Source organism: Populus alba, chromosome 15, assembly GCF_005239225.2.
Source record: "Populus alba chromosome 15, ASM523922v2, whole genome shotgun sequence".
Lineage (NCBI taxonomy): Eukaryota > Viridiplantae > Streptophyta > Magnoliopsida > Malpighiales > Salicaceae > Populus > Populus alba.
The window spans coordinates 16,115,389-16,396,974 of NC_133298.1; the positions used below are offsets into that span (position 1 = coordinate 16,115,389).

The 281,586-nt window shown below is 33.8% G+C and overlaps 33 protein-coding genes, 1 long non-coding RNA gene and 1 other non-coding gene across 43 annotated transcripts; 21 read left to right on the forward strand and 14 right to left on the reverse strand.

Annotated features, from left to right (window-relative positions):
* Positions 1–1,149: 1,149 nt before the first annotated feature.
* On the forward strand, positions 1,150–2,587 carry LOC118057543 (HVA22-like protein e). Its single transcript, XM_035070148.2, has 5 exons — positions 1,150–1,394; positions 1,491–1,517; positions 1,665–1,787; positions 1,884–2,127; positions 2,265–2,587. Exons 1-5 carry the CDS (start codon positions 1,348–1,350, stop codon positions 2,283–2,285), a joined length of 462 nt encoding a protein of 153 aa, XP_034926039.1. The 5' UTR covers positions 1,150–1,347; the 3' UTR covers positions 2,286–2,587.
* A 5,603-nt stretch (positions 2,588–8,190) lies between these two features.
* Positions 8,191–9,151, forward strand: LOC118057542 (uncharacterized). Its single transcript, XM_035070146.2, has one exon. It carries the CDS (start codon positions 8,336–8,338, stop codon positions 8,939–8,941), a length of 606 nt encoding a protein of 201 aa, XP_034926037.1. The 5' UTR covers positions 8,191–8,335; the 3' UTR covers positions 8,942–9,151.
* A 1,342-nt stretch (positions 9,152–10,493) lies between these two features.
* On the forward strand, positions 10,494–13,277 carry LOC118057541 (11-beta-hydroxysteroid dehydrogenase A). Of its 2 annotated transcripts, XM_073404748.1 has the most exons (7): positions 10,494–10,588; positions 10,915–11,226; positions 11,363–11,555; positions 11,655–11,740; positions 12,039–12,170; positions 12,243–12,371; positions 12,887–13,277. In XM_073404748.1, exons 2-7 carry the CDS (start codon positions 11,044–11,046, stop codon positions 13,085–13,087), a joined length of 924 nt encoding a protein of 307 aa, XP_073260849.1. In that variant the 5' UTR covers positions 10,494–10,588; positions 10,915–11,043; the 3' UTR covers positions 13,088–13,277. The 2 variants fall into 2 exon arrangements, with proteins under 2 accessions (XP_073260849.1, XP_034926036.1); XM_035070145.2 differs by lacking the exon at positions 10,494–10,588 and having other exon boundaries at positions 10,626–11,226.
* A 2,015-nt stretch (positions 13,278–15,292) lies between these two features.
* LOC118057540 (recQ-mediated genome instability protein 1) lies at positions 15,293–21,117 on the reverse strand. Of its 4 annotated transcripts, none has more exons than XR_004688977.2 (9): positions 20,544–21,117; positions 20,275–20,445; positions 19,754–19,899; positions 18,911–19,167; positions 18,244–18,587; positions 17,039–17,149; positions 16,828–16,956; positions 15,995–16,663; positions 15,293–15,510 (listed from the first exon to the last, which is right to left on the reverse strand). XR_004688977.2 is itself a non-coding variant. In XM_035070143.2 (8 exons), exons 1-8 carry the CDS (start codon positions 21,000–21,002, stop codon positions 16,493–16,495), a joined length of 1,788 nt encoding a protein of 595 aa, XP_034926034.1. In that variant the 5' UTR covers positions 21,003–21,117; the 3' UTR covers positions 15,816–16,492. The 4 variants fall into 4 exon arrangements, 2 of the variants coding, with proteins under 2 accessions (XP_034926034.1, XP_073260903.1); XR_004688976.2 differs by having other exon boundaries at positions 15,293–15,760; XM_035070143.2 differs by lacking the exon at positions 15,293–15,510 and having other exon boundaries at positions 15,816–16,663.
* Positions 21,118–30,579: 9,462 nt separating this feature from the next.
* On the forward strand, positions 30,580–33,168 carry LOC118057539 (ACT domain-containing protein ACR4). The gene is made up of 7 exons (XM_035070142.2): positions 30,580–30,989; positions 31,074–31,119; positions 31,280–31,394; positions 31,482–31,549; positions 31,716–32,300; positions 32,403–32,507; positions 32,588–33,168. Exons 1-7 carry the CDS (start codon positions 30,931–30,933, stop codon positions 32,915–32,917), a joined length of 1,308 nt encoding a protein of 435 aa, XP_034926033.1. The 5' UTR covers positions 30,580–30,930; the 3' UTR covers positions 32,918–33,168.
* A 484-nt stretch (positions 33,169–33,652) lies between these two features.
* LOC118057538 (SWI/SNF complex subunit SWI3A) lies at positions 33,653–37,225 on the reverse strand. The gene is made up of 7 exons (XM_035070141.2): positions 37,069–37,225; positions 36,408–36,955; positions 35,347–35,841; positions 35,007–35,176; positions 34,852–34,901; positions 34,182–34,345; positions 33,653–34,069 (listed from the first exon to the last, which is right to left on the reverse strand). The coding sequence occupies exons 1-7, from the start codon at positions 37,169–37,171 to the stop codon at positions 33,872–33,874; spliced, it is 1,728 nt and encodes a 575-aa protein (XP_034926032.1). The 5' UTR covers positions 37,172–37,225; the 3' UTR covers positions 33,653–33,871.
* Positions 37,226–40,767: 3,542 nt separating this feature from the next.
* On the forward strand, positions 40,768–42,193 carry LOC118057537 (chitinase 1-like). Its single transcript, XM_073404745.1, has 2 exons — positions 40,768–40,893; positions 41,010–42,193. The coding sequence occupies exon 2, from the start codon at positions 41,048–41,050 to the stop codon at positions 41,846–41,848; it is 801 nt and encodes a 266-aa protein (XP_073260846.1). The 5' UTR covers positions 40,768–40,893; positions 41,010–41,047; the 3' UTR covers positions 41,849–42,193.
* A 3,377-nt stretch (positions 42,194–45,570) lies between these two features.
* On the forward strand, positions 45,571–51,921 carry LOC118057535 (DEK domain-containing chromatin-associated protein 1). Its single transcript, XM_035070138.2, has 11 exons — positions 45,571–46,251; positions 46,355–46,388; positions 47,837–47,916; positions 48,046–48,105; positions 48,297–48,407; positions 48,502–48,582; positions 48,682–48,753; positions 49,800–50,334; positions 50,980–51,077; positions 51,178–51,208; positions 51,297–51,921. Exons 1-11 carry the CDS (start codon positions 45,826–45,828, stop codon positions 51,467–51,469), a joined length of 1,701 nt encoding a protein of 566 aa, XP_034926029.1. The 5' UTR covers positions 45,571–45,825; the 3' UTR covers positions 51,470–51,921.
* Positions 51,922–53,476: 1,555 nt separating this feature from the next.
* On the forward strand, positions 53,477–55,680 carry LOC118057536 (omega-hydroxypalmitate O-feruloyl transferase). The gene is made up of 3 exons (XM_035070139.2): positions 53,477–53,775; positions 53,924–54,391; positions 54,541–55,680. The coding sequence occupies exons 2-3, from the start codon at positions 53,951–53,953 to the stop codon at positions 55,396–55,398; spliced, it is 1,299 nt and encodes a 432-aa protein (XP_034926030.1). The 5' UTR covers positions 53,477–53,775; positions 53,924–53,950; the 3' UTR covers positions 55,399–55,680.
* Positions 55,681–58,698: 3,018 nt separating this feature from the next.
* LOC118057533 (omega-hydroxypalmitate O-feruloyl transferase) lies at positions 58,699–60,781 on the forward strand. Its single transcript, XM_035070137.2, has 3 exons — positions 58,699–58,836; positions 58,985–59,452; positions 59,602–60,781. The coding sequence occupies exons 2-3, from the start codon at positions 59,012–59,014 to the stop codon at positions 60,457–60,459; spliced, it is 1,299 nt and encodes a 432-aa protein (XP_034926028.1). The 5' UTR covers positions 58,699–58,836; positions 58,985–59,011; the 3' UTR covers positions 60,460–60,781.
* Positions 60,782–64,806: 4,025 nt separating this feature from the next.
* On the forward strand, positions 64,807–73,227 carry LOC118057532 (protein MICRORCHIDIA 7). The gene is made up of 20 exons (XM_035070136.2): positions 64,807–65,422; positions 65,550–65,624; positions 65,755–65,789; positions 65,883–65,961; positions 66,267–66,359; positions 66,447–66,531; positions 66,627–66,702; positions 67,637–67,765; positions 68,050–68,148; positions 68,236–68,337; positions 69,328–69,489; positions 69,568–69,663; positions 70,411–70,462; positions 70,545–70,656; positions 70,750–70,823; positions 70,962–71,371; positions 71,881–71,975; positions 72,049–72,130; positions 72,282–72,404; positions 72,522–73,227. Exons 1-20 carry the CDS (start codon positions 64,966–64,968, stop codon positions 72,603–72,605), a joined length of 2,520 nt encoding a protein of 839 aa, XP_034926027.1. The 5' UTR covers positions 64,807–64,965; the 3' UTR covers positions 72,606–73,227.
* Positions 73,228–77,253: 4,026 nt separating this feature from the next.
* On the forward strand, positions 77,254–80,412 carry LOC118057531 (TPD1 protein homolog 1). The gene is made up of 4 exons (XM_035070134.2): positions 77,254–77,393; positions 78,034–78,373; positions 78,632–78,739; positions 79,665–80,412. Exons 2-4 carry the CDS (start codon positions 78,283–78,285, stop codon positions 80,003–80,005), a joined length of 540 nt encoding a protein of 179 aa, XP_034926025.1. The 5' UTR covers positions 77,254–77,393; positions 78,034–78,282; the 3' UTR covers positions 80,006–80,412.
* Positions 80,413–88,278: 7,866 nt separating this feature from the next.
* LOC118057528 (glutamate-1-semialdehyde 2,1-aminomutase 2, chloroplastic) lies at positions 88,279–90,664 on the forward strand. The gene is made up of 3 exons (XM_035070127.2): positions 88,279–88,530; positions 88,844–89,017; positions 89,397–90,664. Exons 1-3 carry the CDS (start codon positions 88,333–88,335, stop codon positions 90,462–90,464), a joined length of 1,440 nt encoding a protein of 479 aa, XP_034926018.1. The 5' UTR covers positions 88,279–88,332; the 3' UTR covers positions 90,465–90,664.
* A 123-nt stretch (positions 90,665–90,787) lies between these two features.
* Positions 90,788–94,111, reverse strand: LOC118057530 (membrane-anchored ubiquitin-fold protein 3). Of its 2 annotated transcripts, none has more exons than XM_035070131.2 (4): positions 93,925–94,107; positions 93,616–93,824; positions 92,459–92,629; positions 90,788–91,127 (listed from the first exon to the last, which is right to left on the reverse strand). In XM_035070131.2, exons 2-4 carry the CDS (start codon positions 93,746–93,748, stop codon positions 91,072–91,074), a joined length of 360 nt encoding a protein of 119 aa, XP_034926022.1. In that variant the 5' UTR covers positions 93,749–93,824; positions 93,925–94,107; the 3' UTR covers positions 90,788–91,071. The 2 variants fall into 2 exon arrangements, with proteins under 2 accessions (XP_034926022.1, XP_073261136.1); XM_073405035.1 differs by lacking the exon at positions 90,788–91,127 and adding an exon at positions 91,202–91,369 and having other exon boundaries at positions 93,925–94,111.
* Positions 94,112–94,240: 129 nt separating this feature from the next.
* LOC118057529 (RNA pseudouridine synthase 7) lies at positions 94,241–100,366 on the forward strand. Of its 2 annotated transcripts, none has more exons than XM_035070128.2 (12): positions 94,241–94,430; positions 94,531–94,574; positions 94,652–94,729; positions 94,824–94,924; positions 95,105–95,192; positions 96,075–96,153; positions 96,320–96,402; positions 96,541–96,606; positions 97,058–97,114; positions 97,934–98,059; positions 99,178–99,410; positions 100,041–100,366. In XM_035070128.2, the coding sequence occupies exons 1-12, from the start codon at positions 94,322–94,324 to the stop codon at positions 100,141–100,143; spliced, it is 1,167 nt and encodes a 388-aa protein (XP_034926019.1). In that variant the 5' UTR covers positions 94,241–94,321; the 3' UTR covers positions 100,144–100,366. The 2 variants fall into 2 exon arrangements, with proteins under 2 accessions (XP_034926019.1, XP_034926021.1); XM_035070130.2 differs by having other exon boundaries at positions 94,403–94,430; positions 95,098–95,192.
* A 4,801-nt stretch (positions 100,367–105,167) lies between these two features.
* LOC118057527 (bidirectional sugar transporter SWEET10) lies at positions 105,168–107,415 on the forward strand. Its single transcript, XM_035070126.2, has 6 exons — positions 105,168–105,329; positions 105,984–106,020; positions 106,130–106,340; positions 106,448–106,609; positions 106,713–106,832; positions 106,925–107,415. The coding sequence occupies exons 1-6, from the start codon at positions 105,287–105,289 to the stop codon at positions 107,162–107,164; spliced, it is 813 nt and encodes a 270-aa protein (XP_034926017.1). The 5' UTR covers positions 105,168–105,286; the 3' UTR covers positions 107,165–107,415.
* A 10,204-nt stretch (positions 107,416–117,619) lies between these two features.
* On the forward strand, positions 117,620–119,376 carry LOC118057525 (bidirectional sugar transporter SWEET10). Its single transcript, XM_035070125.2, has 6 exons — positions 117,620–117,757; positions 117,915–117,951; positions 118,061–118,271; positions 118,363–118,524; positions 118,602–118,721; positions 118,870–119,376. The coding sequence occupies exons 1-6, from the start codon at positions 117,715–117,717 to the stop codon at positions 119,146–119,148; spliced, it is 852 nt and encodes a 283-aa protein (XP_034926016.1). The 5' UTR covers positions 117,620–117,714; the 3' UTR covers positions 119,149–119,376.
* An 11,956-nt stretch (positions 119,377–131,332) lies between these two features.
* LOC118057524 (bidirectional sugar transporter SWEET10-like) lies at positions 131,333–133,152 on the reverse strand. Its single transcript, XM_035070124.2, has 6 exons — positions 133,027–133,152; positions 132,682–132,718; positions 132,356–132,566; positions 132,105–132,266; positions 131,904–132,023; positions 131,333–131,808 (listed from the first exon to the last, which is right to left on the reverse strand). The coding sequence occupies exons 1-6, from the start codon at positions 133,067–133,069 to the stop codon at positions 131,593–131,595; spliced, it is 789 nt and encodes a 262-aa protein (XP_034926015.1). The 5' UTR covers positions 133,070–133,152; the 3' UTR covers positions 131,333–131,592.
* A 3,858-nt stretch (positions 133,153–137,010) lies between these two features.
* On the reverse strand, positions 137,011–138,892 carry LOC118057523 (bidirectional sugar transporter SWEET12-like). Its single transcript, XM_035070123.2, has 6 exons — positions 138,740–138,892; positions 138,570–138,606; positions 138,230–138,440; positions 137,962–138,123; positions 137,629–137,748; positions 137,011–137,428 (listed from the first exon to the last, which is right to left on the reverse strand). Exons 1-6 carry the CDS (start codon positions 138,789–138,791, stop codon positions 137,177–137,179), a joined length of 834 nt encoding a protein of 277 aa, XP_034926014.1. The 5' UTR covers positions 138,792–138,892; the 3' UTR covers positions 137,011–137,176.
* Positions 138,893–142,703: 3,811 nt separating this feature from the next.
* TRNAQ-UUG (transfer RNA glutamine (anticodon UUG)) lies at positions 142,704–142,775 on the forward strand. The gene has a single exon. It is a non-coding gene; the product is annotated as a tRNA-Gln (tRNA).
* A 6,426-nt stretch (positions 142,776–149,201) lies between these two features.
* LOC118057521 (probable protein S-acyltransferase 7) lies at positions 149,202–153,548 on the forward strand. Its single transcript, XM_035070121.2, has 5 exons — positions 149,202–149,440; positions 150,021–150,203; positions 151,402–151,698; positions 152,304–152,537; positions 152,776–153,548. Exons 1-5 carry the CDS (start codon positions 149,318–149,320, stop codon positions 153,316–153,318), a joined length of 1,380 nt encoding a protein of 459 aa, XP_034926012.1. The 5' UTR covers positions 149,202–149,317; the 3' UTR covers positions 153,319–153,548.
* Positions 153,549–154,421: 873 nt separating this feature from the next.
* On the reverse strand, positions 154,422–155,786 carry LOC118057522 (mitochondrial import inner membrane translocase subunit TIM8). The gene is made up of 2 exons (XM_035070122.2): positions 155,614–155,786; positions 154,422–154,833 (listed from the first exon to the last, which is right to left on the reverse strand). Exons 1-2 carry the CDS (start codon positions 155,659–155,661, stop codon positions 154,645–154,647), a joined length of 237 nt encoding a protein of 78 aa, XP_034926013.1. The 5' UTR covers positions 155,662–155,786; the 3' UTR covers positions 154,422–154,644.
* A 4,699-nt stretch (positions 155,787–160,485) lies between these two features.
* LOC118057520 (NAC domain-containing protein 83-like) lies at positions 160,486–162,611 on the forward strand. The gene is made up of 3 exons (XM_035070120.2): positions 160,486–160,768; positions 160,862–161,163; positions 161,766–162,611. The coding sequence occupies exons 1-3, from the start codon at positions 160,588–160,590 to the stop codon at positions 162,030–162,032; spliced, it is 750 nt and encodes a 249-aa protein (XP_034926011.1). The 5' UTR covers positions 160,486–160,587; the 3' UTR covers positions 162,033–162,611.
* Positions 162,612–171,219: 8,608 nt separating this feature from the next.
* Positions 171,220–178,062, reverse strand: LOC118057518 (uncharacterized). Its single transcript, XM_035070118.2, has 3 exons — positions 177,725–178,062; positions 176,995–177,205; positions 171,220–176,309 (listed from the first exon to the last, which is right to left on the reverse strand). Exons 1-3 carry the CDS (start codon positions 177,881–177,883, stop codon positions 171,544–171,546), a joined length of 5,136 nt encoding a protein of 1,711 aa, XP_034926009.1. The 5' UTR covers positions 177,884–178,062; the 3' UTR covers positions 171,220–171,543.
* Positions 178,063–183,813: 5,751 nt separating this feature from the next.
* LOC118057519 (protein NO VEIN-like) lies at positions 183,814–194,613 on the reverse strand. The gene is made up of 3 exons (XM_035070119.2): positions 194,243–194,613; positions 193,569–193,779; positions 183,814–185,469 (listed from the first exon to the last, which is right to left on the reverse strand). Exons 1-3 carry the CDS (start codon positions 194,399–194,401, stop codon positions 184,091–184,093), a joined length of 1,749 nt encoding a protein of 582 aa, XP_034926010.1. The 5' UTR covers positions 194,402–194,613; the 3' UTR covers positions 183,814–184,090.
* Positions 194,614–198,156: 3,543 nt separating this feature from the next.
* LOC118057517 (uncharacterized) lies at positions 198,157–204,845 on the reverse strand. Its single transcript, XM_035070117.1, has 3 exons — positions 204,563–204,845; positions 203,649–203,859; positions 198,157–203,152 (listed from the first exon to the last, which is right to left on the reverse strand). Exons 1-3 carry the CDS (start codon positions 204,719–204,721, stop codon positions 198,384–198,386), a joined length of 5,139 nt encoding a protein of 1,712 aa, XP_034926008.1. The 5' UTR covers positions 204,722–204,845; the 3' UTR covers positions 198,157–198,383.
* A 3,713-nt stretch (positions 204,846–208,558) lies between these two features.
* On the reverse strand, positions 208,559–215,229 carry LOC118057515 (uncharacterized). Its single transcript, XM_035070116.2, has 3 exons — positions 214,837–215,229; positions 214,023–214,233; positions 208,559–213,564 (listed from the first exon to the last, which is right to left on the reverse strand). Exons 1-3 carry the CDS (start codon positions 214,993–214,995, stop codon positions 208,799–208,801), a joined length of 5,136 nt encoding a protein of 1,711 aa, XP_034926007.1. The 5' UTR covers positions 214,996–215,229; the 3' UTR covers positions 208,559–208,798.
* A 2,085-nt stretch (positions 215,230–217,314) lies between these two features.
* Positions 217,315–223,740, reverse strand: LOC118057511 (uncharacterized). Its single transcript, XM_035070112.2, has 3 exons — positions 223,376–223,740; positions 222,759–222,969; positions 217,315–222,310 (listed from the first exon to the last, which is right to left on the reverse strand). The coding sequence occupies exons 1-3, from the start codon at positions 223,532–223,534 to the stop codon at positions 217,542–217,544; spliced, it is 5,139 nt and encodes a 1,712-aa protein (XP_034926003.1). The 5' UTR covers positions 223,535–223,740; the 3' UTR covers positions 217,315–217,541.
* Positions 223,741–233,313: 9,573 nt separating this feature from the next.
* On the forward strand, positions 233,314–235,363 carry LOC118057513 (uncharacterized). The gene is made up of 3 exons (XR_004688974.1): positions 233,314–233,833; positions 234,780–235,042; positions 235,128–235,363. It is a non-coding gene; the product is annotated as an uncharacterized lncRNA (long non-coding RNA).
* On the reverse strand, positions 234,879–241,130 carry LOC118057512 (probable serine/threonine-protein kinase At1g54610). 3 transcript variants are annotated; one of them, XM_035070115.2, is made up of 8 exons: positions 240,490–241,130; positions 240,126–240,410; positions 238,758–239,075; positions 237,892–238,119; positions 237,569–237,669; positions 237,339–237,462; positions 236,496–236,883; positions 234,879–235,024 (listed from the first exon to the last, which is right to left on the reverse strand). In XM_035070115.2, exons 1-7 carry the CDS (start codon positions 240,841–240,843, stop codon positions 236,533–236,535), a joined length of 1,761 nt encoding a protein of 586 aa, XP_034926006.1. In that variant the 5' UTR covers positions 240,844–241,130; the 3' UTR covers positions 234,879–235,024; positions 236,496–236,532. The 3 variants fall into 3 exon arrangements, with proteins under 3 accessions (XP_034926006.1, XP_034926005.1, XP_034926004.1); XM_035070114.2 differs by lacking the exon at positions 234,879–235,024 and adding an exon at positions 236,262–236,343; XM_035070113.2 differs by lacking the exon at positions 234,879–235,024 and having other exon boundaries at positions 236,293–236,883.
* Positions 241,131–246,511: 5,381 nt separating this feature from the next.
* Positions 246,512–249,798, reverse strand: LOC118057510 (ubiquitin-conjugating enzyme E2 27). The gene is made up of 5 exons (XM_035070111.2): positions 249,396–249,798; positions 248,824–248,872; positions 247,284–247,443; positions 247,002–247,091; positions 246,512–246,877 (listed from the first exon to the last, which is right to left on the reverse strand). The coding sequence occupies exons 1-5, from the start codon at positions 249,571–249,573 to the stop codon at positions 246,770–246,772; spliced, it is 585 nt and encodes a 194-aa protein (XP_034926002.1). The 5' UTR covers positions 249,574–249,798; the 3' UTR covers positions 246,512–246,769.
* Positions 249,799–255,168: 5,370 nt separating this feature from the next.
* Positions 255,169–260,541, forward strand: LOC118057509 (uncharacterized). The gene is made up of 6 exons (XM_035070110.2): positions 255,169–255,581; positions 256,105–257,674; positions 257,788–258,039; positions 258,501–258,581; positions 259,207–259,740; positions 260,339–260,541. Exons 2-6 carry the CDS (start codon positions 256,481–256,483, stop codon positions 260,387–260,389), a joined length of 2,112 nt encoding a protein of 703 aa, XP_034926001.1. The 5' UTR covers positions 255,169–255,581; positions 256,105–256,480; the 3' UTR covers positions 260,390–260,541.
* A 4,145-nt stretch (positions 260,542–264,686) lies between these two features.
* On the forward strand, positions 264,687–266,078 carry LOC118057508 (CASP-like protein 1F1). Its single transcript, XM_035070107.2, has 3 exons — positions 264,687–265,196; positions 265,279–265,402; positions 265,517–266,078. The coding sequence occupies exons 1-3, from the start codon at positions 264,997–264,999 to the stop codon at positions 265,736–265,738; spliced, it is 546 nt and encodes a 181-aa protein (XP_034925998.1). The 5' UTR covers positions 264,687–264,996; the 3' UTR covers positions 265,739–266,078.
* A 2,175-nt stretch (positions 266,079–268,253) lies between these two features.
* LOC118057579 (uncharacterized) lies at positions 268,254–271,192 on the forward strand. Its single transcript, XM_035070206.1, has 5 exons — positions 268,254–268,305; positions 268,582–269,615; positions 269,901–270,258; positions 270,631–270,685; positions 271,162–271,192. Exons 1-5 carry the CDS (start codon positions 268,254–268,256, stop codon positions 271,190–271,192), a joined length of 1,530 nt encoding a protein of 509 aa, XP_034926097.1.
* A 2,988-nt stretch (positions 271,193–274,180) lies between these two features.
* Positions 274,181–276,426, reverse strand: LOC118057507 (protein CELLULOSE SYNTHASE INTERACTIVE 2). The gene has a single exon (XM_035070106.2). The coding sequence runs from the start codon at positions 276,159–276,161 to the stop codon at positions 274,503–274,505; it is 1,659 nt and encodes a 552-aa protein (XP_034925997.1). The 5' UTR covers positions 276,162–276,426; the 3' UTR covers positions 274,181–274,502.
* Positions 276,427–281,586: the final 5,160 nt, after the last annotated feature.

Below are 281,586 nucleotides of genomic sequence, written 5' to 3' on the forward strand. Positions count from 1 at the left end.
TTTGTCTTGATCCATCCGCCCATGAAAATATTATAAAAGTAGGAACTTGTCCTAATATAGACGAACCCTATGCCTGATGGCAAGTGTCACCGACCTCACTCCTCAAAAACATGAGCACGTGGCTGTTGCTTGGGAAAGGGACAACCCCATTCATATCTTGGGCAGACCTTTGAAGAAGTTCCCGAACTGTCTTGATTGAGTCCCCAAACATTTTTTCATATGATCAACTGGGGCTCTCTAATGTTAATTCTCAATTGAGTATCTTCATTCATTTTTTGTACAGGAATTCCATCCATTTTATTATTATTTTTTAATGATAAAACAAGTTATTTTATAAGAAATAAAAGAGCTTTGGTGGAGAAACTACTGTGCCCGAGCAAATAAAAAGTGAATATTCTGAATATTTGGCAAGGATGTAACTTGGTTATAAATATATGTCACTAACAGATCATGCAAGTGACTTCACCAATACATTTATGAATTATTGAGATATAACAAAGAAAAAAAAACAGCTTGATCAAGCTAGACCAATAAAATAGCATTAAAAATTTATAATTTTAGATCTAATTATTCTATCAGACTTAAATTTCTGTAGAAATACTTGAGATCTAGTTTTTATAGAAAGTTCTGGCTCATTATTTTTCCTTTTATTTATTGGATTTTATGTGTTTTTTTAGTTTTTTATGTTCTTTTGTTTTGACTTTAGAATTTTAATTTTATTACTAAGTTAATATTATAAACCGAACTTATTAGATTTTATTTCAAAAATAAAATTGTGACATAGAGAGATGCTGTGATAACTCTATTTTAACGAGTACTCTGTCTTTTTATACTAACTTTTCTGCAAGCATCAAAAACTTAATTGAGAATCCCTCAAAGTACTTCGAGGATCCAATTGAGACAGAACATTGTTTAACAACTTGAACAAGATAAAGTACGTAGTTAAGGTATTTGTTTGTAGGTTTTTCCCAAAATATTTTTATATGAAAAAAATATGTGATTAAAGTAAAAGATTGTGATTTTTAAGATTAAAATGCAATCTGGCCCTGCAAGCACCCGAGCTTATTTATTGATTAATGCCAATATGGACGGTGCTAAATCTAGCTCGACACGTTTAAGGCAGAATCTGATGCTAACTCCCTTCCTGCCAAGTGTCTTCAAGAACACCATATAAGTAGCCCTTCACCTTCAAGTCTCTGTCCACTTGTCGTTACATCCTCTTAACAGTTTTCTCAGTCTCATTGAGTGGTTTCAAGTTTCAACTTCACCCTTCTTTCAGTTTCAGTTTACTCGGTTTCTTTGATTTTTGTTGCCACTGGGAAAACAGGAAGAGCAGGATCAGCAAATATGGGTCGTTTTTGGACTTTTCTCACTCATGTTCATACACTATCTGGGTAGTTTTTGAGTGATCCCAAGATAATTTCTTTCTTTCTTTTAGGTTTTAATGTTTTGGTTAATGATCTGATTGATGTTTGTTTAACAATGTGCAGGCCAGTCATGATGTTGCTCTACCCCTTGTAAGAACCTGAACAATATTTTCCAAAAGTTCCAATCTTTTTTGCTTTGTGTGTTTGTGTATTTTGCTTTCATTTAGAGTGCGTGAAATGTGCGCACCGAATGATCTATTAAGCAATCAATTTCTCTTCTTTTTTAATGATCACTAGGTATGCATCAGTTATTGCTATAGAGAGTCCATCAAGGGAGGATGATGAACAGTGGCTTGCTTATTGGATCTTATATTCATTTCTAACTCTTACAGAGATGCTGCTCCAATCCATTTTAGAGTGGTAATTAAGAAAATCATTTCCGAAAATTTCTTTTTTGGGCTATTAGTTATCATAATACTTTATGTTAATGGGGTTCAGATTATTATATTATTGCAGGATTCCTATATGGTACTCTTTGAAATTGGTGGTGGCTGCATGGTTGGTTCTACCACAGTTCAAAGGTGCAGCTTTCATATATGAAAGGTTTGTGAGAGAGCATATCAAGAAATTTATAGGGGAAAAAGATCATCCCCATCCCCATCACAAGTCTACCACTGCCAGTAGTAGTGGTGGCGGCGGTGGCGCTGGCGGTGGCGGCAAAGCCAAGAATAAGTTCGTTCACTTCATATCCCCCAATAAAGTAAGCAAACAAATCAATCTACCTATCATTACTTTTGCATAAGCCACAATATTGTAGGCTCTTTTAACTAGTTCCTTGTGATCTTTTTGATGGTACGTATTCTTATAATTTGACATGAATATACTGTGCGTGCTCAGGGAGAACATGAGGTTTACTGAAGAGGGAAGAAAGGTTAGCTAGAAGAGAAGACAAGTAAAGACATGGTCGGCAGCTTGCTTTTGTGGATCCTCCTCTCTTCACCTCTTTGCTTTTCCCCTTTACACTTTGTTGGTTGTAAATCTTTAACCCATGTACAAGATCGAATGTTGTCACTTTCCTTATGCTTAGGTTAATGAGTTATGTTGAAAATCTTTGATGGAATTAGATTTGAACGTCTGTCCCCTTGACGATGATGCTCTGACTCATGAGTTTTCTTCAATCTTACGTGTATATATATCATCTCAATTATGTTGTGGGTGTTTATCTGAGAGATTAATGGTTGGTTTTTTTATGATGCCTCTATATAAACATTTGTCTCTCCAAATCGAAATTATTTTTTCAACGATTTAATAGGAGGTTCAAGACCCATCTGGGTAATTAAGTTGTCTAAAACTCTATACTCATGAGATTTTTTTTTTTTTTTACTTAATATGGTAATAGGACGGGTTTTACCTCCTCATCCGTATCCATTTTTATTAGATTTAGGGTGGGGAAGAATTTTCATCGATTTTAGGTGGATTCAAATATTCTCCATTAATAATAAAAAGAAAAGGGATTAATGTAATTACTATAAAATATTTAATAATTAATGTACAATGAAAAAAAATTAATATTAAGTCCATGTAAATATATAAATTAATCTAATGGATAGTTCAATATATATAATATAAGGTAAATTTAATTATAAGAAAAAAAGTATTTTAAAGGATCCATTTTTCAAGAAATGTGTTGAATACAATAAGTTCGGGTTTTTTACAGGATGAATATATTATTCATCCTTTTTATTTATTTATTTGTTTATTGGAGAAAAATACCTCCCATATGTATCTAATTTGGTGGGGTCCCCATCGGATAATTTTGCAATCTATAATTTTACGCTAACTGGGCTAGAGTGATGGGCTGCGGATAGAAGATGGTTACGAGTTCAGCTCAGCTAGTTGAGCTTCGGGCAAACTTTGATTGGTATGGATTTGGACTCTCTTATCAGCCCCGTAACTCACTAAATCCAATTTCTAAATCCAGGGAGATAAAATCCACATCCCAATGAAGATTATTGTTTTATATCATATTTGATTATAATGAAAAAAATAAAATAAAATATGAAAAAAATTTATTTACTATTATCAAACTTACACACTTTAGTTTATACTTAGTGTTTAAACTAATAATATCATAATAGTCTAATTATAAAATCACAACTTAGTTGATAGGTTGGCCGAGGGCCTTGATTGGTCCAAGTTTAAAAACAAATTAAGAAAGGATTAACTCGATTCTAATCTGGTTAAAAATCCAGGTCAACCTAAGATAAAACACGACTTAAAAACATGTTGACCTTATCAAAAAACTTGGTCAAAATAAGGTTGCTTTGATTATTAAAATTTTTTTAGGTTATATGAGTTGACCCTCCCGATCAATGATTTGAACCTTGTTTCAGGATTCAACTTAAGTCAAATTTTAAAACTATTATAATAATCATTTTTATTATTGCATCAACCCAGGTTAACCCATATGACCCTCCTAACCATGACACATGCCTTGTCCCAATTGACATCCAAGTCAACTTTTAAAACTATGATAATAACCATTTTTATTTAATATTGACTCGGGTCAACCCAATTTTACCCTGATGATAAATGACCTAGGTCTTATCTCAAGTTGATCCTTGAGATAAATTTTAAAACTACAGTTATAATCACTCATAATAAAACCAAATTTAATAAAACCGCTAATCTTGCGATCATGGGCACAAGATTGAGATCTCCCCACAAAAAAAAAGAGTGAAAAAATCACAAATTAATTTAAAAAAATATTAAAGGATGAAATTGAAAAAAATAATATATTGTGACAGCAGTTACTTTTTAAAATGTAGTATTTGATATTGTAACAGCGGTTACTTTTCAAAGTGTATCATTTGTAAATACATAAAGTAATGTATTTATAAGTGATAAACACTAAAATTATTTGTAATATCTATCCTTCAAAATCATAAAAAAAAAAAAAAAAAATTTAAAATAATAATAATAATAACAACAAACCTTCCCTTGGAAAGTGCCTTCACTAATAAGGAAATCGTGAAAGCCCGCAAGCAGAAATGCGGATTCGCATTTCTTTTGTCTCCTTGCCTTCTCTAACAAGCAAATCGTGTTTCTTTTGGCTCCTCGCGTGCCAAATGGCATCAAAGATTCTTCTATATGCAGAAAAACGAGCACAAGGTCGGCTTCTTTAACTTTAAACAGCAATAATGGCCTTGAAACTGTGGCATATTCCCCCCTAGCTCTCTATCGCCTATGCCTTGTTTGTTTAATTAATTAGATTTCCCTCAAAAAGAAGGTATCCATACCATTTCTTGTACGTACGGTGGAGTACATGCAGGCCGTATATAACAGTACCACCCATGCTTTCTAAAAGCAGGTTTCTGATATTTGTCACCATGTGCTCAGGCACTTTAGGTTTTTTCTTTCTTTGTTTAAGCATTAAGGTTCCAAGTTAGGGCAGAATCTCTGGAAAGAGCTAAGATATTAAATGTTCGAGCAACTTGTAGGATTTAGGACAGCGAATTATGCCTAACTAAACATTAGAATCTTGTTATAATAACAACAGTTTGACACGTTCTGTGATACTACACCACAAGGTAAAGTGTTTGTATTTACACTCCTTGCTCAAGCCACTCAATATCTTCTTTCTCTCACGCACGCATTTATACTTTTAGATTTTTCTTTCTTTCACACATCTATGAAGGCAGAGACATTCGTATTAATAATAATGTTTTGTTTTGTTTTTATTTTTTTTTTGGATTAGATATTTAAACAACCTAATTATTTTTTTTAGGTTTTTTTTAATTCAATTTTATGCTTTATTACTATGCTGTTTTGGAAATTATATTTTATAATTTATTTTTTTATTATCTTTCCATTGGGTTATTTATTAACAAAATATTAAAGGGCGTGGCTAAATTACTATAGTTGTACCTATAAAAAATATATTAATTAGATTAATTTTTTGTTTTGTTTTTAGTTTTTTTTAATGGTATTATATTTTTTTATTTGGTGCTTATTGTTTTGATTTCTATTTTTTTTTCTTTATTTTTTTGTAAAAACTATTATTCTTTTCAATTTCACCCTTTAATTATAATATTATTTTTTATGTCAATATGATCCTCATTCCTTTTAATTTTCTTGTCCTTTTACTAAATTGATTTTTTTCAATCTCACCTTTCAATTAAAAATAAAATTTATTTTTTATTTTAATTTTGATCCTCATTATTTTAATTGCTATTTTTTAAAAATATTCTTGTATAATTGAATTTTTTTTTTCAATTTCATTCTTCAATATTTAATTGATTGAGAATTGGAACTTCGTTATTTTTTTAGAGATGCTTTAGTTTTAATGACTTCGAGTCACAAGTTTAAAAAGTTAACATGTTTTTTTTTTAAAAAAAATTATAATTCTTTTTTTTTTTAATAGGGTTATTCCAATCACATGATTTAAACCGTGAGTTTAGTAGAATATCGTAAATTAACTGAGCTCTAATTAGCTTACTTGTAGATTTGTCATAACCAATTTTTTATGTCTTTTTTTTATTATGACTTCAATATCTAAACACTATTATTTACACACACAAAAAATCAAAACCGACAACCTAGCTGAGTCACCAAGGTTAGTATGTGCATAAATCTTCAAATGCTCTATTAATATTGATTGAATAAAAGCTACTTTTACATGCTCCATTTGTACCTCGTGTCCACTAATAGTTGATAGATAAATGGTTTAGGCATGCAATGTTCTTGATCTCTTTTAAATTAAAATATATAGGAAAACATGTAAAGGAAAGTAAACCAATGCCCTTAAAATACACTGAGATTCCATTGCACAGATGGGCCATTCCCTCCTTTTCTCTCTCCCTTAAACATACAGAAACTCAAATCTTAAATGATTTGAATCCTCTGGGTGAAATCAGGAGATCTAATTACCTTTAGCAAAAGCATGCCTGTCCTTTCAATCTTTACACATCCACAGAAAATCTCAAAAAAAAAAAAAAAAAAAAAAAACAAGGGAAACTCCATAGCATGTGCCCTTGAGGAAAAACTAAAGGTAGGCAACGTCTACTTTCGAGTTTCAAAGAATGGAACATCTGTCGAGAGAAAATCAATAATGCTTAGTTACCTCACCGAAAGCAATTGCAAAAATAGCTCCTCTAGATCCATCTAAAGGGTTCTTGGAGCTTTTTTCTACCTAATAAAGGTAATTGAATGACTAAACTTTGAGGTAAGATTGCACACTTGTTTGCTTAAAAAATGTTTGCTTGATATATACACCGCACGCATTCGTCCAATATAACAATTGTTTAACCATCGTCAATCACTGGCTGGTTTGTAGGTATCTCGGGAAGGTGTTTTCTTTTTGCTGCAAGTTATCAGTACAAGTAGACAGGTCGATGGCGATCCCCAATACCTCTATACTGCTGCTGCTAAGCAAAAAGAAAAATCACATTAGACACAAGGAGATAAATATGTTAAAATCTTCGATTAAAGTAATTGTTCCCCTTTTTTTGCTCGACTTTTTCTACTTTCAACATGTAAATCTGTAGAGGATACGTTCATTATTCAACTAAGCTTAGAATACCAATAATAAAGGTATCTTAAAACGAGAGATGCATATTATACTTATTTCTAAATCTATTGTGGATCTTAGCAGTTTTACCAAGACCAAGCATGCAATTCTTTTGCACTGTTCAATGGTCGAGAAGCTAGAGAAGTGCGCGCGCGCAGGAGGCTGCTAGAGTATTGCAATTTGTTTATCAGCAGACAAAAACAAACTGTTGCTAGCTAGCCAGCAGCCAATATCTTGCTTGTGTATTTTCAAGTTTATTTTACATGAAATTAAAATGAAGATGCATAAACAGAGAGCACATTTCTTGATATCCTGTAGCTGTTATCCAAAAAGCAGCACCCACCCTCTATTTCTATGCCCTAGAACCACTAAAATGGGTTTGTATATGATATCTATAATATATACAAGTCATATAACACAAACCAAGTCTTTAACTTCATTAAGTAAGCTTGTTTGTTGTGTGTGGATGTATAGGCATTCTGATTATTTCCCTTTTTCGTTTCCACTCAAGAACGTGCCTTCTACCGGTAGAATTATGCAAGGAAAAGCTTAGCAGCTGCTTTAAGAACCCCACACTTCTCTTCCAGGAAAGAAACAAATCCGATGCTTTTATCAGTGGAGTTCCTAAAGTAATATGATTGGTATTAATTACTCTCTCAGAATTCTGGAAAATAAAAATTCCATGGTTCCCAGCACTATGAAGCCTCACCATGACTATGCACGTAGTTATTGAAGCAAATCTCCTAAGACGACAAGAGACACATCTAATCAGTATAATTTTTCCTCTTTCTCTTTGTTAATCTTAAGGTACACTGCGCTTCCTTGATCCTAAGCAAACATTCTTGGTTTTCTATTTCTGATATTCATGAAACATTAAGCACTTCCCCTATCCCTCCAAATCAAAACCACTAAGCTAAAGTTTGTCAGTTGATGCCAGGCAAAAAAAAAAAAAAACTGTGTAAGGAAACATTCACTCTTTCATGTAAATAGAAAGAAAAGGAGAATGTTTACAGATTACCTTAATTATTATTCAGATAGCTTGTTACTATATTAATCGACATAACATCAACTACAGGAAAGCAGGTAGCCACAAGAGAAAAGTAGCCAATAAGCACTCATCAATCTCCCATAGCTTTTCATAAAGTCATTAACCATTCAAAAGTAAAGTAGAGTAGCATGTGTTAGTTTTACCAAATTAACCTCCTTTTGCCCTTCTATATAATTCCATGTCTGCAATGCCTTTTGTCCAGTCAAATGGCAGTTCTCTCTAATGGTCTTTTTAAGATTTGCCTCTGAATTATTTCCCAGAGTTGTTTCTATTCATTTCCTAAAGGATAGAGTGAGATTCTAAACTTATCTTAAAACCCCAGCTAATCCCTCTTCTGTACAAAATCAAGAAATGGATCTCATTAAGCTGAGAGAGATTCATGCGATTAACAAGTCCAAGAAGCATCAATTTCTTGACAATTTTTTCTTGTATTCTTTCACTGTGTTGTCCTGTACTCTTTTCTGTTCTAGCCCTTTCTGGTTTCCCTCCCTATTTCATTCCATGAAGCTCTTTCTCTTCGTCTCTCTTCCAAAACTAAGTTCTATTTTACTCAGCCCCAAGTTTATTTTCATTGTTGGCAACCTCATAATCTTTGTCCTTGTTGGTGAGTCCAAGTACTTTACTTCGAACTCTCCATTAGCGACTGATGTTTACTATGATGAGTACATTGACCAGAAAAAGAGCCTTCAAACAACTTCAGCTAGCGTGGAAGAGAAAAAGGAGGTAAAAATGGAGGAAGCTTTCAAAGAAGAACAAAGCAAAACTTGCGAAAGCGGAGAAAACATTGGAGGGAAAGGATTGAGTGAGGGAAACTTGAAAGCACACAAGGAACCTAAGGATTTAGAAGGGGAAGAAGAATTCAGTTTGCCGACAGAGGAATTGAAAAAAAGGGCTGATGATTTCATTGCAAGAGTCAACAGACAAAGGATGCTTGAAGCTCGGCTATTAGTATGCTAGCTATAGTTAATAAAACCAAGTAAATTAGTGGCATGAACTAGCTAGTAGTTTGGTTTTTGTGGATTAAATCTGGGTGAGTTTAAACTAATAGATGGTCCTGTACAAGGCCCTCAATTGAACAAGAATCTTAGCTTGAAGTGAAGATTCCTCTATGTAATTATCCTAGTACATAAATACCATGTAATATTCATGGTTTCGGACACCATAGAATACAGAGTCTATCCTTTCACCATTATATGAGCTTTTGCTTCTAACAAACATTGAAACGAATACCAACAAGTCATCCATGGGAAACGGATTGGATCACTTGATGCAACAAATGTTGAACACATGAATCAGATTTCACAGAATCCCAACATGTATTTTCATGAATGGACTACTCAAAATATCCTATCTTCCTTCTATGCCTTCCACCAGAAATCAAAAGATTATGCGATGATCGTCATGTATTAAAAAAACCCATGATTGAACTTGGCTGAAAATTTATGTAACTGAAGTAATTCACTTGATTCAATCTTTAAAATGGCAAGTTTTTTTCCCCTTTTCTCGTTGGTTGTTAAGGTTGCAAGGAAGGACTCTGTCTCTGAGTTCTACCCTGAATAAAGTCTCAGATGGTCTTTCCTGATCAGGACTATTCCTGACAGGTTCTATGTAAATTTTTTTGTTAAGTGAGGGCAATTATCACTTTATAAATTATAATTAATAAATATATCTTATTTGTTTTAAAGTTTTTTTTTTTATTAAATGAGGACCTTGAACCATTGTACAATTAATTCTTAACTTAAACCTGCTTTTCTGACGGAAACATGATTTGAAAAGAAAACGTTGAAGAGAAATAGCCATTAAAGAAGAAAAAAAATGGACCTTGGTCAATCATGGCAACCAGGTCAGTTCTTGTCTATTGGTGAATAAACCCTCTGCTTTTCTTTCGTCAAAAGTGTCTGTTTAGAAGAATAATTATGGTGGTGTTTTTTTTTTTTTTATTTATAAATATATTAAAATAATATATTTTTATTTTTATAAAAAAAATCATTTATCATGTTCGGGTTTATTTGAGAATTTAATTGTGGTTGTTTTCTAAATTATTTTTTATGCTGAAATGCGTTAAAATAATATTTTTTATTTTAAAAAAATTATTTTTAAGATTAACGCAACGATTCAAAATATTTAAAATAAAATTAATTTTTAATAAAAAAAAATAAATTTTGATGAAACGTGATTTGCACCGCATTTTCAACCATCCTCCGCATTTTCAACCATCCTCTAACTCAAACACAATATTTGAACTCAAATTCCATGTTGATTGAATTTGATTTGCTCTTCAATTTGCAAAAGAAAAATGCTTAGAAACATTATATCTTTTTTCCTAAATTATTTAAGAGAAATGTAGTGATTTTAAAATTCCCAAAAAGGTAAAATCCACAAATTATCCATCAAGTCACTTAAGAAGATAAATTTCATATAAAATTATTTGGATGCAGTTTTGCATAGCAACTTTTTGTACGGTTCGTGTATTTATTTTTGTGGTTGAGACTGAATTTATACAGGCAACCAAGGACAGGACGAGAAAAAAAATATTGAATTTATTTTTTATAGCTTTTTCCCAAATACAGAGGAACTGATAGAAGAGCGGTTTTCTGCTTCCTGGTATGTGCTCTCTCACTCTTGCACTATCTCTGTTTGCATTCTGTTTTATTGTCTGTTCTTATCCAAGAGCTATGTCACTATTGCCATATTAACCATTGTCCATTTAAGTTTAATTTAGGATCTGTTCTTTCTTTCTTTTTTCAACTATTGCATTGCTCAATTGAACACATTTGCATGAATGTGGAGCATAAGGGTCAAAGTTCAGAATATAGTTTTATAGGGTATCAAATATTTGTTTGTCCAGACTGTTATTATTTTATATTTTGAACCGGGAATCTCGAGAAACCTGATTTTAGTTCATTGTTGATCACATTCAACTACTGCAGGAGAACCCTTCAAGCTAAAGTTTTTAAACCGGCAACAAATCTTTTCGAGAATTTGAGCTCAGCAACACAGGAAATAGAAATTGCTGTGTTCTGGTCTTTTCTCTCCGACCTGAATTACTGAAGCACAGCATGGATTTGATCCACAAAGTCCTGAACATTGTGCTTCCTCCTATAACATTGATTCTTCTACTTCTCTTATTGCCGTCCTTTATTGTTTCCAAGTTCATAAGTCGTATAAAAAGATCAATAAATAGCGAAATGGTGGCAGGCAAAGTAGTTCTAATCACCGGTGCATCCTCGGGCATTGGCGAGGTTGGTATGCATTCTCTGCACAGATGTAAATGTCTATCATATTATGCAGACTAAATTAAGATTTGGAATCTTGTTGCAATTATTACCGGGATGCTTCTTGTGTAATGCTCTAACTGTATTTTGTGATTTCTGTAAGTATCTTGCATATGAGTATGCTAGGAGAGGAGCATGTTTAGCCCTTGCTGCTAGAAGACAGGAGCGTCTTCGAGCAGTTGCTGATAAGGCAAGGGCGTTGGGTTCACCGGATGTTATAGTCATCCCCACTGACATTTCGAAGGTTGAAGACTCTGAGAGGTTTATTAACGAAGCAGTGAATCATTTTGGCAAGTGTAAGGATCTCCTTCTATCTTCTTTCAATTTCAATTTATGTGCAAGATTTTTTCATAAAAGAGGTTGTTTTACCATGACTCATGGTGTTTATGCAATAGTGGATCATCTGGTGAACAATGCTGGTGTTATTCAAATTGACATGTTTGAGGATTGCAAGCAAATATCAGATTTTGCAACACTTACGGTATGCTTTTTTGTGCAACAGTTGATACTTCTAGGTTCTGACGATGCTCTGTTAAACAACTGCCACTAAATATAAGATCATTTAGATAAAGGAAAATTAAGTATAACTCTGAATTTTCCATCACAAGCTGCTGAACTTAAGTAAATGCATTTGATATTCCTCGACAGCTAGAGTTTTGAGCTCACTCCTCATCTCTCTTTAAAGTAGGGTGACTCTCTGTTGTAACCTGGGAATTACTTACCAACTTAAAAGCTCAAACCTATTCATGTTTCTGACACAAATTTGGTGCCTTTGGCAGAACACAAATTTCTGGGGTTCCGTATACACCACCCATTTCGCTATTCCACACCTAAGAAAAAGTAAAGGGAGGATTGTAGGGATTTCCTCAATTGCTGGATGGTGCTCAGTGCCTAGGATGAGCTTCTATTGTGTAAGAAATGTCCTTGAAATATGCTGCACTCAGCCATTTTAGAGTGACTAATCAATATTATAATGGCATCAGGCAAGCAAAGCAGCCATAACAAGTTTTTATGAGACACTGCGTGCTGAATTTGGTTCGGATATTGGAATAACAATTGTCACTCCTGGTGTAGTCGAGTCAGAAATGAGCCAAGGCGATTTTTTGTCAAAGGTATTTATGAAGGAACTAAATGGAGAAATAACATATGAATGTCCCTTTATTAACTTTTTTTTTTTTTTGGGGGGGGGTATGGGATTTGGGAAAAAATTATGTGATATACATGATAGTTAGCAATCCCATGTTTTTTATTTAGGTTGCATTTAGTTAATGTTTCAAGATAGAAAAATAGAGAAAAAGTGTTTATTTGTTGAAAAAACAGAGATTTATATATATATCACATAATTTTGAAGTAAATTACTTTCAAAACAAAAGGGACATTTTTTTTCTCTCCCAGTTGTTCTGTTCATAGCTACTTACCAGTATGTTTCATGTTCACTCCGACTTTTATGGTTGAAAAGTCGAGAGAGATGCCAATATTTGATCTTTTAAACAAATGTTCATTAATCTATAAAACTTGTCCTGTCTCCTCAAGTATAAGTAGGACATTTCCTTTGGATACAAGTCTTACCAAAATTGATCTACACAACTTGATTTTCTAACAATTCTCTAAATGGGATTTTCTGCAGGCCCAACTAGAGTTTGTCCCGGTGGAGTCGACCGAGAGGTGTGCTAAAGCAATCGTGGACAGCGCTTGCCGGGGAGATGGATACTTGATAGAGCCGTCTTGGGCAAGAATGTCGTTTCTGCTGAAAGTCCTTTGTCCTGAAGTGCTGGAGTGGTTGTTCCACATGGTACTGGTTGCTAAGAGTTCAAAGAAAAGTAACTAGCATGACAACACTGATAAGTGTAGTTTAATTGTTTAGATTTTAGATTTGTTTTTTTAGAAGTTATAAGTTTAAGTCTTATAAATCTTAAGTACTAGAGATTTATATAATTATAAATTTCAGGATCTGTATAATTAATTGAGATGCATGCAAGCTAACCCGAATAACAGTGTTAATTAAAAAAAAATAGCTAGCATGAGCTTTTATATCTCACTTAACAGGCGTCAAATACGCCTTGCGCATTTCAGCTTTAATTCCAGATCTCAAGCAGTGACGCTGTTTAATTTTTTTATTCCTCTGAAAATTCTGAATGTTTGCTCCTGTAATACATAAAGCCATTTGCAGCTCATTCTACAGGTAGAATATGGTCGTTGATATGTTTTGCCTAGCTAATTCTAGCGTTTTCTTAGGAAAAGATTTGGCCATACAAGGAGAAAGATTTAGACATGTTACACGACTTAAATAGAGACCAAGAAGAATAAATGAGTGGTGTGTCTAAGTGGCAAGAGAGAAGAATGCAAGTGCGAGAGAGAGTGAGAAAATGAGAGTCTAGGTGATATGAGACATATTATTAGGAGAGTGTTTTATGTGTGAGTGACATACAAATTAGTAGTTGTTCTAATATCCATATATTTATATAAACGTCTTGTTATTAAATAAAAGCTAGTTTGTTTATCGACCATTAATTTTCAGCCTATTTGGAAATGGAAGTGATTTTGCAAAAGTAATTTTTAATTGAAAATATATTAAAATAATATATTTTTTAATTTTTTATATTAGTAAATTAAAATTATCAAAAAATACTTAAAAGTATGAATTTCATATCTTATATCATTTTTTAAAAATATATATATAATAGAATAAATTTTTTCTCGCTTTGTATCTCTATCATTTTCAATTTTTCACTTAAATCCCAGCCGAGATATTTCAAGTTTAATTTATTTGTTCTCTTTCGAATAAAAAGAAACTAGACTGTGAATAAAGTTTAAAGACTCCATTTCCATGAAGCGTGCATGCTACCTTCTTGCTTGGACCTGGCAAGGACAGTCCAACTCATTCGATATATCTTCTTATCCTCCAGTGATTTGTCCCACCAAAACCTGTTATAATAAGGTTGTCAATCTTTGAGGAGAAACTCGAAGGGAGTTTGAAACACGACAACAATTTTTTTTTTTTTTTTGCTTTATAATTAAACCTCCCTTCTCTCTTGCGATAATAATTCCTGCTTCCAATACTGTAGCTGGTCATACAGTCATAAAGAAAACCAAAAGCTTGAGTTTCGGACCTCTCCCATCTTGTCGGAAATGTTAATCAAATTACAGCTCCTGCATACAGCACTTTCATGATCACTTAAGGCCATGTATAATCTGCTACTAGATGGAAGTCTCTAGCATAGCATTTGAGTATGCTAGGAGAGGAGCTTGTTTAGCCCTTGTTGCAAGAAGAAAGGAACGTCTGATACAAGTCGCTGCCATGGCTGAGCTGATTGGATCGCCTGAAGCTATTTTTATCCCTGGAGATGTTACCAAGGACGAAGATGTGAAAGATTTACAGATGCAGCAGCGAAGCACTTTGGTCACTGTAAGTAGACCATCCAAGAAGGTCTGAGCTAGCAGTATCGATCGATTTCCGATTTGCTTTGGGAACTCAAATGCACTAAAATGATAAACTCTTGATGGGTTTTCTTTGTTAATGGTGGATCATCTGGTGGCCAACGCTGGGGTTGCAACAGCGGGCGTGTTTGAAGATGCCCCTGATGTCACTGCTTTTGCACCAGCTATGGCAGACAAACCCTTAAAACGACCCTCCCATTTTTCAGATGAACAAGGAATAGGATCCCATCAAAACTCATGTCTCCATGCATTTTCTATGCTAATTTTTCATTCCGTACAGGACATAAACTTCTGAGGCTCAGTTTATTGCACCTACCTTGCAATTCCTCACTTAAAAAGGAGCAATGGAAGGATCGTAGTAATTGCTTCAGTTGCCGCATTTCTACCTATCCCAAGACCAGGCTTCTATAATGTAAGATTTTCCATCTACATCTTTCAATTCTGTCTGTTACTTCAATTAATATCCATTCTGTTTTCACAATATTTATAGGCAAGTAAAGCAGTATATAGCATGTATGAGACACTGAGGGTAGATACCTGAATAACAATTGTTATTCCTGGATTGATCAAGTCGGAAATGAGAAGGGTAAATTTCCATACCCATGATACAATTATGTAGTTAAAAGTCGCCTTCAATTTGATGCTTCCACTTATAACAGGATTGAATTGCTTGTTAGGCAATGATAAATCCGATGCCAGCGGAGTCTACCACAGAGTGTGCCAAAGCAATTGTAGATGGTGCATGCCGTGGAGACAAATACCTGGTTGAACCAGCTTGGAACCGTTCCATAATTTATTTCAGGTTCTTTTTCCCTGATATAGTAGAGTGGAGCAACTGTTTATTTTTAATCTTGACAAGATCAATCTACAACAGATAGGAGTTGAGAGAAGTACTGAGAAGATCCTCCATCTAGTAACTAAATGAAGGTCGGTCTTGCATCTAAGACATTTTAACCTTATGCCCTGAACCCGTAATGGAAGCTTCTTGCATCATGTCTGGTTGTATCATAGAAGTTTCCTTAACTAGTCTGTATTGCATAATGCCAGTCTAGAAATTATGTATCTGTCTCAAGAAATAAGTGACAAATTTATGGGGGGATATAATGAATGATTTATTTTGAAGCATAGGTTGAACTTTACTGGAAATCTATGATAATTTTACAGAAATTTATATCCATTTACAAACATGGCATATTACAGAGAATGTGAGGAATTATGCTAAGAAAACCCAAAAAGAAATCCGAGTGCCTTAGAAAATAAGAGCAAAAGGAAAGTTAGTGGAGTTACGTGGGTGTACCTCAACTAAAAGTTAATGAAGCAAACAGTGGCTTCTCCTTGTCTCATTAATATTCGGATAATCCTCTCCCCTCCCTTATATATGAGTGGCTTCTGGGCACAATTGGCAAATCTCCAGTTCATAGTTTCACCCATTCATAAACAAATGTCTTAATGTGATGACCATCTTTGCGAAGATCAGCAGCAACACACAAGTCTCATGAAAAACACATGACGCAATATCATGCCTGGTAAAGTGTCAGCAACATTCACCTTCTTAGCCATATATACATGTGGCAAATAATCTCAATCGATGATATCAGGCGCGACCATGATTTTCCCAGTCCCTGCAAAAAATTCAGGCTATCTTATAGGTGCCTGGTGAGTGAGCATGAATATGATCTAGGAATCTGCATAACCATGCTAAGAGAAGGTTCCTCCTTTAACCAGAAAAGGCAGCAAAAAAATTCGATCATAATCAATTTTCATTTCCCTTTAAGCATCATCGAATGTGAAGCCATTATGGTGATATATCAATAGGTCCCACAGAGGAATGTTGCGGTGTTAGGGAAGAAGAAAAGGACTTCAGTCTTCTCATAAGCAACCATGCATCAGAAGGAGGACAGCCTTGGTTCATCTCAAGAACAACAGGAAGTTTAGAGGCTCCATTTATCTCTATGAGCATTGTTCCCTGGACCAAAGTATTTCCAGATTGAGTGAAACTAAAATAAACCGTGCTTAAAAATTCAACAACGTGACATTCAAAGAACATTGAACTCTTCCTATGAAAAGAACTTGACTGATTCTTCAATGAAGCTCAACTTCATAAATAATTAAAGGTTTAGCATATAATACCTCAAAATTCACTAAGAACATCTGAAACTGTCTCAGGGTCTCCTTCATTTCACCAACTCTCTTTTTATCTGACGAAGAAAGAGCAGCGGTCACCTCCACAGGAGAACAACCTATTCCTTTCAGCACTACCTAAAAGTACAAATGACTTGTAAAACTATAAAAAAAATTAACCTCGTATCATCAAAAGGTAAAACTCCAACTTGGAACTCACATTGTGATCGATTAGGATCTCAGAAATGAGGCTGCCATCATCAACATAAACCTGAAGCTCATATGTCGTCCTCTGCTTATATTGGAATCCCTTTACACCAGTCAAGAAGCACTGCAAAATTTTATGTTAACATATTAGAAAGCACTGAAACAGTAGAAAGTACGGATACTATACGGGTTTGATATGTACTTTCAATTATATGCTCAAATAACATCAAAAAGAAAACTCATATTGTTTTCATGGGAATTTATTCACATATGTAAGACTGCACCACCATAAAAAAGTTTCTTCAGTTAATGGAAATAGAATAATTCACATTTCCGTGCAACATAATAAAGGTGTTGAAACTATTATGGTCACTATTTAAATATAGTCCCACCAAAATCAGATCCAGAGTCACACTTTGGTATTCATGTGAAATAGTTCTTAAAACTCGTATCATCGTGGTTACAAAGTTCAAGTATTTGCTATTACAGCAAGAGAAGGCCCCTGAAAGTCAGGAAACTATAAGCATGAAATAAAACAATAAACCAGTAGGATGCAGAGGAGTTACACCATCCTTACCATGTTCCTCCATCATTCATCAACATAAAAATGAAAGCATATTCCAGTATATTTTTTAAAATATTTCAGCATGTGAATCATTGTCCCTTTTCACGGGCATAGAAAAAATTATACAAGAATTTACACATAATCCAAAACCTTAAGCTGGAACTGAGAGCCTACTGGGAGTTGCTCTTTGGATACCTTCTAAACTACAAAGCTACTTATTTTTATTTTGGAGAGCAAAGCAATTCATTTATAAAATAGTTATTCAATCATTAACAAAGCTCAGCTAGTTGGTTTTCTTGATAAATGTTTCTTAAAAATTAAGTAGCAGCAATAGAAGTTAGTATTATTTTGAAAATAATAATAAGAAACTACAAAAAAAAAAAAAAAAAAACTCATTCGCTCTGTTTGTCTTTTTAAAACAATATTTGTTTTCCATAATATCTAAGCTATACATACTATTCGTTGCACCCAACCTAGAATACTGAAGTTAAGACTTCTGCTACTTGCACCAAATTCAGTTGAGCAATAAATAAAGCCGGTCAAAATCCAAATCACAATCTGTTTTAGGAGAGAACATAATGCCCCTGTGCAAAGATAAGCACCAGATGAGCAACACACTTGCACACATGCTCAGAAAGAGAGACACTACACACCTTGATCTTTCCTCGAACAGAAGGTTCTTTCTCCTTCATTGCAGCCCATTTAGCTGACAAACTAGCCAAGTATGTGAATGGGATTTCTCGGTCTCTAGATAATATGAGGGGGTGTTCAAATTCATCAATCATACAGACATCCTCTTGCTCCAAAGTACCATTAGAGTGTTGGTTAGACACAGAATTCACCCCACTTATAGAAGGAGCATTGATATGCATCTCCCCAACATCAGAAACAATACTAGATGATAGATTACACATAGTGGTTTCTGCACTCATTGGAACAGCACATTCTTCCACAGTCCTTTGACTAGTATCAGTGGCAGATACAACCAAATTGGCACCTAGAAAACATGAAGGAAAAAAAAAATTCTTATTATTAAACGAACATTATGTAAACTCCAGCATACAATAAAAGCTATTAACAGGCTTGTAATCCACCAAAATGTGAACCTTTTGGTAAATATATCCTCAAGCATGAAAGCAATAGTTAATTCATGAGTTTATTCATTCCCTATTCTACATTTGAAGACAGTAAAACGAAAACACAAGATTACTTCATGTACAATGTGATTTACTCTTGACATTCTCCCAAAAGTTTGCTATATCATCATTTACGTGTTAAAGAAACTCAAAACTGCAAGAAGAAGAAAGAAAGCAGGCCAACCTCGTCCATCTTCCTGAAAGGGAGTTGCAACTTGTAATGTGGATCTATCAGTATGTTGAACAACTTTGACAGAACTATTGGTGCGTCCCAGGGCATTACCAGAAACATTGGTGTTCTGAAGATCATCCGCTGAGGTATTTGTATGCCCAGGAACATTACCTGAGTTATTGGTGCGACTGGGAATATTGACTCCATTAGGGGCCCATGCAGCCTGAGTTGCTCTAGTTGCTAAAGGAGGAACCTCTCCAGTCCTTGATCTGCATAACAACAGTGCAAATCAGTTGCATTTAAAGAAGACAAATAGTTGGATCTCAAGTGATCCCTTGAGGATCTGAACTCAATTCACCTAACAGGCCAATTAAAAAGAATTGAAACTAAAATAACCAGCAAGATTAAAAGCCTACACTTGAAAACAACCATTCTAAAACCCAAAAAAAAGTCTCTCGGTGTAACTCAATCATCAACTCTATTAATGATTATCTCTGGAAAACGTTTTACTATAACCTCCAAATTTTCACCTCCAGGAATGCTATGAAATCAAGAATTAGTCCTAGTCCAATTTTCTGCACATGCCTCTGCTTAAAGAAGTCTTTCATATGCAAAGCCTTGCAGTGGATAATCCAATATCTCACCATAAACCACTCTCAAAAGGCACAGCTAATTATGCAATAAGAGCAAGGTCAGGCAAAGATATGCAGAGAACATCACTATACAATAACATTTAAAAGCAGATTTTCCTTTTTCAGGGACAGAAATAAAAAAACTGAAAAGAAAAGTAATAAGAAAGGCACAGTGCTGTAAATCTTCAGAAAGCTCAATACATCCTAGACACCTAAAGCATACCTTCTTCCCCTTGGTGGTTTATTTATCTCATCAGCAAGACGTTGACGTGCTGCATCCAACTCTTCAACCACTCCTCCTAGAATTTCTAAAGCTTCAGGAACCAACATTAAAAGCCCACGCCGTATATGTACATTACAGATGGCAACCTACAATACAAAAGAATTATGTTTTGAAATTTTCTGACAAAACTAGCACTGATGCATAAACATGAGAATAACATTTGCACACCAAAATTAATGTATCAGCTTATTTTCTCTTTAGCTAGCCATTCAAACATTAAACACCTTATAACCAGGTCAACAACTATAGTCACTTCACACTCAAAAAACTTTAACAGAATCCATCAGTATTTTTGCCATATTTCTAAACCATCCTCACAATTACCAATGCAGATTACTAAATACACATCTCAGACCTTCCATATTATCATCACTATTTAATATTTATGACAATGACATTGACAAAAAGATACTCCAATTCAATAAACCATAAATCATCAGGAAAAAAAATAAGAATAAAACCTTGAATCCTGGAGGAGCTAAAACTTTAAGATCCTTAATAGGCCTATATTCCATGCCAAAAACACGTTGGACACCATCTGTCATGGACAGCTTAAGGCACCTCTTCACTCCCGCATTCGCATCCTGATACCTTCCTTTAAGTGGACAACTAATGTTAACAATCTCATCCACCTAAAAAAAATTAAAATTCATCGTAAATAAACAATCACGTGCTATAAATTTATCTTATTTAATTTAACAGAATTTGTAATCAAATCGAAATAGGCCACCTGCAACACAAACGGCCCGGGGAGATCAGCAAGGTGCATAGAGTCCACGTTTGGAGGAAGCACACCAGCACCGCAGTGATTCATATCTGAAATCAAAAATTGACCGAAGCAAAGCTTTGCCTTTGACGCTATGTCAAGCGAGTTGTCAATTTGGCGAAGACAGGAATCAAGCCACCCTCTTTTTAAACTAAGTCCCGTTCTCAGTAGAAAATCCCCAGTAGGACAACCAGATATGGGTGGAGCCACCGACGGAGGAGACGGTGGAGTGAGGTAATCGGAGGCGTCGGCGAAATCAGCATCGTCGGAGGAGATTGGAAGTGGCACTGGCTGTTCAGGGAGGTTAGGGTTGGGTAATTGGTGAGATTCCATTTGATAATCTTGTTGTTGGTTTTGCTGTTCTTCGTCGTCTTCGTCGTCGTCGTCGGAGTAAGAGCTGAGTCTGAGGCGTCGTCTTGTCATTTTTATTGAGAGAAAGAGCGAACCAGTGAGGGTTTTTTTCTTTTTTTTTTGGCCGTTTGGGGTTTCCCTCCAGATTTGTGATATAATTTTTTTATATATTTTTTTGTCAAGGAGGGAAAGTGGAGGAGGGGTGGGAAAAAATTGCAATTTTCCTATAAATTTAAGGTCCTTGACAGGCAGGAAAATGTATTATGGGCCTTACACCAATCTAATTAACAGGTGGATAATGGGCCTGGCACTAATCTGACTAATGTATGGACTAAGGTAGTGACCAGAAACGCCATACAAACACCATTTGTTAAAAAATTAAAAAACAAATATTTAAAATTAATTTTTAATGTTTTTTATTATTTTTCTGATATTAAAAATAAATTTAAAAATAAAAAAAATATTATTTTAATATATTTCTAAATAAAAAATATTTAAAAAATAATTATCATCACAATTAAAAAAACACACTACCTAAAAGATCTAATAACTTGTTTATTAAAATCTCAATATAAACTAACCAAACAGAATTCTCAATCTCACAGGGAATGGAAAAAGATTAAAAGATGTGATTCAAGCTAAAGTGTTCAAGAAAACCTTAATAATTAATGTTTAGTTTGTTGTTATTCCATACAAGATTGATGCTTGTTTGTTTAAGCAAAAAACATTGAACGGGTTACATAATAATTAAAAAGGTGTTTGAATGTGTGATAAATATTTTTTTTTAGTTTTTTTTAAAAAAATATATTAAAATTAATTATTTTTGACATTAATACATCAAAATAATAATAAAAAAAAATACTAAAAAAATTAATTTAAAGAAAAATAAATAAATTTTAACAAAAAATACAGATTCAACTTCAGAATGGACATATTCCCAAACCTGGCCTAAACTCTCTCTTGCTCCACCCACTGCTCCGAGGAAAAGAAAGACCATGCAACAAATATATGAACAAATATTTTGGTAGCTTTAACGTTTGCATCGACCATGCCCCATTAACACTATTAGATTTGTTTGCAAAAAAAATGTGGTAACAAGAAACAGATTAGGGACTATTTTGTAACACATATCTGCATATTAGACATAATAACACAGAAAATAAATGTGTGTATTTTGTAAATGTTTATATCCAGGTCTATAAAAATTATTTTTTAAAAAATAGTTGTGTAAATTTTTCAAATTATAACAATCATGTGAAATCTAAAAAATTAAATTGTATAATATAGAAATATTGCTGAGGTGTTATTTTAAGTGATGATGTGAGAGTTATAATATGGATGTGATGATGTGGACGCGGGCCGGAATAATTATTTTTAGAGGTTAAAAAAAATATTTTGAAAATAAAAATGTGTTTTAAATTAAAAAAAAAATACATGATTCGGGGTATAAACCTAATTAAGCAATGTAAAAAATATTAATTTTTTAAAAAATCATAAAAAAATTCTTAGTTTATTCATGTTAAAAATTTATGGTCTAAATAACAGGGTTGGGATAAAAAAAATAAAAAGAAAATTGAAACAAGTCACTAAACACAATATAAAAAACTTCAACCTTGAAGAATGGACTTGAAAAAAATTTAATTATTAATTAATTTAATATTAAATGATAAAATTAAAAAAAATCAATTTAAAAAAATTAACATAGTAAATTCAACAAAAAAAATTAAAAATAATTGAGATAACTCGGTTTATTTTAAAAATTAATAAGAAATTCTATAAAAAAAATAATAAATAAAAATATTATAACCCAATCTTTAATTGAAGAAGGATAAAACTGTTGAATTATGAAATTATAATGATCACCAAAGAGTTTTAAAATACTGAAAATCCCCTTTCATATCCAAAACGCCTTTAATTTTAAGAAAATTATTCAAAAATATTCAGGTTATCTTTTAAAACAAGAGAAGGCTTAGGGGTTTTTATAACACCTTCAAACTTCAGGAGTCACTATAATTTTATGATAATTTAGAAGGTTTTTATATAATTTGTTTCTGGTTCTTATATAATTTAGAAAAAAAATTATATAATTTTTTCAAAATACAACTATATATGATTCTTTTTGGTTCGCTAGTAAAGATAATTTTTTGAGGGAAAAATTCCCAGCAAAACAATCCATAAAATCAAGGGTATGTTTAAAAAAACATCAAAGTATCCAGGACTAAGATTTAATTTTTTCTCAAACTCTGGAGGTGCTTCATGTTATTGATTTCTCTTCTTCCTGTTTTTTATTATTATTATTATTATTATGATTTCGGGGGAACGATCACCGTTATCACCGCCATACCTACTATTCTCTATTCAATTTGATTTCAACAAGTGACTGAGAAACAGTCAACGTGGCAAGAATCTGCAGCAGCAGTTGCTTGGTCTAATACGGACAAACCATCATTTTCAATCAAGAGAAGCTTTTATCACCATGTCTCTTTCTAATTTCATCTAACTTATCGGTCAATCATATATATATATATATATATTGGTAGCATGTGAATCCACCTTCTGAGAATATTTAGAGTGTGACTCAACTTCAGTTTGTCCAAAAGTAGAAAATCCCAAATTAATTCTCCAGTTCTCACCTCCGTTTTAAAAATGCCGACTTACCGGGTAAAAATATCAACCGGTGATCAGGTGGTGGGATCGAGTTTTAAAATGGTGTTTCTAAGCGGGGTGGCATGAAATCTGCGTCGACTTCTCACCTCCAGAAACGTGAATTCTTAAATGCTGGAGTGCATGAAGGTGAGCTGCTCATCTATGAAGTATGAAACTTCAACAAACGCACCTCCATTTTTGGCTGCAACATTTAATGTTTGAAAAGCTGTGAGAGGTGAATATGCCAGCTACCAATATGGGAAATCACGAACCATCCTTTTTGGTCCACATCACTTGTCTGGCTGGTATTCATGGAGTTCGTTTTGATAGTTTAGACTTTGGTAGTTTGCGGTGGAAGGTGACGGTTTGGGTGTTTGGGTTACAATGATAAAATTAGTTTTTGTTTTTTTAATTAAAAAAAAAAATATTAAATTATTTTTTAATTTTTTAAAATTTATTTTTTATATCAATATATTAAACCCATCTAAAACACTAATTTTTCTAAATAAAAAAACAGTTTAGACAATGCTCCACCTTAAACTTTAGAGCTTATTTAAGATTGTGATACTGGTTGTTGTAACCTATTTTCGGGTCCCACAAAAAAAATAATTTTTTTTTTAAAAAATAATAATAATAATAAATAATAATAATAATATGAGGCAGAAGCGCTCAGAAAATGGTCAGAAAATTTGGTTAAGAAGGTTACAAATACAAGATGGAATTTTTTTACAGTATATTCTTGAATGATGAGAGCCCTATTGGAAAAGAAAATTTGAATTTTTAGGAGAAAAGTCCAAATTTGGATGTTTATGGACTTAATTGGATTTTTAATTGAATTTATAGGGGATTTGATTGCAAGAAAATTTGATTTTTAAGTCAATTTGGGCTTTAATTGGAAGAAATTAAAGTTCTAGGGTCAAATTATAATTTTTAGGATTTGATATGGTCAAATCAGGGGCTTAATTACATAAATATTGAAGTTTAATGGCCAATTAGAAACTTAATTGAGAATATCCGAAACCAGGGACCAAATTGGAGAAGGCACGTAAGTATAGGGGCTGTAATTAATAAAATCAGGGGCCAAATTGAAGAAATTAGAAGTTTATTGATTAATTGAGGGTCAAATTGCATAAATCAGAGACCAAGGACCAAAGTGGAAAAGGCGGCCAAATATGAAGGCGGCGATTGAATTTTTCAAGGATGTAATTGAAATAAACAAAAGATAATCGAGGGCTGACTTGTAGATTGACGCCTGTTGGCGCCCCTTTTGTTATTTAAATGAAACGACGCGTTTTTCCCAAAACGACGCTGCTTCATGTTAAAAAAAAAAAAAAAGAGCAAAACAGTGTCGTTTTGAACGACATTGTTCCCCTTTCTCTTTCCCTGGACGTGCAGCAGGGGAAGGTTATTTTTTCTTCTTTCTTCAACCCGACACCCCACATGCCTGCCAAAACCGCCCCCTATGCGCTCTCATGATGAAAAGTCGAGGGAGCCACGCCCACTGGCCACCCGAACAGCGCTGCCCTGCCCCATGCGCAACAATAATGAGCCCCGCTCCCTTCCCCCTATAAATGGCGACTTAACACCAGCATGCGAGGGGGAGGAAAAAACCAAAAAGAAGAGGAAACAAAACGAACGGAGGAGCGAGGGAGGAAAAAGAAAGAAAAAAAGAAAAAAAAAAACGGGGAGAACCCGATGAGAGAGAGGGAAGAGAGAGAACAAACGAGAGAGAGTGAAGAAAGGGAACAAACTGAAAACAACAAAAGAAAAAAGCAAATCGAGAACAAAGAGAAAGGAAGGAACATAGAGAAATCTCTCTCCCTCCGTCGTTTGAACAGTAGCACCGCCACTTGGAGCCGCCGTCCGTGAGCCACGACACTGCCACCGGCCTCCACCGCAGCACCACCAGCAACCGCCTCCTCCGCGCCAGGTACACTCCTCTGCCCCCCTTTATCTCTTTTATTCGCCTGCTTTTCCTCCTGCATGCAGAATATTCAAGCTGCATGCAGGAGGATGGGAGGGGGAAAATAATCCCCCCTGTTGGTTTTCCAGTGCTGGGCCAGGCCGGTTCTGGCCCAGCAATGATGGTTTGCTCCAACTGGGCTAGGCCGCTTCTGGCCCAATTATTATGTGTTGATGGGCCAGACTGATTCTGGCTCATCCCTGCTGTCTGGGTCAGGTCTGGCCCAAAAAAAGAAGTGAGAGTTTGTTGGGCCGAGACCGGCCCAATACATTTTGGGTCGCTTAGTCCGGCCAGCCCACATAATATATTATATTATTTATTATATTCTGTTTATATATATATATATTTATATATATATAATTAAAAATATTCTAAAAAATCCTTGAAAAAATATTGTTGATTTTCCTGCATATTTTTACCAAAATGGCTTAATATCGGTTTGTATTTTTATACCGTAAAGATACAAATACAGTATTAAAATACCCGATTTTCGTCAAAAACATCAAAAAAATTTTAAAAAATAAAAAAATATTTTGCTTTCAAAAATTATGAAAAATCCTTAAAAATATTGTTGATTTTCCTGCATATTTTTATCAAAATGACTTAATATTGGTTTGTATTTTTATACTGTAAAGATACAAATCCAGTATTAAAATACCCGTTTTTCGTCAAGAAGAAAAGTTTATATATAAAAAAAATATGTTTTGTTTTCATGCATACGGCCTAGTTTCTCCAATAGATATATAAATATTATAACATCATATTTTCACACGACAAAGGAAATTTCAAAACAATATATGTATTAGCATGCATTTTGGTTATAACAACAAGTTTGTTAGAACCACGAGAACTAGGCCAATATTTTAAAAATTCTAAAAAAATCTTTTTTTCTTTTTTTAATATTGAGGATTACGAATTTATACGTAAAACATATTCCTGATATTAAAAATATAGTTTTTATATAGACGTTAGAACGGTTACGATTTTACCCGTTAAGATAAGGACCTCCTTATTGAGGAGGACTTTTCTTGACCCTAGACGGACCAATAGAAATAACATCTTAGCTTTTTATCAGGCAATCAAACATTGCAGCTTACCTTAGGTAAGACGTATTTGGGGTGCTAATACCTTCCCTTTACGCAACCAGTCCCCATACCCGATCTTTGAGACCAGTTAGGGTTCCTAGTGACCAAAATACTAGGTGGCGACTCCCATTTTATTTTCCATCGATAAACGACAAGAATTTCTTGTCTCTTCATATTTGCCAAATAGATTTACATTTTAGATTTAAAAGTGGGACATATATATATTTTTTGCGCGACGCCGCACACGTGCGATACTGGTAACAGTTTAAATATTTTTTACTTAAAAATACATTAAAATAAATTTTTTTAATTTTTAAAATTTATTTTTAATATCAAAACATCAAAATAATATGAAAACATAAAAAAAATATTTTAAATAAAAATAAAAAATTTTAAAATTTTTAGAAACACGATTTCAACCAAGTTTCCAGAGACTATCACTTTGGTGCAGGTTAAATATGATTTTTATTGCATGTCTTGCATGCATCAAGACAATCTTTCTCGTAATTGAAATATGTGGTGACAAGTTCTTATCCTGTCCCATTTTTTACAAGACCAGTTTTTCATGCTAGCTGGACGTAAAATTAAAGAGTTTGATATCATCAAGAAGGCCACATCGTGACTTTACTTTCGTATAAATTAAGAATTGATGTGCAGAGTAATTGAGCAAACAATACCATGAAGTTTTGCCTTGGCCCATCGCTACCTTCCCCGACATGCTAGAGTGAGCTGTGATCACCTAACTCCAGTTGGGATTCGCAGAAAAACAGGAGAAGTTAACTCGGTGTCTCCGTCAAGAACTAAAATGATCACCAGATTAAATTAAACCTTTATTTTATTATTTTTTTCAAGAACAGAGCTCTGAATTTTTTTTAAAAAACTAGGTTACTGTTTTGGATTACCCCAGATCAGATTTATAACAATGATTTTTCCTCTAGATTTTCATTTTGCTTCAAAACATCTCAGTGTAGATGTTCTTATGCATCGGTGCCTTGACGTTTGTTGCCATATAACTTCATCATCTCAGCAGGAGCTGATCAAGTGATAAGGATTGGCGACCTGATGAAATGAATGCCAAAACTACAACAATGTCAGTGCACAGTTGGAATGTAGCTCTGATTTTGCAAATGGTTAATTAGAAGGATTTATTGTTCAAACGACTTTATTCGCGGAGGCTATCTGTTTGATTATTGGCCTCGGGCTATATTATGTCCATGCTTGGAGTTTAATGGTGGATTTTCGGCGCCGGTCTACATAGCAGAAAACAAAGTGTTTGTTTTTATATTTTAAAAGTGTTTTTGAAAAAATTTAAAATTTTATTATTTTATAATTAATTTTAAATTAATATATTTTTAATATTTTCAAATCATTTTTATGCAATGATATCAAAAATAATTTTTTAAAAAATAAAAAAACGTTATTGGCATGCATTTTAGCACGAAAAGTTATTTAAAAAGCAACCGTAACCTCAACCACACTGCCAAACAAACTAATAATTATACACAAAAGAAAAGGGCAAGATGTTTTCTATTTTATCATCAATCTTTTTTTCTCTTCAAATTGATCAATTAATTGTCAAATTAGCGCTCCATTGTTCTTGATTTGTTAAAAGATAGCTGAATTAAAAAATAGAGGATTAAAATAAAATGTGTGAGGTAAATAGATGACAATTTCAAAATTATTGTGAAATGTTTACATTGGTACGCAACTTCATATTTTTTATTTTCCAGTCCTTAATTTGAAAGAAAAGAGAAAGCAAGTTTGTTGGATTATGGTGTTAGAGAAAGAAATTAGTTGGCGTTGTTTTTTATCACAAAAAAATCGATTTTAGTGTCAACAAGTTTTATTTAATTAGAAAAATTTTACTTAGATGTTTTTTTGTCGTTCCCCTTACCTCGGATGGTAAATTTGACCACATGAAAGTTTTTTTTAATTTCAATTTGATTTTGGGATTTTGAACAAATTTTTGGCTTATTTAATGTCATAGAATGGTTCATTAAGATATCTAAAGTGTTTTATAAATATTTTAGGTAAGATAATAGGTTGAAAATCAATTTTTTAGACCAAAAAAAAAAAAACTAGGATGCTGTTTTTTGGCAACCCTTTGGTCACTGGGACACGAGTTTTTTTTTAATTGATTGTTTTTTTTTTTCAATATCTAATTGATTGAGAATTGGACATTATAAATTATTTTAGTTTGTTTTTTTATAGAGTTATCACTGTTTCATGACCTTAATCGGAAATTTAATTGATTAAGTTGGGTTTATTCAAGTCAATCTAATATATTATCAACTAAATATTTTTATAAAAAAAATATATTTTCAACACATGTTAAACCTTGAACTCATGATGATTTTTTTCTCTTATAAAACACATTAATGATGTCTGAATAATTTTTTATGTTCAAAACAAGATTAATCCAACTTGCGTGTTTTTTCTTTTACGTATTTGTTTTATTGTTATCCAATTTAGTAAAAAATCAATTTTAAAAAATAAAATTATTAAACATAAAAGGTCCACTGTATATTTGATACGCATTTAACTTTTAATTCTTCAATTTAGTTATTAGTTATCACCTATATTATTAATTTTTGCTTTTATTATTACAAATTATTGTTGATTTATTTAATTAAATAAATGTATAAAGATTTTTATGTGCAATTATAATTTTTTTTTTTTTTTTTTTTTTGGTTTCAGAAAACATGTAAACGCATGAACATTCTTTTTCTTTTTTGCATTGAAAAAAACTTGGAGGCCGTCCACGTCAAAGCGCAAGTTGTTCGAAACCCTTCCATGATCATACACACCACAGTTGAGGAATCTTAATTAGTCCATGTCTTGATCACCAGAAAAGTCTTTAGAGATAGTCGAGGGACAAATTTAAAACCCACAAAGTCAAAAGGCTGCAGCGCTGCAAGATCAAGTCTCGATTGACAGATCTAGTGGTGTCGACGGTCACCCTCAACCTTGGATTCCACGGCCGATGCTGCCAAATTTCAAATCCCATTCAGACAAAAAAAATGTTTTCCGGGGAATGCCCTCGTCTGTGCTGTTAGAATCCATTGGAGAAAAGCTTGCTTACTTCTTCCATCTACACCACTTTGAACTTTCATAGCCCTCCAAATCCACTCATATTCAATTCACAAACTAAAAACCCAACAACAATTTTCAATATTCCACACATTTCCCACTTTCAATCTAACAATAAAACACACTAGAAATCTCCACGAAATCACTCTAAAAGAATCTCTTATTTCTCTTCTCATTCTAGCTAAAACTCTCAATTATGCTTCTCACATTACTAAAACCAATAAATTGATTAAATTCCTCTCAAAAGCCAACACTGAAGAATACATTTTTTATATCCATTCCAAGAAAAAGAAGAAAAAGTTACTCTTAAAAAATAATATAAATTATATTTTAAAACTTCATTTAAAAATTTAAGTTTTTTAATTGAGATGATTTTTTGACGTGATTTCAGAATCTTGATGATCAAGCGATCACGAATTTAAATCTTATTTTTTTATTTATTTGATAAAAAATAAATATAAAATAATATGATATGGTGCAAGTTTTAAATCTAAAAGGCTTTCACTTGATAATATATGTTAAAAAAATATATAAATTATATCTTAAAATTTTATTTAACAATTTAAATTTTTAGATTAAATTAGTTATTTAACTGTTAGTAATGATGGTTATGGATTTTTAGTTTGATGACAAAGTATTAATATTGTAAGGGTTTATTACACATTAAATGAAATATAATAAATATGATCCAATATTTTTTATTAACTTATTTCTGAAGAGTCAGCATGAGAACGAAAATTTTACATCCATAAATTTTTAAGATGTGTAAATAAAGAGAAAACTAAAGGGTAGTTGTTGTAATTACCCCTTATTTTAATGGAGAATAAATGAACTTTAAGTTGTTAAATCTGTCATGAGGCAACATTTCAAGAATGCTAAGCTACCTATGTCCTAAAGTCCAATAATGGTACGGCTATAGAATCCGAGAACAAGACGCTCTTCGGAATCTAAGAAATTTCTTCCTCTTCTCTCTCTCTCTCTCTCTTTTTCATTTTCCATTTTTGATGGATGTGGAATCTTTAATTATTTTATAGGTAACCAACCTTGATTATTTTTACATGTAACCAACTAGTTTGCTTGTCGTTGGTATTCTTTGAGGTTTCTGTCTATAAATGGCTACAACACTCCACTCTGTTTCTCACTTTGGATTTAGGCCACTGTGAGAGTTTTGGTGGGTTGATCTTTAATTTCTACCGAAGTTCAAAGAAACCCAGAAATGGATGACCATGATGATGATGCATATGCTAAGCTTTTAAGGAGAGTGAACTCTCCAAGGTATTTCATCTCTCTCCCAAGCCCCACTTGTTCATTTGTGGGAGAAAGTAGAGTCCTTACCTGACACCTACTTTGTGGTTGCAGAGTTGTGGTTGACAATGATGCCTGTGAGCATGCAACAGTCATTCAGGTAAATCACCTTGGAACTTTCATGTTGTAAGGATGTAGGATTGTCTGATGGTGAGGTTTATCCATCTAGAATTTTGTTTTTGTTTTTGTTTTTGTTTTTTGTTATCCAGTTGTTTCTTTTTCATACTTTTTAATTTGTTTTTTTTTTTTTTCTTGTTTAGGTGGATACTGTCAAAAGACAAGGTGCTCTACTTGAAGTTGTTCAAGTTCTCACAGACCTAAACCTTGTAATGACAAAAGCATACATGTCTTCTGATGGAGTGTGGTTCATGCACGGTATATGTAATTGAAAACCTTCTTAAAGAAAAGAAGAAATTTACTCCTCTTTGCTCCCTTAATTTGACTGTTTATTTCAATTTTCAGTGTTTTATGTGACTGATGACCATGGAAACAAAATCAGAGATGAAGGCATCTTCAATTGCATAGAGAAGGTATTCAATTTTTTGCTTATTCTCTATTTCACCATGCAATCAAATTGGTTTTGAAAATAACCAAATTATTTCGGTTTTCTTTGGCTCGGTTTTTCACTACTAAGCTCTCAATTTGGCCGGTTTTGTATGAGAATAATCTTTACAACTATTTTGCTTGATTTTGCAGGCTCTTGAGACTGATGCTTGCATGGTTAAGTCAACGGGGAAGATGCTGCCTTCTAAAGAGCACACATTAATTGAACTGACCGGCACTGACCGGCCCGGTTTGTTGTCAGAAGTATGTGCCGTCCTGACCGACCTGAGGTGCAATGTTGTCAATGCGGAGATTTGGGCACACAATGCTAGAGCAGCAGCAGTCATTCACATTGCAGACCAGTCAACTGGAACTGCAATCGAAGACCCAAGGAAGCTTTCCTTGATAAAGGAACTTCTTTATAATGTCCTAAAAGGTCATGGCGATTTTAGGACACCAATAGTTTCCATTTCTTCCCCTGGGGAAATACATATAGGGAGAAGGTTGCACCAGATGATGTTTGCTGCTAGGGATTTTGAAAGGCCTGGCAGTGAGAACGACAACAGTGCAAGGCCCTACGTGACTGTGTTCGACTGTCCTGATAGAGATTACACTGTTGTTACAGCAACATCCATCGACCGGCCAAAGTTAGTGTTTGATACCGTGTGCACTCTAACAGACATGCAGTATCTGGTGTTCCATGGCACAGTCATCACAGATAGCAAGAAAGCTTATCAGGTATCTATCTACTCTCTGCCTATTAGTGAACTTCTTTAGTGCCTAAGCGTGAGGGTTTTCTGTAAAACTGAATCTTGACAACAGTTAATTATATGATTGCAGGAATACTATATCAGACATGTGGATGGATTCCCTACAAGCTCAGAAGCTGAGCGACAACGTGTCATAGAATGTATTCAGGCAGCCATTGAAAGGCGAGCATCAGAGGTATAGCTCTACCTCCCGTTGTGAGTTCTATTTTCCCAGTCTATGTAGCACATTTTCACAGGTTGTTTGATGTCTTGCAGGGTCTACCACTAGAGCTATTCACAGATGACCATTTTGGTCTTCTCTCTTACATTACAAGGATACTTCGTGAAAACGGTTTGTGGCCCAAAAGTGCAGAAATCTCGACAAGGAATGGGAAGGCAAAACATAATTATATTGTCACAGATGTGTCTGGCAACCCTGTTGACCCCAAAACTATCTTTCTGATTCACCAGCAAATGGGACAAACCGTGTTACAGGTGAAAGGGAATTTGAGCATGCCACCGAAATTTCCCCGGGAGACACCAAGAAGTTTCCTCTTTGGGGGCCTTTTCAGATGCCCAAGTTTCCAGAATTTTGGACTCAACTAAATCCCACTCATGATATGCTTATCGTTTGTTAACGTTGCAAAAACGACAGAACAAACTGTTCGACTCCAGTTCAGTGGGACCATAAGTGACCTGAAGCAATAGAACACAGCAACATACACTTGAAAGCTTTTTGTTATTTTTCATGGTTTGTGTACAGCTAGTGTACAGATTGAAATTGGTTTGTAATTGTGAGAGAAAATGACTGTACAGATTAAAGATCTTTTCTGAAAATAGGCATGTTTTTGCCATGATTTTTTTTCTCACAACACTAGCTCAATCGACATCTTGCTAGCTTCAACTCGTTTGAACAAGAATCATGCCTCATTTTCTATGAACTGTTTCCCTAAGCTGCACCCATGGTAGTGTTCTATTGGCCTGTTAAAGTGCATCTATTGAGCAGACTTTAATATCCCATTCATCGATTCCTTCTTTTAAGCTCCAACACGATTTTCTCCTTTTTCTTTTCAGGATTAAGGAACGCCCTCCCACATAGCTACCAGCCTTGAAACAATTGACGCTGGTAATGGGAACTAGATTTTTCAAATAAAGCTCGATCATTATACAGGTTAAGAAATCCCCTAAGCTGCCATGATCTACGTAGTCAAATCTCATGGGACATCATCATGCTTCCTCATCCAACCTATCTCAGGGATTCTTGCAATATCAATAAGACAATTATGACGCTGATAACAAATAGTGCACAACGAGGTAACCTGGTAGGATGCAAATAAAATGTGTTCTAAACTAAACTGAACTATTAGCATTCCAAAAGGCTACAAGCAATCAGAGACACGCAAGTTTATGTTCAGCTGCCCCAATTGCAAATTCAATTACAGTTAGCTAAAAGAAGTGATAGCTAAATACATCGGAAATCTAAGGTGTAAACTGGAACAGGTGAAGCTTAAATCATGTGCATTCTGCCACTTTTTTATGCTAAATTGATCTACGACTCCTTCAAACTACATTTGACATGTGAAATTTTATGGGCGCATGATCCCTTGATTTAGATATGCCTGCACGAATTGCCCTTTGCAAGACATCAATCCGCTCCTCGGTCAAGGACTCTGTTAGTTCATCTAATTCAGCGTATTCCCTCTCCATTATCAGCTCCAGATCATCAAAGTGCTTGATTTTGTGGTGCAGTTTCTTCAACTAATGTTGCATTCATTTAATAAAAGAATATTAAGAGCTGCATCCTCTAAACTGGAAATTTCTTCAGTATAAAATGTATAGAATGGATACAGAGATCGACAAGCTGACCTACCTGTGTCTCAACTATGGTTGCCATTAAATTCTCAACTTCTCGGTCTTCCTGATCTGCCAGTAATTTAGCATGAGCAGCAGCTGCCCCAAGAGTTGTTGCAACAGCAGCTCTAAGACGCAAAGATAGAGGTATGTCATTCTGCCATGCAGATGCCTCCTCGGTTCCTGTCGAAGATAGACATGTGAAGCGACCAAAGGATTGGTAAATATATATTCACTATATAAACAATAGGAGAAAGCTGGCCAACATAAAGAAGCTAGTGATTTGGTTGCTGTGGATTATTAGCAAGGTGCATATTGTGTCTAGTGCAAGCTAAACTATTAGCAGTCTAGAATGCCATACTTCGTGATATGGTTGATGTGGATTACTAGCAAGTTACACGTAGGGTCTATTGCAAGCTAAACTATTAGCAGACTATAATGCCATACTATCATGCATGTAGCAAAGCGGATATGCCCCCACCTCTCCCCACAAAAACAAATGCAAACATTCACAAGAAAAATGGCAAATGTACCTAAACAAGCATGTTGAGCAAATGAAACTGAAATCAATAAGTGAACAAAACATAAAGAAGCATATGATAACATTAAGAACAGGCAGATACCCCTCCAACAAAGTTCTTTGGATATCATACAGTCAATTTTTTGCACAGTTGCATTGTATCAATTACCTGACTGAGTGGGTGTTTGCTTCACCTCTGAGGCATCAACCTCGTCAACTCTAAAACAGAAAAATGAACAGAAAACTTTAACATGTATCAATAAGGCAGGGGCAAAACAATAATCACAGGAACAGCAGAGGGTAAAAATCACATAAATAAACAACCTCTTAGACTTGGAATGGAAGGAGGGAGAAGAAAACCCATTAGATGGAAAATCCTCCTCACCATCAAATATCTCTCTTGGACATGCAGTTTCATCACAAAGTGCTGCAACAGCAGCCTCAGCTGCAGCAGCTGTGATATCTGGGCCAACCATGGTTGAGATGAGAGCTGCCTAATGAAAAAAAAACACCAATTGCATGGTAAAACATAAGCTAAGATGAAAAACAATACAATTGAAACATATCCTAATTAACAAAATCAGATAAACCTATTGAAGGTGTGTCAATAAGAAAGTCTGGTAAGAAGTTAAAAGTAGTAGGATTTTGTAGCGGTGAATTCTACCTGTTTCATCAGAGAGCCACCAGCATTTGAAACAGAAGTGACGCGTCTTCTTTTCAAAAGGGGACCATCATCCATGACATCTCCCTTCTCCTCATTTGCATTCATCTGCTCATGCAATTGATCTTCATGTTTTGTATCATCTTGATGCTCAGATGGAGCTGCAGGAAATTGTTTTGAGTTGTTTGTGCTTCCAATCTGTCCACTAGAATTGCCCTTTCCATATGTAGAACTCAATATAAGATCCCCAAATGGCAGCTCAATGAGCTTAGAAATACAATCAAGTTTAGTCTTGGTTTTAACATTTTGAGCAACCAGGTCCCAGTCATTCCCATGCCTCGAAACAGATTCTAAAAGACGCAAAGTCTCCTCCTCAGTCCACGCAGCTGCATTGCTACCATTGTTTTCAGCACTATCCTTAAGCTTGAAATCATCTTTAGACTTGTTCTCGCCATAAGTTCCATCATTAAAGCATTTTTGACAGATTAAGTAATCACCCTGCAAATTCAACCGTTAGAACAAGAAAGTAAAATCAGCACTCCCGCAGAAGGAAATAGAGAGAGATCATTCCCAAATATAAAAATAGCAAAAATGGATAGGGTTGCACAGAAGCACTGGTTGGTAAATGCCTAATTGAAGTGAGTGATTCCAGATATTTAAGAAGAGAATTATCTGCAGTCTCACAACGCATCTAACAAATCCACAATGCGGCAAAGTTCATATCACCTAACTTAATGGCAGGGACAAGAGAACAGGTTGGGTTAAGTCCAAACATGCACCACTCTGACAGGGTAAATAAAGCTGCTTTCTAGATGACCAAGATTATCTCCTAGCATACCTAAACACAGTTGTTTAGCCACTCTTCTCTTTAACTAGCCTAGACACAGAACACCAGACAATTCAGAAAGGTAAAATCTACTGAGTCGATGGTCTGAAGTCCTAACCTAGCATATATTCTCAAAATTACAGTCACATTACAATATGAAAAACAGTCAACGCACCAAACGAACCACTATATCTTAACAAATTGAACAACACAAATGAACCTACAATCGATCAATTACCTTACTATACTCGTATTGGCCGGAATCACAACTTCCACCGCAATTTCCACAAACAACCTCTTTCTTCTTCCCAACTAACTCGCCAAAAACATCCGAATAGGACGCCAAAGGCGGCAACTTCAACCCACTCCCACCACCACCACCACCACCACTACCCTCTGCGCTACTTTGCACCGACCCCACCGAAATTGGTTTCAACTTATCAGGCATCTCCACAATCCGAACTCCGTTCGGAGCCCCATCTTCAACCCGAACATCAACATTACCCGAACCCAAACCAATTTCCTCATTCTTTTCACAACTAAAATTAATCAATCCCCAATTATTCAAAAACAGAAAAACTTTATTCAACAAACTAACGTCACCAACCAGTGACTTTCGAATCTCCGTGAATGTTAACCTTCTAGAAGGATCTTCACGGTACTTGTTGATTATAAAGTCTCTGTATTCTTTGTAGATTTTTGGAGTTCTCGTTATTGAGCTCCCATCGAAGAATTCTCTTAAAGCGGCTCTCTCTGTCTCGTGAATATCGTGCCATGAAAACCAACCTGAGAAAAATACAAAGAAAAAAGATTTTGTAGATTTTCTGGGAAAGTTTTTTTTTTTTACGGGAAACAAACAGAGAGTTAGGGTTTTGTAACACAGAGAAGAGACGACTTACTTGAATAGCTGGGGATGGTGTAGAGGTCGAGCTCTGGTTCGTTTGGTCGGATCGGGTTTAGATTCGGGTCGGAGGGTGTTGTTGGCTCCATAATTTTGGACATGAGTGGTTTTGTGTTTGGTTTTTATAAATTTGTGAGATTTTTAATTTCGGGGGATTGGGTGTTTCGGTGACAGGAGTTGGTAGTTGGTTGCGTAACTGACCAGTAGGAGTTCGAAAGGTGGAGGATTATTGAAGAGTTCTTTCGGAAAAACCTCAGTTGTGCAATGGATCTCGATCTAGGATCCAAACTTCCTAAAACTTTTCAATTGAGACCTTTTATATAAATTCATCTAATAAATAAATCAATAAACAAGATGGAAAATTCTTATAAATTCTATGACCGTGAAGTTGTGACTTCTGGTTATTTATAGCATAGTTTTTAAATAAGTGATTGAATTATTATCACTTTTTAGCAGGTTTGATGTCATTTTCCATCTCTTTTATACATTATATTCAGTAATTATAGATTTGTGCACTATGAAATTTCTCATAAAATCATGTCCCGGAGAGAAATGCCGAGTCCTGTCGGGTTGGGCCTGTTGAGAAAGGCCTGTCAAGTTGGGCTATGACCAGAAAGGTTTTTTACATTTCCCGATCAAAAAATAAAAACTCATGATTATTTTTAAAAATACTTTTAATTTTGAAATACATCAAAAAAAAATTAAATTTTTTTTTAAAATTAACATATCAAAACATATAATATTGAAATAATTCAATCATAGGCAAATAGTTTATGATCAAATTTTAAGATCGAAATCATGTCCCTGTATTAACTACAATTAAGTTTCCATATACTTCAATGACTAGCGTGTATTTAATAAAACTAGAGGAAAAGATTGGAGTGTTTTTTTGGAGTTGCGTGTTTTATTAAAATTTAAATTTTTTTTGTTTAATTTTTTAAAAAAGAATTATTTAAATGTGTTAATATAAAAAATATATTATTTTAATATATTTTTAAATAAAAAATATTTTAAAAAATAATTACTACCTCTTCTAAACATTTCTAAATGTATTAATGGAGCTCGGAAGTTGAAGCATTTTTCTAATTGCATTGACGTGGCCTTTTACTAATCATGAGATTTTAATACGTGTATTATAATATAATGGATAATATAAAACATTAATACAAGGAGCAATGTAAATGTAAATGAAATTTTATATTTCAATAATAACATTAAACTGCAAAATGAACCACCTTTGACTTCTCTATTTTTCAAAACGGATTAATTTCATCACTAAATAAATATAATTTAGCACGTCCTAGATATTGAAAGAAGATGTCGAAGTAATAGGTATGTTTTATCATGATATTATGAAATTTATTAACTGAATATCATAAAAGATTTATGAGTGTGTTTAATATAATAAATTATAAATTTAAAATATATAAACAAATAAATTATAAAATGAGCTATGAATACTAAAATAAAAAATTAATATTACTTGTAAAAATAAAATATAGATAAACATGTAATTAAGTATTTTATAATCATAGACAACAAATTAAGAACTATGTTATTTAATAGTAATATAGGTATAATAAAACGTGGAGTGGAGAAAATAACGAAGATAAGGAATCATTTTGAAAGTCAATCATAATTATGCGAAAATAAAAATAAATATCCAAAAAAGTTTGAAGGATTTAGATTATAGAAAAATATATATTTTTGAGTTTCAAACAACCTTTAAAACACTGGCGGTCGTCGCCATATCCTTCCCAATAAAACAAATTAGCTTGTTCCCCTGCACCCAGCAAAACACACCTCTTGATCGATCAGCAAACAAGAAATGGAGTTTTCGATGTTGCTCATCATCCTTGTTGTTCTCCAAGCTATTTTCCCCTCTCATGGATCAATCCAAGCTAGCAGCCCCTGCAAACTCAAACCTCTTCCGTGAATACATTGGAGCCGAGTCCAATAATGTCAGATTCAACGACGTTCCTATCAGCTCAGAGATATTTTGTCTGTGAGGATCGAACTTCATCCTTTTCTGGCTCAAATATTTGTTCAGCCTGTGGTGCCTCTAAATCTTGGTTGTGGCCTTGTGGTTGTTGGCCTTTGTGTTTAAGTAATTGATATTGTGTGTGGTCCCGTACCATGTGATGGTGGGATCACCACACTAATTAGTAAGAGACAGCTAGCAATTTTTTTAAATTAATATATGATCTATCATTGTAGAAGACAGAGAAAGTAGAACAGAATTGAAAAGAAGCAAAATATAGAAGAAAAATGTGAGAGAGAAAGAAGAAGAGGTAGCAGGTCAGTTTGTCTTCTTTTTTTATTTCTAACTTATTCACTGTTGGATCGGGCTGACATTTTGACAACAGCTTCCAAACACGTTACTGTCTTTTTTAGAAGCTGCTGTCAAAATCTCAGCCCGATCCAACGGTGAACGAGCTGAAAATTAAAAAAAAAAAACAAACTGCTATGTTACCCCCTTTTCTTTCTTTCTCACATTTTTCTCTTATGTTTTTGCTCTCTTACAATTCTATTATACCCTCTCTACCTTGTACAGTGACAAACCATGTATTGATTCAAAGAGACATGTGCCTCTTACTAATAATGTGGTGGTCCCACCATTACATGGTGCAGGACCACACGCAAACAAATATTCCCCTTAAGCATCATGTGAGGAATTTGCTATTCTTGCGATCAACATGTAAGCTTCAATTTAGGAGGCTCTATTAAGCCTGTTTCCCTTCTACAAAACTCAAATTTCTTTCCAGGTAAAGGTTTGGTCATAATATCTGATACATTGTTATCAGTATGGATTTTCTCAATAAAAAAATACAACCTATCTCAGTAAGCATTCTACTTTTCACTCTCAATTAAAGTATATTGAGGTTAGATATCAATGGATTCGAGATACTAAAGAGATGAAGTCATTTTTTTAATAAAACATTTTTTAATGTCTAAATTAGATCAAAAAGATATTTCGATTTTTTTTTCTTATTATTAAAGTTTTTTTTTTAACTTGATCGATTAAACACTTATTTAAACTATTTATAAGTTATTTTTCACAATAAATTTTAAAAATTAATTTCAAAATATATCATAATAGAGTTCTTAAATCATTTATAACTTAAGTATTAGTGTATATTTTTAATAGTTAATCAATTGATTATACAAAACATTAATTTTGTTCATATATATTTAATTACGAGACCATCTTCAAAATCACAACAAATATCCGACAGCTGCCAACCTGTAACGATCATCATGGAGTTGACTGTGCCAGAATCACAGGTAAGACACCCATGATCCTTGGAGAATCAGCACTGGATTCTGGGGTTGTACGGAAGCCGTTTTTGAGGTTTCTAATATTCCAAAAACTAAAAAAGTTGAGCAAAAACAACTCAATTTCTTACAGCTCGCACGAACCCAACTTCGATCTAATCAGAAACTTGATTATTCATGTTGAACAAGAAAACAAACAGAATAAATTAAATTAAGCAAGATACCTCGACGACAAGAACAGACAGGTGACTGACAAGATACTTCATGGGCAAGTCTAAGCAGCCCCGCATTTGACTGGTAGTGTGCATCACCATCTACCCTAAATGATTCCATCTAATCTTCTTCTTCTTCTTTTTATTAACGGTTATAACAAGAGCCGCTACCTACCCTGACTGTTGCTACTGCTACATGTTGTCTCAGTTCTTCTATAAATATTCATCATTAATGAATTGAAGATTCACCTTCACAGCACCAAAAACAATAATGGGATTCCGCAAAGCCCTCTTGATCACCACCATCCTGATCCTTTTCTTCACCACAGGCAATGGTAAGTTTAATTAGTTGCTGCATTGAATTTTTATTTAATCAGATGTCCTCCATGGATTATTATCGGTGAAGTTGACTGTAAATGTTACTGACAGTTCTTTTGGTTGCTCCTTGTAGCTGCCAACTCGAAGCTGTTTAGGGAGTAAATTGGTGCCATGTCTAGCTCGATCAAGCTCTCTGACGTGCCTGTAAGTTCTAATGTCGAATTCCATTTCATCATTGCATTTGCAATCGACTACACAGGCCTTGAAAATCCATCACCAACCAATGGAAAGTTCAACGCTTTCTGGGCATCCAGCCATGTGACCCCGGAAGAAATTGCATCAGTAAAAGACAAGCATTCTAATGTCAAGGTTGCTGTTAGCTGGGTGGAGATATATAGTGTTGGAAGCAAGAAGGCATTTTTTGAACCAAAATCTATAGATTCTTGGGTCCAAAATGCCATATCTTCACTAACCAGTATGGTAAAACAATACAACTTGGATGGAATTGACATTGATTACGAGCACTTCAAGTCAGATCCTCATACATTTGCCGAGTGCGTGGGAAGGCTGATAACGACTCTAAAGAAAAGTAGGACCATATCATTTGCTTCAATTGCACCCTACGATGACGGGGAGGTCCAAAGCCATTACTTGGCCCTGTGGAAAAAACATGGGCACGCAATTGATCATGTAAATTTCCAATTTTATGCCTATGAGAGATCAAGCGTGTCTCAGTTTGTCAAGCATTTTGATGAACAAGTCTCTAATTATGGAGGTGGTCAAATCCTGGCTAGCTTCAGCACTGATGATGAGAGTGAAGGGGGTTTGGGTCCTGACGATGGGTTTTTTGAAGCTTGCAGGGAGTTAAAGGACAAAGAAAAGTTGGGAGGTATTTTTATTTGGTGTGCTGATAATTCGAAGAAGCATGGATTTGAAGGCGAGAAAAAATCTCAACATCTTCTAGCTGCTTGATTGCGCTTTCATCTGTAAATGAAAAATAGAGGAATGTGTGATGTGTTGATTGTGCAGCTAAAATGTCTATTGGGTGGCTTGATTCAACTGGGCTTGAATAGCCTGGATGTACTTGGGGAATATGATTATTGTATTGTATGGCTTCGTCCTCGTTGCGTGCAGACAATCGTCCGATGATATTTTTAGTTTTTTATCGTCAACAAAAAATTTGTGCAGAAGTCACGAGAGGAGAAAAAATGTCCATGTCTACTTTCTTGTTCTTGAATAAGGGATGCATTAATTAAGCATTGATGCATCAACTAGGCATTGTAATAAGTTAGTAGGTGATTCAGACTTTAGATATGTTATATAGAGTCCATCAATTTAAATTTTATAAATTTTAAAATTATTAAAAATTTACATGAATATTAATTTTAAAATCCATAAAATTAATTAAAATACACAACTGATACAAACATTCATATTACCAAATAAAAATTTAATAAACTAGTAAGTGCCAAGTGATGAATTGGGCCTTCGTTCATGTTTTGGGATAAGGAGTGACTCTCAATTCCTTTTGTTTTAAGTTAAAACACGCTCAATTCCTTTTGTTTTAAGTTAAAACACGTTACCTGCAGGTCACATTTACATAATCAAAGTATTTAACAGCAATTCCTTGTAAAATTTGGATTGGGTTAAAAGGCTCAATATAAGCATATCTAATTATTTTATGGTGTGATTTGTGCATTTAAATTTAAATCTAAAAAAAAATTAGATACACAGACTTGATCTAGGTGACCTAGTGCATTTAAATTTAAATCTAAAAAAAAAACTAGGCGCATAGACTTGGTCTAGGTGACCTAGTTCACCTAGGCCCTAAAAAACAAAGCTCATGCGTGCGAGTCACTTAATCCATGCCTACATGTTTAATCTTTGTTTATTTATTTATTTTCTTAGAACTATGCACTTTTTCTTAAATAAAAATAAAATAAGTGATGCTTCATTTGTTGTGGCATACAATCCATCGCCTGTTGATGCCTAGATTCCAGGTAATGGTACTTGGAAAATAGAGGGACAGTTTTTTGAGTTGAAAAAATTTTCAACCAAAAATATCTAATAAATACTATATATCTAGTTTTCACCTTTTCTTAATAAGGGTAATGCTTATAGTTTTCACCTTTTCTGATCTAGTTTTGGCCGAATGGGGCCGGAGTAAAGTTTCAGCACGACAAGGTTCATTCTATTTTATAATTCTCCAAGCTTTAATAACTGTGGATCCCGGTGTTAATGAAGTGCCCAAGATAACTTTTTATTAATATTGAGAGGATAGTTTAATATCATGAGCTTGTGTTATTTTAAAGTTATTAAAAATTTATATGGTCATTGATTTTAAAACTCTTGAAATTAGTTAAGGTATGCATAAGTTGGTCGGAAACCTGCGTTAATTAAAAAAAAAAAACTTAACTGCTCCTTCATTCTGGAATTTCGCATCATATTTTCTTTTCAATAATGCTTATTCTTCCAAGATTATTCGTTGATCTCCCTGCATGCTCGTGAGATGAATTGAGCCTTCTCAGTTCAAGCAGGCTGGCTTTTCCCTTCCCTGTTTTCAACATTTCCAGCACTTAAATTCAAGCATCGTACGTGTCATATTTCTCTGGCCTGTTTAGTTGTTACTTGAAAGAGTTCCCCTACGAATGTCTGCTCGAATGTATTGCCTGTCTGTGTGGGTTTAGATGGCTTCTTTCATGGCTACTGCTGCCCAGGTACGCATGGAGGAGATAATCTATGAAGGAAATATTGTAAGATAGGGATAGTCAAACCTCAGCCTAGAATGCTGCATGGCCAGGTGGATCTCTATTTAGACACAGTATATTGTTTTGTTAGTTTGTTGTTGGGAAACTACTGTCTTTAATTATCAAATGTAGCTGCTTGAGAGCTCCTAGTGAGGAGCAAAGGATTTATCTGGGCATACTCCACACACTTGGGTACTGGTCTCATGTTGAAAAAGAAAAAGAAAAAGAAAATATTGGAAACACCCCGTGGATTGCAGGTGCTTGAAGTTCGATAGTCTCGATACTAAATTATTATTAATGATCTTTTATTTTAAAGAACCTGTATGTGATTATATTTTTTAACGAGCTAGTTAAAATGATTCTTTAGTTATTTAGCTATAAAACAAGTAGCATGAATGAATGTTTTTTTAAATTGTTTCTATTTAAAAATATTAAATAATATTTTTTTTAATATTAATGTATCAAAATAATTTAAAAATAAAAATAAATTTTAATTTAAAACAAAATAAATAAAATTAATTTTCTTAAAAAACATAATAACCGATTAATTAACATTTATATTAAATAACTGTCTACGAGCAATGACTTGCATTATTTTGTAATTATGATGTCTAATGATTTTTTTTTTTAATCTAAATCACAGGCGACCCATATCAAGATGATCAGCACGCAAGTACAAATCAAACCAGACATCGTTTCGATACGCTAAAGCCGACACAGCTACTAATTCGTTACTGGTGGAATCCAAACATAAATCCATTTTCAAGTTCCAATCATCAAATTAAAATGCAAACCAATAGCACCATGCCACCACCCCCCCTAACCACCAGTAAAAATACAAGGGATAATTATAAGTAAGTGTACGAACATGTTTTTTTTTTTTTTATATATATATATATAAATATATTAAAATAATATTTTTTAAATAATATTTTTAATATTAATACATAAAAAACTTATTTAAAACAAAAATATTTTTTAATAACAAAAACAAACACAACACATTTAAATACTATTTAAAATTGTTGTAGCGTGATTATTTTTTAAAATATTTTTTATTAAAAAACATGTTAAATTATTATTTTTATATTTTTTTAAAAAAATTATTTTTCATATACTTACATTAAAATGATATGAAAATATTAAAAATATTAATTTGAATCATATAAAAAATAAAAAATTTTAAATTTTTTTAAATTATCCCTTGTTCTTTTTAAAAATTTATAAAAACTGTATTTTTTTAAAATTTTAAGTTTGTTTAAAATTATAATTTTTTGTTTTTATATTATTTTAATGTTTTGATTCAAAAATAATGTTTTAAAAACTAAAAAAATATATTTTTAAATAAAAAATATTTTTTACCGAAATAAAATTCACCATAGTGACCACAGGTCAACAGCTGATAAGCGACATAAGAAATGCCATGCAAATCCACGTGGATTAATGACCTTTTTTTATCCCTTAAAGCCAGCAAGTACAAATTGCGAGTGGTGTGTGTGCGCCCAATAAAAAGACAGCTAGCTAGTTCAGAGCAGTACACAGTCGTTTACTGCTGTGCATTAAAATCAATAATAATAATAATAACAACAACAATACTAATAAAACAAAATATTAAAATAACTTTTATTTATTGTAATTTTAATAGTTTAGTATTTTTCACATTTTTTATTTAAAAATTTTAAAAATTGATATTTTATAATAGTTTTGAATTTTTAATATAAAAAATAAAAAAAAATTTAAAAATCATTTAAAAAAAATTTTAATTAAAAAATATATAAAAAAAGTCCCCACTGTAATAGAAAACATAATCTTCGGATATAGAGAATATAGAATTCATTACAAAGCTGTTTAAGAAAATAATTTATTTCATATTTTGTAATTTGTTTTAACTAAACACGACTTTTTTTATGGGATATATAAGAAAACAAAATCCCCTAATTTTGCCTCCACTTTTTTTAGAGTGAAAAAAACGAAAGCCCCAAAGCCCGCTCTCATTTGGTGGCATCAAAAATTTTTGAACCCCCGCCTTCCTCCTTTTTTTCTCAATCAAATCAGCCCGCCTTCTCAAAATCTTGTAATCCCTTAGTTCCATCTCTCTGCCTCTCTCTCTCGTTCTCTTTGTTGTGTGCGGAAAATCTCACCTTCTTGTGATCTCTGTCAAAACCCTAACTTTTTAGGGTTTTAGTGTTCTGTTTTGTTTCTATGGCGAGTGAAACCCTAGAAGAGAAGGAACCAGGGCAGGAAGCTCCTCTTGTCGAGGATTCAAAACCAGATGCACAAAAGGAGCAAACTGAAAGCGAAGGACCGAAGGAGGGTACAGAGAATGAAGCGAAGGAGGCTGACAACGAGGAAGTGAAAGAAGTAGAGAAGATTGAGAAGGAGGGAGCCGAAAAGGAGTCGTCTTTTGGAAATGAGGAGAAAGAAGAAGAAGCGAAAGAAGAGGAAGAGGTAGAGAGAAAGAAAACTAAGCGAGGAAGCAAGAAATCGAGTAAAGATTTGAGCGAGAAGAAGGAGAAGGAGCCAGTGACTCCAGGTAGTGAGAGGCCTGCCAGAGAGAGGAAGATGGTGGAAAGGTACTCTGCTCCTGAGCCTGGACGGTCAGCGACCAAGCCTTTGTCTATTGAAAAGGTAAAACTACTCAAATCTTACACAAAAAAACGAATTGTTTCCTTGGAAAAGAAAATGGTTTTGGATTTGGAGTTTTGAGATAACTTTTTTTTTTTGGTTGCAGGGACGAGGAACACCACTAAAGGATATTCCTAATGGTATGTGTGATTCGTTTGTGGATCCCATGCTGCTGCTGCTGTTTGTGTTTATATGATGTGTACTGTTTGTTTGCTATTTTGTAACTATGCTTTTTAAATGCTCTGAAGTTATCACGAAAGAATGGAGTAGAGAACGTTAAGGGTAATTGCAACTAAGCAACGACGACAAGTTTTGATACATTTATGGTTGATGCATGTCTATATGTTGTGATTTTGTGTGAAATGAGATTATTTTTTAATTTTATGTAGCATGGGTATGCAATCAAATAGGTTTGATCTTAATTTTGGTACTGGTGAGTTGGTGAAAGTACCATCTATATGTTTTGATATCGTGGGTTTCTCGTGAATAGTGTGAGAATTCATCTATGTTTCATAACTAACTTACATTGCTGAGAAAAGTTAACTGTTTAGCAGGGAAATGTATTACTGGTTACTTGCTTCTGAAGTGCTAGCATGGAGCCTATTGTACAATGTGTAGCTACTTATGAAAGAGAGAGAGAGAGAGGGAGAGAGAAGAAAAGTTTTGGTAGGTATGCAGTATTAGAGGAAGGTGATTGTGTAGTAGGAATTGGGTTCTAGCTTTGTTGTGAGTTTTAAAAGTTGTTACATTGCATTGCATTTGCAGGCTTGCCTGCCAATTGTTTTAAATGAGAGCAAATCCATTCATCAAAGGAGAAAAATCTCTTTTTCAGCTCGTCTTTCTGCACACTTGTTCACCTTGGAGGAAAATACATCTAATTAAGTCCGGCTTCTGAGCTAACTGTCATTGTTTTCATGGATCACTCTTTTCCACTTTTCTGTTCCATTAAATTTATGGTTGAACAAAATTGTGGCACTAGTTATCTATAACATTAGAACATTCTTTGTATAGAACTTTGAAACATAAACAAAAGCTTTGAACTTGCATAAACATGTGTGGTTTTACCCTCAATGGGTTTTACTGTTCAAAATGCTTGCTTACTGGTGCTAGGTTCTAATTGTTCTGGGAACATTATCCTGAAAGTAGAGGATGTCTTCCATTTTCATTGGTGTTAAAAGTCTGCTAGGTATGTGAATGCATGTAGTTCTAAAGGTTTCGCAGACAAGAAATGCTTTATAGTTTGTTTGAACTCTCTGAACATTGTCCACGTGATTGAGACTTGATCTGATATTTTGATTGACTTCCTTATTGTTTCCTGGCTTTCTCTTTGTATTGTTTCTGGCATTGTTATCATACTATCATTTTTGTTATTAGTGTCAAAGGATGCACAATTATCCTGTAGGAAGGGAGACAAATTCTTTGGATCTGGATTTTATTATTCAGGAATGCTGAATTTCCATAATATAGGAGATTTCCTGTACATCAAGTGGGAACAGATTTTCCTATCCTGTTGGCTTGCACATGCTTTATCTTACTTTTTTTCATCTGTCATTACAACAGTTTTTGTCTGATATTGTGAACTTTTCAGTGGCTTTCAAGTTGTCCAAGAGAAAACCTGATGACAATCTACAGATGCTTCATTCGATTCTGTTTGGAAAGAAAGGAAAGGTGCTTGTCTGATATAGTCTTTGGAAATGGTTGTTTTAATTCATTTTGTTTTGTTAATTAGTTTATCACTGCTGGTTAATTCATTAATGTTTATGACCATTCTAAATTATGTTAATGTGATTTTTTTAGGCATACAATCTAAAGAAAAACATAGGCCAGTTTTCAGGCTATGTGTGGGTTGAGAATGAGGTACTGAAGTTCTTGCCTTATATTTGTTGCTGCATGTTTGCGCACATTCTTGTATTGCATATGTTGTTGCACAAGCCTGTGCTCAGGTAAAAATAAGATTGTATCCATGATTCATTCATGAAAGGCACAATATGTTTAGCGATTGTGAGTGCCTTGAAACTGTTTTGATTGATTTCCTCACATCTTATCAGGATAAGCAGAAAGCAAAAGTAAGGGAAAAGCTTGACAAGTGTGTCAAAGAGAAGTTGATGGATTTTTGTGATGTGCTCAATGTCCCTATAAATAGGTCTGCTGTGAAAAAGGTTTGTATCAACTATGTTAAATGTTTTATTTTCTTGTTATTCAAATCCATCTAAAACCCATTTGATTAGTCACTTGGTTGGGCCTTGTTTCCAGGAGGAACTCACTGTAAAAATATTGGAATTCTTGGAATCCCCTCATGCCACCACTGACGTTCTACTTGCTGACAAGGAACAGGTTATCTATTCTTTAAATATTTACCCATTGCAGATTGTTAGGTAGCCTTTCACTGTCAATTTGAGAGTCGCTGATGCTTGCTGCTTGTTTTGGTTTCAGAAAGGTAAGAAGCGTAAGGTCTCAACTGGAAAAAATGCAAGTCCTGTAGAAGCATCAACTACACCAGCAAAGGTTTGTTGTTTGCAGCATCATTTCTGTATAAAACATTTTATAGAGCTTTTCTTTAATAAAATCTTTGGATGAATGTGTTTTCTTGGTGCACACCAATAGACAGTGCTCTGTTTTTTTTTCAAGACTCCTTTATGCTGCTTCTGATGATATTTGAATGTCATGTTGGCTGTGTCATAATGCACCTCTTACAACTGCTAAGTTTGCATAATCATTAATAATTTTTGGCAGCGCTGATATTTTTAGATGTGAAATCATGAATATTAAAAGCAGAAATGAGAAGAGTCTTTGCATTCTCTATTAGCATGGAATTGGTACATTTTAAACTGACATTGCATTTAGGAGTGTGCAAGTTATTATGTTCTTCTATTCTAGGGAAGCAAAATGCCTGTAACTGATCCCAACTGTTGTGATTATGGATGACATTATGTGAAGCTGCATAATGTGACGTTCCTGATTTCCATATAAAAAAGAAGACAATTTAAATGTTCATCTTACCTCAACTCTCTCTCTCTCTCTCATAGATAAACACGCACACCCTCACCTAATCCCACACAGGGCACATACTAGCCTGGTGCTTGCACAGACACATGTATACATCAGGAATGCTTATATGACCTATTTACTTTGTTTTACATCTGCTTCTTTATTCTGTGTTGAGTTTAATCATCCATAAATTCCAAACAGACATACACAGGATATCCATATAATTGACAACGTGAACCATTGATCGTATATTCGATGTATTATTTTCTTGTTTTTCATCTTCCATACATTTTTTCTATTTCTCAAATGTTTTGATCAGCTAATTGGACCTTCCCTAAGCCTTCAGGATCAATTTTCTAGCCTGCACATGTTCTGCAGAAGGCTGTCTTATGACACAGTTCTTTGCAGATGGTGTAAATAAGGAAAGATGGTGCTCTTACCCATCACTTGTTTTAAAATTTGTCTTCAATATAACATGATGCATATCCTTTGCCACTGCTTGTTTTGTTTTTCCTGCTTTTATGCTGAGCTGGTTATGAATTCTGTACTTCATTGTTCAACAGAAACAAAAACAAACACCCCAAAGTGGACAAAAACGAAAGCGTTTATCCAAAGATGAGGAAGATGATGATGAAGATAAAGTTGAATCACCAGTTGCTAAAGATGATTCAGAAGAGGATGATGAAAATGAGGCAGAAAAGAAAGAAGAGAGTGATCATGAGGAGAGCAAATCAGAGGAAGAGGAAGATGAGCCAAAGGAGCAGACACCACCTAAGAAGATATCAAAAAAATCTGCAAAGCAGAGTTCGGTGGTTAAAGGGGCAGAGAAAGTCGCCCCTAGCAAAAAGAGCACCCCTGCAAAGCCTGTCAAAAGTCCTGTAAAATCTACCAAAAATACTTCTGGCTCATCATCAAAAAGGGGTGCTAAAGACACTGATGGAAGTTCCAGTTCTGTTTCCAAATCAAAGGGATCTGCATCTAAGAAACTTAAGGTTGAAAAGGAAAACCCTAAGGACCGAAGTGCTTCCTCCAAGGACAAGGTCGCTGGCAAGAAGCAGTCGACCAAGTCCCCATCAAAGGATACTGCAAAAGATCAAGGTGAATGATTTTCCTTCTATTCCTGATGTTTAAAGCTTTCAGTTTGAAATTGTGACTGTTTTGAGCAAATAATTTGTTTGTTTTGCATTTTGTCTATGCAACACTATTCTATGTACCTTTATTTTGGTGATTATGTGTTTTATGGTGAGTCTTTTGTGAGGTGAAAAGGTAGGGGTAAAATATTATGCAAATGTTATTAATGTGTGAATTTTTTGAATCATAAAAGGACATCTTTTGAATGTTGCAGAGTTTAGGAGAAAGGACAAAACTAGACAAGCATAAATTCTTTTTAAAATTGATATGCGCCAACTCTTTCAATTGTAGTTAAAAATAGGATGGATGAAGTAAAAGATGTTATTTTGGAGAATTAAAATGAAGAGTGAGATGGTGCTATTGTCAATGAAGTAAAAGATGTTATTTTGGAGAAACAATAACATTCATAGAGTGCTTGTATCTATGGCATGAAGAAAAGATTTTGATGCCTGTATAATAGATGTTGTCTGTTACATCTTCCTGGATTTAACCTGTTGTGCCTGGTAGATATTTGCTAAACAATAAACAGGGTGACAGGATCTCCTTTGGTTTTAAATTTTGTTGTTAGGGAATTTGTTCATTTGCCTTATGATTTTTATGTCTGAAAATTAGGTAAAGTCAAGTCTAACAAAAAGGCCAAGGCAGAACCCACCAGACAAGAGATGCATGCAGTTGTAGTAAATATTCTGAAGGAAGTGGATTTCAATACTGTAAGTCTTGCCTGTGATTTAGCGTTGTAATTTGCATAGTTAGGACAGTTTGTCTTGCTAGTTATACCATCCTTAACAATCTGTTTCTGGTGATGTGCAGGCAACTCTATCAGATATTCTCAGACAGCTTGGTATGTATGGCTTATCTTCTATTACTTAGATATTGGCATATTTACATTTCAACTTTGCACATCATACATATAATTTTGGTTATATTAGGTACCCACTTTGGCATTGATCTAATGCATAGAAAAGCGGAAGTGAAGGATATTATTACAGATGTGATAAATAGCATGTCTGATGATGAAGAGGAAGGTGAAGGGGAGGATGCTGAGGATAATGCCGAGGGTGGTGATGATGCAGATAAAGATGGTGACGAGGATGATGATTAGTTCATTTTATTACAAATGCTTTACTTGACTCTTGTAGAACATGAGGTATGTGGTGTATTCTCCGGATATCATCCCCCACTGGAGGGGCTTCAACAACAGATACTGATGATGCACCCCTGTTGCAATTTGGATCTTGTTACCATTTCCAGATGAAGGCACCCAACCGGGTTTGTTTTGTATCATATGCTTTAGTACATTTTGCTCTTACAAGTAGTGCTGAGCTGAACTTAAATTCTTGGTAGTTTTATTTCTCCATCCCAACCTCCACCCCCAACGTCCCTTTCCATTTAGACTTGGCTTTTAGGTGTATTTGTTGACTTTTCCCTGCAAAGGAGTAGAGATTTGGACCGCAACTCCCATGGGGTCCTTGAGGGTGCTATAATTTATGAACCATGTAAGTTGAATGCTTTGCAAATTTACTGTCACAGTTGATAGTTTCTGTTTAACTTAAATTTATCTGGACCTTTTTGCTATGCAATTTAATGGCCTTCATGATTTGAAACTTAAAGATCATGTTTCTTTGAGAGTAAGGTACTTGCTCGGCTTGCCAGCAATTGCCACACATATTTTAGTGTTGGTATTGCAGTGGAGGGTGTTTTAGGGCTGAAAAGTTGCTAACCGGATGCTTTTGGGGGGTGTTTTTGGTATTACAATGCCCATAGCACCAAGAAGCTGCAATCAATGTTTCCAGCCTGCCAGAGTGCTGCACATGCCATTGTTGCTTTGCTAATAAAGCTTCCTTGGGGATTTTCAACTAAGGTTTCTATTTTGGTTAAAGTTTGCCAATAGGTTGATGGATGAAGTGTTTGTTCTGCGTACTAGCATTGATTGCTTTACTAGGGTTGATTGGTAGATGAAATTTGTGTTTTGAAGTGTGAAATTGAAGCCTGCATGAGCTTTTGAGAATGGATTTATTCGGCTGTAAGGTTTGAGAGGAATTCCTGTCCAGTGTGGGCTGATGCAAATAAAAATGATCGTAGGGCTCTAATCACCTGATGCAGGTGATGGTTTTGCTGAAGGTTCTCCCAGGTATTTCCTTTCGATTGACAGGTTTAGATACCTAAAACCAATTAAGATAAGGTCTTATCTTTATTAATGGAGTTGCCTCGGGCTTTGAATGCTGGCTCGGAATTGGTGTCCATACTTTGATTTGTAGCCCAGTCTTTTTCTTTACTTGAACTTGCATCAATGGAGTTGCTATTAAAACGTTAATACTGATCTGGTATCCGTCTTTTTCCCAACCTGCTTGCATATCTATGGGTTAATACTGGGCTCTGAGTTGGTATCCATCTTCATCTTTGAAGTTCAAGTCTTTTTCGTTACTTGAACTTGATGACGGGGGTTGTTCAAACCCATGAAAGTGGTGATCATTTCACACCGCTATAACTCTGAATCTTATGAAAAAGCTAATGCCCCGTGGGATCTTCTAAGTTTCGCACGAGACAGGATTTGCAAATGGATTTTGGCCCCTCAGCTTAAAAAGTTTGATTGAAATGTTCCAACCAACAAGCTACCAATCAAAGGTTTTTTAAGCTTTCTTGCTTAGGCTGATGCCAAGCTAGCCAATGCTAGTTTCACTGATAATATATCTGGAGGCTGCAAATTTTGTAGCTATGTAGAGGATCATAAAAAAGACTGGGCTCCAGAGCAAAGGATGTATACCAGTTCGGGACACCATCGACCCATTAAACATTGACTAGTTTACTGCATTATGGAGCATCTTATTTGTGTATCGAATAATCAGCTGGCTCATGGGGCCATAACTTGTATCTCTTCACCATGAAAAAAATCAAATCAAAGAGGGTTGCAGGTATTGAGCACATGATTTTGTCCGTAAAAGCTGTAGACAAAGGAACAATTTTGTCTTACAAGAAATTTGATAAATAAAATCGAAGCAAGCAAATCTTGGACGCCAACCCCACCAACCAACCCCAGGATGACTCTTCTTTCTCACGCCAATTTTGGTAGCTGGTAATGTTTTGGTTCTTTGGCCAGTAGCCTACCACAACCCCATATGTGACCTCTCCATAATCTGCAACAAGGACATTGTGACGATGTCCAAAAGAAGACTCAAAAGGGTTGCAGTTTTCAATTTTTTATTCTAGGGTTCCTCCATTTACACAACCTTACGTGCAATTTTAGCGATACCAAGAATCCCCATCACCTGTCCCTATCACGCTGTACAGTTTTACCAGCCAAAACAAATGTATTCAATGTTCACCAGGTCCATTTCTTCCTATATATCTTCAACATTATTATACACGTAGATATCCAGTTGTTCCACCTTCCATACTCTAGCATTGCAGGTATGTACTATTTTCTTCTTACTGTTTATGAATAGTTTGGTCTGTAATCTGTGATGTTCAAGGAGCATATGTGCGTTTCTTGAACAGATCATAGGTTTTTTTCATTGTTTCTTTTTTTGAAGCATCTTTCTTTGTTTTTTTGAGACAGGTTTTGTTTTTCAAGGAGTCTTACCTGATGGCAGATGGCAGTAACGATGCTTTAAAACTTACTGTTAAGCAAGGAGAACCGACTCTGGTTCCTCCAGCAGAGGAGACAAAGAAGGGCCTGTACTTTCTCTCAAACCTTGATCAAAATATCGCAGTCATAGTTCGTACGATTTACTGCTTTAAGTCTGACGTGAAAGGAAACGAGGATGCTGCGGAAGTCATTAAGAATGCCTTGTCAAAAATTCTCGTGCACTGCTATCCAATAGCTGGGCGGCTAACAATTAGCTCAAAAGGAAAGCTGATAGTGGATTGCACCGGGGAAGGTGCTGTTTTTGTTGAGGCTGAAACGGATTCTGAAATAGCCGAGCTTGGAGACATAACAAAGCCTGATCCTGTGACTCTTGGGAAGTTGGTTTATGAAACTCCTGGTGCACAAAACATACTTCAGATGCCTCCTCTAACGGCTCAGGTTTGAAGAATCTTTGAATATTTATGATAGTTATGACCTTGCAGGTGCTATATAGTAGTACCACTGTAGGGAAGTTAAATCCTTTTCCAAAGTAAGCCTAAAAGAACAAAAAATCTCATCCTCGCACAAAAATTTGCTGTTGTTTCCAGGTGACTAAATTCAAATGTGGAGGGTTTGTTCTAGGGCTATGCGTGAACCATTGTATGTTCGATGGAATTGGTGCCATGGAGTTTGTGAATTCATGGGGAGCTACTGCTAGGGGTTTGGCTCTTGATGTACCTCCATTTCTAGATAGAAGCATACTCAAAGCTCGAGTCCCACCTAAGATAGAGTTTCCACACCATGAATTTGATGACATTGAAGATGTGTCAAATACCAGCAAGCTTTATGAAGAGGAAATCCTCTACAGATCTTTCTGTTTTGACCCCGAGAAACTTGATCAACTCAAGGAAAAAGCTATGGAAGACGGAGTTGTAGCCAAGTGCACAACATTTCAAGTCCTCTCGGCCTTTGTGTGGAGAGCTCGATGCCAGGCATTGAGGATGGTGCCTGATCAACAGATAAAGCTCCTGTTTGCTGCAGATGGACGGTCTAGATTTGAGCCACCAATTCCTAAAGGATACTTTGGCAATGCGATCGTGCTAACCAATTCTCTGTGCACAGCGGGAGAGATAATGGAAAACCAGCTGTCCTTTGCTGTGAGGCTAGTTCAGGAGGCAGTTAAAATGGTTGATGACAGTTATATGAGATCAGCGATAGATTATTTTGAAGTGACAAGAGCCAGGCCCTCTCTGACTGCAACACTTCTAATCACAACTTGGTCTAGGCTGTCTTTCCACACAACAGACTTCGGATGGGGGGTGCCTGTTTTATCTGGGCCTGTGGCTCTACCAGAGAAGGAAGTCATTCTTTTCCTCTCTCATGGGAATGAGAGGAAAAGCATAAACGTTCTCATAGGCCTGCCAGCTTCTTCCATGAAGATATTTGAAGAACTAGTGCAGATTTGAGCATCAAAAGATTCATCCGAAGCTCGTATCGTAGAGAAGTCTCCCCGACTTCTATTTCTTGAAGTTGATTATGTGTTGTTTTTTATTTTGTCTAGCCAAGAGATGCACTTTACGTGGCTATGATATGATATCTAATCGGAGGAAGAAAAAACCCTAGCAGAGTAATTCAATCCAGGTCTGGATGAAATGGCAGATGAACTGCAAGTTCATCTTCCTCGCTTCCTCTCTTATTTTTCACATGCACGTGTCTGAGGCGTCATGCTGGATGTCGTAAGTTTAAAACCCTCAATAACACGCAACTCTTAGCTTTGAATTTGATTTTATGTCGCAGCTGTTCTATTGGTTTGAATGGGTTCTATGTATTATGCTTTCTGTCAATCTATTGAAATAAGAATAAAAGTACAAGCAGGCCTTCCCTATCACGATTATTTCTTTTTGCATTTTAAAAATATTTTTTAAAAATTTAATTTATTTTATTTTATTTTACTTCAAATTAATATTTTTTAAATATATTTATATCATATATTAAAAATAATTTTTTAAAATAAAAAATATTTTAAAAAACAAATATAATTATAAAATAAAATAGACATAAGAAAATGGAGAAAAGTTAATTCCGAACCAAAAGCCAAATTCTATTCCTTCCTCGTGGTTTTTTGGAAACGCAAAATGAGTCTCTCTTAGGGTGTGTTTGTTTTAGTTTTTGTGGTTGAGGTTGTGGTTGGTACAACTCAATTATGCACAAAACTCAACCACAAAAGCTATTTTTTCTTGCTTTTTATAGCTTTTTTAACAGGTTCTACACTCAAACTCAACCTCAACCTCTAAAATAAACACACACTTAGCCTGCTTGACCTTAGAAAAGTTACCAGACATGCATGTGACTGCAATATGCAGTGGGTCCATATTATTATTATTGTAAAAAACATGCTTAATTGTCCCAAACGCATTTTATATTTGTAAGCATATTATAGTTATCCAAATCTATTTTTATAGTGATTAAATCCCTGAAGAGATAGGTATTCAACACTCCTATAGCTAATTAAAAACAACACTAATAATTTAATAGTAAAACTTCATGAGGGATTTGTTTTTCTAGTGATTTAAAATTTGAGTCTTGTGATTGTTAATATAATGGTTATTGAAGTTTATAGAATTATTAATTTTAAAATTTATAAAATTAATTAAGGTATATATAAGTTAGTTTGGATATTTATTTTAATAAAAAAAAAAAAAAACCTCACCTTATGATGGTTGTACATCTCCATATATATCATGAACCTATAAAATCATGTACTTAACTTTACTTGGAGTCATTTTCTGGTCAAGGCTAATTGAAAAATATCCTGACGAAGAGTAATGGTGATGACAATGACTACTCATATAATTATGACTGCATATTCTTTTTGTCTACAGATTTTTCAAGTATTATGCTTTTCATATTTCGAGATTGACTTTTAGGTGAGATTTCAAATCAATGATGTTACTTGTACTCTCTGCACATCATCACAACATTTCACTTACAAGAATTTTTTTTTTTTTTAATAATCTGGAGTGTTTACCTTAACTTATACGAATCAAAATTAATTCTCAAATCTACTGGATATTTTACAAGTACAATGAACAGGTAAAACATCACAGAATAACAAATATATACAAAAAAAAAAAAAAATTGAATCCGGATCCCTTCCCCAACTAAGCCATTACATGAAGTGCAGAATTATTGTTTTCTACATGTAATAGAAGAAGCATGTAATGATACTAGCAATAAGCTACCTGCCGAGAGAGAGACAAAACCATGAGTTGCTCTTGTGTAGCTAAAAAAGATTTTATGAGCATCGATCATCACTTGTTGGGCCAGATGTTGGAGATCTAAAGAAGCTTTTGGTACACCTATGTTAGGGAGGTCATAAACCTCCTATACTCTGTAGTTTTTATATTAAATATTATGGAAAGAATTAGAAATTTTATAGATAGAAAAGGGAGATGAGTACTTGGTTTTTTTTCAAGAATTATCATAGACGACGGTGCCACAAACAAGGCTTGAAACTAACCTTACTAGATCTAGGCCTTTTAATGACAGATAATTGTGTCTTGAAGAGTAAGAAAAAGTGTTGTACGAGAAGCTAATGAACATTTTTAAATCAAATCCTGTATTGAGATTGATATAAAAACCTTTTAATGTTTTAGTTATGTTGTACGGGGAATTTAGCTTTAAAAATTGTGATTTATATGTATTAAAGAAGATGATAATATAGATGCTAAGAAAATTAAGAACGTTTGTATGAGTTCTTTTATTATACTTATGCAGCACACAAACTTGTAGGGAGCAAAGGGTGTACATAGAAAATCATTATTTAACATAGTATAGGATTTTATGTGCACTTTGACTTGATCTTATTATAATCTTAGTAAAAAGGGTTGGGACAAACATCAAAAGCATAGAACAAAACTTTATTAATATTATAAGTTTTTTTTTTTAATCTATGCACATTGGAAGAGGTACTTATTTTATATTTTAAGAGTTCATTGACATTACAATATTTTTTATATATTGCATCATGTAAAGGTTAAGTTTTTGATAAAAACCCAGAATATTTGACCACAACCCCAGCGGTCATTTAATACGAATGCAAAAACAAAATGTGGATAATGTCGAAAAAAAACTAATGAAATAGGTATATTGAGTGGGAAAAAAAAAATCAGGAATCTGGAAGCGTTGTGTATTTTCGTGTTGATAAATGGAGGCTGACGTGTTCATGTTCTGGTCGAGCTTCAATGATCCAGTGACAGTGATGAGCTCTGGGCCTCCAAGAATGAGTTGCTTGCTCCATTAATGAACATAAATGGGCTCAACAGGCTGGAATAGGCTGGAGAAACTTTTTCTTTTTGCCCTTTTTTCATCAACGGCAATTCAATGAAATAAATTAATCCATTTTATAATAATTACAAGTTTACACCAACTACTCTGCACATAACGAATCTCTCAGCACTATTTAAAAATATGGTAAGTATTTTTTATTTAAAAATATATTAAAATAATAATATTTTATTTTATAAAAATTATTTTTATATTAGTATATCAAAATAATCTAAAAATATAAAAAAAATATTAATTTAAAATAATAATAAATAAAAAAAAGGATATGTAACGTCTCCATAATCTACAACCAGGACGTTGTGACGATGTCCAAAAGAAGACTCAAAAGGGTTGCAGTTTTCAATTTTTTATTCTAGGGTTCCTCCATTTACATAACCTTATGTGCAATTTTTGCGATACCAAGAATCCCCATCACCTGTCCCTATCACGCTGTAGTGTTTTATCTCCCAAAACAAATTTATTCAATGTTCACCAGGTCCATTTCATCCTATATATCTTCAACATTATTATACAAGTAGATATCCAGTTGTTCTCCCTTCCATACTCTAGCATTGCAGGTATGTACTATTTTCTTCTTACTTTTCATGAATAGTGTGGTCTGTAATCTGTGATGTTCAAGGAGCATATGTGCGTTTCTTGAACAGATCATAGGTTTTTTTCATTGTTTCTTTTTTTGAAGCATCTTTCTTTGTTTTTTTGAGACAGGTTTTGTTTTTCAAGGAGTCTTACCTGATGGCAGATGGCAGTAACGATGCTTTAAAACTTACTGTTAAGCAAGGAGAACCGACTCTGGTTCCTCCAGCAGAGGAGACAAAGAAGGGCCTGTACTTTCTCTCAAACCTTGATCAAAATATCGCAGTCATAGTTCGTACGATTTACTGCTTTAAGTCTGACGTGAAAGGAAATGAGGATGCTGCGGAAGTCATTAAGAATGCCTTGCCAAAAATTCTCGTGCACTGCTACCCAATAGCTGGGCGGCTAACAATTAGCTCAAAAGGAAAGCTGATAGTGGATTGCACCGGGGAAGGTGCTGTTTTTGTTGAGGCTGAAACGGATTCTGAAATAGCCGAGCTTGGAGACATAACAAAGCCTGATCCTGTGACTCTTGGGAAGTTGGTTTATGAAATTCCTGGTGCACAAAACATACTTCAGATGCCTCCTCTAACGGCTCAGGTTTGAAGAATCTTTGAATATTTATGATAGTTATGACCTTGCAGGTGCTATATAGCTGTACTACTGTAGGGAAGTTAAATCCTTTTCGAAAGGAAGCCTAAAAGAACAAAAAATCTCATCCTCGCACAAAAATTTGCTGTTGTTTCCAGGTGACTAAATTCAAATGTGGAGGGTTTGTTCTAGGGCTATGCGCGAACCATTGTATGTTCGATGGAATTGGTGCCATGGAGTTTGTGAATTCATGGGGAGCTACTGCTAGGGGTTTGGCTCTTGATGCACCTCCATTTCTAGATAGAAGCATACTCAAAGCTCGAGTCCCACCTAAGATAGAGTTTCCACACCATGAATTTGATGACATTGAAGATGTGTCAAATACCAGCAAGCTTTATGAAGAGGAAATACTCTACAGATCTTTCTGTTTTGACCCCGAGAAACTTGATCAACTCAAGGAAAAAGCTATGGAAGACGGAGTTCTAGCCAAGTGCACAACATTTCAAGTCCTCTCGGCCTTTGTGTGGAGAGCTCGATGCCAGGCATTGAGGATGGTGCCTGATCAACAGATAAAGCTCCTGTTTGCTGCAGATGGACGGTCTAGATTTGAGCCACCAATTCCTAAAGGATACTTTGGCAATGCGATCGTGCTAACCAATTCTCTGTGCACAGCGGGAGAGATAATGGAAAACCAGCTGTCCTTTGCTGTGAGGCTAGTTCAGGAGGCAGTTAAAAAGGTTGATGACAGTTATATGAGATCAGCGATAGATTATTTTGAAGTGACAAGAGCCAGGCCCTCTCTGACTGCAACACTTCTAATCACAACTTGGTCTAGGCTGTCTTTTCACACAACAGACTTCGGATGGGGGGTGCCTGTTTTATCTGGGCCTGTGGCTCTACCAGAGAAGGAAGTCATTCTTTTCCTCTCTCATGGGAATGAGAGGAAAAGCATAAACGTTCTCATAGGCCTGCCAGCTTCTTCCATGAAGATATTTGAAGAACTACTGCAGATTTAAGCATCAAAAGATTCATCCGAAGCTCGTATCGTAGAGAAGTCTCCCCGACTTCTATTTCTTGAAGTTGATTATGTGTTGTTTTTTATTTTGTCTTGCCAAGAGATGCACTTTACATGGCTATGATATGATATCTAATCGGAGGAAGAAAAAACCCTAGCAGAGTAATTCAATCCAGGTCTGGATGAAATGGCAGATGAACTGCAAGTTCATCTTCCTCGCTTCCTCTCTTATTTTTCACATGCACGTGTCTGAGGCATCATGCTGGATGTCGTAAGTTTAAAACCTCAATAACACGCAACTCTTAGCTTTGAATTTGATTTTATGTAGCAGCTGTTCTATTGGTTTGAATGGGTTCTATGTATTATATATGCTTTCTGTCAATCTATTGAAATAAGAATAAAAGTTCAAGCAGGCCTTCCCTTTCACAATTATATATTTCTTTTTGCATTTTAATTTTTTTTTTCTTTACTTTAAATTAATATATTTTTAATATTTTTATATCATCTGTACTGATATTAAAAAACAAATACAACCACAAAATAAACATGAAAAAATGGAGAAAAGTTCATTCCGAACCAAGGGCCAAATTCTGATTCCTTCCTCGTGGATTTTTTGAAACGCAAAATGAGTCTCTCTTATCACACTAATAAACTGTAGTTTTTATAGCCTGCTTGACCTTAGAAAAGTTACTAGACATACCTGTGACTGCAATATGCAGTGGGTCCATATTATTATTATTGTAAAAAACATGCTTAATTGTCCCAAACGCATTTTATATTTGTAAGCATATTATAGTTATCCAGATCTATTTTTATAGTGATTAAATCCATGAAGAGATAGGTATTAAGTACAAGCAGGCCTTCCTTTTCAATTATAAAATAAAAAATATTTAAAAAAACAAATACAATTATAAAATAAAATAGACAAAGAAAATGGACAAAAGTTCATTCCGAACCAAATGTGGATAATGTCGGAAAAAAAAACTAATGAAATAGGTATATTGAGTGAAAAGAAAATCAGGAATCTGGAAGCGTTGTGTATTTTCGTGTTGATAAATGGATGCTGACGTGTTCTGGTCGAGCTTCAATGATCCAGTGACAGTGATGAGCTCTGGGCCTCCAAGAATGAGTTGCTTGCTCCATTAATGAACATAAATGGGCTCGACAGGCTGGAGAAACTTTTTCTTTTTGCCCTTTTTCCTCAACGGCTATTCAATGAAATAAATTAATCCATGTTCTAATAATTACAAGTTTACAACAACTACTCTGCAGCCATAACGAATCTCTCAGCACTATTTAAAAATATGGTAAGTGTTTTTTATTTTAAAATATATTAAAATAATAATATTTTATTTTATAAAAATTATTTTTATATTAACGCATCAAAATAATCTGAAAACATAAAAAAATATTAATTTAAAATAAAAAATAAAAATATATAATTTTTTTTAAATGCTTTTAGAACATAAAAACAAATAACGCTTCAAATAACTAATTGTTTTGGGGTGTTTTCCTTGTTAAAATTAATTTGAAAAAAAAAAATTACAAATTTTTTCAAAAATACTTTTAAAACACAAAAACAAATAAGCTCTAAACCTTTCAAACAACAAATTATTTTAGGGTGGTGTATTTGGTATTGTGGTAGCTTTTGTAGTTTTGATTTGAAAAATACATGTTTGGTTAAAATTATGGTTGAACAAAAAGTAGTTTAATGTGTTTGGTTAATAATGTTTTTCATGGCTTCCTAAGCGTGCAACATTATCATGTAAAATATCATTAGGAATAAAATTGGGATTATGATCAAATTCTGCAAATGGTATGTCATCATGGAATCTTCTTCTGATATAATTACGCAATGTCATTGAATAATATTAACCACTAGTTTTCAAATAAAACACAATGCTTGGGAAATTTTGTTAGATTTTTTTTATTTTACTAAGTCGAATCTAGTCCAATATATCTATGTTGGGGCTAGAACCCGTCCGGATTATGAACTGTATAGCAGAGTGAATTATAACTTACTCTCCACTTCTCTATTGTGTGGTGAGTGAATTACAATTCCCTTTTTCATTGTTCACAAGAATAGTGTAGCAGTTGAATTTATTTAAGTGAATAGTTGAGTAAAAGCATAAAATTTTTGTTTTTGTTAAACCGCGGTTTCGACTGCAATTTAAATGGGTCCTACCAAAACAAAACTCAAGTTTTAACTTAACTAAACGTTAATATTTGTGATTGACTATGAACCTCAATCGCAGTCTCAATACCAAACAGGCATCTAACATTAGTTTCAAAAACAAATGAGGTGTCACAATAATTAGTTGTAGAGATAGGAAAGAAAGCATGATTTATGAAAACACATTAAAATTCAACTCTGATGATAATATTTTTAATATAATCAAAAAGATTTTGATAAAATAAATTTAATAATATTAAAAAAAATCATAAACAACAGGTAGAGTGAAATTAAAAAAAATAAGCTAATTTTTGTATATAAAGAAATTCATTTTGGTGAATGATCTCAAAGCCAACAAGCTACAGGTGAGGCCATTGCAAATGATGATGATATAGATATTTTATAGAATCTTCCTTTGAAGCAGCGAATTAGAAGCATAACCTTTTACTTGCAGAAACCTTTTTCCTTGCCATGTACAGGTCATTGAATTAATTTATGAAAATAATAATGTAATTTATACAATACCATTGTATTTAAGAAATTGCCAGTGGACCGGTAAATCCACCCTATAATCCACTGACCCGGTAACCTGATTCGATGGAGGGATCGGGTCAATCATGGGGTCCAAGTTCACTAACATTGTGGCTCAAACAATGTTTGCGTGATGGTATCCATTAGTTGTAAAACATGTTCATTGCCGCCTTTGATATCTCCATTAATTCAAAATTTTATACTGTTTTATTTTTGTATTTTAAAAATAAAATTTTTAATTTTTTTTTTATATTTTTATGTTATTTTGATGTGTTAATATTAAAAATAAAATTTAAAAAATAATAATAAAATATTATTTTGAAAAGAAACTATGCCACAATAATAAATAATAAGTTCAACAAAATTTAAGAGGTGGTTGAGAGTTAGTTTCAATATGTTTTTTTATTAATTTTAAATTAAAATTTTTAATATTTTTAAATTATTTTAATGTGCTAGTACCAAAAACAAAATTTAAAAAATAAAAATATATTATTATAATATTTTTTTAAAAAATAATTATTACCAGATTATAAGGGTTTGTTTGTTTCTGCGTTTTAAAAGTATTTTTGAAAAAAATTGATTTTTTAAAATTATTTATTAACTTCAAATTAATATATTTTTAATGTTTTCAAATTATTTTGTTGTGTTAATATTAAAAATAAATTTTAACACAAAAAATTATTTAAAAAACAACTACAACCACAACCACACCGCGAAACAACCAACACCCTCCAAGGCATTTGACTCAGCCACGACGTCAAAGGATCATGAACAGAGGAAAGTGTAGAATTTTCACGGGTCGGGTTTCTTGAATCTCTTCCTAGCTGATAAAATTGACCTTCGCCTATAGCAGAGCTCCTTGGCCTTTTCATTTATTTCTTCCTAAGAAAAAATAGGGAGGTGAAGATGATGTTAAAGTCAACAAATTAGGTCGCCTGCCTACTTTATGAGGGCAAAACTATTGACCAAGCTTGTTCAACCACCGCAAAATGTTAGTTAACAAATTAATTATTAGACATCAATTATCTGGAATTTTAAAAAATAGAAACTTAAAAGAAAAACAAATGGTTGCTATAAAATTACACTATGAGTGTTTGGCACAACTTCTTTTTTTTTTTTTTTTTAATATTTTTAAAAGCATTTTTTTTATTTTTAAAAGTATTAAGTGTTTTTTTTTTTAGTTTTAAATAAGTTATAGGGTTTTTTTACCCGTAATAGGCTGGTCTCCTTTTACTGTTAATTTATTTTTTTTAAATAATTATCTTAATAATAAATAATAAATAGAGTATGAATATTACTATATTTAATTTGAAAGTGGATACAAATCTAATATATATATTAGTACCATATGCATGTATAACAATTAGATTTTTAAATCTAATATAATACTGTAATATACATGTATTTATATAATATTTATAAATTTATTATTTAACATATATTTGTGTGTATATATATTATTAAATAATAAATAATACTATAAATAATACTGTTGAATATTTAAAATTTGATAAATAATATATATATATATATATTTAATTAATAAAATATAAACATGAAAAAAAAATCGATTCATGGACCCTGCCAAATCAATCGAATACAAAACGACAACAACAGACCAAAAGAGGAAAATGATACGGCTCCCTTTTTATTTCTCTCCAACTCTTCACATTCTGCCGTAGGAAAGAAATACTCCTTTCTTTTCTCTCTCCTTTTTTTTTAAAATCTCATGCAAAGCGAAGCATAGCGGAAAGCCACTGCGAAAAGATTTTATTGAAGTTCTCTGTTTAATTTTTAATCATCATGGATGGTATTGGTAATGTAAAGCAAGAGATTCTTGAACCTTCACCTAATCGACAAAACGCCACCGTTTCGGGCGTTCCAGACGCCGTCATCGAACTCAGTAGCAGCAGTGAAAGCAGTAGCGGTAGTGACAGTGAGTCGGAAACCGAGTTAGATGGAAACAGCGTTGTCTCTAAGAGACAGTGGGACTCTAATGGTGGTGATGGAGGTTCTGAGATGAAGAAGAAGAAGAAGAAGAGGAGAAGGAATTTGGATGATTTAGGTGTTGTGTTGCCGTTGGGGTTTCTCGCTCCACTTCCGCAACCGCCATCTTCAGAGCTGCCCACTGAAGCGGATATGGCTGTGGTGGAGTCGACGGAGAGTACGATGGTGAATTTGATTGGTCAAAGCAGCAAGCAATTCTGGAAAGCGGGTGATTATGAGGGTGCTCCTCATGCTAATTGGGATTTATCTTCTGGTAATCTCTTGCTTTCTCTGCATGCTATATTTGCAATTTATTAACTATTTTTTTTTGAAAGAGTTTTTATTGCTAATGGTAATGTATGAAGAAGTGATTGTGATGGTAATTTTTTTACTATATGTAGGTGGAATGGATCATGTTAGGGTTCATCCAAAATTTTTGCATTCTAATGCAACTAGTCATAAATGGGCACTTGGAGGTAAAGTTACCTAATTTGCTTATTCATGCAACATGATTTTCTTTCCCCCCTTTTTATAATAGACATGGCATGAAATTGATTAATTTGTTTTGGTTTGCTATGATTTCGTTTATCCTTCCCCTTTTTACAGCATTTGCGGAACTTATGGACAATGCATTGGATGAGGTATTTTTTTATGGGTTACTTCTGTGTTGTGAAGCTTAGGAAGTAGAATTGTTTTTTTCATTTTTTTGATGGTTTTATTTGTTTTTGTGTTAGTTTGGCAATGGAGCTACGTTTGTTAACATAGATATGGTCGAAAGTAAGAAGGATCGCAGCAGAATGCTTTTGATTGAAGGTATTTGCCTACTTTTGCTTAGCTGGTGTTTATTTTTGTTGGGTCTAGTTATGTTAGAATTACATGGATCACTGGTGATATTGTAGGTGTTACTTTGACATATATGCAATTCTATGTTAGTGTTGGAGGGGCTTGTTTTCCTCAAATATAATTTTCATACTCACAAACAGCTTCATGATATAATCTCTTCTGAGAATATTTTTTGAGGCTTCATGTCATGTTTTCCTCTTCTGAGACTTTTTTCTTGATGATGCTATTATATACATAATGTGGTATCTTTGGGATGCTTCTGTTCTTTGTTGTAGATAATGGTGGTGGAATGGATCCAGATAAAATGCGACAATGCATGTCCTTGGGTTATTCTGCAAAAAGCAAAGTGGCGAACACCATTGGACAATGTAAACCGTCAATTATTTGGAAAAGATGCATCCATTTTATTTTTCTGTTTTGTAGTTTTTTAAACCGCTTATGTTGTTGTTATTCAGATGGCAATGGATTTAAGACAAGTACCATGAGGCTTGGAGCAGATGTCATTGTGTTTTCACGTTGTCCAGCAAAAGATGGAAAAAGGTTTGACCTGTATTTTTCTTTATGATCATGTCATTTGTGTTGCATTTTCTTCATATGGATGGTGAATGTTGACTGTTTGTTCTGTTTGGTTTCAGTCCTACACAGAGCATTGGATTGCTATCATACACTTTTTTGAGGAGCACGGGGAAAGAAGATATTGTGGTGCCCATGGTACTAAAATTGAACATTATAATGCATTGGAAGAATTTGTATATAAATTAAATATTGTCATCTTATCCACATATGTAGCTGCAACTCGAGATATCTTTAAGGATGACCAGTATCTTTGCTGTGTGATCTTTTTGATTGGTCCTTTCTTTATGCATAGAAGTGGTTGGCTCTCTTGGGGCCACATTTTCCATTGGCTTCACCTTCACAATATCGTATGCTATTCTGTATAGTTCTCAATTGTTATCAAAATTGATGAGTTGCTAACAGTAGTAGTTAAATTTTGCAAGTTGGGTACTATTTGTGAAAGTTGTGGTGCAGTTTGGTAAAACTTTTCATTTTCTTCCTATAGAGTCACATTTTGGTTTTGTAGGATCTTTAATCTTTACACTGTTTGTAATTGTGTTTAAAGTTGCATTTAAGAAAAACCACTCATTTTCATAGTGTGGTATTGCATTTTGGTATCTGCATGCGTTATTTCAATTACAGAATGAATGAACTCTGGGTCTTCACTATGGTGCTGAGTTACTACTACTGTTTTTTTTTTTTTTTTGAGTTGTGTACTCTGCAGTGTTGCATTTATAGCCAACTTTTCTGTATTGAACGTGATTGTCAATTGGAGTTGTTGACATTAGGTTATACTAGCTAAAATTGAAATTTAGACAAACAGATCTTGTTAAGAGGAATGCCCAAAGTTTTGTTCTCATACTTATTTGTTTTCTATCTTGGTGACAATATGCAACTGTCCAGTCTCGATTGCATGTTAACGATACACCTTAGTCACTGTTGTAACTCAACTTTTCTCCATTTATGTTTCGAATAGTTTTATGTGTGAACTATGGAGCTTGGATCACAGTTTTCTTGCAGATGAATAACTAGAAGCCTCTAATGAAATAATGTGCTTCTAATCTTTATTGTTTTTTGAATTATTATGAAGCTTGACTTTCAAAGAAAGGGGCGGGAATGGAGCAGGATGATACGGTACTCTGCTAGTGATTGGAATAGAAATGTAGAGACAATAGTTTGTTGGTCTCCATTTTCCAGCGAGGCAGACCTTCTTCGTCAGGTATTTTCTACTGATGAACTGTAAAACAAAGAACAAAAACTAATGTGCCCTTGCACCTCCTCTCCTTTTTTGTCTCCTGTCTTCGGTTTGCATGATTACTTTTTGGTGGTCTACTTTTCACCGTATTGTCTACTTCCTGCATATCATTTTCTGCTTCTTTTTTTCAATTGTGATTCTCTCTTCTTTTCAAACTTACCTCATGTGGAAGCTCAATTGTGACCACTTGTATTTATCATGTTCTTGCTGTAATTTTTTTATTAACTTCTTGTTTTTGTACTTTCTAGTTTAATCTTATGTCAGATCATGGTACGCGCATAATTATATACAATCTTTGGGAGGATGACCAGGGATTGTTGGAACTTGATTTTGACAGTGATCCTCATGTATGTCTTCAATTTCTAACGCATTTCAAATAAGATTTTGAAATTGATCATTTGGAGAGTATTTTTATGTGGTGTATAATCTGACAGGATATCCAACTAAGAGGTGTCAATCGAGATGAGAAGCATATAAAAATGGCGAAAGAGTTTCCCAATTCCAGACACTTCCTTACTTATAGGCACTCATTAAGGGTAGCTGATCCCTCTATACTGTTTTGTATGATTCAGATGATTAATTTTTTCTTCTATGATCAGAATTTTGATTTCTTTAATTCTTCCCATCTGTTAGAGTATCTGTGATTTATCTGACTGGTCAATTTTTGGTTCTGTAATCCATGTTTTTCTACTTTAATGGATTGATTTAGCTAATCCCTTCACACCATTATTTCTATGCTTTTGTGTTTTGTACTTTTTTTTGTTCTTGTAAATGGCAACACTTCGTCCTAATAGAACTAGTTTTGTTTGAGTGCCATGCATAGGATTTTCATTTTTTAACTTGTGGAATTGTATAAAGCATAGTGATAAAAAAATCAAACTATCTACGAATATACCATTTTTTTACCTTTCAATATAATCAAGATTTATTATTTGAGTCTTTGAAAAACTTGATGTGAAATTTTTTAAATGCTTGAAAAAACACTTTTTTTTTTCTGAAACAATGTAATTTGAAAATTCTAATGGTGGTAATTATTCAATTCATAAGTTTAGTGTTGCATAGGTGTTTTTTACATCTATTTTACTCCTTAGACAAAAAAAGAAAAGGAAATATGAAGAATGACATGAAACAAATTGAATAAAGTGGAGATTCTTTAATGGGTCTTGAGGGTAAGGAACAATTGTGATGATTGGTTGTCCAATAATTGAAGGATGGATTGTGAAAAGATTTTAGTTTCAACTTAGGTTTTATATTTATTGGTTATATACTTGTATCAATTCATCATGTTTGTTCTGTCAAGTCCCATCAGCCTGGGCAGCATATTGGGTTTTCATTTGACCTCTAGCGATGCATTGAGTAATCTAAATAACTCCATTTATGACTTGTTTAACTTTGTGGAATTAATATGGCTCGATCAATTTCTGCTTTATTAAAGAGGCTTACCTTTTTGGCTGCTTTAAAGATACCAGATCTCTCTTTTATTATGTAATTGATTGATGCTTATCCTCTTCCATTTCAACCTCCAGAATTATGCCTCAATTCTGTATCTCAGACTGCCTTCCAGCTTTCGAATCATTCTCCGTGGGAAAGATGTTGAGCACCACAATATAGTGAATGATATGATGCTATCGCAGGAGGTAACATATCGGCCACAGCCTGGCGCAGATGGTGTCCCAAAAGACACAAATGTAATGCAGCTGAACTTGTTTATATAGTTCTCTTCTTTTCTTATTCTGGTGCTAATTACTTGCATCTATTGTCAGCAGATGACTGCTGTTGTCACTATTGGCTTCGTGAAGGATGCAAAGCATCATATTGATGTTCAAGGATTCAACGTTTATCACAAAAATCGACTAATTAAGGTTTGTTTTGCTTTAATATAAATTATCATTGATTTTTTTTCTTTTTAAAAGCTTAAGTGATTGACACTCAATGCATTATGATGCATTTGTATTTATTTATTTATTTATTTATTATTGTTATTGTGTTCATTTATTTTTGATGCTTGACTCATTTTCTTTGTTCAAGCTTTTGTGTGCTTGTGTATTTTCCATAATGGATGGATATGCTTAGAATATGGTCGGCAAAAAGTTCCGACCGTGCTCCATTTCTCATTTTGTTAATGAACTATGGACGGGAAAGTTTATTTGAACTATGTGTAGATTGATTAGTTTCCCATGGCAAGAGCTAGAGGTATTAACAATGTGTTTGAACTTATACTTTGTTTTGATTTGAAAAATCATGTAAAAGTTGGACAATGGGAAGAAATATCTTGGGGTAATGAAGGATTGTGGAAAAAATGAATTGCATAGATCATTGGATGTGACATTTTTGAGTTTTGCAACTTACAAAAAAATGCCAACCCAAATTTTAATGTTCCACTCTTAAATTTGCTTTAAATACTGTGCTTCTCTTTTCCAATCATCATTTCCTTTAAAGCATGTTGATGGGAAGTAATTACCATGTTAATACCTCTTCGATGTACTTAATAGCATACATATGAATTATCAACAAACATTCAAATCCCTATGCGTTTAGTTGCTGTGATTTGAGTTTGCCAAACAATTATTTGATTTCAATTGTTCTTAATAAGCACTGCTGTTTTATAGCCATTTTGGAGGCTTTGGAATGCTGCAGGAAGTGATGGACGTGGAGTAATAGGTAAAATTTTGCATTCTACATCTCCAACTATCAATGACCAGCAAATATTTTGGAAACATGATGATTCCTTCTCTTCTGACAGGTGTGTTGGAAGCTAATTTTGTTGAGCCAGCTCATGATAAGCAAGGATTTGAACGCACAACAGTTCTTGCAAGACTAGAAGCTCGATTAGTACAAATGCAAAAACAATACTGGTGTGTTGTTTATGTCTCTTAACTGATTGTTATTAATTGCTCCTGGATATGTTAGGCTTAAATGTGATTAACTGCTGTTAACTACTTTGTTAGGAGCACTTACTGTCACAAAATTGGTTATGCTCCAAGGCGAAATAAGAAACTCATAAATGAGTTATCAGATATAGGTATATTTTGGGAGCCTTTTTTGTTTCTAAGTATATGATCTTTTGTATCAGGCATTGCCTTTTTTTAATTGCTTCCTAGTTTTGAATGCTTTCTTATTACCCCCCCAAATCTCACACGAAGTTGTCTTTCCTTTGTAGAAACTTATCCTGGCTATCAACCACCCACATCTTCTCATTCTAAAAAGAAGTATACTTCCTTGGGCAGTAAGATATCCCCTTCACATTCAGACCATGGGTATGGCAATGGGCATGCCTCCAACAAAATGAATGTTAGAACAAATACCCCAACCAAATCTGGAAAAAGCACCATATCGCCTGGACCATCACCTCCTGCTCAGGATGTTAGCAGTGAAGATGATGACTGTGTTGCTATTCCTGTAAGAAAAGCAAATGGGAGCACTCAAAGGACCACTCCTACCAACAAGTCTTTTGAGAAAGATGGGTTGCATACAACTCAGTTGTCTTCATACAAGGAAGATTCTGGATCTCAGCATGATTGCATGTCTGGAGGGGGGACTGTTCATACTGTCACAAGATCCCAAACAAAGGTACTTGTGTTGTGAACTTCATGCCATTTTACATGCTTCATTTATGAAATAGTGTTTTTAGCTGGTGATATTTTCCAATGCTATCCTTTTTATCCCTCCTTGCAATGTGGGATCTTATTCCCAATATGAGTCCAGATGGCAGTTTTAGAGAAAGAAAGCTACTTTGATGAGTTCCCTGTCTGAAGTTAATCAGACACTCTTCGGTCATTAAGCTATCTACTTTGTCATACTTCCAGAACTATTGGAAAAGAAGCAGAAAATGTTAATGATAGCTGGCAAAGATTCTTCTACTGTTGAAATCTTAGGGCACATCTGTATTTGTGATTATAGTCTACAGAAAGGCTTGGTCATCTGTCAAGCGCTACATGTTGTCAAGTGACTTATTTCCTTATCATTCATCTTTATTAAATGATAAAAATGTGAACGTAGGTTTTGCATCCTTTCTTTGGGCTTCTGTGCTTGTTGTATTGAAGTTGATAGAAATCATATTGAGGCTGTTCAATTGACAGGTGGGTGATGTTGATAAGATAGATTGTGCCTTTTCAGAATCCGAAGTGCTTGCCCTTGTTCATTTGAAACAAGAGAATCGTGAACTAAAAGAAAGGTCGGTTTTCTCCCTCTGTTTTTTAAGAACTGTGCCCCATCTTATTTTATTTAACTCCTTTCTTTGTTTGCAGATTAGAGAAATTGGAAGGAGAGACTCGAGGGGAGTGCATGAATGGTTCTCAGTGTGAGAAGTGTAAATCTCATGAGACACAGGTATGCAAAATCTCCACCTATCATTGGTTACTGTGCTGGACGGGATATTGAGAATACAGGATTCCAAGTGATATGTTGGTGCTATTGTTTTCTTCATGACTTGATGAACTTGAGTTCTCCTGAAACTTCAAATCTCTCTCTGCTTCTTCAGTTGCAGGAAGCGCAGCGAAAGCTTGAAGAATTGAACAAGGAACAGGAAAGTCTGATTGATATATTCTCAGAGGAGAGGGTCAGGCGAGACCAGGAGGAGGAGAATTTGAGAAAGAAGCTTAAGGTTATCTGCATCACCTACCCCCCTTTTCACCACTGGGTGGAACTTGTTGTCCGTGCTTTTTGAATATTTTCTTCTTATTGATCATAGATGGACAACTCATGAGTTGTATCCCTGCAGGATGCATCAAATACTATTCAAGAGTTGCTTGACAAGGTCAGGCTGTTGGAGAAGATGAAATCTCCTTATCTCAAAGGACGTTGAGAGCTCTGTATATCGATCTCGTCCACCAGTTATATCTTATGCAGACTGATCTTCCTCTATTTAGTGTCTGGTCTTCATCGTGACCTTAAGCAGAGACATATTTGGGCTTTCAAAATCTGCTAACCACTGACCATTCCTTTCTCCTGCACCTGGCCCTGGTATCCTTCTCTCTCTTTTTCAGCAATTGCTTGCAAAGCTGTAGTTTTGGTGTTGGCTACCAATTTTTGTTCAGGCTCATGTCCTGCGATTTGATGAAATCGGGAGGAGGAGAGCTTCATTTATTACAGTGAGAGGTCCCATTTCTTAGCTGTAGTCAGTGCTCTGCATTGATGAGTTTTGTAAATCATGTATACAAGTCCTGCATGCATCCCCTGTTAATTGAGTTTGGACAATCACAATGGTAGATGAGTCACTTGCCATATTAACTGCATGCATCTCTCACTAATTGTCAGCTAGCATTTCCTGGTACCAGCCGAGTTGATCTGAATTTTTCTCGCTCAAAATGTAACTGACTATTCTCCAGTTCAAGGCCTATTGAACTCGAAATTGGGTTTGATCATCTTGGGAAGCTGGCTGTAAAATAATTAACACTGATTTTTTTTTTAAATCCAGTTCATAACCACTCCAGCGTCAAGCATTGATTGGTTAGTAGGGGGCTAGTTCGCACTCAGAGAAAAATCATCTGTAGCCAATACACTACCGAAGGCGTCATAGGCTGGATTTGGGTTTTATTGTTTCGATTTTTAATTGGACTTGTAAATCTGAAGTTTTTCCTGGGTAAAATACTGTATGCTTACGTGGTATTTTTTTTTAAATTGCAAGACTCTGAAGAAGATGATTTTTAAATGGACTTGTAAATCAGAAATGATTTTAAAAAATATTTTTTGTGTGTTTTTTTATTGTTTTAATGTAATAGTGTTAAAAATGAATTTTAAAAAATAAGAAAATATTATTAAACATGCCATACATTTCAAGGATCAAGTCAACTTAATCACCAAATTTAGCTAGCTTAATACAATAGATTAGTCTCTTGGCTATAAATGATTGACTTATACAAATAGGCAAGAGAATATGAGACAGAGCTGCTGACGGTGTTGACCTAGGGTCAGGTTCGCCAAATATAATGGGGTGTTTTTTTGGGTCAAATTAGCGTAGTAAACTTAAATTTTTTAAGGAATGATACTTTTTGAAAATAATAGCGGAATGATATGGTTTATAGTTTAATTTGTTGTGTTTTAGAAACATGACATCAACTAAATATCACGCATATAAAATGTAATATCAAGGAGGAATTTTTTTTTTTTTTTTTATAACCCGGGATGTCTGGGCCGGCTTAAGTGCACCACAACTAATTCCCGGGATTTATTGAAATCTTGCAAGTTCAATAAGCATGGAAGGCATCGCGAGAATGATAGGGGTGTACAATAAGATTCAAATCCATGTACAATGAAAGAGAACAAGTCTCTTTCACTACTGAGCGACAACCCCTTGTATTTCAAGGAGGATTTCTTTGATTTTATAAGTAAATGTGGAATTATGTTGGATGGTTTCTGGTTGGGGAATAACATTCTTAAAATTTGAAAAATGTTACAGTTTTAGTTCTAAAATTTTGATTTTTTTTATTATCCCCTTCAAGTTTAAAGTTTATTTTATAGGAAATTCATGGTTTGCACCTTCAAAAATCAGTTATTTTCTTTTTGACCCTCCAGCCCTAAATATTTGTCCCGGCCTTGTTTATGAGAGATGGTATATAAGGGGTTTCGAGATTGAGTTTAGAAATATTTAACCACGTCAAATCTTGTGGGATTTTGTAGTTTGAGATTGTTATAATAGTTGCTTTTTAAAATATAATTTACTTGAAAATATTTTAAAATAATATTTTTTAAAACAAAATTATTTTTGATATAATTACATCAAAATAATTTAAAAATACTTGAAAATTAATTTAAAATAAAAAAAATAAAATTTTAAAAAACTCCATTTAAAACCCCCTTAACCTCCCTTTCTCCTTGAAGTAGGTTTTCATGCTAATTCTTCCGTGCCCAACAAATGGGCGTTGAAAAACTCCATTTGAATCTTTATTATTTGTTGAATTAAATATTATATTGAGTTTCAAATAGCTTATTTAAAACTCAAATCTGAGCTGTTTGTTTTTTATACCATTGTTTTCAGCCCATGTAGCTTCAGAATCATGCCTTTCCATTTCTCTTCTAAAATTCAACTCCCCTCCTTTGTTTTCAGAATAGAGGACTCTCGTCAATGGTTTTCACTGTAAAAAAATATAAATTACTGTAATACAATTCGTGAGTTGTTCCATGCGGATAAATATAGAAGGATATACTCAAATATTTTTTCATAAAATAATTAATAATTAGATGATGCGGGGGATAGCATATGGTGGATCGACCAATAATAATAATAATAATAATAATTAATTGGTTGATTATGGGATAAATTATTGGAAAATGATTTAAAAAAGAATTACTGGATTAATTATAAAATTCAAACCTATAATCTCAACATTAAAATTAAAATTTAATTACCAAGACTACTTATTGGGCTTAAAAAACAAGATCCCTCGTAAAGCAAACACGTAGCGGATGTCATGGTTTATATTTAACATGATATGCTGATATGTAACCTTTTTTCCGATGCTTTGGAAGTAGCTTCCTCTGGTCACCATCGATGAATACCCAAAAGCAAAGCATGATTTCATGATCCGAATTATCAACTAGTTTAATTTTAAAATTAATTTATATAAAAGTTGATTTAATATAATTTAGTTGATTTAATAATATTTGATTTTTTAAAAAAATTAAAATGATATATATATATATATATATATATATATATATTTAATATTAAGATAACAATAAATTAAATCAATTTAGATGTTATAATTTAACTTGTAAAACTGTGATCTAAATCATAGATTCTATGATTTTAAAATTTTTGTTTGTTTTAACTATTTTTAATAAATTATTTTTTATTTAATAAAATATTAAAATATAAAATTAAAACAAAAGAATTGAAAGGGTATAATTTTTTTTAAAAAAAAGTTTGTAAGTTAGTAGAGCAAGTAACGGTAGCAAATCATCTTTTACTTTTGAGGATCCAACTTGGTTATAAAGTGGGTTTGCTCTCCGAGTTATCTTTCAGATTTCAAATCTCAACCGCCTATTGTAAAAAAAACAATTTTTATTAAAATATTTATTTTCATTTTTTTAAAATTAAATACTTAAAAGTAGTTTTGAAAACATCATTAGTGTAACAAAAACCAACTGTACTGCAATTCCTTACTCTCCTTGCTCGAGCAATACCCTAACTTACAACCAATAAATTCCCCAATATGAAACCAAAACGGCAACCGCAAATCAGCTGTCGTAAAAATAATGGATCACCAGTTATAAGATAACATGGGTTATTTTTATATTTTAAAAATATATTTTTAATGTTTTTATATTATTTTAATGTGTTAATGTTAAAAATATATTTTTTTTATTTTAATATATTTTCAAATAAAAAATATTTTTAAAAATTAATCATACGATTACTCCTAAACACCTTTTTATATTCTTTTAATTGTTTAGCAAATTAAATTGTCTTTTATGATGGTTGTTAAATTTATAGATAAAATTGAAAATTAACAAGTTAGATTTTTTTATTTTTCATGTTCTATCCATTGTTTTTAAAATAAAAATTTTAAATATTTATATTTATTCATCAAGTTACAAGTATCCAAATATTTATTGTACAACCACTACTTATTATTCAACAAAATAATATATACAAGTTTCAAGTATCCAAATATTATTTTAAAGTATAAAAAACATTTATTATAATCCTCCAAACTAAAAGAAGAAGAAGCTAATTTGTATCAGTATATTCTTCTCGACGCCTGCGCTGGAACACCTCCGCGAAGTCACCATCAAAGAATACCCACAAAAATACAAGTCCCACATCGTTTGAGCTTCATTTACTGTCAGCAAGTCAAGAACCTCCGTGAGCATCCAAGAAAGCAACCAAAATAAAAAGTTTCCGTTCGGCTGTTCATCCTTTTCAGGAGACATGCTTTTGCAGATGTCGAAAGAATATGCGACTTCCTGATTTATACTTGAGAAGAGCCAAGTTTCGGATATTCTCGAGGGTTTATTATAAAATATATGGTTTTCTGGGTATCGATTTTATTTGTTTTTTGCAATATCATTTTTGTTTTGCGTTGATATGCTCATAAAAATATAAAAATCAAAGTAATTCGATTCAGCTCGAAATGAACATGAACCGGCTTGAGCCGAGGCGGGCATTGTTGACAGTGGAATGAACAGGGCAAGGAACCCAGAGCTCGGAATCATGATTAGATTCTTGTAACTGTCAACCCACACGAGCGATGTTGTTTGTCTCTTCCCTCTCACCCCTTGCTTAATTTAATATCCGTCGTCGTCGTCGTCGTTATCAATATCCATCCGCCTTAAGTAACACAACCACGTGCACATTTTAACCCCGGTTAAAAAACCAACCATTCACAGTCAAAACTCCCCCGTTCACTCCACGCTTTAACCCTGACCCTAGTTAACCATTAATCAATCATTAAAAAAAAACAGAGCTACAGATACACACAGCATTTGCTCTCTCTCTCTCGACTCAAAAACCGAGCCTTCACACCAAACCCTAATCTATCTCTCCCTCTCTCTGTCATCAACAAAACGCACGCGTTTCGGTGTTGATTGTTCTGCATGGATCTCTCTCGGGGGTGAAGAAGGAAGAATCAGTGAACGCTCCGTAACCTGAGTACGTATGCTGTACACATACACACCATTTGTATGGATGTACGTAATTGTATACGGTGTATTTAAAGAGTATGAGGTATAAATGCAGTGTCTAGAGGAGGATTCTGATGTTTTGTCATTTCTGGCTTTAACGATCCTCTCTCTCTCTGTCTCTGCAATTTTTGTCTCTTAAACCTCTCTCTCTCTCTGTGTTTTGTCTACACTGTTATAGCGCAGTAATTTCCGCTGTTTCTAGCAGTAGCTGTCATTGCTTTGTTTTTTTTTTTTTTTTGCAAATAAAGTTTTCCTGGAAAATACATGTTTTCCTTTTCTATCACAACCAAACACCTTTCTCTTCCTTCAACAACTTCCTCCTTCGAAAACCCTTGCTATTTTGCTCTTCCTCCTTTTTCATGCTTTGTTTCCAGCTCTGCTGCAAATCGCCGTAGTTTAGTCTTGTTTTGAAAAGCATCTTCTCCCTCCCTCGTGAGACAGCGACCTAGACAGGTTTTATAGGTAGTAGTCGTAGTCGTCTTAGCTGTTTTGAAAGTCAAATCTCAACCATTTGTTTCTTTTATAATCTGACGGTTGTTTTGATGTGAAATACACATACACACACGACGACTAATGAATAGTAACATCTCCCTCGTTCTTTGATGCAGATTTCAGAGAAAGACAGCGAGAGAGAGAGAAACATCTTATCAAAAACCAAAGCTATCTCCGAGCCAGACTCCCTCGTTTTGTTTTCACTGGGTTTCGAGCTGTTATTATCACTAGTCAGTCTATCTTATAGTCTTTGACTTTTTGGAGACGCCTTTTCTTTCGAGAGTTTCAAGAAGAGGAAGAAGAGAAGAGAAGCTTTTGGTTCCTTTTTGGTTTTTTGAGTCTCAATTAGTTTTTCTTCTTCGACGATGACAACTGTGGTTTCGAAGACAATCGGCGTCGTTTTGGTGATGATCTTCTTGCTCGCTATACTACTATCCACGTTTTCATTTTCCTCTGGTTCGTCCCTGATTTTTTATTTACTTTTATGGATTCCGACGAAAACGAATGATTTATTTTTATTTTTTAAATTATTGTCGTGGTCGGTTCTGCTTTGGTTTTAATATGCTTTAGTGGATTGGGGACCTCTCCTTCTGGGACATCAGGGGTTCTCTATGTTTGTTCCATTTGTTTTCTTTTTTATAAAATCCAAAATACCTGATCGATCTTATCTGTTTTCATTCTTCTAATTGATCAATTGTTTTTAACAATTTCCAGGTTTGGCTAAAGATGAAGGTGGATTCATGGGTTCGTCGAGTCACGTATTTCTTCACGAGGGAGGGAACTACACGGTCCCTGCCCTACATCGCAAGCTCCTTGTTCGCTGTAAGGTTTCATATTTTGTGATTTTTCTTTTTCATTTCAAAAAATAAAAATTTAGTGGTTTTTTATTTTTATTAATATTTTCGAAATGAAATAAATGGGGATCAAAAGAATTGTGGGTGGGTTTTTGATTGTTTTGAGCGTAGGTTGATTGTTGTGAGGGGCCGGTCCTGAAAACTATCAGTCTTCGACACTCCATTTGTTTACAAGTGAAACAACTTTTATTTATTTTTCTAGCACGTAATTATCGTCGTCTCATTATTCAGATGTGCGTACGATATATTTGTCAGAGGGGCACGTCTGTGTTTTTTTTTTTTTGTTGCGTCTCATGCTAACGTGCACCGCTGGCAAACTGTGGTCCCCTGCTCTCCGCCCTTCTTCAACAATTGGGTTCTTGAGAGTATCTTCTTGATGGAATTTAGAATCCCTTCGTGTTTCTGACACCTTTTATTAGTCTTTTTTTTTAAAAGTTTGCGATCAGTGCCTTGGCAAATTGTTTTGGGACATGCCAGTTGGGATTGATCTTGCATGGTTAAACTATTTTATGTTTATTACGAAGAGAGTGAGCCAAAAGATTTGATCGGGTTTTCGATTTCAATGAAAGTGGATGTACATGGGGAAGGGAAACGTTGAACTTTGAATAGAGGAGGCATCATGCACCCCTACCCTAATCTAGCCTTTTGAGTTAATTTTGTCTGTTCCTTTTTCCTATATAATTCCTGTGATTCACCTCCAAAAAGTATTTTTTGTCTGCTGACGATTCCCTTATTGGTGGGTCAGCTGGTTGTGTTCACATTACGTTTCAACGAGGCTGCCAAGTGTGCGAGCACCTTTAAATATATATAAAAAGAGAACATAGCTTTCACTATCATGGAATTTAATAAAAAAACTAACTTTTTTTTTCCTTTTTTGCATCTGCTTTACGCAGCAATGGCAATGGAGGAGCCTAACAGGATAGGAGAAAAGTGTACCAGCGCTGATATAGTGGTAAGTCAGGGACCCACAGCCCCTCTTTCCAGTGGCATACCTACGTACACTGTTCAGATCATGAACATGTGTGCCACCGGCTGTGACATCTCCGGAATTCACCTCAACTGTGGCTGGTTCAGCTCTGTTCGCCTCATCGACCCCAAGATATTCAAGCGCCTTCGCTACAATGACTGCCTTGTTAACGACGGAAAGCCTTTGGTAACCGGCGGCACTCTCACCTTTGAATATGCCAACACATTCTCTTACCCTCTGGGAGTCTCTTCTATAGTTTGTCATTGAAGAACATACGAAGACCAAAAGGTAGTACGTATCTCTAACAATAACAAGCAGCATTATCATTTAGCACCCACAACGGGATTTTGGTCAAGCACTCACTGCCCTTAGGGAGGCCGTTGTGTATTTTGTGGGTCTTTAATCCACTTGGCTGGATGGACATTTTTTGGGGATATTGGATAGTTTGATCAGAGGTTTAGGATACGGTATAGAGAGTGAAAGAGGGCCAAGCAATTGGAGGTGATTTTGATTTTTTGTTTTGGGGTGACCTATCTGTATATAGTTTATATACTAGCTAGTTAGTATATTGTAGTTGATATTGGATGGTGAGACATGCCAAGATTTGGAAGTGTGATTAGAGAATGTTTTGTCTTGTTCGTTCGTTATGGATAGATAAATGGTTTCGGCTGGCTCATGTGCTGCATCTGTTTTACTCTTGTTTTTTGATATAATATCATCACTGCAAGCACACTGGCATGTTTTATCTTCTGTGGATCTGCGTAGTGTGTATTCTTTAAGCAAGTTACAGTAAGATATTAATGCATCTTTTTAGGTCCTGGATTTTATGAGTACGAGTCTTCTCATGTTATTAAAAGTAAAGTTTATACAGTTGTTAATTTTAAAATTAAAGCTGAGTTTGAGTTTTTTCAGGTTATTAAAAATTTCCACATGGTTGTGAACTTTAAAACTCTTGAAATTAGTTGAAAAATTCATAGTTACCCTGAATATATTAATTAAAAAAAAAATCTCATGATTAATTCCGCAACCTCTCTTGGGTTTTGGAGGATGCTAAGGAGTACTGTGTGTAGAGATGGTTAAATTTTTAGGGTTTTTTTTTTTTTATTTAGAAAAATATTAAAATAATATTTTTTAATTATTTACAAGTTATTTTTTATATGAGCATATCTTTTTAAAATGTTGAAAAAATATTAAAAAATTAGTTTAAATTGAAATAAAACAATTTATTAAAATTTGAGGAAGATAAGTAGATTACAATTGTCTAAGGTGACCCTTGAAAATTGATAACTCCGGATTTTATTTTTATTTTTATTTTCACGTAGCTGTATCTTAGCTTTTGAGTGTTGGATGTAAATAGAGGTTATTGTATTTTCAATGATGAGGCAGCAAGCTAGAGTTCTTCGCGTTTCTCATTAGCTTGACAAAGGATTCGAGCAATCAAAGCAAAAGCCAAAAAGGGAAAAAATATGTTGTTGAGTTGAAAGACGACACTGCATTCATTAACCCAGAATATATAGTGCTTGTTTATCAATAGATATGGATTATTGTGAGATGTTATAGCAAAATTATTGTTTTGCTTTAAAGTGGAAAAAAAATAAAAGTCTCGGTGTTGGGAGTAATTCCATCTCTTTCAATCATTAAAAGATTATTGAAGGGTATTTTTGTATTTTTAAAAAATTTAAATAGTAAAATAATTTATTTACCTTTAAAATCAACAAAAATTATAATTGTTGATGAAGGTTATTTTTTTTTTTTTTTCTGTTTCTGTTTCTTAGAATACAGTTGGAAGACATATCTGCTTTTAGAAAAAGACAAAATAAAACATTTGTTTAGTCAACATGTTTTTTAAAAAAAACATTTCTTGACTCATGGTGAAAATATTGGTATTTTTACGTTGGTCAATTTATTTTTTATTCAATAGAGTTACCGACTTGTGCTCATTCCGCACGTGTAATGCCTCTCGATAGCCAAAATTACTTTTTTATTATGTTATTGGACGTATTATAGTGTTTTTTTTTCTGGTGTGGTGTGTGATGGCCAATAATAAATGATTTGTCGTTAATAGTTGTTTTTTTTATTTTCTTCTTTTCTCTTTTGTCCAAAAAAATACATGTTTCTCCTATTTGTTTTTACTGTTTTAATTCCAATTTTTATTCATTTAATTTTTTATTTTTATTCTTGACACTCTTATAAAACATTTGTTTGCTTTCAATTTAGTTCTTTAATTATAATTTATTATATGTTATTTTTTTCAATTTGATCATAATTCTTTTAATCTTTTAATTTTTTTTGGCATTTTTATTAAAGTTTTATTAGGTTTCAATTTCATCTTTCAATCAAAGTTATGTTTTTTTTTTCAATTTGGTCCTCATTCTTTTCATTTATTTTTCATTTTGTTAATGTTATTTTTCTTTTCAATTTAACCCTCAAATTGATATTTTTTTTTGTTGTCGTTTAATTTATTTATTATTTTCATTTTCATCCTTATTTTTTTATTTATAATTTTTAGTTTTAAATTCTTTTGTGTAATTAATTTTTTTCCCGGTCTCATCTTTTGGTGTTTGATTTGTTGGAATTGGACTTCGTGATTTTTTCATTTGTGGTGCTTCTAATCTAATGACCCGGGTCACAAATTTGAAAAGTTAATGCGGTTTGATATCTTTTCTCTCTCTCGTTTTATAGCTCTATATTATTTATTTTTTTAAAAAAAATAGTTTCGTGGTTATTTTAAATTTATAATCTATCATTTTATCCTGATCTTATGACCTAGATCACATGTTTTGTAGGTTTTTTTAATTGATTTTTTTTCTTAATTTGTTTTGTTTGTATTTAATTTTTGAATATATTATTCTGATTTATCTATTTTTTTGTTATATACAGATGAAATTTATTTTTAAAATAACATTTATAATATGTTCGGTTATGCATAATTTAATTTATTTTATTTTATTTTATTCAATGAGTTTCACGTATTTTTCTATTTCTATTATATTTTATTGGTTTTAATAAACAAATTCAAAAACAAAACGAGACAAGTATTTAATTTTGCTTGATCAATTTTCTTGATTTGTATTCTTTTTTTTTTCAGTTATTTATTTATTCATTGTAGATGATTTTTTTTGTTTATTAATATAAATAATTATTAATTTATTTAATCAGAAGCTTAGATAAAATTTTTAATTTAAAATTTAATTTTTTTTAATATAGATAAATCAAAATCGTCTGCGTATCCATATTTTTTTTAAAAAAATTATATGACCCTAGCTAGTGTGTGTACATATCACTGTGTAAAAAACTTTAATTATGCCTTTTATAGCTGTTTGTTAAAAACTTTAACTATGTATTTAATAAAAAAAATACTAGAGAATTAACTAAGTAATTAATTAAAAACACATGTCGCATTAATCTAATGATCCATATGTATATTTGTATCTTAGTTGTAAAATTTGAATAACATGAAAAGCTTAAAACTCTATCTATTTAGGTTTAAATAAGTCTATATTTGAAAAGTAAATAGAAAAATAATTAATTTAATTTGATCTAGTTCACTCGAGTAAAATTTAATAATTTTTTTTTTAAGAATTTTGTTTTTTTGAAGTTAACTTAGAATAAACTACTCAATCCATTTCTCAAATCTTGTTCTGGATTAACCCTCTTGACTCATGACTCGGGTTGATCTTGAGATGGATTTTAAGATTATGATTTGATATTTTTTTTCTTATCATGGTTTCTTAAGATTTAACATTATTCATTTTTTTTAACTGGCGTCTATTATTGCTCTTCGTAGTATCTCTTTTGATTTTTTAAATATTATTATCCCTTGAATTCATAAGAAAATTGTAAATTAATTTTATTTTGCAGCTTCAAATACACAATTAACTAGCTGTTGTATTCCTCGGGTTTTACTTGCAAGTGAAAATGTTCATGGTTTTGTGATGAGAACCGGAAACAATCCATGTAATACGACTGCTTTTGATTCAAAATGAAAATAAAATAAACCAGGTATTTGATAGCTGGGAATTTCGGCAATTCTAAATTCTCATGCTTTATGAATGTCGAAAAAACCCAATTGGATTTGTGCTTTCTTCGTGGATAATAACTTGCTGGATGGGGGTGTTAACTGTAAAAAACATTTTGATGCTAAAGTCAATTTAAATTTTTTTATGTAGATATTATGTAAACATTATACAAAAAGAGAGTGCAAATGTTTTTCTTCCTAATTGAGATAAAAATCTCATTTCTCATACTAAAACATAGAATACGTAGTTGAAACAATATGAAGATATCTATATAAAAAAAATAAAAATACACGAGCTGCTCAAGGTGGCAATTCTATTTTTTATGTATATTTTTTATTTTTTTATTGTAGGTATTAATATAATCAAAATACACTAAAAACATGCTTGTTTTTGAGGTAGATTTTGTGGTTGTGATTTTTAAAAAATAAGTTTTAAAAAAATATAGTTAGCTAAGGTTAGTTGAATTTAAATATATGTTTGGTAAAAATTATGACAGGAGTTTATGTGCAGCAAAAAATACATATAAAAATGTTTGGTGATTGTGGTTGTTTTTTAAAATGTTTTTTTTACTTGAAAATAAATTAAAATAATATTTTTTTATTTTTAAAAAATTATTTTCGATGTCAGTGCATTAAAATGATCTAAAAACACTAAAAAAATATTAATTTAAAATAAAAAAAATAAAAAAATAATTTAATTTTTTTAAAAAACGCTTTTAAAACACAAAAATAAATAGTATTTTATAAAATTTAATTAAAAAAACATATAAAAATTGTTTTATAAAAACTACATTTTAAATTTAATTTTTTAATAAATCCTACAATACAAAACACAGTTTTTACAATCATTAAATACTTTACTGTATTTTTTACATCACAAACGCCACACATCTCCAAAACAAACGCAGCCATGTAGGCTAGAGAGAGGAGAGAGATGATTTTATTTTTTTATTGTTACTTTTTAAGCATCGTGCTGCCTGCCTAATTAGGATTTTAGATAAATAATTAGCACTCGGCAGCGGTACTTGTCAATTGTGGGAGTCAAGTTCAACTCTCTCTCTCTCTGTGTATCAACAATGGGTGTAGCCGTCGACACGCAGGCGCGCCTGCCCTCTTCGGTGATCATGTGCTAGTGGTGGATTAAACAAACTATTTCTATTAATTAATAATAATAAAAATTACACTTATACTTAATAACATAGCTTCTTTCATTTTCTTGGTTCAAGCTAAGAACTAATGTCAATGGGGGCACCCAACACAAACACGCTCCATCGCTCTTTCTTGTTTGTTGTCTAAACTACAAAGCTAAGGTTCAAAAATAATGAAACGACTGCTCTCTTTCGTTGGGCTCCACCAGGAATTAAAAAGGGATTTTCAAGTTCATCTTAATTAGCGTATGAAACTCTACAACAAATTAACAGAAAAAAATATAAATATTGAAGTGTACTTTTAATGTTCTATCATTGATCAAAGGTCTGTTTGTTTGGAGGTAAGCATCAGTTGGTTTTATTTGGTTGCCATCAAGAAATCTAATCCAACCAATTTATTTGAAACAAATTGAACCAAACAACTAGTTCAAACCGACAAGTTTGGTTCAGGTTTTTATTTAAAAAACCAAATTGATATAGGCTTGTGCATACCTCAATTAATTATACGGATCCTGAAGTTAACAACAATGTAGATCTTCAATGGTTTTTGGTATGGAACTTGAATTGACGACCTTTAAAGAGTAAATTCAGGGTTTGACCAGTTAAGCAACACCCTTTAGAATTAATTTGGATTTTTTTTATAGGCTTTGATGCAGCGGGCAAGAACATTTTTAGTTTTTAATTAGATAAAAAAACAGTTTGTTTTGGTTGGTTTTTTTCTACTTAAATTTAAATTTAAAATTAAATCAAATCAAACCAATCTAATTTTTTTTTAAAAAAATTCTAATCTATTTTCCAGTTTAATATTTTAAGTCAGTTTTTTAAAATTACTTTCATATAAAGTTTTTCAACTAATTCGATTGTTATATTATTTTACAGTTGTATTTTTAGAAATTTGGCGCATTACAACGGCCGTACAGAGGCGGATTCTCTTCCGGGGCAAGGTGGTCAGGTTAACTGTTGCAACAGCCGTTTTGGAGGGCAACACTCTCGCAAGGCAGTACTATGCACCTTCCCACCCACAAGGCAGCTCGTACACTTTGCAGTCTAGCCACCTAACCACCTAAAGAAGTACATAAGCACGAAACCATTACCTCGGAAACACATGATGGATTCCACTACACATAACAGAAGAAGAACCTGTTCAGAAACATAATTTAATGAGAGTTGTCCGGATGAGCAAGCGGCTAGAACATCATTAAGTGTCCATGATTAACTAAGCTGTTCTTCAATGACCTAATTACATGTTGTTAATGTCTTTAGAATTAGATTTAACGTCAAAAATATAAAACAACCAGGGGGGTCATAGCTAGTTAAATGCTTTTTAACACCAGATTAGGCTAATCCTAGAGAATGCAATGTCCATACAATGCTGTGCTTATTGATCGAACACAGAGGAGGCTACTTGTACTTCACACAAGTTTATCAAATTATTTAGATTGCATTTGATTACTGATGTGGGATAAAATAGATGGAAACAATGAACATAAATGTGTGTTTGATTAAAAATATAAAAATATGGTTTTTAACAAGTAAGGTCGAGTAAACTTTATCTTTAGGTTTTTTCAAATTTGAACCAGTGAATGTTTCAAGTTGATCTATTTTAAGTCAACTCATCAAGTCAATTCTGATTTTATAATTAAAGTTATTATAATATTATTAATTTCAATATCTAAAGTAAAAAAATAATATTTATTTTTTAAAAACAATATATAAGTTTGATAATAATATATATTATAGATAAAATTGAATTTTTTTTTTAAATAATACTTCAGTACTATAGCACAAAATAATACTTCTTAGTTATCAAGTTGTTCTAGGGCAAGAAATGTTCACTTTCAATTTACACACTTGAGTTCTTCAAGGCCATGGCACCAGGGGCATGATCATGGCTGATGTGGGTATATGAGATGGCTTCCCATATCTTGTCTTCTATAGCACAAAACCAGCTCTCTCTTTGTTTCTTTTCGAGTAGTGGTGAAAGGAAAACATAATGTTGGGAAAAGAAACGTTCATGAATATTCTAATAAAGCATTAATGCAAATTCAGTATCAAAATTTTTATGATATATATTTTTTAATTTAATCATTTTATAACCTAATTAGAAAGGTATATATTGAAATTATGATTAAATTACCAAATTAAAGAAAAAAAACTAAAATGTAAAAAATTGAGAAAATATGTCTAATGCTAAATTCTAGATAATTTTTGTTTTATTTCTAAAGTTTATTTTATTAATTTTTTAGTCATGACTTTTTTTTAAAAAAGAGAAAGTGCTTTGTTTCACAAATTTTCAATAATGAAACTCATTATTTTTTGTGTCAACGAGTCCGACGGTGGTGAGTTTTTTTATACAAACATGCATAAAAAGAGATCAAGTTTTTTATTTTTATTTTCTTGATTTAATTTATTTTCATTTATTTGGTTGATTTTGAGTTTTTTGAGGTTGGTAAATAATTCAAGGAAGTTTTTATGTTGTTTATTATCTATTTTTGAATGAAAATATGTTGAAAAATAAATTTTCAGCCCAAAACACTCTAATTGATCCCGTCTTAATATTTTTTTTGAAAAAATTATTGTTTTGAAATGTTTTTTTAACACCAAACCTTGTTTTTATTAATTGTTTGGGCTGCCTTTTAACCTAATAAATCAACTAAATTAAATAAATATACATAATTTAATTTAAAATTTAAGTTAAGATAAAAAGTCAATCTAGAAATATCAAAGTTTAACCCATTAGATTTGATTTAATAATCAAACAGTTCTTTACGCCCAAGAGATTCACTTCATTCCTAAAAATTCAGCGCCCTCAGTTTCTTTTCCCCTTTCAGCGATTTCAACACCAAATTATTAGAGGGTAAACTGGATTTCACTAATGATTTATTTTTTATATATAACTTGAAATCAAGCACGGGTTAAAGTTCAAGCCTCGAGTTTTCTAAGTAACCCGCTAAACCGAACCTTACCGGCTTAATAAACTTGAAGCATGCACCTAAGTAAACACTTTTTTTTCGAAAAAGGGCAAAGCCTCCACAAAATTAGTGATTTTTAATAAATCAAACTCGATGCTTTATCTTTCAAATATATTCCCTTTTTAATAAGAAAGATAGAAAGGCATGCAGAACACTCTATCCTCTCTGAAATCATAATTTCTTATGACTGGCGTGTAGCAAGTCATTTGCATGGCGGTAGCACAGAGGTGGGCAAGGCATCGCGAAAGCATTGCTCGTAATTGTGATGACTGGTGTGTGAGAATTAATTTTAACCATGGTCAGTCAGGAGAAGCTGAATTCAAAAAAAGCAACTGATCCGACCAGGCCCGGCCCATTTTTGGTTTGCCCCGATATAAACCTACAAGTGAAAGAGATCTATTGGCTGCTCTCTCTTACAATATCTTTATCATCATCTTGACCAGACAAGGATTGAGAATGGCTTCTACAATCACAGGTGCTGGTGCTGGTTTAGGACTTTCATGTTCTACAACAAGAAAGTTTACTCAGAAAAGAAATCCTTCATCATCAAGGTTGTCTTTTTGCAGCATTAAAATGGCTGTCTCTGTTGGAGAAGAGAAAAAGAAGAAGAGTTTCACTCTTGAAAAATCTGAAGAAGCTTTCAGCGCTGCTAAGGTAAAAATAAATCACTACCCTTTTGATTTTTCTTCCTTTATAGGTGATGGGTTTTGATTGTAATGTTAATCTGAGGACTCTAGTTTCCAATTTTGACCTCTTAAGGCCAAAAGTTTGTGCTTTTATGAACATGATAAGGGTCTTTGTAGATTTGGGTTTGATTAAGGTGTTGAAATTGATTTATTGTTGGTTTGAGTTTGATTTGAGAGAGAAAAGTGTTGATTTTGGAGAGCTGTAGCTGTAAGTTATCATAAAGTGAAACGTGTTTTGGGATTCTCTGATTTTTGGCTGATGCAAGTGTTATTTTTGGCAGGAAATGATGCCAGGAGGTGTGAATTCACCTGTACGTGCTTTTAAATCTGTTGGTGGACAACCTATCGTGTTTGATTCTGTCAAGGGTTCTCACATGAGGGACATTGATGGAAATGATTACATTGATTATGTTGGTTCTTGGGGGCCTGCTATAATTGGTCATGCAGATGATGAGGTTCTATTCTTCTTCACCGCCATTTGCAATTTCAGTATCTATGAACGTTTGTCTTTCTGTGAGAGTCTTGGTACTCAAGATTGTTCACATTCCGTTTTATTAGAGAAGTGGCACATCGTTAAAAGTAGAGTGTGTGTTAGCCGACATTTGTTTCCTTGAAAATGTAGGAATGAAGGAAAATGGTGATTTCCTTTCTTAATTATCCAGAATTTTTTTTTTCTTTCTCTTGCCTGAATCAATGTAAAATAGCCTGCTCATGGCTGACAGACCATTTCATTGTTTCTTGCTTATCATGGAAAGGCTACTGGATACTGGCTGTGGAATATAGTGTACCCTTTTGGTTTATTTTCCATTCTCGTGGACTAACATTTACCTACAGGTACTTGCAGCCTTGTCTGAAACAATGAAGAAGGGGACCAGCTTTGGTGCCCCTTGTCTTCTAGAGAATGTTTTGGCAGAGATGGTTATCAAAGCAGTTCCAAGCATAGAAATGGTACGATTTGTTAACTCAGGCACAGAAGCATGCATGGGTGTGCTTCGCCTGGCCCGTGCCTACACTGGACGGGAGAAGATTATCAAGTTCGAGGGCTGTTACCATGGCCATGCTGATCCATTCCTTGTCAAAGCAGGTAGTGGTGTTGCAACCCTTGGGCTCCCAGACTCGCCTGGTGTCCCCAAAGCAGCAACCTATGAAACTCTAACAGCCCCCTATAATGACATTGCTGCTGTGGAAAATCTTTTTGAGAACAACAAAGGAGAGATTTGTGGAATAATCCTTGAACCTGTTGTGGGAAATGCTGGTTTCATCCCCCCGAAACCTGAATTTATTAATGCCATTCGCAGGATCACTGAAGAAAATAATGCTCTTCTAATATTTGATGAAGTTATGACTGGATTTCGTTTGGCATACGGTGGAGCTCAGGAGTATTTTGGCATAACTCCTGATTTAACAACACTTGGGAAGATCATTGGTGGTGGTCTGCCAGTTGGTGCATATGGTGGGAGAAGGGAGATTATGGAGATGGTTGCACCTGCAGGGCCAATGTACCAGGCCGGAACCTTGAGTGGGAATCCCTTGGCTATGACTGCAGGGATACACACACTGAAGCGGTTGCAGAAACCAGGAAGTTACGAATACTTGGATAAGATTACCAGTGAACTTGTTCAGGGCATTATTGATGCTGGCAAGAAAACTGGGCATGCAATTTGTGGAGGCTATATACGTGGAATGTTTGGGTTTTTCTTCACGGAAGGGCCTGTTTACAACTTTGCTGATGCAAAGAAAAGTGACACAGCAAAGTTCGCCAGATTTTACCAAGGAATGCTGAGGGAGGGTGTATACTTTGCACCGTCACAATTTGAAGCTGGGTTTACAAGCTTGGCACATACTGCTGAAGATATCCAAAAGACAATAGCAGCAGCTGAAAATGTTCTCCGGCAGATTTAAAGCTTTTGTTCCTGTATCTCGCTGTGTGATTGTTGACGTATCTCACATTTCATGTTCCTCCTCATTTCTATTGCATGGTTGCCCTTTTTTGTAGATGATGAATAGGTAATTGTTTCTAGTCAGCACCATCGAGTATCAGTATTTCTGTAACTTGGCAAGTCGAGTGTATCATTTCTCTTAATAATAACATTTGTCCAACATCTGATGTAGTCATCTTGGATACGTGCAATTTAAATTTAGCAAAATTATCTAATTTGCAGGGCAAAATTTGCCATGTAGTAATTACTGCAAATCCATCCATAAATTGTAAATTTGCATCATCATTAACACAGAAGTATTTCTCTTTGATATATGATAAAAGATTCTTGATTTTACATCAATGGGTGTATACAACTTTCTATTACTGGTACGGATCTTCACCTTTAAAGAACAAACCAAGAAAAAACAGAAGAAAGGAACATGGGAAGAAACACATCACCACCGGACGCTTTTACAAATACACGTGAATATGGCGACAACAAAACACAGGATGCTCAACGAAAACAACTGCTGTACCTAAAGTGTTGGTACCGAGGGTACAATTCCCCAAGTATCTATGTACTTGCCTTCACATTATGGAACATGAGCACGCAATTTGCTTCCGTGAATTATCCAACTTCTTTTCTGTACCAAGAAAGCCACCGAGTATAGTTTAAAATACGAAGCTTTTAAGCAACAATCTTAAAGAGAGAAGGGGCTCGTGCAATAATTCTGAGTCTGCATTAAATAGCCTAAGCGTAGAAGAAAGGACTACAAACAAGGAAATCATGACAATTAAAAAAGAAAATGGGTGTAAGGTTTTGGTGTTGCTAAATTTAACTTAAGAGGATACCACCCAAGGGAAAATTTTAAGTATCACCGGTGTTCTGCAATATCAGAATAGGTCCAAGTCAATATTCAAGGCTGAGAAATGCTTAATGGTTTGGACTTGGAATAAGAAGTTGAGCAAATAAGCAAAAAAATAGTTTCATACAACAGTGCCGCGCCAATGAAAACTTCTTCTTCTTCTTTTTTTTAAAGATCGAGCCTTTAGAAATCTAAACACATGGATGTGATTATTACATATTCCTCGAACAGAGAAAACTTTTAATTTGTCCTCTAAAATTGACAACCAATCAAATTATTTGATGAAGGGCTACTTTTCTTTGTTCATAACTTGATGGAACCCAAAACCAAATTATTCTGACCATTGGAACAAGAAATATGAAGTTATTCAGCAAAATGAGACCCCCCTACAAAGAATGTACAATTGACCTTTTTGGTATAATCCAATTTAGATTTGTCTAACAACAAACTTGGAACATCTAGTTAAAATTAACTGTTATTTCTTGGGGCATATCATATCGCCATTGGTTAGATGGACTCAAAAGAAATTAAACTGGTGGAACTCAAGTCTGCAATGAACTTACTTTGACTTTGGCCCAATTCAATAGTGTGGATGATTATAAATCTGGGTCTTTGCCCTTCATACACAAGACCGCTAAGGAAAAATATGGAGACACACTAGAAGCGCAAGGAGAAAACACACATGCGCACACTGAAACATATGCATGAATAGAAGAAAGAAGTCTGTTTATAAGTTCGAGTAGGATCTATGAAGACAGGTACAAATTAAAGGTACCATTTCAAACTTCTATATCTTCCACATTGATATAACTAGAGTATCTTTAACAGTGATTTTGAAGTCAAGTAACCAGAGGGCAGAAACCTCCAGCAAAACACAAAGACAGTTATCACCATGTGCACATCAGAGTATCTAAAAACAGGGTATCACTGCAGTTAAAATCCCCAAGCTCTCAGCAAGCAAGGGTCACTGCTCTCAGCAATCAGGTGTTGAATCATGTCATTCAAAACCATGGGGGTCCATATATAACCATCAAGCAAATCAAAAACACAATTCAGGAAACAAAGAAAAAAGTTGTTATGCTGGACGGATGATTTAAAATAGAAATTACCTGTTTTGGTTTTTGCTAGAGAGGGCTGTACAACAACATGCATTATGATAACTCCCCCGGCCACTTCCCCAAAAGGTGTTCTGCATTGTCCAACAGTCTTGTTGTTGTCCAAAACCTTACCAGAGCTTATCAGCTTGATTTCATTCACTACCTTGGGAGTTATAGTTTTGCCTAAAATGAAAAAAAAAAATAAATCAGAAAAATGCAACCAAAATAGCACAAAAGAAAATCCCATTGGATGAAAGACATTCCTGTCCTGAAAGTAGATACGTTTTTCAAACAAGAAGAGATCTTTATCTTTCTTAGCTTAGCTGTTAAGATTTCTAAATTTGGAATTGATATATTTGATGACGCTTTCCCTGGAAAAGAAGAAGAATTGGCTGATCAGGTTCACAATGAGAACATCATCCCTTAGGATCTCTTTTGCATTTTAGGAGGCTTGTATTATCTTGTTGACTCCACACATGCTCCCACCCTTACCATCTTAGGTCACATACCCCAGATTGACCTCAATAACTTCAAGTTTACAACACATTCTCCAACTGCAACAGTTCTAGACTGCAACGCAATCGTATGTTCCCGATCCACACCAAACAGGCGAACCTTAATCAAGCAGCAATACAAGCCATAACCAAATACTAACAAAAGTCCAGCGAATTTCCCATGATTCATTTCTGATAATAGCCAAAACAACAAACCCCACAAACAAAACCTCCTACTCTATGAAGTCGAACCATGAAAGCCATGATGACAAACACAGACAACTTCACAACATTAATAACATCTCTAAACCATCAACTTGTGACAACATTATCAGATAGATTAATACTGAAACTTTCCATAGCAGTGATAAGCGTAATTAATTGGGTTTACCCATTTTTCAAGTGAAGGGTAAAAAATTACCATTTCCATCAAACTATTCGAACCTTTCCCAAATAAAACCCAAAGCACCCATTTTGAATTTCCCAAACACGGTCCTAAAAGTTTCCAACCAAAGCAAATTAACCCAATTTTAGAATCAAATAAATCCTCCCAAATTAGGTAAATTCACTAAAAAGAAATCTAAAATCTTTAAAAAATCAGAAATATAAATATTAAAACAAGTAAAAATTAAAATTGAAAGAAATAGTGATAAAAGTGAATAAATAAAATAAAACCTCTGGGCCAATCAGAAACAATTCGCTGCTTGAGCATATCAACAGTAGATGTTGATGATGAGCACCGGAAGGGCCCGATATCTGATCCGTCGTAAAGCCTGAACTTTATATCAACCATATCCTCCTCCGGCATTTCCCCTACCTCCTCCAATCAATTACTACCAAGTGTAAAAAAATCCCCTCTTGATTTCCGAAATCACAAAACACACCTAAGATTCACACACATAATACAAAAAGAAATCAACTAAAAATTAACAGATCTCAAAAAAAGAAGAAGAGAGATTTTACAGAAATTAAAGTAAATCACACCTTTTTTTTTTTTTTTAATTTCGTTGGCTTTCTATTTTTTCTTGAAAAAGATAAAAAAAGAAGTGATTGGATTAGTAGTGAAGAAGGCGCAGTTGGTGTTTTGTTTATTATTTTGTTGGTGAGCTGAAACATAGAAGATGAAGGAAAGCCAAAATCAAATCTCTCTCTGTTTTTGTTTTCTCCATTTCGCAAATTTGCATCAAAACGACGCTGTTTTCACTTTTCTTATTTTCTTTCATTCACAAGACGCGTCGTTTTGGTTTTTAAAATGTTGAGCACCAGACGACGTGTCGTGTTTTTGATAGAAAGATTGTATGGAGCATGGAGCATTTGACGGTACCGTCATGCAAGTAATCCACTCGAGCAAAACCCTAAAAACCCAAATTAATCGAGAGAGATGAAGAGAAAGAGAGGAGAAAACGAAGAAGCAGCTGAGAAGAAGATGGAAATTGTGTGGCAAACACCGGCTAATCCTCCTGAGAAACACGATTACATCTTTCGGGACGGTAATTTTATCAAAATCACACTACAAAAGCAGCTTATTTTGAAGATAGAAACAACAAATGAACTCTGAATTTGTTTTTTTTTTTTGGCGGGAATTCGCAGGGAGGCGCCACGTTAGACCTTACCACTTCGAGTTTATCTCCCATGTCAGTCACTTTAACTCGCGCACTCTCTTCTTTGCCGAGCTTTATAAAACTCTAATTATCGTCATCTCGGTATACAGGTAAAAAACCGGTGGGCGGGGAAGACGATAGTGGATTTATTTGCGGAAGAATTCAAAGGCAGACCCTATGATTATTATGTAATTATCAACTCATTTTTTTTTTTATATTAAATTCCTTTTAATCTTATTTAAAGTTTGGGGATTTTGAGTATTTGTGGAGTAATTAATGTAGGTTAGTGCTGTTAAATGTGGACGGATACAAGTTGATGGAGAGATGGTTCCTGTTTCGTACATTGTTAAATCGTCGCAGAAGATCAGCCATTTCGTGCACAGGTGTGTGCTTTTGCCGTGGTTGATTGCAAGGTTTACTTGGATAGGTTTTAACTTAACTAGAGCTTTTGTTCCCGCATGAGTAAATTTTTAAAATTTGCTCTTGCACAGCTTTTATTTTATTTTTTATTTTTATTTTTTGAAGTTGTATCGAACTTTGAATTGATGTTGCAAAGATTGTAGGCATGAACCGCCGGTGATGGCTTGGGATGTTCCCATTCTTGATAAAGAAGATGATGTCGTAACTGTTTGGAAGCCAGCAACTGTACCTGTGAGTTATCGGTGACTTGGTTTTCCACTTTTCATTGGTGATATCGACATCATTCTATCTGATACTTTGAAGAGAAAAAAAAAGTATCAATGTGCTTATTAATATTTTCTGATTTTGTTGGGTCCTAGGGTATATAATATTTATTCTTATTGTTTATTGTCTTAAAGAATTTTATCAGGTCTTAGAATTTTACTTTTAATTGCTGAGATTAGTTTAGTATGCTGCTTTCTCCTTCTTTCTATCATAATAACATTAGATAATTTTTAATAGGCCTATTTTTCTCCAAAAATGTTAGATTTTTTTAGAGAACTAGATGGTCTATGGCATATTTCCGCATATTTTCATGTGAAATTAGTCCATAAAACTAACCACACCAAGGATCTAATATAACTGTTTGATGATATTTCCTCCATTTTTTTTCCTGTTTCTTAATTGTTATACTATTTCTGGTGTGGAGGCATAAAGGAGAAATTGTTCCTTGCCATGTTTAACAATCAATTATGTTACAATTGTCTTTAAAATGTGACAGAAGAACTGGAGACAATCATGCATAATTATATTTGTCTTTCAATCATGTTTTGGCATCCATTTCTGAGCTTTCTGTTGGTGGAACCAATCACCCTTTGGCAAGTTATGTTTGATTTTTAATTAATGTGTAACAGAGCTAATATTAATTTGTGATACTGGCTTGAGTATTGTCAATAAAATGATTATATCTCATTTGATTTTCATGTTAGCCTGTGCCAGCTAAAAAAAATTGTTCATCTGTGTGTTGTTTGTGATGTGAGAGAGAGTTGAAATTCTCTGCATTACCATCCTCTGATATAGATTAGTCTCTTTTTCTGTGGTGCTAACCATAGATTAATTTCTATTGTTAAATAGGTGCATCCTTGTGGTCAGTATCGCAAGAATACTGTTGTTGGCGTTCTCCAGGCAGAACATGGGTTAGCTCCCTTATTTCGTATCCGAACATGATTTACATTTGAAAGGAAGTATTGTAGCCTTTCCATGAGCTTCTTAAAAGTCTTGAATTGAGAAAACTTAAATATGTTTTCTTTGTACTTCAATCTGTTTTATCTGGTTTTCCATTTTATTTTGGATTGTTTCCCTTGACATGGTCATGCCAGCGGTTCATCGGCTAGACCGGCTTGTTTCAGGACTCCTTATCTTGGCTAGAAATGCTACAAGGGCTGACCTTTTTCGGCAAGAGGTATTTTCCGTACTGTTGTATCCTTATTACAATTATAGGTACCATGCTGCTTTGAATCTGCTGGCATGACATCATATATCTGTACTCGTGTATCTGCTAAGGAATACTCATCTCTCTCTTGTTATCTGATTGTTGCAGATTGAAGCTGGCAAAGTACAGAAACAATATGTTGCAAAGGTCGTTGGGGTATTTCCTGAGGATGAGGTAGTACATGTCTATGGCCCATGATAAGAAACTACATTCTTATTTGATGGTTTTAGCTAATAAGCTCTAGATGATAGTTTAATCTTAGGGTATTTGAAGAAACAAACTATTAGAAAAAAAATGTTAAATAGTATAGTTTTGTTTTGTTTGAAGCAAATAGATTGGAAATTTTTTATGATCTTTTTTGTAAAATAGGTATTTAACATGAGATACAAGTGAGAAAATGACTGATCTGCAATTGTTACGCTACCATCTTCTAAGTAGAGATTTGCCAAACCCAGAATCCATGACATTCAGATGCATATTTATTTATTAAACAGACATACGCGCCCATGCTTATGTCTTCTTGCAACATATTTGATATGCTGCTGAGAATGCTGTTGTCTCTTATTAAAAGTAAGCCTTTTCATGATAACACTTAAGCTTTCTTATGCATTTTTTTTCATTTCAGCAAATTGTTGATGTTAATGTTAATTACAATGCTCGAGAAGGAAGGAGCACTGTAGAGGTGAGGCTTTTTATTTATCTCTTCTATGCTTTAGGGGTGTCACTATTTATATTAGATCCTATGGATTTCTGGTTTCCCTGTCAAGTGAAGGTGTGAATATGCATTTCACGAATTATATTTCCATATGTGCCTGGCATGCTATGGAGTCATTCCTACTTCATTTATTCAGATATTATTTTGAGATTAGAACACATCCCATATTGATGCTTTGCTCATCTTCTGAAGCATCACTTTCTTGAATGGGTACTTTATTTGTGAAGCTGTCATTTACAATTATAGTGGATGCAGGTCACTTTACTTATAACAGTTCATTTCCATCACCCCTAGGAGTTTCTTGGTGTTCTCTGCTCTGAACCTGGGTCATGGTGCTATATTTCTCTTTGCATAGCTCTAAGTTTGAGAGTGCTTGTGTATGATTCTTGGTGCTATATTTTTCATCCATCACTCTTAAACTTTTGTGAGTGGGCCTCCTGTGTCCACTTGTGCCCTGGTGCATGCTCTATGTTTCTTGCTTTTATTGTATTTGCAAAGTGGCAACTCTGATGTTTCTTAGTATAAGCATGCATGGTTATGGTGGGTGTTAGTAATATGGTTATTGGCCATGGGAAATGCTAAGCTGTTGGTTTGTGATGCTATTCTTGTGCTTGATATTTATCAGTGAGATTGCTTGAACCCTAATATTAGTTTTGCTAGATCTATAGCTTTCTTTAGTGTTTGTAACCAAAGCCTCATTTCTTTTCCCACCCTCGTTAACATCAAATATAAGGCAGAGGAAATGCCTATATTGAGTTTGTACGCCCTTTTTTATTGTCTTTACAGGTGGGTAACTCTTGTGATGGTTCTCTCATCAAGGGAAAGACTGCCTGTACAAAGTTTACAAGGATTGGCACTGATGGTATTCACAGCATTGTTTTGTGTAAACCAATCACTGGCCGAACTCATCAAGTAAGAAAATTTTTCTGACCACAGAAGCAATATTGGATATATTATGATCTTCTCCTTGGTTTATAGATGCCTCAGATCTCTGTTGCCCTAACTTTTCTCCTGCTTGGAACATAGATTTCTTACCATTTTTTTTTTTTTTTTTTTGATGTTAGAGATGATTGCTTTTCGTCCTTTATTTGTAACCACCTTCTTTACAAGAAATCTGCACCATACTTTCTAAGAAAACCAAAATATCAACTCTAGCTTAATCAACTAGGTGGGAAGGGTTTTACCCCTGAGATTGTCATTTTGCTAAGAGAAGTTCCAAATCCAGGTTTGAATTTGAAAAGCAAATTAGTTTCCACCAATCCAGTCTACAGGCTATAGACCTTGGGGTTTCCCCTGCACTTGCAGCACCCAAAACAATTTCACTTTCAGAAACCATGAAACAAAATCTCCTTTTCATTTGATATGAAATATAGGATAGAGGCTTCCAAATGAACCTTTCTATATGCACAAGATCTTCGAACTAGCAGGACTCCTGGAGACTATCTCTGTCTAATAATTTTTCAAACCACGGACTATGCAGAGGTGGATCATGCATATGTGCATCCAACACATCTTGAGGGGAATGCCAAGTAAACCTATAGAAAGTAGATGTATAGTCTCAAATGGTATCACAAGTCACAAGCTTAGGGCTTTGCTTCTAAGCTTTAGTCAAAGAACAATCCCGGGTACACAGGCATTCCAAAAGCTCCAATTAATTAACAAATAAGGCTGAACCAAGCCACCAGAATGAACCATGTTGAACAAAAGTGAACTAGGTTCATCTCACAACAGAGGCTAGATTCCATGGTACTCAAACCTTTAATGGCATAGCCTGCTCCTTCTTTGCATAGAACTTAGCTCAAACTGGTTTAATCACTTGCCAGTTTCCCTTTTTGCCCGCCATAGATGCATTTGCTTATGTTTTTGTAATAGCCCAGGTACCCTATTTGGAACAGCAAGCATGCTGTAAATTACTTTTATGCAATCTAATCTGCTTTCTTTACTGTTTAAGCCTTATGTCTGTACTGCATTCACCATAATTTAGGAAGTTTCTCAATCCTTTAATTACATGGTGACTCTGTCTCTTGTAGATCCGTGTCCATTTGCAATACACAGGCCATCCTATAGCCAATGACATTCTTTATCTATCCGAAAATGTTACTAATCGATCTAGTGAAGGAGTGAATGCTGATAGAGCTGCTCACAGTCCAAACAATTGTCTTGTGCCTGAAAATAACAGTTCTGATAATTATGAAGACAGTACCAAAGAAGATTTTGACATTGATCCTATGTGCACAAACTGTCCAAATTTGGTTCCAAAAGGGTAAGATACTTTTTTTTATCATGATGATGTGCTTGTTAAATGCTATTAGATTGTACAGAACCTTTTTTTTTTTTTAATGTTGTTGGCTATGTTTTCTGATTTATTTGCTTACAATCACACTATTCAATGCTATAAAGCATATTATGTATTAGGGCCACATAGTAAGAAAGTGATACAAGAACTGATTTAAGGGTATTTATTTATGGTTTACAAACGAAAGTTCAACAGTGTGTGCCCAGGCATGTGATAGCTCCCTGAACTGGTATTCTTTTGCTGCATAGAAATCTCAATGACTTGAAATCCATTAAAAATCATTTGAAATTTCAAGTTTTGTTGCTGCCAAATTATAGGACATCGTTTTTTCTTCAACTGGTTGTCTACCCCCTCACTCCAATATCGGCAATTCTTTATTGAGAAGCTTCTTCTTCTTCCTTTTTTTTTTCCTATGGGGGAAAACTTGCATGTTTTCAGAAACTTCCTAGCTCACCTGGTGTCAATTAAGATGAATGTTTAAACAGTCACTCGTAGCTGAACTGGCCTTCCAGAAACCATTTTTGCATCTCTTTACTAGGTGTATTGTAAATCTGTGATTAGCTGGGGGTCATGTGAGCTTTATTTTACTGTTTGCAGATATGGTGGTCATGAAGAGGGTTTATGGCTGCATTGTGTGCAATATTCTGGGTCTGGATGGGTTTATCAATGTCCATATCCAGACTGGGCGGTTCTCACCTAGTAAATCTTGGTCTTTACTTTTCCTTTCCCTTTTCTTCTTCTTCTTCTTCTTTGTTTTTTTTTTTTTTTGTTTTTTTTTTGTAATCTACGTTAATTTTTAAATATTCATTGAGAAAAAAAATGTATTTTCACAAACAGGATTTTGACAAGGTTTCACTGTGGTTACTGATGAAAAGATCATGCATCTTTCTTAATGATAATCGTGTGTACAAAAATTCCCGTTTTTCCGTTACAGAATTGACTTCAATGTTTCCTTCCACCGAAATCCCTTTTTTTGGTAGAATGCATGAAAAATAAATGGAAGAAAATTATTTGTAACGATAACTATAAAAAATAATAGGATAACTCATGTACAGGACTTGTTTCATGGAAGTTTGAAAATTATACTCGCAAAAAAAGAAAAAGAAAAAGAAAAAGAAAAAGAAAATATAGAACAGAAATAATTTGAAACTATCAATTTTCACAATTGGCTCCTTAAGTATCAAGGCATTCTCCAATTGGGTTTAGGGAGTGTTTGAAAATATATTAATTTAAAAATATATTAAAATAATTATTTTTTTAGATTTTTTTTATACAAACATTAAAATTACCAAAAAATATTTTTAATATATCATAGTAATGTATTTTTAAAATGCACTTGAACAAAAAACAAACATTGCATGAAAATAAAAGTGAAGTTTTTGAATGGAGTACTCATGATTTATAGATGAAAACCACCACAAATAAATATGAAATAAATGGCCAATAGGTCGAGTTAAATCACTATTAGAAGTCGACAAAAATCACTAATAGTGATTTATAAATGAAAACCACTACAAATAAATATGAAATAAATGGCCAATAGGTCGAGTTAAATCACTATTAGAAGTCGACAAAAATCACTGAAGTGGTCACATGATGACACAGACCGGAGTCTTATTCCACCTCTATTCTCATAAAAGTTTGGATCGAATATATGGTATGATTCCGAGCCAAGGATTTGAGATCCATTTGTTTTCTGGCGTCATGGCACAACGAGTCTTGACATAGTCTTAGATTTCATCGATCTAGGCAGAAATATCATGAGCATAAAGAGATTAATTCGTTCACCAAGTTGATCAGACTAATAACATGGCAAGATCTCAAAATTTGCCGAGCTCCACCAAGCAAAAAAAAGAAAAGAAAAAACTACATCCTAAAAGAAGAAAAGGGTTAGGGCAAAAGCAACCAAAAAAAAAATTGGCCGAGGAGGAGAGGGCTACCAGCACCTTGAAAATGTGTGGTGGTACTGTGGTTCTGGACATTAGTAGCTTTGGCTCTCATTAAATTTCTCACACCATAATATTCAATCACATGTCCATTCTTAAAACTTTACCAAAAGCAAGCAGTACTGATCTTAATCTTTATTTAATTACTTATCGAGATTCTAAGATAGATAGATAGTTAGATCTGCCCTTCTTCTAAAAGATCCTAACATCCTAAAATAGGTTTTTTCTGTGGATATATATATAGTGATCAAACCCTTGCTTGCCTCTCATCCTAAAATATTATTTGATTTTAGAAAAAAAGAATTAATGACCACTTCATGCAAAATACCAAAGTTAGAGAAAATACTTTGTAATTGTTTGGAGAACTTTGATAATCGAGCTTTTAATGGATACGAAATTCATATATATATATATATATATATATATATATATATATATATATTCTTGCAATCAAAATAGATAAAAATATCAAGAAAATGAAAAAAAAGGGGTTCACGAAGCTTTGGAACGTGAAATTGCATTAAAAAAGATAAATAAACATTATTTGTTTGACAATTACCATTGAATACTTGCAAATTTAATTTTTTTTTCTATGTCGTGTCAAATTGCAAGACCATATATATATATATTTTTTTTTTTCCTAAGTATATTATTATTATTTCCTTTTTGTTGAGAATCCACACTTGCTATGGTAACTAGTTCTTATAACTAAGCCATGATCTCCATTTGTTTGTCGAGCAATGCTATAGTTAAGGAAAATTAAATCATAAAAAAATGTGAGAGCCACTATTTTCATGCTTCAGAAATTATTTAATATCTTTGAAATCCCAAATTCACTATCTATCACTCTTTCCTTGTATTTATCATGGAACCAGAGAGAAGTAATATATTCATAGGGGTATAATTGTAATCAACGAACATGCTTTCTTGTTTGAGAGTAATTAAATGAACATGGCGGCTCAAAATTAGCAAACACTTGCAAGGTCGCAGTTATATAGTTTTGACTTTGCTACTGCTTTTTGCAAACAAATAAAAAATAAAAATCACATGTTAGAATCCTTTTTTAATAGTCTGGAACCAATCAGAAAATGTATAAATAGAAATTTTGACCTTTTCTCTTTCTTTCCTTTTTTAAAAAGAAGTCTTAAATTACCATTGATTCCACGTGCAAGCAAGAGGTCAGAAAGAAGAGAAGGGAAGATAGCTTTAACCATGATCATTTCATAGAAATATATGCATATCACAGCGGTGGGTTGCAACCATCGAGACCACTAGGGTGGGATCAGAAGAAGTAGAGGGAGGCGCTTGCTTTTGTGATTTCAAGCCACTCTTCCACGTTTGTTAATTTTATACCCTGTTGACTTGGCTTATTTATTCTGTTTTTCTTTATAGAGATTATTAAAGGTATAGCTTTTAGATCTGCTCAATGGCTGGCCCGGTTTAAAATTTATATTTCGAGTTTTGACCGGATCTTCGGATTAAATTTTTTAAAATTAAAATAATATTATTTTAGTAAAAAAAAAAAATCAACAGATTATAACCGGGTTTTTGATCATGTTTTTATTGGGTTAACCTTCCAGGTTCAGCTAGGTTACACCATATTTTTTTTTTCTTCAATTCAGCTTGATTCCAGCCCCGTATCAATTGGATCTTAGGTTAATTCACCGGACCGGATTTCAAAACTATGATTAAAGGCTTATATATGTTGAGTTGCGATCATCATTTTATCCATGTATATTTTAATTATAAAGAAAGATTAAGTGGTTTCACAATTTCAATTATTGTAGAAGTAGCTATATATTTTTTTAATATATATATATATATTTGTTGTGGTTTATTAATTGATTGGTTGTTATGAGAATTGTAGGCTTGAAGATTGTAATAACTAAAAAAAAAAAAATAGTGACAAAACTTACAAAATATTTAGGCTTCTCGACAGAATTGACAACTTCTATAGGCAATTTCGTTGTCAACATACTTTCTAATGGAAAATGAATGAGTACAGATCTTAATTTTTAGTATGGATATTGATCTGGCAATATTTTTCATCGTAAAAAAAAAAAAAATCCAATGGAAACAAAAATCCAACGAGATATTGTCCGATGATGTGTTTTAATCGGCAATTCCATAAAAAAATGCAAAAATATAAATGATATTTAGCTTAAACACCAACAAAATATTCCATTGATATTTTTTAATTTACTAGTAGTGATATAATTAAATAAAAATAAATTTCAAAAAGTGCATAGTCTTTTTAAATAATGTAAACAATATCATACATTTTCAAATTTCATCTTATTTATTTCTATTTATAACACAATACCAGAATTTTACATACTACTAATGAATTTTCTTATTGGTGTTTAGATACAGATTAATTCTGTTAGAAAAACATTTATTAATAAAATCACGGATGGTATCAATTTATTAAAAAACATATCTTTGATGGTTTTTATTTTCTATTTTGTTAGTCATTTATAAAAATTCAATCTAGTTACTTTTAGGTTATAGAATATTAACATGCATCACAGTTTCAAAATGCATAGACAGCTCACTTTATAATGAATTAGTGGGGATAAGTAATTAATGGAAAAAAGTTCAATAAATCTTTTTGAAATTTTAATCATCAATTTTACAAGAACAGGTTGGAAATGCAAACACGGCCAGAGAAAATATTTTATTACTTTATGTTGAAAACTAGAGTGAAAAACGTAAACGTATGAGACCCTGTAGACAACGTTGCAACGAAGCTCAGTCCAAAGTCCAAAAGAGTTACACAAGAAATGTATATATTGCATAACTCAGAAAAAAAAAAAAAAAAAAGGGGGTTTAGAAGTTGAAATTGAAAGTCAAATCAAAGTGAATTTTGCGGTTCTAACCTACTAGGGAAATAGAAGCACAACTTAATATATAAAGAAGAGTTGTTTAATAAGGATATTAAGAAGTTAATATAAAATTGCTTTTAAAATCTTATTCAATAATTTAAATATTTAAGTTGGGGTTATTATTTGATATTAATTAAGTGATCGTAAGTTAAAATCCTATCACCCCTCAATCTTTTTATAAATTAAAATATTTGGTGAATTTAATCATCATCATGTTATTATTTTGAATATATAAGTATATATATTATTAATATATATGCATTTATAGTCGTGTTTAAATATAATGTTAATAAATGAAAGTTTGTGATTACAAATCGTATGTCTAATATGATTATCAACATTTTCATATACTAATGTTTTCATTTTATAAAAAGGATAGTTTAAAATACACCAACTAATTATTCTATAAATTATTAAACATGTTAAATAAAATAAAAATATAGTTTATCTTTTCGGAGTCTGAAAATCATCATATATGTTAACAAGAAAGGTTCAAAGGTCCCATAAAAAAGAAAAACACAAGTATACATTTAAAAAAAAAGCTAGTGGTCCCATAAAAAACAAATACAAATGTAACTGGACCTGATTGATCTACATGTAGTTAAATAACAAGGAAAAGCTTGTCGATTTAATTACAAGTTAAAAGCAAAGGGTACTTCAAGACATGTAAGGAAAAAAAACGAGAAAAGACAAGTATAGATTAGATGCTCTAGAGTATAGAGGACACTAATTAGAGCTACATGTGTAGCTTATGTACAAAAAGTCCAAAGAAACTTAACTGGAATTTAAGGAACCTTGTTGGTCTTTAGATATTATCCATGCAATTTCCTCCCATCACTGCTATAAATAGCTAATATCCGCTGCCCACTAATACAAACATGGTAAGAGTTTCTTTCGAGAAATACAAGCAACTTGGTTTTTGATCGTGAGGGAGAGAGCTGCGCAAGAGAGACTTGATACATACATACATATATCTATATATTTCTTTCTTTTTTGTAGCAGCAGCAGAGAGATGGCCTTGCATTTTACATGGGTGTTCGGTTTTGGTCTCTTAGGTATATAAACAAGCTAAGTGCCAGCATGTTGTCGAGGGTTATTTTCTTATTTTATTGGTTTTATAATATATAATTTAAATGAGTTTTCTTAATTGTTACTATCCTATTCAAATTGTTAAGTTTATTATTATACACATAAGAATCTGTTAATTTTTATCAGTAAACTACTGAACTCTCTATTTATCAAATTATTTTTTCCTGCTCAAGACTCAATACTTATAACTAACGAATTGTAGGGGTGGAATTATTAAAAGTAGGAAAGAATACAAACTGGAATGGATGTGCAGAAGTTATAAGGATGAAAATGTAAATATAATTGTTACGTGAGATGGGTCGTTTCACATGAACAAGTTTAGATGATATAGAATTATAAATCTATCCTAATTAGATCTAATCTTAACTTAATCCACACTTACCCTTCATCATCTCCTCTTACCATATATACAGTTGAATGTCTCAAGTTTAAGGAAAATAATATTAAGGCGGTTCTACATCGATCGAGATGAAACTTCTTGATGCATGGAAATTATTAAGCTTCTTTGCATAATATTTTGGATAATTTTTTCTCTCTCAGTGTACTATCTTCAAGAAAATGGTTCAGATTATTAAACTCATTTTGCTTCTATTAATTTTCTTTTTGGCTGCCAATTGTAGGAAACATCATCTCCTGTTTGGTCTGCCTTGCTCCTTTGTAAGTCTCACGTACTCTGCAAATCTCCAGTTTTCCACATACTCAATAATTACCATCCTCTATGCATTCTACTAAATTGTGATAACTAATTAAAAAATATATATCACAGGCCAACTTTTTATCAAATCTGCAAGAAGAAAACAAGCCAAGGGTTTCAATCTATCCCATATGTGATTGCACTATTCAGTGCAATGCTTTGGCTGTTCTATGCAATTTTTAGCGAGAATGCCATGCTTCTTATCACCATCAATTCCTTCACCTTTTTCATGGAGTTCGGCTATATTACTGTCTACCTTTTGTACGCCACCAAGAAGGACAAAGTATGTATATCTACTTTCACCTCAATATCGCTGTCTTCCTCAAAATGTGAAAAAGGGTCCTTTTCACATTATTGGCTGACTAATTTGAAGTGATTAATTTGGTGCAGATTCTGACTTTCAAGCTTCTCCTGTTGTTCAATGTTTTCGGGTTCGGTCTCATCTGTGCACTAAGTCTCTTACTAACAGAGGGCACTAAACGTGTCCATGTTCTAGGATGGATTTGCATGGTATTTGCTCTCTGTGTTTTTGTCGCACCTCTTGGCGTTGTGGTCAGTAACTTGAGCATGCAACTCAGATATCAACTGTTGCATATCTTAAAGAAAACATTGCACTACGATATTCGTTTTCCTAATACTTAATTGTGTTTTGCAGAGAAAAGTTATAAAAACTAAGAGCGTGGAATTCATGCCTTTTTCTTTGTCTTTCTTCCTCACTCTGAGTGCAGTGATGTGGTTCTTTTATGGTTATCTAAAGAAAGACAAGTTTGTTGCTGTAAGTTCAATATGACATAAAAAAAACGTACATTTAAGGTTTTATTTAAATTATTATCCTAATCTATGATTGTTTTTGTTTTGAATCAACAGATTCCGAACATCCTGGGGTTCATTTTTGGTATCCTCCAGATGGTGCTTTATCTCATCTATAGGAACCCCAAGAAAAATGAGGTGGCGGAGCCAAAAACTCAAGAATTGTCTGAACAATATTGCTCCGATATAAACATTGCGATGCCAAAGCTGAACGAGGAGGGTGGAAATGAAGTGTTTGAAGCTCATTCTGCAAAGGATCAAACCAAGGAAGCCATGGATGTCACCAACAAAGTTTAATTTATAGCTAATCCGCCGTTTCTGTTTTACTTTGAAGAATAGGAGAGTGACTACACAAGTTGGAGTACCTTCTTGTATGAAAGAATGCATGCTACATGGTTGTGTCATGTGCACGTAAACAAAATAAAATAACCTGTTTACTGTAGAACCAGTCCTCTATATATTTTAGAAATTAAAATAATTTAGCTAAATTTAGAAAGATAAAAAAAAAAGGATGTGAAACTTGTTTTATTTAGTTTAAAAAATTATAATCAAAGTGTTTATGATTTTTAGTAAATCATAGACATATTTCAGTGTCTTCTAAGCTATTCAACTCTGCATAATTTTTATTGTTAATCTCTTCTTAATAATAATAATAATATAAAAATAATTCTGTTAGCAAAAAAATTATCTGGTAAAATAATTCATAAAAAACAAACTTGAACAAAAAGTATGCTATTAATATCATTGACTCCAAAAAGATGCATGGACGTAACATATCACATACACTCCACAATTACACGTCAAGAAAATAATATCTTTTTTTAATATATATATATATATATAATATAGCCTTAATATTTAATACTCTAATAAAAACAAAATAACTGGGTTGAACCAGATAGACATTGCAAAAGTTCCCATCTCTTGAGAAGTAAGGCTGAACCAAGCCATTCATCATCCATATATAATTGGGTTGTACCATATTGCATATTGGACTAGGGTTATACCATAGTAGGTCCCGCTAGCGATTATATGGGCCTGGTTGAGATCTATTTTAATCTAATCGAGATAATTGAGCTAAATTCAGTTCACACATTAAAAGAAAAGAGGTTAAGATTTTTGTTGGCCCAACCTGATTGGACTTAGACTCTAGGCCCAACCTAATAACATAAAAAAAGAAAGAGGTTGTCGGCCCTTAGTCAGTCGGTCGGGTTGGGATTTTTCTCCCCCAAACCCTCAAGCCACTGCATTCTACATGCATAGGACATGAATTTTTCCCCATGGTCACAAGGCTGGGCTAGTGGCCATGCAGGCCTGGGTTGAATCCAGCTTAGTAAAAAAAACAAATAGAAAAAAAAGTGGTAGACCTATCGTGCCCATAACAACCCACCCCAATTGGGCTGGGTCAATACCAATTTATATTTATTAATATTATAATAATATATATATTATTAAAAAAACAAAAAATATTCCAATGGTTATTTTAAAAAAAATGATTTTCTCACATGTTTTTCGAACAATTCTTTATAAAATCGGATCGTACATTTACACTATAAGATATAGATCCGGTATTAAAATATATGGTTTTCTCTGAAATTTTTTTAAAATGAAAAATTAAAAAAAAATCTCAAAAATTTTAAATTAATTGTTTTTTTAAAAAATATATTTTTTCATGCATATGACCAAATCTTAAAAGTTTTATAAGCATACTTTTTATAAAAAATAAAAATTCACCCTTCTCATGTTTTGAAACACAAAAAATAGATATCATAACTAATTTATGATTATCCGTTAGAGTTTGACCAAGATATCAAAAATCCTTCACCAATCATTTTGTTCACTTTATGTTTAAAAGTATTAGGATTTAGATATAGACTTTAATATCTGAGGGTGTAAAACTATATAATATAACACATCCTCAGGTATTAAAGATACAAAGTACAAAATAAATGAGATGTTAAAATCTAAACCTTAAAATAATTAAAATTTAATCGATAATGTAGAAACTTTCTCATGAAGATAGATATGACTTAGATCTTAGAAAAAGACTAACGAATAAAAAATCTGACCTGAAAAAAACAATTATGTACAAAAATATGAAATCCAATTAACATTAACATTAGGATTTCTAAACAAAATTAAAAAGAAAAAAGAAAAATAAAGGAAATTATGAAACAACTTCTGAACTTAATTTAGGCATGAAAATAACCTGAACTAATTACAATAAACTAACTCTCTATAGAACCATGCTTGTAGAACGTGCAAGCTAAATTTTATCTTATCATGCGATATATTGGATTAAAACTCGTCAATTTAAGGCACCAAGTTCTTTTTTGACTCGTTCAAACTTCTTCTTCGATTTGGATATATCAACATGCAGATGTTTCACGTCAGTTGATACACGTCTCGTGTCAGGCTTCTCCACTTGCGAAAGATTTGCCCTCGAGTTAATTAATTGTCAAATATTCAAAAAATATTAAAAACTTACACGCACACATATATATTCTTTCAAGATCTTTGCTTTTTTTAAAATTCATCCCTCCCGTTAACTTTTTTTTTTTTTTAATTAATGTGGATGTCCGGGCTAACTTGCGCGCACCACGACTAATCCCACGGTCCACTGAACATCCTGCAAGTCCAATAAGCAAGTAAGACACCACGGGGGTGACATACATACCACACAAAAAGGACCCAATAAAAACAGGAAGGGAACAAACTTTCCAGCTCCATTTTAACTGGGACTCGAACCGAAATTCGAATGATAACCTTTTCTTAATTTTATGGCTCATAAAGTCAATATCAGAAATAAAAGTCATAATTATACACTTATTGGTTTCTTGACTTGAATTTCTAAAGTCTCTTTAATACTCTTTTTAGCAAGATCACATTTGTCCTTGAGTTAAATGTAAACTTTAGCGAGACGTTGGTCCTGGCCCTTAACTGACATTCTATTTTTTTCTTCTTTTAATTATTCTTTTTGTTTCCTTTGATTTTTTTATATTCCAAAGAAAAAAAAAATTGCTGTCATGATTCTTAAATACTATTATAAATTTTTACTTCAATTTTCCTAATTTATTTTTCAATTATTATATATTTGATATGAAAATAAGAATACTAATAATAAATAATTTATTAAATCTTTATTGAAAACAATTGCTTATTATTGGAATATTTAAATAGATTTAGAACATGATTTTATTATATTTATTATTTTGTTTCAATTAATCATATTGTATATGTTATTTCAATATTTTTTATAACATGCTTTAAACAATCATAAATTTATTTTTTAAACAGAAACAATACTTGTAGTTAAAAATATTATGTTGTTTAAAATAAACAAGAGATATATTGATATAAAAAGAAACTTTTATAAAAAAATAAAAAATAATTATGTGTTCAAGTTTAATGATAATATCAACAAACTTTCATGAGAATTAATTTTTTTTTTATTAATGTTTAGAATTTTTTTATCCCTCACAGCTTAGCTTAACAAGACTACTAAAAGATATTTGTTACCTGCAAATGCTCTGCATCAAAATATATTATGAACAAGACCCTGCTGCCTTTCTTTTATTTTCTTACACTATTTACTATTTAGTATAGCAAGGCCCAAGGCCAAGACAACCCATTGGGCTGCAGCCCTTGGGGTCGTGACACGTCAGCTTGTGTCATTTAACCTTTTCCCTCCACGAACACTGTCAATGAAAGCATAATTTCAGACCCCTTTCAGGACTTTATTCATCACTGTCGTGAGGTTAACATCAAGTTAATTAAAATTTATTGTTTTTATTGAAAAATAATGTATATTGATTTTTTAAATATTAAATCAATCAAATGTAAATGAATTTAATTTACCTAACCGGATCATAAATTAATTTAATCAAGTCAATATTAAAAATCAACCCCCTAAAAAACAAATTTACAAATCAGTCCCAAACATTATTGTTTTCACAATAATTGACTCTACGTTTCTTAGGTATAACCCCACAGTCCCCCAGTTAACATTCCCCTAAACTTATACTCACAGAAACGAATACAAGCACAATACCCAATCCACCATCATCAATATCCAATCCGAGCTCTAGACTTATTTATTAACCCATCAGTTAAGATAGTATTTTAAAATATATTAAAAAATTATTTTTTAATATAAACATATCAAAATAATTCAAAAATACTCTTAGTTAATCATCCATTTTTCTATTGTTTATTTATTTTATATTTCTTGACATTTTTTTGAGAAAAATGTTTTTTAGACCTGAATTTTAAAAAATTCAGATTTTTTTTGAGTGAAAAGATCGTGCCTTTTAATCACGAGTGTGTACAAAAATCATTTTGATCAAACGTTTTAAGGTTTTCATGGCAATGGTTTCTTACAGAAAGGATCTGACCCTTTTTTCTGTTTGTTATTCCATGATTATTAATGTGCTTTAAGGATTTGACCCCTTGCTGCTGTTTCTGTTTGAAAAGAAGAAAAGTGGTTAGGCCTAAAGAGGAGGACCTCACTAGGCGTATTAGTGGGGGTTCATGGATTACAGATTCAATTTTCTTTTTTCTTTTTAATTTAATGCTGATGGAATATTTTGAACAACTTGCTCCCTTTAGATTTTAGAAGTTAAAGGCGAGGAGCTGTAGCTGTAGCCCATGTCTTTCTTTTTTGTTTTCCAATATTTGATAAAAAAAATAAAAATAAAAGAATAAAGGCATCAAGTCTAGTCTAGGCCCTGCCTGTTCTATGACACAAGCATTACAGGAGCCATTTTCTGTCTTAATCAATCGGATTAGGGTTTTAGTTTCTTTTTATCATGCTTACGTGTATCTAATTTTAACTACATTGTATTTAGACACGTGGATAAATACATGTCTTTAATTCGGGTGCTTTAAGCAAACTTAATATGTAATACTTTAATAAATCATAACTGAAATTCAAGAAGAACGAAATTAATTGCAAAAAAGACTTACGTTTATTGAGTTATCGTTGATCTAGTTACAAACATGTACCGGAAATCATTGATAAAAAAAATATAGACTGGTATATTTTTTTAGATTATTTTGATGGTTATGAAAACTATTGTTTATTGGTTACAATCTTACAATTACAAACCATTTTTATAACGTACTTGATAGACAAGTTTCCAAAAGAAGTTAATTGCAAAAAAAACACTTAAAATTTTTGAATTTTTTTATTTAAAATGATTTTTTTTTTATGTTTTCAGATTTTTTTAATGCGCTAGTGTTAAAAATAATTTTTAAAAAATAATTTATTTTAATATATTTTTAAACAAAAAATACTTTGAATCAACAGTACTATTACAATTCCAAACAAATCCTTAAAGTTACAAACCAACTATTTATAGCTTAATTGATACACAAGTTTTGAAGATTATATGAAGGTGATGATATTACTAATTCAACTACATGTTTTTGGCGATGGAAAACATTATAGGTTCATTTTGCTCTTAATTTGGTGAAAAAAGAGAGAGGAGGACAGCCATGTGAGGGAACCCACAAATGAAGAATGGATGTTTGCTTGCAAAACTCCTGAATTTGCTGTAGCTTGGGTTATCATCCATATTGTTCGAGTTAAGTTTATGGCATATGAGTCTACACGTGTGACTTTAATATCGACTAGACTAGTGCTTTTATGTATGATCTGGAAAAGAAATGTTCATGCGCATAATACACATGACGAGGTGGCTAGAGATATTTGTTTTTATTTGAAAAAATAAACGTGTAATTGAAAATTTCTTTATGCTAAATAAAGTATTAATTAAGTATATAACTATGGTCCATTTAAACGTCAATATAAGAATGTGCCAAAGATAATCTCAACATTTTTATATTTCCCCATTACTTTTTCTAACTATGTATTAATATATAGATATAACTATTTATTTATAGCTAATTTTGTGTATCTTTTTTTTTTTTTTGAAATTTCACATATTGGTTTAAACCTTTAAATTTAAATGATTATTTAACTTAATATCAAAACTTCTTCTTTCAATCAACTTATCAAGAGATTCAATCTTAATATTTTATTCTTTGATGTTTTAAAGACCTAATGAAAGACCGTTTTCGAATTTCTTTTAAAATCTAGATTGAATGATTATTTAATATTTAATATTTAAGTTGTTGATTAGAGAACGTACGCACTCGAAGTCTTTAAAGCTTTATTTGCAAAAGTATGATTTCTGATGACTAAATCAAATTTGGATCACATTGTTTACAATATCCAAACTTACGCAAGGAAAACTTATGGCAAGCGAAATATTTGGCAGTCTCCTGAAACACAAAAACACCCAATATTAATTTTACGTGTGCATGCATTAATTTGCTAAATCTTTACGAGTAATTATTTGAACCTTTTAAGAAGCCAGACCCCATCTTATCCATAAAGTGGATGGTCTCCAAAAAAAATAAAAAATCAAATCAAAAAAGAGAAGAAAAGGTTGCCATTATGCACTGTACCTGCGTATGGCATGCCGATGAGTGCCGTGAGTGATTGCAATCAGAACAGGATGAGTCCAGTGCATAATTCATTACAAAATCTCCATCAACTTAGTACTATTTTTGAATGTCTTAACAGCCCAAAATTATAGTATAAATTAGAAGTTTATTGTACAGCTAAATCCCACCAGGATATTGTCCGATTGGTTGATGAGTTCTATTGGTCCGACCTTCTACCTATTAATATCTCCTTCTTTACTCTTGTCATAACACAATTTTAAATTATTCCTCAAAAATCAATGACGTTTTCAAAATAATAAAAAAAATAATAAAGGTTGGCGATATTAAAAAAGTAAATCGGGGAATCAAGCTGCAATTTTGGAGGAAATTCAAGGCCTAATTGTACCCCATTATACCCAAAAATAGAGAAAAAAAATACAAATTCAATGTCAAATTAAATGATTATTGGACGAATTTGCATAAAAAATGAAGTCTAAGGACATAATTAAATTTTTAATAGGCCAATTTGATTTAATCATAGGCCAAATTAAATTTTAATTATGTTTAAGAATTAATTTGGGTCCAATTGAAGGATTTAATTAAGTGCGAGTGCTTAATTATACTTTAAATGGATCTAATTAGTTTTATTTGAGGCTTAATTGGTGAAAGTTTAAGTTTGGGAGCCTAATTTGGGCTTAATTGAGAATATTAAAATTTTAAGAGACCAAAATTAATTTTTACCAAGTTATTTGATTGAAATCAAGGGTAAAATTGTAAGAAAATTAAAGTTTTGGGAGTCAATTAGACGTTAAATTGAAGAAATTCACAGCTAAGGACCAATCTGCAAAAGGCGCCAAAATTTATGGTCTTAATTGACAAAAATCAGGGGTGAAATTAAAAAAATTAAAAGTTATAATGGTCAATTAAGGGTTAAATTAACAAAATCCGAGACCAAGGACCATATCGCCATAGGCGCATAAATACGGGGCTGAAGTTGAAGTTCTACAGGGGCCTAATTGCATTATATCGCAAGTTTAGGGTCACTTAGGGATTCAATTGAACGCAATTGAAAGCTGGAAGACTAAATTAAAAATGAGTTTAAATCCCTAATTCAAACCCAAAATGGCGTCGTTTTGAGTTTTTTTTTTTAAAAAAACAAATTAGACGACGCGTCGTCTGGTCACTGTTCATTATCTTCTTCTTTTACACGGGTAAAGTTGGTCTGGTTACCTACTTTGCAAGTTCATTTAATGCACCTAACGTCCACCAAATTTGACAAAACTTGCATGAAAGTGATCTCTGCAGTTCCTCTACAACTTCATATGAATATTTCAGTTTGAATGACAACCCATCAGCGCCGGTGCCGGCCTAAACAGGCCAACTCAGGTAGCATTTTTCTGCAGATTTGACAATGCATCATGCCTACTTTGAGCTAACAGTTGGGATCCTTCCCAACATAATCAAGGGCTGCAACATAATCAACGAATGGTTTTGGTATTGCTCTTGGTCTAGACCTTTGCGGGGAAGAAATTTTGGTTTATTACACCAACTGTATGCTATTTTGTCCAAAGTGAATTTAGATAAAGATGAAGAGGATAGATTAGTATGAAAACATAACTTTACAGATAAAGTCATTGTGAAATCCCTCCATGGTTTATTAAGCTCTTATCCTTCCATGTACACTAACGTCTCCTTTGCTGGGATTTGAAAATGGATCATCCTACCTAAAATACAAGTCTTTTGTTGGATGGCCATCATTAAATAAACACTCTTTGGTGTGTTGGTAAGAAGAGGTATATTGGATGTCTCAACTGCTAATTGTCTTATATGTTTAGATGAGGAAGAATTGATTGATCACATTCTTATGCATTGCCATAAGCATTGGATCATTTAGTCCATAGTCATTAACTGGTGAGGGTTAGTGTGGTGTTGCCCGAATAGCTTGTCAACCCTTTTTTCTCATTGGGATTCTTTGGTCAATGATAAGTTCCAAAACAAAATAGGCATGGTTGATGCTATTTTTTTTCAGTTTTATAATCTATTTGGCTACTTTATAATAATGTGATCTTCAAGCAGAAGACCCCAGACTACGACACATTGTTCTTCCTTATTATTACTAGTTCTTTCTTATTATTACTAGACTCTGTTTGTGGTTGAATGCTATAAATTTTGATTTTCCCTATACAATTTGAAATCTATTAAGATCAACAGGGGGTCTATTAGATGAACTAATCTAAAAAAACCTATGTTGGTTGTCATGTGCTCTCCCCCTAAAGCCAATAGATTTAAATGGAATGTGGATGGATCTTCGCTAGGAAAGCCTGGACCCTTAAGTATAGATGATGTTTTGCAAAACCATTATGAAACTATTCTTGGTATCTACTTGATGTCGACCGGTATTTTAGAATCTAATGAAACCTAGCTTCGAGTTGTTGTCATAGCTATTGAAATCTCAACCTCTAACCCTCTCTTGCATCATAAGCATATTATTATTGAATCAAACTCTTTTAATGTCATTAGTTGAATGAATAATCCAGATATCAAATCATGGCTTCACCATAAGCTTTTCTCTTCAGTCAAGAGATTGGCTCTATGCTTTGGCTCAATCACTTTCATTCATTCTCTTCATAAGTCTAATCATATGGCAGATCATTTGGCCAAACAAAAAGTGCACATAACAAGTGAATTTGTTGTTTGGATTTGAGTCATCTAGTTCTTCTTTACCTATTTGTTGTCTATTTATATTTGGGTTCCTGGCGATTAAAGTTTGTTTTGTCAAGTTTGTGTTTCCTTTGCTATCTTGTTTCTTTACAGAGGATGGTCTCTGCTTCTCTACCTGAGTTGTGTTTCCATTGCTTTCTACCTTTTCTTGTGGCTATGGTTTTTGTTCTGGTTTATCTCTTTTGGTGAAGATGCTTTCTTTTTCATTTTTTTTTTTTTACCTTGAGTGTGGGGTTGTATGATTATGTGGGTGTGCTTCTATTTTGGTCTTTTTTATGCATCTTGGGCTATCTAATAATTCTATAATTTTTCAATTGCAATTTTTTTTTTTTATCGATATTTTTGTAAGGTATCTTTTTCATTTTTATTGGCACTATAAATTAAGCTTTTGTGTTGAGATTTGATTCATATTTTTCTAATTGGCCTTTTCTTGTGCCATGAAACCTTTTGCTTAAAAAAAAAGAAGCTAAATCTCACCTTATCTTATCTCAAAGACAAGCTCAAGATTTTAGAAAGAAAAAGGAGCATAATTTCATCATTGAGCACGCTCTCAGCTGCTAGTGCCGTGAACTCAATCAGAAACACATATAATTACAACCACAAATACATATAACAATATATTTTTTAACAAATAAACCCACCAAAGAAATGCAAGCCCGTCCTCTAATGCAGGTGGGAAGCAATTTAGATAGAGTGCATAGCAAGTGGAATCCACCCTCCTAAAGATGCGAAAACATGTAGATCAGTACTTGCATGAAATAAAAATCGTTTTCAGCCGATTTAATTTGATTGATATAATTTATAGCTGCAATAAACAAAAAATTAAACAATAAAATAATATAAGGTTCTAATTATAATTTTATATTACTAGTTAATGACTTGCTTTTGCAATAAAAGCAACTTAATGTAATTAAACTAAAATCTGGAACCTAAAAATTTGGGAACTTATCCAAAGAATTAATTTAACTGTTACTATGAGAAGAAGTTTAAGGAAAAAAAAAATCAAAATTCTCCTATAAGTTTTTTTGTTAACGTATTAATTAGTTTTCTTCTTGATGATCATTTGATTAACCCAATGAAATATTCAAATTATTAATTGCTGGTCATTACAGCAAGCTCTATAGTTTTTTTTATTTGAATATATATATATATATATATTATTAATATTTTATTTTTTTTAAAAAATATTTTTAATATTAGCAAAAAAAAATTATGTTTAAAGTAAACAAAAAAAATTTAATTTAAAGTAAATTAAAATAAAAATAAAATTTAAATTATTTTAAAAAATATTTTTGAAATATAAAAAATAAACACTATATATATTATTTTAGTTCATATAACATACCAAACATCGGAAATACTTTTTCACTTTCCAGGAATTCACTTTTCCCGGAATTCACTTTCCAAAAGGAAACCACTTTCCTGCAAACAAACGGGGCCTAAATAGGGATAGATAGAGGGAATTATGGCTTTAAGGCATGTCTGGACTGTACAAATTTTGTGTAAAAAGTCAATAGAACCAGGTGGAAAGTGTTCCTTTTGCTATATAAATAGCTCATGCTCAAGAATACAACATACCAAGAGTTTCTCTTGAGAAACATAAGCACTGTCTGAGAGAGTTCAGAGAGACAGGCTTGAATATTGACTTTGATTTCTTAATTTCTTGTGGTAGAGAGATGGCTTTGCATTTGACATGGATGTTAGCTTTTGGTCTTCTAGGTATAAATTATAAGTCCCGTCTCGTTCTTAACTTCTCCACAATTTCTTGTCTTCTTAATTATGGATAATATTCCCATCTCTTTTCTTTTCTACAACTCGTAGACGAATTTACGTTGATGTTTTTTTGGTTTTCTTTGTTGCTGCCAATGTTATACAGGCAACCTCATCTCCTGTCTGGTCTGTCTTGCTCCCTTGTAAGTCTTTCTCTCTGCAAGCATTATTCTCTACGTACTTTTGTATCGTTACCATCTACGAGCGCTATACATTTTACTGACTAGTGAGAATTGATGATACATGTCACAGGCCAACATTTTATCAAATTTACAAGAAGAAAACAAGCGAAGGGTTTCAATCTATTCCATATGTGATTGCACTATTCAGTGCAATGCTTTGGCTGTTCTATGCAATTTTTAGTGAGGATGCCATCCTTCTCATCACCATCAATACGTTTGCCTTTTTCATGGAGTTCGGCTATATTGCTGTCTACCTTCGCTATGCCACCACGAAGGACAAAGTATGTATACCTGCTTTCACCTGATCTCGTATTTCTTAAAACCCTTCTCGCATTATTAGCGCACTAATATAAAGAAATTTATTTGGTGCAGATTCTCACCTACAAGCTTCTCCTCCTGATCAATAGTTTTGGGTTCGGTCTCATATGTATACTAACTCTATTCCTGACAAAAGGCCAAAAACGTGTCCAAGTTCTTGGATGGATTTGCATGATATTTTCTCTATGCGTGTTTGTTGCCCCTCTTTTCATTTTGGTGAGTAATTTGAGTGCGCAACTCAAATTTCAATTCTGGCATATATTTTTTTCCTAATACTTGATTGAATCTTTCAGAGAGAAGTTATAAAAACAAAGAGCGTGGAGTTCATGCCTTTTTCCTTGTCTTTATTCCTCACTTTGAGTGCAGTCATGTGGTTCTTCTATGGCTATCTAAAGAAAGACCAGTTTGTTGCTGTAAGTTCAATATGGAATTTCCATAAAAGTTTTCTTAAAAAAAAAAAAAAGGAAAGAAAAGGAGGAAAATCAATAAAAACACCAACTTTACACTTATGCTTTTATTTATTTTTAATTTACATTTCTTCCTTTCCGGCTACCTCAACAGGTTCCAAACATATTGGGGTTTTTATTTGGTATCATCCAGATGGTCATATACGTAATCTACAGGAAGCCGGTGAAAAATTTGGTGGTGGAGCCTAAACTTCAGGAGTTATCTCATGAACACATTGTAGACATCAGAAAGTTGGGCACAGCAATCTGCTCTGAGATAAACATCGTGATACCACAGCTGAGTGATAGCGGGAAAGTTGTATTTGAAGATCAAATTGCCAAGGAACTAGCCAAGCAAACCCAGGAAATCACGAATGACACAAACAAGATTTAATACATTCAAGTACTGATCAATGGACGCGTGCACTAAATTTGTATATAATTGTGTATATGCATGGTTGTGGTCTAGCCTTGCTCTTTTTTATGTCCTCCTATATTAATTATCGCCTCATGTTATCAATTTCTTCCCAATAATATTCATGTAAAATATCCCGTCTCCTCTATCTCTCCCCATCCACTTGTAATATTTCATGTTTTTATAAAGAACTTGATTAAAAATCTATATCTATTTAATTTGTGTCTCCCTAATATATTATAATATTTGGAAATTACCTTTTTGCGTCACCCTAATTTGGACACATAATTAGTATCTGTTTGATTGGAATGTTTGTGTTAATTAATTACTGCTTTCAAAAGATTACTTTTAGGGAAATCATAAGAAAAGGACCTATATATTTTATAGTAATTAAAATAACATAGGTGAACCTGGTATAAGATTCGGGTTATGATGATCCGATTTAATTGAAATCAATTTAAATTTTTTAAAAAATAATATTTTTTTAATATAAACTAATAAATTTTAATTAAAATTATAAATTTACTTGTTAAATTAACCGGATAAAACAATTCTTATATTATATTTGTGACGTAAACAGCATCCAAATTAAAGTAGTAGAGAGAGGGATTTTGTGACCGGTGACTACCAAGGCAGCTTATATCTTAGAAGTGGCGTCTATAATAAATAATATCATGAAAATGAGAACATTTATGTCGTACTTTTAAATCAAATTTCTTATTAATGTCATATGAGTCGTGCGAGCTGGCATTGAAGCACTACAAGCTCATTCATTAAATTAATTCACGAACCCTCATGTTGTAAATATATATTAGCTACTATAGTGTGTTCTTATAATGGGAGATAACATGAAAAATAATAATGTTAAAAGAAAGTTTTTTTTTATGTTGGAACGAAATATATGTTAATTAATTAACATTTCTATTTTTTTTCTCAAAAATCTAGGCTTCAACTTTGCTTTATAACCAAAGATTTAATATATTAGTAACAATTAAATATTAATATAAATCTTATCTACAATTTTATTTTAATTAATAAAAAATAGTTCGATTCTATGTAAATTCTAAAAGTAAAAAAGATTTGATTTGAGAACATATATTAAAAAAATTAATCTAAACTATATAATGTACTGTTGTAGGAGGATACTTTTGAAGCAAAGCGACATAATGATTCACTGAGATATATAGAGAGAGATACCGGAAGCACAGAGAGGAAATTAAGGGATGGAAAGGATGACGCCGTGTTTAATTACTGTTTGGTGATTGGATGGTAATAAATATTAATCAGCCATATAAGACAGTGGAAAGAGACTTTGATATGATATTTTTGTATTTTCTGTACGTAAGCAATAAAAGAAAAGATAGAGATAGTCGTCGAGCAATATCTTATATTTTAAAAGAATAAAAATTTCTTTTTGTGGATCACGGTCGTTATGATACATGATCAAGGATCATGACCTCCCTCCTGATGAAGCACAATAAATATTTTTATTTCTTTCATAATTTAATTTAATTGACGGGCGTATAGTTTTGAGACTTTATATAATAAAAGCCAAAACAAAAATGATTTTGCAGCTAGCACACCTCAAGGCCATGTCCATCTCACTTTTTCCAAAGGAGGATCGATCATCTCTATAAAAACAAAAATAGAAAAGTGAGAAACATAAGGAATCCATTACATGGAAGCAGTGTAATGGACATCCAGACCTATCTCATATCTTATCCAACGGGAAAGTGTCGAAATTAATAATTTTTTAGATGGACAGAAGGCAGTCATTTTTAACACACTGCGTAGCGCATTATATGATCTAGTGCCGTGATCTCAATCAGAAAATCTCAAGTATTCAAATATATAATACAGCAGAAAATACCAGCAAAAATTAATTGTTCACTGTGTTTATATATGTAAGGCTTGGGGAAACCCGCCTTCATCCGGTGCCGGGGGGAAGTGCGTGAGAGTGGAATCCACCCCTTGACCCCATTAAAGATGCCAAAATATTTCCTAAGAACTAACTTAAGGGGCGAGAAAACGAACCCTAATTTATTTTGAACTGCATAAGATGGGATGGAGCTGCCTATTTTATTTAAGAATTGTTTGATGTTGTGGTTAAAACTAGTTGGGTTAATTTGTTTTAATAGTATATTTAACTTTAAAAAGAAAATATTAAATTGATTTTTTTTCCGCAAGATATTATCGTCACTCACGAAAAGGAATTACAGCTTTTACACAGTGAAACAGTACATTTATGTGCCACTAAATTGGACTGCATGTGTTTACTTTCCAGCCATTTGACACTAGCATAGTACAGCTACAGTCTTCATATTCTCCACCATTTGTTTTCTTGTCTGATATTTTTCCAGGGACTCTTGCACTGCGATACGATGGATAAAAACTCCATCGGTACTGGAAGAACACAAGCTAGCTAAAGCAATTTACTTGAGAATGGAAAGAATCTACGATCAAGTGGATTCAATTAAAACAAGAGCAATGATCACATACTAAGGCAGTGTCTGGGAACACGATTGAAATCGTGTTCTTAAAAAATTCAAATTTTTTTTATATTTTTATTAAAATTTAATACGGTTTATATTTTTTGGATTGTTTTAATGTATTCATGTTAAAAATAATTTTTAAAAAAATAAAAAAATCTTATTAATATGTATTTTAATACAAAAAATTATTTTTTTAAAAAAAAAAAACCACTATTATCAATCACGTTCTAATAAGTTGACGAAACCCCACATAAGTACATCAGGTATACACTTCGAGCACCCTAGCATGCATCAGGACGATCATTATAGCTAGGAAAGACTCTGAGGCTCGCATGTCTTGTTGGTGAAGGTCTGGCTTGCTTAATAAAATGACAAAAAAATAATAGCAATTTCTCCTGTCATCCACAATCTGGAGGACGAGCGATAGATAATTTGCTGGTTTACTTGCATGCCGACCTGTAGAGATCATCTTAATAAAATGCTAGCCTTAGTTGAAACTCATGATAGTATATTTCCTTTAGATAAAGAGCTTCGTGGACCCTAAGAAATTAAAATAATATATTGTAAAAGAAAGATAGGAAAGGCATAGTTTATGGGATAGGTCCGTCAGTGGCGGAGCCACGTAGGGACAAAAAGTGGCAATTGCCCCTTAACTTTTTTTAAAAAAAATTAATATATTAGTTTAGGGAATTTACTGCAGAGAAGGAAAACGGAAACCTGCATTGTTTATAATTGTAGGCTTATAATATAATATAATAAATATAAACAGCTCATTGCACAATTTTTTTTTCTTTTTCCCTTTTGTTTCCACATTAAATTGATGGTACCGGGCCTTCCAGCTTTAAAATATGGAATCCCTAGCTATTAAAAAGTATTTTTTGTTCCCTGTTTTTGTCGTGTTGTTCTTTTTATGAGTTACTCTGCCACTTTGTTCTTTTCATGAGCTGTTGTTCTTTGCCTCTCTTGTATGCAAATTTCTCATCAAGTATAGACAAGCAATTAATCTTTTTTGCCTTTTGCTTTATATTTTAGGTAAAAAAAAAATTTATTGTTTAATTTTAATTTATTCTTTTTATAATTAGTTGTTAAAAATATTAGGGTTTATGATAATTTATGGTTTTGATATGAATATGTTCAAAATAAATATTTAAATCTACTAATTTATTCAATTAAATATTTCTTTTCTTATTAGAAAGGAATAAATTAATATTCATGCAAAACCACTATTCTTGACATCTCTTGCATTGGCATAATAGTTTATTGAAATTTAATATTTTTATATGACTTGTTTGTAAGTAAAATATCAAGTAGAAAGCATGTTTTTCTAGAATTGTTTCTCTTACACATACACTAGGCATTGCTCCTCAATTAAATATCTATAAATAATTAAGTATAATTTAATCAACATACTTATTATATGTATATAGATATGAATTGAAATAGGTTTTGATTTTGATAAATTGATGTGTATTTTGCTATGAATTTCATATGAAAGATTTAGAATTATTATCAAAATATGAAAACTCGAAGAGAACAATTATAATGTAAGTTTTTTCATTTTAAAAGTATTTTTAAATTAATTTTACTTGATATGAATTAATATATATGCTTTGAATTGATTTCTAATATATATATCTATATAATTTAGTATTTGTTAATAATTTGCCCCCTCATTGAAAAAACTCTGGCTCCGCCACTGGATTCGGTTGTGTATATTATTAATTCTTTGCGTAGGAAATTAATTAAGATGGGGAGGGTAGGGTTCTTTGCGTAGCCCTTCTTTCGTTATCGCATATCATGTTTGTATAAATTTGAGTAAGGTTTTGCCGGAAATGACTTTTGTTGCCGGAAAACACACAGCTTGAAATTTTGAACTTAGAGGGTGAAAAGTTCTTCGTGCCTCAAGCTGGCTTGATCAGCTGCATATGCATATTAAAAAATATTCAGCTGTCCAGAATTTTTGCAGATGCTAGAAATAGTATGTTTTAGATGTGTTGAAAGGTAATAATGTCCATAAGAGGAAACTCTTAGGATTAATTTTGAAATCTGGAACATAATTAAAAGAGAGTTTAAGATTATATAAAATTGAGTTCTTTAAGGATTAATTATTTTTTATTCTTCTAGGTGAAAAATGTGCAATATTGCACTAATGATATGGTCATGTTTTTGAGTTTTTTGAAATTATTATAGATTAGTATAAATATATCTTAAAAATATTATAATCTTATTTCAAATTTATTTATTTATTTATGTAATCATCAATTTTATTAAAAACTGAAGATAAGAAAACTTATAAATTGAATGGGGAATTTACTGTTTAATCCCGTTTCTCTTTTTCTCTCAGCAATTGCCTTGGTTGAGTTTTAGGATTTATTTGAAATTGTGGGTAATGGTTGCTTTTTAAAATCTTTTTTATATCAAAATGATATTTTTTTTATTTTTAAAAAATTATTTTTAAGATTAGCCTATTAAAACAATCCAAAACATATAAAAAAATTAATTTTTATAAAAAAAACAATTAAATTTATTAAAAATATGGATTATCTCGTATTTCTAAACGCAGGCTAAATAAACATAAAAAAAAAAATATCATTGGAAGAGTGTATTAAAAATTCTCTTGGTCCTGAATTAAGTGGACATTGGAAGAATCGATCGGTTCCAAGTGATTTTATTAATAATTTTCATGCAACTGTCATTATCGTACAAGATTATTAGCACTTGCTTTTTGAAAGAAAAAAAAAAGTGTGTATCTGAAGAAATTATATATAAGAAAGAGCAAGATCCCTGGAGACTTGTGGCCGGTAAATGTGCCAGCTCTGTGATCACGATCAGCCACTTTATATCTCCATAACGATATACATCATGCTCCCGATTTCTGTCAGATTCCCCTAAACGAAGCCACTTTAAGATAATCATGTTCCTGGGACAATCCCCACCTCATTATCACGATTGCAGGCAGCATTTGATTTTTTATTTATTAATATAAAAACACTGGAGCTATGTATTGTGATCTATTCTAATAAGCGTTTATAGTATTGATATTTAACCCCCAAAAATCATTATGGTTTCAATTTGGATATATATATATATATATATATAAAGTTTCCATCTTTAAAATACTATTATATCTTTACAAAGATAAGAATATAAGTTTGATTTTTAAAAAATATATTTATTAAAAGGGGTAGCCATGAATTTTAAATGAAACCAGTCTCACTTTAACAAAAAAAATGATAAGAATATCTAAATAAAAAGTGAGGATATCTAAATAAAAACAATATATATAACCTCGTTATTAATTTTAATTTTTTAAAAGATAAGAGACATGTGTCAGTTTTTATATTAGTTATATTTTAGTGGAAAAAATCAGGAAAAAAGAAGCAAACAAACAATTTGCTAAAATAATTTCCCAACTTTCTATTAATTTATAGCTAGAAATTATTTTTGTATTTTTTACTTGCATATTGGAAATTTGTTTACTTATTTAAAAATAAAAAAAACAAAAAATGAATATTATTTATTTTACTTCATCTTTGAAGATAAGATCTTGGATCTATTGCTGATGAAATATACTTGATTCAATTTTTATAGAAATGATTATTTAGGAAAGTTTTTATTTCATGCGTTCGAGATTTTATATATTTTTACATTATGCTCGATACTTATCTAATTACATATGTTATGGGCGTCACATCGCATTTTGTTTGAAACATTACAGATAATCATTCGAAAGGGTGTCAATTAATCGATGATAATCCCACTAAAAGCAATTAATTGATGATAATCCCGCACTAAAAGCATAATCATGGGATAATCATGCATTGATTACGTGCTGCTCATATCATCATATCTCAGAAAGGAAATACTAAAGGTCTCTTGAAAAGGAAGATAGATAATTTATCTTATTGATGTGTGATGGTGTGCTGTAATTTCCAGGGGTGTTCATGGTTTTTCCATCTTGAATTATTACCACCCTTTTTTTATGAACTTTGAATTGAACCTAAACCTGGCAATCACAGAATTTATTGGTTGGGTTAGCTTAGGTTAAAGTTTGGTTTTCAAGATAACGTTGATCCATTCCTAAAACTTAAAAATCAAATAGTTTTAAGCAATAAGTTAAACTTAATTTAAAATATATATATATATGGCATAAAAAATCGTTCATTACTATATTCTCATTGGTTATTCATTCAAAATCTAGGAAGATATTTATGTTAGTATACTAGCTATGTCACTTGCACTTCATCATTGGCCAAATAATTTTGTTTTTCTGCCTGAAAAAATGAACGTCCAAGCATTTACAATGTCTATTTTTGGCACCAAAGAAAAAATTATAATCGCATATTAAAAACTTTATGCATGCACTTAATTAAATAATTGATAATTATATGTGATAATAGATCAAGCTGTGTTGAATAATTTTGTTTTTTAGAATCAATTTTTTATTGAATTGGATGATAAAAAAAAAAAACACAAAAAAAACCGAGTCAAATTAATCTTTTCTTTGAATGCCAAAAACAAATATCCAATGTTTTTTGTAAGAGAAAAAGTTAATTTAATCATGAATTCAAAATCTATCACATATTGAAAGATATTTTTTTATAAAAGTATTAAGATAATAATATATTGTATCAACTTAGATAAATTTGAGTTAATGAATTAAATCTGTGACTTAAATCAAGAGACTATAATAACAAAAAAAAAAAATCAAAATAAATTATGATGTTGAATTCTCAATAACCTCAATGTTAAAGAATGAAATTAGAAATAAAAGCATTCAATTCAAAACATAACAAAATCATCAAGAATTAACATGGGTTATGCTGCCAAACCAAGTAACCAACAATCCATATCTTTCACCCTATTAGATTTAACTTTGTATTCTCATGATTATGTTTTATTTAATTATACATCAATCAATCGAGTGCATGAGAATTTTTTTCATATCAAACAAATTTTTTTTTCAATAGAAAATATAAAAGTGGCTTGTGGAATTGAAACCCTATTTTTTTTTTAAAGTTTGATAATAAAATTATTAGGTTTCTTGAATATATATATATATATATATATATATTATATATATATATATAACAAAAAATAGTAAATTTAATATTTTTTTTTAGGAGTTTCAAGATTTTGTTAGACAGGAAATATATTTTTTTTTTTTAAAAATAAAATATTCATAACAATTTATTCAATAGAAATGTTTTTATAATCAAAGAACAGCAAAGTCATCCATCTTTTAGGCAACTCTACCCTTATCTCGTAGAAAGTCCAAAATTTGATTTGTTGCTTCCAAAACAAAAAAAAAAGATGGCAATAATGGTAACTTATCTCTGAATTATTAGATAGGAAATGTTCCAGTATCTTCTGGAGGTGGGCCCACCCCAGGGCACTCGATTAAATTGCTTCCCATCTGTACAAGAGGATGGGCTGCTGTCCTTCGATTATATAAACATTTCTAATGAATAAATTGTTATGAATATTTTCTGTTTTTTTTTTTAACAATGAATATTTTCTGTTCATCATATGTATGACTAAAACCATTTTCTGAATATTTGAGATATAAATATTCGGTTTTTTCATCACATGAAAGAAAGTCCAAATATTTAGATGTCATTTATATTGAGATATAATAAAATCCTAGCAATTTTTTATCAGCAAATATAATCAATATAATCTTATGCCAGGTGAGAGTGAGGGTAGTGACATTTAAATTCTTCAGTGTTCAATTATTAAAATCCCAATGATGTCAAAGAAATTTTTAATATTTGAGTGATATTTTATATGAAGTCAAAGCCTTTCTTGTATTAAAAATTTTTTTTAATCATAAGTTAATAAATATATATAAATTTTAAGTTTAATTTTTTTTGAAATATATAGTTAATATAAGAAAATCACGTACCAACACTTCATATAATAACTTAAACTTCGTATTATTAAAGCTTTATTTTTTTAATTTTAAAGCAAAACCATGGATTTGGAATTCATTGACAAGCTTCCATATTTACAAATTGATAATTGATGAATTTTATATATATAAAAAATTATATATAACAATTGGACTTTCCACAGTTACATTGGATTGGATTGATGGGAGTGGGGTTGTGGTAATTTTTTAAAATGTTTTTCACTCGGTTAAACATTATGTTTTTAATAAAATAAATAAATAAATATATCATTAAGTTGTAAAACTTTTAATTCAGAGCTCAATGCTAATTTGTCGAATATCCACCAACAATATATAACTTATAAAGAAAATTTTAAACAATAAATGACATGCATAAATAAATCTATAGGAAACATATAGCTATTATACATAACATTTCATTTGAAAAAAAAAAATTACATTATTTCTATCTTTTTCTTAGGCAATAATCTACCATTTTACTCAAAATTTTATTAATTATTATTTATTTTTATGATTCTTAGTTTTCTTAAAGAACTATTTGGCATCTTTATTTTTTCTAATTTTTTCTTTAATTTTAAAAGTTTAATTTATATCATATGAGATGAATATGAATGTCTTAATATTTTTAATGTGGGCAACTCAAGCTAAAATGTTGCACACATTAAAAATATTAACACATAATTAACCAGCATCATTAAATTAGGGAGGATGAGCTTTGCCATGGTTTAATATTTTTCGCCTAATATTAGATCCCTTTTCCATTCCTCGCCCAATTCCGGATTTCCAACTAGAAGACCACATCTTCGTATACAAGGCATTATATAACTTGATTACATCCGTCTCTTCTTCTTTTTACCTTTTTTTTTTTTCCTTTTTGATCATATTTTTTATTATAACTGTCGCACCCCACAAAAAATATAACAAAAAATTTTTGTTTTGCGACATTCGACTGGCGACTTTCGTTTTGTTCTGTTTTGCTGATTTGGTTCTTTGGAGTCGCCACCTAGTATTTTGGTCACTAGGAACCCTAACTGGTCTTTCAGAGATTCTAAGGCAAGGGACTGGTTTGCGTAAAGGGAAGGTATTAGCACCCCTAGTACGCCCTATAACCTAAGGTAAGCTGCTTGGTGTTTGGTTTGCTTTATAATTGCTATGGTGTTGGTGTTTTCTAGGCTCGCCAATTGATTTTGGATAGAAATCTAAGGAGATTTCATGTGCTTTGAAAGCTCATTTTTCCCTTAGTATTTCAAAGACTCATAAATCGTGGAATAATAATAATAAAAATTTAAATTTTGAAATGTTCTCGATTATAATCAAGGCTTCTTTCAAGAATGTGTGCGGATTTATTACTCCCAATAATATTTTGGATATTCATCATTTTAAGGATTTCTTTATCCAAATATTAGCGGTGAATAATAAGTAAATTTCCTCTCCAAAAATAAGATTTTTTATAGTTTTTGGAATATTGGCCAATACCCTTTGGAGTTTTACAAACATGTTGTAAAAATCCAGAAATGCAAGAAAATAATTTGTGTTTAAGAAATCTATGCGAAAACACACTTTCGAAGCTTCCAATATATTTTTTTTTTATAAAAGAACATTCAAAACATGTTAGAGTATTGGCCGTATGCAACACGCAAGAAAACATTTTTGTTTAAAAAAAACAATATATTTTTTTTTGACGAAATCGGGTATTTTAATACTGAATTTGTATCTCTACAGCATAAAAAATACAAACTAATATTAAGTCATTTTAAAAAGATGTACAAAAAATCAACAATATTTTTAAGGAATTTTAGAAATTTTTGAAAGCAAAAAAATAAATTTATCTTTGAAAATTTCAGGTGTCTCGACGAAAATCAGATATTTTAAATACTGAATTTATACCTCTACATATAAAAAAAAAATACAAACCCCTTTAAATATATATATATATATATATATATATATATATAACATATACACACATATATATAATATAATAATATATATATATAATTATATATTAATTATTAAGGGGCTGGGCCGGCCAACTAACTGGGCCGGGCTCAGCCCCACAAGTCATTGGGCCGGGATCGGCCCAAGACAAGTGACTGGGCCGATCTCGGCCCAGACCGCCGGGTTGGGCCAGAATCCTTCTGGCCCATATACATGTTTCTGGGCCAGAACCCGTCTGGCCCAGAAAAGGAAACAGAATGGGGGGAATTAATTCCCCCCCGTGCTGCATGCAGAACGTTCGTTCTGCATGCAGGGAAAAGAAATAAAATGACAACAACTAGGGGGGGAGGAGAAATTACTTGGCGTGGAAGAGGCGGTCGCGGGTGGTGCTGCGGTGGAGGCCAGTGGCGGTCTTGGTTCGCGGACGGCGGCTCCCAGCGGCGGTGCTGCTGCTCAAACGGCGGAGAGAGAGATTTCTTCTCTCTTTTTTCGGTGGTTCTCCTTATTCCTTTTTATTTCTCGTTATTCTCGGTAGTTTATCTCTTTTTTCTGTTTTCAGTTTACTCCTTTTCTTCCCTCTCTCTCGTTAGTTCTTTCTCTCTCCCGGTCCTCTCTCGGGTTTTTTTTTTTCTTCGGTTTTCTTCTCTATTTGTAGGGGCAGAACTGTGGGGGACCATCGTTAGTGCGGTGCAACGGCTGGTCGGCCAATGTTTAAAGGTGGTGGGGACGAAGAGAGAGAGGCGGGAAGATTTGAAAAAAAAAGAAAATGGTTTTCTTCTTCTGCTGCTCTGCTTCGGGGGGAAGGAGGAAGATGAACAGTGTCGTTCAAAACGACACCGTTCTGGTCTTCCTCTTTTTTTTTTTAATATATATGAAACGGCGTCGTTTTTGGATAAAACGCGCCGTTTCATTTAAATGGGCAAACTTCAAATCAGTCCTCTGAATTCGGTCCCCGCCCCTCTTGTTGGCCGCCTTTTTCACTTTAGTCCTTGGCCTCTGATTTACGCAATTGAGCCCTCAATTGATTAATAAACTTTCAATTTCTTCAATTAGGCCCCTGATCCAAAGCAAAACAGCCCCCTCTATTTACTCGGTTTTTCCAAATTGATCCCTGAATTCGGTTTTTCACAATTAAATCCCTAATTGGCCCTTAAACTTCAATATTTATGCAATTAAGCCCTTGATTTGACCCAAATAAATTCCTAAAAAAATATATTTTGGCCCCAAACTTAAATTTCTTCTAATTAAAGCCCAAATTGACTTAAAAATTAATTTTTCTTGCAATCAAATCTTCTATAAATTCAAATAAAAATCCAATTAAGTCCATAAACATCCAAATTTGGGCTTTTCTTCTCAAAATTCAAATTTTCCTTCTCAATAGGGCTTTCATTCTTCAAGAATATGCTGTCAAAAATTTAATCCTTGTATTTTTAAATTCCTTGACTAATTTTCTGACTGTTTTCTGAGCGTTTCTGCCTCCTGCTATTTTTTCTAAACTCTTTTGGCTATTTATTTTATTTTTCATGGGGACCCAAAAATGAGTTACAACAATAACAACTTAAAGAGATCCTTGAATTTGAGATAATTTGAAAAGCTGAAAATGAATGCAGAGCTAAAAACTCATTTACGTTAAAAGAATATATATATATATAGAAGAAGAAGAGCCAGATTGGTTGAGAGTAAAATAGAGCAGCAAACAAAGGCCATGGCACGAGTTACATTCCATTGATTAATTATTAAACATAAATTATGACAGATTGATTAATTTATATGAATATTTTCTTCAACAAGCATAAATAAATTACATGAATCTAGAGGCGGAGTCTTCGACTGATCACCATTCACCACTCGAAACGACGGACACTAATCTAGGGGAGAGATCATTGACACAAAGCTTAATTTAATTGCACGAAGACAGACCAAACTGACACTAATCACATAATTAAGGACCGACCACATTCATGCATACATAGATATAGTTACACGCAAATTGTAATAACACTCAAATGGATCTGCTAAACTTTGTTGGTGACATCCATGGCTTTCATGATTTTCTTGGTCTGTTCCTTGGCATTTTGATCTTCAATAATTAATTCCATCTCCACCATCATTCAGCTTTGGAATCCCTATAGCTATCTCGGAGCAGATTGCTGCACCCAACTTTTCAAGGTCCACAACATGTTCAGATGTGTCTAACTGAAGTTTAGGCTCCACCACCACAACTTTCTTGGAGTTCCTATAGATCATATAAAGCACCATCTGGAGAATACCAAAGAGAAGCCCCAGTATGTTTGGAACCTGTTGATGAAAAACAGAAGAAATGTTGATACAAAAAAAACTCATTAAATGAAAAGTTTGGTGTTTCATGTACTTATAAATATGTGATCACTTACAGCAACAAACTGGTCTTTCTTTAGAAAGCCATAGAAGAACCACATGACGGCGCTCAGAGTGAGGAAGAATGATAAAGAAAAAGGCATGAACTCCACGCTCTTTGTTTTTATAACTTTTCTCTGCAAAATTCAAGCACGTATTGGGAAAATGATGTTCAAGATCAGTCAGAAATTTGTGTTTTGCGTACTCAAGTTACTCACCACAATGAAAAGGGGTGCAACAAAAACACATAGAGAAAATGTCATGCAAATCCATCCAAGAACTTGAACGCGTTTTTGGCGTTGTGTTAGGAAGCGAGTCAGTACACAGATGAGACCGAACCCCAAAACATTGAACAATAGGAGAAGTTTGAAAGTCAGAATCTGCACCAAATTGAGCTCAATTAGTAAATCGATGTTATTGTATAGAAAGGGATGTAAGAGTGAGGGAAAGTAGTGTTCATGGGATGTACTTTATCCTTCTTCGTGGCATAGAGAAGGTACATAGAAATGTAGCCTATCTCCATGAAAAAGGTGAAAGAATTGATGGTGATTAGAAGGAGGGCATCCTCCTTGAAAAGTGCATAGAATAGCCAAAGCATGGCACTAAATAGTGCAATCACATAAGGGATAGAGTGGAACCCGTGGCTGGTCTTCTTCTTGCAAATTCGATAAAATGTTGGCCTGTGATATCATTATTCCTTGTTAATTAGCAGCTAAAAGAGATGAAGATATAATCAAATTAAGAGCACCAGAAAACTAGAGACTATAGTAAGATTTCAAGACAAGGACGACTTACAGAGGAGCAAGGCAGACCAAACAAGAGATGATGTTGCCTACATTGACAGAGAAAAAAGAAAAGAAAATGTAAATTAGCTTCTCTAGTAATTAAATGGTTGTTCTTACCAAAAACAAATGATTTTTGCAACCTCCTACATTTTTTCTTTTATATATATGAATAGTTATTTCATAGTTGATGAAAACTCTTACAGAATTAATAATCTGGAGGAAGCAAGAAAATAGATGTAAGAGCTGTTTTGCATGTATGAGCAGTTTGTTATGTAAATGTCACTTGCATAGAAAACGAGGAGTAATGGAGAAGCACAGAAGAACAAAAAAAGAAGGGACTTGTAATGATTTCTACCTAAAAGACCGAAACCAAAAACCCATGTCAAGTGCAAGGCCATCTCTCCACCACTACAAAATTAAGAAAGACAATTACAAGTCTGTCTCCCTCAACACACAAGGCATGTTTCTCAATGGAAATTCTAGGTAATGCTGTATCGTTTGGCAATGCTGATGAGCTATTTATATAGAAACTCAAGACAAGTTGCATGCTGTGTCAATATTGTAACAGTGAGCGATCGATGTTAAAAAAATATATCAATAATGTTCCTTTTCCAGTTGGTTCTGATGCTTTTGTGTAACATAATCCAAACAGCCTTTCTAGCCCTAATGCCCTATCCACCCATATTTGGTTTATGGTTCTTGAAGGTTAACACCCAATCTCCAAGTAGCCTCTTCTGCTGGTATCATTCATAGTACCCTAAAATTCTTGGGGTCCCACAAGCAGCTTCTTTCTGATGTGTCACCCACCATGTGATCTTATTGGTTACAGCTCATCTTAGAGTGCTAGCTGGTGAACTTCACTTGGTCAAGATGTTCCTTAATATTATTTCTTTTATAAGCAATAGAATGTATTAAAACAAATTTGCAGAAACCAAGGATTTGCAGAAGACAAAGAAGTAGCAGACTTAAACCAAGAAACACAAGAATGTCCAAAAAAACAAAATCAAAACCATATTGCCATTGTTTCTTAGTTAACTTAGTTCATAACAAGAAAAAGAAAACCCCACCAGCTTAGACTCGGTGAAATTATCATTCTTAGACTATAAATCCTACCATGTATCTACTTGGTGAATTAATTATCATTCTTAGACTATAAATCCCATAAAAATTATCACTAGGCCCCCCAGCCTATTTTAAAATATTTCATGAAATTCCTAAATCCTTATGATATTTCTAAATTGATTAGCACAAGCTCTGCCACTATATGTTGCTAGATTACCCAATGAATTCACGTTTTTTTCACTAGAATTTCAATTCTTCGGCTTTTACACGAGGAAAAAGGTTTCTGTTTTCAACAATCTTGCAAGTTCGACGTAAAGATTAGATTAACCACGTCTTAATTATAATAATGTTGTTGATGCTATAGAATCAAAACGATTTGAGACAATGAATAGTCTTCGGTGCAGGTCGATAAGATCTTACATGTGAATAATAACATGCTGAATGGGACCAATAGACTAAGAGTAGTAAAACCCACTTGGCTCATTTTTTTTTATAGGGATCTATAGGCTAGGCCTTGAAGCTTACTTCACCACTAAGGAGATAAATTCTTATGTGGAATCGCACTTGATGGCAATGAATTATTCAGGATCTTTGATCTTCCTAAAAGAAGCAATCAAACGGTGGAGAAGTGGCTGAGCATCAAGATAAAAGCATCTCTGTTGTTCTCCCTAAACAAGAAACAACTTTCAATAGTTGACTAGCAGCCATTTGCAGCCATGCCTCCAAATACTCACCCCAGAAAAGCTTCTGCTTGTGGCATCACATGGTCTTTCGAACCGCCTACTTATAAATGATGCTGCTACACTTGGCCACTTGATTGACACAGTTCAGATTCATAAACACACTGATTTAGCATGCATTGTTAATTAACTCTTAATTAAGACTAGAAAATATTAATTAACCACAAACCACTAATTTACTAGGGCATGGACAGCATCTATATGCTTCCACTCACTTTTCTAATTTAATTTTATACAATCCAAAGTTTAACGTTTGATCCTGAACTGGACTCTTTATAGCATATGGACTGTTCATTTATGGACAGAACCATTGATAACATGGACCTTTAAATCATGAATTCGACCGTTCATGTCTTGGTTGGACTAGTTCTTATTAGATGAAATCAATGATCATGGCCTGGGCTGCTCGATTTTGGATTGGACTAATTCATTACTATGAACTCGTTGGCTGTGAATTGAATCGATCGTATACGGAGAGTGCCTCGTCTTTATTGGGGTGTTTGGTGGGGGATCACGGTGGTTAATTTTTATAATTTACTATTAGGTGCAATTTTGAGTTGAGTTCATTATTAAGAAGGGATACTTAATATTATCAATGCAACTAAAAAAAATGAGTCTATTATTGAAAACAACAAACATATTTAATATATTACTTTAATTATTTATTAATATTATATAGATGACAATAATTAAGTGGTAAGGAGTCAACTAAAAAGAAAAAACATCTCTATTACAATTCCTATCACTTGCATTTCTTTTTTTTGTTTGCTAACCCAAGGTGTCCGGGTCAGCTTACGCGTACCACGACTAATCTCTGAACCCATTGAACATCCTGCAAGCTAGCCCAGCAAATAGGTAAGGCACCGCGGGGATGACAGGCTGGTGCACAGAGAGGATCAAACTCGGGATAGTCGCAAGACAAATCTTGCAGTTAACCACTGAGCTAGACCCTCAAGTGCCTATCACTTGCATTTCTTAATCTATATGTAAGTGTGTAAATGATTGGGTCTGGAGTTGGTGAACTCTGCCTCATGATTTGACTTTTAAAAATCATCATTTACTTGCAAGTTGCATCTAGAAATATGTCTATGATACCAAAAAAAAATAAAAAATGAACCAAGTTAATTTTTTTTCTTGAGATCTATCTATTTAACAAGGTTGAAATTATTCTTGTACGATATAATTTAAGTTTGAGTTGTTGTACCAAATGACAATATCAAAAAAAAAATTCCACAATCTAAATATTTTTCTTTTATGTTTCAAAAACTCTTTTGGTCCAATATGAGAGCAGTGTCAATAAACTAGAAAATGGAACTAAAAATCATGGGTCGGTTGTTCATATGAATAGTTAATTAGGTTAATATATTTTGTAATTGTTTCGTACCAAATTAATATCATAGTTGAGTTGGTTGAAGCGAGTGGAACGAGACTATGGTCTCAGATTTGATTCCCTGTTGCAGCAATAAAATCCTCACGTGACACCCAACTTATGCCCATTTGGCCGCCGCTGCTGCTGTTGTTTTGTTTTTTAATATGGTTTTGTTTTTTTAATATGAAAATTTATTAATTTTATTATTTAATAATATTTTGATTTTTTTTTATCTTTTGGATGGTTTTCATTAATTCCATCCTTTAATTTAGAATTTTTATTTAATTTTATTTTTTAGTATTGAATTGGTAATAAATAAAGTTTTGTATCTTTTTTATAATATAATAAAGTAAAAACATTAATTTAACCTAATGAATTCATAATATATGTCATAAATTTAACGGGTTAATCCAATTATGTATTTTTTTTGCTCTCTTTCTTTTTTTTTTTTTAATATATATTAAATATTTTTTTATTTCTTTCTTACCAATCAGCATTAACAATATAATTATTTTGTATCACTTTCCACTAGCATTTCACTCTTCAAATGTTAACTGATTGCATTTTTTATTTTTAAAGATATATTAAATTAAAAAAAATCATTATTAATCCAAAAGGGAAATGATGCAAATGTCTGTTAATATATAGTTGCCACTATTCTTCCATTCTGTCCGGTATGTCCGAGATGTTTCGTACTAAATGAAAAAAATGGAATAAATTGAAACTGTAGGCCCCGCTAGCTTGTAATGGATCTTGGATTGAGTTGTCGGGACGATACCTTTCTCAGTGGAAAGCAAAGGTGTGGAATATCGCTAGCTAACAAGTAAACGGACATGGGAATAGATCTGATACCACCTTTATGCCCTTAAAAATTGCTCTTATAATAATAATTACTCGGTAATAATTCACCACTATCTTCTTAACCTCGTACCAAACGCCACCTAAGATAAACCATGCATGCTTTATTTCCTTGTTCTTAGTTTGCAATGAATTATTATTATTATTATTATTTTTTTTAACGAAAGCTACTTTTAGACTGAGCGGTTTACATTGTGAACATTTTTTTCCCAGGACAGACTACTAGAGAATCGACACATTATTAAATGATCAATTGTGTTCATCAAATTGCTGAGCTCAAAATTAAATATGCATAACTTTTATTCCATATTGATCGAGCTATGCTCACAAAAACGAACTAAACACTGACAAAGCATATTTATAAAGTCTCGATCTCCTTCACAAATTTTACAATAATAGAGAGAGAATTGGTTACAGGTACAGAAGTCCACGGGCATTACGAGATAAGTTGGGTACTAGCTAGCAAGATCCTCAAATCAAACTTTATCAAATTGATTGGGATGCTCTTGGTTGGAAGGATCCTTGCTATTCTCCGTATGATCATCTTCCTCGTTCGATTGGGGGCAAACAGCTGGTTTCATCTCACAAGAAACTGAGCTCAGTTTGGCTACATCAATGCTGTGTTGAGGTAGCTTGGGCTCCATAGGCACTTCTGTCTTGAAGTTCTTGTAAATTACATAGAGCACCATCTGAAGCACCCCAAAGATAAAACCCACTATGTTTGGGATCTGCACATAGATCGATGGGGACAAAAAAACAAGGGAGAGATGGAACTTTCAGTGTCTAGATTATGCAGAAGTACAAAGGATAGCATGCATGCATGCTTCAGGATGTGTAATACAGCAGCAACAAAACATATATAGCAATGAGGCAAAAAAGAGACACGTCTGTAGTGTATACATTAATTCGAGAAAGAGATCTCACTTACCGCAATATAGTAGTCCTTCTGTAGTACACCATAAACGAGCCACGTGATAGCACTAAGGGTGAGAAAAAACGATAAAGTAAATGGCATGAACTCCACACTCTTGGTTCGTATCACAATTCTCTGAAGAGTCATGGATAAAAATATACTATGATCAGATATATGTTATATATACCTATATGTGTGAGTTTAAAAATTAAAGTATTCTGCTCTCTTCCGTTGTTTTCCCATGAAGTGATGTTGGTAAACACAAACCAACTCAGTTTAAGCAGCTTGAAGAAATATTTAAGAACAAAAACCATCAAAAGGGGTCACAAATATTATATATATCCTCACCATAATGCTCAGAGGTGCTGCAAATACACTCACTGAGAATATTACGCAAACCCATCCTAGAACTTTAACCCGGTTTGATCCCTTTACAAAGAAGTGGGAGAGAAGAAGAATCGAACAAAATCCCCCAAAGTTGAACAAAAGAAGCATCCTCAAGGTGGCAATCTGCAAAAACCAAGGCAAATATATTTTGTAAGGAGATTAATATATATATATATAGCTATCAAAAATATATATGGGGTGCAGAGAAAGATGTGTGATCATGATGTACCCTAGCTTGTTTTGGAGCATAAGCAACGTAAAGAGCAATATAAATCATCTCTATGAAACAACCGACTGAGTTGATGGTGATGAGGAGGAGAACATCAGACTTGAGTGATGCATAGTAGAGCCAAATCATTGCACTGAATAGGGCAACCACATAAGGCAATGACTGAAACCCTTCTGTAGTTTTCTTCCTACAAATCCTTAAAAATGTCGGGCTGCAACAATATGGAAACATCTTGTTAGAGCTTCAATGTCCTTCGATCAATATCCCCTTTCATAAGAGATATATACTCTTTAATATATATTTATTAGATAAGTTGGTTGAAACAAAAAAAAAAACTTACATTGGAGCGAGGAAAACCACGAAAGAAATTAAGTTACCTAAAAAAATCCATATGAATGTAATATTTAGCTACACTTAATTAATAATGTAATTAATCAGATTTTGTAACAGCTTGAAGTTGTTAAAGCAGATGCAGAGAGGAAAATATTTATTTGTACATGTAATTAATACCTAGAAGGCCAAATGTGAATATCCATGGGCAGTGAATGGAAAAGGAAGCCATCTTTCTCTCTAAATCTTTGCTTCTCCCTCACAAAGTAAGGATATGGAAATGAAGAAAATACTGTTTTGAAGGGGAAGCCCTAGCTAGCTAGCCCTTTCACATCCAAGCCACGCCACAGTATGCTAGGCACAAAGGGTGTGTGGCTTATTTATAGAGGATGCTATGCATCATGAACCGTACGAGTAAAATGACGATATTGTTCAAAAATGCTCCAAATGCTAGCCCTACATTCATCTGCCTGATTTTATTTTCTTTTGTTGGTAAAATTCTTTTGGCATGAGACCAAAAACGGCTAAGTTCAAATTCTGTTCAAATGAATATGAATAGTGTGAACAATTAAGAAGATATAAAGGAAAAGAGGTATATCATATTGCGTAAATCTAAGCTTTTTTTATTTATTAATTAATTTATATATGATTAGGCCTTTTTATCCATTTATGCGGGCCAAAATTAAATTATTTTTTCTAGTGATCTAATCCACGAAATTAAAAAATTATATGAAAAAAAAAATTGATGTTCCAACATCCATCTTGGAGAACATATAATTAATTAGCTTGTAAATGGTAAAAGTTCATTATCTAAGAAGCCTTGCGATTTGTTTGAAGAAATTGTGGTTAATTTTGTTATATGATAAATACCCAAAAGCTCAAAGATTTCATTATATACCTTTTATTTTCAAATAAATTTTAAACAATTTTTAAAATTTTATCAAACTCTTAGAGGAAAAAAAAACTATCGTTTGACTAACGGGCTCTTAGGATGAGTGAAAAGAACGGTGTAGGATTTTCCTCGTGTATCTAGTTAGTGTACAGTAAATCACCATTCTGCCATCCGTACGTTACACACGCCTAAAAAGTAAAAAGGACTGCTCTTCCCCCATCTTTCACGTGAGTCCGTGACCATCCCCACTGCATTTCCTTCAATTTCTAAACATGTTGTTTAGGGTTCAGCCGTTTTTCTCCAGACCCACATTTGTCTTTTACCACAACCGCCATAAAGAAAACGAAAGAGAAAAAACTAACCCTAATTATTCCACTAACTGGCCAAATCATTCACTTTCAAGCGATCAGCCTATGACAAGTGTACCATGAGGCAATGAGCACTACTGAGCTGTGTCCCTGTTCTGTCTTTACCATGACCATGTTATTCTCTTCATCCTAATTCTCTGTTTAATTAACACTGTCTAGTTAGGTGCTCATCGAGAGCTAGAGAATGTTGTTGCGATCTATCGCATGCATGGCCAGTGCTTTTGACGGGCACGCGTGAACAGAGGATTCAAAATCAGCTTCTTATCGTTCATGTGGCACCTCCAAGATTTAATGGCAATTATATATATATATATATATATATATATATATATATATATATATATATATCTGCATCACCTAACGCCACGAGCACGTACCATGAAAATTAAAGCTTATGTTTGAACGAATAGAGAAAAGGAAGGTAGAAAAGGCACTGATTATAGTACAATTTTGCTGCTATCCTTAGTTCATTTAATAGTTAGAGATGGGTTTTGAAGTGTGGTGGGTGGAATTAAGAGTAGAATATATAAACTACCTGAAATGATAAGGTTTAACTAAGCCTTGATTATCTCTCAAGATCCAAATATACATAGTTGTCATCATTATTTTAACAATTATAGGAATCTAGATATGTTTGTGGGAGTGATTGTCATATATTGAAGATACGATGAGCTTTTCACATTCTTATAATTAAAGGCTGGCGCCTTATAACCGAGATCTTGATTAAATCTTTGATTTCTTCTGTTTAATGACCTACTAATCCTATTTTTAATACTTCAAATTCTCATCACATACAAGAGCAACAAGAAAATCCTGTATTCTTTCAACAAGAATACCATATATATAATCGTAAGATCAAAATAAAAGATGAAAGATCTTGATATTCTATATTGTAAGCGGGAACAAAACCTGCGCACCATTGACCCGAACTACCTGGCTTTATAGTTCTAGCTACTTTGAGGACTGATTTTAGTATTCTAGTGATCGCAAGCAAAGAGGAACTACCTGCCATTCCATCGGTGGACGTCCCAATCTCCTAGTGGAAACTTTACACACTCACTTGCCATTCAAAACGTGTACTGATATAATGTGATTTTTTTTTATGAGTTGCACGAATCCCTTGTTAACTAGGATTGCTCGGGCTCTAAGTTATTATTAGATTGCATGATTGAAGAGATGGCTGATGAAAATAATCGAATCAAATGGCCTTTCATTTGCTAAGTGGCATCTAACCTCGCCGAAAAATATCTGAATTTCATATCTTTTGCTAATCGTGTTTGTCCAATATACAACTTTCATCTGACACGCATCACAAAACTCATAATGGATTCTTAACGTTCTTGTGGATGTGTAGATCCAGAATGCGTTATTAGGCGAAGAAGACGCACGATAACGAAGAGTGTTGTGATCGTGAATAGTTAGGTTCAACTTTTTATTCTTCCCAGCTTGCTTAAAGGCAAATTAAGACATCTGTGCTAGTTTGTTGCTGAGAGGTTAAGGTCGATATCATTAACGTACGATGCTTGGCGTTAAATAATTTGAAACTCAGGCGGCTTTGCAATGGGACCAAACCATAGGGTAGTTTTTGCATAACCTCTCCCTTCTCCAATCTAATACAGATTTAGAATCTATATAAGAATCTCATGAGTGATCTCCTTTCTTTATGTTATGTTAGAGAACAATTTAAATTATTGAATTGAATTGATTTTTTAATATAATATTAGATCTTTGATAATCAAGCAGTTATAAGTTTGAATCCCATTATCTTTATTTATTTGATAAAAATTAAGCACATAATAATATGAATTTATGTAAGTTTCAAGTTTAAAGAGTTTCATTTGAGGGGGTGTTTTATTGAATAATATAAATCATATCTTAACATTTTAACTAACAATTTAAGTTATTGAACGATATTGATTTTTTAACATTTACAAATTTAGAATCAATAACCTCTTTATTGAATATCATCAAACAAATACTATGCAGGGATAATTCTGTACTAAGCTGTGCCATTAAGCTTGCAGCTGCTTAATTACATTACGATTACGAAACATCAAAGCTTGGAAATTTAGAGAACACAATGTTTGTTGGCTTAAGACAACTGGTTAAGCAAACCAACAAGTAGCCAATTCATCTTCTTAGACTGGTTGATTTGGGCCTTTTGTTATTTCGTAATTTACTTTATATTGCTATGAATGTTTTCTATTAAAACATTTATTTTTAATTATATATGTGGCATGATTATGAATTAATAATGCGCACTTGAATAAATATTTTTTATTATTTTTAATAATAAGATTCACCTTTTTTAATATTATTAGTATTTGTGCAAGAGAGTAAAACATAACATTATAAGTCAATGACAAAAATATATATCTTGTAAAAAATAACTAAGGATTCTACTTAATAATGATGTAAATACAGAAGATTTGAACTCTCAGTTGGAGGGTTTATGATCTCATTGCTCATGTTGTTCTTGTAGCTCCTGCAGTGCAGTGCTGGAGGCTGTATCAGAAGTTGAACTTGGTGTGTATTGTTTTAGGCTTGGACCGTTTTTTTTTTAATACGAAAAAATTAGGTGATGATCTCTGAAATCTTAGTAAAAGAATATAAAAATTTGTCTAGGGATATTTGTCATTAAGCCCCTTTAGACATATCATACAAGAATTATATAATATCTTCGATTAAATTTTATATTAGATTCTATAATAAGATAGTAATAAAAAATTGCACGCGCACACACACAACAAGAGATCCAATAAATAATAATCAAAAGATCTTAGAAATCGCATACGCGCGTACTGTATTATCTTGTTTCGAAAAGGAAAAACTCAAGCACTATATATATATAATACCTATAAAATAATGAATAAGTCAACAAATTGGTTCTATGGTGTAGTGGTTAGCACTCTGGACTTTGAATCCAGCGACCTGGGTTCGACTCCCGGTAGGACCTCTTTTTAATAGAAGATTATATGCCGTTAGCTTGACTAAACCAAGAAATTGGACGCTACGACCAGGAATAGATAGATATATCACAAAAATATTGATGAGTAATAAACCTATAATTTTTTTTTTTTCAGATATTATTTGTTTCTATTGGTGGTTTTTTTTTTTGTAATTCACTTTTTTTTCATATAAATCATTAGCCAATATCAAACTCGACTCTAAGAATTTATTCAAACAAGAAATTGAGTTTTACATCAATCCAAAAATAAATTAAAAATATTTTATATAAATATAGATTTATACATGTTATAAATTATAAAGTTTTAAATATTTTTTATGCCACTTTAAAAAATAGAACTTTTTTATTATAAACTTAGAATATATATATTAAAGGATTTCAAATCTTATATTAAAAAAATAAAATATTCTTCTAATATTTATATAATGAACTTTGAAAATGATTAATAATTAGCTAAAACATATGAAAATAGAAATGTCTTCAGTTATAAAAAAAACATATTTGAAAAAAAATAAACAAATTTTTATCAGGTTATCCAAGTCACGGGATCAACTAAATTTAACAATATTTTTTTATTTTTTAGTTTTTTTATAGTTTTTAATTAGTCTAGCTATCAAATCAACTGAATTTCAAATTGATCTACTGGGTTAGTCCGGTTGTAATAACTATACCTTAAAGGTGAAATGTAATTATTGTCCAAACAGTTGTTAAATTCTTCTCATTTCGTGTCACAAAATTCGTGTCCCATAGCATCACTCTCTTTATTTGTTGCTGTCGAGAGATATTTTGGACTCGAATTTGATTCAAAGCAAAGTGCATTAACGCGTAACTTCACTCCCCTCGTGTAAATGTTGCCCATAGAGTTCTCATATTATCCAACCCAACCATTTATTTTCTTTTTTAAATGCAAACTCATGAAAAATAGTAATATAAACACAATTTATGAAATATATACCAATTCATGAATATTATTCATATAAAAAAAAAATCAGTTTAGTTTAATACATTTAACTTTCTCAGGTCTAAAAAAAAATTTAAAAATTTGAGTTTATGATTTATAAAATATTAAAAAATAAGTTAAATATAATTATAAACCCAAACTCCACCAACTATATCCATTTATACATTTATAGTATTCAATCTTAGAGTCGATCAAAAAGTTGAATGAAACAACAAACTTAAGCTTATTTGTTTTTTCCATTGGGTTATAGTTTTCTGTTGGCCTATTTAGTTGCTGTGAATGGGCTCTCAAGCCCTTCCTCTGTCAAACCCTAGATTGCAGTAGCCTTCCTCTCTCGTGAAATTAGGGAAGGAGGACTTATCAAATTACCCAAAAAATTTTGAAGTCAGATTTGAAAATAATCAAGGAGAGGGAGCACAATGTTGTTTTAAAGAGAGGGAATTTTTAGAAATGATTTGAAAGAATGGGATGAAGGATGTGTAATTGTTTGTGAAGTTTTATTGATGATGGGATTGAAAATTATTAGTTTTGATTGGTTTTTGAAATGTGGTTATTAGATATAAAATCATGTAGATTTTGTGAATTAGTTTTGGGTTTGATGATGTGAAATGGTTAATCGTAACCATATATTGTATATGGGTATTGGGTCATTATAAAAAATATTTTAATGAGCATATTATGGATATATTATTGTTGAAAAAGAGAGATTTGAAGAAAACATACAAATAAAAAAAAATATAAAATAAAAGTATCTCTGTGTTAATTATTTTATATTGATTGTCAATTGACTCATTATGGAACTATCTCAAATTAAATCTTGTTTTTTTTATATTGATTACCGGGTAATATAATCAATGAATTAATTTTTTTTTATTAATTATTAATTGATCCAAAATGATATGGTCTAATATGAGACGCATTTTTCAAACATTAATAAATAAATAATAGTATATATTAATACATGATCTTTGAGATATTAGTGAATAAAATTTCCAATCACTACATAATCATTTCACTAATAATCCATATTGAAAAGGCAACAGTTATTAATTTGTTTAATATTTTAATAATCATATTTTAAAAATTCTATAACTATAATGTCGAGGAATAAGAATAGCAAGTCCTAACCGGTAATTCAATTAATCATGTTTTAGGTTTGGTCTTCAATAGTTACAAGTTCGAGTCCTTTCAAAAATATTAGAAGTTTATATAGTTGTTAATTTTAAGACCCATAAAATAATCTGATCAGGATATTCACATTAATAAAATAAAATAAAAGTTATTGGAAGCCCCGTTATTGATATTTGAGAACAAATTAATTTATTTCGTCTCCACATGCTCTCTAGTCTCTGCCATGCTATTGCTTTACCCTTTTCAAGCTTTAGAATTCTCCCATCACGAGGGTGTTTTCAAAGGAACAAGGGATTCCCAAACCACCGCCCGCATTAAACCTAGCTCAGCTCCCTTTTCCCTTTACCCTTTTACACTTTTTTATGCACGAGTACCTGTGAAAGTTGAAATCTCCCCCAATCTGGAATAAGAGAAAGGGTCCGAGCTAATTAATTAACAAAATTACTACATTTTGTATGATAAAACTACAGCAGAGAGGGCCAATAAGAACATGCCAAGCCAGCAAATCGAACAATAATGAAGAGTTAAGAGAGAACACCGGAGGGAATCCCAAGTTTTGTGCTTACAAGGAAAGCCATGATGACAGTGCCTTGTCTGAATAAAGAATATATGCTCATGGAATAATAAATAATCAAATAAATATCATAGTATTATATTGCACTAATAACTAACAGTTTCTTGGATGGTGTTGTAAGAGATTCGTTGGGAGATTGGGAATAACTAATAAAATACCAAGTTGTTTTCTGAGTATTATAAAATTTTTCAGGAAATAAATGCAGAGGAGGGAGAAAAAAAATCTCTTGTTGTGCTTTTTAAGTTAGGAAATTGTAACAAAAAAAATTGAAGGGAAAAACATTGGGAATTTAGATGTGAATGATATTTTTTTAAAAAAAAATAAGAATAATAAAAAACAGCTATTCCATTCTTTTAATATTTGACTTGGATTTTACGAGGATCATTATAGGTAGATCAATCCATCAAATTAAATCAGATTAGATTAGATAATTGTTCCTTTACCTTATATTAAAGACCTATATTAATTATTATCCCATATCTTACAAGTATACAAATATGAGTTATGATTAACCATTAAAAAAATAAGATTTATATATTACCATAATTCTTACATTAATTTACCGTAGAATTTTTTGTTGGTATTTATATTCTAAATTTGCTAGTATAAATTTTATCGACTGATTTAGAGACAAAAATAATTTTTTTAAAAAAACTCATTGATAATTTGTGGTTTGTCAATGAGTCCATCAGTAATAAAATTAATAAATTATAAAACATACATGTTAAATAAACTATTATTTATTTCATCACAAAACATTTAAGTTACAAGTTTGAAATAAATTTTATCAATTTTCAAAAAAATATAATTTTACAAAATCTCAAATAAACTTTAACATGTACAAATCATACAACAAATTTCTATCGAAAAAAAGCTATAGAACTAGTAAATACTCAAACAAAATACATACACTACAAATTAAAAATATACAATAAAAAATAATATTTTAAAATTGAGTTCAATAAAGAAATAAATAGTTTTGTTTACTTAAAAGTGATGAATCTCATCCTCACAAACTTAGAAGGATGTTGTTTGTTGCATAGAAAAATGAAGGAAGAAGAAATGGAAAAAAAAATTTCTTGTCATGTCATAAATTAAATATTATAAATAAATTTATAGATAGAATTCATTGATAGAATCAATCTATCGATAGTTATGTCTGTAGAAGTGATATTATTATATTTTTTGTCTTTTTTTAAAAAAAAAATTTCTTTTTATTGATATATATTAAGAGAATATTTATATTGGTATTTATTTACTAATAGATATAATAAGAAAATAGTTTATTGATAAAGTTCACTGTAATTTATCAATAAAAAAATTATATTAGTATTTTTTATTTTTATTTGATTAATTTTCTAGTAATTATAAGAAGAAGAAAAATACCACTTCAACTCGTATGCCTGCGTTGTGAAGTCAATTTGTACTCGTGTTTTGTTCTAGATAATCGCATCGTATTTAGCAAAAACATGGTCAAATCTATTTCAATGGAAAGCCTTGGGCAGAGGCTTTTTGAGGAGTCGTAACAACTAATCGATGCTATCAATTAGAGGCATGATAGATCACATTTTGTTCATTTCCAATGTAATTGACTAAAATAAAAATACAGAATCTAAATTGATTTTTCAACATAAACGCACAATAAAAAAGACACTTTTCTCTACTGTAACTCCCTTTTAAAAACCCTAAAAATAATGATTGATTTATTCTATTTCCGTGATAAGAGGTGATAATAACTTGGGGATTTTGATAATATTTTCAGTCAAATATCGCACATTGAAGCTACACCACCTTTCTATCTTGCTCAAAAGCACACCAACCATGTCACAAATAGGGAGTAGAGCTCATGGAAATTTCAGTTTTTATAAGTCAATCCAAGTGTAGAACGTGTATGATATCGTGATGATTTTCTACCCTCATATATATATATATATATAAAAAAGTCTATCTAGTAAAATATAAAGAGACAATAAATTCTTATTTCTTATCAGTAAAATATAAATTAAAAGTCGTCATCTAATATTTTAGTCATTGGATCCTTAACTGATTTTCAGAAATTAGATACGAAAAACTGATTATGTAAATGAAAAGTATTAGCATTTCAAATACACCTTACCTAAAGAAAATTACATTGTTTATGGCCTGATAAGTAAAATTTAGGCTCTAATTAGAAAAAATTAAACCTTCAGTCCTTGTATTTTTAAATTTTCTCAACTAATTTTTAGTTATTTTCTAAGTTATTTTGGAATTCTTTTTTTCACTGTTATTATTCTTTTGGTTTTTTTTTTAAACATGTATTTTTTTTTTTTTTTTTTTATCCTAAGACTCAAAAATAAATTACAACATTAAGATTAAATCCTAATTGTAAAAAACAAAATAATTATAACTTTTTTTAACCATCATGTAAATTAGGCATGAACAAGTTTCAGTGCACTATGTAATTTATTTGGTGGCCTTGGATTGCGCATAAGAGACTGGGTTATGATAATTAATATTGTTTAAATTTTGTAATTGTGAGATGATTTTGAATTTCAAAAAAAATATTCAATTACCATCATGATCTATTCTTGAATTATATTTTTTAAATCAACATATTGTTGAAAACTTACAATTTAATTGGATATAAAAGCTTGGAATTCAAGATTTATAATTTTTATGTGACAAATCACGATAATGAATTATCAAGTTATGTATATGAAAAAAACTTTTATCGTACCATATTATTAATGAATATGTAGCGAATCTCGAAACTTAAATCTCTGGCTCAATGATTTCTTGCAATCAACTATTATAACATTTAATTTATCATCATAATGAGAAATTAATAACATGTCTCCATATAATTTTAGTTTAGAAAATATAGTTACATTATATTTTTTTAAAAAATATTTATAATTTTGTACTTTCAACTAAACATGATAATATCTTTCTTTCTTTCTTTATTTTTTTATCTATCTATTATTTTTATCTTGAAATACTAACAATAGAAATCTTAACTATAGTAAATCTTCTAAAAAATGCTTCAACTCCTCTTAATCTTTATATATATATAGATTTTTTTTTTGGAGAATTTCAACTCCTATTAATTGAATCAAGTTTAATGTCAATAATACAATTCTCACACCAATTTTTTTTTTTTAAAAAATTAATATGGATATTCGAACCAACTTGTATGTATCCCGATTAATCTCATAAATTTTAAAATTAATAATTATATAAATTTCTAATCACCTGAAATTTATGACATTAATTCACACCAATTAACTTTATCATCTATTTAGTAGGTTTAACAATACCATGTTCCACCTCACAATCATTAAAAAGATAAAAAAATATTTGAAAACAAACCATTCGGGCGCGCGCACTTGACATAGGAAGAGACTGATAATTTTAAAATTTGAAAGATTCCTTTCTAGTACTATTTATTCAATGATTTATTGGCTATTGAATCACCGAAAAAAGAAGATAATTAACTGCCCTAGTAACATAATTCAACCAAGAACAGAGGAAAAGAAAGGGAAACATGGTTTTAATAAACTTGAAATGATTGTATGGTAGAATATTTTATACTCTGCTATTTACTTAGCTGACCAGCTCGACTGCGACGGTTAACGGCCCATAAACGCCGTAGTCAGTAGTGGTTAGCCACCTCATAAATCATAATATCATAACATGATCCTGGCCCCACCAACCCCGTCTGTCTTTTGAATAAAAATAAAGAAAAAGTCAAATAGTCCCTTCTTTTTATTTTACAGTAGTATTAAAAGAGCCGCCTTTATTAGCTTTTCTTTCCTTCCTTTTCATTTTTGCTTTGCAAAGTTTTGCAGCTGTACAGAATTGACCCGACAGAGAGAACAGAGGAGAATGAGAGACATGTATGTGGTCCCACCTCCTCCGGATCCGGCTGGCGGAGCTACGGTAGACTCCGCTGTTGATGGTGACGACGGGGAGGGTCTAATGACTTACCAGGCATGGAAAGGCAGTAATGTAAGCTAAATTCAAGTTTTAAATTCTGGGTTTTTGTGGTTTTTGGTTTTTGTTTAGGAAAGTGTGAAGCTTTGTGAGATTGAGGATAAATATTAGATTTTGGGGTGTTTAAGAATTGAATTAAAGAGAAAAAACATGGGATTTTTCTATTTTTTGGTTGAAGTTAGTGGTCAATTTGAGTTATTTTTGCTTGCAACTTCTGTTTATGGTTCACTTGGTTAATTATTTTGCAAATAGCAGGCTGATTGTGAAATGGGTAGGGATTAGTTTGTTGAATGAGTAACTGAATTTGGGTTGCTTGCAGCTGTTTTTTTTTTTTTTTTTACTTTTGTGAATCAAATTCTAGATTCAGTTTTGTATAGAACTTTATGCTGGGGTTAATGAAAAAATAACTTTCTTATGGTATCATGGCCTTTTCTGTTTGTTGATTCAAAGATGTGAAAGCATAATGTAGATATTACTACTATTTTCCGAACATTTATTATTATTATTACGCTTCGCTAGTGTTTTTTCTTTTCTTTGTTCATGTTGTAATGGGTTGATAATTGCATAACGCCACAGTTGGTTGTTTTGTTGGCAGACATTTTTGCTTCAGGGGAGGCTTATATTTGGACCGGATGCAAGATCTATTCTGTTAACCATCTTTCTTATTGTGGTTCCAGCTGTTGTTTTCTGTGTCTTTGTAGCAAGAAAGCTGATAGATGATTTTTCTCATCACCTGGGAATATCAATAGTAGTCTTTGTCGTTGTTCTGACATTACTAGTGAGTTGTTTTCCTTTCTTAAGTTCTGTTGTTTTAGATTTTTATGCTCCTGTTTGCTGAAGTTCCACGCTTAACAATGAACTCAGCTAATTGTTATGAGTTAGTTCAAAGCTTAAATAGATAGCAGTTGCCATGTTACGCCAATCTCAGAGTCTTCATTTTAGTTTTCATCTTTAAAAGCAAGTTAGATGATTTGCTAGACTGGTTTGAAGCCCTAGTATACGGAATACTGTGGAACAACCAAGTTAGTACATGAATAAAGGTTATAAGGTGGCGCATGCATATACCGGTGACAGCATATAACCACTGGCTTTAGTTTGTTGCTTCTGTTACAGTAGCATATCTCCACACATGTCAATTGGCCTGTAAAGAAATGAATTTATGTAAGTTAGAAAATTTTCATGTGCTGACATGGATGTGAATTATATTGAGACCCTATTTGATTATCCTAACACAATAGGAGTACTTTATCCAGTAACATCCATTTTGCTCCTGTTGCAAGAGATCTCTAGCTGCATGTTAAAATTGTCAACAATGTGTCCTCTTTCGGGTTTCCTTACTTTTGGTTGGTGGGCATCAGGGATTTGGGGTGTTTGTTGTGTGTTCTTATCTGGATTCTTGACATTGAAGTTAGATAATTCTCTTAATTCAAACCAGAAAAGAGTACGTGGAGCGAATATGCAGTGTGTCCAGAAATGTGCATATATGATAATATAAATTAAGATGCATTTGTGGAAATATATATAAAAAAGACTAAATATGAAACAATTATATCATAGGAAATTTGATGCAGTATCTACTGAGGATAAGTTGAGGGAGGATCTATTAGATGGTGTGATTACAGCATTAACCTATGGATCACCAATGCAAAACACTGATTCAATTTGAATAGTGGAAGGACACACAGACACAAAAAAAGAAGAAGCCAGATCAATAATTTGGGTTTGAAGTGATAAAGAAGTATTTTTTTTTATCACAATATATTACTGAAAAGTTGATCCTAAATAGCCCAAAATATAGAAAAAGATCTGTACAAGCAATCCCAACTAGTCTGGGGATTGTTTGCACACATTTTTGTATTTGATCATCAAAACTTTGTTGGAGTTGCTTGAAATAATAAATATAGAGGCTAGGTTGGCAAAAAGAAGTTTGTAGATAGTCCTGTGCTGTTAACTGATGGATGTGTTTGTTCTCGCAGGATTTAACCTTTCTTCTGCTAACATCAGGAAGAGATCCTGGTATAATACCTCGTAATGCTCATCCTCCAGAGCTGGAAGGTTATGAAGGGAACACTCCACTTACTCCTGGCCAAACCCCACCTCTCCGTTTGCCACGCACAAAGGATGTTGTCATCAATGGGATAACTGTGAAGACCAAGTACTGTGATACCTGCATGCTTTATAGGCCCCCACGATGTTCTCACTGTTCCATATGCAACAACTGTGTGGAAAGATTTGACCATCATTGCCCTTGGGTTGGTCAGTGCATTGGATTGGTAAATGATCATTCTTCCATCTGGCATTTCTTTGCTCTTAAAACTTAACTAGTGGCATCTTCAGAACTCTGAGAACACAAGAAAGTTTCTGTCGTGCATTGAGTGTGGTGTTTATGATTCTCTGAGCTGTCATTATCAACCATATTGGGATTTGTTGTTCCCCATCCAAAAGAAAGAGAAATATACACACTATGTTATTACTGAAACACAAGTTTAATGAGGGAAAGTATTTGGCATCATTGTTCCATGGTGAAATGACACCAATAATTTACGGGTTAGCCAGTGTTGGTACAAAAATAAGAAGATAGCTTTCCTGCTATATAGCTTCAAACTTTGAATTGATAAAAAATCAAGATCACAAGAAATTCTTTCCAGTTTTACTTTTAGGTTGTGCCAGAATTTGTCAAATTTGCATTTGTTTGATGATATTCTTGAATGTGTCTTTATGTAGAGAATTTTTGTAGTTGACCTCACTATCTTTCAATTTGCTTTCAAACTAGTACTTGCACTGGCAAAAGAACGCTGATCTTTGGCATCACATGAATTTGTGTGTTCGTAGTGATATTTTTCTGAACTGGGATTTGTCTTTCTGTTTTTGGGTGCAGCGGAACTACCGGTTCTTCTTCATGTTTGTCTTTACTTCAACAATTATTTGCTTATATGTACACGCATTTTGCTGGGTCTACATTAAGAGGATCATGAATAGCGAGGAGACGTCAATTTGGAAAGCAATGTCCAAGACTCCTGCCTCTATCGCTCTAGTGATTTACACCTTTATTTCAGTTTGGTTTGTTGGTGGTCTTACCTTGTTCCATTCGTATCTCATCAGTAAAAATCAAGTAAGAAACTCTTCCAGTCATGGTGAATGGAAATCAATAACAAGTCACTTTTAGGTCAATATCCTCATGCAAAAACTCGTCTCACCTAAAATTGTTTCCTATCACATTCCTTCCTTTGCCACTCGCTGCATTTTGCTTCTATAGTAGATATTTATTTTTCCCTGGAAAACCATGCCATTCTTCATGTTTTATGTGATATGCTCGTTTTCCCAAACTTTTGCTTTTTGTGTTTTGGCAGTCTACCTATGAGAATTTTAGATACCGGTATGATGGGCTAGCTAACCCATTTGACAGAGGATTGATTGAGAACTTCAAGGAGATATTTTGCTCTAGCATCCCTCCATCTAAGAACAGTTTCAGGGCAAAAGTACCTAAGGAACCTGCCATTCCACCTAGAATGGTAGCTAGTAGTTTTGTCAGTTCAAGCATGGAAAAATCTGCCGGTGACATAGAAATGGGGAGGAAGCCAGTGTGGGATGAGGCTTCAGGAGATGATGATTATAATGGCACAGCAAGAAATGATGGCAGTCTGCATGAGGATCGTGGATTGACTGATGTCTCTCCAGATTTAAGCAGGATCATCCCCCCTCAGGGTATGGAAGGGCGCAGCGTCATGCATTCCAGACGATCGAGTTTAGGTAGAAAAAGTGGCAGCTGGGATATATCACCTGATGTTGTTGCTTTAGCAGCTGGAATAGGGGAATCAAAGCGGATGGCTAGTGGCAGTGGTGACAACTTGACATCAGATGCCCAACAGTCTAAGAGGCATACTAGGTTGTAAAATGAAAAGAAGATTGATTATACGAAACCAAAAAAGAAAAAAGAAAAAAGAATGATGTGTTTCTATTGTATTGGCTGGCCATTACTCCCCCCCCACCGTACTTTCTTCCTTGTTTATAATGATCTGTTTCAATGGGTTTGCGGTTTTAGTTGTAATTGTGTCATACTTTTTTGGCGGGCACCTTTGCCTGTGCATGAGTAGAAGTGATTCCTAATTTTAATGTTTTGCCAGATATCGACCAATTCGTAAGAACATGCTATAACAACTTTCAAAAGTCGCAGCAATTTTAATTCTTGGCGACATGAATTGCATTTGATGGAGATGATACTTGTCTTGATCACGTACAAGATCAAAGCAATTTCATAGATCTTATGAAAGCACATCATTCTTGGTACGAGGAAGGTACCTTATAGTTGTTTAAGTTCACATGAAACAAAATAGAAATTCTTGAGAAACTTTTGTTGTTTACAAGTTTTAAAGTTTTGATGTATCTTAAAAGTGTATTATTTTAACCTTCCAGTAAACAATAGTGATCTTTCACTTCAAAACCTTCTTCCCATGCCCACAGCTAGAGTTTAAAATAGAAATTCACCGGTTCTTGCGAAGAGTGTTAATTCACGTACCTTCAATTGCATTAACCTATGAGATTCCACAGCTAGAAATCTAGCAATGGGAGTCAAGGAGTCACTTGGCGCCTTCTTTGAGAGAGTAGCGGTCCAGAAAGGGAAAAGGGTTCATCTCCCGTAAAGTTAGAGATATCAGTTTTTGAAACCAAACCTTGCTTCAATGGAAGTTGAGGATTTTAATTCTAACTGTGACCAAGAAGGCTTGCGACTAACTAAACTTTTGAAAATAGAAATGAGGAGAAAAGCTGCACACGTTTACCATGGCAGTCAGAATCCAACCACCTAAACAGCAATGAGTAGTAGCCTTTAACAAGCACCACCAGCTGCTTTTACCTCCCCTTCCGTGGCTCCACTCAGGCTGGCTTGTGAACACTTCGACATACCGGTGTAATTAAATGTATTTGCTTCCCGCAACTTGAGCTAATCACAACACCCCACTACTCGCAACTGCACAAGTTTAAGACAAAAAAGAAAGCGTTCTGAAAGCAACAGGACATCATTTATGCAACATCAAATGTTGGGAGGATAATAATTCCATGGTGTTTAAAATACAGAAGTTGATGTAAAGATAATCGAGAGAGAAATATGAAATTTAGTTCCAAAAATGCAAGGCATTTCAGCTACTGTAATCCACTAATGACTGAAGCTAGAGCACAGTTGCAACTTGCAAACCGATACAATAGGCCAATTCTTCATGAAATCAGTTCATGGACTGGAAGCGTTTCATAATGATAAGACTCATATCCATATAACGCTGAGCACAGTTAGAAAGGCAAGATGATTCACTTGAGCTGAACTTGCTCCCCGGTGAGCTTGTGATGCATTTGTCCCAGCATGCACTTGTAAGCTTTGCCACCATCTCATTAACCATAGCTCTTTCCTTCTCTTGCTGCAAAACCAAAAAATTCATTCCAAAATCAGAATCACATACGTCATTGTAAATTATCAAAGATCCAGCAAGGTGATAACAGCAACCATCCCACACTACCTTAAGAGACTTAAATTACAAAATAACGCTCCCCAACATTTGTCTTCCTTAAGATACTCGAATTACCAAAAAAACAACACTCCCCTCCACTAGTCTTCCTGTTAACTCTCCGTTCAAATTTATCACATCATAGTTACTCATAAAATAGCACGATTACCCATACAATTAAGCCCATGATACCAAATGACAGTTCTGGATTCTTCACGAAGCAAATCAAATCGTCTATAATTTAGTGTGATAACATAAAACCACATCAGCACCTTCCCTCAGCAAGAAACAAGAACCAACAACACAGTACTATAAGAGGAAATTCATCAAGAATATTATCAACACGAATAATATACCGAAACTGCACATACAAAAATTGAGTTTACTCATCATATCAGCAAAAAAGACCACACAAAATTTTCCACTAACCCCATTATTCAAATTATCCAACCAAATCAGGTTATCCGATCAAGCTTGAATTTTTTTGCAATAACAACTCAATACAATAAAAAGATTAAGATAAAAATTACGTTAACCAGACAACAAAACAATGCAGTGGTAGTAATGACCAGAAAGTTGAGACCTTTAATGAATCAAAGACTAAAACCACAAGTGTAAATCTTTCAAAAAATAAAGCTCAAGAAAATAAAAGATGGGAATTTGTGAAAAGGGAAAGAGGGATTCTATACTTACATTAAGGAATCGTTCCAATTCAGCTGAGTTAACTGATGAAGGATCCATTGTTTTAGTTTCTTTGATTTTTCTATCTGGGTAGTTAGCCTAAAACCCTGCTTTTGTTTGACGACCGCTTCCTTCAAAACCCTAAGCCAGAGCTTCTCTTTGGAACCACAAGAAATAGTAGGAAAGCGGTTAGTAAATGCTTCTTGGGCTTATATTCAATGGGCTGCCAAAATACTTCGGCAATTCTTTTTAAAGTCATTTTCTACATTTACAACGCAAACAAAAGCAGTTCAACCCGAGACTCAGGACCTAACTCGGGTTTTAAAAAAATTAATTAAAAAATATTTGGTTTAACCTTATTAACTGGAGATTCAACCTATAATCCATTCGAACTTTTTTTGAAAAACTGAAATTACATCGCTAATCTGTCAAAAATCTAAGGTTGATCCAGTAAAAAATATTCAAGTTAACCTACTAATCTAATAAAAAATCATGATTAATCAGGCCTACCCCGATCAAAATCTAATTCTTAACCCATTAATTATTTTTTTATTATTAAAATAATTTATTTATTTTTTTTATAAATCTAGATCTATCCTGGTCAATACTTTCAATTCGTATCCGCGATTTTATCCCGGTTTCACAATTATGCTTGCGATAAAAGGCAAGAATAGTAAACGGATCTTTTATTGGATTTTGACCGTTTACACTTGAGCTATAACAAAAAAGGGATTATGCACGTCTTTAACATCTTATTTTGTTTATGACATCCATTTTAGTGATTGGTAATCGCTTATATTTATGAGAGTAAGCATGTTATAAATTAATTAATTTTTAACATAAACCATTTAGTAAATGATGTAATAATAAAGATTTAAGAACTAAAAGATTTGTTTCTTTGTTATTTTAAGTTCAGGGTGTTCAAACCTTGTAATTGCTAATATGATAATTATTAAAAGATTACATGTTTATTAATTTTAAAATCTATATAATTAATAAAATTACACATAAATTAATTAAAATATTCACATTAATAATAATAATAATAAAAATTTAACCTTCAACGTAGCCGAGAAGCAACAAGTTGATAAAGTGGACTTGCACACTCATGGAACGAAAAGTGTGATCCAAGGTCCGTGAATGTGCAGTTAGCATAAACAAACTTTCTTATGAATTAAGCATCACCTTTGTTTTTTTTTAACTATAAAATAGCCACTAATTGATGCCTGATAAAGAGAGGTTAATTATATGTATGATTGTCAACATATTGATCAAAATAATAGTAAAATAATTGCTAGCTGTTTTATGCAACGGGGTTCGTCTTTTCTTCTCTAGTCATCATCGTAAAGAAATTATGGTTTGAAAATAACTAGTTGAGGAAAAGGGACACCTATACCACCAACTACGACCCCATTCTCAATTAGGTCATCAACAAACAATTTTAATTTCCAATCGAATCCCCAATCTAATGACTCTCACTCAATTTAACCCACCAATCCAATTAATTGTGGTCCCAAATTTCCAAAATTCAAACACTAGAATTCTATCTTAGAATACTCTTGAAAAATTCAGGCATACCAAAACTCAACTTTTTTTAATCCAGTTTTAAACAAGTCATTAATAACCAAATTAATGTATTCACAGTAATTGTTTTCTTTATGATCTCTATATTGAATATATAATAACATGAGAAAAACTTAATTATCACTAGATTTAGTCTATTAATTAGTAGCTGAGTTAATTTAATGGGTGACAATTATTTTGTCCAAACTGCTAGAATTGTACAATTTGGATAAGAATGCATGATGGAATAACTAGGGCACTTTATGATGTTAAACATGTTATTTATATATAAAAAAATTGTTTTCTCTATCAATCTTTCGATACAATAAAGATAGATAATTAATTACCGTGCATGAAGAGATATATTAATCTTTAAATAAGAATTATAATTAGGAGATTATCCAACCTCTTAACCAAAAAAAAAATAATAATAAAATGTTAGTGTATCTTTAAAAACAAATTCAATACATTTTGTAAGAGATGGCATGCGCCATGAAAGGACAAAGTGCATTGATGTTAGATACCACTTTTTGTGAGATGTTATTGTTTTGGATAGCATTATTGTGAAAAGGATTGGCAATTACAAATATTCCAGCTGATATTTTGGCAAAGTCACTTCTAATGGAAACCTTGCAGGCTTAGGTTGGTTTTGGCAATTGAAAATCTTGTAGGACTAATGCTCTATCTATTAGGTTTAAGACATTTTCCTTATAAAGATATGCTTGGGGGGGTCTATTTTTGGGTCTATTTTTCTAGAATGTCAATGTTATATTGAATTTGATCATAGTGAAATCACTTCTCTTAATCACATAGAATCATTGAATTGTGTGATTGTTTTATTCTCATGATATTCTCTATATTTATTTTTATGCGCGATGTTTAATAAAAACAATCAAGAAAAGAAATTGCTTGTACTGTAAAGACTAAAAGGCAACATTTAACGATATAAATAGCATTCGTATGAAAGGATTGCAGGCTCAAAAGGTCGCAAAAATGTGTATGTTATGTTGCTGTTGTCTCAAGCAATGGCTATCAACCATGTACACAAAGTAGCTGCTTTTACTGGGGGAGGATCCCAAATTCCCAATCAAGATTACATGGAGGGAGAAAAGCAACATCTTCGCAATGAAGAAAAGTACCAATCCTCATGCCCCACTAAGGAAATGGTCACCTTTTTTGACTTTTTATAATCCTTTTCAAGGCTTTTGCTTTAATCTTATAAAAGCATGACTTTTTATGGGGTTTTTTTTTTGCCCTTCAAATATTATATCCCATTAAAATCTTTCAAAAACTCAAGGACATTCAACTCTCTTGCAAAATTGGGAAGAGGAACGCAATATCTTTGTTTCAATTCTTGTCTTTTCTATAGTTTCATTCTAAGAAACAGTAAAAAAAAGTGATTCTCTATAACTTTAGCAATATATTACACTTGAAAAACTCATGTGGGCTCTTTAAAACACCTCAAGGTAGACATGTTTATAAAAAGAATTGATGATGGCTAGAACGTTTGTGCACAAACTAAATTTATCCACTCTGGAAAGTGATGAAGACTTGAGGCTCTTTAGCATTGAAGTTCTTTTGATTATTCATAATTTTTTTGAAAAAAAAAGCTTTAAATTCAAAGTCCAGGGCCACTATAAGAAAAAAGGACTTGGAGGTGGAAGAAAAGTAGAAGCAATATAAGAAAAGGAATTACGGGTAAGAAATCATCTTGTAACTTTGCAAGTCACTTGTTTATATGATCATTCTACCTTGGCGTGGTATCTATAAGAGTGCAATGGCAGGAAAGGAAATATTAGCATGTTTGGGAGTGTTTTTTTAAAATTATTTTTGAAAAAAAATTTGAAAATTTTTTATTTTATTTTAAATTAATATGTTTTTGATGATTTCAAATTATTTTGATGTGCTGATCTTAAAAATAATTTTTAAAAAATAAAAAAAATATTATTGACATGCTTTTCTAAATAAAAAAAACACTTTAAAAAACAATAACAACCACACTTCCAATACTCTATAATCCATATAATTTTCTCAGTTTAAAAAACATCCAGTCAAAGAATAAGACGTTATCGCCTAAGCTAGACTAACGTCAGGCACGACACAATGCTGAGAGCTCCTAGGAAAAGTTGTTGACTTTCAAGTAGAGATGTATATGCAAAGCAAGAAGCAGATTCTTTTTTCACTGATATAATTATTTATTTATTTTTTCACTTTCGTAAATAGAATAAGTAAGGATGACATCATATGACTTCATTCTTACGAGGTTCGGGTCTTTATCCCAAACTTGAAAAAACTTGCGAATATAATTATGAAAAAGGACCGACCTTTCAGATAGCATCCTATATATCCTTTGTTCCTCAGTTAAATTCAACCCTGTTAATGTCCATTGACAAAAGGGTTTTTGTTTACTTGCACGTCTTTAACATTTGTGACCTAATTAAGCACGTTGGATGCTTCATATTTCAGTAAAAGCACGAGAAGTAAACGCAATTTAGTGGTTAAATTTACGACTTCTAATACTTTGGGTTTTTTTAGATCAAATTAATGAGGTAATCATCGTGTAACTTAACACCGAATGTATTGAATATAGTCTAGTGCGCAGATTATTTTGGTTTTTGCTTACAAGATGAATATTAATTGTATTGCTCATAGTAAATAATACAGAGATCAATATATATATATATAAAGCATGCGTAAACTATGTTTAACAAGGAAAGCTTAAGTTAAGGATATGCTGCCTAATGATTACAAAATTTAAAAAACAAAGTTATTATATATAGATAATTTTTCTTTTTATTTCCTAGCTGTTACATGCTTGATTATTAATAGATTTGTGATTTACGGGATCTGCAACATGATTCAAGGATCCATCCTTTATAAAATGAACCTCCAATTTATTTATTTATTTTTTTAACAGAGGAAAAAAGAGATAGAACAAGTAATTTATGGTTGCAGACATTTAGAGTGGGCATTCTATAGCTGTCAAGGTCTTATAAATCTTTTTTTCTTTCAGAGAAAAAACCCTGTATTTATTCTTAATTTTAAAGCTAAACTTGATTAATATTTGACTAATCCAGGTAATATTGTCAAGTCTTTAAACTGATTAAAAGTATAATTAGCAATAGCTAATATTTTCAACAGATGTCAATCATGAAGTGGTAAATAATTCATTTTTTTAATCAATTGCTGAGTAACCTTTTGTCAAATTAACATATTTTCTTGTTGTAGAGTCTCCCGTAAAAATATTTCTGCCTTTACACATGCCATCAACACCACAATTACTATAAAGAGCCCTCTCTTAACTCCTACAACCCACCCAACTCGACTTTCTCTCTGTGCGCTGCAAATAGCTGCCTTTGGTCGCTTACAAATTACCTTATTTGAGCTGCCAAAGGCCAATTTCCTTTCAAGAGAGTATTCAGTATGGAAAAGTTCAACCTTGTTAGAGATGGAATGATCAGATTGCCTCCTGGTTTTCGTTTCCAACCAACTGATGAAGAGCTTGTCTTTCAGTACCTTAAACGCAAAATCCTTTCATGGCCATTGCCTGCTTCAGTCATTCACGAGGTCAATGTCTGCAAGTATGATCCCTGGGAGTTGCCAGGTTAGTCTAATGTTTTAATATTCTTCAATATTTTGCCTGTAAAACCTCTCCCTGCATTGGAAGTTAAAAGAAGTAATCATGCATGTGTTATAGGTGATATGGAGCAAGAAAGATACTTCTTCAGCAACAAGGAGACCAAGTATCCAAATGGAAATAGAGTCAATAGGAGTAGTGCTTCAGGTTATTGGAAAGCAACTGGCTTAGACAAACAAATTATTTCTTCAAGCTGGAAGAATAATAACCATGTTGTGGGGATGAAGAAGACTCTTGTTTTTTATAGAGGGAAGGCGACACATGGGTCTAGAACTGATTGGGTCATGCATGAATATCGCCTTGTTAATGTAGGAGAAGAAACTACAGATTGCAATTTTCCACAGACACAGAATTCAGCCCAGGCAAGTTATTAATTGTTACATATTTTATGCAGCAGTACTGTCTGCATTGATAGGTTTTGCTGCTCAGGCCAACAAAAAAAATTCATATTTTATAGTTTCTGAGTAATTATAAATGTCGATCACTTTTCTTTGTTTTTACTGATTTTTTATTTTTTGATAATAGTCGGGGTGTTTAATTATCCAAAGACCTGTCTATCATTGAGTCAATGGTATCCTGGTTACAAAACAGTTATTAAAAATACGAGTAAAAGCGCATTAATCTGCAAAGTTAAAGGATGAAAAGAGTTGAAGTGTAAAAAAGAGTTGTTTTTACTGAATAACTATCTCAATCTAATAGTTTAAGCTGTTAGGTGAGATTTCAGGATATAATTTATATTATTTCTCTAAAAATACACCCTTAAATAAAAGTCCTATAAACTTGAAACTTATATAAAACATGTTTAATTTTTATAAAATAAATAGTGATGGTAAGATTTGAATTTGTGATCGTTTGCTCATCAAGGTTTTAATATTATGTTAAAAAAACCATTTTAATTCAATAATTTAAACTATTAGATAAAATTATAGGATATAATTTATATTATTGTCTGATGTTTTTGCAGAATTCTTCTTATCAACTGGATAAATGGGTTGTATGCCGAGTATTCCTGAAAAACAAAGGCGGAACAAGAAATGGGATAATTGAAACTTGTACAAATAACAATGCTAGGCGAACTCAACCAAGATTGTTTGATTTTATGGCGAGAGATGAGGTTGTTTTTTATTCAGTTTCATCTTCTTCATCGTCATCTTCGAACTCTAGCAGTATAACTGATATCTCTTCAAATGAAGAAGATGATGAGCAAAGCAATAGCCACAGTTTCTTTTGAACATATTATGTCAAGAACCAAAGGCATGCCATGCTTTTTTCATTATCTTTGTATGTCCTGTCTTCAGTTTGTCTATGAAAGGAAATGGATATATATATATTGCATATATTCAAGAAAATTACGTAGCAATAATTTCTTGGAAGGTACATTACCTGAAGGAATATCGGTGATTTATATTTGCAGACTCGAAATGCGGTGAAAATCATGTGAGCCTTTATTAGTTCCGATAAAAAAAGGAAATTCACCAGGTTTTATCTATCTATTTTGATGTGGTAACAAATATGAGATAGCATTAGCATCCATATCCTCATCCTCGAAGTGGTGTCGAGCTAGAACCTCTCCCTGACAACAAAATGGAAAATATCAGATAATGATTCCGAGAATCTTAAACTGTTAATGATATCAGAAGACAGTGGATTTTCCAAAGAGAGTATCACGCAGAAATTTGGTTTTTGATGCATCCGATATCGATGATAGATTTTATTTTTATTTGAAGCAGTCGGCAGCCAGGTCAGCTTTTACACTAACTGATATATATGTACTGTATTGAAATGCAAATGCATTCAAACCAGATGGAACAAATGTAACATTTAATAAAATGAAGGATCAAATTGCAATCACTATCACCCAGATTTAAGAAAGAAAAACTTCTTATACAAACTTGATCTATGGAAGCCAAAACAGCTTAGTAGATCGGCACCCTATATATATAATATATATATATATATGTTTCTTCAATTAAACATGTTTTTATTTATTTTATATTTATATTTTTTATTATTAGATATTATCAAATAACCATTTCAATCTAAAAGCTTAAATGGTTAGATGAGGTTATATGATATAATTTATATTATTTTCTAACACACTTTCTAAAGTGAAAATTCTTTAAGCTTTAAATTTGCACAGACCCACACTACTTTGTACTTAATTTTTATTAAATAAATAAGATGGTGAGATTCGAATTCGTGACTACTTGGTTATCAATGCTCTAATACCATGTCAAATAATCATTTCAATCTAAATATTTAAACTATTAAATGAGATCCAAAATATAATTTATATTATTTTCTATCGACCAAACGCAATAGTGATTGAATAATTTAGTTGATCAAAACAATATGATTGTTATTTTTTTGTTATTTCCTAGACCTCTTATAGAGAAAAGTAAACATGTCCGTTAAATTACAACGATTATTGGCAAACAATATGATTAATTCGATCTGCATAGAGTAAATAAATGTAACTTAAACTTTTTCATATTCAATTCTCAAGGATTCCATGAATTAAATAAAGAAAATTTAATTTTCAAAGGGGAAAAAAAGTGAGCAAATGTATATATCAAGTGGTATCAACTTTGTGCAAAGTAAATCCCTTTTAAGCATAGAACCAGCCACGATTTCGAATCTTATATAATAGCAAGAATATCTGCACGTGGGGTTCACTTCACTATATATAATCTCTTTCCGAAATTTTGAAAAGTTAAATTCATAAATACTTCCTTTATATTTGCAAAAGTTGATAGTCATGAGTCGGACAAGCATAACTGAGGCTAAAATAATCTGTTTCTTTTAATCCCTTTATATTTCTTGATTAAGCAAGAGCCAGCTATTGAATCAGGTTCCTAAAAGTAATTAAGTCCTAGCTAGCAATGCATGCACGTATATAGCCTCCACATGTCATGAATCTTCTCGAGGTTAAACCTTTGTTCTTTACTTCTAGTGATCTTAGATTCCTTTGATGGATATGTTTTTCTTGTACTTTGTCAGCTAACATGTCCTAAGTTAATCTATGATGCCATAATATTTTCTCTGTCAGCTTTACTTAAGAAGCACGGGTACACACACGCTATTCTTCCTTGTAGGAAGTGAAGTATTTGAAAGTTGATCATGCATGTAGAACATACATACATAAGAATTCTTTGCCTAAAGGGTTTATTTATATATATATATATATATATATATATATATATATATATATATATATATATATATATATATATATATATAGAACAAGAATAAATCAAATCGATTTTCACATCGTCCTCAATCCAGTACTTGAGGGCCCAAATCAATGAATATCTACGTCAACTAAATCAATTTTAAAATAATATCATATTGGAAGAACAATAAAAACTAAATAATTTTACATAAAAAAAATTAAAATTTCTTAGAATTTATCTAGATGGGTCATATTCTAGTTTGGTCAGGTCAATTATATCATGGTTTCACAAGTCAGGTCACTTGAGTATTGTCAGGTTAATAATCAAAATAATTTAAAATAAAACCTGGCTGGAGGTAGAATTAAAATCAAAATCAATAAATTACTACATCGAATCAATCACTTCTATTGAGTTTAATAACTTCATTAGGATCAGTTTTATTGGTGAGAAACCACTTTCAACCCCTGTTCAGTACAGCAACAAAATTCACATGTCTGAATACTACTATTATCATGCATGCTCTAAAACAGGTGTTAATTCAGTGTCCTAGCATTATTAACCTGCGGTGAACATTTGGAATATTGTACAGACATTTTCCAGTTATTTAGGAGGAGCATGACTAGTTCTCTTCAAATACCAAATTAGCATTTGTACCCATGCTGTCTTACCTCATCGATCGAGGGCCTAAAATAAGGAGGTAAAAGCAGTAGCATATCCTTCCACATCCTATCTTCTACAGAGTTTTTCCTGTCCATGCATATAACAATTATACTTTAGATATCATTATTTATGTATAAAATGTATTTTTAAAAACAGAATTTCCTATACTTCACGTATTACAGACGATCTTATATTTTATTTTTACAAAACCAAGTTTTGAATTAACGATTTACCACTACGATAAATAAATAATGATTTCCCATGTTGATTGTGCTTAAATATTCAAATTTCATCACGTAACAAACTGTAACATTTAATTGATTTTCATGTACAAAATATATTTACACGTTAAAAAAGAATGAGGAATGTGACATCTACAGCTTTGGAGTAGTTCTATTTAAGGATTTTGTTCAAAATAAAATAATATCTAAATAAATAGTAATAACGTTTTTCTAGAAAAATACTTTTATTTATTGTGTTTTAAAAAATAAATTAAATTTTGGAGTTAAAATATATGTTATAATCTACACTTCAACATACCAAACGTTACTTAGCATAAATGTCCTCGGACAACAGTGAAAACACTCTTTATATTCATAGAAGAAGTGCTTAAAAGATGGCGTTTCGGATGGTAAGAGCTATAGTCGACATCATTCTCCAAGAGATAAAGATCGCAGGAGCATATCCTCGCAAGAAGATGGTGTAAAAGTGGCACCAGCCCCAGACTGAGCTTTTCTTCATGAATACAATGGGCTCTCGCCATGAATTGGTTGCCTAAACCTAAAAGGGCAATTGATCAACTTTCCACCTTTGAGTGGCATTCACCATTTTTTTTAATTGAACATTTCAAAAACATATTTGAAAAAAATTAAATATTTTTTATTTTAAATTATTTTTTTATGTTTTCATATTATTTTAATATGTTAATATAAAAAATATTATTTTAATATATTTTTAAATAAAAAATATTTTAAAAATAATTATCATTATACTTTCAAACATTGAATATAAATCAATCAATTTTCTTGAAGTAGCATGATTAACGTTATCCTGCACATTTTAATGCAAATTAATACTTAACATTGGGTTTAGTTTTTTCTTTTTTTTTTAAATCAATCTTATAACTTAACTCCAGTGGCTTCACCTTATTTATAATTTTAGAGACAATTTGGTATTTTATTTAATATTATTAATAATTTTTTTTAAATATATTTTTTAATTTTATTTTTTTAATATTGAATTGATTAAAAAATAGATTTTACAAGTAATTTTTTTCCCTTTTATTTGGAGTTATCATAATCTCAAACAAATATTTATTTTAGGATTCATTCTTGAAATTGTGATATTTATTTTTTATTATATAACTAAGTAAAATTATTTCAAAAAATAAAATTATTAAATCTAGCCGAGTTTATGAATCGAGTAGTGAGGTGACTAGAATTGTCTAATATATCATCATCTCAACACTTAAAAAAAAAAATTATTTTGAATTTTTTTATAATCTAAGCCATATTTTTATGGGTCTTTTAGTCTATGAATAAGTGACGAGATGATTCTTTGATATAGTTTGAATCTTCTCATCACATGCTATCTAATTAAATTAATAAAATTAAGTATAAGATAATTTTGAAACTATATAAATTTTAAGTTTAATTTTTTTTTATAAGAAATTATTATAAAATCATTCTTTGAGTGACCTACTTACTTAAAACTTTTTGAAGGTATTCAACACTTTTTGAAGGTATTCTCTATTCAAGTTTTTATTGCTTCTGCTTTCATTGAAAAAAACTTATATTTTCTTTATTTTTCTCCTTCAGTTCTCAGGGAGCTTTGGAAAGAAGAAGGGAAAGAAAGGGAGAAGATTCAGGGCGTTCCTAAAGGAAAGAATCAGCTGAAAGTTAAAATCATGCTTGTTGCTACCTAATTTTTTGATCAATGTTTTGATAAATTTTCAGAAAAATTCAAAAATAGAGAAAACAACGAAAATTTAAAAAATATTTTTTTAATATATTTTCATCATTTTAGCATTTTTAGCATCGTCTCAAAAGAATTTAAATTTTCAAAGATCTTGGGAACGCGTTCGAATTTTAACGCGTTATTTTTAAAAATCACTGATTTTCCTTATTCGAGATGATGTTGATAAGAAAAATAAAAAAATATAAGAAAAAAATCAAAATTTACAAAAAAAGAAGTTGAGGGACCAATTTTAAGGCCCTAGCAACATTTTGCCTATAAATAGTAGCCTTCAACACACACAAAAGGGGGGTAATTTTGCACATTGAGAGGAACACCAAAAAAAAAAAAACCCTAACCCTAAAAACCTAAACCTACCTCTACCCAACCAGCCACCCCCCCACTCATCCTACGGCTGCAGACGACCCCTCCCTTCTCAGCCAAAACAGCAGCCCCCAGCCGTCTCTCTTCCCTTTAGCAGCCGCTACTAACCCTCTCTCTTTCCCTGCACCGGGATCAACCACTGATCTCCATTAACCCTCTCTTGGCTGTGTCTTTATTTTCGGTTAAAAATCAGAGGGCCCTTCCCCTCATAAGTCTCCATTTTCCTCCTCTTAATCGCAGATCCCTCAGCCACCTGAACCAGCTGTCCCCATCTTCCCTTCCTCTCAGCGTTATCCCTCTCCTCTCAACAGCAGTGTCTCTAATGCGAATCTCGTGATCACGCAACCTACAATCAAGATTGAGATTTGATCTCGGAAAGCCGGAATAGGTCTGATAGGAGTGTGACACAATGAAAACCTGTTTCAAGGCACCAACACTATTGTAATGAGTAGAATGACGCCATGAAGCTAGTTAATCTTTGATAAGTCAGATTTAGTTCGTTCAAGAATTGAAGAATGCAAGAGTCACTCTCACACATTAAAATTAAAAAATTTAGAATAATAATCATCAAAGTTGCCAAAATTTTTAGCTTACATGAGTTTAAATAGTTCTTAAAAAATTAACCCTAATGGACCCCTTAAATGGACTTATATGAGGTCTAATTAAAACTGGCCCAAGACATTAAACTGAAAAGCCCATAACCTGATTTAAACAAGCTTTAGACTCTATCTCAAAACAAAGTTTTAATTAAGCCCAAACATGAAAGAAAATAATAAAAATAATTAATCTGTCATTAAATACCACCAGCCCTTCTTTCCTTATGTAGTTAGGACGAATAAGGAATCCTTATAAAAAAAGGATTCTGAAACATTAATGAATCATTGCCACACTTGTAGATTATATTGCAGCTCATTAAAGATCCTTGTGGAACTAGGAAATTCCCAAAACCAACGGCCACATCCTTGTAGTAAAAGAATCCTAACCAAATAGGAAGTCCATAAGTCAAATGGAAGTAAATAACAAAATTCATACAGCCTCTGTTAACCAGTATTACGGTGTCTTCCCGAACTCCAATTGACTTGAATTTTTAACCCAAGGTAGTAAAACATGTCTGGAGAGTCTATATAAAATATTAGCTCGATCCAATGGTCGGATTGAGAATTATGACTGCTGTTGTAAACCTAGACTGTTGCGCTTTTTACGCCAAAATCTGAATCTGACCTTACGTGGGTCGTATCACAAGGCTGAACCGTATCATTCCCTTCCTCTTCAAGAAAATTCACCCTTGAATGTTTAATACGATTAATAGCGACTTCAGTAGCCTCTTGTTTAAGCCTTTGGAATCCCTTTATTATAAACACCTTTCTCCAACAACACTGTATAGAAGTAGTGACTAACAAGAATTTCAAATAAGCACGCCATACTAACCACTTGCATACATACTTTTGGATGATAACCATAACGACTCTCCTTCATCTTTTATTCTTTTGGCGTTGTACCTCTTTTTCCCATGAAGCTTAAAGATCATAGAATAATCTTCTACACTTATCAACTTCTCATTCTAAAATCCCTAAACCATGACATAGTTTTTCACATCGTTGATCTACAATCCTCCTTTGTTCTCTCTCCCTTGGTGAATACATGACACAGATAGGGAAAAGAAGAAGAAGAAGAAGATGAAAAGAATAGAGTTTATAATAGGAAGAACATTGATTTAGACTCGAGAATACAAATCTTAATTTTGTTAGGACGAACTTATCGGAAAAAAAAAAAAAAACAAACAAATGCAAAAGTTATGAAAATGACTTAAACAACAGCCAAATATCAAAATATGATGATAGTATAATGGCAGGAACAAAATCAACAGAAACAAAAAACAAGTTTTGAAAGATAACACCAAACAGACCCGTTACGACAAAACAAGACCCAATTCAGGAACCTAAAGAAACCGATATCCAAATAACCTCAAATTTAATATATAGTATTTTGTTACTAAACAAACAACAAATCAATCTTTATAGGGTGTTAGATTATGTCTAGGTACCAAAACCATTTGTATGATCAGTTTGCGGCTGAATTAAACTTCCAATTAATACCTCCAGAAACCGATATCAAAATAATCCCAAATTTAATATGTTGTGCAATATAATCTCCAATACACAAAATATGAAGTTTCAATTGATTCTAAGGTGGTTTGCTTATGGTTCACTAAGAGTAGTGTTTTTGCGGTAAAATTGAACCTCGAATTAAAACCTCAAGCAAACAATATCAGAATAAGGCAACATTTGATATATGATGCGATCCCACCCACAATATACTGAAAATGAACTTTCAATTGATTCCAAGGTGGTTTTCTTATGGTTCACTAAGAGTAGGGTTTCTGTAATAAAATTGAATCTCGAATTAAAACCTCAAGCAAAAGACATCAGAATAAGCCAAAATTTGAAATATGATGCGATCTCACTCTCAATAGACTGAAAATAAAGTTTTAATTGATTATGAGGTGATTTGCTTAAAGTTCACCAAGAATTGTGTTTCTGCGGCATAAATTTAATGATGTTTCAAATTTCAACTAATCCCTCTCCCTCTCTCTTTCTTTTTATTTTTATTTTTATTTTTATTTTTAATATACTGATATGATTAGAGACAGTAACAAGATGAAATATAACCTTTTTTTTTCTTAGATGACAAAGACACAAAGAACAAGAAGATGGACGCAAACACTGAAAAACTTAAGGGAACATTAAAAAAAAACTAAAATAACAGAATGATATGACCTTGTTTCGGAGTCTAGATCAAATACCAACTGACACGAACCTCGTGATCACGTGGTCACACAAACCCATAATCAAGATTGAAATTTGATTCTGGAAAGCCGAAATAGGTCTGATAGGAGTGTAACACAATGGAAACCTGTTTCAAGGCACCAACACTATTGGAATGAGTAAAATGACACCACGAAGCTAGTTAATCTTCGATAAGTCAAATTCTATTCGTTCAAGAATTGAAGAATGCAAGAATCACTCTCACACATTAAAACTAAAAAATTTAGAATAATAATCATCAAAGCTGCTGAAATTTTGGCTTATATGAGTTTAAATAGATCTTGAAAAATTAACCGTAATGGACCCCTTATGTGGACTTATATGAGGTCCACTCAAAATTGGCTCAAGACATTAAACTAAAAAGCCCATTACTTGATCCAAACAAGCCTTAGACCCTATCTCAAAACAAAGTTTTAATTAAGCCCAATCATGAAAGAAAATAATAAAAATAACTAATATGTCATTAAATACCACCAACCCTTTTTCCTTTTTTCTTTGTGTAGCTAGGACGAATAAGGAATCCTTATAAGAAAAGGATTATGAAATATTAATGAATCATTGCCATACTTGTAGATTATATTGTAGCTCATTAAAGATCCTTACGGAACTAGAAAATTCCAAAAACCAGCTGTCACTTCCTTGTAGGAAAAGAATCCTAACTAAATAGGAAGTCCACAAGTCAAATTGAAGTAAATAACAAAATTCGTACAGCCTCTGTTGACCAGTATTGCGGTGCCTTCCCGAATTCCAATTGACCTGAATTTTTAACCCAATGTAGTAAAACATGTCTGGAGAGTCCACATAAAATATTAGCTCGATCTAATGATTGGATTGAGAATTATGACGGTTGCTGTAAACCTGGACTGTTGCGCTTTTTACGCCAAAATCCGAATCTGACCTTACATGAATCGTATCATAAGGCTGAACCGTATCAGTATCCACCTCAACACAAATCAATTCAGCAGTGCCACCATCAGGTTCCCAAAAGAATTTCCTGGAGTGATTAATAACTGTCCATCGTTTGGAAAACAATTTTATTTCTAATCCAGGAGACAAAAGGAAGAAATTATGTATTCTTCCAAAATGCTTATGACAAATCCACAAAATCTTCATCAAAGATCTCGGACTGTCAATATTATTTGCACTCACTATTTGCTCCAGCAAGTTTATATACCTCGAAGACTCAAACAATGAACTTGGCAGTACTATATTCGATTTTCCATTCTCGAATTAGAATGCTGATTGCATGATTTCTGTTATTTGCTCTGTTCATTGCATGCATGACAGTCGGATGCCTGCTGATAAAACACGATCATGTATAGGCATATCGAGCTCCACTTTTGCCATGCAACGCAGTTGTGTCGGGCCTATATGCCTCTAAATCTTATAATATTTCTTAGCAAAAACAGAAATCTACCAAGAATCATCCCAAGTAGAAAAATTAAATCAAAATGACAGAACACTTACATCAAGCATATTTAAGTACACACCATTTTATAATTCAAAATGACCTTGCATACAGCTGCAAAGCAAACAAAGCTGAAAAACACCCACCCAAGTCCACTAGATAGTAGACTGACTGAACCAGCTTAACCGCTGATCTCCCTGACATATTTGATCCAATAGTTCACACCATCTTACAAATTAACAAAATAATACTTGCTTAGACAGATAAATGGTGCTGGAAGAAGCAAAGGACAAAAACAGAAGCTTGCGAACTTGTAACTATTAAGGGGTTCACACGTACCTAAACAGAAGGGAAGGCAGCATTAAGCAACTCCTCGTCCTCCAGAAAAGTTTGAAGATTATTAGATTTCATCAAGAATTGAACAGCTTGCTCATCAAAATTCAGGAGGAAAGCCACCTTGATCAGTTCAGAGAGTGCTTTTATTTGATCTTCTTTATCCCATAACACCCCCCGAGCTATTACTTCAGAGAAAGAGGTTGCATATTCAATAAGATTTTTCTGGCCGCCAGCTTTATCCATCTTCTGTGTGAAAAACTTTGAACACTCTTTATCCCAGCGAATCATACGGCTTGCTTTCACCTTCAGAGGTTCCCCGTCAGAAAGCAATAAACTATAGCCTACCGTAATTGGCTCCATAGTCTCCAGCACCTTAAGATTCAGGAGGCACTGGACAGCTCCATGCCTCTTTGTTGCTTCCATATCAAGAGAAGGATCTGCTAGAAAGCCAAGAATCAGTCTAATCAGCTCCTTTCCAATCCCAGCATCCCTCGAATCCATCTGACTAAGTTCTACACCGTCTGCCAATGACAATTCTTCCATCAGCACTGATTCAGATATTGTGCGAACCCCAATTTTCCTGTAGACTTCAAGCAACCTAGTTCGAGGCAAAGAAGGCAAGTTTGGCTTCGGACACCAGACAAATATCGGGCACGATGAGTTCTCAAATAGGTCCTTTAGTAGAAGGTCATCAGCAATAAAAACATCACTCTTGCTGGACAACAAAATTTCACCAGAGGCCAAAACAACAGGTAGCTCTACCAAATCATCAGCAAGGGTTTTCTCTGCCCTTGAGCTCCTTTGCATTATAACACACTCCCAAAAAGCACAGCACTCAGCATGTGTCAATGGTCTTCCTAAACTTTCCCAAACCTTCCACAGCTTACAGTAATCATCAAATGAAGGATTGGATTTAACATTAAATGAACTGGAGAAGAAATGAAGTAATTTTGGCTTATAATGATTCTCCAATACATTCAGCTGTAGACCAAAGAGACCATTTTTGTCATGCAGAGCACATTCTTCTGGGTCAACCCACATTCCATTCTCAAGTCCATCTGGAATCCAAATCTTTCTGGTAGCATCACTATCTGGTTTCCATTTATTTTCTCTCAGAAAATCATATACTCGAACTATAGTGTCGAATTCAGAATGGGAATCAAGATGACTGGCAAGCAATGAGCAAACCTTTTCTTCATGAACTCCTATTGCTCTGAGCTCTTTTGAATACAATTTGATGTCAGAACCATAAAAATCTTCATCAATGAATGGTCCATCAGTAGGCCTCACGTGGGAACTCCACCGGGAATTGAACAAACAGCAGTTACCCGGAGACCTGAAACCAGCATGGGTCTTTAACCATCCACGAGAAATATTTTTCCGAAAAACATCGGGAAAGGAGTAGTCCTTTTCTTGCAATAAAGCACGGATGCATTCCAGTAATGAAAGCACATTCCCGGGAGCTATGTCACGGGGATTTTGAGGAAGGGAAAGACCAGCAGCCGCAAACTTCACACCGGCTTTAAATTCAACAACGACCCCCATACTCTTCAGCTCCTTTCGATACTCATGAATGCCATTCCCATAGTATTTGTCGCTGTCATCGATAAACGGAAGGCGAGTGATTGGATAAATTAACTCCCACTCAGGACCGAACAGAATACAATCTCTTGGAGATCTATAATCACCAAGCCGAGTCCGCAGCCATTTCACCTCGCGGATGCACTTCTTAAGATCTGAAGGAAATTTGTTTGGAGTTCCCTTCAGTTTTCTGTAGCATGATATGAATGAAAACACATTTTCCTTTGTGATGGAAGACAAAGATGCCTGCTTCATAAACGTGTGAACAAACACTCTGACAGCATCCTCAAAGTCTACCTTTACTCCCAGCTCCTTCAACTCCGTATTGTGAGAGATGATGCTGCTTCCATAGAAATTACTATCAACCAACGGGAAACCACCAAAAACCTTTAGAAGACAACCCCATTCAGGATGAAACAAGAAACAGTCGCCAGGACATTTGTAACCTAAGTTTGTCTTTAAGCATTTTGTGCTTTTCACTGCATTAACTAGTTTGTGAGCAGAACGAGAATGATGCATGCAATCCAAAACCAGAAGAAAGGCCTCCTTTGTCAGAGTAGATAAGCATGAAGGCGATTTAAAGCAATCAACAACCAATTGATAACTTCCATTGAAGCCAACGACAACGCCAAGCAACTTGAGTTCTGGTTTGAAATCAAGGATGTCCTCGCCATAGTAATCTTGATCGATGAAAGGGATGTCACTAATTTGCCTCGCAGTTGTCCACTCCTGATCATATAGAACAGATCCAACCGGAGACCTATCACCCCAACAAGTCCTTAGCCACCTTTCTTCTTTAATTCTGCCAATGAATTTATCTAGAGAAAGAAGATTTTTCCTCAAAAATCTGATGAAATTCAGTATGGAGATAACATTGCTTTTAGTTAAAGCGGATGAACCTGCCAAAGACATGAGATGGTTCCCGATAAATTCACATGCCTCTCCATACTCAAACATGACCCCAACTGTCCGTAGCTCCTCTCTATACTCAGTAATTTTAAGACCATAAAAACCCTGATCTATCAAAGGAATATCGACAAGCACAGATGCACTCTGCAAAATGCTTCCCCAGTTTGAGCTTCTGTTGCTCGAAGCAAGTAGGAACGACTGTGATGGTGGTTTGTAACCAGGAGAGCCATTCATAGTAGTTTTCAGCCAGCTACCCTCTTGTATGCAAGCCAGGAACCTTGCTGGAATGCCATTTCCACTCTGTTTCAGCTCACGAATCCAATCCAACAGCAGAAATGCATTTTGTTTGGTAAGTGGTGTTGATGCAGTAGGTATTCCAGCATTGGGGGGAGATATGTGAGGAATATCAGAAGCCTTGACATAATCTTTAAGGAAATTCATGAGTTGGTTTCCCACCGTGCTTGTGCCAGCAAAATATGCAGGATGCAAGTAGTCTTCTCCTAACTCAACATAGCTTTCTCCCCTCCAAGGATTAGAACCAATCAATTGCACCCATTTGCTTTCAGTAGCTGGGACTAGAACCGCATTCCTTGCTTTGATCACATGGCCATAGCTATCAACAAGTGGCATTTTACCACACAAAGAAACAACTTCCCTCTCCGATAGATAATCATTTAAGAATGAGTGATATAAGAAGTGAGCATAGGCAATGACAAGTTTCTGGTTGCAACTGACTTGATCTCCGTAGAGATCTGCATAATGATATACGCTTAAAGCTTTGATTTTAATCAGGTCTACAAGCCATTTTAACACCAGTTCTTTGTTAGATGATGAACAGATAGCTTCTTGTGTGGTTCTTGGCACAAAAAAATGATTTGCCATGCATCGGAACTCTCTGTTCCAATCAATCAACCATGAGACACGAGAAGACTTCTGTGATAGGCACACAGTTTTACCATGCGGTTGAGCAGATTCATTAACAGAGCACAAAGACACGCTCCCATCGGTACCCACATATTTAATTAGTGGAATGTTCCCCATGCCTGTGCTGTGAAACCCGGACTGCCAATTAACAGCAAGGAAATGAAGAAGCTCCAGGTACGTTTCCTCTGAGACTCCCATTACAATATTAGAGCCTTGAATGCACTTTACATACCACTCACTGCTTACCGGTCTCACCCCCAAGAAATCCAGTATGTCATCATACTCTGGCTTATCAAATGAACAATTCAGAACATAGCAACCATGGGATGAAAGTTTGTGCAAGCTCACTCCTCTCTCCCTTGTCTTCTTCAGTATATTCCAGAAAGCAGGCATTAATCGGCCAACTTCACGTGGTTTATGAAAGAACTGTTGTGCTGTGGATGACTCACTTGGAATGATATCCTTTTCAGCCAGCTTCGCTTTAATTGATTCCCTCACTGAATTCAACTTTTCATAGGGGGAGCTATGGACCGGCAAGAACTTGAACATTCTAGGCAAACTAGATACTGGTGCACCATCCACTGTTTTGACCAATGAGATTAATGCTTCGATAAAAGCGAAGGGAACACAATCAATAATTCCCTGGTTCCATATGTTGTCCCATCGTATTGTTTCCCTTGATGATGCTAGAATAAAATCTGCTTGAATTATGAAGGGAAAGTCGGTCACCATCTCGGTTGGAAGAAATGCATATATTCCAGGGGAGTACTTCATTCCCCTATGGAGGCGCTCTCCATTAGGAAAAGCCAAAGTGATCACCCAATCCTCCACTCCCATTCTCATGTCGACTCTGTTTTCCTGCCTGACAGGAAATTTCTGCTTCCACAAGTAGTAGCTGCATTCTTTTTCAAATTCATCACTGTTTTCATCTGCAGACAGATGGAGTGTGTAGGACTCGGCATCCATGTTTTTCCTTTGCACGAAATTTGTCTCTTTGGTAATAGCTACTGCACTAACAGTGTTGAGCTTGGGATCCGCGTTTTCTTCCCTGACAGAAAGGCGTTTTATCTTTGAAAGGAACAGCAGGATTTCAGGATGAATACTCGACAGCTGCTGCTTCACGGGGTTCACCTTATCAGGCTTCAGAGGCAAAATCAGTGTAGTAGTTGGGAGGGAAGAAGCGGAACCATAAATCTGTTTTATGTCAGAAAGAGATGGGCTATCATCAACCCATTCAGGAACTATGTATCCAAGATTGCAGTGTGGACAGGGCTTTTCATTGAATCGTATCTGATAGCCATTGCTGAATATGTAAGGCTGAGCAGCAATAAGAAACACACTCTTGAATCCAATTCCTGCATACCAAACCGAAACAAAGTTTATTAGAACTGAATTGAAGATAAATAAGAGGTGTCTCAATAATGGATTACTAGATGGTACAGTTGCAAATCCTATCCACCTCTATCATGATTTATTAGCCAGCTCATGGTGATTCCATGAGCTCTCCATTAGTCCAGTATGGTTAATGCAGTAGTAACCTGTGTTCCCAAGTTGAAAAGATCTTCTGTTCATATCTTTTCATTCTTCTTTTTCCAGCCCTTAATTTTTACTTTTTTTAAGTAAACTGATCTCTCCTGAACTACCTTTCTTGAATGCATCATGTCACAACCCATACTGCCATACATATGCTTTGCATGTTTGTGTTGTGCTTCGCTCAACGCCTTGGCAATGCAATGTTTAAGCAGACATGTTTACGAGGTTCAATTAGTTAAGTTTCCATACAAAACTACAGGGGTTTACCAGTTTCTAATATGCTTGGTTGCAAGTTTTTCATTTGTCGTTGAAGCAAATATAGACTAAAAAACAAAAATTTACTAAAACACATTAAGAATCAGGATCCCTGATCCAGCAGAAGCTATAAGACTCTAGCCAGTCACACAACCGAGAAACAACACGACACAAGCAATAAGCCGGCAGCTCGGAAGTGCGCACAACTTATAAAATACACTGTTGCACAAGAAATTGAGCAAGGAAAAATACCTTTCTCCCCAATATAGCCACGCTTCCGGTTCCCTTTCTTTGTGGAATTTCCAACATTGCAAATGGACTCGATATTTTTTGCAGAAAAACCCTTCTCATTATTGAACATGAGCAAAGTAGCAGGGGCACCAGTGTCTGTTATATCTCGAGATGTTATGACAAACTCAAGTGAAGGATCCACCCCTTCCAAGTATTCATTATCTTCAGCATTCTGTGAAAGGAAAATTCACCTTGGAATCAAAGGATAGTAAACTATGCATATTATATCAGATCAAAATAACTGCTACAAAATTTAAAATATCCAAAATTTAACATGAAAAATGCACAATTTGTTTTTTTTTATCAAATTCAACAAATTATGATGATAGCAATCCATTCCTTCTTCATTTTTATTAACTGTTAAAGACCTTGAATGATCAAAATCAGGTAGCTTGATGACTTCGTTTCAACTAGAAAAACAACCCATTTTTTCACCGAAAACCACAGCCAAAAAGAAAAAAAAAAGACAGTCATTGACTCAACTTGACTCTTAGCTTTTCAATTCAGTAAAACAAAAAACAACAGAAATTTGCAGCTTCCAACTTTAATCACTATCAAAGCAATCAGCGACTACAAAATTTAAAGAGAAAGAATGGATAAAGGGCAAATAAAACATATAAAGTAAAACATGCAACATTGAACATACTAAACAGCATTGTCTGGTCACATTGATAAAAAAAAGAAAGAAAACCTGAATGAGTTCCATAAGAAAGTGGACATCTTTAGCGTAGAGTTCAGCAGAAAGATACTTGACAGCCTGATCAAGCATAGGAGCCAAAGGGTTCTTTTCTCCTCCTATTGAGAACGTAGTTTTTCTTATGTGATCTATGTGTTGTTTTGGAGTTGCCATTGTTGCTCTTGCAAACAGAAAAGAAAAAACACCCAGAAACCAAAAAAGAAAAACACGAAGTTGAGTAGTTACAGTCTTACAGAGAGAAGAAACCAAAGGTTTTGAAGGAAACACAGAAAGCTCGAAAAGAGGAGAAGGTAGCGGTAGCGGTAGTAGTGAGTAGTGAAGTGAAGACTAGAAACTAAAGAAGACTCCTTCATAGGCAAGGAAACTTGTACAGGTAGGAGTGGCGGAGTTAAAAGAGGAAAAGCATTGACTTGAAAAAAAGAAAAAGCATAGAAATTATATTTAAATAATAATTGAAAGAACCTAAAAAATATGTTTTTCCTTATCAGTACAAATTTAGAAAATTAGAAAACTAGTTTTTTCAAGCATAGAAATATTATATTTAAATAGGAAGGTTTGGTTTTTCTTTTACTTGTTCCATAAAATTAGAGTATCTCTCTGTTTTCTTAACCTTCATTTTTCTGTCATGTAAAAATTTTGACATGATATAAAATAAAGGAGATGGTTCAAAATTTTGACATGATATTAAATCGATTTAAATTTTTTTAAAATAAATTAAAATAATTAAATTAAAAAAAACAATTAAATTGCAATACCAAACAAAATCTAAGTTATATAAACAAAAATACTTCACTTACTTTTACAAAATGAAAAGGTAAAGTCATCCACAAGAAGTTATCATAATATACTTAACCCCTAAGGCATATGGTTAAGGATTATAGAAGAGAGAGAGTACTGATCCCACCAAGGTTTCCATGAATCCAAGTTTATAACTGTTGGAGCTGCTATGCTATCAAACGAAGGATGTGATTAAAAATTAAAATTAGTTGTTATATATAATCATAAACAATGCTTGATGATTTTTATTTTTCCTAGCCTTCATGCTTTATTATACAGAAAATCTTTATGCTTGTTGTAACATGCTGCTGAGGGAAATCTTCTACGGACTTTCTGTTGCAATTGGAAAAAAAAGTTTTTAATATTATTGTAACGATTACTTTTTAAAATAAGATGAAGCTTCTCACCCACTCTCTTAAATAGGAAAAGGCTCGAAGGAAAAGACTAAAGAGAGTTGCGAAATGAACGGAACCACGCTGTGATCATCGAATTACGTGCTGATTCATGCGTAGTGGAAGAGGGAAAACTTGCTCGAGAAGTAGTGTAAAGTTGAAACCCAAAGCTAGACAAAAGAAAAGGGCTATCAAATTTAAAACATTGAAAAGTGGACTCAAATATTCGTTTTTCACTGTTTAAAACATGGAAAAACTTTAATAATAATTGAAAGGTCCAGCTCTATGATTCGATCGCACAAGTCTATTATGAGTATGAGCATAGTTTTGAAACCCGGCACGGCCTGATGGGTCGACCCGGGACCCGGCCGACCTGGGGCTGGAATTGTTAGCTTGCAGTTAGTTGTGCAGTTAGCAGATTCTATGCTATTGCTTCCTTAATAAATCCCTGCTGTTTAGGGAGTAGTTATTTTTTTAACTCTGACTTAGTGTATTACCACGTAATAGGTTGTTGAACGTGGGTTGTTATTTCCTTCTTAAGTAGCCATTGTTTCCATCATTGATTAAGTATTATTCTTCTTTTATAAACTTGCAATCTGAACAATTCATGTTTTCAACAATTGATATCAGAGTCTCCTTTTAGGGAGTTTGATTTATTGAAAGCAAAAGAAACAACAGTCTTCTAGGTGTGAACATGTCGTTAAAAAGCAGCTATGTGCAACCAGTAATTCCTAAGTTTGATGGGCATTATGATCATTGGTCTATGCTCATGAAAAATTTCTTAAGATCAAAGTAATATTGGAGTCTGGTGGAGAGTGGGATCCCTGCAGCAGCAGAAGAAGTAGATCTCACAGAAGGACAGAGGAGAGTCATTGAAGATAAAAAATTGAAGGACCTGAAAGCCAAGAATTATTTGTTCCAAGCAATTGACCATTCAATTCTGGAGACAATTCTGAACAAAGATACATCAAAGAATATCTGGGATTCTTTGAAACAAAAGTATCAAGGCACCACACGGGTTAAGCGAGCATAGTTACAAGCTCTTCGAAAAGAGCTTGAGATTCTTCACATGAAGATAGGAGAATCTGTCAATGAATATGTAATGTTTTGAATTAATGAGTTGGAAAATGCAATAAAGCCCTTGAAGGCTTAAAAGTTAGAATAAATGAATAAGGGGTATAGTGGTAATTCAACAAAACTTGATAAATATAAATAGGAAGTAAAAAAAAAGAAAAAGTGATCTGAAATTTTAAGAGAGAACCGCAAGAGTGAAGTGAGAAAGAAGAAGAAGAGAAAAGAGAGGAAAATAAGGGAAAAAAGAAAGGAGTTGGAGGAAATAAGTAAAAAAGGGTAAGATTATGCTTTAATGTGTATAATATGTTTTCTTTAGCTTTAATTTCAATTTTGATGAATGTTAAGGTTTTGAAAATTTGTGTTTTGGGTTTAATTGATGAATTAAATTGAATGTTATAAGGTTGATTGTTATGGGTAATTGATTAATTAGTTGATTATGGAAGATTGTTATGATTTTGTTTGAATGGTGAATTTATGTTAGAAATTTGGAGAGAATAGTGGGTTTTCTGTTAAAATTCTGGATTGGAGGTTGAAGATGATGAAAATTCAATTTGGTCCCTCAATTTGTGAAAATTACAGTTTAGTCCCCAAACTTTGGAAAATTACAAATTGGTCCCTGTAGCATATTCCGAGATTCTGAACAGAATAACATATGAATTATGGGCAGAATTACTGTATAGTTATGAAATTTTAACACTTTCAATGTGGTCCTCCAATTTGACAAAAATTACCATTTGACCCTAAAAATTTGGTAAAATTCCAAAATGGTCACTGGAGCATAATGAGATATTCTGGAAAGAATTGAGGATTAATTAAGGTCATAATTTCAGTATATTCATGGATTTATGACAAATTTTAGTTTGGTCCTCCAATTGATAAAAGTTACAATTTGACCCTAAAAATATGATAAATTTCAGATTAGTCCCTAGCTGTAATATTAGCTTTTTTAGATTAGTTTGATGAATAATTAAGGGTTATTTAGTGAATTATTACCAATTTCATTAGTGGTTTTATTATGGATTAGATTTTCGGGAAAACCGTTAAATTTTAGGTTTTTAAGAAAATTAACTAATTAGTTCAAAAACATATAGGGTTACGGAATACACCCTTAATTAAGTGTATTAAATATGTTAAATGTTCTTTCGAGTCATTCTTGAATATGTCTCATTTGTATTCAGATAATCCTGATATTCTATCGACGAGATGTTAGTAAGATTTTCTTCGGTGTTTGCTTGTAAGTGTTGTTTGCTTTTAAGTCAGGTGAGTGGATAATTTTCCATATGCATGAGAAATATTATAAATATTTGATTTATTAATATGAATTAGATCATGCTTCTTGATATATATATATATATATATATATATATATATATATATATATATATATGTTGATTATTATCCTTGTTATGATAAAAGCATGATCAATTATTGAATCTGAATTCTTGATATGAGCCAGTATATATTTTGAATTGACTTCTAAATTGATAGCTCCTCATTCGATTGATGTCATGAGTTGAGCTTTGAGATATGAATATGTTTGTTTGATTATCATTATGAACCTATGGTATGTCAGTCAGAATACTCATGCTAACAGGGTAGTGCTAGTCTTTGTGCACATCGTATCTGAACCCTAGTTGGTCAGGGGAGTCACCAACCTTTGTGGACTGATCATCCCACAGTACGGAGCCTTATGCTCATTGCATTTTGATTTTCTGATGAACTTTACCATTTGATCTTCTTGTTATGGTCTATTTGATAAACCTTTATATAAGAACCTAGAGCCATAATTGTCTATGTATTCTCATTGTTGTATTACCTCGTGTGTGTGTGTGTATTGAATATTATCTACTCACTGAGTTGTTGAACTCACCCTCTCATTATTTATCCTTTTCAGGCTTATAGCTTGATAGCATGTCACTTTTGTTGAACCTTTCGAACCTGCTTTTTGGTTATAATTTGTACCTTCCTTTTATGTCAAGTTAGTGCTCCAAAACTATGAATTACATTAACTCTTGCATTAAGACAATTAAATTATATTATGAAGTTAGTTTGTTGTTAATTCTGCGTTGAACTCTGATTGAGTTGTTTAAAGGATAGGATTGTATGTAAGTTTGGGTTCGCATAGGTATGGAACCTTGGAGGGGAACCTTGCCTATATGTCGGTCATGGATTCGGAAATCGGGTTGTGACGGAATACTTTGCCAAGACTCTCACCATAGCTAATAAAATGAGATTACATGGTGAAAAATTGACAGATGTGTTAGTCATTGAAAAAATTTTGAGGTCAATGACTTCTAAGTTTGATTATTTCGTTTGCTTTATTGAAGAGTAACATGATCTAGACTCTATGTCCATCGATGAGTTGCAGAGTAGTATACTTGTTCATGAACAACGTATGAATGATCATATCACAGAAGAACAGGTGTTGATGGTTACGTTTGATGAATTCTTTGGAGGAAGAGGTCGTGGACATGGCAGTTTTAGAGGAAGAGGTCGAGGGAGAGGCAGAAACTTTGACAAATCCATGTTAGAATGTTACTATTGTCATAAACATGGGCACTTTCAATATGAATGTCCAAGCAAGGAGAAAGGAGCAAATTTTGTAGAGGCTAGAGAAGAAATTCTATTGATGGCCTATGTTGAAGATACAAAGGTGAACAGAGAAGAATTGTGGTATCTTGACTCAGGCTGCAGTAATCATATGTGCGGAAAGAATGAATGTTTTTCAGACTTGGATGCGAGCTTCAGAGAATCAGTAAAGCTTGAAAACAACTCAAGCATGGCAGTATATGGAATAGGCAATATAAGGCTGCGAGTAAATGGAATTGATCAAATCATCACTGGAGTGTTTTTATGTACCGGAGTTGAAGAATAATTTGCTAAGTATTGGACAACTTCTACAAAAAGGACTTTCAATTGTATTTCAGAGTGGAAAGTGCAAGATCTTTTATCCTGCAAAGGGCTTGTTTATGGAGCCTGCAATGTCATCCAACAGGATGTTTGTTTTGTTTGCTACATCTCAACCAAAAGAGTCTACATGTTTCAATACAGTCACAAAGGATCAAACACATCTTTGGCATTACAGGTATGGACATTTGAATTTCCAAGGTTTGAAAACTCTCCAGCAGAAGCCGATGGTGAAAGGATTGCCCCAGCTAAAAAATCCTTCTTCCAAAGTATGTAAAGATTGCTTGGTGGGCAAACAACACATGGATTCATTTCCTACAATGAGCACATAGAGGGCTTCTCAAATACTTCAACTTGTTCATGCTGATATTTGTGGATCAATTACACCAATCTCAAATAGCAAAAAAACATACCTGATTAGTTTTATTAATGACTTCAGTCACAAGACATGGGTTTATTTTCTGGTAGAAAAGTCAGAAGCTTTTACTACTTTCAAAAACTATAAGTGTTCTCCCAAACATATTTGGTTTTCCCTTTGCTGCTTTTGTAGTCACGAGTCATGTTCTTTACAATGATGGGAATTTTCTTTCATCAAGTGTTCTGTTTCATATTTAACACTTCAGCCATGAAAATTATGCTATATAGATGTGAATTACTGTGCTTCGAAAAAGTTTTCTAGGCCACCATTTTCCATGCCCCATCTTCCAATGATCTGATGAAATTTGGATAAATCTGATGCTGGTGTTCATTTGAAAGTGACGTTGTACGGAAGCGGAACACACAGCAACGCAGTTGTGTCGGGCCTATATGCCTCTAAATCTTATAATATTTCTTGGCACAAACAGAAATCTACCAAGAATCATCCCAAGTAGAAAAATTAAATCAAAATGGCACAAGGACATGCACAGGGGGCAGGGGCAGAACACTTCCATCGAACATATTTAAGTACACACCATTTTATAATTCAAAATGACCATGCATACAGCTGCAAAGCAAACAAGGCTGAAAAACACACACCCAAGTCCACTAGATAGTAGACTGACTGAACCAGCTTAACCGCTGATCTCCCTAACATATTGGATCCAACAGTTCACACCATCTTACAAATTAACAAAATAATACTTGCTTAGACAGATGAATGGTGCTGGAAGAAGCAAACGACAAAAACAGAAGCTTGCGAACTTGTAACTATTAAGGGGTTCACACGTACCTAAACAGAAGGGAAGGCAGCATTAAGCAACTCCTCGTCCTCCAGAAAAGTTTTACCATTCTGTTGAGCAGATTCATTAACAGAGCACAAAGAAACGCTCCCATCGGTACCCACATATTTAATTAGTGGAATGTTCCCCATGCCTGTGCCGTGAAACTTGGACTGCCAATTAACAGCAAGGAAATGAAGAAGCTCCAGGTATGTTTCCTGTGAGACTCCCATTACAATATTAGAGTCTTGAATGCACTTTACATACCACTCACTGCTTACCGGTCTCACCCCCAAGAAATCCAGTATGTGATCATACTCTGGCTTATCAAATGAAGAATTCAGAACATAGCAACCATGGGATGAAAGTTTGTGCAAGCTCACTCGTTGCTCCCTTGTCTTCTTCAGTATATTCCAGAAAGCAGGCATTAATCGGCCAACTTCACGTGGTTTATGAAAGAACTGTTGTGCTGTGCATGACTCACTTGGAATGATATCCTTTTCAGCCAGCTTCGCTTTAATTGATTCCCTCACTGAATTCGACTTTTCAAAGGGGGAGCTATGGACCGGCAAGAACTTGAACATTCGAGGCAAACTAGATGCTGGTGCGCCATCCACTGTTTTGACTAATGAGACAAATGCTTCGATAAAAGCAAAGGGAACACAATCAAGAATTCCTTGGTTCCATACATTGTCCCATCGTATTGTTTCCCTTGATGATGCTAGAATAAAATCTGCTTGAATTATGAAGGGAAAGTTGGTCACCATCTCCGTCGGAAGAAATGCATATATTCCAGGGGAGTACTCCATTCCCCTATGGAGGCGCTCTCCATTAGGAAAAGCCAAAGTGATCACCCAATCCTCCACTTCCATTCTCATGTCGACTTTGTTTTCCTGCCTGACAGGAAATTTCTGCTTCCACAAGTAGTAGCTGCATTCTTTTTCAAATTCATCACTGTTTTCCTCTGCAGACAGATGGAGTGTGTAGAACTCGGCATCCATGTTTTTCCTTTGCACGAAATTTGTCTCTTTTGTAATAGCTACTGCACTAACAGTGTTGAGCCTGGGATCCGCGTTTTCTTCCCTGACAGAAAGGCGTTTTATCTTTGAAAGGAACAGCAGGATTTCAGGATGAATACTCGACAGCTGCTGCTTCACGGGGTTCACCTTATCAGGCTTCAGGGGCAAAATCAGTGTAGTAGTTGGGAGGGTAGAGGCGGAACCATAAATCTGTTTTATGTCAGAAAGAGAAGGGCTATCATCAACCCATTCAGGAACTATGTATCCAAGATTGCAGTGTGGACAGGGCTTTTCATTGAATCGTATCTGATAGCCATTGCTGAATATGTAAGGCTGAGCAGCAATAAGAAACACACTCTTGAATCCAATTCCTGCATACCAAACCGACACAAAGTTTATTAGAACAGAATTGAAGATAAATAAGAGGTGCTGATTTAAATAAGATAAACAAAGTTTACGCAAGTCTCACTAATGGGTTGCTAAATGGTACAGTTGCATACCCTATCCACCTCTATCATGATTTGAAAAGATCTTCTGTTCATATGCATTGCATGTTTGTGTTGTGCTTAGCTCAATGCCTTCGCAATTCAATGTTTAAGCAGACATGTTTACTAGGTTCAATTAGTTGAGTTTCCATACAAAACCACGACACAAGTTTTTCATTTGTCGCTGAAGCAAATATATACTAAAAAACAAAAATGTGTTGGCATGAGCTGTACAAACCTACACACAATAGGAAACTATACATGTAATATTCTAGTATATCTTCTATTTATGTAAATCCCGATTGTTATGGGATAGTATTTGATTTCTTTCCAAAGACAGCTAGTAGAGGCAGGATTGTATAAGTATTGTGACAGTATCAGAAATACAATTAAGAAGGAATTCTTGAATGAAATCTCGTCAGGTTTACATGGTATCAGAGCCAAGATCCTTTGTCTGATCTCTGCTAGCAACATCTGATAATGGAGGCGATGGCAACACCAACCGACCTGGTGGAATCAGAGCAACCTAATACGACTGAAAACTTTGAAGACCTTATGGCAAGAGTGAATCAAGTCATAAACCAGAATCAGACTCCAGCAGTAATGCAGGATATTACAGCAACACAGATTGGTATAAAATTGGATGGTACCAATTATGCGTTATGGTCCCAGATTGTCGAGATGTTTATCTCAGGAAAAGACAAGCTAGGATATATAAATGGTGACTTCCCACAACCAGAACCGGCTGCTCCTTCATTCAGGAGATGGAGGACAGAGAACTCTGTCGTGAAGGGATGGTTAATTGGCTCAATGAATCCATCATTAGTCAGCAACTTCATTCGATTTCCCACGGCAAAACAGGTATGGGATTCAATTGCTACAACCTATTTTCGATGGAACTGATGCATCCCAAGTGTATGATTTGAAGAGACGGGTGACTAGAATGAAGCAATCGGGGGAACCAATTGAGACATATTACAACTGTCTCCAAGGCGTCTGGAGGGAGATTGATTTTCGCCGCCCGAACCCGATGGTGTGTGTTCATGACATACAAAAATATAACACTCTCTTGCAAGAGGATAGAGTGTATACTTTCCTTGATGGGTTAGATGACAGGCTTGACAAGATCAGAAGCGACGTTCTTCAACTTAAACCATTCCCATCTGTGGAACAGGCGTATGCATATGTTAGAAGGGAAGATATTAGGCAGACAGTCATGCTGTCAAATAATGGAACCATTCCAGCCGCTGCTATGATCTCTAGAGGAATGAGAAACAGTTCACAGAATCAGTTTACACTTCAGGTGGCCAAACCGGGGAATTCTTCATCACATGGGGGAAAACTAAATTTTTCTAAGGCTAGAGGACAAATGGAAGGAGGAAGTAACGGATGCTCTTACTGTGGGAACATGAAACATACCCGTGAAACATGTTTTAAGTTGCATGGTTATCCAGAATGGTGGACAGAACTTAAGGCACGAAAGTCCAAAGAGTCTGCTGGTGGAACTGGAAGAGCAGCCATGGTTAATGCAGAATATGCATTCACAGGAGGAACATCCACGGTTAAGGAGGAACAACCTGTGACTAAAGAACCGGAGCTTTCACTTGCTCCACTGGTGAATTCAAATGAACTCATGACTGCCCCTCCTGGCAATCAAGGTAACAACAGTAGTGCCTTACTTGTTTCTAAGGGAGGCGTTAATAACGACTGGATAGTGGACTCAGGAGCCACTGATCATATGACATTTTGTTCGGAGGATATTGTGCAACAGACAGAACCAAGGCGAACTAGTATATTCAATGCTAACGGGGTTATGTATCCTGTTACAGGAGCAGGAACAGTAGATATATCCCCATCAATTTCATTGCCTAATACTCTATTAGTACCATCTCTGTCCAGTAAATTATTATCTGTGGGTCAAGCCACCGAAGAACTCAACTGTGTAGCACTAATGTATCCACAATTTTGTCTTTTTCAGGATATTCTTACGAAGGAGATCATTGGGCGTGGTACTAAGAGAGAGGGGTTATACTACATGGACGACTTCAGTTCAGGCAGAGTTAATACTGTGAGTCGCACATTTAGTGCAAGCAAAGAACAGATTTGGCTATGGCATTATCGATTAGGACATCCCTCATTTAGCTACATGAAGCATTTATTTCCGCAATTATTTTCAACTTTGAGACATTCAGATTTCAGATGTGAGACTTGCATTTTTGCCAAAAGCCATCGTGTACCGTTTCCAATCAGTTTTAATAAAAGTGATATTCCATTTATTCTGATCCACTCTGATGTTTGGGGACCTTCCCCTATTACAACTGTTTCGGGTATACGATGGTTTGTGACTTTTGTAGATGATTGTACGTGGATGACTTGGCTATACTTATTGAAACGAAAGGATGAGGTATTTGGTGTATTTCAAGCATTTCATGCTATGGTTCAAAACCAATTTTCAGCAAAAATCCGTGTTCTTCGATCTGACAATGGGGGAGAATATATGAATCGAGATTTCTTAGAATACTTTCAAAGAAATGGTCTTCTCCATGAGTCTTCATGTAGTCAAACTCCGCAACAAAATGGAGTAGCCGAACGGAAAAATCGACATATTCTAGAAACTGCACGTGCATTATTGATTGGCTCAAAAGCACCTGGTCGCCATTGGGATGATGTTGTTGTTACTGCTGTTTATTTGATGAACCGAATGCCCTCTAAGGTTTTGAATTTCAAAACTCCGTTACAGGTTCTATCACAACATGTTACTTTACCATCTCTATTACTTATTCAACCACGTGTATTTGTCTGTGTCGCATTTGTTCATCTACATAAAAATCAACGAACCAAACTTGAACCTTGTGCAGTTCGTTGTATTTTTTTGGGGTATGGTACCAACAAGAAAGGATATCGTTGTTATGACCCAACAAAAAAACGGGTCTATGTTACAATGGATGTCACGTTTGTGGAGTCAGAAAGTTTTTATTTGGCACAATCAACTTCTCCTCTTCAGAGGGAGACTTTGGATGAAGAGCAGAATCGGTGGGATGATATGATGACAGTAGAAACAGCCGCACCTATGGTGAATGGAGAGACAGCCGAACAGACTGTTATATATCCACCTTCTGTTCTATATCCGACTGGGAATGGAGCTGCAGATATCCAGCCGATTGAAGTAGATATAATGAGTGGGGAACCTGAGGTGACAGTAGCACCATCACCGGCTGCAGAGACCAGTATGAATGAGGAAATTACAGTTGAAGATGAACAAGAACAAGAATCTGGACCTCCTAGTATAACAACCCCTCTCCCTGATGTACCCGACAGTGACAATCCTTCCCGTGAGAATACTCCTGAGGTAACATCTCCTTCATTATCTTCTGGAAATGCTTTGGATATTGCTACTGGTTACCACTTACCTTTCAGGCATAACCGAGGCAAAGCTCCAGCTCGTTACTCTCCAGGTGGTGAAGGGAAAAATTCCAAGTATCCTATTTCTAATCACATGACGACAAGGGGATTGTCCGAACCCCTTATAGGCTTTGCACACAGACTATCCTCTGACCTCATCCCTTGCGGAGTCCATGAAGCGTTGGCAGACCAGAAATGGTCATTAGCAATTCAAGAAGAAATGGAGGCCTTAAATCGAAACAGAACCTGGAATCTTGTGTTGCTGCCGAATGGGAAGAAAACTGTTGGATGCAAGTGGGTGTTTTCTATTAAACATAAAGCAGATGGCTCAATTGAACGATACAAAGCAAGGTTAGTAGCCAAGGGCTATACTCAGACATACGGAATAGACTATCAGGAAACATTCTCCCCAGTTGCAAAGCTGAACACTGTCAGAGTGCTGCTATCCCTGGCTGCAAATCTAGATTGGCCCTTACATCAGTTTGACGTGAAGAATGCTTTTCTTCATGGAGATCTTAAAGAGGAAGTATATATGGATATCCCACCAGGTTATATGTCATCCTCCTCTGGAATTGTCTGCAGGTTACAACGGGCTTTATATGGGTTGAAACAGTCACCACGTGCATGGTTTGGTCGCTTTAGCATGGCTATGAGAAAGTATGGGTTTCTACAAAGCAACTCAGATCATACTCTCTTTCTAAAACGACGACAAGGTAAAATAACTGCCTTGATAATTTATGTAGATGACATGATAATTACAGGAGATGATACAGAAGAGATCTACAACCTGCAGAAGCAATTGGCTACGGACTTTGAAATGAAAAACTTGGGTGGACTTAAGTATTTCCTTGGAATCGAAGTGGCTAGATCAAGACAAGGCATCTTTCTATCACAAAGAAAGTATGTACTTGATCTACTTACTGAAGTAGGAATGCTTGATTGCAAGCTAGCGGATACTCCAACAGTTCAGAATCAGAAACTTGGGGAGCACCTTGATCAAGAACCAACCAATAAAGAGAGGTATCAACGACTGGTGGGTAAGCTAATCTATTTATCTCATACCCGTCCAGATATTTCATATGCTGTGAGTGTAGTCAGTCAATTTATGCACTGTCCTAGCAAAGATCATATGGATGCAGTTGTTCGAATTCTTCGATACTTGAAATCGGCGCCAGGGAAGGGACTTATGTTCTCCAAAAATGACCACGTAGATATTGAAGGCTATACAGATGCTGACTGGGCAGGAAGCTTATCTGATAGAAAATCTACATCCGGATACTTCACGTTTGTCGGAGGTAATCTAGTTACATGGAGGAGCAAGAAACAGAAAGTGGTAGCACTATCAAGTGATGAAGCCGAGTTTAGAGGTATGGCAAAGGGGCTTTGTGAGCTTCTATGGCTTAGAAGACTACTCTCAGAAATTGGCTTTGCTCCTAACTCAGAGATGAATTTGTACTGTGACAATAAGGCCGCAATTGAAATATCTCAGAATCCAATCCAGCATGACAGGACAAAACACATTGAGATAGACTGGCATTTTATTAAACAGAATCTAGAAGAAAAAGTAATTTGTTTTCCCTTCGTCAGGTCAGAGGATCAACTTGCTGATATGCTTACAAAAGCGGTCTCCAACAAAAACTTTCACAGCTCTCTTGACAAGCTTGGTATCAAAGACATTTTTTCACCAACTTGAGAGGGAGTGTTGGCATGAGCTATACAAACCTACACACAATAGGAAACTATACATGTAATATTCTAGTATATCTTCTATTTATGTAAATCCCGATTGTTATGGGATAGTATTTGATTTCTTTCCAAAGACAGCTAGTAGAGGCAGGATTGTATAAGTATTGTGACAGTATCAGAAATACAATTAAGAAGGAATTCTTGAATGAAATCTCGTCAGGTTTGTTGTAACCCATTTTTGGGTCCCCACAAAAATAAATAAAATAAATAGCCAAAAGAGGCTAGAAAAATAACGGAAGGCAGAAGCACTCAGAAAATGGTTAGAAAACTGGTCAAGGAGTATAAAGATACAAAGATTGGATTTTTTACAGTATTTTCTTGAAGGATGAGAGCCCTATTGAGAAGGAAAATTTAAATTTTGAGGAGAAGCTCAAATTTGGATGATTAAGGACTGATTCAAGAAATGTTCTGGCGCCTTTATTTTAAAATGGAACGGCGCGTTTTATCCAAAACGACGCCGTTTCATGCAAAAAAAAAAAAAAAAAAAGAGACCGAACGGTGCCGTTTTGAACGGCACTGTTCACTTTCTTCTTCCCCCGAACATTACAGCGGGGAAGAAGGAAAAGTTTGCATTATTTATTTTTCTGCAGGTCCCTCTTGTCACCGACCGAGGCCCCACGCCGGTGGGCCACCGACAGAAGACACTGGCCGACCACCCGCCGCGCTGCCGAAGCCGAGGGAGGCCCGCCTGGACAGCCGCTCCCCGACAGCCGCTCCTTGGCTCCACGGTGAAGCCACGCCCGCTGGTTCTATAAATGGAGAACCGAAAGAGAGAAGAAGAGGAGGAAGACAGAAAAGAAAAAAAGAACCCAAAGAAAAAACAAAGAACCCGAAGGGAGGAGAGAGAGGAGAGACCGAACAGAGGGGAGAGAGTTATATTTTTTAAACTAAAAGGAGAGTGAAGTTTCAAACGAGGAGAGCACCATTGAAGAAAAGGCAGCACCTGCTCCTCTGCACGGGGAAGAAGAAGAAGGAAACAACCGTTGTCCTTAGGCTTCCCAGCCACTGTCACCGTCATAACCACTTGAGGCATCACCGGCTTCCTCTCCACCACCACCACCACCATCAACGCTGCCAAAAAAATAGCAGAATCACCGTGAGAGGGAAGAGCAGTGTGAGAAGCAGAAGAAGAAAGGAGAAGCAGAGGAGAACAGAGTAGAACAAAAACACAGAGAAAAAGGAAGAAAGGCCAGCCACCATCCCAGCCATCCTCCGGTCAGCAACCGCCAGCAAAACCACCACCAGCACCACTGTCAGCTCCTCTACCCAAGCTCATCGTCGCAGGTAACTCTTCCCCTTTATCCCGTATTCGTCTTCTTGCATGCAGAACGTGCACTGTGCACGTTCTGCAAGTAAGAAATTAATTAGCTGGTTACTGTGCAGGGGCACAGTAACCAGCTAATTAATTCTTCGGTTACTATGCAGGTCTAATTAATTAACAGGTTACTGTGCAGGTGCACAGTAACCACCTAATTAATTAACTGGTTACTGTGCAGGTGCACAGTAACCAGTCCATGTTCATTTCGGGTTGTAACATCAGCCACACCATGTGTGGGCTGGGCTGAGTCCAGCCCTGTAGAAATTGGGCCCTAATTTATTTTGGGTTGATTTTTGGCCCAATTTCCTTTTAGGCCGAGTCTGGCCCGTTTGAAAAAATATCTTCAAAAAAATTTGTGATTTTTGTGTAATTTTATTACTGTATTTTGATCAATATCAGTTTTGTATTGTAAAGATACAAATCCGGTATTAAAATACCCGGTTTTCGTCAAACATCAAAGATTTTCAAAAATAAAAAATGTTTTTTGCTTTCAAATTTTTTTTTTCAAAAAGGCCTTAAAAATAGTATTGATTTTTCCTGCATATTTTTATTAGGGTGGATTAATATTGGTTTGTATTTTTATACCATAAGAATACCAATTCAGTGTTTAAAATACCCGTTTTCACAAAAAAAAATGTTTACAAAAAAAAAAAAGTGTTTTCTTGCGTGTTGCATACGGCCAATACTCTAACATGTTTTGAATGTTCCTTTTTATATATAAAAAAAATATTGGAAGTTTTGAAAATGTGTTTTCGCATAGATTTCTTAAAAACAAAAATCATTTTCTTGCATTTGTGGATTTTACAACCTGTTTGTAAAACTCCAAAGGGTATTGGCCAATATTCCAAAAACTATAAAAATCTTATTTTGGGAGGAGAAGTTGTGGTTATTGTTCACCGCTAATGTTTGGATGAAGAAATCCTTAAAAAGGACGAACATCCAAAATATTATCGGGAGTAATAAATCAACGCACATGTTTGAAAGAAGTTTTGGTTGCGATCGAGAACATTTCAAAATTTTAATTTTAATTTTTTTTTCTCCACGGTTTACGAGTCGTGAAAAGTAGTTTTTTTTAAAGAATCGTGAAAATTTTCTTCATTCTTTTATTCTCTTATCCTTGCGATTTACGAGTTGACGGGATTAGAAAACACCAACACCATAGACTATAAAGCAAACCAAACACCAAGCAGCTTACCTTAGGTAGGGCGTATTAGGGGTGCTAGTTCCTTCCCTTTACGCAACCAGTCCCTTGCCTTAGAATCTCTGAAAGACCAGTTAGGGTTCCTAGTGACCAAATACTAGGTGGCGACTCCAAAGAACCAAATCCTTAGAACACAACGAAAATCGCCAGCCGATGTCGTGCCTTTATAAATTTTTTTGTGGGGGTGTGACAAGGTTTACAAAATGTACTAAAACACAACCGAGAAACAACACGACACAAGCAATAAGCCCGCAGCTCGGAAGTGCGCACAACTTATAAAATACACTGTTGCACAAGAAATTGAGCAAGGAAAAATACCTTTCTCCCCAATATAGCCACGCTTCCGGTTCCCTTTCTTAGTGGAATTTCCAACATTGCAAATGGACTCGATATTTTTGGCAGAAAAACCCTTCTCATTATTGAAGATGAGCAAAGTAGCAGGCGCACCAGTGTTTGTTATATCTCGAGATGTTATGACAAACTCAAGTGAAGGATCCACCCCTTCCAAGTATTCATTATCTTCAGCATTCTGTGAAAGGAAAATTCACCTTGGAATCAAAGGATAGTAAACTATGCATATTATATAACATCAAAATAACTGCTACAAAAATTAAAATATCCAAAATTCCTTCTTCATTTTTATTAACTGTTAAAGACCTTGAATGATCAAAATTAGGTAGCTTGATGACTTCATTTCAACTAGAAAAACAACAAGAACCCATTTTTTCACCGAAAGCCACAGCCAAAAAGAAAAAAAAAAGACAGTCATTGACTCAACTTGACTCTTAGCTTTTCAATTCAGTAAAACAAAAAACAACAGAAATTTGCAGCTTCCAACTTTAATCACTAGCAAAGCAATCAGCGACTACAAAATTTAAAGAGAAAGAATGGATAAAGGGCAAATTAAACATATAAAGTAAAACATGCAACATTGAACATACTAAACAGCATTGTCTGGTCACATTGATAAAAAAAAAAAAAAAAAAAAAAACCTGAATGAGTTCCATAAGAAAGTGGACATCTTTAGCGTAGAGTTCAGCAGAAAGATACTTGACAGCCTGATCAAGCATAGGAGCCAAAGGGTTCTTTTCTCCTCCTATTGAGAACGTAGTTTTTCTTATGTGATCTATGTGTTGTTTTGGAGTTGCCATTGTTGCTCTTGCAAACAGAAAAGAAAAAACACCCAGAAACCAAAAAAGAAAAACACGAAGTTGAGTAGTTACAGTCTTACAGAGAGAAGAAACCAAAGGTTTTGAAGGAAACGAAGAAAGCTCGGAAAGAGGAGAAGGTAGCGGTAGCGGTAGTAGCGAGTAGTGAAGTGAAGACTAGAAACTAAGAAGACTCCTTCATAGGGAAGGAAACTTGTACAGGTAGGAGTGGCGGAGTTAAAAGAGGAAAAGCATTGACTTGAAAAAAAAAAAAGGCATAGAAATATTTAAATAATAATTGAAAGAACCTAAAAAATATGTTTTTCCTTATCAGTACAAATTTAGAAAATTAGAAAACTAGTTTTTTTCAAGCATAGAAACATTGTATTTAAATAGGAAGGTTTGGTTTTTCTCTTAGTTTATTGTTCCATAAAATTAGAGTATTTCTCTGTTTTCTGAACATCCATTTTTATTTTTTTTTGTTATGTAAAAAATTTGGCATGACATAAAATAAAGGAGATGGTTCCTAAAAAAAATTTTAAAAATTTGTTTTTGATATTAATATATTAAAATAATTAAAAAAAATAAAAAACAGAATCTAAGTTATATAAACAAAAATACTTCACTTACTTTTACATAATGAAAAAGTAAAGTCATCCACAAGAAGTTACCATAATATACTTAACCCCTAAGGCGTATGGTTAAGGATTATAAAAGAGAGAGAGTACTGATCCCACCAAGGTTTCCATGAATCCAAGTTTGTAACTGTTGGAGCTGCTATACTATCAAACGAAGGATGTGATTAAAAATTAAAATTAGTTGTTATAATCATGCTTTATTATGCTGAGGGAAACTTCCCCTCCTCGTTCTCTTTAAGCATATGAACAGGAAAAGGCTCGAAGGAAAAGAGAGGTGCTAATTGAACGGAACCACCTTAATTCGATGTGATCATCGAATTACCTCATTGGTACAAAAAGAAAAAAGACAAGAGCTGATTCACGAGTGGACCTGCTATCGAGAAAAGAACTCGGACGTAGTGGAAGAGGGGAAAACTTGCTCGAGAAGTAGTGTAAAGGTGGAAGCCGAAGCTCCACAAACGAAAAGGGCTATCAAATTTAAAACATGGAAAAGTGGACTCAAATATTCGTTTTTCACTGTGAGGAAAGAGAGACTGGTCCTTAATAATAATTGAATGGTCCTCTATGATTCGACCGCACAGGTACTGATCAGAGTGTCATTGGCTGTGCGGTTTAATATATTTTTAAAAATAAATTAAAATAAATTATTGAAAATTATTTTTATATATTTTTGAATCGTTTTAATATTAAAAGACAAAAAATAATTTTAAAAAAATTAAAAAATATAATTTTTTAAAAAATACTTTTTAAAACAATCATTACTGTTCTTTTTAAAGACCCCTTTCTTTAGTCTTTGAAACACCTATAATCACCTTGGAAGTGGAGGAATCATCCTTACCATGCACGTCACAGCCCGGCTAACCATAAACGCACGATTCCAAGAATATTTTGAGACCGTTTGTTTACAGGTTAAAAATCACGTTTAAAAGTAAAACGTGGAAAGTGTTTGGTAAAGGAAAAACATGAATTATTGTTCATGGGCTCCATTAATTTCTGTGTTTGGAACGTAAACCCCGTTTGTTTGTTGAAAAATAGTTTTTTTTTTGGAAAGTGAATTCCAAAAAAGTATTTTTTGATATTTGGTAGTGTAATGAAAAATAAGCTGGAAAACATTTTCTAGTGTTTGGTTATGTCATGTAAAATGAGCTGGAAAAATAACTTATTAACATTTTATTTTTCTCAAGTTTATTAAAATAATAAGAAACAAATCTTACAAATTAAAAAGTTGAATGAGAATGAAATTGAAAAAAATATATAATTTCATAAATTATCTCAAATAAAATAAATAATAATCAAAATAATAGAGATCAAATCTAAAAAATTAAAAAAAAAATAAAAGATGAAGAAATTAAAATAATAATAATCAACATTTCATAAATTATTTCAAATAAAATAAGTAACAATCAAAAGAATGAGGACCAAATCTAATAGATAAAAATTTTCAATAAAAAAATGATAAGAAAAAAGCAAATAACAATTATAAAAATAATGACCAAAATTAATATAAAAATAAAATTTTAAGAGATAAAATTGAAAATAAATATTAAAAACAAAATATATATAGCGATTAAAAGTTTGAGGATCAAATTTGATATAATCAGCAAATAATGACATCTCTAAATTTTTTCACAACTTCCGGAAAGTGTTTTCCCTCAAATTTTTTAGGAAAACACTTTCCTGAAAACCAAGCCAAATTTTTCCTTTTACTGGAAAGTGTTTTCCATTTACCAACTTTTCTAATGGCAAATAAACACAAGAAAGTTTGGAAAGTGATTTTCCGAAAACCACTTTCCGGAAAACAAACACAGCTAAAGAGAAAACACTTTCCTGAAAACCAAACCAAATTTTTTATTGACTGGAAAGTATTTTCCATTGACCGGAAAGTGTTTTCCGTTGATGAGAAAGTATTTTCCGTTGACCAATTTTTCTAATGACAAAATAAACACAGGAAATTTTGGAAACTGATTTCCGAAAAACCAGTTTCCAATGAAACAAACGAGGCCTAAAAGAAGCAGCTGAAGGCTGCTTTATGCACTGTTCACGTAATTGCATTGTTCAATGAACAGTGCAATTAACATGAACAATGTGCATTTGTAGATGGTTTTATAAAATAATAAAAAATATTTTATATTAAGTATAATTTATTTCATTATGTAATAGCAATAGTTAAATTTACAATATTTAAATTAAAAATCATCAATATTAATATATATTTTTTTAAAATTATTTTATAACCTTAATTTCAAAAGTATTCTTAAGCAAAAACATTAAATTACTTTTCGTTCAACCTCAATTTTAACCATAGTTTTAACCAAACATCTATTTTTTCAAACCAACCTCAACTAAAAGTACTTCTTATAAAACAATTTTTTTCAAATCACCAATAGCTACTGCAATGCCAAACACACTTTTCAACCTACAAAAACACCATCGTTTTAATATTAAGATGTAAGAAATAATTTTAAAAAAAATAAAAAATATACTATTTTAATAAAAAATACTTTGGTGTTCTGATTTTAAAAATTAATTTTAAAAAATAAAAAATATATATATTATTTTAATATATTTTTAAATAAAAAAATTTTAAAAAGTGATTGTTATCGTCATATCAAATATTTTTATATTATTTTAATATTTAAAAAAAAAAAAAAACTTTAAAAACCAAACAACTATTATTCCAATTTTAAACCATTCATATAGGTCAACTCCACAAGTCTTCAAGCAAGAAGACAAAGGATACGACAGAATGCAAGGAGACCATGCCGTACGTGTATTAAATCGATGCATGTGAAGCCATGGAATCGTTAGCCACAGCTTATGTAAAGACAGACCACACAGCATATCTTTGACCTGCAGACCGGATCAAATTTTCTTAACGTTAAAAAGAATTATATTGCAGTTCAATTCAGTTCTAGTCTGAATTTTTGACACTTGCTTCGATGTTTAGCACATATGCAACCACATTAAAGATTGTGTTTCTCATCTTTCCTTTGCTGACCAAATGCCGGTTTGCTTGACTCAATAGTCTGCAAATTCTTGGACTGCAAACGTCCATGTATCACATTAGGTCATTTCAATTTAAGCTGAGGGTGGGATAGAAAAACTCAAAGGAAATTTCAATTTAAGCTGAGCACAAATGACCATCTTGCATATAGCCGAAGCATACATTTAATAAGAATACATTAGATAGTTGCTAGCTGCGATTCGAAGAAAGACAGAAAACACATAGTTAGGTTTCCTCCGACAGTTGTAGACTCACCAGAATCAGCAATTGATCAACTGGTTGTTCTTAGGAAAACTACATATTTATACATAGGAACAGTAGCATCACATTTTTTGGACACCTACTAAGGAAAAGCAGCAGACAGGAATTCCTCATCCTCCTCAAAAATCTGCAAATTCTTGGACTGCATCAAGAACTGAACTGCTTCTTCATTGAAACTGACCAGGACAGCCACCTTGATCAGCTCACAGAGTGCGCTTATATGATCTTCTTTATCCCACAACACGCCCTCAGCTATGGCTTCCGCTAAATAAGTGGCATATTCAATGCGAACTTTGGGTCCTCCAGCCTTGTCTGGCTTCTGTGTATACAACTTTGAACTCTTTCTATCCCAACGAATCATTCGACTTCCTCTTACCTTCACAATCTCCCCTGAAGAGAGTGACAAACTATAGCTCACAGTAATTGGCTCCGCCGTCACAAGGGCAGTGATGTTGAGGAGGCACCGCACAGCTTCATGCCTCCTTTTCACTTTCATTTTTAAAGAAGGATCAGCTAAAAAGCCAAGAATGAGGCGAACCATCTCTTTTCCTATAAAAAGGACTCTTGGATTCAACGGTTTGAGTTTCACCCCATCTGCCAAGGACAGTTCTTCCTTCCGTGCTGATTCAGAAATTGTGCGAACTCCGATTTTCCTGTATATTTCAAGCAACTTACTTCGGGGCAAAGAAGGCAAGCTTGGCTGAGGATACCAGACAAGTACTGGGCGAGGAGAATGCTTTTCAAAAAGTTCCTTCAGAAGAAGGTCATCAGCTACAAAAACATCATTCTTGTCTAACAACAAAATTTCTCCACGCCCAGAATGAACAGGCAGTTTCATTAAGCCATCAGCAAGAGCTGTCTCCACCTCTGAGCTCCATTGACTCATAACACACTCCCAGAATGCACAACACTGAGCATGTGATAATTGGTATCCTGAAGTTTCCCAAACCTTCCAAAGCTTGCAGCGAGAATCAAAAGAAGGATTAGAGGTGACATTAAATGCAGTGGAGAAGAAACAAAGCAAGTCCGGCTCATAGTATTCCTCCAAAAAATTAAACCGCTGACCAAAAAGACCTTCTCTGTTGTGCAGGACACATTCTTCTGCATTAACCCACTTACCGTTCTCCTCTCCATCAGGAATCCAAATCTTTCTGGTTGCATCACTTTCGGGCATCCACTCATTTCTGCTCAAAAATTTGAATATTCGAACAATAGTGGAAAAATCAGAATGGTGATACAAGTTACTGGCTAGCAATGGGCATGCCTGATACACTTCAACAGTAACTCCTATAGAGCTCAGCTCTTCCCTATATGATGTGATGTTAGAGCCATAAAACACTTCATCAATGAATGGTCCGTCAGTGCTCTTCAAATACAAACCCCATTTGGAATCAAACAAGCAACAGTTGTCTGGAGTCCTGTAGCCAACATGGGTTCTTAACCACTCTCGACGAACATTTTTTTGAAAAGTGTCAGGAAAGGAGTAATCCTTCTCTTGCAATAAAATTCGGATGCACTCCAGCAAAGAGAACACATTCTCAGAAGTTATGTGACAAGGATTCAGAGGAAAATAAAGACCCGCAGCCACAAATTTCACACCAGCTTTAAATTCAACAACAACTCCCATCTTCTTCAGCTCCTTTTCATATTCACGAATATCCCTCCCGTAGAACTTGTCACTATCATCAATGAACGGAAGGAGAGTAATTGCGAGGATTGACTCCCATTCAGGACCATACAGGATGCAGTTTCCTGGACACCTATAATCACCGAGCCGAGTCCTCAACCACTTCACTTCGCGGATGCACTTCTTCTGATCTGAAGGAAATTTAAGAGAATTTTCCTTTAGCTTTCTGTAGCACGACAGGAACGAAAAAACATTTTCTTTTGAAATGGAAGAAAACGATGCCTGTCGTTCGAAAGATTGGACGAACACATTGACAGCCTCCTCAAAATCTACCTTTACTCCCAGCTGCTTCAACTCATTTTTGCGAGTGGTGATGCGACTTTCATAGAAATCATGATCAATCAATGGGACACTGTTGAAAACCTCTAGAAGGGAGCCCCATTCAGGATCAGGAAAGAAACATTCACCTGGAGATTTGTAACCCACATTTGTCTTCACACATCTCACGCCTTTAAGAGCTTTGGCAAGTTTGTCTGAAGACGTTGAATGATGCATGCAATCTAATATAAACAGAAGAGCCTCTGCTGTCAGAGAAGATGAAAAAGAAGAAAATAAGTTGTCAACAACCATCTGGTAATTCCCATTGAAGTCAACTATGACACCAAGCAACTGAAGTTCTGCTTTGAAACAATTAATTTCTTCACCATAATCATCTTTATCAATGAAGGGTATTTTACTGATTTGCCTTGCAGTTTTCCATTCCTCACTGTATAGAACTGATCCATTTGGAGACGTGCAACCATGGGAAGTTCTTAACCATCTGCCTTCTTTCATTTTGCTAACAAAGTGATCCGGAGAAAGAAAATTTTGCTTCAAAAATCTGATGAAATTGAGTATTGGTATCACATAGCTTCTGGACAAAGTGGATGAAGCTGCAAGAGACATCAGATGATTTCCAATAAATCTACACGCTTCCCCATATTCGAACATGACTCCAGTTGTTTTTAGCTCCTCTTTGTACTCCTTAATCTTATCACCATAAAAACCCTGGTCGATTAATGGGATATCCACAAGCACAGTTCCATTTTGCAAAGTCGTTCCCCAGTTTGAATTTCCATCATCTGAAGTAAGTAGGAATGACTGTGATGGTGGCCTGTGATCTGAAGAACCATTAACTATAATCATAAGCCAGCTACCGTCTTTTATGCAAGTTAACAACTTTTGTGGAATGCAAATTCCTCTGCGTTTTAGCTCTCGAATCCAATCCAACAGCAGAAATGCATTCTGTTTTGTGAGTGGCCCGGACAGAGTAGGTATTCCAGCATTGGGAGGAGATATGTTTGGAATATCAGAAGCTTTGACACGAGTAATAAGGAATTCCATAAACTTTTCTTCCGATGTTCTAGTGCCAGCGAAACGTGCAGGATGCAGGTAGTCCTCTCCGAGCTCGACGTAGTTTTCTTCCCTCCAAGGATTAGAACCAATCAACTCCACCCATTTGCTTCCGTTAGCAGGGACAAGAACTCCACTCCTTTCTTTGGTCACATGACCATAGCTATCCACTAGTGGCATTTTACCACACAAAGAATCAACCCCCTCTGCATTCAGATAACCCTGTAAAAATGACTGGTAAAGGAAGCAAGCATAGGCGATGGTGTTCTTCCTATTATCATTGAGATGATTGGTTACTATTGCTGCATAGCCATGTAAATTTATCTCAGAAACTTTCACCTCAACTCCAAGCCATTGCAGGATGTCCTCCTTCTTAGAAAATGAATAGATGGCTTCCTGTGTACTTTTCGGAAGGAAAAATCTATTTCCAACAAATCCAAATTCCTTGTTCCAAGCAATCAACCAAGATATATAATGAGTTTCATGTGATCGACATAACAACCTCTCACTGTTCTTCTGAGCTGATTTGTTGATGCTGCACAAAGACACACTACCATCACGATCTACATATTTTATAAGTGGAATGTCGCCCATCGTGGTGGTGCAAAACTCCGTACGCCAATTATTGGCCACAAAAAGAAGAATTTGCAGATAAACATCTTCTGAGACTCCCATTAAGAGATTAGAACTCCGAATGCACCTTGCATACCATTCATTGTTCACATGTCCCACACCCAAGAAATCAAGTATATGATCATACTCAGGTTTATCGAAGTGAGAGCTCAGAACATACCAGCCATGGGATGAAAGGTTATGAAATCTCACCCCTTCCTTCCTTGCCTTGTTCAATACACTCCAGAATGCAGGCATTATTCGACCAATTTCTGATGGTTTGTGGAAGAACTTCTGCTCCGTGAAAGGCTCACTTGGAACAATTTCTTCATCAGCAAGCTTTACTTTGATTGATTCCCTCACAGCATTAAGTGTTGGATAGTGAGAACTCTTGATTGGCAAGAACTGGAACAATCGAGGCAGACTAGACACCGGTGCATCTTCTCTCGTTTTGACTAACGAGACTAATGCATTAATAAAAGCAAGCGGCACACAATCAAGAATCCCTTGATTCCAATTGTCATCCAAAAGTATTGTTTCCCTAGATGATGCCAGAATAAAATCTGCTTGAATTATGAAGGGGAAATTTGTGACCATCTCCGTAGGAAGAAAAGCATAGATTCCAGGCAAGCTCCTTCCTCGACGGAGACGCTTTCCGTTAGGAAAAGCCAGAGTGATTACCCGATCTTTCACTCCCATTCTCTTCTCGACTTTGTTTTTTTTTTTCATTGGAAACTTCTGTTTCCACACAGAATAGCTGCATTCTCTGTCTTGCTCATCAGTACTGTTTACCTCCGCAGACAGATGGAGTGTGTAGGACTCGGCATCCATGCTCTCCCTAGCCCTGAAATTAGTTCTTTTTGTAATAGCTATTGCACTCACTGTATTGAGCCTAGGATCCTCATTCTCTTCTCTGACAGAAAGGCTTTTAATCTTTGAAAGAAATAAAAGCACTTCAGGATGAATGCTGGACAGCTGCTGCTTCACAGACTTCACCTTGTCAGGTTTCAGGGGCAAGACTATTGTTGTTGTCGGAAGAGTTGAATTGGAACCGTATATTTCTTTAATGTCAGAAAGAGATGGATTCTCCTCAACCCATTCAGGAACAACGTATCCAAGATTGCAGTGGGGGCAAGGCTTTTCATTGAAGCGTATCTGATAGCCGTTGCTGAATATGAAAGGCCGGGGAGTGATCAGAAACACACTCTTGAACCCAATTCCTGAAACTCAACCAAATGTTTGGTACTTTAGAACAACATTAGACGCACAGTATAAAACCTTTCCTATGGATAAAGCTCGTAAAGATCGTGCACTAAATTCAGAGTCAAGTAGAGAAATCTACTTTAATAAATAACTTAATCACAAGTCTTGTTCTCCATACTTATCATGAATGACAAGTAATTAAACACGCATGGGCATGTAGGATGCTACCATTAATTCATTAATGTGGCATAAAAAAACAATGGAGCTTAAGATTGGCCCTGCTGATTTAGAACTGACGAACTATAGAATCACTTCTGCTTTGTGATCTTTGGAATCAACCACGACGTTGACAATAGCAAAAGATTTTCTGAAATTGTCAACATTGAACAGAATGGTCTCATTTCAATATTTTATTCACATTCAGCATAAACATATAAGATCAATGTTCCATTTAAACCTGGGAGGCTACTAGTTGAAATTTAGTCAGGAATGATGAGTGAGTGAGAAAAATACCTTTCTCCCCAATATAACCACGTTTCTTGTTGCCTTTCTTAGTGGAATTCCCAACACTGCAAATCGACTCTATGTTTCTAGCAGAAAAACCCTCCTCGCTATTGAAGATCAGCAAAGTGGCTGGTGCACCGGTGGCTGTTATATCTCGAGATGTTATGACGAACTCGAGCGAAGGGTCTACACCTTCCGAGTAATCATTGTCTTCCGCATTCTGAGAATGAAAATTCACCACTTGGTAAATTACACATCCAAGATTTCATTACTAATAATTGCGTGTCTGTCTTAACTGGGCTACTTGGATCGATATCTTCGTACGTAGCAATATTTATGGTCCGATAACACAAGGATGATAAGACAAGGATAAGTTCAGGAAGAGGCCTGAGTTGAAAGGAGTGATCGACCTCACTAAAAAGATTCATAGCTTTACGGACGGTGAGGAGTTGTAAATATGTTAGAGATGCAAACAACTTGAATAAATAAATAAATAATACAAATCTGTATTAGAGTTCTTGCGGTTGAAGGCGGCTTGATATCTTTCGTGTGCTTCACATTATTACAAGGAAAAATATTGTATTTTTAGCCACATCGCTGATTTGTTGAAGTCCTCAGATTCGGCAACAGACAAGAAGGAAAATAGGTGCATTTTTTCTCCCCTCCTTTTCACATCAAGACCTCAACTCTCGAAAACTAAGGCAATTAACTGGTTGACCTGTGCTCGAATTTAGCTTTTCAACTCCCTCGTATATTAATTATTTGGAATTAAAGAAAACACCAAGACTCAAGGGTCAGCATGGGAACAAAGCTACTAGCAAGTCATTGACCACCAAGTCAACACATCATCATTCTCTTTACTACATAAACAGATAATCAAGTAAAATCAACACAATAAAGAAGAAAAGGAAAGAAAGAAAAACCTGAATGAGTTCCATGAGAAAGTGGACATCTTTAGTGTAGAGCTCGGCAGAGAGATACTTGACAGCCTGATCAAGCATAGGAGCCAAAGGGTTCTTTTCTCCTCCTATTGAGAATGTTGTTTTTCTAATGTGCTCTATGTGTTCTCTCGGACTCGCCATTGCAACGAAAACCAATGGATTCGATACACAAAGCACTGTGTATTGAATTAGTGATGTGGTCTTGCTATGAAGAGTGAAGAGTAGTGGAGAGATTGTGAATATTGGAAGCTTAACATGGAAGAAAGCACGTTTGGTCTCGATGGGGGGAATAAAGTGGAAAGCTATAGATGACACCTTAAGAAATCACTTTCTCGGAATGTCTTCTTCGAGTCGGCGCTTGTTTTAAATTTAGGGAGGACCTCACTGTCCATTCTTAATTGCATCCCAAACCTATAAATTTTATCATTCTATTTCAAACATGTTTTTTTATACATTTCTCAATTGATTATATTTTCTTGTGTTTTAAATGCTTTTTTTATCTGTTGTGCATATGTTATGCATTAATTCGAATAAATATTAATAAAAAGACTTGATTGAGAGTGTTTTGAAATGACTGGTTTTATAGGTTCTATATTCAATCGAGGATGAGTACATAGATCAGGGACTAAAATCATGGAAATTCAAATTATTTTTGGGATAGTATTTAGGTCTGTTTAATAATGTTACTGTGGTTATTTTTTAAAATATTTTTTATGTTAAAATATATTAAAATAATATATTTTTTATTTTTTAAAAATTATATTTTATATCAGCGTATCAAAACATTTAATCATAAAATTAATTTAAATTTCAGTGAAAATATTAATTTTTTTAAAAAAATTACAAGTATTCCTATATTTTTAAAGAATCTTTTAAGAATTTCGTACGGAAAAACAAAAAAGTGTCGAACACAAAAGGTCAAAAGAATAAGAAGACAAAAGAAAATGATAACATGGTATAATTGTTGATCATCTGATGGATTTTATTTATTTTTGTTGACATCTTTTTATATGATAATAGTGGTGAGACCTTTTTTTTTAGTGAAAGTTACCTTTAAACTCTGATTCGACCACCTAAAGGCCTCCTCAAGTCAAGGAGAAGATTGGAAACCCGGTACAGATATGTTTTTAAAAATTTTAATTTTTTTTTTAAAATAAATTTTATTTATAATTTTGCTAATATTAAAATGAATTTTTCAAAATAAAAAATTATTATTTTAATATATTTTTAAGTAAAAATATTTTAAACAGTCATAATTATTATAATTTTAAAATAACTGAAAATCGTGTTTTTTTATTATTTTTAAAGTGGGGGAGGACTTGACCTAACAATAGATTAATATATCCGTACACAACTTGACAAGAGTTGAGTTTTGTTTCCTTAAAAGAAAAGAAACCAAGTCTCATGTCCTTCGAAATAAGTTGGCACTTAGAATTCAATAAAAAGAAAATAAAAGAGCTGTTATATAGGATTTAGAGGGCCCATATTAATCTATTAGGTCCAAGTCCTCCTCTTCCTAGTCCTCCACTTAAACCCCAAAACAAACATGACGCACGCCGCACAGAGAAGAGTTGTGATATAGCTTTTTAAAATATTTTTTATTTAATAATGTATTAAAATTATATTTTTTATATTAATATATTAAAATAATTTATAAATATAAAAAAAAGAAAAAGAAGAAAGAAATGCTCTGATTGTTACTTTCAAAATTGTCACATGAAGCATACAAAAATCTATTCCTCAATCAATGAACTTCGACGAAATCTTGTAAAAAAAAGATAAGGATGTTATAATAAATTAAAATATTATTTGATTTTGTATTTTAAATATTATTTTAATATATTTATATATATAAAAAAAACACGTAAGGTTAGCAGAGGTTCTGTTCCATTCCGCCATACGAGACTTTGGTACCAATTTCTTTAAGCCAAGGCACTGGAATCAGATACTATTCACCGGCACTCCGTAGATAAACCACAACATCAAATCAAAGTTGCCTCAGATCATCTGTAATTGTTGGATTCTGATCGATTTTTGGAGCAATTAAAGCTTCCAAAGCATCCCAGACATGAGGAACAAGGGAACATTTTCGAAGCCTCTGCTTTTCATTCAAAAGATGTCCAAGGAAAGCCTGATGGTGGTTCAACAAGAAGATGCGCAAAGGTTGCTACTTATTTTAATGTAGTGATTAACAATCCTTTTATTGAGAATATTTTCTTCTTTACTTGGGATACGAAACTGCTATTTGCAGGTTTAGGTTCACAAGCAGGGGACTGCTGTAGGGAGGTCTCTAGACCCAACAAAGTTCAATGGCTACAATGAATTGACAACAAAATTGGATCAGATTCTTGAAGTCAATGGTAAATTAGCTGCTCCTAACAAAGACAGGCTGATTGTTTCTATTAATGATGAGGGTGATATGATACTTGTAGGAGATTATCCCTGGCTGTAAGAACTCAAACCCTAAGTCCTATTTTTCTGTTCGAACACAAATTGATCGGCAAATCTCATTCACTCTCTTTGTCCTTGAATGATATAAGACTTTTCTGTTCGAACACAAATGCAAGGACTGTATGGTAGGTCACCCTAGTTTAATGAAGTCAATTCTAATTTTGGTTTTTTATGTCTAAAACTCGGTTAAGATCCTGATTAATAGAGCCTCAAGTTAATTTAAGTCTCAAGTTAATATGTGAGATTAAGCTGAGTTTTAAAATTAAATCGAGTCAATTTGTATAGTTATGTTGAGTTTTAAAACATGAATATAGATATTTATGGATTAATGTGAAAACTCTATTGACAAAATTCTGTTTTTATATAGAGGCAGAAAAAATAATAATAATAATAATAATAATAACAACATAATCAAAATTGTCAATAAATGAGAGAGAGTTGTGAGAGTATGTGAAGAGAATAAAAAAAAAAACAAAAGAGAAAAGAGTTGCAATGACAGCAATATGAGCTGGGAGTTGAGTTTGAATAAAGTGATTCTTCTCCTCTATATATTTGTTTTGTATTCATTCTCTATCTCTAATAATATGGATCTCTCCCGTGAATATAAGTAATTTGTCAAACCACGTTAAATATTATATAAGTGTGCTTAGCCTTTAATGAATAATTATCAGTATATCACCGGTCAGATTCTCCAATATTTTGCTCGGTCTTGCATTCACTCTTTCCCCTGAAGATAGACGCATACTATAGTTTTACCTAACTAAAAAAACTTTTATCTGCGGGTATGGCAGAAAAGGTTGATGGTGGTGATTATGCTTCATGGTTTCCTCCAAAATATTCAATTGCTACTAACCACCTTGTTAGGAGGCCAGAGACTCTATACTGGGGTGATTAAGCTCCCCCGGGTTCATTAGCATTTAGCATCCAAATCAATTCAGCAGTGCCGCCATCAGGTTCCCAAATGAATTTCCTAGAGTGATTAATCACTGTCCATCGTTTGGAAAGCAATTTTATTTCTAATCCAGGAGACAGAAGGAAGAAATTATGTATTCTTCCAAAATGCTTATGACAAATCCACAAAATCTTCATCAAAGATCTCGGACTGTCAATATTATTGACACTCACTATTTGCTCACATCAAACAAACAGCAAGTTTATATACCTCAAAGACTCAAACAATGAACTTGGCAATTATGGCTCATAAAACCACGTGATCAGTACTATATCGATTTTCCATATGCAAAGCTCTGCGATAGGAGTTCTCGAATTACAATGCTGATTGCATGATTTCTGCTATTTGCTCTGTTCATTGCATGCATGACAGTCGGATGCCTGCTGATAAAACACGATCATGTATAGGCATATCGAGCTCCACTTTTGTCCTGCAACGCAGTTGTGTCGGGCCTATATGCCTCTAAATCTTATAATATTTCTTAGCACAAACAGAAATCTACCAAGAATCATCCCAAGTAGAAAAATTAAATCAAAATGGCACAAGGACATGCACAGGTGGCAGGGGCAGAACACTTCCATCAAACATATTTAAGTACACACCATTTTATAATTCAAAATGACCTTGCATACAGCTGCAAAGCAAACACTAGATAGTAGACTGACTGATCTCCCAAACATATTTGATCCAATAGTTCACACCATCTTACAAATTAACAAAATAATACTTGCTTAGACAGATAAATGGTGCTGGAAGAAGCAAAGGACAAAAACAGAAGCTTGCGAACTTGTAACTATCAAGGGGTTCACACGTACCTAAACAGAAGGGAAGGCAGCATCAAGGAGCTCCTCGTCCTCCAGAAAAGTTTGAAGATTATTAGATTTCATCAAGAATTGAACAGCTTGCTCATCAAAATTCAGGAGGAAAGCCACCTTGATCAGTTCAGAGAGTGCTTTTATTTGATCTTCTTTATCCCATAACACCCCCCGAGCTATTACTTCAGAGAAAGAGGTTGCATATTCAATAAGATTTTTCTGGCCGCCAGCTTTATCCATCTTCTGTGTGAAAAACTTTGAACACTCTTTATCCCAGCGAATCATACGGCTTGCTTTCACCTTCAGAGGTTCCCCGTCAGAAAGCAATAAACTATAGCCTACCGTAATTGGCTCCATAGTCTCCAGCACCTTAAGATTCAGGAGGCACTGGACAGCTCCATGCCTCTTTGTTGCTTCCATATCAAGAGAAGGATCTGCTAGAAAGCCAAGAATCAGTCTAATCAGCTCCTTTCCAATCCCAGCATCCCTCGAATCCATCTGACTAAGTTCTACACCGTCTGCCAATGACAATTCTTCCATCAGCACTGATTCAGATATTGTGCGAACCCCAATTTTCCTGTAGACTTCAAGCAACCTAGTTCGAGGCAAAGAAGGCAAATTTGACTTAGGACACCAGACAAATATCGGGCGCGATGAGTTCTCAAATAGGTCCTTTAGTAGAAGGTCATCAGCAATAAAGACATCACTCTTGCTGGACAACAAAATTTCACCAGAGCCCAAAACAACAGGTAGCTCTACCAAATCATCAGCAAGGGTTTTCTCTGCCCTTGAGCTCCTTTGCATTATAGCACACTCCCAAAAAGCACAGCACTCAGCATGTGTCAATGGTCTTCCTAAACTTTCCCAAACCTTCCACAGCTTACAGTAATCATCAAATGAAGGATTGGATTTAACATTAAATGAACTGGAGAAGAAATTAAGTAATTCTGGCATATAATAATTCTCCAATACATTCAGCTGTAGACCAAAGAGACCATTTTTGTCATGCAGAGCACATTCTTCTGGGTTAACCCACATTCCATTCTCAATTCCATCTGGAATCCAAATCTTTCTGGTAGCATCACTATCTGGTTTCCACTTATTTTCTCTCAGAAAATCATATACTCGAACTATAGTGTCGAATTCAGAATGGGAATCAAGATGACTGGCAAGCAATGAGCAAACCTTTTCTTCATCAACTCCTATTGCTCTGAGCTCTTTTGAATACAATTTGATGTCAGAACCATAAAAATCTTCATCAATGAATGGTCCATCAGTAGGCCTCACGTGGGAACTCCACCGGGAATTGAACAAACAGCAGTTACCCGGAGACCTGAAACCAGCATGGGTCTTCAACCATCCTCGAGAAGTTTGTTTCAGAAAAGCATCGGGAAAGGAGTAGTCCTTTTCTTGCAGTAAAGCACGGATGCATTCCAGTAATGAAAGCACATTCCTGGGAGCTATGTCACGGGGATTTTGAGGAAAGGAAAGACCAGCAGCCGCAAACTTCACACCGGCTTTAAATTCAACAACGACCCCCATACTCTTCAGCTCCTTTCGATACTCATGAATGCCAATCCCATAGTACTTGTCGCTGTCATCGATAAACGGAAGGCGAGTAATTGGATAAATTAACTCCCACTCGGGACCGAACAGAATACAATCTCTTGGAGATCTATAATCACCAAGCCGAGTCCGCAGCCATTTCTCCTCGCGGATGCACTTCTTAAGATCTGAAGGAAATTTGTTTGGAGTTCCCTTCAGTTTTCTGTAGCATGATATGAATGAAAACACATTTTCCTTTGTGATGGAAGACAAAGATGCCTGCTTCATAAACGTGCGAACAAACACTCTGACAGCATCCTCAAAGTCTACCTTTACTCCCAGCTCCTTCAACTCCGTATTGTGAGAGATGATGCTGCTTCCATAGAAATTACAATCAACCAACGGGAAACCACCAAAAACCTTTAGAAGACAACCCCATTCAGGATGAAACAAGAAACACTCGCCAGGACATTTGTAACCTAAGTTTGTCTTTAAGCATTTTGTACTTTTCACTGCATTAACTAGTTTGTGAGCAGATCTAGAATGATGCATGCAATCCAAAACCAGAAGAAAGGCCTCCTTTGTCAGAGTAGATAAGCATGAAGGCGATTTAAAGCAATCAACAACCAATTGATAACTTCCACTGAAGCCAACTACAACGCCAAGCAACTGGAGTTCTGGTTTGAAAAAAAGAATGTCCTCGCCATAGTAATCTTCATCAATGAAAGGGATGTCACTAATTTGCCTCGCAGTTGTCCACTCCTGGTCATATAGAACAGATCCAACCGGAGACCTGTCACCCCAACAAGTCCTTAGCCACCTTTCTTCTTTAATTCTGCCAATGAATTCATCTGGAGAAAGAAAATTCTGCCTCAAAAATTTGATGAAATTCAGTATGGAGATAACATTGCTTTTAGTTAAAGCGGATGAAGCTGCCAAAGACATGAGATGGTTCCCGATAAATTTGCATGCCTCTCCATACTCAAACATGACCCCAACTGTCCGTAGCTCCTCTCTATACCCTGTAATTTTAGGACCATAAAAACCCTGATCTATCAAAGGAATATCGACAAGCACAGATGCACTCTGCAAAATGTTTCCCCACTTTGAGCTTGTGTTGCTTGAAGCAAGTAGGAACGACTGTGATGGTGGTTTGTAACCAGGAGAGCCATTCATTGTAATTTTCAGCCAGCTACCCTCTTGTATGCAAGCCATGAACCTTGCTGGAATGTGATTCCCCCTCCATTTCAGCTCACGAATCCAATCCAACAGCAGAAATGCATTTTGTTTGGTAAGTGGTGTTGACGCAGTAGGTATTCCAGCATTGGGGGGAGATATGTGAGGAATATCAGAAGCCTTAACATAAATTTTAAGAAAATTCATGAGTTGTTTTCCCGACGTGCTTGTGCCAGCAAAACATGCAGGCTGCAAGTAGTCTTCTCCCAACTCAACATAGCTTTCTCCACTCCAAGGATTAGAACCAATCAATTGCACCCATTTGCTTTCGTTAGCTGGGACTAGAACCGCATTCCTTGCTTTGATCACACGGCCATAGCTATCAACAAGTGGCATCTTACCACACAAAGAAACAACTTCCCTTTCCGATAGATAGTCATTTAAGACTGAGTGATGTAAGAAGTGAGCATAGGCAATGACAAGTTTCCGGTCGCAACTGACTTGATCTCCGTAGCAAACTGCATAATCATATACGCTTAAAGCACCGATGTTAACCAGGTCTACAAGCCAATTTAACACCATTTCCTTGTTAGATGATGAACAGAGAGCTTCTTGTGTGGTTCTTGGCATAAAAAAAAGATTTGCCATGCATCGGAACTCCCTGTTCCAATCAATCAACCATGAGACATGACAAGACTGACGTGAAAGGCACAGAGTTTTACCATTCCGTTGAGCAGATTCATTAACAGAGCACAAAGACACGCTCCCATCGGTACTCACATATTTAATTAGTGGAATGTTCCCCATGCCTGTACGGTGAAACTCGGACTGCCAATTAACAGCAAGGAAATGAAGAAGCTCCAGGTATGTTTCCTCTGAGACTCCCATTACAATATTAGAGCCTTGAATGCACTTTACATACCACTCACTACTTACCGGTCTCACCCCCAAGAAATCCAGTATGTGATCATACTCTGGCTCATCAAATGAAGAATTCAGAACATAGCAACCATGAGATGAAAGTTTGTGCAAGCTCACTCCTTGCTCCCTTGTCTTCTTCAGTATACTCCAGAAAGCAGGCATTAATCGGCCAACTTCACGTGGTTTGTGAAAGAACTGTTGTGCTGTGGATGACTCACTTGGAATGATATCCTTTTCAGCCAGCTTTGCTTTAATTGATTCCCTCACTGAATTCAACTTTTCAAGGGGGGAGCTATGGACCGGCAAGAACTTGAACATTCGAGGCAAACTAGATGCTGGTGCACCATGCACTGTTTTTACTAATGAGACAAATGCTTCGATAAAAGCAAAGGGAACACAATCAAGAATTCCTTGGTTCCATATGTTGTCCCATCGTATTGTTTCCCTTGATGATGCTAGAATAAAATCTGCTTGAATTATGAAGGGAAAGTTGGTCACCATCTCGGTCGGAAGAAATGCATATATTCCAGGGGAGTGCTCCATTCCCCTATGGAGGCGCTCTCCATTAGGAAAAGCCAAAGTGATCACCCAATCCTCCACTTCCATTCTCATGTCGACTTTGTTTTCCTGCCTGACTGGAAATTTCTGCTTCCACAAGTAGTAGCTGCATTCTTTTTCAAATTCATCACTGTTTTCATCTGCAGACAGATGGAGTGTGTAGGACTCGGCATCAATGTTTTTCCTTTGCAAGAAATTTGTCTCTCTGGTAATAGCTACTGCACTAACAGTGTTGAGCCTGGGATCCTCATTTTCTTCCCTGACAGAAAGGCGTTTTATCTTTGAAAGGAACAGCAGGATTTCAGGATGAATACTGTTCAGCTGCTGCTTCACGGGGTTCACCTTATCAGGCTTCAGAGGCAAAATCAGTGTAGTAGTTGGGAGGGTAGAGGCGGAACCATAAATCTGTTTTATGTCAGAAAGAGAAGGGCTATCATCAACCCATTCAGGAACTATGTATCCAAGATTGCAGTGTGGACAGGGCTTTTCATTGAATCGTATCTGATAGCCATTGCTGAATATGCAAGGCTGAGCAGCAATAAGAAACACACTCTTGAAGCCAATTCCTGCATACCAAACCGAAACAAAGTTTATTAGAATTGAATTGAAGATAAATAAGAGGTGCTGATTTAAATAAGATAAACAAAGTCTCACTAATGGGTTGCTAAATGGTACAGTTGCAAACCCTATCCACCTCTATCATGATTTATTAGCCAGCTCTCCATTAGTCTGTGTTTACCAGGTTCAATTAGTTGAGTTTCCATACAAAACCACAGGGGTTTACCAGTTTCTAATATGCTTGGTTGCAAGTTTTTCATTTGTCGTTGAAGCAAATACATACTAAAAAACAAAAATGTACTAAAACACATTCAGAATCAGGATCCCTGATCCAGCAGAAGCTATAAGACTCTAGCAAGTCACACAACCGAGAAACAACACGACACAAGCAATAAGCCGGCAGCTCGGAAGTGCGCACAACTTATAAAATACACTGTTGCACAGGAAATTGAGCAAGGAAAAATACCTTTCTCCCCAATATAGCCACGCTTCCGGTTCCCTTTCTTAGTGGAATTTCCAACATTGCAAATGGACTCGATATTTTTGGCAGAAAAACCCTTCTCGTTATTGAAGATGAGCAAAGTAGCAGGCGCACCAGTGTTTGTTATATCTTGAGATGTTATGACAAACTCAAGTGAAGGATCCACCCCTTCCAAGTATTCATTATCTTCAGCATTCTGTGAAAGGAAAATTCAACTTGGAATCAAAGGATAGTAAACTATGCGTATTATATCACATCAAAATAACTGCTACAAAATTTAAAATATCCAAAATTTAACATGAAAAATGCACAATTTTTTTTTATCAAATTCAACAAATTATAATGATAGCAATCCATTCCTTCTTCATTTTTATTAACTGTTAAAGACCTTGAATGATCAAAATTAGGTAGCTTGATGACTTCGTTTCAATTAGAAAAACAACACGAACCCATTTTTATTAACTGTTAAAGACCTTGAATGATCAAAATTAGGTAGCTTGATGACTTCGTTTCAATTAGAAAAACAACAAGAACCCATTTTTTCACCGAAAGCCACAGCCAAAAAGATAAAAAAAGACAGTCATTGACTCAACTTGACTTTTAGCTTTTCAATTCAGTAAAACAAAAAACAAGAAATTTGCAGCTTCCAACTTTAATCACTAGCAAAGCAATCAGCGACTACAAAATTAAAAGAGAAAGAATGGATCAAGGGCAAATAAAACATTTAAAGTAAAACATGCAACATTGAACATACTAAACAGCATTGTCCGGTCACATTGATAAAAAAAAGAAAGAAAACCTGAATGAGTTCCATAAGAAAGTGGACATCTTTAGCGTAGAGTTCAGCAGAAAGATACTTGACAGCCTGATCAAGCATAGGAGCCAAAGGGTTCTTTTCTCCTCCTATTGAGAATGTAGTTTTTCTTATGTGCTCTATGTGTTGTTTTGGAGTTGCCATTGTTGCTCTTGCAAACAGAAAAGAAAAAAACCCAGAAACCAAAAAAGAAAAACACGAAGTTGAGTAGTTACAGTCTTACAGACAGAAGAGAGCAGAAGTTTTGAAGGGAACAAAGAAAGCTCGAAAAGAGGACAAGGTAGTGAGTAGTGAAGTGAAGACTAGAAACTAAAGAAGACTCCTTCACAGGGAAGGAAACTTGTACAGGTAGGAGTGGCGGAGGAAAAAGAGGAAAAGCATTGACTTGAAAATAAAAAGCATAGAAATATTTAAATAATAATTGAAAGAACCTAGAAAATTAGAAAACTAGTTTTTTCAAGCATAGAAACATTGTATTTAAATAGGAAGGTTTGGTTTTTCTTTTACTTAGTTTATTGTTCCATAAAATTAGAGTATTTCTCTGTTTGCTGAACATCCATTTTTTTTTTTGTTATGTAAAAATTTTGGCATGACATAAAATAAAGGAGATGGTTACTCAAAAATTTTAAAAATTTTGTTTTTGATATTAATATATTAAAATAATTAAAAAAATTAAAAAAACAGAATCTAATATACTTAACCCCTAAGGCATATGGTTAAGGATTATAAGAGAGAGAGAGAGTACTGATCCCACCAAGGTTTCCATGAATCCAAGTTTGTAACTGTTGGAGCTGCTATGCTATCAAACGAAGGATGTGATTAAAATTAAAATTAGTTGTTTTAATCATGCTTTATTATACAGAAACTGTTCATAGTAGTGTTTCATACTTTCTTTTTCTTTTTCTTGAGAAGAGCTTTATGCTTGCTGAGGGAAACTTCCCCTCCTCGTTCTCTTTAAGCATATGAACAGGAAAAGGCTCGAAGGAAAAGAGAGGTGCTAATTGAACGGAACCACCTTAATTCGATGTTGTGATCATCGAATTACCTAACTGGTACAAAAAGAAAAAAGACAAGAGCTGATTCATGAGTGGACCTGCTATCGAGAAAAGAACTCGGACGTAGTGGAAGAGGGGAAAACTTGCTCGAGAAGTAGTGTAAAGGTGGAAGCCGAAGCTAGACAAAAGAAAAGGGCTATCAAGTTTAAAACATGGAAAAGTGGACTCAAATATTCGTTTTTCATTTTGAGGAAAGGGAGACTGGTCTTTAATAATAATTGAATGGTCCTCTGTGATTCGACCGCACTATATTTTTTTTTAGTTTAATAGGGATATTCGGGTCAGCTTGCGTGTGCCTCGACTAATCCTACGAGTCCTGAAATTAACGATTATATAAGTCTCTAGTGGTCATCATATAAGCAACCACAGGGCTCGAACCTGAGACCACAAAGAGAGTAAACTTTTTAGTCCCAAACTTTTACCACTGGACCATCACCTACGCGCATTTCAACTAATCTCATTGGGCCACCACCACAGAGGGAGCCTCGCACTAGTATTGATAAGAGTGTGTTTGGCTGGGCAATTTAATATATTTTAAAGAATAAAATAAAATAAATTATTTAAAATTATTTTTATATATTTTTGAATCGTTTTAATATTAAAATATAAAAAATAATTTTAAAAAAATTAAAAATATAATATTTTGATATTTTTTAAAATATATATATATAGTTTAAAAACAATGTACTTTCAAACAACTCCTTTCTTTAGTCTTCGAAACACCTATAATCACCTTGGAAGTGGAGGAATCATCCTTACCATACACGTCACAGTCCGGCTAACCAGAAAACATGGTGGCTCTGTGTTCCATTTCGCTACCATAAACGCACGGTTCCAAGAGGATTTCGACCTACAAAAACAACATCGTTTTAATATTAAGATTTAAGAAATAATTTTAAAAAAAATAAAAAATATATAGATTTTAATATATTTTTTTAACAAAAAATATGTAGATTTTAAAAATTAATTTTAAAAAATAAAAAATATATATATTATTTTGATGTATTTTAAAACAAAAAAAAACTTTGAAAAGTAATCGTTATCACAATATCAAATATTAATATATTTGGTATTATGATAATTTTTGTAGTTATGATTTAAAAAAAAAATAGGTTTAGAAAATTCTCTTTTAATCGTGGTTGGCTGATTTAAAATATATGTTTAATTAAAATTATAAATAAAATTATTATTAAATAAAAAATAATTTAAAAGTGTTTTGTTCCAGAATGATTTTGCAACTCTGATTCATGAAAGTTATTATATTGATAATGAAACGACTAAATACAACTTGTATTACTTTTGTGGTTTTGAATTTTATTATTATACCTTGGATTATCAATACATCATAAATATAGCAATGTAACATTAAGGTTTTACTTTAATTATTAAAACTCAAAGGAAATTTCAATTTAAGCTGAGCACAAATGACCATCTTGCATATGGCCGAAGAATACAATTAATAAGCATACATTAGATAGTTGCTAGCTGCGATTCGAAGAAAGACAGAAAACACATAGTAAGGTTTACTCCGACAGTTGTAGACTTGCCAGAATCAGCAATTGATCAACTGGTTGTTCTTAGGAAAACTACATATTTATACATAGGAACAGTAGCCTGACATTTTTTGGACACCTACTAAGGGAAAGCAGCAGACAGGAATTCCTCATCCTCCTCAAAAATCTGCAAATTCTTGGACTGCATCAAGAACTGAACTGCTTCTTCATTGAAACTGACCAGGACAGCCACCTTGATCAGCTCAGAGAGTGCGCTTATATGATCTTCTTTATCCCACAACACACCCTCAGCTATGGCTTCCGCTAAATAAGTGGCATATTCAACGCGAACTTTGGGTCCTCCAGCCTTGTCTGGCTTCTGTGTATACAACTTTGAACTCTTTCTATCCCAACGAATCATTCGACTTCCTCTTACCTTCACAATCTCCCCTGAAGAGAGTGACAAACTATAGCTTGCAGTAATTGGCTCCGCCGTCACAAGGGCAGTGATGTTGAGGAGGCACCGGACAGCTTCATGCCTCCTTTTCACTTGCATTTTTAAAGAAGGATCAGCTAAAAAGCCAAGAATGAGGCGAACCATCTCTTTTCCTATAAAAAGGACTCTTGGATTCAACGGTTTGAGTTTCACCCCATCTGCCAAGGACAGTTCTTCCTTCCGTGCTGATTCAGAAATTGTGCGAACTCCGATTTTCCTGTATATTTCAAGCAACTTACTTCGGGGCAAAGAAGGCAAGCTTGGCTGAGGATACCAGACAAGTACTGGGCGAGGAGAATGCTTTTCAAAAAGTTCCTTCAGAAGAAGGTCATCAGCTACAAAAACATCGTTCTTGTCTAACAGCAAAATTTCTCCACGGCCAGAATGAACAGGCAGTTTCATTAAGCCATCAGCAAGAGCTGTCTCCACCTCTGAGCTCCATTGACTCATAACACACTCCCAGAATGCACAACACTGAGCATGTGATAATTGGTATCCTGAAGTTTCCCAAACTTTCCAAAGCTTGCAGTGAGAATCAAAAGAAGGATAAGAAGTGACATTAAATGCAGTGGAGAAGAAACAAAGCAAGTCCGGCTCGTAGTATTCCTCCAAAAAATTAAACTGCTGACCAAAAAGACCATCTCTGTTGTGCAGGACACATTCTTCTGGATTAACCCACTTACCGTTCTCGTCTCCATCAGGAATCCAAATCTTTCTGGTTGCATCACTTTCTGGCATCCACTCATTTTTGCTCAAAAATTTGAATATTCGAACAATAGTGGAAAAATCAGAATGGTGATATAAGTTACTGGCTAGCAATGGGCATGCCTCTTCCACTTCAACAGTAACTCCTATAGAGCTCAGCTCTTCCCTATATGATGTGATGTTAGATCCATAAAACACTTCATCAATGAAAGGTCCGTCAGTGCTCTTCAAATACAAACCCCATTTGGAATCAAACAAGCAACAATTGTCTGGAGTCCTGTAGCCAACATGGGTTCTTAACCACTCTCGACGAACATTTTTTTGAAAAGTGTCAGGAAAGGAGTAATCCTTCTCTTGCAATAAGATTCGGATGCACTCCAGCAAAGAGAGCACATTCTCAGAAGTTATGTGACAAGGATTCAGAGGAAAATAAAGACCCGCAGCCACAAATTTCACACCAGCTTTAAATTTAACAACAACTCCCATCTTCTTCAGCTCCTTTTCATATTCACGAATACCCTTCCCGTAGAACTTGTCACTATCATCAATGAACGGAAGGAGAGTAATTGCAAGGATTGACTCCCATTCAGGACCATACAGGATGCAGTTTCCTGGACATCTATAATCACCGAGCCGAGTCCTCAACCAATTCACTTTGCGGATGCACTTCTTCAGATCTGAAGGAAATTTAAGAGAATTTTCCTTTAGCTTTCTGTAGCACGACAGGAACGAAAAAACATTTTCTTTTGAAATGGAAGAAAACGATGCCTGTCGTTTAAAAGAGTGGACGAACACATTGACAGCCTCCTCAAAATCTACCTTAACTCCCAGCTGCTTCAACTCATTTTTGCGAGGGGTGATGCGACTTTCATAGAAATTATGATCAATCAATGGGACACTGTTGAAAACCTCTAGAAGGGAGCCCCATTCAGGATCAGGAAAGAAACATTCACCTGGAGATTTGTAACCGACATTTGTCTTCACACATCTCACGCCTTTAAGAGCTTTGGCAAGTTTGTCTGAAGATGTTGAATGATGCATGCAATCTAATATAAACAGAAGAGCCTCTGCTGTCAGAGAAGATGAAAATGAAGACAGTAAGTTGTCAACAACCATCTGGTAATTCTCATTGAAGTCAACTATGACACCAAGCAACTGAAGTTCTGCTTTGAAACAATTAATTTCTTCACCATAATCATCTTTATCAATGAAGGGTATTTTACTGATCTGCCTTGCAGTTTTCCATTCCTCACTGTATAGAACTGATCCATTTGGAGACGTGCGACCATGGGAAGTTCTTAACCATCTGCCTTCTTTCATTTTGCTGACAAAGTCATCCGGAGAAAGAAAATTTTGCTTCAAAAATCTGATGAAATTGAGTATTGATATCACATAGCTTCTGGACAAAGTGGATGAAGCTGCAAGAGACATCAGATGATTTCCAATAAATCTACACGCTTCCCCATATTTGAACATGACTCCAATTGTTTTTAGCTCCTCTTCGTACTCCTTAATCTTATCACCATAAAAACCCTGGTCGATTAATGGGATATCCACAAGCACAGTTCCATTTTGCAAAGTCGTTCCCCAGTTTGAATTTCCACCATCTGAAGTAAGTAGGAATGACTGTGATGGTGGCCTGTGATCTGAAGAACCATTAACTATAATCATAAGCCAGCTACCGTCCTTTATGCAAGTTAACAACTTTTGTGGAATGCAAATTCCTCTGCGTTTTAGCTCTCGAATCCAATCCAACAGCAGAAATGCATTCTGTTTTGTGAGTGGCCCGGACAGAGTAGGTATTCCAGCATTGGGAGGAGATATATTTGGAATATCAGAAGCTTTGACACGAGTAATAAGGAATTCCATAAACTTTTCTTCCGATGTTCTAGTGCCAGCAAAACGTGCAGGATGCACGTAGTCCTCCCCGAGCTCGACGTAGTTTTCTTCCCTCCAAGGATTAGAACCAATCAACTCCACCCATTTGCTTCCGTTAGCAGGCACAAGAACTCCACTCCTTTCTTTGGTCACATGACCATAGCTATCTACTAGTGGCATTTTACCACACAAAGAATCAACCCCCTCTGCATCCAGATAACCCTGTAAAAATGACTGGTATAGGAAGCAAGCATAGGCGATGGTGTTCTTCCTATTATCATTAAGATGATTAGTTACTTTTTCTGCATAGCCACGTAAATTTATCTTAGAAACTTTCACCTCAACTCCAAGCCATTGCAGGATGGCCTCCTTCTTAGAAAATGAATGGATGGCTTCCTGTGTATTTTTCGGCAGGAAAAATCTATTTCCAACAAATCCAAATTCCTTGTTCCAATCAATCAACCAAGATATATAATGAGTTTCATGTGATCGACATAACAACCTCTCACTGTTCTTCTGAGCTGATTCGTTGATGCTGCACAAAGACACACTACCATCACGATCTACATATTTTATAAGTGGAATGTCGCCCATCGTGGTGGTGCAAAACTTCGTACGCCAATTATTGGCCACAAAAAGAAGAATTTGCAGATAAACATCTTCTGAGACTCCCATTAAGAGATTAGAACTCCGAATGCACCTTGCATACCATTCATTGTTCACATGTCCCACACCCAAGAAATCAAGTATATGATCATACTCAGGTTTATCAAAGTGAGAACTCAGAACATACCAGCCATGGGATGAAAGGTTATGAAATCTCACCCCTTCCTTCCTTGCCTTTTTCAACACACTCCAGAATGCAGGCATTATTCGACCAATTTCTGATGGTTTGTGGAAGAACTTCTGCTCCGTGAAAGGCTCACTTGGAACAATTTCTTCATCAGCCAGCTTTACTTTGATTGATTCCCTCACAGCATTAAGTGTTGGATAGTGAGAACTCTTGATTGGCAAGAACTGGAAAAATCGAGGCAGAGTAGACACCGGTGCATCTTCTCTCGTTTTGACTAACGAGACTAATGCATTAATAAAAGCAAGCGGCACACAATCAAGAATCCCTTGATTCCAATTGTCATCCAAAAGTATTGTTTCCCTAGATGATGCCAGAATAAAATCTGCTTGAATTATGAAGGGGAAATTGGTGACCATCTCCGTAGGAAGAAACGCATAGATTCCAGGCAAGCTCATTCCTCGACGGAGACGCTCTCCATTAGGAAAAGCCAGAGTGATTACCCAATCTTCCACTCCCATTCTCTTCTCGACTCTGTTTTTTTTTTTCACTGGAAACTTCTGTTTCCACACAGAATAGCTGCATTCTCTGTCTTGCTCATCTGTACTGTTTTCCTCCGCAGACAGATGGAGTGTGTAGGACTCTGCATCCATGCTCTCCCTAGTCCTGAAATTAGTTTCTTTTGTAATAGCTATTGCACTCACTGTATTGAGCCTAGGATCCTCGTTCTCTTCCCTGACAGAAAGGCTTTTAATCTTTGAAAGAAATAAAAGCACTTCAGGATGAATGCTGGACAGCTGCTGCTTCACAGGCTTCACCTTGTCAGGTTTCAGGGGCAAGACTAATGTTGTTGTCGGAAGAGTTGAATTGGAACCGTATATTTGTTTAATGTCAGAAAGAGATGGATTCTCCTCAACCCATTCAGGAACAACGTATCCAAGATTGCAGTGGGGGCAAGGCTTTTCATTGAAGCGTATCTGATAGCCGTTGCTGAATATGATAGGCTGAGGAGTGATCAGAAACACACTCTTGAACCCAATTCCTGAAAATCAACCAATTGATTGGTACTTTAGAACAACAGTAGACATACAGTATAAAACCTTTCCTATGGATAAAGATCGTAAAGATCGTGCACTAAATTCAGAGTCAAGTAGAGAAATCTACTTTAATAAATAACTTAATCACAAGTCTTGTTCTCCATACTTATCATGAACGACAAATAATTAAACGCACATGGGCATGGAGCTTAAGATTGGCCTTGCTGATTTAGAACTCACGAACTACAGAATCACTTCTGCTTTGTGGTCTTTGGAATCAACCACGACGTTGACAATAGAAAAAGATTTTCTGAAATTGTCAACATTGAGCAGAATGGTCTCTTTTCAATATTTTATTCACATTCAGCATAAACATATAAGATCAATATTCCATTTAAACCTGGGAGGCTACCAGTTGAAATTTAGTCAGGAATGAGTGAGTGAGAAAAATACCTTTCTCCCCAATATAACCACGTTTCCTGTTGCCTTTCTTAGTGGAATTCCCAACACTGCAAATCGACTCTATGTTTCTAGCAGAAAAACCCTTCTCGCTATTGAAGATCAGCAAAGTAGCTGGTGCACCGGTGGCTGTTATATCACGAGATGTTATGACGAACTCGAGCGAAGGGTCTATACCTTCCAAGTACTCATTGTCTTCTGCATTCTGAGAATGAAAATTCACCACTTGGTAAATTACACATCCAAGATTTAAGTACTTGAAAATTAAGCAACACATGCATGTATAATGTTGTTTTGTGACCAAGATCCATATAAAAGATAAACGGTAATCCCTACGTACGAGGTTGAAAGGATATTAATGTAGGAAACGCAATGTTTACTTAATTTGTGATGCAAGTGGTTTTAATTAGTAATTGTGCGTCTGTCATAACTCCCTAGTATATTTATTATTTGGAATTAAAGAAAACACCAAGACTCAAGGGTCAGCATGGGAACAAAGCTACTAGCAAGTCATTGACCACCAAGTCAACACATCATCATTCTCTTTACTACATAAACAGATAATCAAGTAAAACCAACACAAGAAAGAAGAAAAGGAAAGAAAGAAAAACCTGAATGAGTTCCATGAGAAAGTGGACATCTTTAGTGTAGAGCTCGGCAGAGAGATACTTGACAGCCTGATCAAGCATAGGAGCCAAAGGGTTCCTTTCTCCGCCTATTGAGAATGTCGTTTTTCTAATGTGCTCTATGTGTTCTCTCGGACTCGCCATTGCAACGAAAACCAAAGGATTCGATACACTAAAGATGTGAAATTAAAACCGAGATGGAATTTCAAGCCTTGAGAAAAATTAGTGGTGTGGTCTAGCTATGAAGAGGGAAGAGTACTGGAGAGATTGTGAATATTGGAAGCTTAACATGGAAGACAGCAAGTTTGGTCTTGATGGGGGGAATAAAGTGGAAAGCTATAGATGAGTCATTAGACACCGTGGTCTCGCTTTGAAGGAGAGACCTCTTAAAAAATCACTGTCTCTCGGTCTTCTTGGAGACGCCGCTTGCTTTAAATTTAGGGAGGACCTCAATTTAGCCCTGGAATATATGTCGATTCTTAATTGCATCCCAATCCTATAAATTTTATCATTCCATTCCACACATTTTTTTCATACATTTCTCAATTGATTACTTTTGTCCTTATTTTTAAAATGTTTTTTTATCTTTTGTGCGTATGTTATGCATCAATTCGAAGAAATATTAATAAAAAGACTTGATTGAGAATGTTTTGAAATGATTGGGATTAAATTTATAAAATCTACAGGTTTTGTATTTAATCGAGAATGTGTACGTAGGTCAGGGACTAAAATGAATTCCCTTAAATTTACCCAAAGAGCGTGGAAATTCAAATCACTCCTGAGGGAACGAGCGACCTTTGGGGTCCAGCGTGAATAAAAGATTTTCGTACGGAAAAACAAAAAAATGTCAAATACAAAAAGCCATGAGAATAAAAAGACAAAAGATGTGTCTTTTAAGACAAAAGATGGAGTTTGTAGTATTTTTAGTAAATATTTCTCAACTCTTGGTGAAATGCTAACGGGGAGATTCCATCAATAAATCCTGTCGGTGGGGTCTTTTAAGATTTGTTTTTAAAATTATTTAGAATAAATAATATAAAATTATTAAAATTAATTGTAAAAAAAACCACAAATAAAATTTTATTAAACATCAAAATTAAAGAAATAAAGTTAAATAATATTCATTATAAATTTAATATGTTTTCCAAAAAAATATTAAACTCAAACAATAACGGAGCTGGAGGAGGAGGCCGGTTGTTTTTTTGACCATACGGCCAAAAAGGAGGCGCACATGTATCATCCTTATGTGATGTAATGTTCATGATCATTTGGGGGAGTTGTTCATAATTCGCCGAGAGTTGCTCATATTTTTCAGTGAGATGAGTCGTGTGTTGTTCATAATTTGCTGATAATTGCTTGTATTTTTTGGTAAGATGAGCCGTGTGTTGCTGCAAGGCCACGAACTTCTTAGACTGGGTGCTCGATACCGATTGGGAGCTCCCAACAATTGAGACTACGGGCTGCCCACAAGTTATCGGTTGTAATGTTGGAGAGCTCGTACACCCGATTTTTATCGGGTCCACCGGACGATCCTATCTCCATCCATAAATCCAGATTAAAATTCGGATGGGTCGAAGGCTCGTCCCCATATCTTTCCCTCAACCGGCTATTATAGGCCTCCTGAAAATGATAAAGAAATCATCATATTCAATTCAATAAAAATAATAACTTACGAAATAAAATGGTTGAACGAACATACCATAAAGTGTTGAGCGGTTGTCAACAAACTATTGCACCCCCTTTTGGCGGTCTTCACTCCTCACGTGCGTCACTACAAACAGCTCAATTAGGCTCGGCTCACGTTCAAGAGACGTAGCCTGTAAGAAAAAAAATTAATTAAGTAACAACAAATTAATTAACGATATATTTCATTTAAATTAATATTATCATTCGTTTTGCATGTGCAGCAAACAAAACAGAGTTGTCGATGTGCGTTTTCACTGAACCATGAATGCAAACAAAGAAATCCTTTTTGTTCTATCTGTACTTGTTATTCGGTGGCAAGAAACGACGGTGACAGTAAAAAAAAAAGTTTTACCTCCGTTTGTTAGCGTGAATGCCTTGTTGTTTTCCATTCAGTATGGACATGCTAATTTTCCATGCGTGCTACAACTAGAAACCATTCCATAAGCTGGAAAATCATTGATAGTCCACATCAAACCTGCCCTCATAATAAAATTGTGTTTCCTTGATATATCATAAGTCAAAACTCCGGAGGACCACAACTGTGTCAACTCATCAATCAACGGTCGAAGACAAACATCTATATTACAGTCTGGACTGCTCGGACCGGATATGACAGTATATAAAAACATGAACTCCGACCTCATACACATCCTCGGTGGCAAATTATAAACCGTGAGTATGACCAGCCAACAAGAATAAAGAGCAACAAATGACCCGAATGGGTTGAATCTGTCTATACACAACCCAAGACGCACGTTCCTTGATTCAGCTAAAAAGTGAAAATGCACACTGTTAAAGTGTTTTCATGCTTCACCGTCAGAAGGATGCACCATCATTCCATCAACCGCATCATGTGATTGGTGTCATACCATGTGCTCAATAGTCATTAGTGACATAAATAACCTCTACAATCTATATGTAATTGGAAAGTATCCAAATTTTTTATATACCATGAGATTCTTTCCCCTGCTAGTTTTGGGTTTGTAATGGGAATGCCCACATGTCATGCACTTGGTCAGCTCAGCATTTTCAAGATACTATAACATGCAGAAGTTAGGGCACATGTCAATTTTCTAGTATCATAAACCGAGGGGTTTCATCATGGACGTTGCAGCATAGAAGTTCTCTTTCAGCCTATTCCCTTTAAGTAAAATGCTTCTCGCCCATTCGATAATTTTGTCATAACCGACCTCACTCAACTCGTGATTTGACTTGATGGTGAACACCTATTCTACGGCCAATAATTTACTATGGTTTGTGCAGTCATCCCATAATAGTTCCTTAAAATCTTTCAACAGGTCAAAAAACCTAGCTATATCTGCATTAGGTTCTTCTTCTACTATTGGACATTGACTGACATTATCTTAATTCATTCTCATTGCATCCATAATCATATTCCTGTAAGGATTACTGTTGTTATTTGCAACTTCATGCACGTTGCTAGCACTAGAAATTGACTCAACCACCCTTTCTTTCATGCTCTTATTACAAACAAATAGTTCTCTGTGTGCATACCAACACATGTAATTCTTCATAAACCCTTTATGTAGAAGATGCATCATTACAACATCTGGATGTAGATACTTTTTATTTTGACACTTCCTGTATGGACACCTAATACCGCCTCCAGTAAAATTTTTAGGAATAGATGTTACAAAATTAATAAAACCCCTGAACCTCGTTACAATAATTCATCATTCACAATCTTTGGGGTGAATATCAATACATCCATGAACAACCATGACTTCTATCGAACCTCTATAAAATTATGATGACAACACTTATTAATTAACTATGTTAGGTAAATAAATTTTCAAAAATATTGATTTACCTCGAGATTATCCAACAAACTAATTAAAACTTCTTATAAATATTCATTATCAATTCTCAATGTCCATACAAATTTATACATATAAATTTATAGAAATTACGACTTCGCAATAGCATTGATAAAAATTAAAACGGAACCCATTAAACAAGCTATTAATTATTTCACCACAACACATGTAATTCGGTAATTCAACAAAGTTTCAATAATTTACAAACAAATATAATTTTACAAAATCTAAAACAAACCATAACAAGTACAAAATTATATATTCATACTACAAGTTTGTTTGAGAAATAACAATAAAACATGTATATACACTAACAAAACAATAAAATTGCCATTTAAATGTTAAAATTAAAAAAGATATATTTACTTATAAAAAATGATAAAATCCACAATAAATCAGAATATGGATATTGTGACCACAAAACTTAAAGAAATATGACTTGTGTTGAAAAGATGGAGATTTTTTTTGAAGGGGTTTTTTGCAGTTTGGGAGGGGAGAGCTGGGATAGGGAAGAAGAAGGAGAAAAGGGGGAGGGGATAGTCGGCAGAGTTGTGATATATTAACTTTTACCGATGGAATCACCGATGAAATCACCGACGGACTCATGTTGTCGTTGGTTCTGTCAGCAATTCTGATGGTGAATTGGTCACATCACTGTACAAAGATCCCGGTTTGAATCCCTCGATGATTCCGTTGATAAAATCTCCGGCAAAAACTTTCACTTCAGCAAACCACCTTTTTTGTAAATTCTATATATTCTGTCGGTATATACCGACCGCATTATTTCATCAATAAATACCAATGGAATTATAGACAGAATAGTATTTGTCTGTATTTATCACCGTAATGTACTGAGAGAATCATTCTGTCGGTCATTTTATTAGTTTTAGGTAAATTTCTGGTAGTGAATATTATATTAAAATGATATAAAAATTAAAAAAAATTCAAATAAAAAAAATTTAAAATTTATAATAACAGCATTTGTACCGAACAGGGTACATGGTGTATTTAAAGCATTTAAAAGTTGAGAGCAACGGTTTTAACATAAAAGAAAATAGAAAGCGAAATTTCCTGGCTCCATTAATGTTTCTGTACGAAGGAGAGACTTTTTTTTTTTTGTTAGTGAAAGTTTCCTTTAAACTCTGATTCGACCGCCTAAAGTCCTCCTCAAGTCAAGGCCAACAGTACCTTATATCAGAAACTTCAAACTTGAAAAAAAAAAAAATTTAAAAAGAACTTTTTTTTAATTAATTTTTTTTAGTGTTTTTAAATATTTTAATATAAAATAATTTTTAAAAAATAAAAAAATATTATTTTAATATATTTCTAAAAAAAATACTTTAAAAATCAACTATTATCATAATTTTAAATAATATTTTTAATATAAAAAAATGAATTCCACACGGACCTGGAAGACATAATATGATATAAAAATTGAATTTTTTTTAATAATAAGGATGCTATAATAATAAACTTTGAAGAAATTTTATAGCAGATTGTTTGTTTTTGTGTTTTAAAAGTGTTTTTAATTTTTTTATTAACTTCAAATTAATATGTTTTTAGTGTTTTTAAATCATTTTAATGTGTTGATGTCAAAAATAATTTTTAAAAAATAAAAAAATATAATTGATATATATATATATATATATTTTAACATAAAAAATTATTTAAAAAATTAACCGTAAATATACTGCCAAACAAACTGAACTCAAGCCCTAGGTTCTATTTTTCTGTTTGATCGGCATATCTCATTCACTCTCTGTCTTTGAATGATACAAGACTTCGGTACCAAGTGCTTTGCTCTGTCTTAAATGATATAAGGCAAGTTGTGTTGATTAAAACTATGATTTAGAATAAGCAGATATATTAAACTATGTTATTTACTTAGTATTCTTTTAAACAGTGTCATTTCCTGAAAATCTTATTTTATCCTTCAAAAGAAATTCTAAAAATAAGCTATAATAATTATAGCATCCAATACCACAGGAGATAAACTGCCAATTGCCTAAACAATTTGGATTTTGACAAAATGACACAAGAACATATATGTAACTCTCAGGTAGAAAGAGATGTGCGCGCACACACACCAGGTGCTCCTCTTTATCTTTTGTGTATTGATTTCACTTCTTCATCTTCATTTTTTTATTTTTTCAATTCAATTCATGGATTTTATTTTTTATTCCAATATTCATCTTAATTCTCCCTTTTCTTTTGTTTTTTGTTTTTTTTTTTAAAACATAGATCCAGATGCAAGGACTGTATCTCCTTGTTTATGATATGTTCGTGAGATCTGCAACCAAAAAAAGACACCACAACGGCACAACCTACAAATACACTGGAAAAGAGACACAAGAAGTTGTTTTTAAGTTGATATACTAGGTCATCCTGGCTTACCCAAGTCAATTAAAACTTTGATTTTTTATGTGTAAAACTTGATCCAAACTCTAGATGAATCAATTTCTGAATTAAACTATTAAGTTAGATTGAGTTTTAAAATCAAATCCCGAGCCAACTCGTGCAGCCAAACTAGATTTTAAAATTGTAATAATGGATTGATACGAAAACTCTATTGAAAAAAATTATCTCTTTGTAATTATTGTTTTTCATATAGAGGCAGAATAATAATTGAAAAAAACAAACCCTAATCAAAATATATTCAAATGACCATGCGTACAGCTACGAAGTTAACAAAGCATAAAAAATTGCCAGAGTTCATTAGATAGCAGATTAGCTGAATCAGCTTAGTAACTGCTTTTACATTGATCCAATAGCTCTAGTTATTAACAACAAAACAAAATTCGCTTCGGCTCTGGATAATTGCAAGCACTGGCGGAGGCAGGGGGGGCTGGCAGTGGTATTTTAGATGAAAATTTTAATCTTTAAAACTATTTCTTTTTAATAATTGCAATCCTTAGAATTAACTAACTTCTCCAATCCTTCCAAAACAAAATCATCGCTTAGGAGATTAGTGCTGGATGAAGCAATGGATATATAAAAAACAGGACAATTTCTTTAGTTACAAAAGAGAGAATCCGACCCAAAACTTCACTGCAAGGCTCATTGGTCAGATACCCTAAGACTTGAGAGCCAGTGGGAATGGACACAACAATATCAATATTTAAATTAATTAATTTCAAATTTTATTATATATTTCAGTTTACTATATTTATAATCCAGTCAAGATATATTATTCCAATTCAACTCTAAAATTAAATTAACTTCAAATAATGCAATATAAAAATAATGCCAAGCATCAAATTACATTATTTTGAAAAACATCATGTTGTAGGATGAAGATCACACCACAGATCAAACAGAAGCCTCCACTTTGAGGAAACTAACTTGAACTTGAACATGAACATGGAGGAAGGAGCTGAATCAGATCTACTATGATGGCTTGATCCCGTGCAGCATACAGACGAAAAGTACATGATGGTGTTCTACAATGCCCTCAAGTGTTTTTTCTCATCCTTTATCGGAGGTACAGAGTTCAGTGAACCTGAAGTGCTGAGTTTTTCAGGACAAGCCGACTGACTGGATTTAACAACTGTGCTAGAAAGAATCAAATGATTTTGTAGCTTCTCACTCTGATTTGATGTGATTTGTTCTTTACTTATGTCAATGTTAAAAAACCATTTTAATCCAATAATTTTAAGTTGTTAGGTGAGATTTCAAATATAATTTATATTATTTTTTAACACACCTCCTTAAATGGAAGCCTTTTAGGATTTGAAACTTATATAGAACCACATATTATCTTGTGCTTAATTTTTATCAAATAAATAAGATAGTGAGATTCGAACTCGTGACCACTTGGTCATTAAGACTCTGATATTATAAAGAATCATTTCAATCCAATAGCTTTAAACTATTAATAAAGTCTCAAAATATAATTTATATTATTCTCTAACAAATTCATGCATTTACAAGTCATCTGCTAGCTTATGCAGTAAATTCCATGGCATTGCTGAGACGAAAATCAAAGGATTCAAGAACGACAGCTAATTAAATTTACATTGCCAATAATAGCAGAGTGAGAACTCTTACTAAACACAGTGGAACAGATTTTACAGCAAGCAATCGATGCTTATTCCTTAATCAAGCAATTATTCTATAATGTCAGCATATATACAAATGCACGTCTCACCATAATCCCAGGATCATTAAATAATTTCTCTTCGTGGTCAAGTAGAGAAATTTATTACTCTAAGCACATGCGTTCTTGTTGTTTTATCACAATGTGTTCAAGTAGAGAAACTAGCACTTTCGAGGACTAATAGCCTATAATATATAATTGCTATAAAAAACACTGCCCCCGTCACACAAAAAAAAAGAAAAAAGAAGAAGAAACAAGGAGTGATTCTTTTTTTAAGATAAATATACTAATCCTTTTTAAAATTGAATCATGACACATTAGACGAATAAAATTAAATAACCAAAAATGCACCAAATTTTTTTATTATATTCTAACTCTCTTCTTTTCTGTTTGTTTCCTAAAAAAATGGGAAAACAAAAGAAAAAACTAAACCAATCAAAAGCCTATTACAAAAATCCAAAAAAAAAAAAAAAACAAAAAACACCCAAAACTCAAACTTTGAAACAGAAATGCAAACCCATAAAAGGTCTCACCTTTTTTTCTCTAATTGCTTTGAGAATGAGAAATATTTTCCAAAGTTATCTATTCTTTTTTGTTCCGGCCGGAGTTGCCGGTATATATATCTAGTATTATTATAAAAATAGTACAAAGTGAAATAAATTTTATATCAATCAAAATTTTAGGTCATTTTAGATTTTTTATCTAAATCCCGGCCGAGATGTTTCGAGTTTAGTTGATTCGGGATAAAAATCTGGCAAAACTAAATTGTTAGGGAAAAAAAAAAGATAAGGTAGGGAAAACATGCCTAAAATGGTTTGAGTAGAAGGTGGGGGAAATGACTTTTAAGAAATTGATCAGATTGTGAACTTGCAAGTGAGGTATGGTTCACTGACCTGAGATTTTGACGGTGGTTTTTAGACAACATAGAAGAATTATTGAACCTCATGGCTTCGACAATTTCAAACAAACTACTATATAAATTACACACAGCCATCTGCTTATCATATTGTGATCCTCAACTGATTTTCTTTTATTTTTTACAGGGTGTTTATTGCAGGTGCAGTAAGACTCGTCTATTTGCAGCAACCTTGAGAAAGCTGGTGGGGTTGATTTATGAGAGAAACTATTCAATCTTTATGTGGAAATAACTTGTGCTCATGTGATCCATTAATGAGCAAGAAAATTGACAGAAATGGAGGTCCACTGTTGCAGTAGATCAAGAAGCTCTTGCCTGATCAAAATATCTCTCCTGTTTCATCTGCTACACGTCTAGATAGATTCATTTTTTGGTATCATCACATCATGCTCAATGTTGATACATGCCATATATAGTGCTGATGCTTTCAGAGCTTCAAAGGAAAAACAACACTAATTAACGATATCTATAGAAAACTTAAAAGAATCCAAAGAAATATTAATAAACACAACGATCTGCTTAATTAGTTTATGCATGGTTTACCAAGTCTAATCCATATGTTTGAATTGGGACAGATTATTAGAGGAAACTGAAGATGAGGTGAGTTTTCATATCCAGTTTTCCCATTTCTTATTTAACTGCTCATTTATTATATTTTCTTTAACATATGCTGAGACAATTCAAGCTACTAAGAACAGTTAATCTTGCTCTTGGCAGAAATGATAAAGAGCGTGTTTTTTTAATTTTCAATTAAAAAATTTCTGAAAATGGAGAGGCACTGATTAAGGATATATTTCCAGGCATATATATATGCAGCATGCACATGGCTAGACTGAAATCATCCTGACCATGGGCACATGCACAAAAGGCAAAGGTTGTTGAATAGTTATTAGTCATTTGTCTGTTCACGGGTCTGTCTTGAGTTTCTGACATTTTTGTTCCAGTGACTAAGAAAGGAAACTGTTCAAAGTACTTCATTTTCGTTGGAAGAATTGAGTGAAAATTTTGATTCGATGAAAGATCTGATTTTTGACCTTTTTAATTTATGATTCTAAGAATAATTTTGATTTGATTTTAAGAAGTTATAAAAGCTATGATATCATATATCAAGGATGAAATATCAAGATGATATTTTTTTAATTTAAAAAAATAATTTAATTAGTTAAAGTTTTAAGTTTGTTCCTAGATGGTCATGAATTTGAGTTCTTTTAAAATCACTAAAGACTTAAATGGTTATTAATTTTAAAATAAAAAATATAAAATTAATCGAGATATTTCCAACTGATTTAAATATCATAATATTATATTAAAAAAAAAATCCTTTCTCGTAAATTTCTCTTTACTTCTCCCCGAAGTTGCCTATTTCGAAGAATAAGCTCTAGGCCAAAGTTACATATTCAAGAGTGAAGACACCCCTGCTCTGCTGACATGATCTTGTTTCTTTTGTATCACTCTTCCTCTGCCAGCCATCTTGAAGTTTAATGCAACCCCTCACCTCTCTCTTCTCGACGGGCAAATCTGTCTCCTTCTCTTGTTTTGAAATTGAAGACTGGAAGGCTTGTGAGCGTCCCTTTTTCTCTTTTATTCTGTTCCTCTTGCACTCCTCTTTTTCTGCCAGCTAACGTGGAGAACACGCCTCTCACCTCTCTGAAAACACTATATAACACAAGGCAATTCCAGGCATATTGTATCTGACAGACCAGACACACAAAACAGATCACATCCACTTTCAAAACCCTTTTTCAACCATGGATAATCTGACCTGACTCGAACTCTCTAACCCAGCTTCACCTCCTCCTCCGGCTGTACCTCCTTGTATTACTCCTGCTTTGGCTCCACATCCAGATACGCCTCCAGTTCATAACCCCGCCCCGTCTCCGGTTCCGTTGCCTCTACTACTACTACTCGTAAGTCTCGCGTTTCTGAAAGTATTTCTCTTCATCAAAGCAATTAGACCAAAAAAAGTGAAAGCTTTTATGGTTTTGCTTTTCTGTTCGAAGTTTGGGTTTTGAGTGTTTTTTTTTTTGTAATGGATTTTTTTTGGGTTAGTTTCTGATTGAGATTTTATTTTTTGGGGCCTAAAATGTTTGTATCTTGAAGGTTTATGAAATTTTTTGTTTTGTTTTCCCATTTTCTTAGGAAACAAACAGGAAAAAAAAAAGAGAAAGAGAAAGTTCGAAGAATAATATTTCCTTGTGGGGGCTAAAATGTTTGTATTATCAATAGAACTGAAATGCTCAATCTTAATGTTTGGGATTTTGAAATGCTCAATCAAAAAGAGTGGCATTTTCTGTTTGGAAGTTGATCAGCTCACTGATTGGTAGCTTCTTTCTGGATTATGGCAACAGATTATTTTTCCTGCATGCCCTACCCACTTGTCTGCAGGAGAGTTTTTTTTATTATTATTTTTGTTTCCTTTCAGAAGAAATGGTAGAAGGCAATAGAACTCACTCTTTTTTGCATATTTTATTAACACAATTTCTTGCTCTCCCCTTTACTTCCATCTGGAAGTAATTTTTGTTTCCTTTGTATTCCCATTTTCTTAATATACTTTTTTTCAGCATCATATTATATTTGTTTATTCATTGGTATCTTATATACTATCTTATCTCCTATACTGGAAGTTCATGAAGATCTAAATATTTTCCTGTACACCAAATCAATGTTACACAAGCATAATTTATGTGTTCGACAGAGGGTTCATTTCACGGAGTGACCAAACAGCCATCTTTTTGTATTTTACTGTATGTGTTTTAATTGAGAGAGGTGTGTGTATGCTGACATTGTTGAATAATTGCTTGATTAAGGAATAGGAATCTATTGTCTGATGAAATATATATTTTATATGAACAGCATAGGCCTTCAGAATGGAGCGCTGAAATGTTTCAGAATTTAAAGAGAAACGAAACAGCCAGCGGAACCAGAGATGGAGTGGGGTTATGAACCGGAGCCCCAGCTGTAGCTATTACTTGAGGTGGATCTAGATGCTATTACTTGAGGTGGATCTGGATGCCCGGAGAAGAAGGTGAAGCTGGGTTAGAGAGTTCAGGTCAGGTCTGGATGCAGGGCCAGAGCTGGATCAGGAGAAGGAGGTGAAGCTGCGTTAGAGAGTTCAGGTCAGGTCGGCTTGGCTAAAAAATTATTATTTTAATATATTTCTTAAAAAAACAAACTTCACAATCATTGCTCTGGTACTTTCAGACATCCTTTCAGACAGACGAGGGGTGTGTTCAATTCAAGATGCCTGGCAGAGAAACTGGGCACAGGACGACTTGCCAGTTGAGAAGAGAGAGAGAGAGAGAGAGAGAGGTAAGGGGCTACATTAAATTTCAAGATCATGTCAGCAGAGCAGGGGTGTGTTAAAGATGTAACTTCGGCCTAGAGCTTATTCTTGGAAATAGCCAGGAAGCAACTTCGGGGAGAAGAGAGGAGAAATTTACGAGCATCTGGATATTTGATATCATAGCTTTATAATTTTAAAAATTAAAATTACACGTGAAAAAATAAAATTTATTCTTAGAATCATAAATTAAGAAGGTCAAAAATCAAATCTTTCATCAAAATTCGTGTTAAGAAAATAATTAAAATAAATATTTATTATTATTTTCTAATCAATGGAAGAATTGATTTCAATTAAAGAATTATTTCAAGTATTTTTTTTATATATATATATATGAATATATAAACTCTATCATCAAATAAAAGAAAATTAATTCTATCATCAGGCAGATATATTTTTTACTTAAAATCTTGCCTTTAATTGATCATGTACAAATTTAGACTAACAATCATAATAAAAAATATGGAGATTGGTATAAAAGTTAACAAGATATCTATACTTGTTGTGTGGACAATACTGAAATCACAAATTATGAATATTTAGCTTCATGCAACAAATAATTGTTTTTTAAGTCCTAGAAATAAAATGACAATGGATTTCGTATTCTCTATATTTATTTATTTAAATTGAGTACCTTATCTATTTAAATTGAGCCACATATTGATTGGTAATCATATTAGAATTTAAAAAAAATTGTGATATGGGAAAATGAAAATAGTATATAAAAATGAAACGAAAATCACATTAACATTAATATATGATTGTTAATTAATACACGTACTCAATTTTAATAGATATAATATAGAGCGGTGGATTCTCTTGGAACGCTAAAAATATTTCCCAACAAACAAGTCATTCTCGAAAAAAAAAGGGGGGGCTAATGGCTGTTTACTCCATGACTTTCCTACGCAATAATGCTCAATATAGAGAAAACTAAAATCCGAGTGCAAGACATGCTCACACTATGAAGCTCTAAGGTGCAGAATATCTATGGATGTGTCAAGGTTTACAGTTGATAGAAATCAATGAGGAAGAAGACGTCTAATCTTTAGCTTATAAAGCGCCCGCTTTCAAAAACTGTACAAGAAATGTAGGGAGTGGATTACTCACTGGCTCAGCATGGCCTCTGTGTAGATTATACAGTTCATACAATGAGGTACAATTAATGGAAGCAATGATTGCAGAACAAAAACAAAAGGCATTTAAGAAATAAAGTGAAAAGTAAGAACCTGATCCGAAAGGAAAACTTTCAACTCATAATAGTTGCTACCTCCTACTACCAAAAACCTCTGATTTACCCTTGAATAGCAGATTCATTGATAGAGCTACTGATGATGGATTGAATGGACGGATAAATTTCCGTGGTGGAGCCATCTGGGGATCGTCTTTATTGGTTTTCCTTCTTCTGGAAGGACCTCCAATGGCGCCAGCACTTTTAATAGAAGATGATTTTGAATCGAATGTTGATGAACAGAAGGAAGTATCTGATGTGCCAAATGAAACAAGGCCACCTTTATGTGATGCATCCATAGGATGTCCAACTGCTGCATCCTGATGAGGAGGTGGAAATTTCTCACTCTTGCTCTTAGCGTTTGCTTGTGTCATGGCCCTCCATCTCTGAATAACAAATGAAAATCTCAAGTCAAACTATGCTTTGAAAAACACAAGGAGAGTAGAGAACGTATGATCATGAAGTGAAGGGCGAAACCAGTTGACAATTCTGACCAGTTGATTTGACAACTATTGACCTAAGATACCTAATCCAAAGTGGATTTCACCATGTAACAAGGACCTGTGACCAACCACAGTTTTCTAATTATAGGGAAAGAGCTGTAAACTAAAAGAGATCACAAAATAATTCTCAAAATTAGACTTGCCCAACAAGTCTACAGAAATACGGCTTAGAACCCAGGAAGTACACTCATCAAGGATGAAATGACACATAATAAACATGTGACATAAAGATTGGTGGATTCGGGGGTGGCTTGGTATTTACTGTCTTGTAGCGAAAAAGAGGAGGTAAATAGAAAAACAAATAATATAAAGGTAACAAGAGAAAGTCCTTCACATACATCTAGGTTTGCTGGATTCTCTGCATTGGCCTCTGGAGCTGGGATTGCCCAACCAGCCCGATCACGAATTCTTGTTTTTCTTGCACCATCAACAGCGTTACCTTTTCCACCAAGGCCCCTTTGCCTGAGAAGGAAATTAGATAATTAAAGATCACCTTTCAGCATGGCCATTATACAGGTCCAAAACAAAGGGAAAAAAAAAGGTAGACAGGAATGAAGAATAAACAAACCTTCTTGCTTCTTCATCTCTCAACTTCACATCCAATTCTTTACTGGGAGGATATTTAGGCAAACTCGACGGCTCACATGCATAAGGTTCAGTGGTGAAGAACTGTAGTATGAAAACCAACGACATGATTACTCTCCAAAACACATATATCAATCCATAAATAAGTTCAAGGAAAATAAAGACTTGTGGAAAAGTAAGAATATCTCACCCAAGTCCTTGTGTCAAACAATAAATATCAGTCTGAAGCTTGCAAGACATAAAGCCATCTTTTAATATATATATATATAAGCTAGATTGGCAAATAATTGAGTTAAAATCACTCACTTCACTATTTAGAGCTGCAGTGGCAGTGACTCGATCATCAGGATCTACCGAAAGAAGAGTTTCAATTAAAGGCAGAGCAGAAGTGGGGAAATCTTTGAAGGTTTCTACTATACATCGTTTGTAAGGCTGCTGTGGTTTAAAAAGTGTTGCATTTGGCAATTTGGATTTCTTCCAATATTCCTCAGACGGGGAACCACATAACTTAAATATCTTGTGCAGTTGTTCAACCTAAGCAGAGAAAGAATTGAAAAGAAAATCAACTGTAAACGGTGAGCCAACTGAAAGAGAGAATATAGCTTACACAACAATATCATCAATGGAAACAACAATGGTTGAGACGATCAGACTAGTCAATAAAAGTAATACATACTCTGAAACCAATATAATGCAAGATACAATCACTGAAGGTGTACTTAATTAACCTGCTATGCTTAACGTTTCATGATAACAAAGGGTTTTTCCATGGTTGGTAGCTCAGATGACTGCATATTTATCCGGGCATTAGATTACTTGGTTTGACACTATCGACTCCCTAACAATATTTTCAGCATCTACATAGAATAAACCAGAATACGATATTATTCTATATTACTATACAACCCAAGATGATTAATAAGGTTGGGATTATTCCTTAAATCTTACTGTTCTTGCTGCCTCTCACCTAGTTACCATGTTTGAGCATAGGACTCAACATCACTGCCTTGTTTTGATTAGGGCATCGTTGCGCATCTAAACTAGTAGTTTGGATCCCAGATGAAGACTTGAAATAGTGTAAAGATCCCAGCAGTAACAACTTCATCATTCAAACCAGAACAAATGAATTTGCATACGGATCTTGAAACCTGGTATGCAAGTAAAAATAATACCTCTGTCCGTCCAGGCATTATTGGCTTCCCAGCAAGCAGCTCTGCCAAAATGCAGCCGGCACTCCAGAGGTCAACACCAGCACCATAATAAGTTGCCCCAAGAAGAAGTTCAGGGGGGCGGTACCAAAGGGTGACAACTCGACTGGTCATAGGAACCTTGCGATCAGGATCATAGAAAGTAGCCAGTCCAAAATCAGCAATTTTTAGAATTCCTTCATTATCAATAAGGAGATTGGAACCCTTGATATCACGGTGCAGAACACCATGGTTGTGGCAATGCTCAATCCCGGATAACAACTGCTTCATGTAGCACTTTATCTGCCAAAGGGAATAAATCAAGAAATGCACCAATCAGTTATATGATACATTACCGTGGTGTCAAACTCCAGGGCATTGAAAATAACCAAAAATACTCCATATGCTATTAAAGGCCTGATATGAAAAATGGTTACTCTGATGCTACTTAAGCCATGCATTATAATTAAGTTTCTATCCTAGGGAAGCATCTCATTTGGGCTGGCATTTCTGCCAATAATATGAAGCCCTGGATCTTTCCTAATGTAAATAGCAAAACTGAACACAAGCATATATGGAATGAAAATAACTAAAATTCTGGGTAACCTACTTTTAGTTCAGTATCCATAAATTATCATTATTTTGATTAATACTTTTGACATTGACAAATAATTGAAGATGTGAATGCACATTTACTTTTCCAATGAGCTTTCAGAAATGAAAAATTCAACTAAACAAAGCCAAAGTGTTCAACATTAGAGAAGTGACTAAATAATCAAATTATCTCATGCCATAAACATTAGCAAATATTGGAGTTAGCATCTTTTCTTTTTGCATTTATTCATTTCCAAGATGAAAAGTTGATTAGACTTCCCAAAAAATGAAAGTTAATTAAGGGGAATTTCTATATTCATACATGTTGTGATGTAAAGTTTGAACTTTCCATGAATCTTCAAACCCAAAACAATACAAAACATCATGTTGAGCATATGAAGCCTCTATGCACCATAACAGCACAAATGGACATGTAAACTACAAGGTAATGGGACCCTGTAGCCTTGGACATGGCTTGAAGTAACATCAAAGCTCACAAGCAAATAAAAAAAAAAGGATTAACATATGCACAACCTCAAAAAGAGCTAGTTAAACAAACAAGATTAAAAAAAGCACAACACGCCCAAAAGCTAAAAAACAACACAAAACAGTCCAATAGCCCCAAATGCCAACTCCATCAACACCAAAACACCCAAAATTACACCCTTAAATACCATTAATTATCACATTACACAACAAACTACTACAAAATCAAAACAACCCACAAAACATCCAATCTTAAAATAACAAGCAATGTACCTGAGGTTCAGTGAACTTGACGCCTTGGCGTGCCGCCAGCCCGGCAAGATCATGTTCCATGTACTCAAAAACCAAGTAAAGACTACATGACATTCTTGAAGTAACCAAACCTTCAAGCTTAAGAACATTTGGATGGTCTAATCTTCTTAAGACAAGAATCTCTCTTGCCATAAATTTAACACTCTCTGGCTCCAAATTATCAAACCTCACTTTCTTTAAAGCCACTATCTTTCCTGTTATTAAATCCCTTGCTTTATACACATTGCTATATGTCCCTTGCCCAATCTAAAAAATCCGAAAATTGTTAATAATTCAATACATGCAATTAAATTAATTAAACTTGGGTTTTGGTTTCTTTAATTACCTTATCAAGCTTCTCGAATGTGTTAGCTCGGCGAGGAGTCCATTCGCCGATGGCATCACCGGCAACCGCCATTAACCACGATGGCCACCCTTGCTGATAGCACAGACTAACTTCTGGCCGTGGCCTCCGCCTTTCAGTCGTCCCCTGAACATCCACAGCCGGGAAATCACCGGTATGTCTCGTCGCATTCTGCTTCTGCGTTGATGTTGTTGCTTTCTCCCTCTTAGCCTTCACTGCGGCGTCAACGGATCCGGTGACGGCTACGGGTGGTTCATCGGAGCTCCGGCCACGGTCGGAGGATCCTTCACGACTCTGGCGATCCCTGGAGGCGGGCTTGCCGAGAACACAGCCCATTAGCTTAGATTCTGTGCATCGGGGATTAGAAATGACTGGTTTCCCGGTAACGGCAGCAAGCTAATGGTGAGATTCTGTTAAAATTTCTGTATTCGAAACGACAGCGTTGTGAAGGTTCAAAATCAAAACAGCAAGAATAAGACCGCTTGGGTTAGTTAACGGAGATTGAACAGAGCGTGAACAGCGGACTGACGTAAAAAAATTTAGAGAGCTAGAGAAGAGGAGAAATTTTAAGCCCGCGAAGAAGTGGAGGTACCAGCTTATGTTCCTTCGAGAGACGGGGGCAGTGAGTGAGGATACTGGGAAATAGATTAATAAATAAGGCATGGATTATTAGATATTTACATAAATGCCACTGAGAAGGTGAGAGTTTTCAGCTGTCAGTGTTCAGGTGGGCATGATTTTTTTAATTTTTTCGTTTAGTGGTTTTTTAACTTTATTTATCTTTGTTTAATTACTATACAATTACTATTAATTTATTGTTTTTGCCTTGGGAAGGTCAAAGTTTACGAGAGACGTCATTGGGTGAGGGATACGGAAAGTCAAACGAGGAGTAGAAAGTTACTTTTGGGAGACTGAATTTCTTTTTTTCTTTTTTCTAGCTCTGCGCCACAGGATTTGAGAAGGTAGGGACATGAATGAGTGAAAAGGTAAAATTCGAGGGTAGAAAAGTATAGGGCCCTCCAGCCTTGAGGTACCGTTTGGAGGCATGGTATTGGCTTTGGAGGTGCTTGGCGTACCTTTTGTACAGACACTAGATATTTTTGCTATAATTAAAAATAGGTACTTGGCGGACTTTTCGGACGAGGAAAGTTCGTTTTTAAAAAAAATCAAAGTGAGTAAAGAGTATTGCTCCAACTTTGAATTGTCACTAATGTTTTACGAATTTGATACTATTTTTTTTTTGTTTTTTTGTTCATTGTAAAGAATAATTTTAAATATTATACTTTGATGCAAAAAAAAAAAAAAAAACCTTAAAAATGATCCCATCTTTTTTCTTCCCAAGTTATTCTTCTGGTTGGTCTAACAACTATGAAAAAAATATTATAAATCTTGTTAGTGATAATATTTTGGATTAATCATGTAATTAGCGTATTAAAAAAATGACGAAATAACACGGGATGAAAAGTTTTGATGAAACAATATAATTTTAATAATATCGCATTTTCAGAACTATGATATTTTTCTAAATATCATTATGGACCACAATATTAATTATAAATGTTGTGTAACAATGTAATCTTAAGGTGTCATGTTTATAAAACATGATATTTAGTAAATAATGTGTTTCAGAAGCATGATAATATCAAAATAAAAAACGGTGATTATTTGTTAAAATTTTACATTTCCCATGCTAATTCTACAAAAGAAAATCCTAACATTCCGGACTTTCCTTTTTAAATAAATACATTTCTTCTCTAATGAAAGAAAAATCAAAGAACAACATTAAATTTTATTATAAAAACCTGTTTAAGATTATGATAACAGTGATGGTTTAAAGAGTTTTTTATTTAAAAATATATTAAAATAATATTTTTAAAATTTATTTTTACCGTATCATATGATACAAAAATATAAAAAAAATCATTTTTATACCAAAAAAAAAAAACCAAATATGCTCTAACTTGAGGGGCAAAAAGGAGGTTGGAGAAAGTGGCAGAGCTGGTCCCCAACCCTAAATGCATCCATTTTTTAATAGAACAGGCAGCTGGGGACATTGAAGCCATGGTTGCAAGTTTTACTACACAGAACTAAATTGTACTGAGCTCGTCGCCTCTTCATTAATCTCTTATTATAAGGATCTTAAGGTTTTCTGCTCAAGTCACCGGCACAGGCTTGTGTGGAAGGAAGAATCATCGTGTCATCACTGCAAACGCACTTCAATTCTGCAGATGCGGCAGTGACAGATCAAAATCAATTCTACCAACCACACCTAGACCTGTTTACTGCATTTATTGAAGAAATTTATAGAGGGAGCAGGCTTTTAGTTTTTAATTGGCTGCTTCTTTCTTTCTTCCTTTCTTTTTCGAAAAAAAAAAAAAAAGAATTATTGGCACTGGTTGAGGGAATCTGCAATGCAATTTGCAAGACAATATTTTTTTTAATTTATTTTTGAAATGGCTAGTGAAAATTGAAAAATATAAAATATGAAGCCAAACCATTTTGCTTAGAGGTGAGAAAGTTAATGGGATTATATGTAGTATCTTGGTTTTTTTTTTTAATTAATTTGGGTGTTTGGATTAATTTACATTTATTTTGGTTGATTTTATAAATTTTAAAATTAATAATTGTATAAATTTTTAATAATTTTAAAAATATTCAACCACGTAACTATTAAAATCAATATTGCTTCTTCACTCTACAGCCTCTAGCACTGCCCAAAGACCTTTCACATAATAAAATATAGAACATACCAATTCTTGGTTTTCAATGTTTTACATGGCTAACGCTACTTGACAAGACTCGCATTGGAAACTCATCATCTTCATCCATATTCGAAATAATATAAAGATTTAATAAATACTGGTGGTAGATGCAAGTATTTATTAATTTAATAAATAACGTATATATCATGATATTTATGTCCATTATCGACGACAACAAAATTTGTGTCGTTCACTTAATCAAATGACGATTAACAAGCAGCGTTAATTCTTGCTAAAGTACACACAATTATTATATATATATAGTACTGCCTTTTTTTTATATAGAGAATATAAAGGCAAAACCCTTTAGAGTATAGTATCATATCATAAATTTGGAGTTGGAATAGGAAGACATGCCTCATTGATAAGAGAAATACTAGGGGTTGCCTGCTTTGATATATATATTTTTTTTTAACGTAAAAATACGATACTCAAATACTAACAATGTATTTTAAAGAAAGAAAAGGAATTCACCACTCGGTATCATAGAAAAAAATTGAAAAAAAACCATAAAGATTAACCTAGATAAATTAAATGTTGAATGATAAAATTAAAAAAAAAAATCAATCATACAAAAAGAATAAAAAATAATAATAATTACAAGAATAAGACATGATTGAAAAAGAAAATTCAAATTAACAAAAGAATTCAAAATGAAAAATAAAAAATACTTCTCAATGCTAATTAAATGAAAATAACTTTCAAAGACAATTCAATAATTCCAAGATGCAATAAAGTACGAGCTGATCATTATGAATTTGATAATAACATCTGACCCCAAGAAAATGACAGAATTAACCTCCTAGCTAAGCTAAATGATTTTGTGTGACAGGGGCAAAATGATCTTTTTATTGTGAAAACATGAGTGAAATGAGATAGAGTCCACATTAAAAGTATGATACATTTTAGTTTATTCCGTCCTTGGATTTACTCAAGAAATATAGCATTCTTTTAACTCAAGCGAGCAATTAATTATTATAAAGTCCCGACCGAGCAAAGTGATTCCAAGGCATTTAATGTGCGTTTCAAACAATATTTTGCCTAAATTCAAATTTTTTTTTTATTATTTAAATTGAGTTCAATTTATACTTTTTGGATCGTTTTGATGTGCTGATGTCAAAAATGATTTTTAAAAAATGAAAAAACATCATTGGCATGTATTTCGACACGAAAAGCTATTTGAAAAGCAACCGCTATCACACTATCAAATACGCTCTTAAAGCTGATCTGGAAGCTCCAATCAAAGACTTGTCTTTGCAAAGCTTACGATATTAGGGCATACTTGTATTTCATGCATGACACAAGGCCAGCAACAAAAGTCTTCGTAAAAGAAGCATGCTTTTGAATTTCTAGAGTCATAAGTCCATGGAAGAACAGTGAGTTGACCAGGTAAATGAAGCCGATTAGACGGCATAGTTAGGAGGAATGATGAGGGTGACAATTTGGAAGAATTATAAGGACAACGAATGTGTTGAATAAATTTTGGGCTTGGACGAAAATTCTCACCATGGTCAAGCGATTCATCGGGAAGGCGGTGTAGACAAGTATTTTTTAAAATTTTAATTTTTTTTATTAAATTTTTTTTAATATTTTTATATTATTTTGATGTATTGAAATCAAAATTGATTTTTTAAAAAATAAAGATAATATTATTTTGATGCATTTATAAACAAAAAATATTTTAAACAAAGTTATTCTTCAAAGTGTTTTTCGTTTAGAAATATATTAAAATAATATATTTTTTATTTTTTAAAAAACTATTTTTTATATCAATAAAAAAAAATTAAAAAAAAAAATCAAAATTTGATGGAATAGTATTTGAAGAACATTCCCAAACAATTCCTAAATTATTATTTGAGAATGTGGTTCAATCGGGCTTATATTAAATAAAAAAAAATTAAATTTTTATTTTTATTTTTTTTCAATTATTTTGATATATTAATATAAAAATATTTTAAAAATAACTTTCTTTTCAAGATAAAGAAAAAAAAGATCACGGAGGAGAGCAGCACAAACAACAAACACAGGGCAACATGTCAAAACTTTCAACTAAAAAAATAAGAAAAAAAAGGGATCAGTTTGAACGTGTTGAATCTGCGAGCTCATTGCTGTGTGATTCCCCTTATTTAATGGCCTCCTTCCATGACCTGACATTTTTCTTCTTTTGGGTCCTTTTCCTTCAGTCATGTTTTTCAACACCATTAATGGAAGCACACAAAGTTATGCTGCCTTCACTTACCATTCTGTCTCCATTCATGGTCTTGTTGGAGGTGTGTTTGGTAATGCAACCTGTTTCTCATATTTCTTTTTAAATGGTTTTTCACTTTAATATTTTTTTGTATATATTTTTTATGCGTGGTTGATATATTCACTATGATGAGGTAATATATTCAGGGTAAATTTAAGGTTTCTCTGTGTCCAAACCTTTAACATTATCGCTTGGAAGTAGTATTATAGTTGTCTAATATGTATTGATTTGTCTTCAAAACAAGTGATATAATAGCTTCGATCAGCTAATCTTTATAATGATTAGAAGAGGGTAGTTTGGATTTAGAATCTTGTTTGTTTGGTAATGAATTTGGTGGAGGTACCTTTTCAAATTACTTTTACACTAAAAGAAAATCAAATTAACACTTTATTTCTACGTGATTTTCAATAATTTTGACATTATATAAAACTTTGGGAGGTTTCTTCGAAGTTGTGGATTCTCAATGTGATTTATAGTTAGTCGGATCGGTGATGCAATCCACGAGAATGTTAAGAGAGAGAGGTTAGGACTTGACAGAGGCAGATAGAAGTTCCATTGGTTCTTAAAAATTTTCTTCCTTAGCAGCCTAGAATAACGAAGAGAGAGAGAGAGAGAGAGAGAGAGAGAAAGCATTTTTCTGTGTTCATTTGAAAATAGAGGAGAGAAAAAGAAGAGGAAATGATGCCGCTACCCATACTCTATGGGGAATCTGCAAAAAGTTTCACGACTACAGTCCACTGGGCGTTCCAAATTGCATCTTCAAAACAAATTCAGCAAATTAAAAACCTTCCTAGGGTTCAAATGACATGATGTTTCAGTTCTCCTCTTGAAATTCAGAAATTCAACAGTGGATGAACAAGAGAGGTGAACAAAATTCATTGAAATTCTATGTATTTCATCCTAAAAAAACATGTTTGATACACTCACGCAATTGTAGCTCATGTTTTTTCTCCACCGCAGAAGGAAATGCGTGTCAAGTAATCTTAGAACCAAGTGAGAGAAAAAGGCTTTAGGTAAATATTTTCCAATGTGAAAGTGCACCAACCAGGAGTAGTAATTAATACAGTTGTTTTTAGCAACTCCGTCCATATGATGAAAGTTAAAGGCGGATTCCCTATCAGCAGAAGAGATATCCAAGAAGGTAGGCAAAATGGATGAAATAAATCTCCCCTCCCTCACCAAAGAAAAGGATTGGTTAAGTAAAAACTATTTGTGGATATAATTATTCAGCACTGGCAGTTTTATCATCTCTTTAACCAGAACAAAGCTTTTCAAGCGCCAAGTTCTCGTCACCACCAACAGATTCTAGCGCACCTCTCGCCAAAGCTTCAGGGAAACCCATCTCCACGAGTTTTTGTACCTGCGCCAACAAATATTACATTAACAACAGCTGTTATTGATGTATTGACAAACATATGCAGAGGTTGAATTTAGAGAAGATTGTACAATTGGAGAGAAAAGTAAATAAACTAAAACATCTTTACCTTTTCCTCGACCCCTAGCGATGAGGTCTTGGCAAAAGTTTCTGTCCAGTAGCGAGCTGTGCCAACAAAGGTCTGGTAGTCTCTAAGATACTGCAATATCCATAGATACCAAGTTAATATGTGAAAATATTTAACTGGAAAAAGAAAATCTACTGAAAAGAATAGCAGCAATAACCAAAGTAAAATAGCATCTGAGATATTGCATTTCAATGAGCAAATAAACAAAACCCAAGAGAGGTATTTAATACATAACCAGTAACAAAGAATGGCAACGAACTAGACCTGTTGTGCTACAACAGCATCTTGAGGGTCATCAGGTTCAGGAGCAGAGAGCAATGCTTGGACAGAAAGAAGTGCTGTCTTTAGAGTGAGTGCTGGGCTCCACTGGTCCTTCAAAATGTCCAGGCAGATTGCCCCACTTTGACTGCTAATGTTAGGGTGCCTTCGGGAGGTAATGACAGCAAAAATGATGATTAAAGTACCAATCAGCTCAAGCACAGACTGAATGCAACTATAATGCATCAGTGTCAACTAATGAACAATTAGCAACCAACTGATAATTTTAAAAGCTAAAGATTGATCATGTCAAGAACAAATAAGGCAATCCAACAGCTTGTGTAATTCAGCTTTGACTGGAGATAAGCTCCACATTATAGTAAATTTCAAATACCTTGTGCAACCTCTTATTGTCTACAAAGTGTACCCTAATAACTTTTTTTTGGATAAGTGTGTACCCTAATAACACCAACACACATTCAAGATAGTATTAAGGAAAGGCAAGGGGAGTGGGGAAAATGGGGACAAAAGAGATTTTTACAGTGTCCAAGAGAATCGATGCAAATTAACCTAGGTATACTTCAAGAGACATACCCAATTAGCATCTGAGCTAAAACCTTGTTTATTTCAACCTGCACTAACATCAAACAGTGATATAGTGTGCAACTTGGATAGAAGCAAACTAAAACTCTTCCTACAGGTAATTCAAAATTCATGCTCATCGTGGTGCAAGAAGAAACCTAAATTAGGAGTTATGTTTGCCAAGACCTTACTGAAACAGAAGACCACATGTTTCACATGGATGAACATCCCTTAAACAATAGTTTTCTTTCTTCCTCGCTCCAATTCACAAGGGGCATGTTCCACCTATATATTGGTAATTAAAACTTTGGCTTAAAAAGGGTTTTCTACAAGGCCACACAACATTTAATGAAAATATATGCTGGCCAAACAGCTGCAAATTGCCTATAAATTAGGACCATGGAGTGAAGAAAACCAGTTGAATCCTTGCTTTGATCAACGGTACCAAGTCTAGCTTTTGAAAGATATGATGAAAAACAAAAACACCAATACAACAGGAAAAGAAAGCAAATGCAGACGATGAAATTCAAACTAATCCACCAGAAAATGGGAACACTGGGTGTTGAAGTAACATGAACCAATATATGTTCCCTAACAAAAAACCATGCACAAGTTCTATAGTGGTTCAAGATTACATCAATGAACAACCAACAGAACCTATTGAAGAAATCAGATACATAGCAGGAAGATATTTACTTCAGCAATTTAAATTTAAAAGGTAATGCTATTATTCAGCCCACTTAAATAAAAAGAATCACCATCCTTCTAGATCTCACTATGCCAATTGAAATACAAGCCATAAAACTCTATTTTTTCTGACAACACAGCAGCTCTATGACCATACTATTATCTTGTATTACATTCTTAAGACTACCCATTCATAGGACAGTTGCAGATAACACAATACTATATTTCTTAAATAAAACCAAAGAAATAAAAGCAGCTTACTCCAACTTCGCCCTACCAGACTTTTGTTGCAAACTGCATTTTTGGAGGCTCAAAGGGGTATCCATCTACAAAAAAGAACGGACCATTTCAAATGCAGGTCAATACATGTCTCTATATCCTCTAACACTACAACCCTGCCAAAAAGCTATAGCCAGTAGTAATAATACGACACAAAGAACGCACAGGCATTGGAAATTCAACAGGTAGCCAAACAAAACCACATCAAGTACACAGTAAAAACACACTCGCTTCAAACACCCGAAACCCACACCATGATTCTTCTTTATCTTCCAAATTAACAATAATTGATACACATTTAAGCACCCTAACTAGTCTTATCAATTACTCTTATAGTAACCAAAACAAATAAGCTAAATTTTCAATTTCAATCTTCAAGTCGTTTTTTTTCTTTTTCTTTCCTAACTTTTTTTTCCATCCAATAAGCAAGCACCCAAATGCAGCTCAATTTCAAAAAAAGAAGATAAAAACAACCCATTAAAATTCAGCTATCAAGTATCTCTAAAACATAAACAAAAATCGAAATTTCTCGTATGTGAGTGTTTGTTTTAAGCCAGCAAATTATACTACCTGGGAGAGTGATATCAATTTGAAAAGTGCCACCTTCATAAGGAGTGCCAATTGGACCAGGAATGGTGCCGGTCAATCGACCAAGATTGTCAGATTTAGGTGCCACTTTAATTCCAGAAGCTTCCATGTCTCTGCTGCATTCTTGAAGCTCCTTCTGAACACGAGCAAAGTCGATCATCGTTTTTCAAACACAACAAAACCCTAATAAGAGAAGAGAAGAATAAATAAAGAAAAGGAGTTTCGCTTCCTTCCCCTATCTTTATCTCCCTGAAATTGATTGGTGGTGATGCCTTCAATGCCTCCTATGGCCGCTTTAATGAGAGTATACCGGAGAGAGCAAGGAAAGAGAAAAGGCAGCGAAGAAATGTGTCACTGTTTTCTGTTTAGGACTATGGATTTTATTATCAAGGCTTTTATTAGTTATACTTTCCTTTTCTCTCCTGTTTTTCCTTTTCAAGGATATACATTACCTAAGCCTTTTTAAGGACTAGTATTTTCAGCACATATTATTTGAATAGAATTAAAAAAATAACAATAATTCTAAGACAATGTACACTAAATATAATTTTTGGGTAAAATTCATTAAAATAAATAAATAAGATCTGAACATATTTTCATATATTCTTTTATTATTGAAAATTACAAATAATTTTAATTTTAATGAACAGAAGACTAACAAGTTTTGTTACATTTTAAATAAAATGATGAGCTCATATTTGATATTTAAAAATATATATTTAATATTTTCTTATTAATTTTTCATGGATCGTTTTGGATAGTTAATAGCTTTAAATTATAGATTTCATATATATATTTTTTGATATTCACAACTCAGGTAGGTGTGACCCATGAAATTGATATTTGTCCATAAAATAATTAATTAATCATCATAATTTTATTTTTAAATTTTAAATTTTAAATTTTTTATTTTCAATTAATATTTTTTTTTTTAATATTATCATCATTTTAATGTGATAATATTAAAAATAATTTTTAAAAGATAAAAAATATATTATTTTAATATATTTTTAAATAAAAAATATTTTTAAAAACAAATATAAATATATTTTACCGCCATTAAAGTGGTCAATAACTCGATGCAATGATTATAAACTTGAAAAGGAGGAAAACTTTAACAAAGCCTTGCAATTTTTCCAACGCATGCTGCTCAAGAAGATAGGATGGGCCCGGGGGTGGCTTTAATTCTCCGAGATTGTGGTAATTTTTGTTTAAAAGGATGTTTTATTTATAAAATATAATATTAATAATTTTTAAGTGTTTTTTTATGGTTTTAATATATTAGTAATTTTTTATATATTTTTAAACAAGAATTATTTTTAAAAAACAGCATGCACTACAATCTTCAGGATTAACAAATTAATAAACATTATTTTGAAAATGTAGGTGAACCTAACACTAGAAGGAAAAGAAGAAGAGGAAGAATGGTGGTTGGATATGTTATGATTTGCTTCATGACTAGGTTTCCAATTTCCACCGGTCATGTTTTCTTCAAGTGTTAACTTAGGTTAGGTGTTAAATAAAAACTGAATAGTAAAAAAAAAAATTATATATTTTTATGAATTGAACTCGGAACCTTGTACTAGTTGATGTGTGGAATGCTTTCAATTTATCTATAACTTAGGCTACTTACCTCTTGTTTCTTAACATTTATCCTTTGTGAGGATCTTATTTTTATTTGGTTGTGTTTGTTTTTTTAAAAATATTGTGCTAAAATGTATTAAAATGATTTTTTTTTATTTTTTTTAAAATTATTTTTAATATTAACACATCAAAATGATTTTAAAACACTAAAAATATATTAATTTGAAAAAAAATAAAAAAAAAATTTTAAAATTGCTTTTGAAACAGAGAAATAAATAGACATTATGCTGATATTAAAAGTAATTTTAAAAAATAAAAAAATATTATTTTAATATATTTCTAAATAAAAAATATTTTAAACTATAACCGTTATTATAATCTCAAATAAATTTTATTAATTTAATTATTCAGGTTATAGTTTTTAAACAGGACGAGGAAACTACATTGTTATTAAATTAAGCTCATCCTGACGAATCTAATAACTCATTGATTCGGGACTCATGACATTATATCAAACTAGGAGTCAATAAAATCAAACATGAACAACCCAATAAGTCAAATTGTTATAAAGTGACAGTTAAAATCTAGCTTGTTTTGATTTTATAAAAAAAAAAAAATATATATATTATTATTTTAATTTTTTAAAGAAAATTTTGAAAATACACTTGACCTCTATCAATTCAATCTCAACCACCCAAACGGGGCCGGTTTTTACAAGTACGTGTTCGTGAGCATCAACCTCCGGCAAGACAAATCCATTGACGTAAGGCTCAGAAACGTAGTTAACAATTGATATAATATAACAAAAAAAGAACAACAAAGCGGAGTGGCGCAGCGGAAGCGTGGTGGGCCCATAACCCACAGGTCCCAGGATCGAAACCCGGCTCCGCTATTTTTGTTTTTCTTTCTTAAATTTCGGGCTCCATCCCGAAACGGTCTCTTCCACTTGTAATGGATAAATTGGGAAGCTTCTTGCATCGTATCATTGAGACACGTGTCCTCCTCATAAATTAGGATTATCTATTTCATGATCTCGAGAGCATGCTGCTGCTATAACCCATTAACCCTAGTCTAGTCTCCTCTCTGGGCGAGGTAAATGCCAGAGATTAGGCATGGACAGTCATTTCAAGGCCTCGTCAAAGCAAAGTGGCCTGGTTAAATTTACGATGTTTATTTCTTTGTGTATTTTAAAAGTTTTTTTAAAAAAATTTTAATTTTTTTAATTTTAAATTAATATATTTTTAATGTTTTAAATTATTTTAATATGCTGATATCAAAAATAATTTTTTTAAAAAAATATATTCAAAAATATATTTTAATATAAAAAATTATTTAAAAAATAATCATAACTAAATTATGAAACAAGTTTAAGTCTGCGGGTAACTAATGATTAGCCTTTTTCTGCTTACCCTAAGCTTACCTCATATTCCATCTACATGTTTAATTTGGATATGAAATCCAAAGCAGAAGTCCTCAAATGCTTTATCTTCAACAATCAATGCGTCACTACACAAGCAATTCTAGCCGAGCGGTGCACGTATGATGACACAAAACATGCGTCACTCAGCATGTTACATGGACCCAATTGAGCTTCTGGGTTTGCCTATTGCCGTCATGAATAATAATAGCATTAGCCTGGATTTTTTTTAAAGAAAAACTTAGTATAATAAATGTAGAATTTTTGTGGTTAATTTAAGAGATTAATTAAAATACATGTAAATTAATCTAAACATTTATAATTACAAAAAAATAATAAAATACCAGATCACAAGAACAATATTTAATGGGTGTTTAGCTTGAAGATATAATTAATTTTTTTTAAAAAATATAATTCTTGTAAAGTACAAACCATGACCTTGTTTTTTATATGGATTTCATTAAAAAGGAGCTATTAAATTTCTAAACCAAACACCCTTTTAAACAAATATCATGGTTTTAAAATATAATATTATTAAAACGCCAAGGTTATAAAACATCAAACTTAGATATTTTCCCCAAAAAATTTTCATTAATTTTCCGTGCTAATTAGAAAATTTATCCCAATAGCCTGCAGGGAAGAAATATAATGTTTGAGGTTGACTGGAAGGGTTCCTGGCCTGGAGAACCGAGCACCACGTGGCAGATTTCAACGGCCATTATCCTTCAATTCTAGGGTCCGAAATTCTCCTGGAAAATTAGAACAGGATAAAGATTCCATGCAGCATTGTATTGAACGATTCAAAGCCTTTATCATGGCCTTTTATATTACAATTAAAATCACGGAAACCAATCCAGCAAGCATCAACCCAAATTTTGTCTATCAATGGCCAGAAGGTTTTTTTATATATATACATTAGATATCTGATGAGCTTATATACATATTAACTAATTTTTTATAATTTTAAAATTAACTATTATACAAGTATTTAGTGATCTTAAAGTTTATAACATTTAAACTGATAACCTATAAAAAAACAAGCTCAAAACCTAATTAGTTTAACTACACCCCTTATTATTAGGACTAAAAGCTTAATATTACTTGTCATAGGATGAACTTAAAAACAACACATAACAGAGTTTAAATACAGTTTTTGAGATGAATCAAAATAACAATCTTCCAAAAATTACATCAAATTCAAAGTTATTAAACCTGATTTAAGCCATGATTATTCTCAAGACTTTAGTCATAACCCGAGCGCGTTAATGTTAGTTTATTCACATAAATAAAAACTATCAAGTTTAATTTTTTTTTAAAAAAATTAAAATAATATTATTTTTATTTCTTTTAATTTTCGAAAGAGTTTTGACGAAGTTAATTTCCACTTGGGTTTTTTAATCCTAACTTGAGCTAGGGTATAGATTGACCAGATCCTAAGTGTTGGTTAGAGTGTAACAGCAATACATGCATCCACTTATATAAAAAATCAACAAAAATAATTAATAAACTTAACATGTCCAAATGAGAATAAAATACAAGCAAAATAACTCGACCCATCCAGACAACAAACCCTTTAATATTGTATGAGTATCAATTTGTTGACTCATTCACGCCCGACACAGGAAAAAGAAGAAGAAAAACACGGAGGTGTTTTTATGTCAGCGATATGCATGTCGGTGTTGTATCACGTTTAAACTTCTTTGTGTTTATTTTCAACAAAAAAAAAAAAAACTTCTTTGTGTTTATTATTTGAAACCATTTCTATAATTGTTTTTTTTATTCCGTCTATATTGGTGTGGTATATTAATTTAAATAAAAATGCTTTTTTATCTATTAAATCTTCAAATACTTGAAAGTAAAAATATGAAATAATGTATTAATTTCTTATTGAGTCCTGATTAAAAGAACTATATTTATGTCTATGAATATTCAAAAATTATTTGAAAAAAAAATATATGGTGTTTGGAAGTGTGTAATACGGTTGCTTTTCAAAATGCTTTTCATTTTAAAAAATATTAAAATAATTTTTTTTTAAAAAATTATTTTTGACATCAACACATCAAAATAATATAAAACATAAAAAACATATTAATTTAAAATAAAAAAAAAAAATAAAAAAATATTTTCCAACCACAATATCAAAATCTCAATTAATAATTAAATATCTAAACTTAAAAAAATTAAAAAATATCTTAAATTACTACTTTTTTTTTTCTTTCTAGATTTATTAACATGTCATCTATAATCATTCATGTGTTATTATCGAAAATGATGGCTGGATATAGATACAATGAATCAATGATCCGAGACGAAAAGTTTTACTAACCACACGCCCTTTGGTTTTGGGTTAAACTATAACAATATATGCCAGTGGTTTTATAGCCTGTTTTGTATTACAATAGTAGATGTTTTTTAAAATAATATTTACTTAAAATATATTAAAATAATTTTTTTTTATTTTTTTAAAATTAATTTTTAATATCATTACACGAGATCAGCCGTATGTATACATGGCAGGCAATAACAGCATTGGATGAGCATATCCATATTGAGTAATGACAATTAAGGTTTTGGTCTAGCGGTTGAAGGGACTTGTTTTCTTTTTTTGTATTCTGGGATCGTGTACTCTGTCACCCCCCGGTGTCTCACATGCTCATTGGGTTTGCAGGATATTCAATGAGCCGTGAGATTAGTCGTGGTGCGCGCAAACTGATCCGGACACCCACAATAAACAATTAAAGGTTGACAAAGACATGTAAGAAGAAAAAAAGAGAACCGCAACTTGAACGCAGACACAGACTTGTGGTTTTATAGAAAGTTGTGTAGTCTTCAAAAAAAGCACAACACCAATTTTCAACCAGTCAGAAAATTCTTGGTTAATTAAATCTAGCACTGATTCACAAAAAAGAAAGATAGAGAAAGATATAATTACAGGTGTTAGATAGAGAGAAAGGAGCCCATTTGATCAAGAGAGAGGAGAGGAGGAGATATATATAAATATATATGGAAACAGGAGGAACTTCAAACAGAAGAGAAGAGACTCCAAGGAGAAGAAAAAAGAAGAAGATTTAAGACCATTAACGAACTGGGTTTTTGTTTGTTTGCTTAATTGACTTTCAAAGAATTCGATGCTTGTGGGTTTGATCAGTTGATGGATTTTAACTAAGGTACTATGATCATGGACTTATTTTGTTTCTTCGTTATATATTTATCTGGTTTCTTGTTTTGTTTGTTCGATTTTTAAATTAGGATTTTGATTACGTAAAGTCCATACCATTTGTTAAAGTTGTGATCTTTTCATAATTTTCGTTTCCTTTTTTTTTTTTTTGGTTGCCCAGAAAATGGAATTTAGAATCGGGTATTAAGGCTGTTGTTTTAGTTTTGAAGTAGTTAAAACATAAAGCTGAAAACAAATGTTGTATCGGTCTTAGTTAAGTGCAGTTTTGAGTTTTATCTGGACATAAATGATCTTCTTTCAATTGGTGGTTATAAAAGTGCTTTCTTTTTTTCGGAATTTCTCGTGGGCTTGATCATTTATGAGTAAATTTGAATCATATTTATGTTTTGAAGTTTATTTCCATCATTTGGGTTATTCTAGTTTTTATGAGCCATCTGCAGATGTCAGGCTTCTTTAATGTTTTAGACCGTAAGAGTCTTAAAAAGCTAATGTGCTTTTACATGTTGTTCCAGGGATTGATTGCTGTAAATTATGTTGGATGTCTGGTCTGTTCGAGTTTTCCCTCACAATCTAATGGAAGAATTGTAGTTGAAATTGAGTTGCTTTTGGTGACAGAGAGCAGTTGTGTTTGTCATACGAGGCAAACTTGCTTCTCTGATGCAGGAAAAGTTGCACATTTGAAGGTTTGATGTTATTTAATGCCACTCGTAGAACTGGAGGGCTTGCGCTGCATTCGTTTGCTTTGAACATGATGCATCCATTGTTTTGATGTCTGAATATGATTGAGTTTGGAAGAGAGTGAGGAATACTGGAATAGAGTGCGGTGGACAAAGAAACTAGAAGAGGATCCTGTTAACTTTTGGTAGGACAATAGACTCGACCTTAAGGATGGGCCTGCCTCAGTTCTCCTCCAGCAGCATTGCTGAGGAAGCAGCCACATCTTTGAGCACAATTGTGCATACTTCACCCCGAATTGTTGGTGTGAGTAGTTGTGATTTGAGTGGGATGCATGGAGGAAACCTTGGATATCGAATGCAGGTGGAAATGCACTGTACTTCTCTTACAGATTTCCACAAGAAAACCGTTGTAGAAAATAAGAAGGGCTTGTTAAGTCATAAAGGTGAACAGAATGTCCAGACACCTGTTCCTAGGATTGTTGGTTTTGAATCAAGGGGATTGAATTCTCCTGTTGGTGCATTTAATGGAAACCAAACTGCTTCAACTGTGGTTACTATCGGCTCTAATGCAGTCGAGTCCACTGGATCAGACAAGAAGCGGTTAGTGTCTCCTCTGAGTGGGATGCTTCACCCTGGTAAGTTTAATGGTGCTTCCCTAGACATTGGTGATGGTGTTTCTAAGAGTAATCTATGGGGTAGCAAGGACAATTACAAGGTTTCTATGTCACAAGAACATAAAAAGGCTCATATTGGAAATTCCAGTTATTTCAAGTGCTCAAACTGGTCTGCATCTTGTCTTCCAGAATGGAAGAATTCACCTGTTGATAGTTGCAGGGAAAACTCCAAGTTCTTTTCTGATGGCCCTGTGCTTGAGACAGAGCTCAAGGCACACGATCAATTTATGTCTCCACCTGGACTTAATTATTTTGGAAAAACAGCAAAGGCAAGACATCAAACCAGCGCTTTGGCAATTCCCTTAATGAAAGCATCATCACCTCCTTTGTCATTGTCCCCTCTCGGTCCAAAACTCTCTGAAGGAATAAAATCTCCAGGAGGGTGCAGCCATATCACAAGAAGGCTTGATGATGGCTATCTTACCTTCACTGATATGGAACAGTCGCTTGATAGAACTGTATCTGGCATTTTATCTTCCCGGAAGGATAGGGTTTTCAAAACACTTGATGAATCATTAGATGATTTTGATAATTTGTGCACAAAATTTGACGTGTTTACTCCTGAGATTACCAGTGGCATTGGACAACCTTGGTGTGAGGATTCAAATCTTGGTTCCCTAAATGTCAAATTATGTAGAAGTTTTACTAGCGTGCCTGTTAGAAGGTCTTTGGTTGGTTCGTTTGAGGAATCCTTGTTATCTGGTCGGTTATCATCTGGTAAAGTTAGTCAGGTTAGCATCTCAAATCTTATGCTAGAAGGTTCTTTTTGTTTGTTTGATTCAGAAAAAGGTATTCTGTTAGAGTAACTTTTAACTCATAACTCCTTATCATTTCTGTTTTTCAGAAAATTGATGGGTTCCTTGCTGTTCTAAATGTCACTGGAGGAAATTTCTCTCCAAAGACACAAAAACTTCCTTTTACAGTAACTAGCGTGGATGGAAATAACTACTTACTCTACTATTCATCGATAGATCTGGGAGGGAATGTGCAAGAAAACAAGTATATTGACCAAAAAATGAGGAGGAGCCTTAGCATTGATGATTCACGATCTGATAGAAGCAGGTTACGAATACCAATGAAAGGGCGAATACAATTGGTAACTTATCCTTCTTTTTCCCAAGTTTGAATGTTAATCGAGTTACAACTCCAATTTCATTCTTTCCCTGAGGAACAACGCTTTTAATTTAGGTGTAGCATGAATGAGTTTTGTGCCTTTTCCATGCAATGCTGATCTGCCTGAAAATATTGTTACCCATAATCAACTTGGTGATGTAACAACATTCCACATCTCATTTTTTAAGCAGGATCTGAGAGAGAAAGAAAATGATCCAATTATAGTTGAGTGTAAGATTCTATTTCTGGAAGGTCTGCTAACATGATGTCAATGCACTTATATTTCAGTTGTCTTGTCAACGTAATTAAATTTGGGGAATTATGGTGCTTTGATATTTTGAACTTCATCAGACAGCTGTAGCAACTTTTCTTATGTGAATTTATATACCTGTTGGTTCTTTAGCCACAGAAATGACACTGACGGACTGAACTGGTTTTCGGCAGGTTCTCAGTAATCCAGAAAAGACACCCATTCACACTTTCTTTTGTAGCTATGATTTAAGTGACATGCCAGCTGGTACCAAGGTAATTGAGGATAAAACATACATGATTGTTTTTGAATTAAGATTTCACTGAGAGATGGATAATTGACTTCATAAATTTGATTTGTAAACACTTGCATTTGCATGTGTTTCCTACCACATGAGTTGATGGTATGCTGTTATCATGCTTGTATGATGTGATGTTCTCCACGAATCGGTTTTATGACAGACCTGAAATCCTTGCTTGAGTTGAACTTACCTGCTGTGCTATTTTGGTCGAGTGCTGATCATTTTGAATGCATTTAAAATAATGTAATCTGAAGAGTACTGGATTATAAGGAGCAAGCTGAGTAATGTTTTGCATGCTGAATTGAGACCATGAAACACCCCTAGGGTTGTGTTGAAAATATAGGATGCCTTGTGTCATGATTTCCCCTTTACCATGAGCTTGCACATTGGTTGAGATGTTCTCATGAAAATGCTGTATAAAGCAGTTGATGATTAACTCCTTAGCTCTGAATCCCAATTCTATTTTCATTCTGTATAAACTCTTTGTTTCCTACGTTGTTTAATTCATTTGACCACAGTGCAATGAAATTCCCAGAGTGACTTCTTTTTTGTTTTTGTTTTTTTCCTTTTCCTCTTTGCTTCTATGCACTTCTCAAAAGACATGTCTGCGCCAAAAGATCACCCTATCCTCATCAGCACCAGCTTCTTTACCAGTGAATGTAAAGAACAGAGATTCTGACATGAAAAATGATGCAAAGCCATCTTCAGTCCATAAAACTAATAATTGCTTGCCTCATGAAAGAGATGCTACCAATTCAATTCGACTTGACTCTGTACATAATACTAGATCTCCTGACCATAGTAGATTCAGTACCAGTGAATGCAAAAATACTGGCGTGGAGGGCTGCAGCCCTCCAAATTCATCTCGTTTGTGCATAGGAAAATCGGTACATGGTCCTTCAAAGGTCAATGAGAACACCACTGGAGCTGGTGCTCTACGTTATGCTCTTCAGCTCCAATTTATGTGTCCTCTTCCCAAGAAAAGTTCAAGGTCATTCCAGAGGAGCACATCTGATCCTTCATCTGTACCAGCAGCAAACAAGATGGACATTGTCAGTGAGCAACGCTTCTACTTGTATAGCAATATGAGGGTAGTGTTTCCACAGCGCCATTCTGATTCAGATGAGGGCAAGGTATATTTTGTTGGAGTTTATTGTTGTCCTTTAATAAGAAGAAATCTTCTTTTCGTGAAAAGCATGCTTTGATCTGCTTATTGTTTGTTGTCTTGAATGACACTTACGCTGGGCGAGCATCCATGGCCATGGACATGCATTTTAGTTTCATAATCTTTTCGTCCCCACATGATTTAATTGTGCTGATTTAGCCATCTTTTTGGCCACCCTTAGCTAATTTAAATATGTAGCCTCTACCTGCGAACAAAACGGCAGGCATTGTTGTGATGGCATCCTAACAATAAGCAAATACCTTAGGACTCGATGATCCACGTATGTATCTTCGAAAATGAGCTTCAAATACATGACAGATATTGTTTTTCACAATTAGAATTTACAATATGGTTTTATCATATGCATTCTTCTTTCTATTTTATTGACATTAGCGATGGATTAATAAAGGTGCGACTCAAACCTGAGATCTCATCCCTTGCTTTTGCAAGAATACCACTTAGCTACACAAACACATAGCTGCATATGGTTCGTTTTGTGCTAGAATCATAAGAATAATCGATTTTCACTTTGGTTGTCTAACAAGGCATTCTATTTCGCATTGCAGCTAAAGGTGGAATATGATTATCCGTCAAATCCAAAGTACTTTGACATTTAAATTGCCCAGTAGGTTATCTTCTCAAATGTTGGTGATAAAATTGTTGTACATATGTGTACATTTACTGTCATTCTCTGATGGGGCAGTAAGCCCTTCTAGTTTGTACAGATTTTCCTTTCTTCTAATAATAAAATGATTTAATTTAAAGATCATCATGGTCAGTTGGTTTTGTTTTACCTTTTCCTTACCTTGCCCACAGCAGAGTGAGAGACAGATTGTTATGAACACAGCAAGAACTCTTCCATCCAAAACAAGATCGAAAACGTTCTGCACCAAGTGAGCTTCTTAGGTGGATTGAAATCTTTTTATGTTGTCCAATGGGATCAACAGCAGTCAGCAATACAAACACATCCATGTGATTTTGTATCAAATCACATTTGCAGCATGGGAGGTTTATCAAATCACAGTACATCCATGTGTTTTCCTTCCATTTAACACTTTAATGTATATATTTTCCTCTGTGCATCTTTTTCACTTTGTCATCTAGTAAACTTTCTTACATAATTAAATTTAAAAACCAACCTAAATAAATTTAAAAATTTAAAAACAAAATAAAAATAACAAAACTAAGCCAAAAAAATATATATTTTAAATCTAATTTGAAGGTTTTATAAGCCTTCATTGGTTACATCTAGTTTACTTCCTTATAAAAATGAGATTGTAAAATCTATTAGTAAAATTTGAGTGGACCAAAATTTAAGCTCGTGTTATCATAAGGATACACATTTAACTAAAATCTCCTACATCAATTGTGTATTAAATCAATATTTTATCGATGCCTGCATTGAAGAATCAGTCATGGGCCTATGATCTTCTGATTCTACCAGTTGCCTTTTCTTTTTTATGTTTCTCCCATCAATTTCACTTCCTTGAATCCTGATCCTCCCTAGGCACATGTTTCTTTTTTATTTTATAAATACCATGCGTTAAAAGACTAAATATACAAATATAAATTAGAGTTATCAAGAAACATGTATTAATGATCAAAGTTCTGTTGCGAATCTATTATACATCAATGAATTTATCGATGTTTCAAATTATTGATGTTATCATATTTTCATATATTTCTGATGCAAGTTAATATTTTTTTAATTAATATGAGTGTCCGGATCAACTTGTAAGCACTTTAACTAATCCCATGAACCCTGAAATTAATAATTATGTAAATCTTCAATGATCCTAAAATTTGTCAGACTCCAATAAGTGATTTTTAGAAAACAAACTTAAAGTCTGACTAGTTAAGTTACACTTCTTTATCATGATGAAGTTAAAATTATTAGTTTAGTAACATCTTTTTATATTTTTCTTACATCCCAGTTACGCCATGCAAAGACAATTGTTAATTGATGCTTATAATTACTTAGTCATTGCTGATATGATATATACATATGATGGATGTTTGCAAGCAACTCAATGGAGGTCTTAGGGCAAAATATACACGTATAAAGGAGACAGGCCACACGCGTAACAGGAACCACTGGTGCTACGACCTATAATGGAGATGAATTTATTTCTGGGAAAAAGTAGATGATGACTCAATCAATTAACAACACTCTGTTGTAAAAATCTTCAAAATAAATTTATTTATCGTGTTATTATCTCCTAAGAAAATACAATCGCTACACCATATTTATTTGTATACAATTAATGTTTATATATATAATCTTAGCAAAAGTCGATATATACCCGAGGGTGCATGTCGACAGGCGGCCACATAAATTAAAGAGGGGAAAAGGACTGGCTATTTCAAAATGGAAAAGAGACCCCGACATGGGTTTTGCCTAACGAACAGCCTCCGGAAAACAATCATAATTATTTCTGGCTAAGAAGAAAAGGATCTGATCAGATTTTGTTGATGAACGTAACATCTCAATCATGATATCAATATTCATCACTCAAAACAGTGGAGGGGCCACTCATCTTTCCAAGAAAGTTAGGTAACATTGCTTCTTAACATTATTTCTCTCTTCTTCTTTTTTTTCAAAAACAGAAATTTAGATTCATGAAGGCGTTTCACAGTTTTGTTATTTAATTGTAATTCAGAGTGGTGATTTAAAAGAGAGAAACTCAATAATTTATTATTAAGCATGATGGAGAAGGATGTGATGGTTTAATTAGAAAAACAATTTTTTTTTAATTATTCATGAAAAGTATTTTTTAGATTATTCCCTACCTAAATTATTATTCCCATGCTCTACAATTACTATAACTAAGCGCGGGACTATTAATTTAGGTAGAGAATAATATAAATATAATGAACTTTTCATGAATAATTAAAAAAATAATCATGTACCATGAATGTAGAATTTAGGTGTGTGTATCAACCATAAGGAAATTACAGAGTTAATATTTATTATTATATATAAAAACAAGAATTAATAAAATTAGACATATCGATCTAAAATTTAAACTATGAGACCTCAATTAATATATAATTTATATTATTTTTTAATATATTTTTATAATGAGATTAAAACTTGTATATGATTAGTAGTTTACTTACTATACTAGTATGTTTTTTTTTTTTTTTTAAATATAATTTATATTATCTTTTAATATATATAAATATAAAACATCTCCCAGTAATACTCTCTTTCCTTTAATGTTTCTTCTAGGTCTAGTTGCATTTATCTCTGCAACAAATTTCAAGTTTGAGTGATTCTAATTCCAAGAATTTCTTGATGTCAAATAATTGTTTTAATCAATCTAGTTTTAACCGGTACTTGTTTTGTTTGTAAATATAGCAAATATTACTTTTTAAAATATTTTATAAAAAAATACATTAAATAATATATATTTTTTATTTTTAAAATTTATTTTTGACATTAATATATCAATAAAAAAACATATAAAAAAACTAATTTGAAGCTAAGTTTTTTTTAATTTCTTTTAAAAATATGGTTGGATTACACTACCAAACATCATCAAGGGAACTCATTTATTCATGGAGTATAAAGGTTTGAATTTTAAAGCTCAAAATTCAAATATCAAATGCCCTTTGCGTGTACGCAATCTCCTTTTTCTTGAACTGGTAGCTATTTGCGATATTAATTTGTGATGGACGATTGGAGGCTGAATGTAATCTTTATCTCAAGTATACTTGGGAAATTAAATAAAATCAGCATATTATCGGTTAGGCAATCAAGAAGTTAGTGCTCTTAATTAGTAGTTAGCTTAGCATATATATATATATATATATATATATATATATATATATATAGGAGTCTTATCATCCCCATATTTTTATAATCAAGACGTTACTGCTGTCAAGTGAAAACTTTTTAAGAAGTTAAAACTTAAACTCGTAACATTTTAGTTAGTAAATTTTTAATACTATATCAAATAATAATTATCTCAACTAAAAGAATTAAATTATTAAATGAATTCTTAAAATATAATATTTATTATTCTCATACAAGTATGCTTTCCATTTTAAGATTCAGAGATTGCAAAAAAAAAATATTTTTTCTTATTAATGCACAAATCCAGGTGTAGGTAATTGATTTAGGAGCAGGTAAGATCGATTTTAATCTCTATCCGTGGAAGCCATTCCGAATAGTAGCTGGAACTTTTCATTACATGATTGTGCCATAATAGTTCAGGGAGTGTTTGGATTTTGGTAGAAGGTGATATTTAAAATAATTTTTTAAGATTTTTTTTTATTTTTTAAAATAGTATATCAAAAGCATTAGAAAATACTAAAACAAATATCAATTTAATGATTTTTCAAGCTTAAAATACTTGTGAAAAATATCTAAAAACAAAATTAAAAATTGTGTCAAACACTCTCTGCATGGTATTTGAGGTTTTTAACCTAAACCAAATTTTAAAATTTGCTCTAACAAGAGAGGATTGTGGGAGATTAGGTTGGCGAGAGTAGATTTTAATGATTTCTGTTTTCGTGTTAAAATTCTTTTTGGGCATTAATAGGAAAAAACAATCTTGCTTAATTAGCAAGCAAAACCATAGTATCTGTTAATATCATTAGTTTCTGGATTCATTTTCAGCCTTTGCACGTTTGATAGGCAAATTAAACACTATCTTTCCTTGGTGGGACTTGAAGAATTTCTTTTTGATGATAACCCACATGTGCATATTTTATCTTTATGTATCAAATCAGGATATCATAGGGGTGGTCGCACTTTTGAATAGAAAGAGAGCACACAAAAAAAAAAAAAAAACTTCACACGTGAACTTAGAAAGCCTATGTTTGACATTTTTTACGTCAATGATATAACTAGCGATAATTAAATAATAAAAAGTTAACTAAAAAGAGAGAATATTTATAGTTCTAATTTTACCAATTATATTTTCCTACACACATTCATTAAAGATCTCAGATTGACAGGTTCTTCTTATGATTTGGCTTTTAAAAATGACGATAACAAAAATAAATAAACAAACAATGTTCCCTCAATAATTTAGGAATCAAGAGAAGGGTTCCTCGACTTTCTCTTCTATAAATTGCCTCCATATCATCCCAATCTTTTCCTCCCTATCCTTTCTCGTTTGCTTCTGCCCCCATATACCTCCTCCCTTTTCTGTACTGTCTTTGCTTTTGTGTTTAGCCTTTTTCTTAGCTACTTTCTCTGCGAAAGAATTAAAAAATGGCAAACAATGAAGCAAAGTTCTCCGTAAACCAACCTTCGAAAACTCAAAAACTTTTCATTGGAGTGCAAATTTTCTTCAGAATTGTAGCAATTGCAGCCTCAGTAGCCTCATCATGGCTCATGATCACCAGCAAGCAAGTCATTGATATTGGAGGAATTGTACTCGACGCAAGATATAGCTACTCTCCAGAATTCAAGTAAGATAAACTGAAAACACATAAACAAGCTGCTATATATTAAACTTGTAAGTTCACTGAAAAGAATCCTTTGTTTTCTCAGGTTTCTTGCCTTCACAAATATTGTTGTTGGTTGCTTCTCTCTACTGTCCTTACTATTTCTTGTCCTTGTTGTTCGTCAAGGCTCCAATCCAAACCACTATTTCATTTTGTTCCTTCACGATTTGGTATCCTTGGTTTTTCTACCTCTCTTTTGTAACATCTTGTATGATCCAGTCCTCAAAATATTCGTTTTTAATTATTTGATGCTGTCTTTGTGGAATTTTGATGGTAATTAACAGGCAATGATGTCTTTGGTCGTTGGTGGATGTGCTGCTGCCACTACAGTAGGTTTCTTGGGGAAGCATGGGAACAGCCACACTGGTTGGATGCAAATATGTGATAACTTCGGCAGATTCTGTAATAGAGCAACAACTTCTGTGACAATCTCGTACTTGAACATGGTTTGCTTGTTGATTCTTACCATCACATCTGCAAGCAAATCAAGGAAAATGGAAGCTTAGAAATGGAATGCATGCAGTTGATGAGTTGGCAGAAATTAATAAAACATGTGCGAGGCAAATTATGTAACAGAGAAACAATTTCTTTCACTTGGTGCTGTTTGTGATTGGTTTGCTTGTCGATGCTTACAATCATATCTGCAAGAAAATCTAGGCAAATGAAGCTGAGTTGTCATAAATAAAGTTTGAATAAATCTGCTGTAAAATTTCTAATTAATGAATGCTTTATTCCATTAAAAGACAACCTCTCTTTCAACTTTTCTTCTCTTTGCCTTTCTTCTTGCTTACAAAGGGGAGAGGATTGAATGCAGTTGCTTGTACTCCTATTTTTCTCTTCTTTATTTCCACATCCAATAAATTAATAAAGCATAAATTAATGGGTTTTTTTTTTCTTCTATTTGATTTCAAATTGTATTTTTTTTTTTATTTCACTAGCTTGATTCCATGCACTAGGAGCTTTCCTTGGTGGGTAAATTCACATTTCTCATGTACCTAGAGATGTTATATAATCGGGATTCTAATGAACTTTGCCTTACAACAAATTTCAGAAATGGATTACTTAGAGATTTTATATTTTGATGCTGTTGTTTTCATGGTATAATTTGTTAATCTCACTTCATCTTCTATTTCTATTATTTAGATAAACCAAGATAATACTCATATTTAGAATCTTCACATATAATGATATTAAATGTTGATATTTTTATATCGAGAAAATATAGTTAGAAGTAAAAGTCTTCTATTTGTAATCAGAGTATCAGATTTTACCCTTTCAATTAATTTTTAATTTTAATAATTATAAATGGATATTTTCCTTTTTTAATCATAAAAAACGCAATATCTCAATAAAATCCAATCATGTCAAATAAGATATTCCATAGTTATATTAAAAATAAGGTGTAAGTTAGTCTCTTAATAAAAATTATAATGAATGTGGAGTAGGATTAACAATTTATAGATGGAAATACCACATCTTTTATCTTCACACTAAACCGAAATGCAATAGAGGTTGTTATTAGAACCTGATTCTGTTTATTTTTATGTTTTAAAAAATATTTTTTTAAAAAATTAATTTTATTTTATTTTTTTTTTATTTAAATTAATATTTTTTGATATTTTTAAATCATTTTAATACGTTAATTATCAAAAATAATTTTAAAAAATAAAAAATATTAATTTAATCTATTTTTAAATAAAAATATTTTTAAAAATAATCATTACTATACTTGAAGCAGAGAAACATCTAAAGAAGCTTCCCAGATGAAACATAGAAAGCAGGATGGCAATGATGTAATCTTAATTTGTTATCGAGAAATAGTATTAACAGGATTCTACTTTGAGAGGGATTCAATTAATTGCATTCAAAGAACTCCGAGGAAATTATTGGAGTACAAGCCAATTCCAAACAACATTAAACCTAATATACTACCCGAGAAAATTAATTTTTTGGCCATAAAAACACTTGCTAGAGCAGCAACTTTTGTTGCTTTGTCTTATTTGTCATTACTTTTGCTTTTTGTTTCTGATGCTTGGAATCACATCTACAAGCAATTCTAGGCAAATTCAAGTCTGGAAATTGACAAAATGCAGTTGAGTTGTCAGACGTGAGGTATGAATAGAAAGGATTACAACGAGCAAGTGTGTTTATATTGCATACTTTCTAATAAAAGACAATCTCTTTCTACTCTTCTCTGTCCTCTTTTTTAGAAAAATTTAATGAGTCAAGTTATAGCTATTAGATAGACCCGTAAGTAATAGGCAGAGAGGGAACTCCGTTGATCGGTGATGGCTATATCGCCCCAAAATTAGGAATATTTTGCATTTTGGTCCTTAAATTTTATCAAATTAGGGATATATATGGTTGAATATATATTCATTTAATCCAGAAGACCCCATTCATAACACAAATTGGTTCCCTTTAAAATTCAGATTCTAGTTATTTCATTATTTTGGGTTATTTAAGCTAAATAAGGTAGATCAGGAATCATCTGGGATTTTTTTCAGTCACTTTCTTGTTCTCAATTTAATCATTTTTCGGTTGTAATTAAGCATTTCATAATTTCGAAAGTATTTCAATTTTGCTCTTATCAATTTAAGCTCTCTTACAATTTGGTAACATAGCTAGACGAGCCATGACGGATGATACTAGAATGTCACAACTATTAGAAACCATAGTCAGCATGAAGTAAAAGCAAGATCAGCAACAACACAACCAGCAGAAACAACAACTAGTTTTTAGGCCTATCAGCTTGGTAGGCAGCCTCTACAAAATTATCTCAAAACTGCTAGCATCCAGAGTGAAACGAGTTCTGCCTGAAGTCATCAGTGACCACCAAAATGCTTTCATAAAAGGAAGGCAAATTCTGGATAGTGTGTTGATCGCCAACGAGGCAATTAACTTCATGAAGAAGAAAAAGGGCAAAGGATATCTCTTTAAACTAGACTTCCACAAAGCATTTGATTCAGTGTTATGGGACTATGTGAATGAAGTCATGGCCAGTATGGGTTTTGGAAGTCGATGGCGAGGCTGGATTATGCAATGTATATCAACAGCCAAGATGTCTGTGCTGGTAAACGGCTCCCCCACAAAGGAATTCAGTTTAGAAAAAGGGCTTCGTCAAGGAGACCCTCTTTCTCCTTTTCTCTTCAACATTGCGGTGCAGGGGTTGAGCTGCATGCTACAACGAGGGTGTGATCTGGGCTGATTGAGGGAGTGAGCATCGGGCAGGCTGGTTTTCATTTATCTCATCTACAGTTTGCAGACGACACACTCATTTTTAGTTCAGCCTCCTTAGAAAGCATGCAGAATGTTAAGCGCATACTATTGTGCTTTGAGCTCATGTCAGGCTTGAAAGTTAACTTCTCCAAAAGCAGTATCTTTGGTGTGGGTATAGAAGATCACGTGTGTGATTACACTGCACAGACACTAAGATGTAAGCAAGGGCACCTCCCTTTCAAATATCTTGGCCTCCCCATTGGTGCAAATTCCTGCAGACTTCTGATGTGGAATCCTATCATTCAAAATATCAGCTCTAGGTTGGTTGCATGGAAAGGGAAGCTCTTATCGATAGGGGGAAGGTTATGCTTAATTAAATCGGTTCTTAGCAACTTGCCAATTTACTTTCTCTCTCTGTTCCCTATGCCTGTGGCGGTTTCAACAGCAATTGAAAAGAAGTTTAGATGCTTTTTGTGGTCCGGAAAAGAGGAAGGCAAGTCTATATGCAATGTTGGCTGGCCAACTGTGTCGATGCCAAAGAGTGCTGGTGGACTTGGCATTGGATCTCTGCAAAACAAAAATAAAGCTCTACTATTCAAATGGCTATGGAGGTATGGCTCTGAGGAGTCGAGCATGTGGAAGGATGTGATTACAAGCATTTACAATCCTAAATACCACAGTCTTATACCGCAGGATCATATCACAGGTGCTGGAAGCACATGGTCTCGGCTTGTTAATTACTGTGGCAAAGATTCTAGATTGCGGAATATTGTGACTAATAACACTGTGATGCTAGTTGGCAATGGAAAATGGATTAAGTTTTGGCTTGATGACTGGACAGGCAATGGCAGATTGGCAGAGAAGTTCCCTACTCTATTTCAGTTGTCCAACGATAAAGACGCCAGCCTAGAAAAGATGGGAATGTGGGATGGTCATGCATGGTGCTGGGTTTTCTCCTGGATCAGAGATTTGAGAGGCCGGAATACTGGACTTCTTACTCAAATGTACGCTATTCTGTCAAGAATGCAACTGGACAAAGAAGCAGAGGATCGGCTTGTCTGGAAAGCCAATAACACAGGAAGATACTCGGTTAAATCTCTATGTGGGCTTTTATCTCCTAGTTCTCCATTGAACACTGTCTTCTCCTTTAAGGGATTTGGAGAGGTCTCGTCCCACCTAAAGTAGAGGTTTTTTGCTGGATGGCCATCATCAACAAAATCAACACCCGCAGCATGTTAGTTTAAAAGAGGCATACTGGATATCTCAGCTGCAATCTGTCCGATCTGCTTGGCTGAGGAAGAAATGGTCGACCACCTTTTTATTCATTGCTACAAGCACTGGCTCATTTGGTCTAAAATCATCAATTGGTGGGGCTTAGCTTGGTGTTGTCCAAGGAACTTGGCAAATCTCTTCTCTCAGTGGGACTCTTTGGTTTATGGCAAATTTCAGAAAAAAGTATGGGTGATGTTGTTCTTTTCTGCGACATGGTCTATGTGGCTTCTTCGCAATGATGTAATATTTAAGCAGAAGATCCCAGATTATGATACTTTGTTCTTCCTTATTGTTACTCGGCTTTGCTTATGGTTAAAGGCTATTGAACCGGATTTTCCCTACTCCTCCTCAGATTTGCTTCGATCTGCTGAAGGTCTGGTTCGGTGGACTAATTCTCAAAAGTTGAGGATTGGTATTATGTGGTCTCCCCCTATGACGAATAGATTCAAATGGAATGTTGATGGATCCTCTATCGGAAAACCTGGCCCCTCCGGAATAGGTGGTGTTTTGCGGAATCATCATGGAATACTTTTAGGTATTTTTTCTATGCCGATTGGGATCTTAGACTCTAATGTAGCTGAGCTGAGAGCAGTAGTCAAAGCTATCGAATTGTCAGCCTCTAACTGCTTCTTACATCATAAACATATTATTATCGAATCTGATTCTGCCAATGTCATTAGCTGGATGAATAATTCTTATAATAGGCCTTGGATTCATCATAAACTCTTCTCTTCAGCTCAGAGGCTAGCTTCATGTTTTGATTCAATCACCTACTCTCATTCTTACCGGGAAAGCAATCACATGGCAGATCATCTCGCTAAACAAGGAGTGCACAGAATATCTGATTTTGTGGCTTGGCTATGACCCTCATAGATAATTTATCGGTACTTTGTTTAATCCAATGCAGATTATGTTGATTGGGGCATTCTTTTGGCTCCTATGCAGGAACCAGATGGTGGAAGGTTTTTATTGAGTTTGTAGGGTTTATGTTAAATAGGTTTGCTAGCTAATTCAGCAAACTTTTTCTCTGTGTAATGATTGGATTGCACAATTTTGCATTACTTAATAATATCAGCTTCTTTCAAAAAATTCCCCTCTGAATACGCCCATAACTTCAGTCGATGGCCACCACAAGACTGAAGCCGAGCCACCGAGGGATAACCAAATCCAGTCGAGGCCCACGAAATTAACTGGATTTTCCGAAGGGTAGGTCTACAAGCTGGCCAACCACTTCTTTAACCACCACGATACCGATCCCCAGCATCGTTTATTGATGGCAAGTTTCCACATGGAGGGGAGGGTTATTGCATGATTCCGAGAGATGGAAGAGAAAAGGGTTCCAACAACCAATAGGAGTACAAATTGCTGATGGTTGAAGGATTTTAATTGAGCCAAAAGCTTCTGTTACCTTGTCTTACTTTTCAATGGTTTGCTGCAGGTCTGGAAATAAAAAGGGTTACAATGAGTAAATGTGTTTTTACTGACTCGTTCTCTCCATTTTTTCTTTTTTCCTGCTTACAAGGGGGAGAATCAAATGCAATTATCTGATAGTATTTTTCTTCTACGGTGGTCAGATTACTCCTGTCATGACGGGTATTGAGTTTCCAAATACTAATAATCAACCACTGACTAATCGTTCAGGTAAATGCAAGCAGGTAAGAAACGGACTAGGGCTAACTAGCATCTAGCAATGTTCGGATTGAACTCGAAAGTGGCGTGTTTTTGACCTCAACCGAAGGCCACCTCCATGAGTTTGCTTTCTGACATGATTAAGCCTTAATACACTTGATTAGCAAATGGTGTTGGGACTCGGGAAATCTGCTCACAGCCTCACGTGAACGTGTGGGACTCGGGCGCATAAAAGTGAGATCCTCCTTTCGAACAAACTGGATTTTGAGCAGCAGTTCTCCAACGTTGCTGTCAATATGAAGTATGGGGATTGTTGTTGTTCAGAGAGAAAGGGTTAGAAAATGTTGGAGAGGCAGATCTGCAACTAGTAGATGAAAGTTTTATCGAGGCAAGCAACAACTAAACCAAGATAACCCTGATCTCTTCTCCAGTATACTTGATATTTGATAGGAAAATCATTGTAGAATAGGAATTCATATATTGTTGTTGTTCAGAGAGAAAGGGTTAGAAAATGTTGGAGAGGCAGATCTGCAACTAGTAGATGAAAGTTTTATCGAGGCAAGCAACAACTAAACCAAGATAACCCTGATCTCTTCTCCAGTATACTTGATATTTGATAGGAAAATCATTGTAGAATAGGAATTCATATTTGTCAAACTGACTCGACCGAGAGAAGAGAAGGTGGTGTTAGATTATTAGATTTCACCGGTTACATGTTTTTATTAAAACATCATTGTTTTGTTATTTAAAAAAAATTATTAGTATTGACGGATCAAGTTTAGACAGGTTAATCAAATTACTAAAAAATTGACGGGTTAATTGGATTTCAAGAAGTTAATATCTTATTTAGTTCACCTAAAAATCTAGCTTAGTCTCATATTTCTGCAGCAAGCTGGGTTGAACAACTATGTGGAAATCTTCAACAACTATGTGGAAATCTTCGAGCCACTCTTGTTACATGTGAATGAAAAGTCGGGTGCTGAAAAACATGTACAGGGTTGTTTGTTTTTGCGGTTGAAATGTATTTGAAATTATTTTTTGTTATTTTTTGATTATTTTAATATATTAATATCAAAATAATTTTAAAAATTATTAATTTTATAAATTTCCAAATAAAACAACTACTACCACATCTCTACTCACTGCTTAACACCATTAAAACCATAGAACGCGAATGGACAGGGGCTAAAAGTTCGTCTACAAAAATGGGTTAACAATTCAAACTCTTATTGGACCTCCTGGAATTATAAACAACAATTTATCTTTGGACCTTGCTTGAGTCCACTGCACTGCACCCTTAATTACGGGCTCTTATTGTTGTTTCTCAAGACCATGATCATAGAAAGCATCCATTAATTATATGGGCCTGACCGTAGGAGCAAACAAAGCGTTGATTTATCAGCACTTTGCTTATGCTTTTTGCATGCATGTACAGAAACGAAACCGCAAATTGTACTGGTAACCATGTATTGGTAAGTTTAGGAATCGTTAGAAAAACGATAAGTTGTTTTTGTGGAGCTGTCAAGGATTTTGAGAGCACAATCATTCTAAAGTTAATTTACAATTCATGAAAGGCTGTCATGTCAAGAAAGCTAATGGAAGCAAGCAAGAAAGACCATTTTCTCCCACTCAAGTTTCTTAATTTCACCACAGTAAGATCTTTCAAGTTTCCTGGGTTCGAGACCATTGAATCAGCTAACCTACCATCTCTCAATAACCCTCCTTTACGGGGTGGATTCGTTATCTTCCTTGGTTCAAGACTGGTAACCAAATTGCTTAACCTTTCATTTCGAAATGTCATCCATTTAAAGAACAGAAAGATACTTCAATTTATGGAGCTTTACCCCATTCCTCGAGTAGAAGGGTGTGTGAACAATTTGTATTAGAAAAGGGCCTCATTAAAAACAGAGGTATATATAAAAAAAAAATTCAAGGACCACAAAATCCAACTGGGGAATTCACACGGCAACAAAGCATGAGCTGTTAGTTCATCCCATTTTCTCCATCAAAGACGGGATTCTAAGGAAGTACGCGGAAACAAGGAAGCAACTTTTGGTAGGTCCGAAGACCTCACCTGTTAAGGTAACTGCCAGCAGAAGAGTGCATTAGGTATAGCATAGTGCAGATGCACATGGTCAAGAACAGATGCACATGGCTTAGACCCACTATTATATGGTAATCATCCATCCAATATCCAACAAACTACTAAAGTAGAAAAAAATAATTGGAACTATCTCGATCACTGGTATAGGAAAATAAATCAAGAATATCCATGAAGAAAATCATTCCGGGACCCTGTCGCCCTCTAAGGTGGCCGATAGAAGGTGTTTAACCATTCAAGCTAGCACCAACACGAGTGGAAGGATTTGACTCTGATCCTAGAATAAATGCAGGGCCATATACATCAATGAAGAGACCTGTGTCAAACTTCAAGATTAGTTCTGGCAACATTTTTATGCTTGACCATAACTGCATAAGTTTTAAGAATATGGGACCCAACAAACACTAGCAAAATTAACCTGCCTGAAGGAGTAGAAATGAATGTCAAATAGCATGTCTTCTGAACTCCTTATAAAACAAGGAACTCGATAACAATCTTCAGTTAAGAAAACAGCAGGCACTCACCAGGATATTATATGGAAAATGCAGTCTCTTCTCACCAGGATCTGAATTTAGTGAAATATCCGATTTTCTATTAAGATCATAAAATAACCATATCACCTATCAGACAACTCAGAGAGAGAATGAAAGGTACTGCCTTTGCACAATCAATACAATTAACCCTGCCTTGGTTATTATTTGCATTTAGCTGTCATGAGAAAGCAACATTTTCAACAAGTACTGTATATCATAAGTGTGATCTCAAACACATTACAAACACTACTATTATTCAGTTTCGCATAAAGAACATGAAATCCAGTGTATTTAGGTCAACAAACCATGATCTCATCTCTAAATAGAAGAGGTTTTCCAGCGGAAACTAAGCTAAAACTGTTTAGTCCTAAAGCAACTTAACAAACATATGGAAAAAAAAAAAAAAAAAAAACCAAACACAAAACAAGAGTAAAAGCAAACACAAACAATGTACATAGAGATTAACAAGCCATCCTCGGATTCAAGTTCCAAGCACAAGGAAGAATTAAGTCCATGCTACGGCCTGGCAAAAACACCCCAAATCTTACCCCGCCCCAGACCATCCAAGAGCTTCTTAGATCCTTCAACATCCATCTCCATAAGTTTCTTCAAGTGCCCACTAGCACCAGCAGCAATCATTTGTTTCCTACACTTCTTAGAATTTAAAAGAGAGGCCAATATAGAAACAGGGTATTTCTTATCCAAATTCTGTATCAAAGGATCCAATAGCTGAACTGTACTCACTATTCCTCCCTCAGTCTTTCTGAAAATCCTCCTATTACCAGCATGCAACACAAGCAATGACAATGCTTTTGCTGCTGCCTCCTTTTCTTCAACAGCCTTACAATCCAACATTTTAATCAATGGACTAATGCACCCCAATTCACCAATTAGTTTCCTAGTTTTCATAATAAAACCAAGCTCAAAAATAGCTCTGGCAGCTGCAACTCTCACACCCAGAACCCCACAACTCAACACCGCCACAAGCCTAACAACAAACCCATCAGAAACAAGCCCTTCAGCAATAGCTTGGTTGGAAGCCAACTCCCTTAACAACTCAACAGCAACTTCAAGACTCCTTGCCGGAGGACATGAATCCCAAAAATTCCTCAAACACTCAACAACCCCTTCCTTAACAATCAAAAGCTTCAAATTTTCATCTTCCTTAACCAAATTACACAAACAACCGATTGCATTTTCTTGCGCTAATGCAGTTCCAGAAGCTGCAAGCCCAATAAGAACAAAAACGGCATTCTCTTCTATAAAATTCTCTCTAATCTCTTCAAACACGGCCAAATTCCTCAAAACCCCACTTGCAAGACCCTGTGAACTAGGTGTTCCAGCTTGACAAATCTCTAACAATGAACAAATCCCACCTCTAGACCCAATTGCCCTTGCATTCTCTCTCGAAAAGCTTAAAGCTTGAAGTGCAACACAAGCTTTTTCTTTGGCAAACCAACTTCCTGATTCAAGAATCCTAATCAATTGATTCAAAAGCAACAACCCTTCTGCTATCAAAACATGTTTACTACTATCCACCATTGAAATTCTTGAAATTGCGGCTACGCTCTTCTCTTTAATATCAAAACAACTATTACAATCAAGTAATCTAGCAAGAACAGGCACAATACCTTGTGCAACAGCAATCAATACATTTTTATCATCCTCCTCAATCAAACTCAAAACCGTGTCCATAGCCGCGTTCTTCGACTCAGTACTCCCTATTTGCAACCGAGTTATTAAATTCCTAAACTCAGCTCTAACAAGCTCTCTTTTTGGGCCAGACCCAGATAAAATTCCATCTTGAAGAACCCCACTTTTGATCAAAATCTCACAATCTCTCACATTTTGATTCAATTTAGCTAAAATTGAATCAATATCACTTTGAGTCTTAAGCTTCCCTTCCGTCAAGTTTGTATCTAGACATTTTTCAGCTAAAAGGAGAGCATCATTTAGAGTTTGCGAAACAGAGTGAAGGAGATCAAGAGCGAGTGGGTTAGTGATTGAGGTTTGGAACTCGGAAAAATCAGTGAGTTGGGCTTGGAGATCAGCAAGTTTGGATTTTATTAAACTCCATTTCCCTTTGAAAGATTGTATTAATGGGATTTGTTGGTCTAAAAGGGAGTGTAAGAGGTTGTTTGACAGAGTTATTGGGTCATTTTCTGGTATTGTCATGTTAAGTTGAAAGAAATGAAAGAAAAGAGGATAATGGGATTTTTAAGGTTTCTTTTTTGCTGCTTTTTAGAGGCTACAGAGAGAAAGAAGAGGGGCTGCTGGCTGGTGGTCGTGCTGGCGGCGGCGGCGGCGGCGGCTAGGAGGCAGTGTTGTGTAACGACGGAGCAAAGAGAGAGTGAGAAGAAATACTAGCAATTGGTGTTGGGAATGGTGAGTTTGGATATTTTAGATGCAGGCTTCTCCAGGGCTGTCAGCTAGTTAGAATTTTATTTTATTTTTCTTTTTAGGAAGGTTTTAAAATTTAATTAATTTAGAATTTTGCAGTTTAAAATTTATTTGGGATATTGTACTATTTTTTATATTCGTATTTTAATTATAGTTGGATTATCTTTGAGATATATGATTCCATCGAGAGTCAATTCCAAATAAATATGATTGTGATATAGATATTTATGGAAAAATCTTTTTACAACAGTTTTTTTCTATTGATTTGATAAAAAGATAAAGGTTTTTTTTTTTTAATTTCAGAAAAATATTTAAGTCAAAGTATCATTATTTTAGCAACAAAATGAAGAATGAATAGTTGGTACTTGGTAGTGATATACAATATAGAAATGTAATTTTTAGTCACAGATAAAGAAATTCTATTATTCTAAATATATGATAAAATCACATCATGTGTAACCAAAGATTGTACATGGTAGAATCATTAGAAAATAAGAATAAAAAACTCATGAGGGTTTTTTTTTAATATAAGTTTATTTTGTAGTTATATCTTCAATTTTTATTTGTAGTTTAAACTCATTTCTTTTATACAAATAAAAACTGAAGTTTCTAACTTTATAATTATATATCATCAATGAAAAAGAAGAGGCTAATTCGGCTAGTTTTAATTTAAAATGATAAATCCAAAAGATATGTAATAATAAAAAAATAGACTAAACATGGCTATTATATTTTAAAGTGAAAACATAGAGATTAGTTTTTAGATTTTATTTTATTTAGTAACACAAAATAATCATAAAGCATAAATTAGGAGGTGTTTGGCTAAGTGATGCAATCACTATTTTGCTAAAAAAAAAATATAATTTTTTTTTTGTATTTTTAGATTATTTTAGTGTGTTGGTGTAAAAAATAAATTTTAAAAAATAAAAAAATATATTATCTTCATATAAATCTAAATTGAAAAAACATTTTAAAAATCAACATCTAATACTATTTCAAGTACCCTATTAAAATGAAATCAAAAATCAAAACTCCTAGAGTTTAATGCAAAGAAAAAAATTTAACTAAAATAGCATAACCAGTTATAAAGTAAATAATTACCTAATATTAATTTTATCTTGAATAAATAAATCATATCTTTCAAAATAAATAAATAAAATATTATTATTATTATTATTTGTTATATAAAAAAAAAAATTTTGAATTCAAGATTTCTTTCTGTATTTGATTTAAAAAAAATAACATTAATTGAGTTACAATTCATTAACAAAATATTCATATGTTTTAGACCAATTTTAATGTCACCATAAGATCTCAAAAATTATGTAAATTAAGGGCTCTATGTTACCTGATAAATCTATCTGCCAAACAAATGTTTTACCAGAAACTTTTAAGTGTTCAAATTAAATTTATTAATTCGAAAATAGATTTTGGTTTTAAAAGAAAAAAGCTAAACGAAAACGGCGGGGTCAACGAAAGTAAAAAGGGCGCGTTAAACGGGCTCGTATTAAACACGCACAACCGACGAACGAGAGCAGAGGGAGAGAGAAAGAGAGTAGTCAAAAGAGTTGGGAATTGAGCCGGAAGTCAAGTGTTTTCAGATAATCAGAATCAATGGCTGAGATTTGATAATCAACAGACGTATGCATTACTATCGGGTCCCACTTTCTTTTCAATGTCCCTTTCGCAACATTACTTTTGGAGTGACAGCTTTAACAACGAAAGTTCCATGTCTACTCCTTCCCTTTCCTTAAACTCACAGCTCTTCTCTATGCGAACTACGTGACTGAACTTTGAAATCTTATTGGTCTGTGAGGAAGTAAATTGCTGTGAGTTTAGTTTAGATTTCTCAGACCTTGACCTAACAGGTCATGTGTCAGTTGATACTAAATTTGCATGGTCAGGTCAGGTTTTTTAATAGGACTTAAATGCCCTTCAGTGGTTAAGAATTTACTGTTGATTTTTTTAACGGGATATAAATAAAATATGTGATCTGTTACTCATTGAAATTGTAATTTGTGTAGTTTAAAATATTTTTTATTTAAAAATATATTAAAATAAAATTATTTTATTTTTAAAAAATTATTTTTTTATTAATACATTAAAATAATATAAAAAAACTAATTTTAAATAAAAAAAATTTAACACAGCTTTAATGGAAAAGATATCAAATTATGGTTATTAAGTGAGCGTTGTTTTCAAAAAATTTAAATTTATTTTGTTAAAAGTTAATTTTTTTTATATGTTATGGATTTTTAATATGCTGATTTTAAAATAATTTTAAAAAATAATAAAAAATATTATTTTAATGTATTTTGACATGAAAAACAGTTTAAAAACAATCACAATCACACTTTCCAAATACATCTATGTTATATGAGTTTGTGTAGTTTTTGGGTTTTGATTTTCCGGGTTTGTATTCTAACCACAAGTAAATCGGTTGTGAGTTTTCTAAAAACAGGTCATTTGGTTAATTTGCTGTTTATCCAGGCAGTTTGCTTTCGCTCTTTTAAGTTTTTTAGGTGACACGCTATTCTATTTATAAGGGCATGTACTTTATGGCATTTTTGTATAGTTTTTTTTTTCGTTAATACAATTATTTTATCCAAGAGAAAAGGTCAAAAGGATTTATCAAGTTGATTTAATTTAAAAAAAACATATCTTATTGAGAAAAGCAAATATCTAATGTCTCCTTCGTTGATCAACAAACAAGTAATCCGAACCCCTTTACCAGGCTAGATCTCGGGTTTGGTTTACCAATCGTGTATAGAAATATAAAATAATAACATTAGCCCAGATAAATGTGACAATTTGATTTGGATGTAATTATTGTTTTTTTTTTATTATAATACGTGTTTAAAATTATAGATATAATTATTTTTTAAAGTGTTTTTTATATTAAAATATAAAATAATATTTTTTAAAAAGTTATTTTTAAGTAGCAGTAGAACTTAGCAGGAAAAAAACGAAAAAAAAGAGAGGATATTGAAGCACTGGCCAAAAGGTACCTCTCACCAGCGACGAAGAAATAAAAGATGGTCGTGACAGAGTGGATATACAATGGAAATCGAAGGTAATCTCTCCGAAAGTTCCGAGTTTCCAAGTGCATGAATTTCACTTTTCCTTTCACCTTTATTTATTCTATGCCGACCGTGACCTTCTTTATAGCACGAAACATACAGTCAATCACATTCACAAACAGCGCCTCGGTGAAGCAAAAGTTAATTTTTATTCGAAATATATTAATATAATATTCTTTATTTTTTAATATTTATTTTTACAATAACATATTAATATAATAATTAAGAAACATTAAAAAAAAACTAATTTAAAGTTAAATTATTTTAAAAAAATCTCAAAAACATAATTGAACAACAATATTTAACAAAATCCGAGCAAATTAATCATGTAATTCAGTTCATTTTATTTTTATTGTTTTCATTGAATAAACCAAGTTAATTTATATTAGTTTTCTTTTTTTAATTCAGCTCAGGCTAGGCACATCGTATAACTTTGTTTCTGGAAATTTTGCACGGCAAAGAAAAAAAATGATATATATAAAATAAAGAAATTGATCACCATTGCATCATCATGATGTGGCATGGGTGTTGCGCAAGTAAAGGTTTAAGAACGCGAAAGCTACTTCAACAGCATGCAACGCACTTCGGTCTAATGTATTTAAGTGAAATTGTGGGTGGAATATTGCTATTTAATTAATTCAGTCTATTAATTATTATGTATTAAAATGGTAAATAACTCCGGTCTAAGGTTATCAAGTGAAACCTACTTCATGCAAATAATTGTTTAGCCAGCTTCAAGAGGTTGACTTTATTGTTCGGTGGTAGTTTTCATCGATAAATTATGCCGGTTGTCTTCCCATCTACAATTCACGATATTCGGCTCGGGAGTTGTTCGATATCATTATCATATCAAACCCACCTTTCTATTACTGATCTTCTGCGTTTATCTAACACCGTGTATGTGTTGTTTTTGTATTTAGAATTGTGTTTTATTAAATTAATATTTTAATTTAAAAATATATTAAATTCATATTTGTTTTAGGGTTTTATAATGAATTTGATGAGTTGATCTAAAAAATAAATTAAAAATTAAAAATTATTTTAATATATTTTTAAATAAAAAATATTTTAAAAAAATATTATACACTATAATACTAAACATACGCTAATGATTATTTGAACTTATAGCATGCTAAATGAATCACAAAATAAAAGGAGGAGGAGGGAGAAGTATCTTGCTAGATGTGGAGTACTTCTCTCTGTTTTTCAACAGTGTTTTCTCGAGATATTATGTCATTCTCTAGGCATTTAATGTATATATATATCAACCAATAGGATGCCTTTCTAATTCTGGTTTTTTCCTCATCTCTATCATAGAAACTTGTTCCTGCTATTAAATGTTGTCTCCCCCTTTCTTATTCATGGCAGCGGGTATGCCAATTGAGTTTTTTCCTTTTCAAAGCAGCTAGTAGAATAAAAAAACGGAAGAAATAATTTATTTTAAAAAATAGCACAATTCAGCAACTATTTTTTTTTTAAAAAAACTGGCAGAGTCAATTTTAGAAGGTTCTTTAAATTTTGGTTTTTTAAAATAAATTAAACTCTATTATATACATTTTAAACTCAAATTGAAGAGATGATTTTAAAATAGCTTTTAAAATAAATTTTGAACTAGTTTATTTATTTATTTTACTGTGCTACTTTGAGAAAAAAAAAAAAAAAAAAACAACGTGGGCTAAGCCTCGGCTGAACCACAGGAAGGTGTGGGGTGGGCTTTTACAAGGTTTCATGGCATGTGAAGGGCCCTTTCTTCCTGATTGGGTTTGCCATCCCCGTACGAAGGCTTCTATTTTAAATTATTCAGAGAAGCATTTTCAGGTCCGGTTGTCCATCTCGAACCTCAGGCGACCCTCCACTGTCCTAGATTCCATGCCAGCTCAAACTTGCTAGTTTTGTGCTGGTATTCTTGGCTTTCTAGCAATGACAGGTGCTTTCCACAATCGCGGTTCGAACCACCAATTGCAGGAGATGAATCGATTTCACTTGGAAAAGCACATTTTTACAGATGTTCTGGCATTACAGAACAGAACACAAAAGGCCACAAGGAAAAAAACACAAAACAAAAGGCATGGCTACATTTAAATGATTGTTCGTTTCTGTTAGGTGAAACAAGTGGATTT

Excerpts from the sequence above, each read along its gene's own strand:
- LOC118057543 (XM_035070148.2), top strand. The coding sequence starts at position 1,348 with ATGGGTCGTTTTTGGACTTTTCTCACTCATGTTCATACACTATCTGG. Across the intron at positions 1,518-1,664 it reads ATGATGTTGCTCTACCCCTT|GTATGCATCAGTTATTGCTA; the intron begins GTAAGAACCTGA and ends AATGATCACTAG. Across the intron at positions 2,128-2,264 it reads ACTTCATATCCCCCAATAAA|GGAGAACATGAGGTTTACTG; the intron begins GTAAGCAAACAA and ends GTGCGTGCTCAG.
- LOC118057542 (XM_035070146.2), top strand. The coding sequence starts at position 8,336 with ATGGATCTCATTAAGCTGAGAGAGATTCATGCGATTAACAAGTCCAAG.
- LOC118057541 (XM_073404748.1), top strand. The coding sequence starts at position 11,044 with ATGGATTTGATCCACAAAGTCCTGAACATTGTGCTTCCTCCTATAACA. Across the intron at positions 11,556-11,654 it reads AGTGAATCATTTTGGCAAGT|TGGATCATCTGGTGAACAAT; the intron begins GTAAGGATCTCC and ends TTTATGCAATAG. Across the intron at positions 11,741-12,038 it reads CAGATTTTGCAACACTTACG|AACACAAATTTCTGGGGTTC; the intron begins GTATGCTTTTTT and ends TGCCTTTGGCAG.
- LOC118057540 (XM_035070143.2), bottom strand. The coding sequence starts at position 21,002 with ATGACAAGACGACGCCTCAGACTCAGCTCTTACTCCGACGACGACGAC. Across the intron at positions 20,446-20,543 it reads CCGGGCCGTTTGTGTTGCAG|GTGGATGAGATTGTTAACAT; the intron begins GTGGCCTATTTC and ends AATTTTTTTTAG. Across the intron at positions 17,150-18,243 it reads CTGTTCGAGGAAAGATCAAG|TGCTTCTTGACTGGTGTAAA; the intron begins GTGTGTAGTGTC and ends AAAATTTTGCAG.
- LOC118057539 (XM_035070142.2), top strand. The coding sequence starts at position 30,931 with ATGGATGACCATGATGATGATGCATATGCTAAGCTTTTAAGGAGAGTG. Across the intron at positions 30,990-31,073 it reads AGGAGAGTGAACTCTCCAAG|AGTTGTGGTTGACAATGATG; the intron begins GTATTTCATCTC and ends TTGTGGTTGCAG. Across the intron at positions 31,395-31,481 it reads TGGAGTGTGGTTCATGCACG|TGTTTTATGTGACTGATGAC; the intron begins GTATATGTAATT and ends TTCAATTTTCAG.
- LOC118057538 (XM_035070141.2), bottom strand. The coding sequence starts at position 37,171 with ATGTCCAAAATTATGGAGCCAACAACACCCTCCGACCCGAATCTAAAC. Across the intron at positions 35,842-36,407 it reads GCCAATACGAGTATAGTAAG|GGTGATTACTTAATCTGTCA; the intron begins GTAATTGATCGA and ends TTGAATTTGCAG. Across the intron at positions 35,177-35,346 it reads GTGGCTCTCTGATGAAACAG|GCAGCTCTCATCTCAACCAT; the intron begins GTAGAATTCACC and ends TTTTTTCATTAG.
- LOC118057537 (XM_073404745.1), top strand. The coding sequence starts at position 41,048 with ATGTCTAGCTCGATCAAGCTCTCTGACGTGCCTGTAAGTTCTAATGTC.
- LOC118057535 (XM_035070138.2), top strand. The coding sequence starts at position 45,826 with ATGGCGAGTGAAACCCTAGAAGAGAAGGAACCAGGGCAGGAAGCTCCT. Across the intron at positions 46,252-46,354 it reads AGCCTTTGTCTATTGAAAAG|GGACGAGGAACACCACTAAA; the intron begins GTAAAACTACTC and ends TTTTGGTTGCAG. Across the intron at positions 48,106-48,296 it reads ATGTGTGGGTTGAGAATGAG|GATAAGCAGAAAGCAAAAGT; the intron begins GTACTGAAGTTC and ends ACATCTTATCAG.
- LOC118057536 (XM_035070139.2), top strand. The coding sequence starts at position 53,951 with ATGGCAGATGGCAGTAACGATGCTTTAAAACTTACTGTTAAGCAAGGA. Across the intron at positions 54,392-54,540 it reads TGCCTCCTCTAACGGCTCAG|GTGACTAAATTCAAATGTGG; the intron begins GTTTGAAGAATC and ends TGTTGTTTCCAG.
- LOC118057533 (XM_035070137.2), top strand. The coding sequence starts at position 59,012 with ATGGCAGATGGCAGTAACGATGCTTTAAAACTTACTGTTAAGCAAGGA. Across the intron at positions 59,453-59,601 it reads TGCCTCCTCTAACGGCTCAG|GTGACTAAATTCAAATGTGG; the intron begins GTTTGAAGAATC and ends TGTTGTTTCCAG.
- LOC118057532 (XM_035070136.2), top strand. The coding sequence starts at position 64,966 with ATGGATGGTATTGGTAATGTAAAGCAAGAGATTCTTGAACCTTCACCT. Across the intron at positions 65,625-65,754 it reads TCATAAATGGGCACTTGGAG|CATTTGCGGAACTTATGGAC; the intron begins GTAAAGTTACCT and ends CCCTTTTTACAG. Across the intron at positions 65,790-65,882 it reads TGGACAATGCATTGGATGAG|TTTGGCAATGGAGCTACGTT; the intron begins GTATTTTTTTAT and ends TTTTTGTGTTAG.
- LOC118057531 (XM_035070134.2), top strand. The coding sequence starts at position 78,283 with ATGACAACTGTGGTTTCGAAGACAATCGGCGTCGTTTTGGTGATGATC. Across the intron at positions 78,374-78,631 it reads CACGTTTTCATTTTCCTCTG|GTTTGGCTAAAGATGAAGGT; the intron begins GTTCGTCCCTGA and ends AACAATTTCCAG. Across the intron at positions 78,740-79,664 it reads TCGCAAGCTCCTTGTTCGCT|CAATGGCAATGGAGGAGCCT; the intron begins GTAAGGTTTCAT and ends TGCTTTACGCAG.
- LOC118057528 (XM_035070127.2), top strand. The coding sequence starts at position 88,333 with ATGGCTTCTACAATCACAGGTGCTGGTGCTGGTTTAGGACTTTCATGT. Across the intron at positions 88,531-88,843 it reads AAGCTTTCAGCGCTGCTAAG|GAAATGATGCCAGGAGGTGT; the intron begins GTAAAAATAAAT and ends TATTTTTGGCAG. Across the intron at positions 89,018-89,396 it reads TTGGTCATGCAGATGATGAG|GTACTTGCAGCCTTGTCTGA; the intron begins GTTCTATTCTTC and ends ATTTACCTACAG.
- LOC118057530 (XM_035070131.2), bottom strand. The coding sequence starts at position 93,748 with ATGCCGGAGGAGGATATGGTTGATATAAAGTTCAGGCTTTACGACGGA. Across the intron at positions 92,630-93,615 it reads TGTTTCTGATTGGCCCAGAG|GCAAAACTATAACTCCCAAG; the intron begins GTTTTATTTTAT and ends TTTTCATTTTAG. Across the intron at positions 91,128-92,458 it reads TCTAGCAAAAACCAAAACAG|AAAAGAAGTTGGATAATTCA; the intron begins GTAATTTCTATT and ends TTCTTGGTACAG.
- LOC118057529 (XM_035070128.2), top strand. The coding sequence starts at position 94,322 with ATGAAGAGAAAGAGAGGAGAAAACGAAGAAGCAGCTGAGAAGAAGATG. Across the intron at positions 94,431-94,530 it reads CGATTACATCTTTCGGGACG|GGAGGCGCCACGTTAGACCT; the intron begins GTAATTTTATCA and ends GGGAATTCGCAG. Across the intron at positions 99,411-100,040 it reads CCAAATTTGGTTCCAAAAGG|ATATGGTGGTCATGAAGAGG; the intron begins GTAAGATACTTT and ends TACTGTTTGCAG.
- LOC118057527 (XM_035070126.2), top strand. The coding sequence starts at position 105,287 with ATGGCCTTGCATTTTACATGGGTGTTCGGTTTTGGTCTCTTAG. Across the intron at positions 105,330-105,983 it reads GTTCGGTTTTGGTCTCTTAG|GAAACATCATCTCCTGTTTG; the intron begins GTATATAAACAA and ends TGCCAATTGTAG. Across the intron at positions 106,833-106,924 it reads AGAAAGACAAGTTTGTTGCT|ATTCCGAACATCCTGGGGTT; the intron begins GTAAGTTCAATA and ends TTGAATCAACAG.
- LOC118057525 (XM_035070125.2), top strand. The coding sequence starts at position 117,715 with ATGGCTTTGCATTTGACATGGATGTTAGCTTTTGGTCTTCTAG. Across the intron at positions 117,952-118,060 it reads CTGGTCTGTCTTGCTCCCTT|GCCAACATTTTATCAAATTT; the intron begins GTAAGTCTTTCT and ends TACATGTCACAG. Across the intron at positions 118,272-118,362 it reads ATGCCACCACGAAGGACAAA|ATTCTCACCTACAAGCTTCT; the intron begins GTATGTATACCT and ends TATTTGGTGCAG.
- LOC118057524 (XM_035070124.2), bottom strand. The coding sequence starts at position 133,069 with ATGGCCTTGCACTTGACATGGGTTTTTGGTTTCGGTCTTTTAG. Across the intron at positions 132,567-132,681 it reads TTGGTCTGCCTTGCTCCTCT|GCCAACATTTTATCGAATTT; the intron begins GTAAGTCGTCCT and ends ATGATATCACAG. Across the intron at positions 132,024-132,104 it reads TTGCACCCCTTTTCATTGTG|AGAAAAGTTATAAAAACAAA; the intron begins GTGAGTAACTTG and ends TGAATTTTGCAG.
- LOC118057523 (XM_035070123.2), bottom strand. The coding sequence starts at position 138,791 with ATGGCTTCCTTTTCCATTCACTGCCCATGGATATTCACATTTGGCCTT. Across the intron at positions 138,124-138,229 it reads ATGCTCCAAAACAAGCTAGG|ATTGCCACCTTGAGGATGCT; the intron begins GTACATCATGAT and ends TGGTTTTTGCAG. Across the intron at positions 137,749-137,961 it reads CAGCACCTCTGAGCATTATG|AGAATTGTGATACGAACCAA; the intron begins GTGAGGATATAT and ends ATGACTCTTCAG.
- LOC118057521 (XM_035070121.2), top strand. The coding sequence starts at position 149,318 with ATGAGAGACATGTATGTGGTCCCACCTCCTCCGGATCCGGCTGGCGGA. Across the intron at positions 149,441-150,020 it reads AGGCATGGAAAGGCAGTAAT|ACATTTTTGCTTCAGGGGAG; the intron begins GTAAGCTAAATT and ends TTTTGTTGGCAG. Across the intron at positions 151,699-152,303 it reads TTGGTCAGTGCATTGGATTG|CGGAACTACCGGTTCTTCTT; the intron begins GTAAATGATCAT and ends TTTTGGGTGCAG.
- LOC118057522 (XM_035070122.2), bottom strand. The coding sequence starts at position 155,661 with ATGGATCCTTCATCAGTTAACTCAGCTGAATTGGAACGATTCCTTAAT. Across the intron at positions 154,834-155,613 it reads AATTGGAACGATTCCTTAAT|CAAGAGAAGGAAAGAGCTAT; the intron begins GTAAGTATAGAA and ends TTGGTTTTGCAG.
- LOC118057520 (XM_035070120.2), top strand. The coding sequence starts at position 160,588 with ATGGAAAAGTTCAACCTTGTTAGAGATGGAATGATCAGATTGCCTCCT. Across the intron at positions 160,769-160,861 it reads TGATCCCTGGGAGTTGCCAG|GTGATATGGAGCAAGAAAGA; the intron begins GTTAGTCTAATG and ends CATGTGTTATAG. Across the intron at positions 161,164-161,765 it reads AGACACAGAATTCAGCCCAG|AATTCTTCTTATCAACTGGA; the intron begins GCAAGTTATTAA and ends ATGTTTTTGCAG.
- LOC118057518 (XM_035070118.2), bottom strand. The coding sequence starts at position 177,883 with ATGGCAACTCCAAAACAACACATAGATCACATAAGAAAAACTACGTTC. Across the intron at positions 177,206-177,724 it reads TTCTTATGGAACTCATTCAG|AATGCTGAAGATAATGAATA; the intron begins GTTTTCTTTCTT and ends TTCCTTTCACAG. Across the intron at positions 176,310-176,994 it reads TGGCTATATTGGGGAGAAAG|GAATTGGATTCAAGAGTGTG; the intron begins GTATTTTTCCTT and ends TTTGGTATGCAG.
- LOC118057519 (XM_035070119.2), bottom strand. The coding sequence starts at position 194,401 with ATGGCAACTCCAAAACAACACATAGATCACATAAGAAAAACTACGTTC. Across the intron at positions 193,780-194,242 it reads TTCTTATGGAACTCATTCAG|AATGCTGAAGATAATGAATA; the intron begins GTTTTTTTTTTT and ends TTCCTTTCACAG. Across the intron at positions 185,470-193,568 it reads TGGCTATATTGGGGAGAAAG|GAATTGGATTCAAGAGTGTG; the intron begins GTATTTTTCCTT and ends TTTGGTATGCAG.
- LOC118057517 (XM_035070117.1), bottom strand. The coding sequence starts at position 204,721 with ATGGCGAGTCCGAGAGAACACATAGAGCACATTAGAAAAACAACATTC. Across the intron at positions 203,860-204,562 it reads TTCTCATGGAACTCATTCAG|AATGCGGAAGACAATGATTA; the intron begins GTTTTTCTTTCT and ends TTTCATTCTCAG. Across the intron at positions 203,153-203,648 it reads TGGTTATATTGGGGAGAAAG|GAATTGGGTTCAAGAGTGTG; the intron begins GTATTTTTCTCA and ends GTTGAGTTTCAG.
- LOC118057515 (XM_035070116.2), bottom strand. The coding sequence starts at position 214,995 with ATGGCAACTCCAAAACAACACATAGAGCACATAAGAAAAACTACATTC. Across the intron at positions 214,234-214,836 it reads TTCTTATGGAACTCATTCAG|AATGCTGAAGATAATGAATA; the intron begins GTTTTCTTTCTT and ends TTCCTTTCACAG. Across the intron at positions 213,565-214,022 it reads TGGCTATATTGGGGAGAAAG|GAATTGGCTTCAAGAGTGTG; the intron begins GTATTTTTCCTT and ends TTTGGTATGCAG.
- LOC118057511 (XM_035070112.2), bottom strand. The coding sequence starts at position 223,534 with ATGGCGAGTCCGAGAGAACACATAGAGCACATTAGAAAAACGACATTC. Across the intron at positions 222,970-223,375 it reads TTCTCATGGAACTCATTCAG|AATGCAGAAGACAATGAGTA; the intron begins GTTTTTCTTTCT and ends TTTCATTCTCAG. Across the intron at positions 222,311-222,758 it reads TGGTTATATTGGGGAGAAAG|GAATTGGGTTCAAGAGTGTG; the intron begins GTATTTTTCTCA and ends GTTGATTTTCAG.
- LOC118057512 (XM_035070115.2), bottom strand. The coding sequence starts at position 240,843 with ATGGGCTGTGTTCTCGGCAAGCCCGCCTCCAGGGATCGCCAGAGTCGT. Across the intron at positions 237,670-237,891 it reads CTGCAGCTCTAAATAGTGAA|TTCTTCACCACTGAACCTTA; the intron begins GTGAGTGATTTT and ends TTCATACTACAG. Across the intron at positions 237,463-237,568 it reads AGAGATGAAGAAGCAAGAAG|GCAAAGGGGCCTTGGTGGAA; the intron begins GTTTGTTTATTC and ends TTTCCTTCTCAG.
- LOC118057510 (XM_035070111.2), bottom strand. The coding sequence starts at position 249,573 with ATGATCGACTTTGCTCGTGTTCAGAAGGAGCTTCAAGAATGCAGCAGA. Across the intron at positions 247,444-248,823 it reads CAGTTTGCAACAAAAGTCTG|GCACCCTAACATTAGCAGTC; the intron begins GTAGGGCGAAGT and ends TACCTCCCGAAG. Across the intron at positions 247,092-247,283 it reads ATGCTGTTGTAGCACAACAG|TATCTTAGAGACTACCAGAC; the intron begins GTCTAGTTCGTT and ends TGGATATTGCAG.
- LOC118057509 (XM_035070110.2), top strand. The coding sequence starts at position 256,481 with ATGGGCCTGCCTCAGTTCTCCTCCAGCAGCATTGCTGAGGAAGCAGCC. Across the intron at positions 257,675-257,787 it reads CATCTGGTAAAGTTAGTCAG|AAAATTGATGGGTTCCTTGC; the intron begins GTTAGCATCTCA and ends TCTGTTTTTCAG. Across the intron at positions 259,741-260,338 it reads CTGATTCAGATGAGGGCAAG|CTAAAGGTGGAATATGATTA; the intron begins GTATATTTTGTT and ends TTCGCATTGCAG.
- LOC118057508 (XM_035070107.2), top strand. The coding sequence starts at position 264,997 with ATGGCAAACAATGAAGCAAAGTTCTCCGTAAACCAACCTTCGAAAACT. Across the intron at positions 265,197-265,278 it reads AGCTACTCTCCAGAATTCAA|GTTTCTTGCCTTCACAAATA; the intron begins GTAAGATAAACT and ends TTGTTTTCTCAG. Across the intron at positions 265,403-265,516 it reads TTTTGTTCCTTCACGATTTG|GCAATGATGTCTTTGGTCGT; the intron begins GTATCCTTGGTT and ends GGTAATTAACAG.
- LOC118057579 (XM_035070206.1), top strand. The coding sequence starts at position 268,254 with ATGGCGAGGCTGGATTATGCAATGTATATCAACAGCCAAGATGTCTGT. Across the intron at positions 269,616-269,900 it reads CCTTTAAGGGATTTGGAGAG|AAAAAAGTATGGGTGATGTT; the intron begins GTCTCGTCCCAC and ends GGCAAATTTCAG. Across the intron at positions 270,686-271,161 it reads CAGGAACCAGATGGTGGAAG|GTCTGGAAATAAAAAGGGTT; the intron begins GTTTTTATTGAG and ends GGTTTGCTGCAG.
- LOC118057507 (XM_035070106.2), bottom strand. The coding sequence starts at position 276,161 with ATGACAATACCAGAAAATGACCCAATAACTCTGTCAAACAACCTCTTA.